At 35.8% G+C, this 288358-nt stretch overlaps 9 protein-coding genes across 12 annotated transcripts; 6 read left to right on the top strand and 3 right to left on the bottom strand.

The window, feature by feature from the left end:
- The first annotated feature begins 977 nt into the window (after window positions 1-977).
- Window positions 978-8089, top strand: opn8c (opsin 8, group member c). Its single transcript, XM_028440340.1, has 4 exons — window positions 978-1105; window positions 3696-3989; window positions 5184-5515; window positions 7592-8089. Exons 1-4 carry the CDS (start codon window positions 1012-1014, stop codon window positions 8087-8089), a joined length of 1218 nt encoding a protein of 405 aa, XP_028296141.1. The 5' UTR covers window positions 978-1011.
- Window positions 8090-25423: 17334 nt separating this feature from the next.
- Window positions 25424-31830, top strand: tagapb (T cell activation RhoGTPase activating protein b). The gene is made up of 10 exons (XM_028439626.1): window positions 25424-25621; window positions 25923-26007; window positions 26139-26192; window positions 26383-26452; window positions 26965-27116; window positions 27216-27377; window positions 28271-28380; window positions 28649-28835; window positions 28943-29024; window positions 29631-31830. The coding sequence occupies exons 2-10, from the start codon at window positions 25981-25983 to the stop codon at window positions 30770-30772; spliced, it is 1986 nt and encodes a 661-aa protein (XP_028295427.1). The 5' UTR covers window positions 25424-25621; window positions 25923-25980; the 3' UTR covers window positions 30773-31830.
- Window positions 31831-35992: 4162 nt separating this feature from the next.
- On the top strand, window positions 35993-44933 carry rsph3 (radial spoke head 3). The gene is made up of 8 exons (XM_028439810.1): window positions 35993-36180; window positions 36900-36981; window positions 38192-38336; window positions 39763-39908; window positions 39995-40198; window positions 42239-42401; window positions 42518-42604; window positions 43877-44933. The coding sequence occupies exons 1-8, from the start codon at window positions 36083-36085 to the stop codon at window positions 43942-43944; spliced, it is 993 nt and encodes a 330-aa protein (XP_028295611.1). The 5' UTR covers window positions 35993-36082; the 3' UTR covers window positions 43945-44933.
- Window positions 44934-52763: 7830 nt separating this feature from the next.
- On the top strand, window positions 52764-92440 carry ezrb (ezrin b). Its single transcript, XM_028439898.1, has 13 exons — window positions 52764-52895; window positions 62220-62303; window positions 72364-72459; window positions 75126-75400; window positions 76259-76342; window positions 76425-76571; window positions 80590-80686; window positions 81779-81942; window positions 86374-86504; window positions 88158-88318; window positions 89312-89404; window positions 89561-89809; window positions 91698-92440. Exons 1-13 carry the CDS (start codon window positions 52884-52886, stop codon window positions 91860-91862), a joined length of 1758 nt encoding a protein of 585 aa, XP_028295699.1. The 5' UTR covers window positions 52764-52883; the 3' UTR covers window positions 91863-92440.
- Window positions 92441-99178: 6738 nt separating this feature from the next.
- On the bottom strand, window positions 99179-110957 carry sytl3 (synaptotagmin-like 3). Of its 2 annotated transcripts, XM_028439921.1 has the most exons (13): window positions 110823-110957; window positions 108744-108953; window positions 106950-107011; window positions 106773-106824; window positions 106619-106685; window positions 106482-106548; window positions 106276-106406; window positions 104208-104330; window positions 102961-103127; window positions 102780-102873; window positions 102539-102709; window positions 100871-100932; window positions 99179-99364 (listed from the first exon to the last, which is right to left on the bottom strand). In XM_028439921.1, the coding sequence occupies exons 1-12, from the start codon at window positions 110921-110923 to the stop codon at window positions 100900-100902; spliced, it is 1278 nt and encodes a 425-aa protein (XP_028295722.1). In that variant the 5' UTR covers window positions 110924-110957; the 3' UTR covers window positions 99179-99364; window positions 100871-100899. The 2 variants fall into 2 exon arrangements, with proteins under 2 accessions (XP_028295722.1, XP_028295721.1); XM_028439920.1 differs by lacking the exons at window positions 99179-99364; window positions 100871-100932 and having other exon boundaries at window positions 102388-102709.
- A 4663-nt stretch (window positions 110958-115620) lies between these two features.
- enpp1 (ectonucleotide pyrophosphatase/phosphodiesterase 1) lies at window positions 115621-149053 on the bottom strand. 2 transcript variants are annotated; one of them, XM_028440140.1, is made up of 23 exons: window positions 148675-149050; window positions 141671-141737; window positions 136367-136427; window positions 135109-135206; window positions 134950-135029; window positions 132457-132576; window positions 131432-131541; window positions 131298-131363; window positions 131154-131226; window positions 130842-130950; window positions 128033-128164; window positions 127919-127950; window positions 127655-127782; window positions 126592-126661; window positions 126144-126231; window positions 125728-125912; window positions 124787-124826; window positions 123852-124012; window positions 121515-121650; window positions 121035-121109; window positions 118467-118599; window positions 117399-117543; window positions 115622-116563 (listed from the first exon to the last, which is right to left on the bottom strand). In XM_028440140.1, exons 1-23 carry the CDS (start codon window positions 148786-148788, stop codon window positions 116411-116413), a joined length of 2376 nt encoding a protein of 791 aa, XP_028295941.1. In that variant the 5' UTR covers window positions 148789-149050; the 3' UTR covers window positions 115622-116410. The 2 variants fall into 2 exon arrangements, with proteins under 2 accessions (XP_028295940.1, XP_028295941.1); XM_028440139.1 differs by lacking the exon at window positions 141671-141737 and having other exon boundaries at window positions 115621-116563; window positions 148675-149053.
- A 13912-nt stretch (window positions 149054-162965) lies between these two features.
- kcnk3a (potassium channel, subfamily K, member 3a) lies at window positions 162966-202933 on the bottom strand. Its single transcript, XM_028439793.1, has 2 exons — window positions 202552-202933; window positions 162966-164104 (listed from the first exon to the last, which is right to left on the bottom strand). The coding sequence occupies exons 1-2, from the start codon at window positions 202832-202834 to the stop codon at window positions 163185-163187; spliced, it is 1203 nt and encodes a 400-aa protein (XP_028295594.1). The 5' UTR covers window positions 202835-202933; the 3' UTR covers window positions 162966-163184.
- A 13710-nt stretch (window positions 202934-216643) lies between these two features.
- Window positions 216644-224203, top strand: slc35f6 (solute carrier family 35 member F6). The gene is made up of 6 exons (XM_028439623.1): window positions 216644-216874; window positions 219324-219396; window positions 220074-220245; window positions 220915-221130; window positions 221226-221336; window positions 223499-224203. The coding sequence occupies exons 1-6, from the start codon at window positions 216798-216800 to the stop codon at window positions 223981-223983; spliced, it is 1134 nt and encodes a 377-aa protein (XP_028295424.1). The 5' UTR covers window positions 216644-216797; the 3' UTR covers window positions 223984-224203.
- Window positions 224204-233687: 9484 nt separating this feature from the next.
- hlx1 (H2.0-like homeo box 1 (Drosophila)) lies at window positions 233688-238329 on the top strand. 2 transcript variants are annotated; one of them, XM_028439759.1, is made up of 4 exons: window positions 233688-234260; window positions 236003-236194; window positions 236322-236506; window positions 237747-238329. In XM_028439759.1, the coding sequence occupies exons 1-4, from the start codon at window positions 233831-233833 to the stop codon at window positions 238041-238043; spliced, it is 1104 nt and encodes a 367-aa protein (XP_028295560.1). In that variant the 5' UTR covers window positions 233688-233830; the 3' UTR covers window positions 238044-238329. The 2 variants fall into 2 exon arrangements, with proteins under 2 accessions (XP_028295560.1, XP_028295561.1); XM_028439760.1 differs by lacking the exon at window positions 236003-236194.
- The last annotated feature ends 50029 nt before the right edge of the window (window positions 238330-288358 follow it).

The raw sequence follows: 288358 nt of genomic DNA, 5'->3' as shown, positions 1-288358 counted from the left end.
GCCACAAAACAGTCACATATTTAAATGTGTACTATTAAAATATTTAACAAATGTCGTCTAAATCAATCTTTATTTATAAAAAGTGCAACTCAAAGTGTTTTCACATTGTTAAAAATAGTACGTGTACTTCGGTAACCGTACCAATAGCACCAGGGGTTGTCCGTACGGGAACTGTACTAATAGACACTTTCTTAAAAATACTGCTGCGTACAGAAGATCTAGGTAAGGAAACATCACAAGGAGTCGTTGTTTTTACATTCTATGGTCTGCACCAGGACACAGACAGTCGGCACAGGACACTGAGACAGAAAAGATGACAATCATAAAACTATAAGAACAGCATAAAAGATAACAATCATAAAACTATAAGAACAGCATAAAAGATAACAATCATAAAACTATAAGAACAGCATAAAAGATAATCATAAAACAACAATCTTTGATTGAAAATTTTTTTTTTTAATTAAAAAGTTGTTTTTTAATGAAAATATTGTTTTTTTAATTGAATAACAAAGACACAAAACTACCTCTATACGTCTACAGGTGATGCAGATCTATATTTAAAGATCAAGAGTTTAGTATTTTTCTTTTCCTTTGAACATGCTAAATAAATAAAAATAAAATGTAAAAATACAAAGAACGCTTACATACATTGAAAAAGATAAAAGCTGAGAAAAACAGAACAAAAATGTAGTACAATAAAAAGGAAAAAAAACTGTAAGATGGAAGGAACAACTATATTTGTAAGAATAGTAATACAACACTGGAAATAAAATAAAATAAATTGTATATTTATTGATCTGAGATATGTTTACTGTACATTTCCTGTGTAAATACAGCTCATCCACACAGCTGCTTCATCCTTCTGTATCATCATCATCATCATGCTTTTACCAGACCTCATGCTTTAATGTTGCCACTCCCACCTCCATAAAACAAAGTAAGCCTTGATGTGTAGGGTGCACATCTCGCTCACGCTCTGGATTTATCACTGGGTTTACGTGTTACCAGATGCCTCGGAACACCTCTAAAGAAGTCTCTGCCTTCACCTCCAAACTGACTCCAGCTGCTGACATATGTGTGGGACTGGCCATCCTCTCTGTTGGTATGCAAACCTGCTTATTTTAATCCTCTATATCTATGTCTATAGTTCAGTGTCTAGTTTATTTCATCTCTGTATGTCCATGAATCCATAAATAGGTGTTGTTTAATATTTAAAGTTATATCTGAGCAGTTTTATCAGGGTCAGTTTATGTTTTGGTAAATAGTGGTAATTTACAGAAGTTTATTGCATTCACTAAAGAAAAAAAACTTGGTTTTTCTGAATTGACATAAAAATAAGTAAATAAAACATTTTGATGTTTTTCTGTTTTTATAGGAAATGTTTTTCGGTTTTTTTCTGAATTAATGAGATACATTTTTATAGGAAATATGTTTTGTTTTTTTTGTGAATTTCTGATTAAAGTTCTCATCGATTCAGAAAAAAAGAAAAATATTTCCTATGAAAACTGAAAAACGCAGCTAATTTTTTTATTTACTTATTTTCATCTCGTAAATTCAGACATTTTCTTTCTTTTTCTTTTTAAATTTAAAAAAAAATAAAATTAAAGCCATTTTTCTTCATCAGAGACTAGAAGGGATGCTTTTTTAATGAACATTTAATTTTCATTCTGTTTCTAAAAAACTAAAAAATTCAATGGCAGAAACAAAAAAAACAAATCATTTTTGATATTGTGTGGCCAGAAGTTTACGGTTTCAAAGTAAAAGCGTGTTTTGAGCTCAGTACTAGGATTGAGAAAGAATGTCAGAGATGCTGTTTCACAGTAAACTCATCAAGCTTTTATTTTGAAAACAGCCACTTCCTGTCACACACAATTTTTTTAAAGAAGCAGGAAATGAAAATTTAAAAATAATAATAAAAAGTTTTGTTTATCCCTCTCGACCCTTATAAAGAAAAATGTCTTGAATTTTAATCTTAATTTTTGAATTTTAAAATGAAAATCCTATAACCAGTCATTTTTATTCATTTTTCTTAATATCCTTACACTGACCCATCAGGGTACATGTTGCACCTTTTTGTAGTAAACTTTTCTGTATAAAACCTGTTCTTTTTTTTTTAGAATGACTTCTATAGCCAAAGTAGTAATTTTGCAATAATAATAACCTTTGTTGTCAGGTTTTTGAACAACAACATTTATCACAACAACACATGGGAGTATTTTTACTCGACTCTCGAGTGGAAGTAACATCAGGCATGAGAGAGTAACACACGCAGAATCACACATTTCTCTGACCAAGCGTGGACAAAAATCCCACAGGGTGAAACTGAAAATGAAATCAATTCCCTGAACGTTGACACCGTTTATGATGTCAGTCAGAGGAATCAAAGGGAGAAGATGGAAGAAAGCGAAAAGCCTATGATTATTAGAAACACACTGACTAAGATGAAAGAGGAGATGGTAGATGTGGAGAGTTCAAAGTTTGAATGGAATTCCAACAGGTACAACATGTTCTCTTCATGCTTACTGTACTCTGGCTTTTTTCTACAGCAGGGGTGTCAAACTCATTTTAGTTCAGGGGCCAAATATAAAGTAGTTTGATCTTAAGTGGGCCAGAGATTTTTGGCGGGAAAACCAGCAATGTCAACACTATTTTCCCCAAGTTTGCACTTTGATGTATAAATAATACGTGTGTGTAAGTATGTAAGGTGCCAACAATATCCAAGCAATAAGTGACAAATATTAGTTTTGTGTCTAATGGAGTCCTTTAAACAATTTTAGATTTAAAATGACTGCAGTCATGTGATAAAAGCATGAGAAAATTGTGATCCTCCAAATGTTATGGAGTGTCAATGAATCTGCAACTGAATTATTTGGTAATTTACACAATAAATTATGTTTTTTCTGTCTATTTTAACTTTCTCTTGGAGGACGTATTGGATGGTTTAATAGGCCATTTATTCAGACAACTTCTTTTTCAGGAAATTGACTTTGATCTCCTGACATGTTTTGACTGTCAACTGCCAGTCTTCTTCATAAGGCGTCCGCTGATCACTTTGATGTGTCCTTGACTTCCACGTAGTAATTCCAGCAAGTTCTTTTTATTGTCTTTATAAATAGGTGAAGGTTTCATTTATTCAGACAACTTTTTTCCAGGAAATTGACTTTGATCTCCTGACATGTTTCGACTGTCAACTGTCAGTGTCTTTCAGAGGCATCCGGCTTGCTGATCGCTTTGATGCGTCCTTGACTTCTGCGTAATAATTCCATCAAGTTGTTTTTGTCTTCTTCTCGAACAGTATGTTAAAATTTCATTTATTCAGAAAAAATTCTTTTCCAGGAAATTTACTTTGTTTTGACTGTCAGCTGTTAGTCTTCTTCAGAGGTATCCGCTGATCGCTACGATGTGTACTTGTCCAGCAAGTTCTTTTTGTCTTCTCGACTAAAATGTTAAGATTTATTCAGACAACTTTTTTCTGGAAATTTACTACGCTGGAATTATTATGTGGTCATGTCATGAGATCAAAGTGAATAAAAAAAACCTTAACACTATACTTAAAAAGAAGACAAAAAACTTTCTTAAATTATGTTTTTTTGCCTATTGATGGTCTTGCATTCTTTCCAGGTTGAATCAAAGTTTATTTGATTATTGTTTCATAAAGTATCTTGTGTTCTTCCTCCTCTTTTTCCCCCCAGTGCTGCTCTCCATTATGGGCAACGGGCTGGTGCTGGTGATCTGTTACCACAGGAGGAAGAAGATGGTGGACTCTGAGCTGCTCTGCGTCAACCTGGCAGTCGTCGACTTCTTTTGTTGCATCTGCTTCTACCCGCTCTCCATCCTGTCCTCCTTCCACCACGCGTGGCTCGGGGAGGAGATCACGTGCGTTTACTACGGCTTCGGCTGCTTTATCTTTGGCCTGTGTGGCATGTTCACCATCGCTACCGTCAGCATCGTTCGCTACCTGAAAACATGCTACAGTCTGACCTACGGTGGGCACATCAAAGGCATCCAGGATGAAAATAACAGAGCGAATCAGTGTAGTTGTAAATAAAACATATTCGCTTAACCCTCCTGTTATCCTTGGGGTCAACCAGGGTTGGGGTCAATTACGTTTTTCAGTTACAATTACATTCTCAATTACCCATTTTCAATTACAATTCAAGTATGATTACAGTGACCAGCATTTTCTCCAATTACAATTAATATACAGTTTTGAAAACATCTGAGGCACTCAGAGGGACTGTTAAAAAGCCTTTATTCCATTAGGAATTAAATTGCAATTAATATTTTCCCTCTGAAAGGTAATTGCAATTATGTTCTCAATTACTAAAGGTCAATTACAATTAATCACAATTACTGAGCCTGAAATAACTAACCTAATAAAAGTTAACCTTCCTCTTGCGTTAGCTTTCTCTTAGCATCTGTTATTATAACCGGTGCTAAATCAACTGTAAAATACACTAAAGACAAATATTTATCATCTGATTTCTTTCCTTTCTCTTGGATACCTTGTTAGGGCTTCTTAATGAACGAAAATATAGGTTTTACTAATTTTGGTGTGGGCGTCTGAGCCTTTTTTTTGTGTCACAATACCCCTCGATTTCATTTTTTTAAATGATAAAATGTGGAAAAGCTTGATATAAGACATATATTAATAATTGTTAACTACATATGTGTAGAACTGTACATATAACTGTAACATGGTTCCCCATTTTTGTGTTCAATTATCATCAATAATTTATATATAGAATTTTCATAACAATAAGAATTATCTGAACTCATTATCCTAATTTTGGAACAGCTCTTTCACAGTGAAAGTGATGTGAGGAGGATGTGTCTGAGACAAAGGACTTTTTTGTGAATAACCCCAAATATGTTACAAAAAAGGAGATAAAAATGAATGTGTACCCCAAATTAGAAAATATTTGGATGAAATATTTTCTATATAAACTAAGCCTAAAACTGAAAGTTTGGCCTGATGGTGGCGCTAGAGAACAGGTCATGTTTTATTATCAAGGGGTTATTTGTGTATTTAACAAATAAACAAAGTGCCTGACACAAAAACAGGTCAGATTGACTCCAGGGATAAAATATGTTAGTGAGGAAAATAGGAGGGTTAAAGCTTTTTTAAAGTTTTTTGTTAAATTAAGCAGTTTAATCAAACAGACACATTCTTCTTCCAGCTGTGTGGATAAAGGACACCAACATTGGTCTGGTGTGCGTTTCCCTGTGGCTGGTGGCCACCGTGTGGTCCAGCTTCCCCCTGTTCGGCTGGGGCGAGTACGTTCCTGAGCCCTACGGCCTGTCCTGCACCGTGGCCTGGAGAGGCTACCACACCTCCACAAAAGACGCTTTCTACGTCATCTGCTCCTTCGCCTGCTTCACGCTGATCCCCGTCCTCTTCATCGTGGTGTCGCAGTGCCAAATCCTCTACAAGGTTTCCAGGTTCTCATACTCCCTCTCTGCCAGGGGAACCCGGCACAACCTTCGTCACGCTGAAAAGCGCCTCTCCATGGTACGCCTCAGCTTTCTGTGCTATCTACTCATGACTGGACTCATTTTTAATCGTGATTGTTGAAGAATTCATTTTTTTTCCCAAAATCCTGCAGTTTTTCCACAAACAACCTTCCAGATTTTCATTAAAATACACAAAAATTGGTTACTAAATCAAGGAATTTAGAAGTGAAGATGCTGCAGGGACTGACACCCCTTACACACAGATTATATATCATTTATAAGTGGAAGTACAAACTATAAGGTGCAATAATGATTAAAAAAAGTGTCAACATCTAAAATCTGCAGCCCACTTGAGAACAAACTGGTACATATATGGCCCCAGAGGGAAAATGAGTTTGACACCCCTGACTTAGAATAACTGATTTCCAAACAAAGCACCAAAAAAGTGAGGAATACGATAGTCAAAGTAGTGATTTTGCAATAGTGAGTTACATTTATTAAAAAGTCGCTAATGTACTAGTTCCCTCACCATCTGCCAATTAGACCAACTGATAGACCTCCGATAGTCCAATTCACCAAAAAAACTACTGTAATTTCCGACTATAAGCCGCTACTTTTTTCTCACGCTTTGAACCCTGCGGCTTAAACAATGACGTGGCTAAATTGTGGATTTTTCCCGATTTTATAAGCTTCATGCCGCCACAAAATTGAGCTCCGTCACATTAGACCAGGTGGAAAAATGAAGTTGTTTACATTAAATCATTCTAGCAGCGAAATGTTGTCAGAGAGAGAGAGAGAGAGAGAGAGAGAGAGAGAGAGAGAGAGAGGTTTGATATCTGACATGTAGACGTGGGGCAGTGAGGAGTAGACTTCATGTAGTAAAGGAAACTTATCAGTTGAAACACTTCTGATTGGCTGAGATGTCTGCAGGGCACCAATAGAGTGTGGCCTATGTTAGGCTGTGACATTTGTGTGGATTTTTCTTAGAAAATTGCTAAATTATTGTAATGCGGCCAATGAAACAGTGCGCTTTATAGCCCGGAATCTACGGTAGTTGACTGAGTGACTTACTAGCAGAAAAACAAACCAATCGCCCAATCTGGCAACTGCATGAACTTGTGATTGTCCAATAGCTAATAAAAAAAGAGCTTAATAACCTAACCAACCGATCAACTGACTAAATGTTAACCACCTGACTTGTCCACCTGACTTGTATATAAAAATATTATTATTATTATTATTATTATTATTATTATTGTTATTGTTATTATTATTATTATACATAGGTGCAGATTAGCTGTTGTTTAATATTTCAAATTCTATCAGAGCAGTTTGATCAGGGTACAAGTTGCATTTTTTTGTATGAGTTAAATTTTTTTTGTATAAAACCTGTTGTTTTTTAGAAGGAATACTATGGTCAAAGTAGTAATTTGGCAATAATAACCTTTGTTGTCAGGTTTTATCAAAAAGACGCTAATGTAGTGAGTAGTTACCTCACCATCTGACTGATAAACCGGCCAAACTACTGACTGGTCAACTGACGTCCAAATCACCAAAAATATTGATGAAGTTGTTGACAACTGCATGAACTTGTGATTGTCTAATAGCTAAGAACAAAGAACTTAAAGATCTGATCAACTGACCAAATGTTCAACTGTTCCCAGGAACCATCAGACTCACCAAACAAATTCACAAATAAGCAAAAAATATTTTATTTTTAAATCACCAGAACATTTACCCATGTACAGATCATCCCTGACCAACCAAGCCAACGAACTAAACACGAAAAAGCGAGACTGACTGAGTGACGCACAACCAAGTGTTATTCAGTGACTGTTTCATGACGAAAGTTGAAAAATGAATTGCGATCAACTATTGTTAATACTTCTAATCAAATAAAACGTCTTTTTTGCTTCAAATATATGTGTTTAACCTGTCAGGCCTCAAAAAAAGGCCTTCAATTTTTATTTGACTGATTTTATACCAAATTGATTTTTCCTGGAAACAGTCTGACGTTTCTGTGACATCCTGCAGTTGCCAGTGTGTCATTAAAGATGAGTCACTGAACTTGTTCAAACAGAAGTAAAATGTTTCTTTGCATAATAAGATGTTTTCTCTCTTTCCCCTTCCCCAGATGTTTTTCTGCATCAGCCTGGGTTTTGTGATCGCCTGGGCTCCCTACGCCATCGTGTCCTTTCTCTTCATTTTCCATAAAGAGCCGCGGTACATGGCCCCGGAGGGTTTTGTCTTCCCGGCCCTGTTCGCCAAAAGCTCCCACATCTACAACCCCTTTATTTACTTTTACTTTAACAAAACTTTCCAGAGAGAAGTGCACAGCCTGTTGATTTCTTTCTACAATAAACTGGGGGGAAACAGAGTGGGAGTCCACGCTAGTTCAGGTCATCCCGCTCCACATCCCATTCACATCCAGCTCCAGGAGCAAAAATGTGTTCGGAAGAACAAGTTTGATTTATCTCAGGACAGAAGTAACAGCAAGAACAGGAACCGAGGTAAAATAACACACACGGGCAGCGGACGCACTCACGTCAGGCAGGTGTACGCATGCTGGGGGTCCACGTCTAAGAGCGGTCCCAACAAATTGGACAAGAAATCATTGCCTGTCTCTATATAAAATACTACACGATCAATATCAGGCAGATGGAATGCAGATTCACAAAACTTTGCTGCTATTTACAGCTTTGAAGCCCCCTAAAAATACTGGATGTAGTACCTGGTTTCTCAAATGTGCTGCTTTAATGTGTTACAGTTGTTCAGATTGAAAACTGTTAGTTGTGTTGATGCAAACAAAATGAAAATACGTGTCGTCTTTTAAACCATTTAAAAGAACGATACAAATGTGTTCCTTCTTTTTGTGTATTTCAACAAATCATAAATAACACAATGATAGTTCTTCGTAGTTGTGGATATTTTACATGTGGAATTGTTGGGTAATGTGTCAGTCAAGAGAAAATGCAAGAATTTTTGTCAGTCCTCGATTTTCGATTTTTGTGTGTGTAAGTGTTTGACTTTGAGAATACATGTACAGTGGATAATTCAACAAAAAAAAGCAGTTTTGGTTGCATTCTGTATAAATACAATCGCCAACTCTGAACGAACCACAAACCCTGAACGAAGCATAAAAAAGGAACAAATCCTGAACGAGGCACAAACAAACCATGAAGCATAAATGAACCTTGAACCACAAACTAACCAGGAACCCCCAACAGGGCCGACCTTTCCGACAGGCAACACAGGCGGCTGCCTACGGCGCTGTCTGCTGGAGGGGCGGCAAATTGCACCCCCCATTTTTTTATATTAATGTAAAAAGGTATAATAAATGTGAAACACACCCTTTAAAATCACTGTGCATGTTTTTCTTAATTGAAGATTAATATTAAAAATCTGTAAATATACCTGCTAATCTTCTGCTCATTTTTATATTTATTTTTATTTTAAATTATTGTTCTATTCTATATAATTCTATTGTGTTGTTTGCGCATTGTGTTCTTTGGTTTTAGGATTTGTGTTTCTGACTAGTAAAACCAAGCACGAAAGTTGACATTTCTGTGAACTGAAACGTTTACATCTTATTTTAACTTTTGATTGCACTGTTTTGCTTTTGGATTTTGTTATTGTTCCCTCAAGACATTTGCACTATACCTGTAGGTGTTGAATTGTATTATAAAGTATTATTCTAAATTTTAAAATAGGTTGTATTTTATTTCAATCGTTTGTTGTAGGCTAGGGCTACCACAAACGAACCCCGTATGAACCACGAACACTGAATGAAGCGTGAGAAAAGCACAAACCCTATGAAAAACAAACAATTCACGATCCCTCAAATATTGTACTTTATGATACCTTGCACTGAGTGAGGGTTTGTGTCCTTTCCTGGGATTTGGCCTTGAGTTCTGAGTTTGGTTTGGTCTGTTTTTTGTCGTCATTTGGTGAAATCTTCCTGTCGCTGCCGTTTAGTCCAGAGCTCATGAGTTCAATTCCAAAACATCAGTTTTCAGTAGTTTTTACCTGCAGGGTCTGTCAGTAATTGCATCCATCATGAGACAGAACCATTAAAGAATAAAAGCAAAGATTAGGATGACACAGGAGGTATAATCAGTTCAAAGTGCTTCAGGTCTTGGAAAAAAGACTCAAACTGTTTGATTTTCTCAGAAGAAGAAAAATAACGTCTGGTTTAAAACAAGAAAAAAAGGAAAATGATTCATGAAAGTAGAAAGTTTTCTGGTTTAAAGTTTTGCAAAGAGCACTACCATAAACGTGCCGCTCCAACATACATTTTTGTGTTGTCTGTAGAAATAATAAAATTATATTTTTGAAAAATGCAGAGAAAAGCACTACAAAAACCTAAAAAAAAAAAAAAAAGCAGAAAATTTGAGAAAATAGGGCACCTGTAAAAATATCACAATAAGTTCATAATGACTGTTGCTTTATTAATTTCTAGGAACAAAAGCACCACAATGAAGTACTAGTTATTGATATTGTTATGGGGATGTTTCCAGGAAAGACTTTGAAAATGAGCACATGGATGTCGAGCCAAACTTCGTGTTTCCCTGTCGTCAATTATGTAACCTTTCAACAACGGGCTGCATTGATGAGTAAAGCCACAAAGCACTGCAGTGTTTCCTCTGTCACCCACATTAGGTGTGAAAACTAATTACACTTTTTTTGCCTTAAAATGTTGCCCCTGGATTTTAATGCAGGGACTTTTCAAAAATATAAACAAAAAGAATTCTTGAAAACGATGACAGAACAGCAGTCAGAACAGCACTAGTGTTAATGGCAGTCGTCTGGTCTCCTACTGTTATAATTTGACCATAAAGTTGAACTAAAAGCTATAATTTTCCTTTGCTGACATCGTCTTTGCCAGAGAAGGTGGTTGAACACAGACATGAACATTGAAGAACAGTCATGTGGAGACAGGGCCATCTAAGGGGGAATAAAGGGACCCATCCATAAAGTCAGCAAAATGATGGTTCATTGTCCTATGAATCTGTGATAACCACATTTATTTATTTATCTGAATAATATCCACTGTTATCCAGGAAGTTTATTATTATTATTTGCTTTGCACCATAGTATATAGTCATCTTAAAGATGTAAATCTTTGTTTTAATCAGAAATAAAATGGGTTAAAAGTGAAAAGAGTGGTCAAAAACAGACAGAAAAAGTGGTAAAAAGGGTTCAAAACGTCAATATTGGCTTAAAAGTGGCAGAAAAAAGAAGGAACAATTAGTTTAAACTGGCAAATAATGGGCATGAATGCAGAAATAAATTTGTGTTATGAGTTTGTCACACCACAGAAACATGTGTCATTGACCATTGATAAAATGAGGTCTCAAAATCATAGAAAAACAAGCATTTCTCTCTGCTCTGAGACGCCGGGGGCGTGTCAGCTAGAGGCGCTGGAACCACGCCCACGCGCTGGAAGGGCGCCGCCTCTGTATACTGTGTCTTTGGGAGAGAGCAGTGTGAAAGTGGCTCCAGGGTCGATACTGCTTTTCCCATTGGTTTTCCAAAAGTGCTCGGATCGGGCCAAACAATCAGAACTGCTCCCCCGAGTCAAAATATGTGCTTTGTTTTTGGCTAGGGGCCGAATGGCGCCCACTGAAGGCCGCGGACGTTTGGTGTGCTAATGATGGCTCCGTTATGTAATGCAGCTATGATTTCTGACCCAACCGTTAAATCCTGAACACAGAAATATGAAACACAGTTTGTGAAGCCTGGCTCCACATCTAAATTATGAAAGGTTGAATGGCTTTTTACATGTTTTAAGGAATACGTTTTTGACCTATTTAATGAATTTGCTTTACACAGACTTTAAATTGGCAAAAATAAGCATGAAATATGGTGAAAAGAGACATTAAGTGTGAAAAGTGGTGGAAAGCGTTTATAAGTGCTGAAATTGTCTTGAATGTGCAAGAAACCCATTGAAATTTGATGGAGAAGTGTCGTAAATGGAAGTAATGTAGCAAAAATGCATTAATGGAACAAACGTATGGCAAGAAAAAGGGATGAAAATAGGTTCAAATGTGACAAGTTTGGTGTAGTTGCAGAAAAAGCACAAATTGGATCAAATTGTTTAGAAAATATTCTTCATTTCTTAAAGGCATCTGGCGACCCCCTCCCAGTGTCTCATGACCCCAAATGGGGAAGTAAAAATAAAACTTGAGCAGTGCTTTACGGTATAGAGCTAGACTAAAGAGAGCATATTTTTCACAGGACTTTAGCCTCGTCGTTAACTTGAAAATCAGGACGAGGTTGAATCTCCTGATGAGACGCATGATGATCTCATTATGGGACATTCTGAGTTCACTGCCCCACTGGAGCGGAACAGGACAGGCTGTGATGATGGGGCACAGGGAGGAGGGTTGTTGGTGTACATGTGGGCGGTTGATGGCACTGCGGGTCTGGGTCAGCCCTCCTTTGTGTGCCCAGCAGGCCTTCATTGTTCCAAACCCCTCATTAACAAACATTTGGAGAGTCGAGGGTTTAGAACAGGAGGCGTCATCCTATACTGGCTCATACTCATCATCAGGGTCTTCAGACCAGGAGCTGCTTCTCGAAAACGGAGTCACCAGAGCACTACAGGACGGCGGGGGGTTCACCAGTATGGACACTCCAGATTGTGGATTTGCAGTGATGAGGAGAGGAAGCTATGACGATGCTGCAGCTTCACTGCGTCCGGTGCGTATTGATCCGCTGTCTGTTGTTGCTGAAGGTGACAAATATCCTGTTAATCCTACCTGCTGAGTAGGACTCAATAATCCATCACCTGCATTAACCTTAGCCCTTTGTAGCAATTAATTTATGTCTTTCCAAGGTCTGAAACACATGTGGTATGAAGCTATTCAGTTATGAATTATTGACTGTTTTTTACATCAAAAAAGAAAAAAAAGATTAAAATCAATTCTGCTAATGATTGATTCTCAATGTCAACGTCATCAGCAAATGTACATGTAGAAATGTTCAGTAGAAGAATAGTTAGTATTGATATTACTGACTAATAGACAGTCAGTGTTGTTGTGATTGTGTGATGTATAAACGTCAAACTACAGATGGTGTATATACTGTATATTCATGTATTTTCAAGGAAAAACACCCCCAAAAAGAGAAAATGTAGAATATGAGAAATTTGTTCATAATAAATATTACGTTTTCAAAAACAAATGTTTTTTCTGATGCAACGGTTTTTCCACTTTTTATGTTATTAGTGAAAAATGAATGAAGAGATTTTCAATATTCGCGAGTGGTGAAAAAGCCCCAAAGTTGGGTTCCATTTTCAGCCTCCAATTTCTCAGGACCTACATCATATAAGAAACTGAAATTTGGTATAGTAATACAGTTCCACCCACTCTCTCAGAATATACAAACACATCTGCTGTACATCCTATCTGCTGGATATGCCAGCTCCTCAAAATTGGACAAAAGTTTGTCAGGTTTCAGGCTCGAACATGTTTGGGCCTTTCAATGTTCGCGAGTGGTAAAATAACGCAAAAGTTAGGGTCCAAAATAAAAGTATCATGAAGAAAAAATGTTTTACATTGCAAAAAAAAAAAAAAAAAAAACTCATCTTTCTATTATAAATTATTATTTTTTTTTACATTCCCAAATGCAGTTAAGGGCCAATGAAAATCTGGCACTTAAGTAATTTCAAGAGACTGTCACCCAAGAACCAATGCCTATATGTGATTAATCATTAGCGATTTAAACAGTCTATGTACATAGCTAAAAGCTGATCAGATTACAGGGAGCTGAGGCAAATGCAAAGTTGTTTACTGAAAGTCCAAACATGTTTGAGTCTGAAACCCTGACAAACTTTTTTTTCCCAACTTTAAGGGGCTGGCATGTCCACGAGATATGATGTACAGCAGATGTTTTTGTATATTCTGAGTGAGTAGGTGGAGCTGTATTAATATACCAAATTTCAGTTTCCTATGTGATGTAGTTCCTGAGATATTGGAAGCTGAAAATGGAAGAAAAATAAAAATGCACGAAAAATTGACACATACTCCCCTCACTGAATTGGCCATATCTCAAAAGGTTTTCATCCGATCAAACTGAAAATGTACAGCGTGCCTATTGGATAGTAACGGAACAATTGGTTAGAAAAAAAAATTGAGACAGAAGTGCTTGGGCCATTTTGTTGAAAAGATATGGAATGATCCATTTACTATTTAAGATTATATGAAAGCATGGTAGATAGAAAAGTACAAAAAATAAATAATGTTTTTACCAATAGAGAAAAAGACAAACATCATTTGGGCATCTTGTATTAAATCTGCACTTTTTCTAGTTGAGGCCGTTTATCTTTAAATTGATATTCTGGTCACGCTGGTGGTTGGTTGGTCGGTCGGTTGGGGGACTAAGGAAGGCAATGAGCTATTGTTTGTTATAAACTAAACAAAATTTACATATTTCATGTCCATTAATGTGTGTTGCCATCTTCTATAAATAAAGAAATTGTAAATTTGAAGCTACCAGAATCTATATTAGTCATGTTTTCAATCTGATCCTGAGGCTTCGGATTCATATTTAACTCAATTTGTGGTTCTTCTTCTATTTTGACCAACGATGGTTACATGGATGCTTAGTTTTGTCAGTCAAATCAAATGTATTTTGTCTGATTCATTAAATATTCATGTATTTATTTGTTTTTTTTTCACTTAGATTGGCTCAATTTTCTCAGTGTCTTTTGAATCCCACATCATGTTCAAGGGAATCTGTTCATGCAGAAAGAAATCCCTCGTGCCATTTTGCTGTTGTCAGAGAAACAACAAGAGTGAAAAGCTTTTTTGTGTCCCTCAAAGTGGAGAAATATGTACGGGGGGCGGGGGTGGGGTGGGGTGGGGTGGGGGGGTTTCCTCTAACTAACCAACGAATTATACAAAACCTTTAAAAAAGAGTAAATAAATATATTGACGTATGTTCTCTTGTCTTGTAGCATCTTCGGCATTTGGCTCAGAGAAGACGTTCCGCTCCTTCACTCGTCTTTGGGAAAGCTCTGGGAATGTCTTGGTCTCCCATCAGGTGTGTGTGTGTGTGTGTGTGTGTGTGTGTGTGTGTGTGTGTGCAGCAACAAATACAATTAGCTACAATTTTTTTTTTTTTTATCCCCATGGGAAGTGACCATATCAAAAGTAATCCATCAGGGCATCTCGAATGTGAGTGACGAAGAGCAGACGGGAGAGAACGTTTGAAAACCACATATTGTGTCTTCAAACTACAGAAGTAAAAGCATCATTAAAAAGCATAAATAATGTGAAAAGGTTAGAGACATTTAAAAGCACTCGTAAGTGTAGATACGCGGGATGGAAAACCTTCAAAGTCACAGAAGTCCTGATTGTTTCACTTTAAATCATTGTAATCCTATACATTTGTGTAAGTGGTTGAATATATCTGAAGCCGACTGCATTTAACTGGATTGTGAATCTTATATAAGGTTAGTACATCTATGACAAAAGCATAACTGGAGCACATATGTCTACATTTCCTGGTCCTCTGTATAATAAGAAACCTGGAGTCCCTAAAGTGGTAAAACGTATAGAAATGAAATGAGCTGCTTCTTTCTCTTTATATGGTTATAAGGTTCAATAAGAAGAACCAATAATCCCATGTCATATTTAAGAGTTTTGTGTGACTTTATAGGGAACATTTGCACGTGAACCTCTGCTTCAGCGACATTTACGGAAACAGATTAGGACCAATTTTGATAGAGAATTTTAAACAAATAAAGTTGAAATATAATGTCGAGATTAAAGTCAAAAAACAAGACTAGAGTCGAAATTTTGAACATTAGCTCAAAATACAATATTGTGATTACAATCAAAGGTTTGCTAATGAAGTCAAATCCACGGAAGCTGACGAGGGCCAAATCACCACAAAAAGCAGATCGTGGTCTTCTACAAAATTCCGTGTATTGATGAATGCATTGAACAACACATTCGAGGTTGGGATCAATAACAAAGCGATTATTTCTCTTGTAGCTCATAAACACAGCGATGTAATGTCTTTAAAGACTTTGAAGAGATTTTGCCAAAAACTTAATCTGTTCAGAATAAAAACTAGTCAAGTTTGGAAGAGATGGAGGGTTCAGTCCATCTGTGGCTATTGAGGAGCTACTGCATCAGATTAGGGCCAGTTTGAATGAAGATTGTTTTTGTATGGTGATATGGCCCTTGTCCACTTTCGTAAATTTTACTTTATTAGCAAACCTTGGACTTTTACCACAATATTGTATTTTGAGTTTAGTTTTGAAATTCCTACTGTAAAGGTCCTATATCATACAAATCAACCTTGTTACAATAATAATTCCTTATCAAAAAGTATTATTGGGCTTCCTTCCTGTATCTCTGAGAAATCATCACTAATCCTGCTCTCTGAGCTGATTTTCTGCCCTCATCTGAAAAACAAGCGGTTCCTAATTCTAGTGATGTCACTAGAATTATGAACCGCCCCATTCAGGAAATGCCTGCTGCTGGTGCCACGCCTCCAGGGTGAACACTGCAGTGTAGGCACCCAGGGAGCAGACATCGTATCGCCTTTGACTTGATCTGACGTGTTTCTGACCCAATGTGATAAACAAATGATTATCACCTTAAATGCACTATTCCTGTATTTAATAAAGATGAGGAGGAGAAGAAAGTGAATTAGCAGCTCCGGCGAGTGTATGCTAGTGCTGGATGAACACACACAGTGCGGAGACGGATTCGCACAATAGCCAATTAAATATCCACGTGTTTTACTGTAATGTGCAGTTTTTTGACTGAAAACTTTAACAACAGTGTGTGGATAGCAAGAGAAATCCACTTAAGTGATCACTGATCAAAGCCTCAAAGAGCAAGGCAAGTCAGCGTATAGACACGCCCACTCATGAATATGCATAAGCAGGCATCAAACAGCCCGTTGGTCAGAAAGTCACTTTTCAGAGGCTAAAACTCTGCAAAACAGGCACGTTTGGCAAAATAAACCTCATATACGTTGTTTTTGGGGTTCTTAGAACAAATGAAGATGGGTGAAAAATGCATGATATGACTCCTTTAATCTTGTCTTTTCAACTTTAATTTCGACATTATATTTTATATATTTATTCTCTAAATTTCAACTTCCGTACACATTACTCAAGTAAGGAACTATTTTAAAATTCTGGGTCAAATAGAAATTTGTCACAAAATCAATGAAATATCTGGATATCTGTCACTTATTGCTTGGATATTGTCGCCTTACATACTTTATGTATCATTTATACGTTGAAGTGCAAACTTGGGGAAATTAAAATTGCTCGTTTTCCCACCTAAAATCTGTGGCCCACTTAAGATCAAACTACTTTATTATTGACCCCTGAACACCCCAAGTTTAATACATGCTTTGAGATTTCATTGCTGATTTTAAAACACTGTTCTGACTTTAGTTGTTCCACAAAGAGGAAAATGTCATATAAAGTCAAAAGAAAGACTTATCACAATATTGTATTTTGAATTAAATTTCAAAATGTCAACTTTAATCTCAACATTTCGACTTTATTCTTGATTTGCCCAAAATTATTTTCTCCATCAAAATTGGCCCTAATCTGATTCCGTACACATTGCTCAAGTAAGGAACTATTTTCCAATTCTGGGCCAAGGCAAACATTTTTTCAATCCGTCACTTGTTTGTGGCAAACAGGGGGCAGCAGACGAGTTCAAACGTGACACATTGTCTTCGTCTCAGGAAGTCACCTGACCACCACATGCAGGGGAGGTCACACAGCTGTCTTTATTCAACCCACACACTCATAAACACCTGTGGGGATTTACACTAAAAGCCCCCATGTGCACCACTAACACATCATGTCTACATTATGACATTTTCAATGTCTCTGAAGCCCTAAAGGATGAATTTAATAATGTCGGAGGTCATTTCCCTCACATAAGAGCATACAATATGTATATAATAAACCGTATATTTTACAACATATGCACCTAAGATTAGTTTGTAATAGCATAACTGATAGATCAGTAGGAAGGAGGAAACCAGTCAGTGTTTCAGGATCAGAATCATCCGCCCTGATGATGAAGATAATTATCTTCCTCACGTGTTATATTGCAAAAATCCATCTGAGCTCATCATTAAAATGACTAATTTATTTTATCAGAAAGTTGATTTAAAGGCCAGCATGGTTTCCTGCATTTAGTGTACAATGTGTTATTACAGTAATTAGAATACATTTCCTGGTATGATTCCTTAGCTTAGTCATACTGTAGGTGCCTCACATTTCTAAATCTCTAAAAAATAAAAACAGCTCCAACACTAACGTAAAGTGAACTATTTCTGTTTATTTACAGTGATTTATTGTCAGTTTTTTTTTTCTTAATTAAACACACACGGAGATTAAACACTGCACTGAAAGTGCGTTAAGGTAAAGTTTAGTGACTTTTAAAAGTCACAATCCTACAGGGTTGTTTTATCCAACTAAATAAATTATCCTGTACTCCCTAACTTTTTACCCACAATCCCCTCCCCCCTCTCTCAAGTGGAACATTTCCCTTTATACTTATTTTCAGTCAGTTCATTTTGTTCTCTTTCTCAATAACATGTCAAGCAACTTTTTTTAAGGAAATTTACTTTGATCCCCTGACACGTTTCGAATGTCAACTGCCAGTCTTCCTCAGAGGCTTTTGCTGATCGCTTTGAAGTGTCCCTGTGAGTGCTGTCTGAGCGTGGTCAACTTGACAGTTTTGCCAGGCCACGATCAGCAGACGCCTCTGAGGAAGACTGCCAGTTGACAGTCGCAAAATGTCGGGAGATGTTCCCTGTTCCCTTCCCCCTCACCTATAGAGGTGTAACACTGCCCTTTGTTTTATATCCTCCCTATAATAAAAGTGTTTCTTAGCCATCCTTAGCGAGGGCTGGTGATGGTAACAAAAAAAAAATAAAAAAAAAAATTTTAAAAAAATTTTTAAAAAAAATTAAAATTTTTTTTAAAAAAAAAAAAAAAAAAAAAAAAAAAAAAAAAAAAAAAAAAAAAAAAATTAATTAAAAAATTAATTAAAAAATTAAAAAATTAATTAAAAAATAAATTAAAAGATTTAAAAAAAATTAAAAAATAAACATGTCTGGAGATCAAAGTAAATTTCCTTAAAAAGTTGTCTGAATAAAAGAAAACCTCAACATATTAACCCAGTCTTCTTTAAAAAAAAAAAAGAGCTGGTGACGGTCACAACTATGCAATAAAATACATTTGAAAATGCAAGAAAAAAAACTTGCATAGTTGTCGCAAAAAGATTGCACTGCGTGTGAAAAAATAATATATATAAATAAATCAACATTTAGCGCCAGCATGTCGATTATCATATTGTGCTTTTGGAGGAGAAAGATTATGGCTATAAACCGATATTTTTTTGTTTTACATCTAGTCCCAACACACACACACACACGCACGCACATGCACACACAGTCTGCTCAGGTGTGTGGGCTCCAGTTCACACCCTCTCTCTTAACCTTTGTAAAACATCAACACAAGACGTCATGAAAAATTAAATGATTTGTGAATCCAGTGGGCGACTCCTCCCCCCACCCCAAAGCTGAAGAGCCAAATGTCAGGAACTTTCCACCATCATGTTTTGTATTTTTGTGGGGGATTTACTTTAATGGAACTGTTACTGAGAGTAAAAACACCTACTATAAATTATACTAACCAAATCATTTAAACTGTGAAAACCTGTAGTTCTCTGACAAATGTGTCTAATCTGATGATCTGTCTCGGTTTTCTTATGTCTTAACATCAAATAACTGAACAGTGTATGTACTGTATATTCAACATATACAGTAGCTTAAAGACATAAAACAAAAGTAAACACTAGAATGGGAAAATTTAATTCAAGAACAATTAAATACACTCAAGTTTCTTGAACTGAATTTGCTAGATTAACTATACAAATGTATAATTAAAGTAAAAACAATTAACTATAAACAATATTTGCCTGTCTGTAATGGCAATAGCTAGAAGATTTGAAAATGTTATCTGTATGGTATTTTTGAAATCTTACCAGATACAATTTAAATGATAAACAATTTACATCAGAATATATAGATGGCTAAATTTGTAATAATAATAATAATAATAATAATCTTGAGCTCACATGTTTTTTGGAGGCAGGTTCACGCTGCCTTATTTCACAACTGCATTTATTTTTGTATTTAAGTCAATCACAGAAACTTAAAAAAGTGTAAAAAGCATAAATTACAGAAGGCATAAAAAAATATCCAACAATAAATGACAGATACTTAAATGTCCTTTGATTTATTGATTTTTTTTGACCAATTTTCATTTAATTTGGGGAGATTTTGTGGAATAATTTGAAAAAAAACAAACTTGCAGAATTTTTGACAAAGTTTGAGTTCTTTCAACAACAATTTACAACTGAATTATTTGGTCATTTAAGTTAGAGAATAAATAAAATAACTTCTAAAATGCGTTTAGTTGCGTGCTGCCTGGTGTTGATTGGAAACACGTTGGGTTCTGCACCCACAGTTTTTTGTACCAGTTCTTTATGCGTCATCGTCAGAAAAGGTCACGTGTGTTGTGAAAGGGAAAGTACCTGTGCAGTAGCACTTTGAATGTATCTCCTGTAGCAGAAGACAGTAGGAGGGAACCTGGTTTCATAAACACACAATGCAAATAATTATGTACTTTTACACTGCCTGAACATCTCCCGTCGGAAAGACTCTGATAAAATCCACTAATCTTAACGTTGAAACAAAACTGGAGAATACGACTTAGTCAGCCATCCTGGTCAGCTGAATTACTAAATCAACACTGTAGCTTTCCTTTGGTATTGATATATTATGAATCTGTCTGGAACAAAAGTCTAGTGATGCAAACATCTGACATTTTACAACAAATTTAATAATAATTTTCTCCTCTATATTAAAGATTAGGTTCTTCAGGGGTATTGATTCAAATCCCTCAATTGAGAAATATCATACATTGAATAGTGAGTTTTTTAATATTGGTAAAGGTAGACTATAATCTCCTAAACAATGACAAATAAAGGTCATAATACTTATCAGGATCATACTTTGAACATTGGTACTTAACAAAATCAAAGGTCACATGGTTAAAGTTATTATCTATGTGTGTCCTGATTATTCTCCAATGATTAATAGGAAAACAAATAAAGATGTGTTTTTGACAAATATAGTTTATGATGTTTTTTTTCTAATTTAATAAGATGTTAATGTACCGGTACATGTGGTGGACCCACTTTATTGCTCCGCTAAAGTTGAGTTTTTTTTGTTTTCGTAAAGATTACACACACATTTTTGCTTTACAAACATTTATTGATAGTTACTTAGGTTGAGTACACGCTATTTGATCGACAGTTTGATAATGTTGGCTTTGTTTAAGTTGAAACTCACCACCATGTTGTTTGGGCATTCAGCTGCAGCTCTACCTCAGCTCCTAAACAAAGTGGCACCATCCAAGATGGCCAATTTATAGGGGGGCGGAGCTAACGTGTGATTAACCACCTCATGGAGCCACTGGGGTAGAGGAACCTACAGCTGTTTATATTTGAGTAATCACTGAGGCATATATGAGAACATTCTATTTGAATGTTTGATTATTTGTTTATGTTTTTTTTGACCAGATTTACAGCAATATTTGTATAATCTGTGATATTTTTTTTCCCGTAAAAATACATCAAGTTGAAATCTAAATGTTAAACATTAAATCTAAATCTAAATGTTAAATCTAAATCTAAATATTACATATAAATCTAAATGTGAAATATTAAATGTTGTATTTGAATGATAAATGTTAAATCTGAATGTTAAATGTTAAATCTAAATGTCACAAATGACATTTAGCTTATGTGCAAATTCACAGAGGATACCAAAATAAAAGCTCAAAGTTTTAGTTTTAACATTTAAATGTAAAATTTAGATGTAATATTTATACTCATATTTAGATTTAGATTTAATATTTAATATGTAGATATAACATTTATTATTTAACATTTAGATATAGATAAAATATTTAATATTTAATATTTAGGTTTAGATTTAGATTTCATGTTTCGAATTAACACTGACATATTTTTATGAGAAAAAAAATCATAAAAATCAAAATTTCACAAAGTTGTATTGCTGTAAATCTTGGTCAAAAGTAACAAAACAGTTTCACATTTTTTAAAAGTAATTTGTTGATAACTGTGACAAAAAAAAGTTGCTGTTTATTTTACCTTCCCTGCACAACTTTACAATCAGCGCCCTATATTTATTAGCTTCTTGGAACACAATAGCTTTAGTTTGAAATTGAAAGTAGATAATGTTTATTTCTTTTGAAAATAAAGCACTTTTACTCTAAAGTCCTTGATTTTAAAGAAGAGCAAACCGATCTCTCTCTCTCCCCCTCAAATGAATATTAGCTCCACACTTCCTGTTTTATAAGCTTTGCGTCCTGTGACAAGAGTTGAAAACTTTCTCCGTACCACTTCCTCTTTTTCATTTAGATCATGAGACCATTTACTACATCGTGTGTACGTGTGTGTACGTGCGTGTGCGTGCGTGTGCGTGCGTGTGTGTGTGTGTGTGTGTGTGTGTGTGTGTGTGTATGTGTGTGTATACGTGTGTCATCCATCTGCTGATCTGCTTTTTCTACCAGAAACACACAAGACAGAAGTTGAGATCCCAGGCCAGGATTAGAGACAGTCTGAAGTCAATATCTTTCATCATTTCTTCATCTTCACATACATTTTTTAAATGTAGTTTGTTGCTTAAAGTTACTGTTTATTTTAGCGTATACAACTTTACAATCAGCGCCCCATACATATGAGTACATCATCAGTCGTTTCTTTGTTTGTGTGTGTCTCCTCTAAGGGAAGAGGCTTCCTGCTACGTATCAGTGAATCACAGTCCGTTCGTCCTCGGCCTCACCAGTGAGTTTGGAGAGCTGCTGCTGGACCAGTGTGTCCAGGTCACAGAGGGATCCAAGACCAGCGAGAGACACCTGTTTCTGTTCAGTGATGATGTCCTCGTCTTTGCCAAGCTGAAGTGAGGCCACAGCTAAAGATTCCCTCAGGTTCCCGTAGTGTTGCATTAAGACGTGTGACACCACCTTCACAATCATGAAGCCTGCTAGAGCAGGGGTTCTCAACTCGTCTCACCCTGGGACCCACTATTTGACTTGGTCATCAAATTGTGACCCACTTTTTACATTTTTCTTTTATTACAACCATCCATATTTAGTTTTTTTCAAAGATAGCTGTTGAAAACACGCATATATAATCTTTATTATAACATAAATCTATCTATTTTGCTGTGCAACATGGTTTTCACAGCATGCCTGTCAAAAGAAAAGTTTCTTTCAAACTAAAAGACAAGTCCAACATGACAGACATTAAGTATTTTTATTTTTTTTGGCCCGCTTTCCGCGACCCACTTTTGGGTCCCGACCCACCAGTTGTGTACACATTTCTTTAGGTAGGACATTTTTAAAAATTTAAATATAGGCTATAAGGTTGTGTCTGGTGATGAGTTCATGACTACATTTAAATTAAATTGTTACCAAAGCATTCGCTTGAACATACTGTGTGTTTATACTAAATATGAGAGCTGACGACCTCTAGGATTACATTTTATATATTTATGAATTCATCTAGTCTTATTTGATCGAGATTAAACACAAATATGGTACATTTGTTACCCTACAGCAGGGGTGTCAAACTCTCATTTTGGTTGAGGGGCCGAATACGGAGCAGTTTGATCCCAAGTGGGCCACAGATTTACAGATTTTTGGCAGAAAAATAAGTCATTTTAACATTATTGTGCCCTAGTTTGCATTTCCACATCTAGATTATATATGAGGTACCTTAGATACCAACAATATCCAAGTCACAGGACAACTGTCAGATATTCGTCTCTGCAGGGTTTGCTTAATTTTTCTTTTTTTTTTTTGATTATTTACCAATTTTGATTTAATTTGGGGAAATTTTGTGCAATAGTTTGAGGAAATTTTGAAGTTCTTTTAAAAAAATGAAGACTGCCATTACAATATACGAGCATGTAAAATCTAATTTGTGTTTTTGGATGGGCTGAGATATCTACGACTAAATGTGTTGGACATTTGCACAATAATTCACTTTTAGTTTCTTCTTTGGGCCGAGTCGGATGGTCAAAAGGGCCAGATTTTGCCCCCCTGGCCTTGAGTTTGAGACATGCACCGTACAGACTGGCAGTCAGCCTCGTATCTGGATTTTTGTGTTTTATAAACCAACACTGGCTAAAAAAAAATCTCATTTAAACTTGCACTTTGTGGATGTGTGTACACAAAGGCAAAACAAATGACACTAGTAAGCATATTTATACCTCATTTAATTACCCATGTGCAATATTATTGTATTTTTCAAATACCTGCTCTTAGCTTGAATGTTTTTCTTGTCTATCTTGTTGTTTCCTTTCCAACAGGTCTCCTGGCAGTTATCGCCTGAGGCACAAAGTGAGACTGGAGGACGTGTGGCTTTATGGGTTTGAGGAGGAATCAGAGGAAGATGAAGAAATGATGAAAGATATTGACTTCAGACTGTCTCTAATCCTGGCCTGGGATCTCAACTTCTGTCTTGTGTGTTTCTGGTAGGAAAAGCAGATCAGAAGATGCATGACTGACACACACACACACACACACACACACACACACACACACACACACACACACACACACACACACACACACACACACACACACACACACACACACACACACACACACACACACACACACACACACACACACACACACACACACACACACACACACACAAGATCTTAGGACATATGTGTAAAAAATAAACATGTGAGAGTGTCTAAATTTACATGATTTATAGTAAATGGTCTCATGATCTAAATGAAAAAGAGGAAGTGGCACAGAGAAGGTTTTCAACTCTTGTCACAGGACGCAAAGCTTATAAAACAGGAAGTGTGGAGCTAATATTCATTTGAGGGAGAGAGAGAGAGATCGATTTGCTCTTCTTTAAAATCAAGGACTTTAGAGTAAAAGTGCTTTATTTTCAAAAGACAGAAACATTATCTACTTTCAGTTTCAAACTAAAGCTATTGTGTTCCAAGAAGCTAATAAATATAGGGCGCTAATTGTAAAGTTGTGGATGTTAAAATAAACAGCAACTTTTTTTGTCCCATTTAGCAACAAACTACTTTAAAAAACTGATGTGAATTTTTTTTTTTTTTTTATTACTTTTGACCAGATTTGCAGCAATGCAAGTTTGTGAGATTTTTTCTCTCTTAAAAATATGTCAATGTTAAATCTCAATGTAAAATATTAAAGCTCAATGTCAACATTTGGATTTAAATTTCACAATTAGATTTAGATTTAGATTCACCATTTAATATTTATCTGTTCCAAGCATATATCAATTAGGTTAACATTTAGATTAAGATTTAACATTTAGATTTACTTTAAACATTTAGATGTATATTTAAAATGTACATTTACATTTAAATGTTAAATTTAGCATTTCACATTTAGATTTAATATTTAACATTTACAGTCAGATTTAACATTTAGATTTAGATTGAAAATTGACATATTTTTTTATAAGAAAAAGAATCCCAAATTTCACAAATATTGCTGTAAATTTGGTCAAAAGTAACAATATTTACATACGTTTTTATTTTAAAGGTGGTTTGTTGCTAAATGTAGCAAGAATAAATAAACACCATTTATAGTGATTTTACTAGTCATATTAATCTGTGATAAGGTGAAAGTGACCAAGCTATCGATATCAGTAATGTTTTAACTTCAGCTGCTTGATACTGTAAACGTGGGATGCTTTATAATCAACTTTTTCTACCTTTGGTGTGTACACGTGGGTGACCAGTTTCCACTGGTTGAGAGAGAAACGTAGTAAAGGAGGAAGTGGAAGGTGTCTCTCTCTCTCTAGGGGAGTCGCCATGACGTTGCTTCTTGTTCCCATGACTGAGTTACACTTTCCACCAGAGTTGTTAAAAGAGCTTGTTAGTGTCATTCGCCCCCATTCCTCCCACTGTGCTCGTAGGTTTGACTCTCGTTGTTGGAATAGAAACTCATACGATGCTGGTTCTTTGCCTACAGCTCATCTGAGGTGAAAGAACAGTGGTTAGATACACTTTACAGGTAAGGACAACATTATTATTTATATACATTTCAATGTAGATCATTAAGATAAACTATAACATACCTGAGCTTGATGGTAAAGCCAGTTCATTCATTAAAACCTGAAGTGTTCATGAGTGTTTGATGATTTTTGTCTTAACTACACAAAGTGTTGTGTTTGTGCACAAAAAACCTACCAACTAATTTTTTAATTGTGTTGAAAAAACAAAAACAAGAAGTCGATAACATGAAAAATGATTACACAAAAATTCATAATAAGCGATAAAAACTTTGAAGTTATTAAATGTTGGTGCGTTTACAGGAAAATCCAATCTGCCCAAGCAAGAGCTGGCTGTGCTTCGCCCCCTCCAGGCGCACTCATGAAGGTGTTGAGCGCTAACGTTGCAGTAAGTCTATGCTGAACATACTTGAACATGCCACCTTTAATACAAATAAAGAGAAAATGAAAATAACTCCAAAAGTAAATTTCTCAAGTAACGCACATCATATTTAATCCTTTGTTGTTTTTTTCCTGTAGCCGAAAACTCTACTCGGGGGTGGTATGGAAGAAGGGATTGAGTTTCCACTTGAAGTGAGTAGAAATGACCAACTTTTTTGATTAAAAGTGTTGAAGCAAAGAGTTTCCTGCATCATTTTACTGATTGATACCTTGATTCAACACAATTTGAACTTTATTTATTGGTTCTTAGTAAGTGAAGCTGCATTTTTGGTGTTGGTATTTTTCCTCACATCTCTTTTTTTCTTTGTTTGTGTTTCTATAGGTCAATGCAAAGATCCCCGTTGTATCAAAGCGGATAATTAATCTGGAAGAGGGGCTTACGCAACTCACTGGTGAGTTTAAAATGTCTTAAACATCTTTTTAGTGACGATAACAAGACTATGACTAATCTACAAATAAAAAAATACATGTGAACAGCAACTATATCACAATATATTGACAAAAACAAAAGTATAATTTTGTCACACTGGGCGAAATCGCATATCAGAACTCATCTGATCATGTGTTCTGTTTTTATTTACAAACATAAATACCATCCCATATCAGGTTGATCGATGGTTATTGAATCTTAAAAAATGCATCAACTTAATGCTCTATATTTTAGTAAATGCAACAGATTTAGTCGACTAAAATCTTAATGTTGTTGAATAGTGAATTTTCTGTCAACATTAACTCAGATGATGAGAGAAGGCTTAATTTAGAAACCACAGAAACACCCTAAGGACAAATAAAAAATAGTCCAGGTTACATTTTTGTATAATTTGTATATTTCACTCATTGAAAAAAAATGCTGTATGTCATTTAAAAATGTTGATTAATAGATACAGGGTTTTATTTTCAACAGAAACTAAGTGGAGTCTGGTAAGGAAGCTCAGTAAAGTCCCTAGTTTCATCAGTAAAGCATGTCGAGTGGAAACAGAAACCAGGAGTCAGCTGTTTGGACAAAACCTCAGTAAGATCAGCCCTGATGGCTGTTCTCTTCCCAAACCAGTCACTGTAAGTTGGTATTTAGTGATTGATTGGTCTATTGACCCACTAAACGTCTGCTTGGTTTGGTGTATGCTCATCTCTCTTTCCCTCCTCATCTGTCTAAAGGAGATGCTGGTGTTGTTGAGGAAGAGGGGCCCATCCACAGAAGGCGTGTTTAGAAAGCCATGCAACAGTAAGAACATGAGAGACATCAGAGAACGGCTCAACAGTGGCTCTGAGGTGGACCTGGAGGGACAGCCGGTGGCGTTGCTCGTAGGGCTGCTCAAAGTACGTCCATTGTCTGAACCATTACGTTCTTAAAAAAACACTTATCTAAAAACACTGCTGAGGACATTTTGTAAGGAGATTTCATATTGATCATACGTTAAGTTTATGGGCGGCAGGGGGAGCATTGCTCCCCTCCCCAGTGGTCTAAACCTTTCATTACAGTTTTCCCAAATTCATTCGGAAAAGTTAGTTCGTTCTACCTCAGTTTTCAGTGAAATGGTCCCAAACTTTTGAGACTTTAGGTTGGTTCTTCTTCTATTGCGCAGTTCTTCTTCACAATGTAAATGGTGAAGAGACACTGTGCCCAGCAGTTCATGTATGGTACTGCAGCATGAAACGACGCGTTGACGCAAATTATTGTAGTCAACATTATCAATTATGTTACTTGTCATTTTTGCATTATTGCACGTTACACACATTGAGGTTGGCGTGAATATCGATATGGTCTATATATTTAATTAAATTTTTTTTCCCCCCTTGGCAAGAATCTCAAACCCTGCCTATGATATATATTTTGTTGTAAAACTGTTCTGCAAATTATTGTTGTTTGTCAAATAGTCTTGACCTCGATTATCAACATAGTCACTAATAGGAATTTAAAGTTTTGAAACTGATCATACAAGCTAAGAAGCTAAACAAGTTATGATTTTTCATGATATAGAATTAATTATCATAATAAAAGACCTATGTTTTCTCCATTATCAACAATAATCTGATATAAAATATTTAAGTATGGTATGAATAATTCTTTAATGTTAAGGTTGCATTTTTTTAGACAACTTTTTTCAGGAAATGTACTTCTCTTGACATGTTTCAACTGCCATTATTTAAAAAACAAGAAGACAAAATTAACTTGCTGGAATTATTAATAATTCTCCCTCTCTTGTTTCTAGAGTTTTCTGAAGGAGCTTCCTGGCAGCCTGTTGGTGTCCGACCTTAATGACAAGTGGATGGCTGCCCTAGACAATGAAGACGCCCAGCTGAGAGCTCAGGAAATCACAAAGTAAGCAATCAATACCTGCTAATGATGAGTGTATAGTTGCTATGGCACATAGAATTGACTGCACGTAACCCTTTATGAGTCAGTGTTTAGTTTGGTGAGTTGTTAGGGGAAATTTTCAGAAATAACTCCAGTGCTTTCCATTTATATTCTGAATGCGAGCTACTTCTTCTTTTGCTTTTCAAACGGAAGAAACGTTGAATGAAGAGAGAAAAAAAAAAGCACCAAGCTAATCTCTTCTTCCTGTTCTCTTTTCGCGCCAATGAAACAGGGTGTTGGAGGATCTCCCTGGCCTCAACAAACTGCTGCTGCAGCATCTGGTCTGTGTTCTCCATCACATCATGGAGAATGCTGACACTAACAAGATGGATGCCCACAACCTTGCAGTGTGTATTGGTCCAACGCTGCTGCTGCTGGATGACACTCCACTGGATGTGCAGAAGGAAAGAATGAAGAAGGTAGGAAGGACTGTTATGAATATGCTTCCTCCCCCTTTGCTGCTTTGTGCTTTCAGATGTATAATTCTTTCAGTTTCCTTGAATGTCTTTCATTTTGTTTGTTGCAGGCTACAGAGCTGACTCAGTTCCTGATTGAAAATTGCGAAATTCTTGGATCAAATGTTTTACATTTGCTGGACACTGACGAAGGTAACCCAATGTTTACAATCCAAAGACTTTGGCTGTATTTGAAATCGCATACTAACGTACTACTCATACTAAGTCTGATGTCAAAGTGAGTATGTCGTGCGTTCACATAAGATGGTGTGAAAAGATTGAGTACGTGAGAAGTACTCGGATGTATACCATTTTTTTTAAGTATGCATCGTGGGCACACCAGTCATACTCAGCCGCCCCATGATGCATTTTGTAAATAGTGCTCTTGTTTTGAAGTTAACCGGAAGTTTAGTCAGTAGCACAATGGCGGGTCTCTGAAAATGGCAGAAATGGCGGCATAAAATGTGCTTTCCGCAAGTTTTATGGATCAAATGACCACATGTTGATATTCTACTTCGTCACTTTGTCACTTAAAATGTTTTCAGAACTATATATACTCATTGAGTTTGTAGTGTGTAGTACGGAGTGTGCCATTTCAAACACAGCCTTTGAATTCAAGATGTTAAAGAAGTCAGATGCTTAATCTTAATCTGGATTTTTTCTAGTAAAAAGCTCAGTTTCTGTCACAAATACTTTAGATTTAAATTCAATGCAACCAATACGAAATCATAATGCATCTTTTCTTTTTCTACTTAACAGATTCCCTGTCGTCCATTCATCACGACTCGGCGTATGACAGCAATGATCCAGACGGAGATGGAGAAACAGGAGCGAACGTTCGATTAGAACATGATGAATACTGCTCCTCATCCTCATCCTCGTCTCTCAGCGCCTACATAAACACCTCCTCCTGGCCCTTGGACGCCGTCCTCAACACGGTGCCAGCGTTCAACCGCCGTTGCTCTGAGCCAATCATACTCCACTCAGCTGATTTTGAGAATCTGCGTGGTCACAGCAGGAGCAACGATGACTGTTCGAAGGTTAAGATGGATTACGAGGATCGTCCTTTAAAAAAGCAGATCTCTGATGACTCCATCTTAAGACGAGGAGCCGTGCACTTGGCTTCTTTTCCTAAACTGCGTCACAGCTCCAAAATGACTCTGTCGCCCAATGTCGGAAAGGACTGCTCTTGTTCTTCCTTGGAGAGCACTGCCTCTAACCAATCAGATGGTTCTGTGTTTACCAGCTCACCAGCTGGCTCTCCAGGTTGCAAAAGGCGACCAAACACCACTCAAATGCCCCAAACTGCTGAGACCCAGCAGAACATTCCCCAGCTGGTATCAGAAGAGAAGAAGAACTCAAAACCATCTAAAGTTTTAACGAGGACCAGGAGCTTAGGGGCGTTCTGCAGGAACAGCCTGAAGAAAGACCTTCAGAAGGAATACTCCTTCCCCTGTGGAACTCTCAAGGAGGACTCTCAAAGTGAAGCCGATCTATTGGTCGAGCTTCAGCACAAGCCACGCCCTCTATCCGCCATTGAGGTTTTCAGGCACGTGGACAGCCGGCAGCCTTGCAGTCCTCCTTCGTATGAACAGGCTGTACAGAACGTGGGCCTTCCTCCACAGTATCGCTCAATGACTGTACAAGATGCTGCTCAGTTGGAGAGAAGGTCCCGCCCCTCCTCCTTCAGCTGTGACTTTCCACCTGCCATTAGTCAATATGTGCACAATCACCAATGCTTTTCCAAAGCGAAGGATGGCAGTCTTGTTGTAGAGCGACAGCCTTTTCGGCAGAGAGCCAAGTCTGAGTCTGTGTCTTGGAGACACCATGAGGCGGTGTCACGTAGATGTAGCCAGCCATTGTTGGAGGAACTCTCATATGCCAAGGAGTCGTATGTGTAACTGACTTTGGAAGAGATAAGTAGGTTGAATGTACTCTCGTCTAGCACATGTAAAAAGGTATAATTTTGACCGCTTGTGTCCTGTTTTTTCCTTCGTTGATTTGGATAAAGAATCCCGGAAAGGGCGTGGACTCTTTATTATTCAACAAACGTCAGATTTGTTATACTGGCTGTGTTTCCATTACAGTTTTTTGCAAAATAAAAGTGACATTTCTAAAAGTTTGACAAAGTATAATTGCGCTTTGAACGTGATTCAATTGAAGGTTGTTTTGGGAGGGAGCCTCGTAACTCCCGTGAAATCTCATCTCGCGAGACTTCGCTGCAGGAAGCTTTTAAAATCTCCTTGTAACACTCCGCATTCCTTTGTTGTTTGCTTACTTTTGTATAATATTTTCAAAGTATAATACTAAGAAATGTCTGTCTACACGTACTACGTTTTCTCCGTGAGAAGTGGTCATGTGACCAGGTACGTAACGTCCTGTGACGTGTAACTGCGGAATAAGTGTTTCCATATCGCTTTTGCTATACATTTCAATATCGAAACGTCTGAAATTCCTCCTCATGAGAGCGTAAAAACTTTTTAGCGATATTTGAGTATTTCTTTTCCAAAATGTAGGTGTTTCCATGAACATTTTTCATTGCGCTAATTACATTTTGCTCATTTCCAAGGGTAATGGAAAAGCAGCTAGAATCTGTTTGATCCACTTTGTTTTAATAAGTCTTTTGTACATATTTGTTTGTTGTATTTGTCACTGATACACTTTGAATAATCATCATACGTGCCACGTGGGGGGTTGCATGTTCTCAGTAGTGCTATTGAGGGTAGAGATGTAGACATGTAAATGTTGTTTGTTTTCAAATAGATAGATATTTAGTCTATCAGAACGAAGCTAAAATCCCAGCTTACTGCGGGTAACATATGCTATGAGTGTTTCTGACGTGGATTTGTTCATATGGTGTTGTGTACAGTTTAACACGTGGATGAACACTTTATTTGTGTGCACTTGAGTCTGCATTCTTTCACTACATTAAAGCACTTTTCTGACTGTTGTCTGTACTTGTGTGTGTAATCTAAAATGTAAATAAAGGTAATCACAAATACGGTTGTTGTTTTTTTTCCTTCAGTGGCATTTTACATGTTAAATTCCTTCGAGCCAAATAAAGTAGGGCATGTTTATGTCGTGGAGTATTCAGAAAATGGTAGAAAGTGACCATTTAGACTCGACTCATCTTTGCTACATGTGTTGCGTAACAGCCTGGATTGAAAGAACCGCATGTTCTCGCAGATAAAGCAGAAGGAAACCAGGGTCACATGGACGGAATTGGTTTTTCTCTGAATTGTTGTCTGACTTTGACGACGTCGGGAGCGTTTGCCACCTCGGCTTCCTTCCTCTGAAAGTGTTTGAACACAGCCTAAACACTGAAAAACTGCATACATAATATTCAAGGACATTTATGTTGTTGCTTAGCTTTTTGTTGGCTATCAAAAATACCATCACACACTGCAGTGTGTGTTTTGGATATGTTAGATGTGCAATGCATGATTAACCCCCCTGTTTATGTTGTAGCATGTTAGTGTGTGCAAGCAGACTTCTTTGGACCCTCTTCTGGGTCCTAATTTGAATCACTTTAACCCTCCTATTATCTTAAAATATTACTAATATTACTAATACATCCCTGGGGTCAATCTGACCCCAGGGATATTTTTCCTCCAGAAATTGATTTTCAGAAAATTGTTGATCAAGTTTTTGCTTCAGGCACTTTGTTTATTTGTTGAATAAATAAATAACCCCTTGATAATGAAACCATGACCTGTTCTCTAGCGCCACCATTAGGCCAAATTTTTTGAATTAGAATGAATTTATCTTGAATAGTTTTCATCCAATGACTACAACAGTATGAATCCTATTGTTTGTGGTGATGATATGACCTTTGCTGCAGTGCCACTTTCAGTTTTAGAGTCAGTGTATCAGGAAAATCTTTAATCCAAATATTTCTTCTATATTAGGGTGCACATTTCTGACTTTCACAGAATATATGTTAGTGACCACGTCTTTCCTTGAATAAATATGTTTATGAAAACACTTATTTACTTATTTTTTCTCCTTTTTTGTAACATTCTTGCGGTTTTTCACTACAACGTTTCCCTCAAACCTACTCTTTTCAGGAGTTAAAGTAAAAAAGTCCTTGGTTTGTTTCTTGCTTTTTGTTTGTTTTTTTTCTTTTTTTGATTTGGATAAAAGGCTGCCATACAAGACATGCATCAAATAAAAAATAAAAAAAAAGTCATGAAATATGAAGTAAAAGAAAAAAAAGTCAGTTATTATTTTTTTGAATGATAAATATTGAATGGGGTCAAATTGACCCCAGGAATAATAGGAGGGTTAAAACCATATTATGCACTTAAGACATTTACAGGACAAAGGATTTAAAAAATAAAAATAAACTTGCAGATATAAATATTGCTACCGTTCATATTGTAAATGAATTTTTGTATTTTTTTTTTTACTTCATAAACAACAAGCATGACCTTTTTTCATGCTGTGGCAACAACACTGTCTGCATACTTTCCTGTTTGTTTACCCCTATGAGTGCAAACACTAGTTTTTCTCAGAATGTTCTCCATGAATGCCTCTGTACAAGAATAGTTACAATCAAGGCACGGTTCATATCTCTCCAGTATGTTCAAAGTAATGTATGTTTCATTATGAAATGTAATTGCAGAGTATAACAGATAAACACCTTTGCTGTGTGTTGCATAACATCACATGTGCCAATGCTAATGAGAGGAGGTCAATACAGAGGTGAAGAGTTTATGCTTTATAGTTGGTTAATGAATCATCTAATTTATTCATCTTCAGCATGAGCATCATAACAAATGAAGTGGAGAGGATCGCAGAAGTCTTTTATATGAACGGGCTTAAATTTCTCATTTCTCAGAAGGATGAAAACAATTAATTCAACCGCCTGCGACACACGGATGTTTTGTTTGGTTGTTGTGTGAATAAAAACAGATTTCGTCCACAAATTACAAGGAATGATCTTCTAGAATGTAAAAAGTTAACTGGTGTGCTATCAAACCTAAAGGCCACTCCAGTGAACATTTATATTGTTCATTTATTTCCTGTTTCTCACTTATTGAGGGCACTTGTTTTTTTTATTTCTTTCTCTGAAGTGCTTTCTGTGGTTTTGTCAAATCTTGATTTGACTTTCTGATCTTATCTAAATTACTCATAGAGCTCACACTCACTGTTGGCAGCGGGCAAACAAAACTCTTTACAGCGTTGTGGTTTGATGTGTTTCACACTATCGCACTTTCACTTAACATACAGATTACGTGAAATTAATATTTTGTGTTTCTTTCATTATTTTGCTTTTCATGATCATCATCACATTAAAGGTGGTTTGTGTAAAAAAAAAAAAAAAAAAAAAAAAAAAAAAAAAGACCTAAAAATGAACTATTAGTTCATAGGAGCAGCAAAAGGGTGAGGGTAACCTTTTCACTTCTTGGAGCAGGAAGTGGTTTTTGCATGAAGAGTTTTCTGAGAATATTTGCAACATATAGGTTCGGGTTACATTTCAGTGCATCTATTTGTACAAAACCAAATTAGCTCGGTTAGGATTTTTATGGTTGAAAATAATGTACATGCTAAGCTAAGGAGACAACCTAAGGAGATTAATTATGAATAATTTCCAGCACATCTTAATTTTTTTAATTAATTGGATAAAATGAATAAAAATGAAAAACCATCTCTGCAGCGGTTTTTGCAAACATTCCAGAAGCCTACAAAGTCTTTAAAATAACTATATAAATGTGTTAGTTTCACTCAATTGTTATATTTTTTATATTGTTGAGGAAAATGTCAACTTTTCAATATCATAATAACTGTGAATTGACAAGATAAATCAGTTTTCTGAGAGGCAAATATGCAGAATTTAATAAAAATGAACACATTTACATAAAAACAAACTATTAGACCACATTTGTCCGACTTTAAACAATGATAGGGACGAGAACACTTAGTGGAATATTCGCAAAAGGAAATTATCCATCCCAAATTTAATGACGCACTGAACTACCTTTTACCATTAATATATATATATACACATCATCGGATGTGAAGTACAAAACTGAGCTCTGCACAGATTGCAAAAATAATGAGGGGAAAAGTGGAAGCAATTTCAAGCAAGCACATGTACAGAGATATAGGCCACTGCAGAAGTCATCACTGGACTGAGCAGTAGAAACAATGTAACCTGTCACCCTCCTTTGTCTGGAAGCTTGATGGTCAAATCTTGGTTTGACAGTTTCCATAGAAACCACTGTTGACCATTGTTACCCTGACAAAATCATCACCCCATATATATATTTTAGAAAGTGTCAATTTGTACGGTTAACGTACGGACAACCCCAGTGCCGTTGGGTTAGAGTTAGGTTTAGGGTTAGGTTATAACCCTATATCACAACAATTTTTATGGTTAGGTTAAAAACTAATATCACAACAATTTTAAGGGTTAGGGTTAGAGTTAGGCTTAGGTTTAGGGTTAGGTTATAACCCTATATAACAACAATTTTTAGGGTTAGTTAACGGTTAGGCTTAGTCTTAGTCACGTGATCTAAACTGGCCAATGAGGGGCGCTGCGTACGAATAGAATGTCGGTATATTGATACAACAACCGTACGGATAGCCACTGCCTATATATTATGGCAAGCCGTTTAGGAAATTAAATATATTTTTATAGACTCTGGGAATATATGGAATGAATGAAAAGTATGAGTAAATATAAGAAAAGTTCAAATATATATATGAAAGTCTGAATATATATACTTATGTATATATATATTAAAAGACTATCAATTTTGAAGATTGTTTTTCTATCATGCCATATTGTTGTGACGTCTTTTTTTTTTTTAGGAATTTAATTTGTTTTCTGGGGTTCTGTATTCAGGGGCTCATTAGAATGTGTAATGGATAAACCAAAAACAATAAGTGCATTTTTGTGGCAGAAATGCATATAATCCACACACTTTAAATGAACACGTAATGAATAAATACATAAATAAGTAATTAACCACTCCAACAATATTTACTGAAATATCATGAAATCAAAGTTTATTTGTGCGCAAAATCGTTGAAAATAACAATAAATACATTTAAAAATCGCCAGCATTTTGGCGAAAGTTTTTTAAGCGGAAATTACGTCACATCCCACGGGAACGTTTTTCCCTGGAAACCGTTGCTACGTCAGTGCAACAACAACCATTCGTCGTCTCTAAATTCATAAACGTAGTTATTATTATTACAATAAAATGGCCTCCTACAGCCACAGAGATAGAAGTGGGATTTATTCCTTTTCCAGTCGTCCCAGAGCAGTGGAGGACCGTTCCAGAACACTTCCGCCTGAAAAGTACGATTTCTGTTTGTTGTTGTTGTAACGTTTTGACCCATTTAACATTAATATAAGGTGTTGACAGATTAATAAGTACGTACACTACTGCCATATGAACATTTTTGAGCATTTGTGTCTATTTGGTGTATATTATTCAGGTTAATGGTTTTTTCCCTCTTTGCAAAGCGTCTTTTAGTCAACAACAAAAACAAAAAAAAAAACAATATAGAACTGACGTATTATTATTATTATTATTATTATTTTGTTTTAACCACTGCTTCAAAAGTTATATTACAACCGAAAATGACAGTTTCCAAAAAAGTAAAAAAGGTGTGATGATTTTGTCATGACAACAATGGTTTCCATGGAAACTGTCAAACCTAAATTTCACCATCAAGCTTTCTTCTTCTTTTTTTCTTTTTCTTCTTCTGTGGCCTATATATCTGTACATGTGCTTGTTTGAAATTGCTTCCACTTTTTCCTCCATTATTTCACAATCTGCACAAAGCTCCAGTTTTCTAAAATGTGAAGTAAAAAAATTTACATTGTATGTGAAGGTTTACTCATTGATTTAAAAAAATAAAAAAAAATAAATATGCAAACCACAACATTTTCATACAATTTTTGTCCTGCAGCAGTTAAATACAGTAAATTATAGATCATTGGTTTTGCTGAGAGTTGTGCCAATTAATGAATTATGTAACTAGAATAATGTGTATTTTTTCATCCTGATTCAGGTCACGTCCCATGTATGGAAACATCATGTTTGATCGCCGTGTTGTCAGAGGAAACACCTATTCTCAGCACTTTAGACCATCTGTAAGTGTCTTTGTGGTGGTACTGGTACCACACAGGTCAGACATGGGTAACTTTGTGCGCCCTCAAAAACAAATGCACAAAATGGCAGAAACTACACAAGACAAAAACAATAATACACTAAAACAGTGATTCTCAACTGGTGGGTTGAGACACAAAAGTAGGTCGCGGACATCTAGTCAGAAATAAATAAAATACGTAATGTCTCATGTTAGACTTGTCTTTTATTACAATCTCAGTTCACATTGAACTGAGATTGTATAGCTCATATATGTGCATGCGCGCACATGCTCACTACCAAAAAATGAATTTTTTCTCAAAAAAAAAAAAAAAAAATGTTTTGGTTTTTTTGTTTTCAATGTGAACGGACACGTATTTTATTTGTTTATTGGATTATGTTAGGGTTATGGTTATAATCTCAGTACAGAGGTAAACTCAGAACGTGACACCGGCATGCTGTGAAATGCATGTTGCACAGAAAAAAAAAAAAAAAAATTATGTTTTAAAAAATGTTATATGTGTGTGTTTTCAACAGTTATTTTTTAAAAACTAAAATTGGTTGGTTGAATTCTAAAAAAAAAGTGGGTCGCGATTTAACGACTGTGCCAATATGTGGGTCCCAGCCTGGGACCAGTTGAGAACCCCTGCACTAAAATACAGTATGCAGAAAAAATATAACATTACAGAAAAATACAGTGAAAGACAAGAGAAAAACACAAAATAAAATGCACCAGGAACACACAAAAATACTACAAAACGACAACAGTACTACACAAAAAAAAACTATAAATAACACAAAGCAATAACAGAAATCCACAAAAGAACTCCAAATAACATAAAACAACAACAAAAGCACACAAAAAGACAAGAAAACACAAAATGACAAAGCCACAGTATAAATGAACAAACAAAATGACAACACAAATACACAAGATGACTCCAAAAGACATACCTTTTATAGGAAGAATACACAAAAGGACAACAGAAATGTACAAAATTTCTTATAACAAGCAAAACGACACAATAATACTTCAAAGTTACTCTAAAAATCATTTGTACTTTCTTCTATCAATGCTCAGATCAGTCATTATTCTAAATGCTGATATGATTGTTGATAATGTGGCCCTTCCATCAAACAAACACATTATCATGGCCACCTCTGGCATAGGTTCAGCTGTCCAGGAAATGTTAAAATGTGTATCAATGTTCAAAGACTGCTCAACCAGACCCAGCAGAGATACGTAGAGAACAGGTTTCCAAACAAAGAACCAGCGCCCGAAGAAGAGCCCGAGAGCAGCTCCTCCAGCCCACGACTCCTGAACCCGTGCAGGGCAGGAAGCACATGGACGTGCAAACAGGTGAGCTCATCCTATCGCCCCAAAAACTCACTTTAATCCTGTGCCTTGGAAATCACAGCTGTCCTAACTCCATTGTTGGGGTCAATTACATTTTTCAATTACAATCATGTCTTCAATCATCCATGTACAATTAGAAATTAATTAACACTGAAAATAATTTTTCCCCCCCGCTTTAAGTATATTACAATGATGTTCTCAATTAATTAAGGTTAATTACAATTAATGAGCCTGGAATAAATAAGCCCATAAAATGTAACCTTTCTCTTGTGTTAGCTTTCTGTTAGCATCTCTTATGATAATGGGCCAGTTTTGACCTATGTCTTAAATTAGCTGTAAAATACACTAAAAAATATTATCTATCATCTAATTTGTTTTTTATCTCTTGGTTACCTTGTTTGGCTTCCTAATCGATGAAAATATTGGTACAATATTTTTGGTGTGGGCATCTGAGCCTTTTTTCTGTCAGTCTACCCCTGGATTTCAATTGTTTTTTTTGTTTTTTGTTCTAAATGGCAAGAGAACTGACAGGTGGTGGGAAAAGTTCATATTAAACATATTTTAATAAGTGTTCACTACGTGTGTGTAAGCCATGTAAGTGTAACATGGTTCCTCATGTGAGTTTAATTAAATTGTAAATGACAGCTGTTATAGAATTTTCATTTTAATTACAATTACAAAGTTAACAAGGCACGACCTGTATTCGGAAGGCGAATACATATATGGCAACTGACAATTGGCAAAAATTACAACCTGTATCTGGATTTGTTGACAAGTTATATAATGCAGGAAAAACAGAAGACTGACCTTGACCTTAAATAAGTTAAGGTCACACATTGAGAGGAAATGTCGTTGAATGGTACCAGTCTGTGCACTGTATCTTAATTTGTGGCCAAGTTATAGGGAAAAAAGTATTTTTTGTGACATCATGAACGTTGACCCCTACTGATCTTTTTACTGATAGGTCGTACAACTTCTGTCTAATTAAATAAAATACTTCACTTGAGATGAGCTTTTTATGAATGTAAACATCAAACTTGTACAATGAAGATTCATAGAGATATGGAAACTTTTGGTTTTTGACACTTGACGTGACCTTGACCTCTTGGCTCCAAAAAAGGTCAACAAATCATCATTGACATTGCCTCTATGAGATGACATACATGTTGTTAGTGTTGCATTAATAGCCTAGGAGGAGTTCTAGAACAAAGGAGTTTGCGTTAGAAATATAATAATGTATTTGGCAATGTTCAATTGCCAAATACATTTATCCGAATTCAATTACAATTCAATTACGATGACAAAGGCAACAGATTTTTCCAATTACAATCATAACTACACTATAATTGTAATTAAATATAAATTACATGATTACAGTTATAATTGACCCCAACACTGGTATTAACTCTATTCATGCTTCTTTTTAAAGAGCTCTACCTTGAGGAGCTGAGCCACGTGGTTGTAACTGCAGACATGGAGTGTCAGAGCGATGCTTTCCTGGACAGACCTCCCACTCCACTCTTTATTCCTGCCAAATCGGGCAAAGATGTTGAAACACAGATAGAGGAGGGAGAGGTGAGATTGCTTAATGGAAGTAGAATGGAACAGATTCTCCTAAACAAAACACAAAAAAAAAAAATCATATATTTAATGCTCTGCAGCTGTTTGACTTTGACGTGGAGGTGCAGCCATTGTTGGAGGTGTTGGTGGGTAAAACCATGGAGCAGTCTATGCTGGAGGTGATGGAGGAGGAGGAACTGGCTTCCCTAAGAGCCCAGCAGAAGGCCTTCAAAGTCCTCAGGAACATGGAGCAGGCTGAGGTTCAACGCCTTCAGGAGCAGGAGAGACGTCGCCGTGAGGAGAGGGTACGACATCACGTCATACTAACATACTACTCATACTAAGTCTGAGGTCATAATGAGTATGTAGAGTGTTCACATTAGATAGTATGGAAAGATTTAGTATGTGAGAAATACCCGGATGTATACTATAGAGAGACATTTTTTAAATATGCATGGTGGGAACGCTAGTCATACTCAACCGCCCCATGATGCATCGCGAGCAGGAAGTAAAATCATCCTGGGACCGGCTTTAAGCTAAAAATCAAACATCCCCTTTTCAAAATAAAAGGGCAGTTGCTATCCGTACGGTTGCCGTATCACTATACCAACATTCTATTTGTACGCAGCGCCCCTATTTGGCCAGTTTAGGTCACGTGACTAAGACTAAACCTAACCCTAAAAATTGTTGCAATATTGGGCTACCTAACCCTAAGACACTACGTACTTGTACTTCGGTAACCGTACCAATAGCACCAGGTGTTGTCCGTACGGCAAACGTACAAATAGACACTTTCAAATGAAAGCATCTCATCTGGTCTTCCATTAGTTTTTAACACTTTTGTAAAAACTCTGAAATGTCGACATGAAATGTGTTTGTGCAAGTTTTATGGATCAAATGAGCACATGTTGATATTCTACTTGGTCACTTTCTCATTTAAAATGCTTTCAGAACTTTCAAAAGTAGAGAATCAACAGATATTTAGCCTCAGTGTGGTTCAGGTTTTTGTTCTTGTATATTCGAAATGCAAATCTTGGGAAACTTGGACGTATACTTGGGAACGGTCCATCCTAATCTTACTAATAGTACATAGTAGATAGTATGGACTCATTGAGTGTGTAGCTCTTTGTCTTTTTTGAATAATAAGTTAAGGTTTCATTTATAGACAACATTCTTTTTTTTTTATAATTTACTTTGATCTCCTGACATATTTTGATTGTCAACCGTCAGTCTTCTTAGGGGGCGTCTGCTGATCGCTTTTATGTGTCTTTGATAAGAATTATTTTTTGTCTTCTTGCTGGAAGACAAAAAGAAAACAAAAAAACTTGCTGGAATTATTACGCAGAAGTGAAGAACACATCAAAGCGTTCAGCAGACGCCTCTGTAGAAGACTGGCAGTTGACAGACGAAAGGAAAGGATCAAAGGAAATTTCCTGAAAAAATAAGTTGTCTGAATAAATGAAACTAACATATTATGAGAGATAAAAGTGCAAGATTTACCTGAAATTGATTTGAAAATACATATCTTTATATCTTATCATTTGGGTTTTATTATTTTGAACTGTTTCCCAAAAAGTGTATTAGATAATTAAAATTATTTATGTTCATCTTAGTTGAAAACTAGAGCAAGTGAATGTGATACAGTATGTGTGTGTGTGTAATGCACTTGTGTCAAACTCAAGGCCCGGGGGCCAAGTCCGGCCCTTGAGAGCATCAAATTTGGCCCACTCGAAAAAGTAAAAAAAAAACCAAAAAAAAAAAAAAACATAACATTTAGTGAATTACCAACTAATAATTCAGTTGTAGATATCTCAGCCCCTCCAAACACAAACATTTTGATTAAAATCCAGTCATTTTTTATCTCATATTTTTAAAAGAACTCTACATTTTTCCAAAACATGGCAAATTGGCCTCTATTTATTCCACGAAATTTCCTCAAATTCCAAAAATCAGGGAAATTTAACAAATGATCCTGCAGGGACTGATATACTTGCATACTTTATCATTTATATATCATTTATAACTGGCGCCCTGTCCAGGGTGTACCCCCGCCCAGTGCCCAATGAGAGCCGGAGATTGGCACCGGCAGACCCCCGCGACCCTGTCAAACAGGAATAAGTGGGTCTGAAAATGGATGGATGGATATCATTTATACGTGGAAATGCAAACAATGTCACATTAATGGTGAATTTGCTGTTTTTCCAACCTAAAATCTGTGGCTCAGTTAAGGTCAAACTGGTCCGTATTTGGCCCCTGAGCTAAAATAAACATACTGTGATAGAAGAATGAATAAATGGTAGGTTTTTTTTAGATACCAAGTTGAATGTTATTCCCTTGGACTTCAGGAACGGAGAATTATGCAACAGAGAGAAGCCCTGAGGAAAGAAAAAGAGACGGTTGAGAAGATCGCTGCTCGAGCTTACACACAGCAGTCCCTGGTCGACCTTCTACCCACGGTCTTCAACTCACTGAGAACACACGGATATTTCTACGACCCTGTGGAGAGAGGTTAGAATGGATTCTAACAATAATAAAGATTCTGTTTTTTTCTGAGTTGATCCAAAGACATTTGCACTCAGGCATTGAGAGCTGCTTTATCCTGTGTGTGTGATTCTCATTTATAGATATTGAGACCAATTTTATCCCTTGGTTGATGGAGGAGGTGCACAAAAATCTGGAGAAGAGAGAGACAGCAAGAAAGCTGCTGGATGGTAGGACAAATACTACAAGATTGTGTTTCCTGTTTTGATTTAATCAACACACACACCACACATAGATCCATTTTTTTCCACTTATTGAACTTTGATAATGTTCGTTTCACCTTTGGAAATGAGAGATCTTTAAAATGACAACAAAATTACACTAAAAACACTGAGACTTTATAAAAATTACAAACAAGACAAAATGACACTTAAGAAACAACAAAAGGACATAAAACAACAGCAATAATACAAAAAAGACCCCAAAAATGACATAAAAACACAAATGAACCACAGAATTACAGAAACGATTCCAAAAAGACACAAAGGCATACAAGATGACAAACCAAACGCACTACAAAAACAACAAAATTACACTATAAACACTGAGACTATATCACAATTACAAACAAGACTAACAAGATAAAACAATGACAAAATGACAGGACAAAAAGGATATAAAACAGCAATAATACAAAAAAAAGCCCCCAAAAATGACACAAATCAACCACAAGTTTACAGAAACAATTTCAAAAAGATCATACAATGATAAATTAGATTTAAAACACATGAAAATGAGACAAAACAATAAATATACATAAAAACAACCAAACGTACATATATATATAGTATCCAAAGGACCTACAATATCAAAGATTGTGGATATTGTAGATCATCATGTCTAAATGCAATTGATTTTATGACCAACCAATTTTTGTGTAATATTTAGAAAAGTTTTGAGGGATTGTTTGTGAAAGATTGAGAGTTCTTTTCACAATTTACGATTAAAAATGACTATAGTCGTGACAAAAGCAGAGGAAAAAATCCACGCATTGCAAATATTGAAGAGTTTCATTGAATTTGTGTATTTTGAGGGACTGAGACATCTACAACTTAATTTTCATGTAATTTACACACAATGATTTTTGCTTTTTTTTTATTTATTTTTTTTTACTTTCCACTGCAGGCTCATTAAGATGGGGCCGGATTTGGCCCCCTGGCCTTGAGTTTGACACCTGTGATAGATCTTTTTTGTGGCTTTGCAGTTGTGCACCAATGGGAAACTCTTTCATCACAGGGTTTTCTACTGGAATTGCCAGAACTGTGACTTCACAATAAAACAACCACAACAGAGAAACATGTGGTTCATAGTGAGAATGAGCAACAGTTGATCTCATTGTTTTATAGGAGTGACATCACTGCCACCTAGCGGATGGCAGTGATAGTACAGTGTGAGAAATACATAAAGAAACGTTACCAGTTTATTTTTTCTTTTTCTTCCAGCAATCATTCACGATGTTGCTCAGAAAAGACTGGAGGCGTTTAAAGAACCAGAAAAAAACTCCCACTGAACGCAAAGCATGAAGAAATCCACAGAATCACGGACGCATTCCTTGAAATAAACAGTGAAAACTATCACCCTTACATTTATAGACTAAATTCATTTTTATTTAAAAATTAAAAAAAGGTTAAAAAAAGGAAAAAATAAAGAAAATATTTTAAGTTAATGTTTTTTTTTTTTTTTAAACTTATTTATTAATAATAATAATAATAATAATAATAATAATAATAATAATAAGCAGCCTATTTTGAAATCCTAGTCATAGATTGAACCGCTACATTTTTAGGTAGAATTATGTTTTGTTTAAAAAAAAAAGTTCAATAAATAGATAAATAAATAAAAAGAAAAAGAAAAGAAAAAAGAAAGAAAAGATTTTGGAGAGTAAATGTTTCCTTATTTTATTATATTTCATATGATTTCATTTTATTTTATTTTAAAGAAACTTTCATCCGAAACAAACTAAACCAACCATTTAGCAGCATAGTTTGAAATCCCATTTGTAGATTGGACCACAACATTTTAGGCTAAATAATTGATTTTATTACTTTCTTTTTAAGTGAAGAATAATTAAAAAAAGAAAATAAAAGAAATATTTTGGAGAGTAAATGTTACATTATTTTTATTTTATTTTAAAGAAACTTCCAGCAGAAACAAACTTAACCACCATCAAGCAGCCTATTTTGAAACCCCAGTCGCATTAGTTTGATTGGCTACATTTGCAATGCTTTGTCAATAACCTTTACATGTAAAACTGTGCTGCCTTCACCAGAGGCCAAAAGGAGGCTCTTCAATGGTTTGTCATTGTTGTCATTCTTTGGATATTTAATCTAAGGAATATTATGAGTCAGTCATGCAGAAGGAATGTCTGAGTTATTGTTGATCAAATACTCACTTATTACACATTAACAGAGCAGTGAAACAGGAGGTGAAGAATGGATTATGTGAATATTTTACATACTTATAGTGAGACATTCAAAGGCCCTTCAGTACCTGTAAATTTAAATGTTCTTTCACATTTAATAATGTTTTATTATTAATTTATTTTTTATAAATTTATTATAAAATATTTTTTAATTATTATTATTCTATATATTTTAATTTTAATTTTAAATAATGTTATGTAAATAATAGACTACACTATTGCAAAAATATAATTATTTTGTTTGAATACTTTTTTTTCTGTGTGTTAAGCACAATCAATTCTAAATAAACATCTTTCCTCAGATAAGGGATTCAACCATAATTGTTTATTAGATTATTGTCAAATATTTTGCATGGCATCCTTATTAACATTATTTATTATGGAGGTAATAAACATGTTTATACAGTAAACAGGTTCCCAGCACCTGGACTTTGTCTCCTTGCTGTCCTCAGCAGTAATAATAATAAAAGACTTTGTCTACTGTATCTGTTTGTTTTCACTATGGCTGTTAGACATGTTGTATAAATCAAAATATGCCCTGGATGGTCAAACACCTGCAAAGCTTTCTGAAGCCCTTATTTTCCTGTATAGAACAAAATTAGCCCAGAAAGCTAAACATCACCAGTCATGGAATATGTTTTATCTGTGACAAATTAAATAAACATATTTATGCATAGTGGAAAAATTTGAAAAACCTTTAAAATAAACAGCATTTTTTTTTTGTTGTTGCAACATTTAGCAACAAACCACATTTAAAAAGCATGTGAACTTTTTTTTTTTATGTTACTTTTGACCATATTTACAGCAATATTTGTGAAATTTGGGATATTTTTTCCTCATAAAACTATAATACTAAATCTAAATCTAAATGTTTAATGTGAAATCTAAATGTTAAATGTGAAATCTAAATATTAAATGTTACATCCAAATGTTAAACGTTACATCTAAATCGAAATGCTAAATGATACATCTAAATTGAAATGCTAAATATGAAATCTAAATGTTCAATCTAAATATAAATGTTAGTTTTTTTGCATTAGCACTTTTGAGTTGATCTTTCTAAAAAGTAATGACTATACATGTTAAATCAACATCAAAATGTTAAATCTAAATGTTTAATATTAATTATAAATCAAAATGTTAAATGTTAAATCAAAATGTTAAATAAAAATATAAATGTTAAATAAAAATATAAATGTTTAATAAAAATATAAATGTTAAATGTTAAATCAAAATGTTACATTTAAATCTAAATGTTAATGTTATTTTGCTTTAGCAAATTTGTGTTGATCTGTTTTCAACATTTTCCTAAAAAGTACTGAATGATGCATGTTTTAATGTTCCGTTCAACATCCCTTTAGCCTGAGGACAGAAGGCTGATATTTATGTTCCACTCCGTTAGGTTTGTTTGCTTTTTGTTAATCTTTTTCATAAAAACTGTCAGTGTTTATCTCTCTGATCAATGACTGTGATGAGCATGTCTGCCTCCAGCCTTTAGGCCTGCTACTAATGCAGTGAGGAAGTAGTTCCTCCATCCTCTGCTATATACAGATCTATTTTAAACCCTTTACCTGATTGGTCAGCTCACCTTTGACCCCGCCCCCCTGCTTCATTTTCAGCTCGTGGGTTGGGCACAGGGAGCGACTTCCTCTGTGGTATCATAAGCACAGGTGACACAACCTTTCAATGGGAATTCAATGTTCTTTTGCTAAGTGACTCACTGTGTTCAAATATCACTTCCTTTTGTAATGTAACTTCAATCATTTTCATGTGAAATGTTTAAAAATGAAGAATACAGAACTTTGACAATGATTCAGCACCCAGGACAACACCCAGCACCTCTAAATAATTACTGATTGTTAAACAATTACAAGAAATGTTCACGCAAATCTATTTCAAGTGGTAAAATAACTTTAAAAAAAATCAGATGAGGATCTTAAAAGGCTCAAAGCTGTACAAACACATTGGACTTGATTAAAAATAAATGAAAATTATAGTTCAGGCCATAAAAGTGTCACGTTTTCTGAATGAAAAACGAAAGAATGTTAGATTTAAGAGAACGCGCTCACAGCAAACATAGGTTCACAGATGTAGAATTAAAACAATGCCGATATCTCATACATAATACCTTAAATCCCTAAAGTAAAAACCTCTCAGACTTTTGACAAAATCAGATTTGACCATATATATATATATATATATATATATATATATATATATATATATATATATATATATATATATTATAAAACGACCCAAAAAAATAACATTTAGTAATAAAATGTAAACCACATGTATCAAACTCAAGGCCCGGGGACCAAATCTGGCCCTTTTTGAGCGTCCAACGTGGCCCGCAGGAGAAAATAAACATAACTTATTGTGTAAATGACCAAATAATTCAGTTGTAGATAGCTCAGTCCCTCTAAATACACAAATTCAATGAAATTTCACAATATTTGCAAGGCTCACAGTTTCACCATGTATGTATAACATGTTAAAATAACATTGTTAAAAAAAAAACTCAATTATTTGCAAAATCCTGCAATTTTTCATCAAAAATAAATAACAAATTGTTACAAAATAAAGGCATTTTAAGTGTATATGCTACTATTGCTTGAATATGGTCTGTGCCTTACACATTATATATATAATTTAAACGTGGAAGTGCAAACTAGGGCACGTTGATGTTAAAAGTCCTTAAAAATCCTTGGCCCACGAGAGTTTTACACTATACATCCCTTTTTATATTTTGTTTTGTTTTTTCAACCCTATGGTGATGAATGACCAAACATGTTGGTATAAAAGCAGATTTCAATGAGAGCTCCACTCCCTCTGAAACCACGCCCACTTTATGGCTGGCTGCTGTTATTAAAGCGTTTTGTTCAGCCTGATTTAGGTAATTGGTGAAACTAATGATGATTCTCCAGCTAATGGCCTCCTCTCCAGCCTTTAATGATGACCCTGGGTAGACTAGACGTGCATGTTTTGTGCTGATTGCCTTTATTGCATTAATACGTTTTGTTTTAAACTTGTTAAAATGATCAAATATTCATTTTGTACATGGGAAAAAAAACTTGTCTCTGTGTGTAAGTATAATTATTATAAACAGTAACACTGTGGCTTTGGTGGAAAGAGGAAGTACTTAAAGTCGACTTTGTTCCATGGGTGACTTTTATCACAACGAGAGCCACAACACTATGATTGTCTGTTCCGAGGGCCACATTATCAACATACACGTCAGCATTTAAATTAATGACCAATCTGAGCATTAATACAGGAGAGAAGTAAATTTTTGTATATTTCCCTGCCATTTTTGTATATTTTTGTTATTTTTCTGTGAGTTTTTGTTGTCTTTATGGTGCATTATTGTTGTCATTTAAATATGTTTTTATTTGATTTGTTTTTGGACTCATTCTGTGTATTTTTTGCTGTTGCTTTCACCGTCACGAGTCTTTGGTTTCATATTTTTGTTGTTATTTTCTACACTTCTCTATAATTTTGTGTGCTTTTGCACTTGTTTTGTGAAATTCTCTACTATTTATTTTTTTTTTTAAATGTTTTTCTATTTGTTGTCACCTTGTGTATTATTCTGTCATTCTACGTGTTTGGACTCAATACTTTAGGAGGCACGCAATTAGACAAGTTCTTAGACCAGAAATGAGCAACTGGTGGCCCTCGATCTAATTTTGTGGAATTCCACAAAATGGCAGAAAAATGCAAAAAAAAAAAAAAAAAAAAATGGCCGAAGAAACTCAAAAAATGACTCCAAAACACATACAATAGCAATAGAAACACTACAAAATAAACCTCTAAAATGAATCCTGAAACACACAAAACAGCAACAAAAAACACTCAACAAAACTACAATGACAAAAAAAGGATACAAAGCAACAATTGCAATACACAAAAAATACTAACAAAACAATTAAAATGTCGATAGAAACACAAAAATACCTCCAAAAACATACAAAATGGCAATAGAAACTCAAATTAAAACACTGGAGTGACAAAAAAACAATAAATATTCATCCCAAAACACACAAAATAGCAACAAAAACACAATACAAATGCACAAAATGACTCCATCAAACATACATTACAGAATGAGACATAAAATGGCAACAAAAATACAAAAAATGATTCAAAACAAGAAAGAAAAACATAGAAGAACGACCACAAAAATACACTAAATCCTTTATTCTTCTTCTGTTATTGCTGAGATTAATCATGATTGTTGTCGGTTAACTTTAACATCTAACTCAAAGGTTAACAATGAGCTCAGGACAGGACAGGGCTGCTTGTCTCTAATGTAAAGGTCATTAAGGTCACAGTAGGTTCACTTTGTCCCTTTTGCTCAGAGGTGTTAAAGAGGAAATATAGGACTTTTTACAGAAGCTCTGCTCAGACCAAACCATCTAAATTTGAATGAAACCTGTCTCTAACCTTTAAGTAAAAACAGAAGTTGTCTCTAGGCCTCTACGCTAAGAACAAAGGTTATGTAGAGGTTATGACTTAAGTTAGCAACAAACCGCAGACAGTAGCAGAGACAGAAAAGAAGTGAGACACGTCTCTTCTTATTATCAGTTGGTCATTAGATTCTCGTTTCTTACTCCAGTTCTATTATCAAAAGAACCTTGTTTGATAAGAACATAAGGTCTAACATTGTTAATGAATGTTGATGATCAGACATTATAAAGTGAATGCTTGTCTAAAGGTTTGAAGGCAGTGCACACACAGTCTGAGACAGATCTCTATGCAAATCCCCAACCAACAGGTGTCTGTGGGATTAAGGAGAGGATCAAACAGTAACTGTAACAGTAACAGTAACAGTAACCATAACTATATGAGTAACAGTAACTATAACAGTAACTATAACAGTAACAATAACTGTAACAATAACTGTAATTGAAACAGTAACTGGAACAGTAACTATAATTGTAACAGTAACAATAATTGTAACTATAACTAACAGTAACTGTAACAGTAACTATAACAGTAGCTATGACAGTAACAATAACAATAACTATAACAATAACTGTCACAGTAACTATAATTGTAACAGTAACTGTAACTATAACAGTAACTATAACTATAACAATAACAATAACTATAACAATAACTGTCACAGTAACTATAATTGTAACAGTAACTGTAACTATAACAGTAACTATGACAGTAACTATAACTATAACAATAACTGTCACAGTAACTATAACTGTAACTATAACTGTAACTATAACAGTAACTATAACTATAACAGTAACTATAACTATAACAATAACTATAACTGTCACAGTAACTATAATTGTAACAGTAACTGTAACTATAACAGTAACTATGACAGTAACTATAACAATAACAATAACTGTCACAGTAACTATAACTGTAACTATAACTGTAACTATAACAGTAACTATAACTATAACAATAACAATAACTATAACAATAACTGTCACAGTAACTATAATTGTAACAGTAACTGTAACTATAACAGTAACTATAACAGTAACTATAACTATAACAATAACTATAACTGTCACAGTAACTATAACTGTAACTATAACAGTAACTATAACAGTAACAATAACAGTAACAATAACTATAACAGTAACTATAACTATAACAATAACTATAACTGTCACAGTAACTATAATTGTAACAGTAACTGTAACTATAACAGTAACTATAACTATAACAGTAACTATAACAATAACAATAACAATAACAATAACTATAACAGTAACAATAACTATAACAGTAACAATAACTATAACAGTAACAATAACTATTTGCTGCACTAAGAACTGCCTTCAAAAGCGACTGATGAAATAAAAGCAAAGTGAAAGCTGTTAGTTTTCCTGCCATTCATAAACTGAACATAGTCAGACTGACGGAAGGTGTGACGATTAAAGACGTCAAAATAAAAGCCCTAAACAGACGGGTGGGGACGTCCATTTACGTATGTTTAATGTGCTGCTGGGTGAGGTGAGGTAACCAATAACAACGTCACCTGCACAAAGCCTGAACCAACATGTGTCACACTGGAATAGGAGAGAAACACATACAACTTCCGATATTTCTTTCAGAATAAAATCCTTGACGGAAATCTCAAATCCTTCTATCCTTCCATCCTTATGAGGATCATCCCTGCCAAAATTAAAAATTAATGAATAACTAAATAAAAGCGGAAAAAATGACAAAAAGGAAAACTGAAAATTAAATAGAAATGAACAAATGTTAGTGGAAAAAAATACAAAAGGTTAAAAAAATGCTAAACTGTTTTTTTTCCCCCAAAAATGAAATATAGATTGATAAATAAAAGTGGAAATAAAAAAGAAAATAAGCTGTTTATTTAGAGAAAATGCTAATTAGGATGTGGCTCGTTGAAAAAGATGATAATGAGATGCAACCACTTAGTTAGACATGGACAACTGGTGGCCCGGGGGCCACATTCTGTCCTCGTTCTAATTTTTGTGCGGCCCCCAAAGAAAATGTGCAAAATGACAGAAAAATACACAACAGCAAATATATAGTAAATGACACAAAACTAATTCTAAAACTACACAAAAATAACAGCCAATAAAAAACAAAACAAAAGAAACAAAATAGTTTTTTTCTGTATTAATGCTGAGTTTGGTCATTATTCTAAATGCCGACATGAAAGTTGATCAAAGAACCCTCGTATCAGACAATCACATTTTTGTGGCTTCCACTGTGACAAAAGTGACCCATCTCTGTTTCTAATATTTACACTAGCCGCTTTTTTTTTTTAAATTATTATTATGAAATCATATTGTGAGCAGTTTGGCATTCACACTGCAGTAAAAACAGCATTTGTCTCATCTGACAGACATTAATATTCTATGGATACATATCCTGGTCAGAGTGAAATGATGGTGAAGCTCTAATTTTAATTTTATTTATTATTTTTTGTATTTACAAGGTGAATTATTCCTTTAAATTATTCATCCAACAGAATGTGCACACATTCACTACTTTAAGACTCCTTAAAAAGGAAAATATAACACTCCCCAAAATGTCTAAAAAAAAAAAAAAAGAAAAAGTCTTTAAATGATTAAACAAACATTCCAATTGGTATACTAAAAAATCCTTTCAATCTGTGGGGGTAGATTGGTGTCTTTATTATTCAATCAATAAAAATATTTCCAATAAATAAACTTCAAACAAAAACAAATATTTTCAATCAAAGAAAAAAATAAATTGCCTTTGAACACTTGTTCTTTGGTTGAATCGTTTTTTGTTGTTAATTGAAATTGTTTCTTTGATTTAAGTAAAATTTTTTCAATGAAGGCTTTTTAAAAAATTTAAATTATCTTTTTTCTTTCTTTTTTTTTTTTGGCATTTGGGCCATATGATGGATATTACATTTGTTTTTATTATTCAATAAAAAATAAAACATTAATGAAATTAAAACAAATGCAATTATTTGGGTCACATTTATTTTCTATTTTTTATTTTTTTTGCATTTGAACATCATTGAATTTTTTTTACATTTTTGATTGAAGTAAACTTTTTTATTGAAAATGTGTGTTTTTTAACTGAAGTAATATTTGTTGTATTTATGCTATAGTACATGTGTATTCATTATTCAATAAAACAATAATAATAAAAAAAATAGTCTCAAATGTTTGGTTTTTTTTTTGCGTTTGATCGAAAATATGAATATTCAAGTCAACCCCTAAAACATTTCAATTATGAGTCGTGCTTTTACCAATAATATCATTATACAAAATATTGAAGAAACGATATCTTACTACTTTGGCGCCTTGTCACACTTTTATTTTGAAGGGCCGTGCGTGTCGGTAACTTTCAGTGATTCATCGTTGGACTGAGAATGTCAGACAGGCGGGTTTAAATAGCGGCTCAAACTCGTTTCTCCTCTTCTCTCTGTTCACAGAAAAGCTGTCAGTGTGAGCTCAGGACTCTGTAGTGGAGACTCGGATTTTTCTGTCTGTAAAATAACACTCGGAAGTTCTTTGCACGGAGTCACAGAAAAAGACAGAAAAATGCCCAAAGCGGTAAGTGCGTCTTTTTATTTACTTAATATTATTCCTTCTTAGTTAAGCTTTAAGCATCACTTAAACGCGCGTTTACATTATTATTATTATTATTATTATTATTATTATTATTATTATTATTACTACATAACAACGACATAAGTGTTTTATTTTGTTTATTACGAGTTATAGATATAACATCACTCCTTTATTGCCTTAAATTTCATTGAGTACTTCAGTATTATGTTTTAATGTCACAATTATTTTAAACATTGGCTTCGTTGACCCTTAAATCACATATTTGTCACATATCCTGGGGGTGTCCTACGTGTATAAGACCACTTTTCCCTTTATAACAACACTGACAGCAGTGAATGAAGAAGTTGGACCAGAAAGATAATATTTCAACATCATTACCAAAAACAGGATGAAAATACGTTTGACATTAGAAAATTCTAACGTGGAGTTTGGGATGAAATTACATCAAGTACCAGTAAATCCTTTCTGGGAAAACTGGATTACAGCATACGCAAGGCATCTATTAGTCTAACATTAGGTTTTATGTATTTATAAAGCCTGAATTAAGATGTTCTTCACAGTAAGTTGTGGTGAATTAAATCACAGCCACAGGGGCTTAAACTCCACCTTCCACATTGCCCTGCATAATACAGGATAATATGTTTTATAGGTACTGTATTTGAAGTGTTTGCCTTCATTCTTTTGTGAGTCACCACGCCCCACCCTGTATTGGCACATTCTCCTTTAGATGATAGTTTGGAAAGTTCTGGTAGGCACATCATCACGAGTCGGTGTCTTAAGTTAAAACCATCAAATAGGAAATATCATAGAAATCTGTCTAATGAGAATGGGACAAATGCCAAAAGTTAAAGCAAAGTTCACAGAGGAAAATAAATGTCTTTAGGTTCGACGAAGGTGAGTCAAAGAAAGGCCTTTTTCTGTCTGAGGCCATGTTGGAAACCTAGTTTAACACAGAGCCGTATTGTGAGAACAATGAGTGAAAGAAACCCTGATCAGCGTCATGAAGCGGTTTGTGCGTTTGTTCAGAAAGAGCCTCAGGGTTGTCATGTGTGTTGTATAGAATAACATCATCTGCGTCTTATAGCAGCAGCACGAATGCTCCAGTTCCCACAAATGAAACAACAACAACAAAAAAAAAAAGACTTATTCATTAGTAACTCACTGGCTCCTAATGTCTGATAATATAGGCTCCATCTCCAGTATCTCATGCAACACTATACAGTACATCATATGTGTCAAACTCAAGGCCCAGGGGCTGGGGAGGTATACGCTCCACAAACACACACTCACACAGACGTTCCTTGCTTTAATATATATATATATATATATATATATATATATATATATATATATATATATATATATATATATATATATATATATATATATATATATATATATCACATGACGGCAGTCATTTTCAATCTGAAATTGTTGAAAGAACTACATTTTTCCAAAACCTGGCAAATTTTCCTCAAATTAGCCCACAAAATTTCCCCAAAATCAGGGAAACTTAAGTGAAGTTCCTGCAAAGACTGATATAATCACATACTTTATCATTTATATATCATTTTTAATGTGTAAGCGCAAACCAGGGCACATTAATTTAGAATTTTCCATCTAAAATCTGTGGCCCACTGAGGGTCAAACTGGTTCGTATTCGGCCCCTGAACTAAAATGAGTTTGACACCCCTGCTATTCACTAAGGCTGTATAGTACACTATACTATATAGTATACTTCTCATACTAAGTCTGACGCCAAAATGGGTATGAAAATATTTTGAATATGCAAGAAATAATAATAATAATGCATCAATTTTATATAGCGCTTTTTTGGACACTCAAAGACGCTTCACAGAATTAGGGATTATTCTTTCACTCCACACTTAGTGGTGGTAAACTACTATTGTAGCCACAGCTGCCCTGGGGCAACCTGGATGTATACTATATCGGGACAATTTTTAAATAAAACAAAAGCACCTCTTCTGGTCTTCCATTAGTTTTTTTTTTTTTTTTAACCCTTTAGTAAAAAGGACTCTTGTTTTGAAGTTATGGCGGATTTCCGAAAATCGCCGAATTCTCGGCATGAAATGTGTTTTACGGATCCAATGACTACATATTGATATCGTACTTGGTCACTTTCTCACTTGAAATGCTTTCAGAACTTTCAAAGGTGGAGAATCAACGGAGAAAAGGTCATTATAGGTTCCAAATGCATCTTGGGAAACTTGGAAGTAGACTTCAGTGCTCATCATCCTAATCCTCCGAACCATACTTATAGTATATAGTAGACAATATGCACTTATTTGAGTTTGTAGGGCAGAGTACGCAGTGTGCCATTTTGAACACAGTCTAAGATGAACAGGTATAGATGATTAGACAACATGACTAATCCAAGTTTAGAATCGTCATCTTCCATTGGGATCTTTGGCCAGTTATTCAAACAACATGCAAACCAAGGGTCATGATGTGAGATACCAAATACATGATACAATGACAACCATAATTAGCTTTAAATATAGATGTATAACCACATATTCAGATCTAAAAATCTTATCAGTACGTTTTCCCCCCAAGATGTTGATTCTCAGTTTGTTTCCAGATGAATTTTCTGGCAGTAAAAGTTCAGAAACTACTTGGTTAACCAGAGTCTCCTGTGTGTGTGTGTGTGTGTGTGTGTGTGTGTGTGTGTGTGTGTGTGTGTGTGTGGGTGTGTGTGTTCTGCCCTTGACTGGTGGTATGTGTCCATTTTGGTCTCCTTGAGTATGCAAGGATAGTCTTCAGGACTTCATGACCCTGAAGTGAACAAGATAAGTGAAAAAAGATAAAGGAAAATACAGCTTATTAGTTATAGTTTTAGGTAGTTTTCCAGCAGTTGGAAGGATTTGAGAACAAACTAACTATAATCTCAAAAACAATGTTTAAGTCTAAAGTTAAAAATACGGTACAATATTCAGGGTCAGTACTACTAACTTTCTTTTGCATTTTTCATACTTGTCATTCTGTAATGCAGGTGTGTTATACTCATTTTAGTTCAGGGGCCAGACAGGGAGCAGTTTGATCTGAAGTTTTATGCTGGAAAACCAGTAATTTCATCATTACTGTGCCCTAGTTTGCACTTGTACGTATACGTAAAATACAAAATATGTAAGAAACCGACCATATCCAAGCAATAAGTGACAGATGTTAGTCCCAACAGGGTTTTCACTTTAAATTTCCTAGATTTGTGACAAATTTCTATTGAATTGCGGAAAATATTATGTAATAATTTGAAGAAAATGAAAAAAAAATTGTAAGAGTTTAATACTAAAAATGACTGCCATTATGCAACATACTGTAAACACCAGGAACTGTGAGTCCTTGCAAATATTGTTGAGTTTCTTTCACTCAGTGATTAATGTTTTCTGTCATTTTTACTTTATTCTGCGGGCTGAAATGGATGCTCCAAATGGCCGGATTTGGCCCCCGGGCCTTGACTTTGACATGTGCTGTAATGCTTTAGCATTCTGATTTACTGTCTTTAGAGAATTTTTAAAATGTTTTGAAAAATACCCTTTGGCTCAAATAGTTGCCAAAATATATTAATTAAATGGCAATTCTATGTAGTTATAGATCAGATATCTTTATCAATATATATTTGTTATTGTTTTCCACTAAAAGTAAAGATTAAAATGTGATTTAATTCATGAAGATCCACAGATATATTGCTTTGCATCATATCAAACACTCACGCCTTGTTTGTTTGAAAGAGTAAAGGTTTTTTTTTCCTAGATTCCAGAATGAAGTGGCCCGTCTAGTTTGAACCAGATTTGAGCAGAAAGTGAAGTCTACTGTAACCATTTCTCATGTTTCACTAATCTCAATTACACATTGTCAGGAGTTAAACGATAGCACTAGTTGTGACTCTCCCACAAATCTGTTCCCTCATGGTTTGCTGAACCATCATCAACAAGATCGGGCGTTTTTTTTTTTTTTTTTTTTTGGCCCAGCGGAAGCCCCATTGTTACATTGTTACTATTTGTTCCTTTAAATAACCGATAACATAGAACACCCTCTATGGGCATGGTTCACCAGTGCAGAATTGGATCCATTTCCTTTTAACACTCATTCTTCAGATACCTGTGTTTAATATTTGGCAGTCATTTATGACTGCATTGTTGTCTGAACATTTAGCTGCCGTCCCCATGGCGACACGTCATTGTTAGACTTTCATAAAGACATGTAAGCTATGTGAGGGTGTTAAATATTGAATGGTTGATTTACTGTTTAACCACTAAGGTGACGACCAACTTGGCCTCATTGCCAAACGGTCAAAGGAAAGTCAGTCCATTGTTGATTATGGATTGTCAGCATAGCACTTAATAAATTAATTATTGAATTATCATTTTAAAGGAAAAGATTTTAACTTTTAAAAAGCATGTTAGCATAATTTAAAGTGAGCATTTAAAGCAGACAGGCAAGATTACTATGGAGGTAGATTTGTGCCTTTATTATTCAATTAAAAAAAAATATTTTCAATTAAAAAAAAAAAAAATCACTTCAATCAAAAATGTATATTTTTTTACTGATTTTTGTTTTTATTGAAGTTATCTTTTTTGTAAACTAATAAAGGAATAATGAAGACACATCTACCTCCATAGATTCCTCCAAAAAGACACAAAATTACAAGAAATACCAAAAACATCGAAAAAACAGCGACATCAAAAATTACAGAAAAATATGTAATGCCAACAAAACAGAACATATGACTATAAATTAAATAATGAAAAATATACAAAACAAGTACACAAAACACACTGAACAACAAAACTACATAGAACAACAAAACTATGCAAAAACAACAAAATTGACAAAACAACAACAAAGACGCAAACCCTTTGTTGTTTTCTGTATAAATGCTCAGGTTCTCACTCTAAACTATGACATGAATGTTGAAAATTTGGCCCCTGCTGTGATAAAAATTGCTCATTTCTGATTTAAAGGATGTTTAAATGGTTTGTTCAGAAGAAGAGCAGAGCTTCACATGGAATTAAGTTCCTAATTTGACTGAAGTGGTGAATGCTTTTATGTCCGTATTTTTGTGGTTCAGTATGTTTGCATGTGATGGCTAAAATGCATGGATACCTCTGTGGGGTGTGTCACACTGTGCTGCTTTAGACTCAGCTCCATGAACCATGAACAGAAACGATGAACACAGGATCTTTATATTATTACGCAAGTCCACTAATGTCCTTGTCCCTGGTTTCACTTCCAAACTAAGAATGTCCTGATGGGATTGGCACGACCATATCAGGCCAGTTTAATTGATCACTGATTGTATTTCCAGCAAGTTCATTTTGTCTTATTTTTGAATAACATGTCAAGGTTTCATTTATTCAGACATCTTTTTTCCAGAAATTTACTTTGATCTCCTGACATGTTTCGATTGTCAACTGCCCGTCTTCTTCAAAGGTGTCTGCTGATTGCTTTGATGTTTTCTTGACTACCACGTAAGAATTCCAGCAAGCTCATTTGGTCTTAACATATTATTTTTGAATAACATGTCAAGGTTTCATTTATTCAGATGATTTATTTTTTCTTTCTTTCAGAAATTTACTTTGATCTCCTGACATGTTTTGATTGTCAACTGCCTGTCTTCTTCAAATGCATCTGCTGATTGCTTTGATGTTTTCTTGACTACCACGTAATAGTTCCAGCAAGCTCATTTGGTCTTATTTTCGAACAATATGTTAAGGTTTCATTTATGCAGACAACTTTTTTTCAAGAAATTTACTTTGATCTCCTGACATGTTTCGACTGCCAACTGCCAGTCCTCTTCAGAGGCGTCTGCTGACCGCTTTGATGTGTCCTTGACTTTCGCATAGTAATTCCAGCAAGTTCATTTTGTCTTCTTTTCTGAAAAAAAGTTATTACGCGGTAGTCAAGAAAATATAAAAGCGATCAGCAGACACCTCTGAAGAAGACTGGCATTTGACTGTCCGTAACATGTCAGAAGATCAAAGTAAATTTCCTGAAAAAAGTTGTCTGAATGAATGAAACCTTAACATATTATTCAAAAAGAAGACACGATGAGCTTGCTGGAATTATTACGCAGTAGTCAAGAAAACATCAAAGCGATCAGCAGACGCTTTGATGGATACAATTAAATTGTAATAATCAATACTATAGAATCTCAATAAATCATAATTACAATATATCAAATTGGCACCCAAGAATAGTGATAAAATGGAATTGGAACTATAGCGTCCCAGCCTCAGTAGATTAAGTTATTTACCTTTAGACACCTTGTAGCTACAAGTTGTAAAAATCACAGTAATTCTTATGCAAATTAATAAGCCATGACAATGTAAGTATTGGTACTGGGTAAAATATGTAATCAATACACATTTAAAACCTAAAAATGTGATTGGTGCATTTTAATATTCAATCCTACAAGTGGTCCTTCTTTTCCCAGACCTTGGAATAAATACTGTAGCTGCTCAAGTTCTCCACTTATTTTTATTTCAATACATGCATTTAAATATGTTGACGTATACACAAAGTCTAATTTCAGAAATGATGATTGTATTCCATGATTATCTGTGTGTTCCCTAACATTTCAAGTAAAGACTACTTTGTAAAGGGATTTGCAAAGTAAATAAATCATACTCTTATAAATACAAATGTGAGATGAGGATTTTGGAGCAGCAGCTAAATATTTGTACTTCAGTGCTTTCTTCCTAGAAAGCAAATATATCCACGTGATGCCTCAGGTTCTTCCGTGCTGTATTTTTTCAGCCTTTAGTTTTCATTTTCAAAATTTCCCAAATCACGTATCAGAGATGTTCCATTTCTGCATCGATTTACCCTTTTTTATTTTATTTCTGTTTCATCGACTTTCCCTGGTCATTAAACTTCCTGAAATCATGGCAAATGGAAAAATGAGTTAACTTTTCTATGCTGCAGAAGTGCATCAAAACACTCGCACTGAAGTCACGCCAGCACAAGATTTGACACGTCCGTTAGTTTCTGCTACACTTGCTACGAAAAATATTTTGGAAATGTGCGATATTCTCCCTAAACATGTAGGACATGTGAACGGTCTTTGATATCTTATCTAACTATTTTCATTTCATCAGGTGGAGTTCATCAAGATTTTGTAGAGGAATTTTATGCAAGTTTTGACATTTTTTCTCTTTGCCCACTAGTTTATAGGGAAAAAAATTACAATATATGCATGTTCTTTCCCAAAACATGTTTCACATCAGAAATCCAAAAGGTTTCAATGGTTTCTTGGTGTTTAATAACAAAGGTGGATAGATGGGCTTGATACATGCATAGGAGATAGACAAAATTGGGTCAAAGGTCACAGACCTACAATCGTTGAACTGTAGGGTGATCTGGATTTAGATTATAATTCAAATATTAGCCCTTACTGCCACTGATCCACTGTGACGATGAGGGAAACCTGTGTTTGAATGATTCTTAAAGTCATCCCTGTACTTTCCTCTGACTAAAGTTGGTCATTGTGGAACTCTGGGTTCTTGCCAAGGGTACGGTATTTATTTTTAGCTTATGTGTCATGTTTTCTTAACTGCTGTGAATGGCCTCTATTTATTGTGAGTTACCGTTAGATGACTTAGTTGGCGATCAGATACCACACACTCAGGGGTTTCTTTTGGCTCGACTACTTTGGCCTGTTGAAGTTTCTGTCTCTGCAGGTTTGAGGGCGTTTTTTCCACGTGCTTCAACTGTAACGGTCATAAATATAGAACTGTGATGTTGAGAAGTTCCCCAGATTATCTGAAATAAGAGTGATGAGAGTAGTCTGGAATCACTTGGTTCTAGCAGTTCTGTGGGGATGTTTGTAAAGCAGAGCTGAAAAGAGGAGCTTTGTTTGTCATTTAAAGTTGGCCGTTTCTTGCCTCTTTTTTCTTATTACTTTTATTTGTACTTGCCTTTTAAATTCTATCTTTTTCTTTTTTTTTTAGCTTTAAATGAGTGTCCGACTTTAAGATTAGCTGGAAACCAATTGGAGATCTTTGCTATCAATTTGAGCGGATTTTGTTGATGATGCTAGAAATATACAAACTTATGTTTTAAGTAAAATAACTAAAAAATTAAATTCAATAAACAGCTGCATGCTCTTTATTTAAATAAAAATAATAATTTTCTATGGACGATGAATTTGAGTTAAGTTCCTTTAATTTACATTTTCTGCATATTTATTAGGTGTGTGCGTGTGATACGATTCACAACACAACATCAGTAACTACAAATTTCACCTTTAAAAGTACAAAATGGTATAAAAACAATTCATTTATTTTTTTTTTAAACTTGTAAGAACAAGTAAATGGTAACTAACTGTACTTCAAGTACCATTATAAAAAAAAGTGGTATGTTTATCAAACTGTCAAAAGTTTCAAAAAAGTTTAAGTTTTGCTTCTACAACAGATTCAGATTCTGACAAGTTCTTAAATTCTTTAAAAAAAAAGGAGGAGTGAGGTAGTTTATTAAGGTCTGATGGCAATTAAATGTTTTTTTTTGTTAAAAAACATGATTAAAAAAATTGATTTGGACATTTTTTGGATCGACACGGTAATCGCACTTTGAAATATCGTGATATATCGCTAAATTGATTTTTTTCTTACACCCCTAATATTTATGTCCATAATAGAACCTTGTGTATGTTTTGGGGAATCATTGGTGCGATTACTCAGCAGAATCTCCAGCCTGATTATTACTTTTTTCATTGGACATCATTGAGTCTGTTCACCAACAGTTAACTCCATATGATACATGTCGCTAAGAGTCATTATCTGTCCACCTTTATGCATCACTTTCACAGGAGAACCTTCAGGCCTTTCTAAAGGGATCTGTGTCTTTTAATGACCCATAGAAATACACATCACAGACCTTTATGTGTACTGTGTACTGTGCTGTTTGTTGTTCAGAATGATTTTCCCATTGAGGGACATGACTTGACATGACGTCAGTTGCCATTATTCTTGGATGAATTTGAAGGTTAATCACTGGGCTGACTCATCCCTGATGTGTGGACATTAAGTTATCCTGCGTCTCAAACCGATGACACCCAGTCGTTACCTCTGTGAATGAATGAGTGCAACATGAATTACAGTAGATTTCACCTTCGATTCTGCAGAAAAGCTCGTTTTCGTTCACCCTATATGAGAGAGAGCAAAGCTTTGTGTGTTTACTCTGCAAATACAATCCCTTAACAAATAGACACACACACACACACACACACACACACACACACACACGAGAACCTCTTTGAACTCTTGTTTTCCCTTGTTTTCTCTGCAGGTCAATGTTCGCGTCACCACCATGGACGCTGAACTGGAGTTTGCCATTCAGCCCAGTACAACTGGCAAGCAGTTGTTTGACCAGGTACAGTTCCCTTCATTAATTCATTCATAATGGGAAAGAGCAATGACCACTACAAAAACAGCGTGTCCGCGGGGTCTTAAAAAGTATTAAAAGTTGATAAATCAACTGTTGGAAATTTAAGGTCCTTAAAAAGTATTAGAAAAGTCTTCATCACATTTTTATTATGTATTACATTTTGTTGGTATTCAGGCTTTTATTTGGTTGCAAGTTCTCTGACTCCTGGCTCCAGAATACCCGAATTCAAAGATTGGATGAAGCCAGTTGAGAATAACAACCGGGAAGCCTATTGCAAACTTTGTATGAAAAGGATTAGCGTAGCATCGATGGGCATAAATGCAGTTCAAGTTCAAGGATCAAAATCCTGCATGAAGTGTGCAACACACTTCAAATTGATGCAGACCATCTTGCTGAGCAGGCAGAAGGAGAATCTGAGTCATTTATGGCCCAACTTATCGCCAACTCCAACACCTTGCACCGAAGGCACAAAGAAAAGCTAATAACTCTTGTTACCTGAGCGGAATGTCAATAAACCTGCCTTTAGTTTAATTTATTCGTTAGGGTTTTAGTCCTTCTCAGCTTGCCTCATTTCTGTTAAATTGCAAACTACAACTGTTAAAGATGTGTTGCTAACAACAGCTTAAAGTGGCGACGAGGTCTTACATTTTTTTTGAAAGGTATTTTAAAAGTCCTAAAACGGTATTGAAATGAACCTCAGGATTCCTGCTTATACACTGAAAAAGCTTCCATTTATTCAAAAACCATTTCTGTTATTTTAAAAGAGGAATGAACTAAACACATCAACAAACGCATTCACTAAATGCTATTCATCAATAATCAGGATTTGACTAGAAGCTCATTAAATAAATTAAAGACAGGAAAAATCACAGAAATCCTACTAGTTAAGTTTTGTTTCAAGTCTTATTTTGAAAAGTAACAGGTTGGAAATAGACACTGGTCAGATGTGTAAACGATGCTGCTCAGATGAGTGTCGAGCTTTACCATGTTAATAATAATATTAATAATAATAACATTAATGCATTGGATTTTATATAGCACTTTTCATAGACTTCATGTTGTTGAATTGTTCAAATCTCTGGAAAGTATGTAGTGGCCTGGCCAGTAAAAAGCTTGAAAAAATAGACAATAGTCGTTTAAATAATCCATCCTAAATAATCTAGAAGTAGGCTTGGGCAATATATCGAGATCCAAGATAAATAAAATTTTCCATTTTTGGCAAAACAGAAAATTACCATATCACCTATAACAGTACATTTTTTATTTCATAGCTTATTTTGTCTTAAAATAGTCATTTTAGGAGTCGTTCCTTTTACTACTTCTCAGAACAGCATGAAAACCGCGGCTAGATGGATTTCTGAGTGCGTTCTAACCCGGACCTTCATCTAAACAAGCTACACTACAGAAGTCACTCACACGTGCTGTCCCTTATAGGAGAAAAAGTATAAAAGTGTCACATATTATGAAGCTGTTTGTTAATAAACATGCTGGTCAGACTTTATTGAGTTAAACATGTCAAGATGTATATTATATATTGCCATTTTGAGGAAAAAAAACATTGAAGCTTAAAGCCCTAACTAAAAGCCATTTAGCCCCTGAAAATGTAGGTTTTCCTCAAGTAGATTAAAATTGAGTGTTTTCCCTTGCTGTTTGCATGCAATAAATAAATCAGAAATAAAGTACTACAGAGCCTTAAGAGCTTCAGGTGCCCAGCATTCCACTTTGATCACCTTTCTGTCTTTGTTTTAGTTTACAAGTGTCTCATTTCCTCCCCTACACTCCCTTGCTTGTGTGCGCAGCTCCAAAGTTAACTGGAGCTTATCCAGCCTTGAAGTGACTCAAGGAAAGGTTCAGAACGCCAGTCTGTCACTGGGCCAGATTTACATATATAGTGTTTAAAACGTTTCTAATAGCATATTTACTTACAAATGTAGGATATCAAACATTTTGTATGCGTTTAATGTCACACGGGCAATGATTATTTGAGTTTTTCATATCTTCCTCCCATTAGAATTTTGACAGCCTCGTCTGGCTGCGCCAACCCTCTCCGATAAGGCAGTCTGTTCGGCACTCGACCCCCAAAATAAAGGTTCTAGAGAGCGGGGACCCCCACTGTAGCTGAAGGTGGTTGAACACAGACATGAACATTGAAGAACAGTCATGTGGAGACAGGGCCATCTATAAGGGGGAATAAATAAAGGGGAGAGATTTTTGGGGCCCATCCACAAAGTCAGCAAAATGATGATACATTGTTCTATGAATCTGTGATAACCATATTTATTTATTTATTTATTTATCTGAATAATATCCACTGTTATCCAGGAAGTTTATTATATTCACAGAGTATAAGATCATCTTAAAGATATAAATCCTTGTTTTTCTCAGAAATAAAATTGATTAAAAGTGACCAAAAGTGGTGGTAAAGGTGGTGAAGTAGGATTTTAAAAACCACAGAAATTGGTTAAAAGTAGCAAATTAGAGTAGCCAAAAACGAACTATTAGTTTAAACTGGCAAACAATTGGCATGATAAATCGTGAATCTGGCTAAATTGGCAAAAATATGCATGAAATATGGCAAAAAGGTGACAATAATCAGGTAGGAAAAGTGGTGAAAAGGGTTTATAAGTACCAAAAATGTCTAAAGTGTAAAACGTGCAGAAAAGGCATTGAAATTTAATGGAAAAGTGGCAAAAATGGGAGCAATGTAGCAAAAATGTATTAAAAGAAGCGAATATATAGCAAGAACAATTAATGAAAATAGGTTAAAATATGGCAAGTTTGGTGTAGTTGCAGAAAAAGGGTAAAAATGAGCAAAAATTGGCTCAAATTGTTAAAAAAGTGTCTTTGGACACACTAACACCAAATTAACCAATCATGAAGCTCATCAGAAGGCCTGACGTTAAGCCTCTCCTTTCAATAAGGTGTGTTGGAATAGAGGACGCATTAAAAAAATTGCGTGTTTGCAGTTCTCCAGGACTACTCTCACACTTTTATCAGATAGTTTTATAAAGATAAGCGAGTATTTTATCAAACATGGCTATTTCGTGTTTTGTTGGTGACCTGTTATGTTGGGATCTGGCGTCGTTTGGTTGATTGTGCGTTTGGTCTGAGAATCATTTGAGACCATGGTCAATTTTTTTGTTTTTTTTTTTTTTCTTTATGCAAACCTCTGTAAGCAAACATTTATTTTATATCTGTGGTGTTTGACAGCACCAGGGATTCCTTTGTGCTGAGTTGGACAGTGTGAGGTGTGGTTAAAGCCAATTCCTCTGAGGGTTTTTCTTCAGTGGTTTAGATTACAGTGTTTAACTACAGATTAGGTATTGATTGCTTGTAATCTGTGCTGCCGTTAGTCTCATATTTCATTTTTTGAAGTTCCATCATTCCTCCATCATACCTGCTCGATATATTGTTATGTTTAAAAACTAGAAATGGTTCGATGATTGAGGCGTGTTCATACTGGGTCTTCTATTAACTAGAACTTTTTTGCATTTTCTTCCTGTCGTGTGAAGCTGAACAGCCAAGATTTAAAGTGTAGATGACATGTCATTAGTATGAGCCTGGCTGTGAGTTCATGAGGTGGAGGAAGGGCATGGTTTTTGCCTCTTCCTGTATAACTTGTTTTTTCTGTAGCAAATGTGGTCGACTGTGCGTATTCTGAACGCTTAGTGATTCACCCTAGATTTCATTTTGGACTGCTGTGTAAAAAGCTCAGCCACATCAGCGTGAAATATTCTGGTTACACGTGGTTTCCCTTTTGTTATATGCTGGAAGTGTTCCTCAGTGAGGACTTCATGTGAGAGTGAGAGTATGTTCACACACAGACACAATTTGCTAAATCGAGCTTGTGAAAATCCACCGACAAAGCTTTGCACGATCTCTCGAGTTCACGCGTCGGTCAGTTCATTTATTGACCTGTAGGATGAAACCAGCGGCCGATCGCGAAACTAAGCAAGGCGGGGCCTGGTCGCTTTAGTCATATCTGTCATTGGCTACGTTTACATGAGAGCTTTAATTCCCCATTAATTCAGAATAAAGGTTAAATCCTTCCGAATGAAAATGGCCATTCCGAATTAAACCTAAATCTGAATTAAGTGGCTGGTTTATTCTGATTTTAATTCCGAATTGAATAATTCCCCGATCTTATACGTTTAATTCCGCTTTAAATTAATTCCGGTCGTTCTGCGCATGCTCGTCCAGTCGCGATGAAGCGCTGGTGAGGGCTGAATCCAAGATGGCCGCCTGAAGCAAGTGTTGGACTCGAGCCTTAGAAGATATTGATATAATGAAAAGAGTGAATGGACGGAAGCATAACATTCACACGGACATATTACACACACACGGACATGGGCTAATGACAAAACTGGCTTTGATTGGCCAAAGTATGGTCGTCTGCCTTCATTCTCCTCCTCAGCTGATGAAAGTAAAACAGAATGTTTTGGAGCAGCAGCTCGACAAAAATATACTATCATAATAAAAGTGAAAATAGTTCTTATTTTGTGATCTTCTATGTTGTAGCCAAAAAGAAAAGGTTTGTTGTGTATTTTTTTCCAATAGTTGTGATACATCACGTTCGCCCCCTGTCCAGTCAGAACCCCTCCCAACCCCCAGAACTAAAGCTTAATTCAATAAAGGCGATTAAACGTGTTTTCAATGTAAACCTCAATTCAGAATTACTATTTCCATATAAACACCAAGCTAAACACTTTATTTCCGAATAAAAAAAATAATAATCATGTAACCGTGGCCATTGCCTAATGAATGTGGTGTGAGTGTTGGTGGTGGTCGGAGGGGCAGATGGCTCAGTGTGGATGTTCTGTCAGTAGTAGTAGCTTACCACCGCTGTGTTTGGAGTGACTAGGGTTCTATAGAAATCCAATGTATGATCCATCCATCCATTTTCTGACCCGCTTGCTCCTTTCTTCAAGGCAGCGTGGGTCTGCTGGTGGCCATAGCATTATTATTATTATTATTATTATTGTTAATACTCTTTAGCAATAGGCAGCAGGACGACAGACTCTTGTGGGGTGTTTGATAGCTTTTTATGGAAATGCTGAGTAACCAGCCGTGAACTCATTCTGTGGTCAAACACGAGGTCTGGCATCTGTGGCGTGGCCCCGTGTGGTCACGATGATCATAGCTTCAGTGCCGTCGCGCCGCCCGCAGTCAAAACTCCTGCCACTCCCGAACACACCCTCATTCTATTTCATATGTCTGTATGACAGTGCACGCCTGTTCCACTCTTTTTTTTTTTTTAAATGTCATACTTCAGACAGAAAACTCCCCAGAGAGAATAAATCCTAGTTAAACACTGCTTTGTCATACTTTTTTTTTTTATTATCCCAGAACCTGTTTCTGATTGGTTGAAAGCAGTTGGGGGATGTTCTCCTTTATCCTTTATGAAATTATCATCAGTACAGAAACAATAACATTTTTAACCCTCGTATTATCCTAAAATATCACTGACACATTTTACCCTTGGGGTCAATCTGACCACGTGAGTGTGAACCCTATTGGTCGTGGTGATGATACGACCTTTCCTGCAGCGCCACCATCAGGTCAATGGTTATGTAAGGTCACACACATACAGACATGTTTTACACCACTCAAACAGCTTGGGGTCAAATTGACCCCAGAGGAACATCAATGCGTCCAATATGTGTTCAGACCACTGAAAAATATCATTATAATTTTATGTTTAATCAATTTTAACCAGCATTTCTTACCCAACTACTTTAATTCTTCCTACTTATTTACTTAGTCACTTAGGTAATAACTTACATACCTACTTAGTACCCTTCTTACATAAGGAAAATTCATGAAATTCAAAGCAAAAGAAAAAAGTCAACAGATATTTTTTGAATGGGGTCAAATTGACTCCAAGGATACTATGAGGGTTAAATTAGATGTTTAACACTTTTTTATTGTTGCGTAAAGTTGTCTCTACCCAGTCCTAAGTGATCCACAAATGAAGTTACTTTATTTATCTAATTCTTAGACCAATTTTAAACTGTCAGTCGGGCGAGTAAATGTGCTATACCAAAGTTTCTTTTAGGGTCGTATGGATGTTCATAAGTATTAAATGAAGAAAACACATTTTTCCAGCGTTCAGCTGCAGCACACACTCTCACTCTCTCTGATTGGTCCTTCTTTAGGGCTTGTCTAGGTAAATAAATCCCTCCCTTTTTTCCTCGTCATGTTGCTGGAAGTCTGTGAGTTATTCCACCCAGAGGATGCTGTATAGGGATTAATGCCGCTCGAGCCCCGTCGTGGAATTCCTTTTCCACTCTCTCTCTGCAGAGCCAGGAGGACTCCCCCCTTAAATGTGAAGGAGAAACTTTCTCTCGCCGTTACTTTCTGTCACCGTGAATCAAGCACTCTTTGTTACAGCGCCAGTTTGCACACTGAGTCGGAAACAGCTGGTCACACATAATCTTTCAACGTTTACCTTCTCGGTGGGACTGAAAATGTTTGACTAAGGATACACTTAATGATTGCCATAATAAAATAGACAGAAATCACAAGATATTATTTTTTGTAGGTTTTGGTAGAGATTCTTTCAACAAAGCTTTGGTTCTACATTGTATTTTAAATTCTAAGCGCTTGGTTCTGGATGCTCTCTGTCTTTTTCGCATTGACCTACATTTTAGTAAAACCAAGTGAACTGTTTTTGTGTTTTCCTAATTATTTGTTGTTTTTTTTTACAGTCCTCCAATGCCAGTCCTTGGCAAAACATTATGATACGGTCACTGATTTATTTGTTTGCTCATATTTCCTTTGTGCCTTTCCTTGGCAGGCTTTAGTTTGGTTTAAATAAATGCAGATGCCAGTGGAACACTTGTACCCAACCAAACAAGAAAGACTGTAGAATAAATCAGGAGACATTATTGTGACACATTCTACGTTCTAGATCAGCACAATGTCTGCACGGCACTAAGTGTTTGTTTTTCCGCTTCGTTTGGCTTGGAAATAAAGCAGCAAATGTAATGGTAAAACAAAGCCAATGCATTCTCTTTCTTCCTTTGAACAGGAAACCTTATCATCAAAGCGTTGAGTTACTTCCTATAGAAGCTGATGCTTCTGTGCATGTTGAGAGAAGCATTTAGCTACTCTCTCAGCTCTAGCCAACGTCTTGAAGCTCAATACTGACAGATGCCAAACTAAACTGTTGATTCCCATAACAATGTGTTATGTTACTAGTGAAAAACTAATAAACAACAAATGATTATGAGACACAGAGGCAAGCTACAATGACCTCATCTAAAGGATTTTTAATAATGGTGAAATAATCCAAAGTTGGGGTCCAAAATAAGAAATTAAGACATCACATATAGAAAAATTGCTTTACTTTATATCCCATGAAAGAGTCATCTTTATACTAGAAATTAAAACATATCAGATTTTTTTTTTTTCTTACATCGAAACAGGTATGGGCTAATGAAAATTAAAAAAAAAGCATTTTTTGCATATATATATATAAATGCAAATATGTGACTAATCATTAGTGATGTGAACAGTCTATGTACATAGCTCAAATATGATCAAATTACAGGGAGCTGAGGCATGTGCAAAGTTGTTTACTGAAAGCCCAAACATGTTCGAGCCCTTAACACCGACAAACTATTTTCCAATTTTGAGAGGCTGGCATGTCCACCAGATAGGATGTATAGCAAATCCTTGTGTATATTGTGAGAGAGTAGGTGATATTGTATTACAATACCAAATTTCAGTTTTCTACGTGATGTAGTTCCTGAGATATTGGAAGCTTTAACTGGAAAATAAGGACGCGCAAAAATCAACACTCCCCTCACTAAATTGGCCGTATCGTAAAAAAAGTATTGTCATATTCTGAGATGACATGGATTTACCTTAAAGGACTTAGCTTGTAGCATGTCCTAAAAAACACTTCTATGATCCCTGTGTCACTGCCTCTCCTTCTGTGAAAAGCAGCCATGAAAGGGCCGATTGTTTCCCTCCGATCCAATGAGTTTCATAAAGGTGTGTAGCTGCCTATGGTGCTCTCTGATTTCAGGCCTCCTCTAAATGCAAGTCATCAGAAGGTTTCCCTGAATCAAAGCCTTTCATCTTGGCTCCCTCAGGGTCAGCCTGCCCGCCCTGTATTCTGTATCATCCCCTGAGGCAGGGTGGGAGTTTAATATTCACTTTAACCTTGGTTCATCAGTCTGAAAACGTGCTCGGCTTTAACACTTCGCACCGTGCCCGACAAGCTCACAGGGGACACTGAGACCTAATTTGTGCTTGGGGTTTTTATTCACAAATTAAAACAAGAACTCAAAGACTTTGGTAAATGCAAACCAGTGGAAAGTGGTCTTTCCTCTTGTACTGGGAGGGAATACACCAGAACTAAAATTAATGTTCAATCTGCCTCAGCTTCAGTCAATTAAAAGGCTTCTTTTTTTTTTATAAAGTCCTCACATTTGTGAGTTGAGAGCATTCCTTTAGGGTTAGACAAAGTGTTTCCAGTGCGTTTGAAAGTAAAACTGGAAATCTGCTTTTCAGATGTTTAGTAATGACGAGCCTCGCAACCCATTCAATGTACGGCAGTGGTTCATGACTTCTTTTGGATCGTGGCTCCATTGTAACGTCACAAATTACCGGTGACCCAAGGACTTTTTATTCCTTCTAGAATTTGTTTATGATCATGCTTGTTACACTGGATTAGTGATAAGTTGCTCAGCTATTTTTATCCTGCATTTTAGATTTATATTTGAGAAAGTGAAAATATAGAATAAGGTTGTTTGAGATTTTGTTTGGTCTTTTAATTTTGAAAATAATATCTTTTTTTTTTTTTTTTTAATTAAATTGGTAACTTTTTAAAAAAAACATTTTATCAATGACTAGACATTTTAGGCAACCTCATTTAAATTCCAGGGAATGTTACATGGAGTCATGAAAAACACTGTAAGGTGTCATAGCAGTGTTAAAGAGCAGGCGTCACCCTGCTGTTAAACAAAGTCATAGTGAAAAGAACAAGTTGTAGTTCAATCGTCAAATATTTAGAAAATGGTTGGTTTTACATTATTGCTATTAAAAAATATTTCATGTGAGATTTTTAGAAGGAAAACAAAACTTTTATTGATTTAACTGATTGTGTGTGAGTTATATTTGAACTAAAGATGGCCGATGCTATTTATCCGCCGATATTATCGGCCGGTATTAGCGATAAATGTCATATCGGTTGACATCGTTATTGGTTTTTCCACCGATATCGAAAAAAACCCAATATGTTCTGTTATTTGAGACAACATATCATGGCAGCTGTGCTTCCAATAGTGTGTAACAGTGGCGGCCTGTGAGTCCATCTCATTTTACTATGATCAGTAATCCATTATAAGAACAAGGAAATCATTGGTTTTATATTACTTATATTGTACCATTGCCATTCAACAACCAGAGTTATGTCAAATCTTATAATAAGAATGACTTCAGTAATATATACGGGTGTAAGAAAAATAGCTTCAGCAATGTAGCGCGATATTTCACGGCGCGATCCAAAAAATTTCCAAATCGATTTTTTTAATCATGATTTTAATGAAAAAAAACAACAAAAAAACATTCAATTGTGCTAACATATGCATATATTTTTAAATATAAGAACTTAGAATCAGAATCTGTTGTAGAAGCAAAAGTTGAACTTTTTTTGAAAACATACCACTTGTTAAATAAATTGTATTTCATACCATTTTGTACTTGTAAAGGTGAAATTTTTAATTATTGATATTGTGATATATCGTAATGTGTATTGTATTATGTATCGGGATATGTTGCATCGTGACATGCGAATCGTATGGTATCGTCAGATTCATGGCAATGCACACCTCTGTAATATATTGGCAGTTTCTAATCACAAAGCTGTTAATGACATCTTGCTGTTTTCCAGTGTGTGAGACAAAAAACACACTTTGGATCAAATGTCATCTTGTTTCCTGAAGTAACGTGTTTGTTCCTCAGCCTTTGGGATTTAAGACATCCGGTTTTTAGACCAATTAACTTTAACTTAAAAATCCTCTCCTTCCCTCTGCAGGTGGTAAAAACCATTGGCTTGCGAGAGATCTGGTATTTTGGGCTCCAGTACATGGACACCAAAGGCTACCAAACCTGGCTTAAACTTAACAAAAAGGTAAGATCAAAGTTTAAATTGTGATTTTGTTGATTGGAGATGAATTTCTAGAAGGTATGTGTAAAAGTCTCGTATATCATCAGAGCTAAATTCTTTCATTACATATTCCGTTACTGGAAACCTGCGTAGATGCTTGTCTCAGGTTTTTCAACACTGTTCCCTGCTCAGCGATGTTGTGCAACGGAGAAGGAATGTAGTATTGTTTCAAAGTGACGATACAATCAGGACGCTCATGTTTGCCTTTCAGTCAATCAGTAGCTACAATATTACAATATGCTTTTATCCACATGCTATATGCTTCTATTTCTGACTGATTTTGAGGTCCAGCTTTGTCTCTATCAGCTGCTGGTGGATCACTTAAAAAAAACATGAACTTTTAGTGAACCATGGTGACTTTCGTACTCTTTATTTGAAACAACGCAAAGAGTTGTAGGAATACGATGAGAAATCATGCCTGAAATATAAAATCTAGTATGTATTGTAAAATAACATGATCATATTGCAGCTATGAAGTATAATATGATTATACCGATGAAAGGGGCCACATAACTAGAGTGCGATACTTAAAGGCTTTTAGGGTGAAATGGTTTTGGGCCATTTTACTTTGAGGGATTCCTATTTGAATATGTTAAGGTTTAAATTAAGACAACTTTTTTCAGGAAATTTACTTTGATCTCCTCACATGTTTTGACTGCCAACTGCCAGACGTCTTCAAGGCGTCTGAAGATCTCTATATTTTCTTGACGACCGCCTAATATTTCCAGGAAGTTCATTTTGTCTTCTTTTTGAATAATACATTAAGGTTTCATTTATTCAGACAACTTTTTTCAGGAAATTTACTTTGATCTCCTGACGTTTTGACTGTCAACTGCCAGTCTTCTTCAAAGGCGTCTGCAGATCGCTATGATGTTTTCTTGATGAACGCCTAATAATTCCAGGAAGTTAATTTTGTCTTCTTTTTGAATAATATGTTAAAGTTTCATTTATTCAGACAACTTTTTTCAGGAAATGTACTTTGATCTCCTGACATGTTTCAACTGTCAACAGTAGATGCTTTGATCCTTTCCTTATGAAAGAATTTGTAAGGACACATCAAAGTGCCTCTGAGGAAGACTGACAGTTGAAACATGGCAGGAGATTAAAGAAAAAAGTTGAAGTCTGAATAAATTCACATATTTAAAAAAGACAAAATATACTTGCTGGAATTATGTTGATTTCTATTTTTTAGGCCTATAATTGTCCCAACATGCAGAAAAGGGCCCTAGATTTGCTTTTCCCATTTCTCAATCAACAGATAATTCTTCATCATTAGCAGCAATATTTTGAAAAAAATCATAAAAATGCAATTTATGCTACAATGTTATAGCTACAGTATGTGCATAGACGACTTTTTTCATTGGGGAAAATCCAAACCAAAGTGACTAGTTTTGATTGTTTGTATAAATAGAGAACTGTAATGGGGAAGCTATAAAATGCCATTCTAGTAGCTTAGCCTGAATGAAATTAATTTGCACTTTGTGATCAGGATCAGGTCATTGCACCGCAGGGTGTGAGTGTGGGCCTCTCCTGGCCTTGGTCAGCAGCAGCAGTAAACTGTACACTATTTGCTGACTCAGCGCTGCAGCCCATCAGCACAATGCACATCTCGATCTGGAAACATCGCCGCTTTGTTCCATGTTTGCAATTTGAGGAAGAGGCACAATGTGTAAACACCGGCTGTCACCAGGAAGCAATAATGATTTGTAGGGACTAAAGGAGAAAGTAAATAAGTTTTCAGCAGAGATTTTTTTAAATTATTTTTTTAGCTGAAGCAGTTTCTAGGACTTTTTTTACATGCACTCATTCACTGAGCATGCAATAATGTATGCATAGGATGTTAATTTGAAACATTATACACAGAAAGATGAGAAAATTAGTTGTTTGCACCAGCAAATTCATTTATGTCTTCCTTTAAAATGTAAAAATAGGTACATTATTGTAATTTCTCATTTTATTTCTTCAAAATTTTTTAACATTTAACTCCAGCTCTTGAGTCTACTGTTTGTGATGTTTGTATAAATTAATTGTGGAGGACATCTTCCTTTATCGTCCTCCAGCTAAAGGTACAATATGTTGAGGTTTCATTTATTCAGACAAACGTTTCTCAGAAAATTTACTTTGATCTCCTGACATGTTTCGACTGTCAACTGCCAGTCTTCTTCAGAGGCGTCTGCTGATCACTTTGGTGTTTCCTTGACCTCTGTGTAATTATTCCAGCAAGTTCTTCTTGAATATGTTAAGGCTTGATTTATTGAGACAAACATTTTTCAGGAAATTTACTTTGATCTCATGACAATTTTTGACTGTCAACTGCCAGTCTTCTTCAGAGGTGTCTGTTGATTGCTTTGATCTTTCCTTGACTTCCACGTAATTATTCCAGCTAGTTATTTTTTAATAAAATGTTAGGGTTTCATTTATTCAGACAAACATTTTTTCAGGGAATTGACTTTGATCTTCTGGCATCTGCTGATCGCTTTGATGTTTCCTTGACTTGCTGGAATAACCTTAACATATTATTCAAAAAAAAAATGAAAAAAGAACTTGCTGGAATAATTATCCAACCCAAGGTGTCATAGTTTAGATGATATCTAATATCTATATTTACTTCTTTCTTTATTTTTCCACAGGTGTCATCCCAGGATGTAAAGAAAGACAACCCACTGCTGTTCAAGTTTAGGGCCAAGTTTTTCCCAGAGGACGTGTCTGAGGAGCTCATCCAAGAGATCACCCAGAAACTCTTCTTCCTGCAGGTGAAGGAAAACATCCTGAACGATGAGATCTACTGCCCCCCAGAAACGGCCGTGCTGCTGGCGTCCTACGCCGTTCAGTCCAAGTACGGCGACTACAGCAAAGAAATACACCGGCCTGGATACTTGATGTCGGAACGGCTGGTGACGCAAAGGTAAAACTACTACAAGTAATCTCGGACAAAGAATTAAGAGTTGTTACCTTAAATGAACCAGATTCCGATAATCTGACTGCTGGCATTAGCACTGTTAGGGAAAAAAAAGCTGATTTTATGTTAGCAATGAGACACGAGATGACACCATCCATGGACATGTCCAAAAATAAGAAGTATTATTTCAAAAAAGAATAATTATTTTTGAAGAAAGAAGACTAACCCAATGGTTCCTAAACTGGGGGGCGCGCCCCCTACGTAGGAGAATGGCGTCATGTCATTGAGCATGAAAAATAGAAAATGTTTCCTAATAAAGCGCTTTATTACTGTTCTAAAACATGTGATTGCAAATTGTAAGTTATTTTTATGAGATTTGAGGAAAAATTAAAACAATTTTTAAAAAAAAGTTTGCATTTTGTCACGATGGAGGGGGGCCCTGAGAGTTTTTCAATCTTCAAAGAGGGGCACAGCAGAAAAAGTTTGTGAACCACTGGTCTAACCCGACTTGAAATGTTAATGGTGTATTCTGTTAATACATCACCCAAAGTTATTCATCTCCAAATGTATTTGAATTGTAAAAGATTTAAAAAGGCAAACAGGAATGAACAAGCCATTGCCAAAATTCAAAGCAAACCTTTGACTTTTATCACGATTTTGTATTTTGAGTTTATTTTTGAAATTCTCTACTTTAATTTTGTCTTTTTGACTATAATCTCAGCCTTTAACTTTAATCTCGATCATCGACTTTATTCTTGAGTTTCCCAAAATAATTATTTCCATCAAAATTGGCCCCAATCTGCTTCCGTGCATCATACAGTAACAGATTGGTGAATGTATTTCTGTGTATCTGTGTTATGGTAGAGTCCTCGCACAGCACAAGTTATCCAAGGAGCAGTGGGAGGAGAGGATTCAGGTGTGGCACGAGGAGCACAATGGAATGTTAAAGTAAGTGAATAGTATCAACATTTTACAATGAAATAATCATATCTATCGTTGCGGCAACACTTTTGATATTTGTCGTTATTAGGGAAGACGCAATGATGGAGTATCTGAAGATCGCTCAGGACCTGGAAATGTATGGAATCAACTACTTCGACATAAAGAATAAGAAAGGAACAGAGCTGCGGTTAGGGGTGGACGCCCTGGGACTCAACATCTACGAGAAAAACGATAAGTAAGTGTTTTAACAGACCCTTGAAGGGAAGCCGCGGCGTTTCTATGGCTGTTCGGGTTATGGTTGTTCAGTGTGTGTGTGTGTGTGTGTGTGTCTGACACAGAGCTAAACAGGCTGAGCCAGGTCCGTGTCACTACTTAATCACTGATCCTGTTTGTCAGCAGAGACGGGGACAGGAATAACAACAAAGGAGCGAATGGAGACAGAGTGTTTGTTATTAAAGACAGCAGTAGGCTCCGTCAAATGTTTGCCTCATATCTGAAACTCCCAATAATGTATCAACATTATTGGGAGTTTCATCCAAATCTTCTTAAATTTACAGATTGTTGTCCCCCCCATGAGATATGAAGCAAAATAAATAGTCAACTATTATTTTTTTTATCATTAAATGGGGTCAAATTGACCCCAAGGATAATAGGAGGGTTAAAATAGATATTTTACACCTTTTTATTGTTGTGTAAAATTGCCTCTATCCAGTCCTAGGTGATCAAAAAGTTAATTTTATTGATAATAATAATAGATAATATAAGCAAAAACTCGTCATATATCAACTCTGCCCATGCAGGTGTGGGGATGTAAGGTCACACACAGTTTTACACAGCTAAAACAGCTTGGGGTCAATTTGACCCCAGAGGAACACCAATGCGTACAATGTGTGTTCATTCGGCACATTGAAAAAATATCATCATGATCATGTTATGCTTAATCAACTGTACCCATCAAATTAGGAAAAGTCATGAAATATGAAGCAAAAGATAGTCAACTATTATTAACATTGAATGGAGTCAAATTGACCCCAAGTATAATAGGTGGGTTAATAAATAGGGTCATTTTAGGTGTAGATGTATCCAAACATTTTAAGTCATAATTCTGGTGATGCATTGTGCAAATAAATTTACATGGGTTAGAGCTGGACGATATTGACCAAAAACTCATCTCAATATTTTTTGGGTTAAATTTGATTATCCAAATGCCAGACAGACACATTTACTAACAAACAGCTGCACAATATGTGCCACTTTAGTCTTGTTCTCCTCTACGGGACAGCACGTGTGAGTGAGTTCTGTAGTGAGGCTTGTATAGGGGAAGGTCTGGGTTAGAAATCAGAAATCCATCAAACTGTGCTTTTTATTCTTTTCCGAGAAGTAATGAAAGCAACAACTCCTAAAACAAGTATTTTAAAACAAAATAAGCTATATATATATATATATATATATACACACACACACATTAATACTGGCAATATTGTAATTTTTTATATCCCGAAAATAGAAAACTGGATATATCTTGAATCTCTGAGGGAACCAGGTCGTTGCATGCTCTTTTTGCTGCTCAAAGGGCAGTTCAGGAGAGAACCACCATTTGTTTGTGTTACGATTTCCTGTGGCTAACGGCCTCGACTGTGGGGTCAAAGGAGCACTTCATCCTGGGTGACTTTCTTTACAGTCACTGACCCAGCTCTTTAAATACTGCCAGCTGTGCTGAGGCAAAGCTGAGCTGCTTTATCTCTCATTTATAAATGTAATTCCGTAATTAATAATTAATTTTAATTCTTAGATGTCCACACCAAAAATATTCAAACCTATATTTTCATTGATTAGGAAGCCTAGCAAGTTAACCAATAAATAGGGAAGAAATGAGATACTAGGTCATTGTTTTTAGAGTGTTTTACAGCTGATTTAGGAGTCGTTATCATAAGAGATGCTAACAGAAAGCTAACACAAGAGGAAGATTCTCTTTTATTTGGTATTTTTTTCAGGCTCAGTAAATGTAATTATTTCTAATTGAATTTTAGTCATTAAGAACGTAATTGTAATTGACTACCTGTGGATAAAATAATTTGTATTTAATTTTGAGTAACTGAAAACATCATTGTAAACCGTGGCTACCACCAGTGGTTCTACTCGATCCCACTGTCAGCACTGTGACCCTGGGCTGATCGTGGAGGACACAGGCCTTTGTTGGAGAGTAAATGAAAAAGTTTTATGAGTCAGCTGCCTCTATTCAAACATTTACTGATTGACATTTCTTTATTTTGTTTTAATGACTGAAACCAGCATTGTTTTAATCTTAATCTAGTGTATAATTTATTATAATCCCAAGGCTTTAAGAACAAACCCAGCCTGTGTGAGTGTCTCTAAGCAAAGAAGTGCCTCTCCTCTGCGGTCCCCTTTGCTGCCTGTAACCATGGCTACGCCGACTGGTTTTTCAAGCTGTGCGGTACTTAAGAATGTGAGGCTATAACCTACAACAGCGTTTTCTTCAATGAGGGTAACAGGCCCACAATGCAGCAGTTGGGCCAAAGGCGCAGTCTGAAGGTGGTTTAACTCCTTGTGTTCCTGCTGCTCATTTAACAGTGCAACAGTCTTTGGTTTCAAACACACACGTAGTCACACTAACATTGATTTATGAACATAATTTAAAAAACAAAAATAGCACTGGAAATAAATTGAAGTACCAGAGAACTAAAATATTACTTTATCTGACTTATCATCAGAGGTGTACAGAGTACATATATATCCTACAGAAGTACAAGTACAAATAAGTCACACATAAAATGCTCACCCCACATGTTTATTTTTGGTAATAATGGTTCCCTTGCATACAGTAAACATCTGATGTATAAACGTAAAAACGAAGAGACAAAAACTTGCACAATTGGAATTTAATTTATTTTTCCCACAGGCAGAATCTTGTATAAAATGTACGGTTTGTCAAAATGTAAATTTTTTAAAATAAATTAATGCCAATTAATTCAGTTTAAAATATACATAGATTTTTTGCAGGTTTTAAGTATAGCTACATTTATGAACTCAAACAGTGTCGTGCCAAATGTGCCATGTGAGATAATGGGTAGAAACCCCAACGTGAACCCAAGACTGTGGTAAAATATTTCCTTTAATCTGATTGGTTTGTTTTTTGTAGTTTCACAATGTCTGTTGATCATTTTAAAACAAAAAAAATTGTAATTTACTCAGTAACGGTTGGGTGTAGAAATGTAACGAGTTACTTTACTACTTTTAATAAGTAATAATACTAGTAAAATTTATGATTTGGAAATATATTCCAAAAAGTACCCATAAAAGCAACTCAGTTACAGTAACGTGAGTACTTGTAATCCATTACTTTCACCTCTGGAAACTACACAAACTAAACAAAATTCAATTTTTTTTGCATTTCCAGGTTAAAACCTCAGGGTTTAAATAGTCTTTAAGTTAATATGTGGGTGTGAGGCTTAGCTGTGGTCCTTCAAAACAAACATTTAGCAATAATTAAGCTTTAATGAAATGGGAACATATTTTTAGCTGCGCCCATGTTATGATGGTAAGTTACCGTAAACATATGTCTGAGTGCTTTGACGTACAAAGGACAGTTCTCAACAGCATTTTTGTTAAGAATAAATCAAAATCCTAATTTTACTCAAAAAAAAAAATACTTTGATCAAGCTCGTCAGGAAATGAAGTGCCACCGTTTTCTTTTTACAATCTTTAAGCATGTGTCAGGTTCTGTGATGGAATGAAATTCCAGTTCTGGGAGTAAAGTTTCACAGCACAGTTTCGCTGTGAGGTGGATGACTGATTTTTAGATTGCAACACGATCAGCTGTCCTGTGTGTGTGTACACACTGGTGTTCTGCATTGTGTTGAATGAGATTGGCAAATATTCAGAGTGTCTGGCACAACAGGCCAATGAGCCACGCCCTCAGATTTATACTCTACATTTAAACGTACTTAAAAGAACATGTTCACAGTCTGGTTTTATTCTAAAGCAGTAACATCTGTGTTACTATTTTAAACTTTAAACGCTTTCATTTTTGATAATATGACCATAATTAGTGACAGACAAAATGCAGCATTCAGTTCCTTTTAGTGCAAAATGGCCATAGACTTTCTTCCCAGTGTTTGATTATTCCCTGATCTAAGAATTGGTTAAAAATGCAAAAAAAAAAAATAAAAAAAAATCTAAGGACGATATTTGTCTTGACAATTAAATGCATATTCTAATGTGTTTGTCCTCAGATTGACCCCAAAGATTGGTTTTCCCTGGAGTGAAATCAGGAATATTTCCTTCAACGATAAAAAGTTCATCATCAAGCCCATCGACAAAAAATCACCAGTAAGCAATTTTTCATCTTTTACTTTCATTTATTTCTCATTTAAATTTTTTTTTATCTTGTCTGCACATGCCCTCAAAGGTAGTGAAATCTTTTTGCACGTTTTATTATTGCAGTTAAATAAATTCATGTATTTTATTGCATAATTTTAACCATCACCAGCCGTCCCTAAGGAAGGATCAGAAATACAGTACTTTTATAAAGAAAGAGCAGTGTTGCACCTTGGAACAGGAAAGAGGGAGTTAGGGTAGGAAAATGTAAGGGGTGGGGACAAGTAGAGTATTTTAAGGTATTATTATTAGTATTTTTTTTTTAACTTTTTTAAAGAATGCTTATAATTCTTTGGTAAAATTGGGCTTTATTTGTGGAGAAAAGAAGATGTTAGACTTATCTACAGGGTTATGTACGCTATAGTCTCCCAAATAGGCCGGCTGCTTTCTACACCAAGTGATTCATAGGAAACGTTTACACAGATGCATTGTGTGCAACCCTTATCTGCGTACCTCAGGCTTACCTTTAACAAAGTGTGGAGCGTCCTGTCTTTTTATCTTTGATCAGCGTTTGATGTTTCTTTACACCAGTGTTTCTCAAATGGGGGGGCACTGCAGGGGGTACTTGAGAGACAGAAAGTGGAAAATTAACAAACAAAAACATTGAAAAATATGTGGTTTTATAATATTTTTGTTAAAAATGATAATTATATTAATGATCATGAAAATGATCTTGATCAGAACATGTACCGGTACTAAAAATACCAGAGTCGGTCTTGGTCCCACACCAGGTGGAAGATGACCGAAAATGATAAAAACTATAGAAATGTATACATTCAGAAGGCAATAAATACTGTTTCATTCCACTTATTTACAATGGGATTCTTTCAAATATGCTCTATAGTTTTTTTTTCATAGAATTCTGAGCAAAATGTTGTAGTCGAACAAAGGGGGTACTTGGATTCAGAACTAAGAGAAAGGGGGTACTTGGGCCAAAAACAGTTTGATCACAGCTAAAGATTGAATTCATCCCAGGGTCTAATATTTCCTTCTTTCTTCGTATTCCTTTAACCTTGTTTGTTGTGATTTGTTTTGTGTTTCCAGGACTTTGTGTTTTACGCCCCGAGACTGCGCATTAACAAGAGCATCCTGCAGCTCTGCATGGGAAACCACGAGCTGTACATGCGTCGACGCAAGCCCGACACCATTGAAGTGCAGCAGATGAAGGCGCAGGCTAAAGAGGAGAAGCAACAGAAACAGCAGGAAAGGTACTCACGACTTTGCCTGTGTTCGAAATGGCACTACAAACTCAATGAGTATATACTCAAAGTGTGGTTAGGAGGATTAGGATGATGAGCGTTCCCACTCAAGTATACTCCCAAGTTTCCCAAGATGCATTCGCAACCAACAATGATGAAAACCTGAATCATGCTGAGGCTAAATTTCTCCATTGATTTTCCACTTTTGAAAGTTCTGAAAACATTTTAAGTGAGAAAGTGATCAAGTAGAATATCAACATGTGATCATTTGATTCATAAAACTCACGGAAACACATTTCATGCTGACATTTTGCTACTGACAAAAGCATTAAACTAATGGAAGACAAGAAGAGATGCTTTTATTTTGAAAAGGGGATGTTTGACTTTTAGCTTGAAGCTGGTCCCAGGACGATTTTGTGTTCCGCTCACAATGGATCATGGGTCGGTTGAGTATTAAAAAATATCCCCAGTATACATCCAGGTATTTCTCCTGTACTCAATCTTTCCATACTATCTAATGTGAACGCATCACATCAGGGGTGTCAAACTCAAATTTTAGTCCAGGGGCCAAATACCGGAGCAGTTTGAACTCAAGAGGGCCAAAGATTTTATTTCAACATTATTGTGTTACAGTTTCCACTTTTACGTACACATAAAATATGTAAGAAACCGTGTTGGATTCTGTGAGCAATTTTTATTTAAGTAAGGGAATTATTATGTCATCATTTGGGAAAAATTGAAGGATTTTGTAAGAATTTGGGTTTTTTCAACTGTTCAACATTAAAATTGACTGCAATCATATAAGCACCGGGAAAACTGTGAACCCCTGTGAATATTGTTGAGTTTCATTGAAACAATGATTCATGTTTTCTTTTGTCATTTTTAACAAATTGGATGCTCCAATGGGCCGAATTTGGCCCGCGGGCAATGAGTTCGACACATGCACTAGCACTACATACTCAATTTTACGTCAGACTTAGTATGAATAGTACGTTAGTTTGACATTTCAAAGTCGTCCTAACTCAGCGACAGTGCGCTCTGATTGGATTAAGGCCATCAGAGCACCTGATTAGTTTGACCTGGTTTAGGTTGAACAACCTCCTCCATAGATACTTATCTTAACTAAGCTCCTAAATATCTCACTGAGCCGGCCCAGCCATCAGATCGAAGCACTCGCTCTGAAGCTTAACTGGATTCTTTCTAAAATACTGGTAACGGACTTCCTGTAGTCAGTGAAGAAAAAGTTTTACCAACAGCCGTCAGTGCAGCGTCTGTCGCTCACAGTGGTTTAAACACAATGATGCAACATGGAGCCCACAGACAGGAGCCCACAGACAGACAGGAGCCCACAGACAGACAGGAGCTCACAGACAAATCAAACTGAGTTTATTTTAAAAATGGAAATACTTCCCTTTCTTTTTTTCCCTTCAATTATTATTATTATTGTTTTTTAAACGGGTTCTTTTGCTTAAATATCATGAAAGCCAAAAGAATATCCATCATATTCCTCGACTTGTTCTATGGGTAGGGCAATCGTCGACTCCCAATTTAGTTTATTAAATTAATTTACTAAAACCTTGACAAAGCTGTTATGAAGTCAGTGATACTCAACATGTGGCTCTTTGTCTTCATTTTAATTATTCCCCCCAGAAAACCTAGAAAGGGGGAAACTTTTTAACCCCTTTTTCTTTGGCCATTTTGTAACTTTCTTTGTCCCATTTTTGCCCCTTTCGCAAAAAAATTGACACTTGTTTTTTTAGCTTCGTCTTGCCAATAAAAATACATTTTTCAACAGGTTTTTTTTTTTTTTTTAACTTTTTTTTACTATTATCCAATTTTTGTCCATTTGTAAACCACTTTTTTTTACTCTTCAAATAAGCTCAATAAATAGCACTGGTTTCCTTTTTTCACTAGTTTGTCACATTTTGCTAATTTAATTTACCTTTAGCCATTAACTACCACCGGTTTTGACCCATTTTTGTCACTTTTCACTCTTTTCTTGTCATGTTTTTGCCACTTTTGGACCATTTTTTGCCACCTTTTACTCATTTTTTGTCACTTTACTCATTGCTGTTAACTCTTTGTTTACCTTATCGGAACACTGACTTTGTCAAATGGCTTGGTCACCATTTAATCAATCTAACTGGACCAATATGTTTTCAACAATGAATCCCTCTGTAAAAAAGTGAGAGGGATGAATTTTTATTTTTATGCAGGTGCAGGTGTCACATCCCCCACGTGTGAGATGTGCCTGCGTGTTACTGTAGATGTGATTATGGGCACAACTTCCTGTATGTGTAATTGAACATGTAGCAGTTTGAGCATTTAGCAATTAAATCGTTAATGCTGGAAGTTCTAAAAAAATTTATTAATCATGCTTGATTTTTATTTGTATTAAACAAGCATTTTTATATGTTGTTATAACAGTAAACAGTGTTGGAAGTTAATGTAGGTTTATTACTGTCAAGTCCACCTCTTGTTCATCTCAAATTTCCAACTGAAATCACTTTTATTTTATTATTTTGCTTTGTCTTCACATTCATTAGGTTGTAAACCTTTACACACAGAAACAAAGTTCATTTCTTAAGCATTTTATACATTTTAACAATGAACAGAATTGTAACATTTTTAACTTTGGATTATCATATTGTATTTTATACTTTTAATTTTCCAAACCCTTAATGAAATGTTGCTTTAGTGCACCTGTGTCAAACTCAAGGCCCGGGGTCCAAATCCGGCCCTTTAGAGTATCCAATTCGGCCCGCAGACAGTATAAATAAGAGAGAAAACATGATTTTTGTGTGTAAATGATCAAATATTTCAGTTGTAGATATCGCAAATGCACAATTTTAATAAAACTCCACAATATGTTTAGGGGTTTGCAGTTTTCCTTTGCTTACATCTCAAATGCAGTCATTTTTAATTGCAAATTGTCAACTTTTCCACAAAGTTTTGAAGTGAAGATCCGGCATGGACTGATATTGAAAACTTGGCACAATAATGTTAAAATTGATATTTTTGCCCAGCTAAAATCTGCGACCCACTTGAGATCAAACTGGTCCGTATTTTGCCCCTGAACTAAAATGAGTTTGACACCCCTGCCTTAGTACCAGCTCATTTAACACAAATCAATAAAATCAATGCTGCAGTGATACATTTAAAATCTGCCATTTAGTGAAACAACTTAAACAAAATGTCCATATTAAGCAGAGTTCCAAAAATCACGACAATAAATAAACATTTTACTGACCACTGGCGTCTTTGGACTGAATCCATTGAGCTTCCCACACATTCCCTCTCAGGTGATCTAACTCAGTGATCAATACTGATCAGGTGACCAGAAGCCTGTTTCCTCCCACAGATGCACTCTGGGAAGTGGAGTTCTGATCCATTTCTGAGATTCAGCTCAACAAATCCAAATGTATGCTTTCTATCCCAAAGGCTGGAGTTGTGTTCTGTTTGCAGCAGTAAAGCGAGTTGAGCTGTTTGATTGAGTTGAAAAGTGTCTCTAAGTTGATGAAATATATATATATATATATTTTTTTTTTTTTTCCATTAACTTTCACAGGAATGTGCATCTATAGTGAGATATAAGGTTTAAATCTTTGCACACACAAGATTGATCATATGCATGTTGACATTGGTGTTGGTGTTTCCCATGTTATATGTAGACGTATACCTTTAATACACATGTCAAACTCAAGGCCCGGGGGCCAAATCTGGCCCTTTAGACCATCCAATTTGGCCTGCAGGAGAAAGTTAAAAAGACATAAAAATTATTATTATTATTGTGTAAATTACCAAATAATTTAGTTGCAGATTTCTCAGCCTCTCTCAATGAAACTCCACAATATTTTGGAGGATTGCAATTTTCCCATTCTTTGATCAAATTGTTCAAAGGGCTCAATTTTCCTGAAATTATTTCTCATAATTTCCCAAAAATTCACAAAATCATTTAAATTGAAAATTAAAAATCCCACAGGGACTAATATCTGTCACTTATTGCTTGGATATTGTCAGCGCCTTACATACTGTATGTATAATTTATACATAAAAGTGCAAAATTATTGTTGAAATGACTCGTTTTCCCACCCACGTTTACCCAGATCAAACTATTTTATATTTGGTCACTGAACTAAAATGAGTTTTACACCCCTGCTTTAATATCACGTGTTAGCATGACTTTAAAATAATATATATGTAAATACATGTGTTATAAATAATATACTGTATTTATTAACAGCAGAACAAGAATATACATGATGCACTTTTTTTATTGTGTTAATATACTTACATCCATGATTTTTGCACGCTATCTCTGTGTTCTTCATGGGTTTTATGGTTTTATTTTATGCAGTTGTAAATTAACAGTGATAGTGTTGAATCTTGTGTGTGCTCGTGTGTCGTTTTGGCGTTTCATTGTTTGTGCCTTATCTGCAGGGCCCAGCTTGAGAACGAGAAGAAGAAGAGAGAAGCTATCGAGAGAGAGAAAGAACAGATGGAGCATGAGAAGCAGCAGCTGATGATGAGACTCTACCAGTTTGAGGAGAAGACCAGAAAGGCAGAAAAAGGTGAGGAGGAACCCCGATACACAGCTACGGTGGTTGTGTGTGAAAGCAGTGTGTAGGTGACGGGCAATATACACAGCAATGTGTACACAAAAGTGTTTAGCTGCTCAGACAGCATGTTAGGAGATGAAGAGAAGTCATTATTGATATTATTTATTTTGAATAAAAAAGATCACCAGAACTCCTAAATGATCATCTACAAAATATCTACACATGAAGAATAATACTGTAAATTATGGCTGAAGGTTTTAAGGTTCTTGTCAGATTCAAGTCTTTAGTTCTTACTATTTAAGTAGAACCAGATCATCACTGTGAGGACCTAACGTTGCCAGGTCAGGCAGCTACAAAAACCAGTAAAGCTCTAACTTTATTCTGTGTAGAATGTGTAGAATAGAGAACCAGCAACTCAAGGTGCAGAAAATGGATTCATTGTTTCCATTAAAACAAAATATTTCTATGAAATATTACTTTCTAAAAGTTATATTTATATATATATATATATATATATATATATATATATATATATATATATATATACTGTATACTTATGACAGAGTATAAGGGCCACATTAGAATAAAAAAAATCTGAGCACTACGAGATGAAAAAATAACCCTATTTCTAGATTAAAGTTATAATTTTATGGGAATAAAGTCATAATATTTCAAAATCAAAGTCATAATTTGATGAGAATAACTACAAACAGGATGTTGTGGTCACTCTTGCGTTATGGAGAATGTGGAACATTTAGTGAGAATATATTTCTTTAAGTTTCACACAATCCTGAGCCTTTTGACCCTTCATCACCACACTGTTATCAGTTTATGGACTTTAAAGACACTTTGTAAACATTTGTGTTTGTTTCAACGAAAGAACCACACTGATTTGGAGCAACTGCTTTACTCTCATAAAATTATGACTATTCTTCAAATCTTACAACTTCATTCTAATAATATTACGATATTATTCTTGAAATATTACGACTTTAATCTTGTAGTGCTCAGATTTATTTTTATTTTAACTATTGCAGTGCCCGTAGGAAATATGTCTTGCTATAGAAAAGTTGGAGGTTAAGTAGCTTTTTCATGGATGTTGACATGGAAGCTTTAATTCCTCTTAAAAAATAAAATAAAATAATAAATCCTCTTCAAACTGACCTTGTAAACACTCAATTCCTAATGCAAATGTAATAATGAATTACACATCCTGAGTTACCATGACTACCTGTTAACATTGAGCTGTTCTAACTTATCTTGAGTTATTATGACTACCTGTCAACATTGAGCTGTTCTAACTTGTCCTGAGTTACCATGACTACCTGTCAACATTGAGCTGTTCTGCAAAACTGCATTTAAAGACAATTTCATGACATAATTTATGAACGGTATCATTGTGGTCCAAACAAATCCAACGTTGCACACCCTTGAACCAAGCAGCAGCCATGTTGAAAGTCTCGGGTCAATCTGAGTCTATTTCGCAGAGATATTTGAGGAACACACAAATAGAGATTCCTAGCTTTATATATATATATATATATATATATGTGGCCCTAATACGCCGTTGTACATATTTCATTTAGGAAGCAAGGGAAGGATTGAGGTTTAGTTGATATGTTAAAATGATCTCTTTTTGTTCTCCTTCTCCTCGTCACTGTGTAGACCTGCAGGAGCAGCAGCAGAGAGCCATGGCGCTGGAGCAGGAGAGGAGGAGAGCTGAGGATGAGGCAGCTCGTCTGGAGGCCGAGCGTCAGGCCGCTCTGCTGGAGAAAGAAGAGCTTGCTCGCCACTCTGAGAACCAGAAGAAGAGTCAGGAGCAGCTGGTCAGTTTACAGATAAAAAATACTTCCAAAGATACGATAATAGGAGTTACATTTTCTATGTTTGCACGAGTCAACTTCTCAAACTGTTACCCAGCCACTGCAACTCCAGACAAAAGCTCTGTGTAGCATTCAGCCTTCCACCTAGAGTAGACCTTCTGCACTGCTGCTGTTTCCCTTTCCCAGCCCTGACACTGATGCCACTAACAGTCAAACACTTTGATCAAACAGACACCTGCTGGGACGCCCTTTTTACTTCAATCTTATTAAGATCCTTGGGTCAAGGATTAAGTCTCTACACAACTTGTCCCGACAGTGACCCTGAGGAAGTGGCAACTAACTAACTTACAGATAGTTCTTTCCTCGCCTGTTTCATGGTTGGTTGCTTCTGGTCTACTGGTCAGCAACAATGACATGTTATTGGAACAAGAGTCTGTTGTTGAAAAGGAAACATCCTGATTCATTTGTATGAAAGTAACTGTGGCGTTAATTCTTCGAGCTGACGGCCTAAAAACATTCTTTACAAATTTTAGTTCAAGGGCCAAATACGGACCAGTTTAATCTCAAGTGGGCCTCAGATTATAGGCAGTAAAACGAGCAATTTTATCATTCATGTGCCCTAGTGTGCACTGTATAATAGTATTTAAAGTATGTAAGGCACTGACTGTATCCAAGCAGTAAGTGACGGATATCAGACCCTGCAGGATCTTCTTTTTAAATGTCCTTGATTTTGTGACCAATTTTGAGAGTACAACAATTTGAGATTAAAAATGATTCCATCCTGTGATATAAGCATTGGAAAACTGTGAGCCCTGGCAAAAAAAATGTGCAATGGAGACAATAGGGTATCTTAAGCTAAATTACTTGGTGATTTACACAATAAGTCATTTTAGGGAGCTTTAAATGGCCGTATTTGGCCCCCTGGCCTTGTGTTTGACACGTGTCCTATACCATCCTTTAAACCCAAACCAGCTCAATGAAAGTGTTTTTCTACAGGCTGCAGAACTGGCAGAACAGTCGGCTAAGATCAGTCTGCTGGAAGATGCCAGAAAACGTAAAGAGGAGGAGGCCACCACATGGCAACTCAAGGTAAGAGCTTTAGCTTCTGTCTGCTGGAACATCATGAAAACCACCAAATGTAGAAGACGCAGAGTTCACTTCCCTTTTGGATGAACATGGCAGACTTTTTTTTAGGCTTTGATTGTATTTCTTTTGATTCTTACGTGTGTGGTTGACTGTTCTTAGGCCTTGGAGGCAAACAAAGACTTGGAGAAGACCAAGGAGGAGTTACTAATGGCGATCAGGCAGGAATCCCCGCCACCCCCACCCCCTCCTCCACCCATGTACGACCACCTCGACGAAAACAGCGACAGCGAGGAGAACGTTAGCACGCACAGCGCAGACCTGCATATGGAGGGCATCAACGACCACCGCAGGGAAGAGGATCGCCAGACGGAGGCCATGAAGAACGAACGCGTGCAGAAGCAGCTGGAGGTGAAAAATCTGCGTTAATATACAAACTGTAACATGTTCTTTTTTTTTAAACGTAATACCAACAAACAGGAACAGTTACTTCACACAAAAATATGTTTTATGAAATATTTCATCGCTTCAATCGGAGCATTTAGTATAAATCACATTATGTTCAGCAGCTCGAACGTAAGATCTAACAATACTAGCCATTAACTCGCATCTAAACGTTAATGTTCTTTAGTAGAATTTATTTTATGGTCCAGTTATTTGTTTGGACAGAGCATGTGAACTGAACAGAGATCAAATGCTGTCAATAATAAAAACAACATTGATGGCTGCTTCAATTGTGGAGATATTTTATCCTTAATATAGAGTTTTAAGTGGCTGTTAAAGAAAAAATCCCAACAAAAATGAATAAGAGTTGAAATAATAAAGAAACTTCAATTTTGTTCATAGAATACATTCACTTTTCTTCCTTATTTATTTTTTTTACCCCATGTAGAACTTTGATTACTTTGATGAATAAATAATAACCGGTCTGAGTTTACTTCCGTACTGAGATTATAACCCTAACCTTAACATAATTCAATAAACAAATAAAACACGTGTCCGTTCATTTTGAAAACAAAAAATTAATACTTTTTTTTAGCAAAAATTCATTTTTCGGTAGTACTCATGTGCGCGCATGCGCATATATGCGCATATATGCGCATATACAATCTCAGCGCGATGTGAACCCAGTAAATGACACCGGAATATATTATTTCAGAAGACAAAATTAACTTTCTGGAATTATGTAAATAAATGTATTGTGAGTGTCAGGAAAACTAGCTAAAGACTTATTTTGAAAAACAAACATGCTTGTGCAACATTGTTTCTTGCACTTTTGTTTACTTTTTAAGATGTGTTAAAGCAGATGAATTTGGATTGTTTTATTTATTTATTCATTTATTATTTTAACCTATATAATAATAATATTTTTTACATCCTGTCAAAGGAAAGTTTTCAACAAATAAGATAGTGAGCAGATAATTTCTAAATCTTTTAATGAAGAAAGTTAATTATTGAAAGTTTGGTTTTGAAAAAAAGTGGGAGGAGTCACTATGTGACGTTAAAGTTACTATACCTTGTCTTTGTATGAGAGCGGTGTAATATGTTAAGGTTTCATTTATTCAGACAACTTTTTTCAGGAGATTTCCTTTCCCCCGACATGTTTCAACTGTCAACTGCCAGTCTTTTTCAGATGCGTCTGCTATTCACTTTGATGTTTTCTTGATTTCCGCAAAATAATTCCAGAAAGTTCTTATCGTCCTGTGGTTTCATTTATCCAGATAACTGTTTTTCAGGAAATGTACTTTGATCTCCTGACATGTTTTGACTGTCAACTGCCAGTCTTCTTCATAGGTGTCCGCTTTGATGTGTCCTTGATTTTCGCGTGATAATTCCAGCAAGTTCTTTTTGTCTTCTTTTTGAATAATATGTTAGGGCTTAATTTATTCAGGTGACTTTTTCACACATCAAAGCGATCAGCAGACGCCTCTGAAGAAGCCTGGCAGTTGACAGTTACAACATGTCTGGAGATAAAAGTAAACTTCTTGAAAAAAGTTGTCTGAATAAATTAAACCATAACATATTATTAAAAAAGAAGACAATAAGAACTTGCTGGAATTATTAAGCGGAAGTCAAGGAAACATCAAAGCGATCAGCAGACGCCTTTGAAGAAGACTTGCGGTTGACAGTCGAAACATGTCAGGAGATCAAAGTAAACTTTTTAAAAAACAGTTGTCTGAATAAATAAAACCTTAGCATATTTGAAAGAAGGACCAAAGGAACTTGCTGGAATTATTACATGTTATTACGTGAGAGTGTTGTGTTGCTGGCTTTGATGTAGCTTCCTCTCCTTCCTCAGGCGCTGACCTCAGAGCTAGCGCACGCACGTGACGAGAGCAAGAAAAACGACATGGACTTCCTTCACGCCAACAACGTCATGCAGGGCCGAGACAAATACAAGACCCTGAAACAGATCAGGCAGGGCAACACCAAGCAGAGGATCGACGAGTTTGAGGCCTTATAAGAAGCATCATCATCATCATTATCAGCCTTCTTCCCTCTCTGGTTGGTCCCTCCATCTCCATCTCGCTCCTCGGTCACCACGCAAATGCGCTGTCTAAAAAGACACTGTTTAAACTGGAGCAGAATCAACACAACGGGAGCATCACACACGCGCAGAACAATAAACTCCACATGTGAGAGTGTCGTCGTCTTTTCTCGAAGCTTTGAGGAAAAAAACGTAGTGCCAAATCGGTCCCTTTCTCCCTCTTTTCATCTTGTAACAAGAGCTTATTTGTGTATTTGATTGTGTGTACATTGATTAGTTCAAATAATTTTTCCTAACTTGAGGTGTGTGTGTATACGAAGTGACACTGTTTGACACTGAGTGTGTTACCACCGCCTTTGAAATCCTGATTATTAGGGAGGTGCTTGTCGTTCATAGCATAACAGCATTAAACCAGTGGTTCCCAACCTTGTTTGGGTCGTGACCTCATTTTGATATCACAAACCCAGAGACACTGTTTTTTCTTCTTTTATGATTAGTTTTTCATTTCATTTGAACCAGATTTTTTTATCGTGAAAGTATAGAATACACTTGTTTAAGACTGCGTTGTGTTTTAGTTTGAAAAATAACGATTTAAAACAAACTTTTTTTTTTTTTTTTTAAAGGATTTTTTTGGCTCTAGTGGCCTTTATATGACAGTTGCTTGACAGGAAAGGGGGTCAGAGAGAGCAGGGAATGACACGCAGGAAAGGGTCCCAGGCCGGAATCGAACCTGGACCCGCTGCAGGTGAGGAACTATAGCCTCTGTACATGGGGCGGGCGCTCTACCCACTGAGCTAAACACCGCCCCTTAAAACAAACTTTTAATGAGTGTTTTTTTTTTTTTTTTTTTTCAATAGAGGTGACCCCATGGGCGCACGGTGGCTTAGTGGTTAGCACGTCCGCCTCACAGCAAGAAGGTCCTGGGTTCAAGCCCTGGGGTGGACTTGGGTCCTTTCTGTGTGGAGTTTGCATGTTCTCCCCGTGCTGCGTGGGTTTCCTCCGGGTACTCCGGCTTCCTCCCACAATCCAAAAACATGACTAAGGTTGATTGGAGTCTCTAAATTGCACATAGGAGTGAATGAGAGAGTGAATGGTTGTCTGTGTCTGTGTTGCCCTGTGATGGACTGGCGCCCTGTCCAGGGTGTACCCCCGCCAAGCGCCCTATGAGAGCCGGAAATTGGCACCGGCAGACCCCCGCGACCCTGTTAAATGGGAATAAGCGGGTATGAAAATGGATGGATGGAGGTGACCCCATTTGAATTCCAGGCGACCCCTCATGGGGTCACGACCCCAAGGTTGAAAAACACTGGCATAAACAATAGAAATCAACATCATTAGTCATTTTTCATCATATCTGAACACTTCCCAATCATGCTTCATTTGATATTTATACTGTATATGGGACGTTTAAAAAGGGTGTTTCATTTCTGTTTGTATATTTTTGCTATCTACTAATTATAAAAAAGAAAAGACAAAAAAAAAACAAAAACAAACATCTATTATGGTTTTGAGGTTTTAAATATTTACTAAAAAATAGTTCTTATGTTACAGACGTCATTTGATCACTAAATTAAAGAGATTTTAATTGTAAATGTAAATGGATGTTTTGTACTTAAATAGTAAAGCATGCAGGTTAAATTAGGAATAGCATGCCATTTAAATTAGTAAATATTTCTAACCTTCCAGGTACTTTAATTTTAATTTTCTTTGTTTTTTTTTTCACAGAATGCTGGCAAACGCCCTGTGGCACGTAGGTTTCATACATGTTTCTGTGTGTGTGTGAGGTGCCCAGTGGGTAAATTATAGCAGTGACTCTGAAAACTACACAACCCCTAAAGTTACATGAATATATATCATGTTATATCATGACTTTATACTTCCTTACATTTTTAAATCATTGTTATAAAAGATTATATGGAATTAATGCAGCTGACGTTGACCCCTGAAGTCACACAATCTGATACTGTGTAACCAGATCTATATGTATTTACACACTCCAGTGTTCACTTTGTCAACTATACATTTTCATCATAGTTTTCCTCTAGACCACAAGTGGCAAATTTGAGGCCAGGGGGCCAAATCTGGTCCTTTAAACCTCCCAATTCGGCCCACAGGAGAAAGTAAAGATTACAGTGAAAACATGACTCATCAACTAATTCAGTTAAAGATATCTCAGGGCCTCCAAATACACAAATTCAATGAAACTGTGCCATTTTTTCATGATGGCAGTCTGTTTTTATCTCAAACTGTTGTAATTACTCCAAATTTTTCTAAAATCCTACAATTTCCCTCAAATTATTCCATCAAATTAAATAAAAATTGGTCATAAAAATCAAGAAAATTTGGACGAAAACCATATCAAAATATACTTGTGTTTTCATCAACTAATAAAAACAAAACTATAGATATATATACGTGATGAATATACAAAATCCAATCAGAACTCATGTGATCATTTGTTCTCACTCATTGATCACATAAAATATTTGTATTTACTTAACAGTAATATCATCCAATATCAGTTTAATACTTATGTTTTATATTTTAGTCGACTATCTGTAACTCAACTAAAATTTTAATATCATTTAGTTGACTAAAACTAGACTATAACTCAAATAGTTCTGAAGACTAAATTTTGACTAAAACTAAGTAAGAATTTGCTGTTAAATTTGACAATGACGCATGTTACGTTCTCACGTAAAACTCAAATAAATAAAATATATGATGTATAATATGTATTTATGTCACTTTTGGGGCTCTGTGGGATCTTTTTAGTTTTTATTTTTACATTTTTTAATAAGGGTCAGAGTTGTATAGAGATGTATTGTTTAGTATCTTGTTACAACAGACCTCTCACTCCCCTCCAGGGATCGAAGCTTTTTCCCGACACTGCAATTGAATCACACAGCTGCTGGCCTTTATATATGAATTATATTTTATAATGTGGTGTTAAATGTATTATAAATAATAAAATGCAATAAGAAAAACATCTGATAAAAAAATGTGTATGTATTTATTGTTAATTTTTTTAAATGAACCGTATAATGGATTTATGCATTAGCATATCATTTGATGCATCATTTCTAGGGATGTAACGATTAATCGTAAGGCAGTTAAAAATCGATTCATAGGTGTCACGGTTCATATCGATACTGTGAAAATTTAATCGCAGTACTTATTTAAACAGCAGAGGCGCTATACTTTTATCCTTCTCTTGTCCAGAAGTGTAGGCGGCGGACGGAATCTGCTACTACTTTCTTTCTGGCCGCCTTCTACTCTTAAACATATTCATAAATGATTCCTTACCCCTTTAGCACCGAAAGAATATCTGTAATATTATGTGAATATCTGTAAAAGTCACGCTTTTCTATTAGCTCTGTCTGCTAGCACATAGCATCTCTTCTTCGCTGCGAGAATAGTTGCATGCCAACCAACCACTGGGTTACCATAAATACAATGCAATGACTGTTTTTTTTTTAAAGTCCAATTGTTAAGGCACAAAATACATTTTCAGTGGCACTTTTAAAAAGAAAAAGAACTACTATGCAGTTTTGCATTGTTTACTATAGAACCAGAATTTAAATGAATAGGCTTCTTCTTCATTTGTGTTATTCCTTTATTTATTTCATTCACGATTTATTTTTAGTTAAATTGCATTGTTTTGAATAGTTTGTCAAGGGATTCTTTTGACAATGAAAAAATAAAAGGAAAATATTTTCTAGTTTTTTTCCCCAAAAAAATAAAGGAATAATTTTCAGTCATTTTTCTACAGTCCCATTTTGCAAAATAAATCGTGAGAGAATCGTATCGTGAACCCAGTATCATGAATCGAATCGTATCTGGAGTTGAGTGAATCGTTACATCACTAATCATTTCCTTAAAGCTGTTGGTTTTTAACATTCCTCGCTGCAAATTCACAGAGAAACCTTCACCATGGCAACTTTACTTTGAAAGTGATTTATGTGCTCTTGAGAAATTGGAGATTTGTGCATTTATGCTCCAGCTTTAAATGAGTTTTCTGAGATTTTATCGTCAAAAAGTCTTGTTTTTTTTCCCACCCAACTTGATTGTGCTTGTGTTTATATTGCAGTGGAATATATTTCTTGTTTTAATTATTTTTATACCAAATAATGCAAATAGCCACAGGAAATCAAGAGATTAATGGCAAGTAACAATAATTATTGTTTGGCACCAGAGTTAATTTTGACAAAAAAAAAAAAAAAAATTAATTAATTTGAATTAATTAATTTTAGTCAGTCTTTAGAGTAAAACGCAATTTTAATTTTAGCCGTCAGTTATTATATAGACTAATTTTAGTCAACTAAATAAAATTCTAAAAAGCCGTTACAATTATAGTCGACTAAAATATAGATTCAGTTGATAAACCTGATATGGGATGGTATTAATTTTTGTAAATAAACAGATTTAATTTGATCAATGCATAAGATCACATGATCACATGAGTTCTAATTGGATTTTGTATCATGTGACAAAATTATAGTTTAACTCAGTTTTTTTCTGTCGTCTATACAAAAAATATCAATATATTTTGATATAGTATTTGTTTACATGTTTGGTTTTAATTAGTCATAGTCTAGTTATTATCACATTAAAAAATGTAGTCGATGAGAACTATGATGAAAATTTTAGTCAACAAAATGAACCCTGCTTTACACATGATGCAATGCATAATTTTTTTTTTTTTTTTTTTAAATAATAATGTTATAATTTTGTTCCTTTTGAGAAAAAAAGACATAAATGTTGCAGAAAAAAAAAAGATTATCCCTAAAGCTGGTGTTAAATTTAACTACAGGTCTATTATTCAGAGACAGTAATTAAGTGCTAATAGTGGCTAACAGCTTGTGCAATGACAGTTTGTGAATGAATAGGCATTAAAGAAAATGAACCAGGGATAATATCTAGTTTTAAATGTGTGCGTCAAACGCTGCTCATTAAGATTAAAAAAATCCAAACGTTTGTTGACAAAAACCAAAGTCACATAAAAAGCTCCAGACGCTAAAATATTCAACTAACTTTCCACTGCAAAATGTGCAGCAAGGAAAAGTTATGTCATGATGACACGTGATGGGCTTCTGGTTGCCACGGTGACGGTGGAGAATTCCAGGTCAGTGTCATCACCAGCACAGCATGGCTCCCTGTTCACTGTGTTCTCCAGAGGAACCAGAGAGTGGTTCACACGCTGCCTCAGAGACAAGAAAGGATTCTTTGTTCAGCTGGAAATGCTGAGCAGTGGCTGTAGCAGCAGCAGTAGATGGGTGTGGCTTAGAATCATTGTGTTACACACACATCAGACTGGCTATCCAACTACTGCCATTTACAGGACAGTTTAAGACAGACATAGGCAACTGGTGGCCCGGGGGCCAGATTCAGCCTTAGGTCTAATTTTATGCGGCCCCCAAAGTCAATGTACAAAATGACAAGAGCAATAATAGATTAAAAAACACAAATAATTAAAACATTGCAGGAAAATACAGAAAAAGTCGAGAGAAAAAACACAGAAAAAGTCGAGAGAAAAAACACAGAAACTACCACAAAAATAAACAAAACGACAACAGTTATACACAAAATTACTCAGAAAAGTATACAAAATGACAGAAAATGACAACAAAAGTACACCGAAAGACTAGGAAAACACAAAATATGACTTCAAACCCACAGTACCACTGACAAACAAGCAAAACGACAACGGAAATACACAAATATCACTCCAAAAACCGCAAAATGACACAAATACACGACATGACTCCAAAAAAAAATCATTTTACAGAAAAAATACACAAAAACACGACAGAAATGCACAAAATGCTTCACAACAAGACAACATACATACACAGAAAGAGAGAAAAACACACAAAATTAATATAAAAACTCTTTGTTCTTTCCTGTATTAACGCTCAGATCACTCATTATTCTAAATGCTGACATGAATGTTGATCATGTGACCCTCTGATCAAAGAAGCACATTTTTTGTGGCCCCACTGGAATAAAAGTTTCCTACCTCTGGTTTAAGAGGTTGTATAAGAGGATATTGTATGTAAATGCAATAAAAACAGGCATTTGCAATGTCTTCAAACCAGCACCAAATACAGTGATTAGAAACTGTTTGTGTTCATAGTCAAAGCAGAATATAATCCATTTATCCACACCTACAATAAACATGTTTCAGGATGTAATTCAGAGTTCAGACTGAACATTTTTTTGACAAAATGTCAATAACTAGAGCAGGAGTGTCAAACTAAGTGTCGTTTAAAGGCCAAATTCGGACCAGTGTGATTGTAAATGGGCCACATATTTTAAAGGGAAAACTACAAGATTAATGTGCTCTAGTTTGCACGTCCATGTATAAATGACATCTAAGTTATGTGAGGAACCGACAACATCCAAGCAACAAGTCACCTTCATTTTAAATTAATTTAAATCTTCATTTTCATAATTTTTTATTTATTTTGGGAACATTTTGTGGGATAATTTGAGGAATATAGCAAGGATTTTGAAATAATGTAGCATTCTTTCTCCAATTTGAGATAAAGAATAACTGCATCATGTGACATAAACATATATAAAATGTGCAAATACTGAGGATTTTCAGTGAATGTGTGTGTTTGGAGGGAAGGTGATATCTACAACTGAATTAATGTCTTATTTACGCAATAATTCTTTTCACTGTCTCCTGTGGGCCACATTAAATGATTTGAAAGGTCGGATTTGGACCCCGGGCCTTAAGTTTGACACGTGACAAATAGTATGACTAATTAAAAACAAACAAACACGTGAATGAAAACTACATCAAAAATATATTGATATTTTTGTCAACTAATAAACACTAAACTAAAATCCAATCAAAATAGGGATAAAGTTCAAATTTCGAGAACGAAATTGAAATGTTGAAATTAAAGTAGAAATTTTGAAAATGGACTCAAAATACAAAATTGTGATAAAAGTCAAAGGTGAAATCTATGGAAGCGGACTTTAAATCTCGTCTTTTCGAATTCAATCTTGATTCTTGATTTGCCCAAAATAATTTTTGACATTAAAATTGGTCCTAATCCGCTTTCATAATAAATGGTAACAAACTTTAATAAAAAAAACAGTTTTATGCTTTATATTTTAGTCGACTATAACATATTTAGTTGACTAAATCTTAATGTCATTCAGTTGGTTAAAACTAGACTTTGGCTGAAATAGTTCTGATGACTAAGTTTGGCTGAAACAACTTAAACTAAATCAAAATTTGCTGTGACCAACAACACTGATGTATCACACACATGCAGTTTTCTTGATCATTTCTCTTTTTATTAATAAGTTATTGATTACAATATATTATCAGGTGCTTTTACACATTAAAACAAACATTTCACCAGTGGATTTGGATCAGAAATGGTGAATTAATCCCAGATGTTCATTCAGTCCCAGCTGCGTTTGTGACATCACAGTGAGGCGTTGTCATCACCAGACACCTGAGCACAATAACAAATACCTGTATTAAACACACCTTCACACCTATTAAACACACGCGCACACACACACACACACACACACACACTGTTTACTCTCTGACTCACTGAACGTTGGCCTGTTTGTATTATTGGGAAGGTGTTTGGGACCTTTGATAAGAAACACTAGAGTCGATCGTTGCCATGTGTGCAGCTAATAACACGGTGTTCGATTAGGATATTTCATTGTTCTATGAATCTGTGATGACCACATTTATTTATTGATCTGAATAATATCCACTATTATTTGCACCATAGTATATAGTCATCTTAAAGATGTAAATCCTCATTTTAAACAGAAATAAAATGGGCTGAAAGTGACCAAAAATGGTGGAAAAGGTGGTGAAATGGGATTTTAAACACCACAGAAATTGGTTAAAAGTTGCAAATTAGAGTGGCCAAAAACTGACAGGAAAAAGTGGTAAAAAAAAAAAAAAAAAAGAATATTTTAAGAGTTAAAATTGGCCTAAAAGTATGAACAATTCATTTAAACTGGCAAATAACACGCATGACAAATCGTGAATGTGGTTAAATTGGCAAAAAATAAGCATGAAATATGTTGAAAAGAGGTTAAAAGTGACAATAATGGATCAACGTATGCAACATCTGGTGGGAAAAGTGGTGGAAAGGACTTAAAAGTGCTGAAAATGTCTTACAAGTGGAAAAAATGTGCAGAAAATACATTGTAATTTGATAGAGTAGTTGCAAAAATGGGAGTAATGTAGTAAAAATGCATTAAAAGGAGCAAAAATATGGCAAGAAAAAGTGACGAGAATAAGTTAAAATATGGAAAGTTTGCAAAAATGCAAATTGTTCAGTTAGTTTCTGGCGACCCCCTCCCAGTGTCTCGCGACCCCATATGGGGTCCCATCCCCAAGGTTGAGAACACTGCTCTAGCGCACATGTATCAAACTCATCAAAAACAGCCCTTTGGAGCATCCGATTCAGCCCGCAGGAGAAAGTAAAAATTACAAAAAAACATGAATCATTGTGTTAATGAAACTCAAACCTGGTGCTTATATCGCATTTTTAATGTTAAACTGTTGAAAAAACTCAAAATTCTTACAAAATCCTTCAATTTTCCTCAAATTATGACATAATATTTCCTTTGATTAAATAGAAGTTGGTCACAAAATCTAGATAATTTAAAATAAAGACACATTTGGGAATAATATCTGTCACTTAATACTTGGATATTGTCAGTTTCTTACATATTTTGTATTTTATGTATATGTAGAAGGATAAACTAGGGCACAATAATGTTAAAAGTATGTTTTCCCACATAAAGTCTGTGGCCCACTTGAGGTCAAACTGCTCCATATTTGGGCCCTGAGTTTGACACCTCAGCTCTAGCACTAATAATTGTTTTTTCTTTTTCTTTTCTTGACTGAATCAAGTTATATTGTTACCATAATAATTGTGAAAGAGAAAGAAAATCATGCATGTTTAGAAGCATAATAACTTACTTACCCCATACAGACAGAGTTTACAGTCTATTCTCACTCTATGGCGCCCCCGTCTGGACTTTCAGACTAAACAACCACAGAAACAGACAAGTTAATAAGAATAAAACTAGCACGAGCGCTAATGCTGTGGAAAACAAATGGTTCTATGAAAAAAGGAAGAAAAACAAGACACAGCATCATAATAAAAACACACAGACAAAATCAATAAAATCTGCTCAATTTTCTGCAAAAAACCACACAAAACTAACTCATTTCCCAGAGATTATTTTAGGTAATGTTTAATTATTATTTAACAATTTGTCAAACTTTACAAATAAATGAACGACAAATGCATTCAACATAATGCTCATGCTAAATAATGTTTAAATCCAAGTTTCCTGATTACTTTGGAATGAATTGTCCGAGCAACAGACGTTTATATAAAACACGTGTCTATATATTGAGGTTCTTACCAAGTGTTCATCCAAAGTTTTTCACATTAAAGTTCAGTCCCAGTTGAAGGTAAATGACTTGCCATTATCACCAGTTCAGCCAGTGACAGGTTAGTGTCATTAACAGAATCAGGTGTGCACTCGTACAAGTGGGAGGGGCTTCCACCTGGCCCCTCCCCCTGCTTATCAGGCGGGGAGGAGGCAGTTTGGCAGAACAATGTTACTGTACAGTCAACTCTAGTGAGTGTTCTTGAAAAAATCTCACATATACCGTCTTAAAATCTCTCAGTCATTGAAAAAATATGAGAAATATCTCCTGTGACACAACACATACAAAATGAATACACAAAAGAAGAAGAATATTTAGGATAACAATAGGTTCCTAACACGTTGTTATAATGTTAAATATTTCAGTTAAAACAAAAGCGGCATCTTTAATGATTCTGTCCTTGGTCATTTTGAGTAAAATTACTGTAATGAACCATGTTCGCTGTAAAGATGAACTTTTTAGTGTTCAGAAACTGATGGAATTTCTCAGACAGAGCACATATTAGCGGAGTTACAGTCTCTTAAATGAATGCGTTTCCGAGATGCGTTGGACAATTTCATTACTTTGTAAAATATCCCTGGACAGCCTTAACAAGACGTGAAAAGAGGGTCACCCTATGGTCACCCTATCTTAAGGTTTGTTGACACCAAACGCAACTTCAACTACAGCTGAATAAATCGCCCATGATAAGTCGCTTATAGTCGCGCGTTCTCCTCGCTTCATCCACCTCGCAGTGACGTGACATGGGGAGAAACTCACTGACGATTGGATGTCGCGACACAGCGTCACTCAAAGTGGCTTGAAAGGTTCAAAATGTTCCACTTTGAGCAACTTCCAGCAACTCAGGTCTCGCGATTGAGTCGCCAGAATCGCGCAAGTCGCATTGCAAGAAGGGAGGTCGCTTGACGTCTTTTACACTGATTTCTGCTATTCTTCAACTTTATTCTTGGTAAGACAATAAATATCTTTGATTTGTCTGTCAAACATATTTTAATGAAACTAAAACTAAAGAGAAAATGTTCTTTAACTGTTGGCCATGGATCTCGTCTTACTCTGGATACTGTGGTCTTGAACACAACACTGGTGAACGCACCTTTAGAGTAAGTATGTATGTAATAATTACTATAGCAATGTATTCAGTGATTTGTTTTAATAAAAGTAAAGTTGATAAAAGCTGATAAAAAGTCCTTACCTTAGCGCACAGAGGATACCAGTGGAAGGTTTGTGAAGTCTCGTCATCAAATCTCCAGCCGTCCAGTGGGATGAGAACTTCCCCGAGAAAAACTTTCTTTCTCCATGTCCCTAAATGCCACACAGAGGCCTGCAGTCTCTTTCCGAACAGTAGGTGGCGCTCTATGTTATACTGACGACAAACACAGAAAATAAAACCTCAACATCGACTCAGTTATTATGTGTTTTCATTGTATTTCTACCTTTAAAACTTCATTATAAACCGGATCCGTCGTCTTCTTCACCGACGTCTTGAGTTTGTTGCTTTTATCTGGCAGCACGTAGACTTTGACATAGCTAGACGTACAATATAGTGACGGTTTGATGAAGGAGTCGTTTAACAAAGTGAAGCTTCAACACAAAGGTGGATCAAAGCTTTCTTACGGGTGACACTTTCCCCTGTTGTCTCCGTGCGTGAGGTTCCTACAGCCGCCGACGCTGATCTCCAGACACGAGGAGCTGCTGTTGTAGGTCACGGCGAGCTCCAGTTCTCCTGACACACACATGCTTTCATAGAGGCCACAGTCTGTGCTGATGCTGCTGTTACTGCCCTGAGAAAAACAAACATGGCCTCTAATGTGAGCTTTTAAAGAAGCTTAAAAAATAGCTGAAGGAACTTTGCATTTGTCGTCAGTTTTTCCCAGTTTTCATTTTGACACAAATTTAATTTTAGTCATATTCTTTTGATTAAAATGCAACTTAGTTTTATTCAAAATTAAGTCATCAGTTATACTCTAGTTTTAGTCAATTATTGACAAGATTTTAGTCGACTAAATTATAAAACACAAGAGTCAACCTGTTATTGGGATGCGTTATTGTTTGTAAATACACGACGGATTTGATGTGATTAATGTGTAAAATCACATGATCAGATGAGTTCTGATTGGATTTCATCTCATGTGACGAAATTATAGTTTTAATTTTATTAGTTGACTAAAATATCTTTTTTTTTAAAGATTAATTTATCATTTTTAGTATTATATGGGATGATTTTAATCAGTATTATTTTGTCGACCTGAATGTAATTTTTTTAAGTGACAATAACTAGAGTATATATATATATAAATATTATAATATTATATATATAAATATTTAAATATATAACTATATATACAGTAGGGCAAAAAAATATTTACAAAGTATATTACCCTAATTTATATTAAAAAAAACATACATGTTGATGAAAACTATGTCAAAATGTTTTTATATTTGCGTCAATTAATAAAAACAAAACTAATTTCGTCACATGGGACAAAATCCAATCGGAACTCTTGCGATCATGTGATCTTACATTGATCACAACAAATCTGTCTTTGTGTATTTACAAACATTAATAATGTATAATCAGTTTTCTCAATTGTAACTGAATCTTCAAAAAATGCTTCACTTAGTCGACTAAACTCTCATAGTCATTTATTTGACTAAAACTACATTATACAGGAACTGAAATGGATTTGATCCCATGTGACAAAATCAAAGTTGAATTTTAATTGAAATTTTATTAGTCGACAAAAATATCAATAAAATTTGATATTCACATAGTTTATTTTTCCGTTTAGTTGTAGTTTAGTTGACGAAAACTCTGACGTAAAACTTTTGTGAACAAAATGAGCGTACTGGTTTTGACTCACTCTCTTTCCTCCAGAATAACCAGAACTGATGGACGTGTCGTCGTCGGCTCCAGTGGACGAACCCTCCTGATCACTGTCTTTGTTTTTCTTAAACAAGTTTGGCAAACTGGGGAATTTAAGGAGCTGCAAAGACAAAACACACAGACTTTTATACACAAATCACACACACTGGAGCCCTATTGGTTTGATTTTTTAAATGAATCAAAAATGTATTTATCCTCTGTTTTCAGTGTAGCCAAAAACCTGTTATCTAGACATTTACGTGTGGATATTATCTTCAAACTAAACATTATATTTATATTTTTAAGAAACATAAATTAATTTATTATTTGGATGATTGTGATATGTGCAGCAAAAAAGTGAAAAAATCATTCAAGCTTTTTCTTAGTGTGACGTCAGTGTAAATGTCTAAGATGCTGATCATTTTATTACTAATCTGTGTAAAAGTGAAAAAAATAAATAAAAAATGGTGATATTGAAAACTATAACTAACCACATTTCTTAACTTAAGAAAACTTTAAATATTCAAATTTAAAACGATCTATAGTAAACAACTAGTGGTTTAAAATGTATATACATTAATTTCTGATGAAGTTATTATAAAAGCAAAATTTGACTTACATGTAGCTTAAAATAAATCTTTAGCAACAAAGGGAGAACATGCAAACTCCACAGAGAAAGGTCCAAGTTTTCCAGTCTGGGAATCAAACCATCAAACCCAGTCTGGGAATCAACAAGGCTTTATTGCTGGAAGGCAGAAGTGTGAACCACTAAACCAGTGTTTTTCAACCTGCGGGCCGTGACCCTATTTGAGGTCGCCTGAAATGTCTAGTAATTTATTTAAAATAATATTACTGATTAAAAGCTTTTTTTTTTTCTATTACCATTAAATAGCTATTATTATTGAATTATTTTTAAAAATGAAAACACAACGCACATTCTTAAACAACTGTATTATGTACGTTCACTTTCAATAAATATGAATCTAGTTCAAATTAAACGCAGTATGAAAATATCTGAGATGGCTGAATTTATCACCAGTTCTGTATTTGTAACACGGTATAACAAAAGTCATTTAAAAAAAATGTCAGAAAGTTGTGATATCGACATGTGGTCATGAACCAAAAAAGGTTGGGAACCATTGCACGAAACCCAAAATGTTTCAGTTTGTTACATTTTACATTATTATCCTAGTATCCTATTCTATTCTATTCTATTCAATCCTGTTCCATTCCATTTTGTTTCTATTCTATTCTATTCTATTCTATTCTATTCTATTCTATTCTATTCTATTCTATTCTATTCTATTCTATTCTATTCTATTCTATTTCATTCTATTCTATTCTATTCTATTCTATTCAATCCTGTTCCATTCCATTTTGTTTCTATTCTATTCTATTTCATTCTATTCTATTCTATTCTATTTCATTCTATTCTATTCTATTCTATTCTATTCTATTCTATTCTATTTCATTCTATTCTATTCTATTCTATTTCATTCTATTCTATTCTATTCTATTTCATTCTATTCTATTCTGCTTCATTCTATTCTATTCTATTCTATTCTTTTCTATTCTATTCTATTCTATTCTATTCTATTCTATTTCATTCTATTCTATTCTATTCTATTCTATTCTATTCTATTCTATTCTATTTCATTCTATTCTATTCTATTCTATTTCATTCTATTCTATTCTATTCTATTTCATTCTATTCTATTCTGCTTCATTCTATTCTATTCTATTCTATTCTTTTCTATTCTATTCTATTCTATTCTATTCTATTCTATTTCATTCTATTCTATTCTATTCTATTCTATTCTATTCTATTCTATTCTATTCCATTCTGCTTTGTTCTATTCTATTCTATTCTATTCTATTCTATTCTATTCTATTCTATTCTATTCTATTCTATTCTGCTTCGTTCTATTCTATTCTATTCTATTCTATTCTATTCTATTCTATTCTATTCTATTCTATTTCATTCTATTCTATTTCATTCTATTCTATTCTATTCTATTCTATTCTATTCTATTCTATTTAATAAATGAATAAATTGCTGAGCTCACATCAGAGGTTTTGCTGATGTCACTGTCAGACAGACTCTTCTGGCTGCTGTAAGGGAAACATGAACCTCTGCGGTTGGCTCCTCCCACTCTCAGCAGGTCTTCTCTCACATCATTCTGAGAGGTAGAAATCTCTGCAATAAGATCAGTCATTAACCATGATGATTCTGACATTTAATGCAACAAAAAGAAAAGAATAAATGTCTTACTTTTAATATGACTTGTGAAGGAAACCATTAAATCTTCCATGGATGTAGTAAAAGGCTTTGAGTTTTCCTGCAGAGAAACACGTAGAATAACATGATGACTTCACTTGTGTAAATAATGTGATTTATGTGATTTTTACCCCTGAACTGCTCTGAAATGGATGATCCAAGTGTGGGGGCGGAGTCGGAGGCACTACTGAGATGTGGCTGTGAGAATATGAAACATATTCAGTTCATGATTCATAAATAAAGAAGAAAAGACACTAAATAAGACGATAAAGAGGTGAGTTTAACCTCAGTACGTTGTAGGTCTGTAAAAGCTTCTCACCAACCGTTTCATATTCACCTATAAAGAAAAATAACGCACTTATACTCATGACTCAGACATATTAATACAAATAGAAATACTTTAAAATGTGTTTAAGTGATTGATTTTTATTGAATTTGATGCTTATATTGACATGTACAAACCTTTGCTGAATTTTTTGGCCTTTTCCACTAAGAACCAGTCTCCTGAGCGGATCTTCACCTCTCTGAGGAGAACCAATCAGGAGTGAGTGGGTGGATGTGATGGTCACACAAATACACAAAGTTTAGTTCATTACAGATGCTGGGAAATAGATGCAGACGTAGGAAGATAAAGGCCATAATTCACTCCATCAAAACATCTGGAATTATTGCTAAATACTATTATGATATATCAATTGGTCACATTGATGTGTAAGAGTGTCCCGATACAATATTTATATCGGAAATCTGTCCGATAAATGCAAAAAGACGAATAAACAAACAAACAAATGACGAGATTAAATAGGCCTGCATCTAAAATCTGTACGTGCATATATTGTATATTGTATTATTTACTATTATTATTTCTATTTTTCTTTTACTGTAATGTGTGCACGCATTTAATTAACCGTCTTTTACTTAATTATGTACATTTTCTTCCTCTTTGTTCAGTGTTTCTTCTTTTATTCTGTAATATTTCTCGGGCCTCTCTAAAAAAGTAAAGCAGTTCATTCCATACTCCGCTCCAGCTCTTCTATCCAGCAGCAGACAGAACTAAATACTGACAGCAAAAAATTATAAATAATAATAACTGAAATTAACTTTAATTATTTTGCACTTTTAAATTATAATTCGTTTGTATATATTTATTTTTTTGTTCAATTTTTTTTTTTTTTTCAATTGTTGCACAATTTAAACTAGTGCTTATTTTGCATTTAAGAAAATAAAATAAAATAAATTAATAAAATAAATTATATATATATATATATATACATTATTGGATTAGTTGCTGTTATTTTCAGGGTCTTCTCCTTTAATTTTTGTTCTCATAAATAATTGTACATGTCTTTAGCAGACGACATCTTTTCGGTCCTGTTTAGTTACATTTGTCCTTTTGTTGATACTTTTAGTGTAATTGCAGAAAAAGTAAAAACTTAATGAATGTTTGTACTTGAGTCTACATGTTTAAAGCTACCAAAATAAACTAAACTCACAAGGAAAATTGCAGTATTCTGAAAGAAATGGGAGATATTTCAATAATTTGGGATTACTGTGGAACATGGGAAAACTGTGAGCCCCAGTGTAAATACAGTGGAGTTTAAATTTGTGACTTAACTGTAGTAGTTGGTAATTTCACGTCATTTTTACTTTCTGCAGCTCACCAAATTGGATGCGCTGCTAAGGCAGGGGCGTCAAACTCATTTTAGTTCAGGGGCCAAATACGGAGCAGTTTAATCTCAAGTGGTCCTTAGATTTTATGTGGGAAAATTTGTACTTTCAACATTATTGTGCTGTAGTTTACACTTCTACATAAAGACATAAAATACTAGTGACGGATATCAGTCCCAACAGGATTTTCACTTTAAATTTCCTAGATTTTGTGACCAATTTCTATTTAAATAAGGGAAATATTATGTCATAATATGTAGAAAATCGAAGGCTTTATAAGAATTTTGAGTTTTTTCAACAGTTTAACATTAAAAATGACTAATCATGCAATGGGAAAACTGTGAGAACCCGCAAATATTGTTGAGATTCATTCACACAATGATTTTTTTTTTTACGGCTGAATTGGATGCTCCAAAGGGCTGCATTTGGCCCCCGGACCATGAGTTTGATATACGTGTTCTACAGGATTTGAGTTTTTTTTAATGAGGTGATAAATGATGCAGTAAAAACAAAACTGTGTATACGTGACAGAGTGTATGTGTGACTCAGTGCTGAGTCGTACAATCTGTGTCATGCGTTTCTATTTACCTGTAAGCATGACAGACGGTGCACTTCCAGTTGCTCACACCCACTCGGCACTTCGTGCAGATGCGGTGGCTGCAGCCGCAACAGATCGCACCACAGTTCCAGAGCTTTCCCAGAGGCCTCTGGCACCGAGCGCAGGTCCGATCTCCGTATTGACGAGAAAAACTCTTTGCACCTCTGCGTCGAAGCTCCTGCAGCTCATGTTTCATCCTCCTGAAAGAGAGAGAAGAATTGGAGAGACTTTTTACTTAAAGATTCACAACCGTAGCGTGGTTTGCAAATATAAAACATAATTTACAAACCGAAGCATTTTTTGCAAATGAGAAACATACCAATCAAACAAATACTGCATGTTTTACACATACAAAGAAATATGTCTTTGATTACAAAAAATCCTTTAAGTACAAAAAAATTATTTTACAACAACGTAAAACTGTCACATGACAAATTCTTTGCCTTTCAAATGTACACACAAATGCCAAAAAACCTTCTAAGAAATGTCCTGTTTTGTATTGTACTTGAAATATTCTAGTTTGTGCTTCAAGGCCTATCTTTTTTGTTTGTTTGGCTCTGAAAAACATTCTGCATTTGTTTGATAGGTACATTTCTTATTTGCAAAACAGTTATTTGCAAAACTGTGCATTTGTTGGTGAATTATGTTTTGTAATTTGCAAACTACACTGAGTTTGTTCGTGAATCATTGGGCATAAGTAAAATATGTTTCACATTCTGCATTTGTTTGATAGGTACATTTCTTATTTGCAAAACTGTGCATTTGTTGGTGAATTATGTTTTGTAATTTGCAAACTACACTGAGTTTGTTTGTGAATGATTGGGCATAAGTAAAATATGTTTCACAAACAAACTCAGTGTGGTTTGCAAATACAAAATATACTTTACAAACTAATGCATTTTGTTTTGTAAATAAGAAATGTACCAATCAAACAAATACTGCATGTTTTACACATTCAATCTTTGATTACAAAAATCCTTTAAGTACAAAAAACTATTTTACAACAACAGAAAACTGTCACATGACAAATTTTTCGCTTTTCAAATGTACACACAAATGCCAAAAAACTTTCTAAGAAATTTCCTGTTTTGTAATTGATTGAAGAATATTTATTGTACTTGAAAGATTTTAGTTTGTACTTCAAGGTTTGTTTGGCTGTGAAACACATGCTGCGTTTGTTGGATAGGTACATTTTTTATTTGCAAAACAGTGCATTTGTTGGTGAATGATGTTTTGTAATTTGCAAACTACACTGAGTTTGTTTGTGAATTGTTGGGCATGAGTAAAATATGCTTCACAAACAAACTCAGTGTGGTTTGATGCATTTTGTTTCGCAAATAAGAAATGTACCAATCAAATAAATACAAAGAAAAATGTCTTTAATGACAAAAAAATGCTTCCAGAACAACAACATTTTTTACAACAATGAAAGACTGTTTTGTCACTATTTTTTTTCACCTTTTTTTGTACTTGAAATATTTTAGTTTGCACTTAAAGGACCTTTTCTAAACAAAAGAAATGTTTGTGTGTGAAAAACATGCTGTATTTGTTTGATAGGCAAGTTTCTTATTTGCAAAACATTGCATTTGTTGGTGTAATTAGCAACCCACGCTGAGTTTATTTGTGAATCATTGGGCTTGAGTAAATATAAGTTTTTTTTGTTTATGAAGCTTTGACATGAATTTAACTCCTTAACTGCAGACCAATACACGCTGACTTGACTTGAAAATTCCGCAATTACACAAGAAATCGCATGCAACAAACATGAACGCACAGAAGCCACAACCACAACCGATGCAGTGCAAAAAAAGTGTCACTATTTTGCTACACATGCGTCTAAAAATACACATATAGACACAATTGTGTGTTTTTTTTTAAATAAAACTAGCACTTGATTTCAGTTGGTTTGTTTTGATTGTGTTTAACATTGCAAATGTAAAACCAACATGAGATCCATTAAAATGTTTAATAATGAAGTGACTCAGGATCAAAGGATGACAGGCTTTGAAGTGAGTCCTACACCAGGATCCTCAGCATCACTGGAGATCCACTTTGATGATCCCACTCACCTGACTCGGTCCTCTTCGATTATCCGCAGAACTTTGTCTCTGCGAAGAACCTCCAGAATTCTCTCTCTCTCCAGAGCCTGAAGCAAACTTAAGTCCATCATCAGCCCAGTGTGACCAACATCTGTCACCGTCAGTGTTCAGATTCTCTCTCTCTGCTTCACACTCATCTTTATCCTGTCTCCGCCTCCTGTTAACTGGAACTCACCATAGCCCCTCCCACATACACGTTTCCTCTATGATTCTTTGTAAAATGACACAAAACAATAATAGGATGATGGTTATCATGTGTGGCTTATACTGTATCTTCTTTTCCTCATTATGAAAAACACGTCAATGATGACGCAGAGCATAAAAAAAGGCTCAAAGGGGATTTCGTTCTCTTTTATCACTTCTAGTGTGCAACATCATCAGTGTTGCAACATCTTGTACCTTTCTGTGAAAACTGCCAGTTCTCGCCATGCTTCAGTGATGACAGGGCAGTGAAAAAAATGACCAAATGCCAAGCCTTGAATTATTGATTGTTGACGTGTGTCCCACTTTCTTCTTTATTCTCTGTTTTGTCAGCAGATATATCTCATAAAAATGACCTTTGAGACTTGAGTTCACGTATTCCTGGTCACACTTTACCAGAATAACTCAATCTGTGTATTTAAATGTACATGATTTTATGAAGCTGGATAAATGGTAAGAAACACATGGTACACCCTGCATTGGTTACCAGTCCATCATCACAGGGTGAATATAAACCAGTGTTTTCCCACCTTTTTTGGATTGTGACCCTATTTTGACATCATACATCTTTTCCCTAAGATGTTTTTTTTTTCGAGAACAAGTCCCACCCCCTCTCCCCCCCCCCCACATTTGCTTTGTCCTCGAATTTTGCTGTTGTAATTGTTGTTACTGTGTGAGGAGTTTTTTTTTTCTTTCCCAATTCCACACTGTGACCCTCACAAAATGGGGCGTAGCTTGGGACCTGCCTTTTTTTCACCCCCTCTTCTTACCTCGTTTTCCACTTCTCATCTATGAAAAATACGGGGCGCCGCCCTAAGCTTGTGGCGACCCACAGCTCTCCCCGCCCCTGTCCTCCCATGTCATATGTGATTGTCTTTTCATGTTTTCTTAAACAGGATGAAACAAAAACATAATTTTGTTGCTCTGTAACATGTGCAATGACAAAGATTGTTTGATTGATTGATACCGTATTACAAATACAGAGTTGTGGCAGCTTAGATATATTTATACTGCCTTTTACTATATATTATGTGTGTGTTAATTTGTAAAAGAATAATAATTTAAACATCAACAATTTTTTTTCTTCTATTAATTACTGGACATTTCAGGCGACACCAACTAAACTCCAGGTGACCCCACATATGTTTCCCGACCCCAAGGTTGAAAAATAGATCCCTTGCCCACTAACTGACTCCTAGGCTAACATGTCTTTGGATTGGTCGAGGAGCATGTAGGGGAATAAAAATTCCCAGAGAAGGAGAAAACATATGCATTAATATTTTAGGTAATTTTAGAAAGCTTTACTACAATATTAAAATATTGAAATCCTGATTTACTAACATAACAATCAAATTTGCTAAATAGAGTTAACAAAATAGACTGGACATCACTTCCAGTGTGAGCTAAATCTTTTTGCATCATGTCCTTGTAATATTTGGCGTGTTTCAACAAACTCCCAGATGACATTAGGAACAGAGGCGTACGCACTGATGACTCATATTGTTCTGCCAGTTTGACAGATGCAATGTTCATTGAAAGCTTAGAAAATCAAACTGCAACATGATTGTGCAAGTTTTTACACATGCAAGTATTAAGTAAACCAAGCAATTTCTTTTCAAAATCGAATTTAGACTTAAATTATTGTCCAGTTACTGCTGAAATCTTCCTAATTCATAACGTTAAGTTATTTTTTAATCTACTTCAAAGGATTTCCTCTGGTTTTTTTCTTTTTAATGGTGTTACATATTTCAGCCAGGTCAACTGACTACAATTGTACAGCAATCACAGCCATTAAAGCACAAGTTGACTACTTTACTTTAAATAAAAATTATGTAGTTACAGAAGAGATGACTGACCATCATTCGATTTATCAAAGAACTTGGATCTGTAAAAAAAAAAAAAAAAAACATAATTCTTCCGAGTCAGAAACTACAAAAACACCTATGATTTTAACCCAGAGGTAATTTAATTAATCTTGTTTACTAAAATCACCAAAGTTCAGCAGCATCAGTCAACATTAATGAACCATGATTAAGTCAAACGTCAGGATTTCAGGGCAATGATGGCCAAAGGGGAAATTAGTTTAACACGTTAGTAATTTGTTTACAGATCCCAGTCGATGGATGTTTGACCTTCTGAGGATCTTGTGGCACAAAATACTATATTTCCTATTTATTATATAATTCCCTTTAGTTTTGATGCTTAATTAAACCCAAACCAATGAGTGAGTTTATAAAGGTTTGAAAGGAAAAAGTAACCGTCATTGACTCCATTAACTGTTCAATAAGTTAATGAGAATATTACGATTTTAAAACGCAAGCTAAAAACCTATTTACTTTTATGTAGTGCTTTATAATTTTGTATTTTTATTCTTTGAATTATATGATCCTTTAAATCTTTTAATATTTTTGTTCTAAACTTTTAGTTTTTATGCTAATTTTAGCGTTTTATATTTTATAAATTCTTCCCTTCTCTGTTTTTAACCTTTTTTTTTTTAATCTCCGACTCAACTTTTTTAATTATTTGATCAAATCTTTAATTATTTTATTATTTAAAAAAAAATATATATATTTATTAAATAACTTCTGTGTGCATTAGTCGCTAAACTTTTCTTTGGTTTTTTTAATTATTTTAACTTTTGTCAATCACTTTAGTAAAATTTTGTGAATCATTTGATTGAATTGAAATTGTAAAGAAATGTGTTATAAAAAGAAAGTTTGACTGATTTATTGGTTAAATAAGAGGACTGAAGCCTATTCCTCTAGTCTATTCTACACAGCAGACTTTGTTAAACCATGAATACGTTAATCTAACAATTTCTTGCAAATTACTTGAGGGTTGTTAGTTTAATGTAAAAATACCAACATGACAACCTTTGAATATCTATCGCCCTGGCGTTATTTGAGTTCATAATGGCATCCTTAATAAAGATCTTTAACACGCAACCCTGTGCTGAGATTGAGTGCAACGGCAATTGTGGTTATGTGGTGTCTGAGTTGACATCCGAGAAGCAACGGTAGAAGAACGTCGACTAAGCCTGTGAACACACGTAGAGCCTGAACACAGTCATCTGAGCAGCGTGAGAACAACCAGCCCAGTCCCCCACAGAGACTCCTTTCCTGGAAGACCTGAGAGTGTGATCTACTCGAGTACTCACAATAAGTAACTCAATAGACGCCACAACCCATTTCCAGTTAAACACCCTGATACTGTTGGTGGCAGAATCGCCGGTCAGTTTTCTGAATAATGACACCTTAACATATTACTCACAAAGACAAAAACAGACAATTGTTGCTTAGGATATCCACTTTGATCTCCTGAAATGTTTCGACTGACAACTTCCAGTCTTTGTCAGAGGCGTCTGCTGATCGCTTTGATGGAAGTACTACAGGGAAGTGAAGGAGACTTCAAAGGAAACATTAAAGTAATTGGCAGACACCTCTGACGACGACTGGCAGTTGTCAGCCAAAACATGTCAGGAGATCAAAGTAAATTTCAGAAGAAAAAATTGTCTGAATAAAATAAACATTGGCATACTATTAAAAAAGAAGACAAAAAGAAGATGTACACAGAAGTCAAGGAAACATCAAAGCAATCAGCAGACACCTCTGACTGGCAGTTGTCGGTCGGAACATGTCAGGAGATCAAAGTGAATTCCCTAAGAAACAGTTGTCTAAAAAATTAACTTTTACATAATATTTAAAAAGAAGATAAAAAATAATCTTGCTAGAATTGCTACACGGAAGTCAAGGAAACTTCAAAAAAAACATCAAAGCCATCGGCAGACCCCTGTGACGAAGACTGGCAGTTGTCAGTAGAAACATATTGGGAGATCAAAGTGAATTTCCTGAGAAACAGTTGTCAGAGGAAATGAAACCTTAACATACAGCTCCTCTATTTAAAGAATGACCTGTAATAAACCCTGAGCTCTGAAAATACGCACACACCTTCTCTTCTCGTTTAAGGTAAATGAAAAGTATAAAACAGATAAACCCACTCAGAACCCATTTTAACTCTGGCTAACGACGAGTGCACAATACAACTGTTAAATTTCTGACAGCACTTGGGAAAACTGTCAAATACAATGCAAAGCCAGATTTCTGACATGATAACAAGGTCGCTGCAGGGAGCAGAAGTAAAAGCTGCAACATGCGACGGACTGGCTCTCTGTGCAGCCAGGCGTGGTCAGTCTGAGGAAGTGGCAGAGATGGAGACACACTGAGCTCAGTTTCCTTCCTTTATGTCCTCAAACCTGCAGTACGTGCTAAAAGAGCAGCTACAGCTGAGGTGAAACGTTACGTTTCCACTTGTTCTGGGTTGGAAATCTATATGCAGATGAAAGGATTTAAAACAACTGTAACACAGAGAGTCACAGATAGGATAGTCACAGAGATGAATGTTGTAGATTTAAAAAAAAAAAAACAATCAAAGGAAATATCAAAGCGTTCAGCAGACACTTCTGACAAAGACTGGCAGTTGTCAGGCGAAACATATCAGGCAAAACATGTCAGGAGATCAAAGTTTATTTCCTGAGGAACACTGATCTGAATAAATGAAACCTTAACATATTATTAAAAAAGAATCTTGCTGGAATTAATGAGTAAATGGTTTCATTTTTCTACACAAATAGGCCATAGGTGTGTGTACACCCCCACATTCACACATTGTTTGAACGGACACTATGGAAATAAATTATTTCACTGCACGTGGCAATCAAAAACCCTGATTTGATTTGATTTATTTCCACAATACTGTAGATGGGAGAAGAAATAATTTGTACACAATTTGATAGCAAACCTCTATGAAAAATATACATCAGTGAGCAAAATGGAAGAATATAGAAAGGATGCATATAGTGGTGAACATGTTGGACTTCTAATTATAAAGCACATTATTTATTCCCAGAAGCACACAATGCATTTATCTCAAAATGTACAAAATATTAATTAAAAACTTCTAAAAATGTACAAAAAAGAAACTCAGAACGTCTATAAGGCAACATTTAGCAGGAATAAAATGAAGTAACTGATAGATGCTTCCAGCTGTGGATGCCAGCTCTCCAGATGTGTGGCAGATTTCTCTCACAAAATGGAACAATTCTGAGTGAATTTCATCCGAAACGTCAAAAGTTGCCCTTTGTTCGTGCACAAATTTTCCCTGTCAACCTTTTGTTAACAGAGTGAATCAAAAATGCATCGTGGACAGACCTCTAAAATAAAAACAGAATGAAACTAAAGTTTGTGAGTTGTTGTGTCTGAAAAAAAGAAAGAAATGTAAGTGCAGCATCAGGTTAACCTGAATCCAAACAGCCATTTCCTGAAGGAGCAATATGGCTTCCTTTGGGAATGTCACAGACTTCAGGCTGTTTTTAGAAATGTTTTGAGCTGTAATGTCTCTTCCACTGATAACCTGTCATGGTAGAAACTGAGTCCAGTCAGCAGCTCGATATCTCGGACTCTGGCAGCATGAAACGAGAGCCAGTCCTCCACCCACTTAAAATCTGATCCATCCTGAAAGGAAGCAGTCACACACATAAATAAAACCAACAAATCAAAACCAAACAATTAAACTGTAAAATATACTTTTAATATGTTCCACTTTTATCTCCTGACATGTCTTCACTGACAACTGCCAGTCTTCGTCATAGGCATCTGCTGATCACTTTGATGTTTCCTTTGATTTTTCCTTTATTTCTGTTATTACGTGGAAGTGAAGGAAACATGTCTGAATAAATGAAACATTAACATATTCAAAAGACAACTATATCGTTATTGGAATTACTATGCAAAAGTCATTGAAACATCAAAGGACTGGCAACTGCCAGTCTTCGTCAGAGGCGTCTGCTGATGGCTTTGATGTTTCCTTGACTTCTGTGTAATTACACAAAATTCAAGGATACATTTCTGAATAAATGAAATATTAACATATTCAAAAGGAAGAAAAAAATAATGTTGCTGGAATTATTAAGCAAATGTCAAAGAAACATCATAGGACTGACAACTGCCAGTCTTCGTCAGAGGCATTTGCTGATCGCTTTGATGATTCCTTTGAAGTTTCCTTGACTTCCGCGAAGTAATTCCAGAAAGATTCTTTTTGCTGGAATTACTTATTAAAGTGGAAACATCAAAGAGATCAGCAGACGCCTCTGAAGAAGACTGGCAGTGGTCAATCGAAATATGCCAGGAGATCAAAGTGGATATTCTAAGGAACAGTTGTCTGAATAAATGAAACCTTAACATATTATTCGAAAAGGAGACAAAACTAATCTTTCTGGAATTAAAATGTACTTTGATGAAGTTTTTCCCCTGTGTGGGAAGTGACGGTGCAGTCCGTGGTGCTACTTACAGAGCAGCTCTCTGTGTGGTCAGGCCTGTGGGGCAGGATGAAGGAACTGGCCTGAAGAGGACCATTGCAGTTTACTGGTCCGTGTGTGGAGTTCTTGCAGTTGGTCAGAATCATGAAGAAATGTGTCGGCACTGGAGCCTCGTTCCTGGACCCACATGAAGCCACAAAAGGATAGAATATAGACAACAAATGTTAAAGTGTCGGTCAAATCAATCAATCATCTACTGAATTATATAAAAACGCCAAAGTTTTCACTTCCTCTTTTTAAAGCATCTAATATCTCATTGGTGGGTTTCGTTACTAACTAAACACAATCCTTTTCTCAGGTTTTTTTTCTTCTATATTTGCTCTAGTTGATATAAAGGTGACGAATTAAAGCAGGGGTGTCAAGCTCATTTTAGTTCAGGGGCCAAATATGGACCAATTTGACCTCAAGTGGGCCACAGGATTTCAGGAGGGAAAAACAACAATTTTAACATTATTTGTGATTTAGTTTTTAATATCAGTCCTGGCCATATCTTCACTTAAAAAAATATTGATTATGTAACCAATGTTTGTGTAATATAGAGGAATTTCGTGGATATCTTTATAAGAAATTGCAAGATTTGTGGAAAAATTTAGAGTTTTTTTTCCCCACCACAATTTGCAATTAAAATGACTGCATTCATGTGAAACTCCAAGCCCTTAAAAATATTACAGAGTTTGATTAAATTGGTGATTTTCAGATATCTACAACTGGATTATTTGGGAATTTACAGTTATCTCTGTCACATATTTATTTATTCAATATTAGATTAATTAGGCGTCTTAGGGAATTTAGATGTATCACTGCAGTACACTGTAATTAGACAGGATGTAATCTTTAAAAGGGCATCAATAGATGGGTTTTTTAGCCAATAGCGAGCCTTTTTCTTCATACTAGGTACACTATTGGTTAACAAATATCCCAATCATTAGAAAACTCAGCCAATCTTGGTATGTGTGGTGAGTTTAAACATATTTGTGCCATTACTTCAGGCTTTTTAGAGAATTGTTGGCCAGCTAAACATCCGTCTGCGGCCGACTCACCCAGAAACTCTTCTCAGTGCATCAACGTTTCCATCAAAGTCTGCATCAAACACTGGCCCACTCATGACATTCACTCCGTTCAGCTGGTGTGAATATTTAGGAAGCAGGACGTTGTGGATATGAAGCCAAACATCTGTGAAAAATACACAAAGGAAATCATTTCATTCATAAATCATACTGTGATATACAGAGAGGGTTTGACACAGTGTTTGTTCCGCAATACAAATGGCAAGAAAAACAAATCCTAAAGACTTTGTAAAAGCAGATATAAACCAGCAGGTGGCGTCTTCTGACAGAATAAATGTAAAGCTTAAACATACACAAACTGCAGCTTTTTTTGTTTTAAAGTGGAAGCATTACATTAACAATCAGTGACAGCCATTTTCAGATTTTCTACCCTGTCAGTGACTTTAAAGCTATTTTTTTTGCTTTAGTGACAACTCTAACATCTGAACATTGTTTCCTTACATAAAACAAATAAAAAAAACACTGACACCAGGCTTTTGATGATAAAAAAAAGCCTCCAACCCCCCTCCTCCCAACATGCAAAGATGACCCAGTTGTTAGCCCTGTTAGTTGATGGTTTTATCTCACCATCGCAACATTATCAATAATCTACTCATGTCCACACAAGCTCTGTGTTAGTATGTGGAGCTGTGAGCTGCTGGATACGTCACAATATCACTCTGTAGCACCATAATCTCACTCGTTCCTGCTTCTTCCTCCTTTGCTGGGTAGCATCAGTGGCTAATCTCTCATCTAAAGGTGCACTGCTGTCATCTTCAGGGCACAGTTGTTCACTACAACAACCCACAGCTTAGATATTGATGAGGGACCTCCGCCAGGGTGTTTTCTAGTAATCCCAGTAGGGATGTAACGATTCACTCAACTCCCGATACGATTCGATTCACGATACTGGGTTCACGATACGTTTCTCGTAAAATACTGTACAATTTTCCTTTTATTTTTCATTGTCAAAAGAATTCCTTGATAAACTATTCAAAACAATGCAATTTAACTAAAAATAAATCTTGAATGAAATAAATAAAGGAATAATACAAATGAAGAAGCCTATTAATTTAAATTCTGGTTCTATAATAAACGATGCAAAACTGCACTTTTTCTTTTTTAAAAGTGCAACTGAAAATGTATTTTGTGCCTGAACAATTGGACTTTAAAAAACAAGAAACAAAAAAAAACGTGATTGCACTGATTTGAGTCATATTTGTTTGAACCAGCAGAGGGCGCTGGTAACACAGTGGTCGGTTGGCATGCAGATATTCTAGCAGTGAAGAAGAGAAGCTATGCTAGCAGACAGAGCTAATAGAAAAACGTGTCTTTTACAGATATTCAAGTAATATTACAGATATTCTTTCGGTGCTAAAGGAGTAATGAATCATTTATTAACATATTTAAGAGTAGAAGGCGGCCAGAAAGAAAGTATTAGCAGACTCAGCCCGCCGCCTACACTTCTGGAGTACTGAAAAAAGTACTGCGATTCAATTTTCAGAAAATCGATATCAACCGTGATACCTATGAATCGATTTTTAACTGCCTTACAATTAATCGTTACATCCCTAAATCCCAGTGAAAAAACGCAAATGATGAGTTGTCTCGTCAATGGCAATGAGCGTTTGGATTTGAAATGACGAGTTATCTCTTTTTGATGAAAGTAGAGGCTTCAATCTGTCAGAATCTGGTGTCAGATTTCAGATAGTCATAGTAAAAAATATTCTGTGGGTCTTTAAAATCAGTCAAAATGCTCAAAAACGGCTGGCACTGAGGGGGGTAGAAAATCTGAAAATGGCTGGCACTGAATGAGTTAATGTGGTGAATGAGCTCAGTCTGATGACAAATTTAAACACAGCATCAATAACTCTGACTTTTTCACAGACAAAATTAGTATGTGCAAAGTAACACAAAGTTCTACACAATCAAATGAAGAGATGAATGTATAATCCCTAAGAGCTAAAACCTAGAAACCCATTAGGACGATTCCATAACATGTTGTTATTAAATGATAATACAGTGCAATAACAATTGCTCCTGGGAATTACAAAATATGGACTTCTACAAACCAAAAACCCAGGGTTTTTCAACTTTTGGGTCGTGACCCCATGTGGGGTCGCCTGAATTGTCTAGTAATTGCTGATAATTTTTTTTTACAGATTTCAATTATTTGACTTTTTAATTATAATTATCTATTACACACAATCTAGTATTCTATAGTTTCAATTTCTCAAATATAAATCTAGTTTGAATAAAATGCAGTTGTTCTATTCTAGAGAAAACATGTATCTGGGTTTGCCAGAAATTTGTGATAAAACAATGGGGTCACGACCCGAAAAAGGTTGGGAAGCACTAGTAAAACCCCTAAAAAAAGATTAGATGCAGAGACGCCAATAGCTACACAGTGTCAAACACACAGTGTCACAAACAACACAATAAGCATTAACAAAAAAAATACAAGAGACGTTATTCCTCAAAAAGAAGAAAAATTATTATAATTCAATGCCAAATATAGTTAGTTTTTTTTCGGTCTCCAAACATAATTTCAGGGTGACTCACCTTTGAAAGCAGGAAACATTGGTGCCATGTTGCTGGTGATTAGAGAGTCTGACTGTGGACTGGTAGCATTTAGATCTAAAAAGAAAATAACAGGTAAGATCCATTTTCAATCAATTATAAAAAATAAAAAAATAAAAAAAAAACACAAAAAACCCAGAATTATATATACAGTATACACATCATAGATTATTATTTCTGCCTGTATGAGACTGTGATTATTATTAAACTGACAAAATACAGTAAATAAGTTTGTTTTTTAACCACAGGACTAAAAACTAACATCAGCAGCTCCACTTTTCTAAAACAACACTATTCTTTCCTCTTTACTAAACCTATCTGAAACTAGAATTTCATTATAAATTATAAACACAGTCTGCATTGTCTCCAATATGGGGGAAGGGACAGTTTACCCTCTCTCTGCCCCGAAAACATGAGAATGTGGCGTGTAAAGACGTCAACATGAATTCAACACATACTCACTTGGGGGATGCAGCAGCCCATAGGACAGAGCGGGGTCGTCCCTGTAGCGCGCACACAGCTGGCTGTCCGCCAGAGGGACGCGTACATCGGCACGAACACACACACCCTCCTCTGAGCTCCAGGGTCTCAGTGTGGCCTGAAAGAGACGGAGTCCAGGTCAGGAACCCAGAATTTCCACACAGATGATCCACCTTTTTCACTTAACTCACCAATTTCCGCCTAAAACAAAAGATTCTCCATGTACACACTCAGGGTTGTCCTGATTTCACATCTTAAAATGAAGAAACTGAGTCTCTGTCAGTTACATTACAGGGTTTTTTGGGGGGTTTATTTGCATACAAATGTGGAAAATCCAAGTTCTCAACTGTCAGTGTACAAAGCAGCATTTGTGTAATTTATTTCACATCGAGGAACCATTAGGTGTCAGTGCATATTTCATAAAAGCAGGACAAAATTTGGACACTTCAGTGTCGCAACAGGGGCCACAAACTGTGATTGTATCTGATCCCAGGGCCACGTTATCAACATTCATGTCATCATTTAGAATAAGGTTTTTTGTATGTGTGGTTTTGTAATTTTTTAGTCATTTTGTGTGTTTTTGGAGTCATTATGTTTGTTTTTGGGTTTTTTTATGTTCTTGTTGTAATTCTGTCTATTTTTTCTGCCATTTTCTGCATTTTTGTTGCCGATTTGTGCATTTTTGAGGTCACTTTCTGAATTTTTGTTGTCGATTTGTGAATTTTTTAGGTCACTTTCAGCATTTTTTTTGTTGTTTTCTGTATTTTGTGCATAGTTTTTGACCGTTCGTGTCTTTGGAGCTATTCTGTAATGTGTTTTTTTGTAGCCATTCTGTTTAAGTAGTTGTTGTGTCTGTCTGTGTAATTTTGAAACTTTTTGTGTGTGTTTGTGCAATTTGAGCATTTTGCTGTCGATATGTGTTGAAAGTATTTTACACTATTTTATGTTACGTTTGCATTAAACAAAACTAAAAGTAGTGCAAGTCTCCACTTGGACACACGACACATTCATGTTATATCTGGGATTCAGATGCTGATTAGAGAGAAGCGGATAACTAGAGGATAACCCGTGTTTAGGGTGACAGGAGTTCAAACCTCGGCAGGGAACCAATGCGCAAAATTGTGGATTAGGGTTCATAAATCCAGCAAATGAATAGTTAATTATGTTTCCCATTTTGGAAGCATTCCTGTACGCCCCGTTTGGAACCACATGGAAACTGTGGAGTAAAGCTGCCTATTTATGGTTTAAATGTGGGCTGATCACTGGCAGTGACACTTTGAAGAATGCAGCGCAGCGATACTTTGCTCGTGATCCAATTGGATGGAAATAAACGCAACCTTTTGTGGTCTTTTGTCATTTAAACAGTGCAGGACATTGGACGCTACTGTAAACTCTCCAGGGAATGCGTTTACACCAGAGTTTAAGCAAGAGAAGAGCGATGAGGAGTCGAGAAAATGAGGAACATTTGTTTAGGAAACAGGGAGAAGGACGGGAAAGGAGCTCGTATAATTTATTATAATACTATATACAATTCTAATTGCGTAATTGATAACTACAGTTACGAGGTAATTATAATTACTGAAGTACCCTCTCCTAACTGTATCTCGAACATTGGTTTAATCTACAAATTCAAAACAATGAATATAACTTAAAGTCAAAATTAAGAAACAATTAAAAATACCAATGCAACATTTATGTAATTACTTCAATAGTAATTAATTCCGGTCTCCTTTGTAAAATATAGCTAATTATTGTCTCTTATTGTCAGAAGTGTGATAAAATGACCTCTACAGCATAAAAAAAACCCTGTTTCAATAAATTACAAGAAAATATAGTCTTTTATTGAGCAATTTTATTGTGAGTTTGTGGTGAACTTTTCGAGAGAAAAAAAAGGAAAAAAAGCCTAAAAAGGAACTAGGAATATTTCCAGATTATTATTAAATTAATTGTTACATTTTTGTGCCCATATACCCCTGTTTGAGAACCACAGATTTAGTGTATTTTATAGATGATTTAGGACATAGGTAAAAACTGACCCGTTAACATGATATGCTAACAGAAAGCTTACACAAGAGGAAGGTTATGGGCTTATTTATTAAAGGCTCAATAATTGTGAATAAGTAATTGTAATTGACTTTCAGTCGAAAAAATACAATTGTAATCTTAACTGTCATTGGAAAAAATGCCGGTCACCGTAAGCATAATTGAGTTGTAATTGAATATGTATAATTGAAGATGCAATTGTAATTGAAAAATGGAATTGACCCCAACCCTAATCCATAACCACAGCAGCTGAAAAGGTGCAGAGCAGACGCTCACCTGAGGCTGCAGCGTGTACGACACCCACAGAGGCATGAGGCGGTCTTTGCTGTATCCGTTGACGTAATCCGACTGGTGCAGCAGACAGAAGGTGGCGTCTGGTCGGACGACTCGAGGAGTGCCGAAAGGATGGTGGAGCCGACGTAAAGTGTCTTTAACAGCTAAGGAACAAAATTACATCATCACTTAAAGGGCCCATGTTACGCTAAATGAACTTTTCTGTGCTTGAAACATCATAAAGTGCTATTAGGGCTTCATACACATGCCCAAAGTGTTTTTTTCATTAATTCCCTCAATCATTAGTTAGAGGGTGATTTGCTCCTTTCTTACTGCAGGGTGAGCCCAAACACCTCGCCCCAATTTGATGATGCGTTCCCACTTTGATGACGAATTTGACACGGCACTGAGCTGGAGAAGCCGCGCCTCCAGGAAGCTCTCTGCGGTGATTGACATGTAAACAAACACGCCCACAAGGGTGAGCGTGTCAGCATCCTTCACGCAGTGCTATATACAGTATGTATTTTCTACAGTCTATGTATGTACCTGCGAACATCCCGCCCCCACGCTCTGTCTCGTGTTTATAAAGCAGCATGAGCTTGGCTACGGAGTGGGTGGGAGGAGGGCGGGCCGTCCTCTGACCCTACGTCACCGTGCGGGGAGGAGGAAGTCAGTGTCCCGTCTATAGACACGCCCACTCATGAATATGCATAAGTGGGCAGCAAATCAGCCTGTTTGTGTAGAGTTGCTCAGAAAGTGACTTTTCAGAGGCTAAAACTCTGGAAAACAGGCGAGTTTGGGAAAATAAACCTCAAATACTATGTTTTTGGGGTTCGTAGAACATATGGAGATGGTGAAAAATAGCATGACATGGGACCTTTAAAGAGATCTATCTAAGGAAAACACGGGAAAACACCAAATATTCAGATGTTACTCACTTGAATCAGTTATGATAATATGTTTGTTCATATCCTTCTCCTGTAAGAAAAACACAGACATCTTGTTAGTGTTTGTTTGTTTGTCCAGTTTTGCATCTGTTTCACACTTAACATTGCACTGCACAGGTTTTTAAAGGTAATAGTGAACAAAATGCACTAATTTATTGAAATTTGAAGTGCGGTTGTAGTGTTGTTGTGTGCAGGATTGAGGTCAATTACATTTTTCATTTGTCTTCAATTACCCATGTTCTGTTACAACTGAATTATGATGACATTTACTAGCATTTTTAGCAATTACAATTATTATTTTCCCCTGAAAGTCAATTACAATTACGGCTAACACATTACTTGAAGTTTTATACATAAAGGCTGACACTGCGTTGTCACTATTATGACATGAAATCTGTCGTTAGCATGAATAAAGTGTCATGAAGGTTGTCATTAAGTGTTGTTCATTACCCTAACCCTTCGTTACCCGAACCCCACTAGATCCCTTAATGCACCCAAAAAAAAATTTTTGTTATTATTTTAAAAATTGTCAAATTATTCTTCAAGAGAACTAACAGGGAAACTTTATGTGAAACACTTTTTTAATAAGTGTTAACTGAGCCATAGAACTGTGACATGGTTCCCCAATTTTGCATTTAAATAGTCTATATCTGATAAATAGTCAATTATCTGAACTCAATTACAAATCAGAACAAAAACTGACTTTTTTTTCAATTACGATTAATCAATTACGTATTTTGGAGAATGGATGGTTGTCTGTGTGCGTAATGTGATGAAAATATACAAAATATCAAAAAAAAAAAAAACGACAACTTTTTTTTACGTGTTAATAAAGTTTTAAATGCATGAAGACATTTTTTACATTTCAGAGAGGAAAGTGAATCTTAAAGAATCCTTTTTTGGGGGCTGAGTTTGTCCTGGTTGACCCCTACCATTGCTGTGGTTTGTGACGTGCAAGTGCACTGTCGGTTGTCAGTGGGGATCAGGTTCGTGGTTTCACAGGCAGTGTCGTGGGCAAGCTGTGCTGGGTGAACTGGCAGGTGGACGGGAAACTTTAGCAGATGATTCAAACTGCCATGAGTTCCGTTGTTTGGCACTGGGCGGATGCCAAGGAGATCTGGTGTTAAAAAAAAAAAAAGGAGAACAAGAGTTTAGTTTAGTTTTTCTAAATCTATATGTTCCCAGATTTGTTTTAAGTCATCAAACTATTTTCTTTAAACACATTTAAACCAAGTGAAGGGATGACGTGTTCTAGCAGACAGATTATTACATCAGAAAGGTTAAATTTCACCTACAGTTTAACAAATAGAAAGTGTCACAAAGTGTTGTCTAGTATGCAGAGACTGACCACACATCAGGTTGTAGAGCTCAATGTTTTCAAAAGGTTCCACAACTGTGTTTTCTTTCAACCCTGGACCATAACCGATGAAGATTGCCTGAAGAAATAAACAGAAAATTAATCACATTTGTTTTAATCTAGAAATACACAAGACATGAAGTCAAACTATCTTTGAAAACAAGACAACAAACATGAGAGTGAAATGTAAATCTCATAAATGAATGAATATCATTTATGTTGGAGGTCATATGGCTTCAAGTTAGAAAAAAGAACTGCTGGGATTTGCAGATATTCATTACATCTATTTCTTTTTAAAGAGATACATCTCTAATAAAAAACATAAAAAGCTTGTGAATAATAACCAGAAATTTCGACACAACCAAACTGGAAGAAATTGTGAATGTGAAAATGAAAGCAGAACTTTGTCATAAATGTTTCCGTTATCTTGTCTCATTACCTGCATGTTGGTGAAGGTGTTATCCGAGCCGTGAAATCCACCAGTGCAATACTTCATTTCCTTTCGGTTTCTGTAACAATGAAAACAAGTAGAAGCCGTTGCGACGACATTTTCCATCTTTTATGCTAATGTGGAAGCATGTTAGGGTTTAGTGTTTGGTTAAAATCGTGGTTGAACACAGACGTGTTTATTCCCCCATTTATGGGGGGAAATAAAGGGGAGAGATTTTTGGGGCCCATCCATAAAGTCAGCAAAATGATGGCACATTATTCTATGAATCTGTGATAACCACATTCGTTTATTCATCTGAATAATATCCACTGTTATCCAGGAAGAAAAATTTGTAAAAATGGTTCAAAGTGTAAATATTGGCTTAAAAGTGGCAGAAATGGGGGGAGGGGGGTTGGGGTACTTTAAAAAGTAGTAACAATTAGTTCAAACTGGGAAGTAATGGGCATGACAAATTGTGAAAAATGAGAATAAAATATAGTGAAAAAAAAAAGATTAAAAGTGACAATAATGGGTCAACATACTGTATGTGACATCAGGTGGAAAAAGTGGTAGAAAGGGTTTAAACACAAATGTGCAGAAAAGGCATTAGAGTTTGATGGAGAAGTGACAGAAATGGGAGTAATGTAGCAGAAATTCATTAAAAGGAGCAAAAATATGGCAAGAAAAAGTGATGAAAATACAACTTTGGTGTAGTGGCAGAAAAAGAGTAAAAATAAGAAAATGCGGCTTCAAGTTGTTCAGAAAATATTATTGGTGTCTTGAAGGCATCTAACAACCAGTGTCTTGCGACCCCAAATAAGGTCGTGACCCAAAGGTTGAGAACCACTGGGTTAAAAGACGCACACAAACCTAAGAAAGGAATTTCATTACTTTATCAATGGTTTCAGGCGAGTAAAGATACATGCAGATATCAAAGCCAGGTTATTTATTGGTATTTAATATGTTTAAAAAGCAGGAAAATTACAAATTGCTTAAATTTCATTGGAAACTAATTGTTGAAATAAAGCTTTTAACACTTTATTTACGTTACCAGGTGTGTTAAATCTCTTACAGTGCTGCCTGCCAGCCCGACTTCATGTAGAGGTGACCCCTCTCGATGAGCAGGTTGTTGGCAAAGTGGAACCTTTTAGGGAGGTTCTCTTTGAGGTAGGGCCTCATCGCCTGGTCAGGGGTCCTGCACTTCAGAACAGACACGGACCAGGAGAATCAACAGAGCGGCAGAAGACGTGGCCTGTTTGACCTGAAGCCACACGGGCAGATAATTTACCATTCTTCTTGTGAATACAAAAAGTCATGCTTGGAATATTTCACATACCGACAGGTTCTTCACCAGGCCCTCAAAGTCAACTGAGAGGGGGAAACACACAGCACAGGGTCAGTATTTTCTGACTTTAAAACAAACCAGCAGTGAGCGATGACGGAGGCTCACAGGAGAAGAAGTCGTCTGGGAGGTGGGCAGGTCTGATGCGAGCGGCCGGGCCCTGGATGATGTTAAAGTCTGAGACGTGTTTTTGATAATCTGACACAAAGGAGGCCTTTTCACAGGAAGCCTCCTCCATACCTGTGAGATAAATATGGAGCTGTTCTCAGTCAAACTATCAAAGTTCACTCAGGCTGTTCCTGGACATGAAGTGACAGATAATCACAGGCTAGCGCACACCGTAAGCCACACTTGAAAAACAGCATGTTCTATATCATTGTTAAAATTGTGTACACATGAAAAATAAATCTAAATGTGAATGTTAAATCTAAATGTTAAATGTAAATCTAAATGTTAAATTGGTAGCCAAATGTAAAGCTAAATGTTTAGAAATTACGCAAAGTGAGCAGGTCAGTGCATGTCGATCACGAGGTTGTTTTGGATTCACATTTAACATTTAGCTTTACACTTGGTGACCCATTTAACATTTAGATTTACATTTAACACAGTGTAAGCGACACTTGCACTCAATATCTGAACATTTAGCAAATTTGTCTTCCATTTGAAACAAAAATTCATGAAAAACAGCATGTTCTATATCATTGTTAAAATTGTGTACACATGAAAAATAAATCTAAACGTGAATGTTAAATCTAAATGTTAAATGTAAATCTAAATGTTAAATCGGTAACCAAATGTAAAGCTAAATGTTTAGAAATTACGCAAAGTGAGCAGGTCAGCGCATGTCGATCACAAGGTTGTTTTGGATTTACATTTAACTTTACACTTGGTGACTTATTTAACATTTAGATTTACATTTACCATTTTGATTTACATTTAACACAGCGTAAGCGACACTTGCACAATCAAAAGAGACAGTAAGTAAGTGAACATACATAAAATTAATGTAATTTTGGCTGAACATGTAAAATCTACATCTAAAGACTATTTAAAGTGTAAATACACCCCCAGGTTTTTGCTGACCTGCCACTAGGGGGACATTTAAAAAATGCCTTAATAATGGTCGTTGCTCCTAAAGTAGTTAGGACACACCCAGTCACAGCAACCCCGCCCCCACAGCATTGCACAGTTCCAGATGGAGCTGTCAATCAATGCTCACTGAGGGCTGTGAGGGGAGGAAACCTAGTCCCTCCTCCTAGTTTTAATAGGAGGGGTGGGGCCAACAGCGACAGTTAGTGATGTCACTGATCCGATAACAAAATTAAAATGCAATAGCTGGCGTTCAACCCATAGAGGGCAGTCACTCTGACATTTTACAACAAAAAACTCTACATTTAAATACTTTGACTAAAATGTGGAGTGGGACTAGGATCAATGAACTTCATACCTAATCGTATATGTATTCAGCAGAAAAAAGTGATTTTAGGGTGGACTTGTTGTGTCATTGTATCGCGGACAAAACATGGTACTATTAATTTCATTTTTCAATGTTAAGTTTGAAAGTTGAAAATCTTGTACCAAAGTCAAATAAAAGCATAGCTACTTTCCCAGTTGTAATTATGTCTGTTTTTCATCTCTTTTCAAGATATTACATTGTATCAATCTCATGAACACAATTGTGTGTATCATATGGTGAACTCAGTTCATTGTCCCACCACCTTTACCTCTGACAGCTGTCAAAAGTAGAAATGTATCTTTATGAATCTGTACGTTTAAGCTGAATCATGGACTCTCAAAATCATGGGTAGCATTGATAGCTACCATAACACTGTTCCTTATCTAAAAGAAATGTCTTCACAAGTCCAAATGTTGCCAAATGAAACAAAAAACTTAATTCCACTACCGTTCGTCTTTACACTCACAGTAATATGGGTGGAACCCTTGTGAATCTGTGATGTCTGGTTACACAGTAATAACCAGGACATTCTGCTGGGCTGATTTATCTCTATGAGTAAAGTCTTTGGCACTCTCATTCATTACCATGCATGTCTCTTATCTACATAAATACAAGGTTGCACATATGGTCTCCAGACATCCTGTTAAACAACTCCACTGTACACTGCACTCAAACCCTCACCTTCAGTTTCATTCATTTACTTTTAGGCTAAGTGTCGCCACAACAGGTGCTGCGTGTCAACCAAGTGGAACAGCAAAGTTTGACGTAAATCCCCTACTTTGCTGCTATTTTGTAAAACTGTGAGGAGCAGAGAAAATAATCGGCTGTGTGACTCATTTTTCTTCCATTTGAGACAAAAATTCATGTAAAACAGCAAGTACTATATCATTTTTGAAAATGTGTACACATAAAAAATAAATATAAATGTTAAATTTAAATCTAAATGTTGAGTGTAAATCTAAATGTTAAGTCGGTCGCCAAATGTAAAGCTAAATGTTAAGAAATTATTCAAAGTGGGCAAGTCAGCGCCTGTCGATTACAAGTTTTTTTGGATTTACATTTAACATTTAGCTTTATATTTTGCGACCTATTTAACATTTAGATTTGCATTTAACATTTGAATTTACATTTAGCCATTTAACATTTGGATTTACATTTAATATTTAGATTTACATTTAACATTTAGCATTACACTTGACGACCTATTTAACATTTAGATTTACATTTAATATTTAGATTTAACTTTTACATTTAGATTTAGATTCAACATTTACATTTAAAATTTAGAATTAACTTTTACATTTAGATTTAACATTTAAATTTAGATTTATTTTTCAGATTTTTACAATTTAAACAATGATATAGAACATGCTTTTTACATGAATTTGTCTCAAATGAAAGAAAAATGAAGGAAAATTGGCTAAACCTTCGGCGCCCTCCACTGCCGAGTGTCTTTCTCACCGTGGTCGGACACAATTATGATGTTACAGCAGCGGTGAAGGTCTCTCCTCGCCAGGCCATCCATCAGCATTCCCATCATGTTGTTCACATTTTCCAACGCCTGGATGACCTGAAAGAACAGCAACAGGTTTACACATAATAAACATGCTGCACAAATTCTTCTTTTTAGAAGATTTTATATTCACAGACAAATCATTTTGAAATGTATTCTATTGTAAAAATAAATTACAGACACACCCTTAAGATACATATTTTAAGCCAAGGTTAAAATTAACCATTTTTTCAGTTTGTTTGTTTCAGTAAATAGCTGACCTGGCTACTTCCCGGCCCGTAACGGTGTCCTGATGAGTCAGGTTCATCCAAGTACAAAGTGTAAAAGTCGGGTCTGAAGTTACAAGCACAGCAGTTAATGCCAAAACTTTTTGTGAGTTCAACCTAAAATGAGTCATCCACCACCTTTTGTCCTTGGGTAAATCGAGCCACTCCAATATCGTCAACACTCTGGTCTTGAATGAAGTTCCCCTGCACACAATGTTTATTAATGAGCAATCGTAACATTTTTAATTCTTATGGACAAACTTTCTTCTCACATGTTATACAGCTTGTAGAGATTTGGGAAGGTGCCATTAATCGCGACATCAGAGCCTGGCCAAAAGAAAGTGCCTGTTTTCAGTTTCTGATGCATCGCTGTGATCCAGATCTGAAAAATGGAGATTATTGAGAGAAAGAACGATGAGAAAAACTTAAATAACAAGAGCGCTCAGAGGCCCTAATTTATCAACCGTTCATACGATCAGATCTCACGTCAGGTCTGAACTCGTGTACGCAAATCTGAGTGTGTGGATTTGTGGAGCAGCACAGCCTAATCTAACGCTCAGCTGTCATTTAAACAGACACATTCATAACAAATCTAATCTGGTTCTGCTCACTATTAAGTATACCTTAAACTTAGTAAATCAGTAATATGATGCAGGATAGGTGAAAATGGCTAAAGGCATAATCAACACAGACAAGTTACATTTAGTCATTTAAGGGTTTCGTTAAATTCTTTTAACGTGCTATTTACTGCCTAAAGCGTACGGACAACTGATGCTGATATTAAAGGTATATTTCCGTGTGTGTCTCTAGGTTTTCTGCTGTGTAGTCCTTTCTTTTCTTGCCAGTGTTTGTTTGACCACAGTGGGTGGGGCCTCCATACAGGAAGATTTAAGGGCGTTAACATGTTAATAACGATCGAATTCAGCCACCGCATCTATCAACACCCGATCATTTGCGTCAAATACGAATGTTTCATAAATCACACGTTGGTCCAGTCGTACGACCAAATTAAATTATTCTCTTAACCTCAATATTCTGTATTTATATATATACTGTATATATTTAAACCCTGTGTGCTGCTTTTCTTTTCCTTCTGTTCACCAAATTGTATTTTTGCAGTAGCCAAAAATACAGGAAATAATGAAACATTGTTTGCAATCTGTGCCAAAAATCTTGAGAAAACAGAAAGAGAAATTAATGTTTTTTATTGACAGTTTGTTGGCCTTTACAGAGGCAGACTGCAAGAGATCAGGTGGATATTACGCTTTTACAAATTATTTGGTGGTTTTATACTTACAGGCTCTCCTTGGTACCATTTGGGGTTGAATTTCTCTTCAGTTTTCAAAGAGAAAAAAGTGTTTCGGGTCGGATCGTACATTTTGTTGTCCACAATCCCATGAGACTCCGGATAAAGACCCTGCAGAGGTAAAAACGAACACACGGTCACAAGGAGCCACTTTGCTACCACGGCTGCAAGGAATCAAAGTAATTATCTCCTCGCACCAAACTCTTTAAATGAAGTATTACTCGTAACTGCAGCAGTTTATGGTAATTGTGGGGTACGTTTTCAACCAGGCAGAGTAAAGCTCCTCTGTCTTACCAACACGTGTCAGTGATTAGGCCTCTACAGCACTCTACCTCTCTGCTGTCTTCAGGGAATAGTCACAGTCAGGGTGAATTGCAGCTTTGGGAAAGCCCTGGACCTCACAACGTAATACAGAAAAAGTTTTACACGAGCACTGAACTTTAGATCCAAAGTGTCAAACTCAAACCCAAGGATCACAAACCAAATCTGTGCATCCTTTCTAACTTGCAGTTTTATTTTCCACTGAGTGAAAATGACTTAAATAAAAAAAAAATACTGGAACTTTCAGATATCTGTGGTTCAGATCATAGGAGGAGTTTGTGATTCTAGCCAGGGGGGGAGGGGCAAAAGAAAAAATAGAATTAAATATGTAGACCGTAGCGAGATCTGCACCAACCACAAAGTGTGTAACATAAACAGCACAATTGTGCAAAAACGATTAGTAACACAATTGATAATGTTACACACATGGTTGTCTATATATTTAAATTAATTTTTTTCTTGACTACAAAAATAAGCGTTGACACATCATTTAATATTGTAAATTCATGATAAAATCAGGCGGGCGGCCGTTTTCTTCTTCATTTTTGCTGTAGTACCATACATGAACTGCTGGGGGCAGTGTTGCTTCACTATTTACATTGTGAAGAAGAATTGAGCAACGGAAGAAGAATCAACCCAAAGTCTTAAAAGTTTGGGACCATTTCACTGAAAATTGTACTCAAGTACAAGTAAGTCATACATAAAATATTCAGGTACAAGTAAAAAGTAGCTCAATAAAATAGAACTCAAAGGAAAAGTTACTAGTTACTTTCATCCCCCACATTTATTTTTGGGAATAAATCTTGCTACAATTCCCTTGCATACAGTAAACATCTCATGTATAAACTCAAAAAGGAAGAGACCAAATCTTCCACAATTGGAACTTAAAGCTGCAGTTTGTAGAATCCTCTCCGTTCCGTTTTGAAACCAAAACTCAACCTCCCTTATCGGTATTTTTTGTGAACGCTCTTAGCGACATTTTCCTCAATAGAGAAATAGTGACAAATGTATGGACGTTACCTTGTATTAGTGGAGATTTTTCTGGTGTTTCAGAAACTCTGACATGAATACACTCTGTAGTTACTGTCCCGAGCAGTGGCTGCTGCCGTCGGCTCATCCCCGCCACAAGCTCACACTGAGGATACAATTAATTCACCTTGAATAAGCTTTTCTTAGGTTTACACGCAATTTATAATGTCTGTTCTCGCTTTCCCTCTGAAGCCAGCGTATAAGTGTGGACCTCCGTCCTCACAGACCTCCGCAGTCACGGAGGTCTGTGAGGACGCAAAGCGAGAGCTATCTGTTCCTCCTCAGTGTTGGAGACTTTATTCTGTTGCTTCTCCACCTCGGTCTGCCTTTTTCCGCTTGATTTGCTGAGTAACTGTTGTGCCCAATGCTATTAGGGGGACTTCTGCTGGAATGTCTGCAAATGCACTTTTACTACAGATGGTCCCTGAACGCGCCTGACTACAGTAGAACAACCAATAGAAACGCCCAAAACAGCTCATGGAGCACATGTGTTTGTACAAAGATCTCTGACTGGTTGACATCCAGATTTATAAACTTAATTTACAGAACCAGGAGAAGGAGATGCTAAAAGATGATTAAAGATTTTTGACCAAATGATTGGGAAACTTACAAACTGCAGCTTTAATATATTTTCCCACAAAGGCATCTGTATAAAATAAAGGGTTTGTCAAAATGTACAATTCTTTTTTAAAAATAAAATAACATCAATGAATTCACGTCAATACAATAAAAACTATAGCTAAAATGATGAACTCTAAAACAGCGCCATGCCAAATGTGTCATGTGGGTAAACACATAATAGATAGAAACCCCCCAAAAAAGAAACAAAAACTTAATTGACTCCAAACATTTTTAAAATACCACCACAAGAAGTTCAAACTGAGGTTTGTGTGGCCTCTGAACTAAAAAATAGTCTGTGCCTCTCCAATTTTTCTTTATAAAAATACATATTTAAAGTTCATATCAGTTCAACAAATGCAACTTTATAACTTCAGTATAACTCCTATGTTGGTATTTCAACAAATATTGAAACACATTTGTGTGATTCCTTCATTTTCCAGTTGTCTGAAGTATTTGAGACTCATGTCTATTTAAGATTCATGCCTGTACGACGACAACAACTGCCAGACTCACAGTCACAATGCTGTAGTGGTTGGGGAAGGTCTTTGTGGGATAAACAGGTCTCATGTATGGCGCTGTTGTTCCGTTGTTTCCTGCAGCACAGGCGACAGTCAGACAAACTGGTGAGAAAAACACGTTGGCGCTGTGGAATCATCACAGCTGGAGACTTACGCAGCTTGTCGATGATGGGCATGTGACTGATGTGATCCTTTAGGTACTCTGATCGAAACCCATCCAACGACACCAGGATAAGAGGAGATTTGGAGAAACTACGCAAAAAAAGACAGAGATGGGAAACTGATATATTCATCAGTAGCTGTGTTTTTTTGTAGTGTGTGCTATAATAGCTCCATGCAAGGCTAATACAAAGCAACTCTTTGAGAGAGGCACTAAGAGATGAAATAGCTTCAAATATGTGATGGAAATATGTAACAGAATAAAAGACGTCAAACTCAAGGCCCGGGGGCCAAATCAGGTCCTTTAGAGCAAGGGTTCTCAACTGGTCTCACCCTGGGACCCACATTTTTCCATGGTCGATAAATTGTGACCTTTTTTTTTAGAATTCAACAAAACAATTATTATTTTTTTAAATAGCTGTTGAAAACACACATAAAGTCTTTTTTAAACATAAATCTTCCTGTGCAACTTGCATGTCAAAAAAAAGTTTATTTCAAAATAAAAGACAAGTCCAACATGAGAGACATTAAGTAGTTATTTTTTGACTAGCTATCTGCGACACACCAAGTACAGGCCCGCGACCCACTTTTGGGTCCCGACCCACCAGTTGAGAATAACTGCTTTAGAGCATACAATTTGGAACGCAAGAGAAAGTAAAAATGACAGAAAAAAAAATAAAATATTGTGTAAATTACCAAATAATAAACTTTTAAGGAAAGAATTGATTAGTTTTTTTATAATTAGCATTTATATATATATATATATATATATATATGGTTAGACTGCTGCCATTTTCATGTCAGAGTTGGACTACAATGCATTTATCTATCCAGGTTTACATCATAGTTCTACTTGATGATAACTAGACAATGACTAATTTATATTAAAAAAAATACATGTTGACAAAAACTATCCCAAAATATATTTATATTTAAAAAAACAACTATAATTTCATGACATGGGATGAAATCCAATCAGAACTCATGTGATCTTACGCATTGATCACATCAAAATACCATCCAATATCAGGCTGATCAATGGGAATTAAATCACTTTTAAAAAGTTGTTGCATTTCTCCATAAATTTACAATTTGGAAAGAACAATATTTTTTTAAACACTGAACTGAGTGAACAACAAAACTGGTTTCAGTTTATAATCTGTCATTTTCTAATCCAGAACTCATTGTTGAACAAAGCAGGGAACAAAAGCAGTTATTATTGTTGTTAAAAACACAGTTGATGCTCTAATTACCCAGGGGGGCATTGGGAACGTTGAAATGCCTCAGAGGTGGACTGGAGCCACAGTTCTCCGTCTGTTGGAGAAAGAAGTGATGTCATGCCTGTGCCCGTTTAACTGTAAAAACACATTTACAAACACTACAGGCCAGAGTTTGGATTCAGTTGAGGCCGAGACGTTGGCCAATCCCTCGTTTCTGATTTCATCGCCTCTCCAGAAACAAATGTTTGTGAATTCTGTACGTTACACACACTTGCTTTTGGTTTTTTTTTTTGTTTCTGTGAATCAGTTTATCACATTACGTAACAGCTCAGTTTACGTTTTTGGCTAGAGTTGCAAAACAGCTCAGAATAAATTGCTTTAAAGAAAATTGAAGGCAAAAGTTAAAATTAAACCAAGATTTAAGTAGTAAAGGATATTACTACCGACAAGATGATGTAACTTCCACCTCTTTCACAAACCTACACTATACCAGGGGTTCTATTTTTGAACAAGTCAAGCCCATATTTACCCTTTTTCTGCAACGACACCAAACTTGCCATATTTTAACCTATTTTCTTGCCTTATTTTTGCTCCTTTTAATGCATTTTTACTTCATTACTCCAATTTCTGCCACTTCTCCATCAAATTTTAATAACTTTTCTGCACATTTTTTCCCTTTTCAAGACATGTTTGGTACTTATAAACCCTTTCCACCACTTTTCCCACCTAATATGGCATATGTTGACCCATTATTATCCCTTTTAACCTCTTCTCAACATATGGCATGCTTACTTTTGCCAATTTAATCACATTCAAGATTTGTCATGCCCCTCATTAGCCAGTTTAAACCAATTGTTCCAATATGGACACTTTGAACCCTTTCTACCAATTTCTGTTTTTGTCCACTCTAATTTGAAACTTTTAACCAATTTCTGTAGTTTTTAAAATCCCATTTCACTACCTTTTCCACCATTTTTGGTCAGTTTGAACCTATTTTCCTCACTTTTTCTTGCCATATTTTTGCTCCTTTTAAAGCATTTTTCCTACATTACTCCCATTTCTGCCACTTCATTAAATTCTAATGCCTTTTCTGCACAATTTTTCAACACTTTTAAACCCTTTCTACCACTTTTCCCACCTAATGTCACTTTTAACCATATTTCATGCTTATTTTTCACAATTTGTCATGCCCATTACTTGTCGGCAAGGGCTGTTTTGACTAAATCCGGGATGTGCTAAGAAGAGACAAGTTGCCTTGATCTGTAATGCACAGGAAATTAATCTTGTGTTACTTCAAGTCAACCCCCAGGGAAACAAAGGGTTCTGGGTAATCTTCTTTTCTTTTAATCTGCTTCCAACATCCTCCGTGAGGACGCAGATCATTAAACAATGCACATAGGAAGTTCCAACAAAGCTGTTAAACTTTAAAGGGATCCTCCACAGTTTTTACAAATGTGGTCTAAGAAAACGCATTATGTTGCACCAAACTCGTTTTTATTACCTTTTAAAAATGAGACTACAGTTTTAGAGCCTGTATTCTGCCATCTTGAAATCATGTGATTGGTGAAGCCCCATTTACCTGTAAACATCCCATTGTTTTTTTATAGGAATGAAACATTCAGCCTGTTTTTAGATCATTGAGCAACTTTTTCAGTCAAAATGCCAATTTGTGCTACTTTTTGTTGAAGGACTCCCACCCAAAAGAACTTCTATCCTCAGGGTTTGTGCGTCTTCATTCCGCGATTTACTCGCTAACTTCAGCCACCAGACCATTAGCTGCACACTGTTTAAGGGAGAGTAAAGGTTCCTTAGGAGAGCTATTCTTCTCTGCATCATTGTCTTACTACCAAACCGCAGAGTTGCAACTGTCGCCTCTCGTAGATTATTTTTTCACTGTTTTTATCCTCTTTCTGTAAATAAAAGAGGTTTACATCAACATTTTTAACTTGGGATGTTTACAAGCAGTAGGTCCTTGTGACATCATCAATCACATGATTTTAAGATGGTGGAATACAGTCTCTAAAACGGTAAAGTTAATAAAACGAATATGGTGACAAATAAAGCATTTTGTTAGGCATAGATCTTCTAATAAGGACATCTAAAAAGGGTTTTAGGCCACATTTGTAAAAACAGTGGAATTTCCCTTTAAATAAGAACTGAGGGTGAGCAAAGAGTCAAGAAGACGTTCTCTCCCCTATGTCTTTCATGTTGGCTGCTAGAAAATATAAGTTCCAGGGAGATGCCACAGCAGAGAGCGCACCCCGCCCAGGCTGGGGGAAAAGGCTGCCCACACTCACCACCACTGCCACAAATGTGCAAGAGTGTTTGGACCTGCTGGTTTGCAACAAAGAGCACACTGACGCCAGTGCCCACGCCTCATCGGAGGGTCATCTAGAACTGTAGAAAGCATTCCTCTCTCAGAAATACGTGTTTACGATAAAATTTGCATCAGAAGGCTGAAATAAAATGACACGTAGCCGGTCTGAGTCTCAAGACTTCCGACTTCTGAGGCTGCATGGTAACTTGAGCCTCTCAGCTCAACCAGTCACAGGACTGGTTTTACAGAAACATCCAGACCATTACTGGGTGCGGTTGTTTTTTTTTAATACATTATAAAAGCGTGCTGTATATTCACTTTAATCAGTCAAAGTTACACCATTGAGTGTTTGTATTGGCTTCTTTCTCTCACTCTGGTGTCTGTGTTTTTCGTGCGTCTTAATTAACCCCCTTATTTTCCTCAAATATTACCGACACATTTTACCTTTGGGGTCAATCTGACCCCAGGGATATTTGCCTCCAGAAAATGATTTCCAGAAAATCATTGACCAAGTTTTTCGTGTCAGACACTTTGTTTTTTTTTTGTTGAATGCAAAAATAACCCATTGATAATAAAATCTTGACCTGTTCTCTAGCGTCACCATCAGGCCAAACTTTCAGTTTTACAGTTATAAAAGATTTGAATGAAAGATTTTCAAGATACACTAATTTGGGGTGCACATTCATAACTCTCACAGAATGAACAATATTGATTGATGTTGGTGACACCCCCTTTTCCTCTCATACACCCATTTATTTACTTATTTTTATCTCCTTTTTGGAACATATTCCTCTGTCTGAGATACAGTCTCCTCTACGTCACTTTCACTGTGAAAGAGCTAAAAGTTTTACACAGATAAAACAGCTTGGGGTCAAATTGACCCCAGAGGAACACCAATGCGTGCAATATGTATTCAGCATATTGAAGAAAATAAACATACATACAATTTTATGCTTAATCAATTGTATTCATCAAATAAGGAAAAGTCATGAAATATGGACCAAAAAAACAAAACTAAGGCAACTATTATTTTTTGAATGATAAACATTAAATGGGGTCAAATTGACCCCAAGGATAATAGGAGAGCTACAATTTGGTTAAACTTTGAATACTTGCAATTGCATAACTAACTGAATGGATTTTCCACACAAGTCAAAGTGCAAAAAATGTGTTTAGTCCAAGGTTTTTTAACATGTGACCTCTGTGGATCATTGTTTGGTGAGGGTGGGTCACTATTATTTTTGTATCCACCCAGTCCTGCTGTAAGTTTGATGTTCCTCCCCCTCTTTAAGTCTGAGAATGCTTTAGCATAGCAACGTCAATAAATGAAACCTTTTGAAATAAAAAATAAAGTGTAGAAAAACTACTTTTGTAGCCCACACATGGTGAAGAAAATCCCATGAACAGCCACACATACACGTTTTACTACTTCAATTACAAAAGAAGTAAACTAGTTAATGACTCCGTAAGATTGTTGAGCCCAGAACTGGAACTACTGGAAAAGATCACAATGTAGTTTGTGTGTTTCCTCAAAGCTAAAAATAGTATCACTGATTCACATAGGAAATGAGCTGAGTGTGTGTTTTTACAAACATTAATATCATTCCATATCAGGTTGATCGATAAAATCAAATAGAGTTTAAATCTTGTGCTTTATATTTTATTTGACTATATCTGTAACTGTGCGATTTTTGGCCCATTTTAAACCGATTTTTCACTTGTGCGTCTATTTTTGGGATCAGGCCGAGTCTCGGCTAAATCGTTTGCTGTGCATCGTTTGGAATACATGGTGCAGTATACATGGTGTAGTATACATGGTGTAGTATACAAGGTGTAGTATACAAGGGGTAATGCCAGTCAGCAATCGTATGGTCACAAGAAAATCAAACTTGTTTGAAACCCTGGTCACCCCTCGTGAGGGTATCGCACTGTTGAAGCAGTGCCACGAACCGGCTTACCTCAAACTCTCTCACTGTGCATGCGCAAATACCGTAAGACCGCTGTACAATTGACGGACCGTACTTTCCACGTCTGCCAGACAAGTCCTGGTCCACACACATCTCTTTTTGCTGAGCTATGCGAGTATCTCTCCACTTCCGGGTTCTTCCTCTTCTTCTATTTTGATGGCGACACTTCAGAGTTCTTCTTCTTCTTCTAGTTTTTATGTTGCATTTCTGGAAACAAGACCCCAACGTGTCGTGTATGGACGTGCAGTGTGAGCAGTCGGGGCGTGTCAGAGTGTCGGTCCGTACAGTGTGAGAACATGAATCGTGGGCTGCGAACATTCACACTCTGTAATTGAGTCGCACAATTTGAGCTGGAGCTGAGTACAGCGATTGGAAAAAATAAAAAATAAATAAAAAAATCGCAGTATGCTCGCCTTTAGTCAAAGGCAAAGGCAAAGGCAAATTTATTTATATAGCGCATTTCATACTCAAGGCAACTCAATGTGCTTTACATGATAAAACATTCAATTGTTTAAAATCAATAAGAACATTTAAATCAATAAGAACAATTAAAATCATCAGTAAAATCAATTAAAATCATCAGTAAAATCATCATTACATCAACAACATGACAAAAAATCTCTCTCTCAATCATATGCAGTAGAGAAAAAAAGTGCCTTTAACTTTGATTTAAAAATGTTCACATTGGATGCTGACTTAGTCGAAAAAAATCTTAATGTAATTTAGTTGACGAAAACTAGACTATAACTAAAATAGTCCTGACGACTAATTTTTTTTTAACCAAAACTGTAAATTGTATTTTATTCAGAAGACTGTGACTGAACTAAATCAGAATAAGCTGTCAAAAATGAACAATGGGTAAGCTGTGATGTAAAACCTCTCACCCCCCCCCTTAAAAACCAATGCAGAACCAATGAAGTTCAATTGCAAAATATTAATCCAAAGACTTGATAAAGAAACAAAAAAAAAAAAAACAGCAGCACAATCATTTGAATCACAAAATATTGGCTGAAGAAATGCAGGTTTTTGGCAGCATTAAAGTACAAAGTTTACCTGGTCGTTGATTTCTCAGGGACAGAACCATAGCTACGGTGATAACCAGTAAACACGGCACCAGCACCTTCAACAGAGTAAACAAAGACAGCATTCTTTCATTTTACTCTTAGTTGTTCAACACAACTGAAGCTCTAGTACTTCAATATAATCAACAACAACGAAGCAGAAGGGTATACTAGCTAATGCTAATACAAGCACATTTAGTTAAAAATTATAACATCTTAAAAGTACTTTCTGAACCAGTTTATTTCTTGAAAAACAACTGATAGAAAAACAGTTTTTAAAACATTTTCTCTCCTAAATATCTCAGTTGTTGATCACTAAAAATGACGCCTTATCTCAGATTGTCAAAGGCATCGAATTTTTTTTCCCCCAAACAGAAAATTTTTTAAGGTTAGTGTTTGGCTTTCTTTACAGAATTTTATTTTGAAATCCACCACTGCCCCTGCACTAACTTCACACATCTATAAAATTGCCAAATCTGAGCCAATGAGAAATAAAGCCACCATTATGGGACTTATTCCATTTTTGGTTCCATGTTTATACTTTCCTTCTTCTTCTATTCTTGTCTCTGTCTGTGTTTACAAACCAAATAAAGGCGAGGGTCAGGTTTTAAATGGTTCATGTAAAATGTGATCTTTGAAGATTCACATTAGGACTAAAAGTTTGAAATTGTAAATGGTTTTAGTCTCAAAAACAGAAATGTGGGACACACCATGAGCCTCAAGCTAATCCTAATAATTGGGGTTCCTGTGGTGAAAGAATTCCCACAGAATTCTCACAGGTAGGAGGGAAAACATGCAGCTCTGTATTTGGTGTCTGAATGTGAGTTTCTATATTCTCCAGCTATGGATGAGGAGCAGAAAAACCTGGAAGAAGTTCCTAGAAAAGCGTCAAAATGTGGGCTGTGAGAGCAAACATCCAAATGTCAAATGGAAACTTACAGGAACAGACGTTTCTGCAATATTTCCTTCATAAAACTCAAATTATTTTCACTTTATGTAATGAATGCACACCTTTTATTCATGATTTTTAGCCTATAAAAGCCACTATTGCCCCCTTTGAACAAAAGTTAGCTCCATTATTGTTTGCGTACACATATACTGACTGAAAAAAAACAACATGGAGCGTCTAGACTAGTGGTTCTCAAACTTTTTTGGCTCAATTACCCCCATTCTCTTATTTCTAGGGATGTAACGATTCACTCAACTCCCGATACGATTCGATTCACGATACGATTCTCTCACGATTCATTTTACAAAATGGGACTGTAGGCAAATGATGAAAAACTGTACTATTTTCCTTTTAATTTCATTGTCTAAAGAATCCCTTGATAAACAATGAAAAACATGAATGAAATAAATAAAGGAATAATACAAATGAAGAAGCCTATTAATTTAAATTCTGGTTCTATAGTCTTTTTAAAAGTGCAACTGAAAATGTATTTTGTGCCTTAACAATTGGACTTTAAAAAAAAAACAGTCATTGTAATGTATTTACTTCAGATATCTGTTTGGACCAGCAGAGGGCGCTGGTAACCCAGTGGTCGGTTGGCATGCAGCTATTCTAGCAGTGAAGAAGAAATGCTACGCGCTAGTAGACAGAGCTAATAGAAAAACGTGACTTTTACAAATATCCACGTAATATTACAGATATTCTTTCGGTGCTAAAGGGCTAAGGAATCATTTATGAACATGTTTAAAAGTAGAAGGCGGCCAGAAAGAAAGTAGTAGCAGATTCCGCCGGCCGCCAACACTTTTGGACAAGAGAAGGCTAAATATACAGCGCCCTCTGCTGATTAAAAAAAGTACTGCGATTCATCTTTCACAGTATCACTGTGAACCGTGACACTTATGAAACGATTTTTAACTGCCTTACGATTAATCGTTACATCCCTACTTATTTCTGAATCCAAGTACCCATTTTGCTTATAAAAACACAATTTAAAAATAACTCTAGAGCATAATGATGAAATGAACACACATTTGAACGAATCTCATTTTGTAAATCAGTGGAAAGAAACAGTATTTAGTGCAGTGGTTCCCAACCTTTTTTGGATCATGACCCCATTTTGATTTCAAGAATTTCTGGCGACCCCAAAGACATTTTTTCCAGAATTAGTTTTTTTATCATGTTTGAGCTCAGATAACTGCATTTTAGTTGAACTGGATTTATATTTCATAAAGTGAAAGAACGGTATATAGAAAAACTGTTGTTTAAGATTGTGTTGTTTTTTTTTTTTCAAAGAAGAATAATAATTTAAAAATTCTATGTTCATTTTTAAGAAATTTCAAGTGACCCCACATGGGGCCTGACCCCAAGATTGAAAAACCCTGATTTAGTGCCTCGTTAATAGATGGATTTCTATAGTTTTTATTATTTAGACTGAAACTTTATTTGTTGATTTTCCACTCTCTTAAGTATCTCATCGTGTACCCCTAGGGGTACACGTACTCCCATTTGAGAACCACTAGTCTAGACTATTTCCATAAGTGCTCAATCACAGTGTAGTAGACAGAGGCTCATGATTCCTGTGGTTTTTTATTTACTTTGAAGGATGAGTAAAGTCTCCTGAGATCCTGTTCATGCTGCTCGATGTATATTACTGCTGTCACACACAATGGTGCACATTCTTAACATACTTCATTTCAAACCTACGATAAACATGAAATGGTGTTAGACCACAACACTTAGATCAGAACCTCACAATTACAGTATAAGGTTGAATATAAAAAAACTAAGCGATGTGTCAGATTTAGCCTCCAGAGCGGAATATTTGTGGTTTCTATCAGTGTTTACAGCACGAGGTGTGAACTACGAAAAGCTAACGTTGTTTTTCCCTCTGTGACAAGAATAGAATTACGGGGAAAAACAAAGAAAACACTCGCTCAAATGTCCAATCGCATTCCTGCTCATTAGACAAAAACAGTGAGTCAAAGGTTGGTCTGAAAGGAACATTTATGTTCTTACCATCATTAGTCATTGGCTAAATGTGTTTAAAGCTACAGGGCTGGGCAATGACTCGGGCTGTGTTTGAAACTGTGCACTAACATACTACACACTGCAAACTCAATGAGTATACAGTGGGGCAAAAAAAGTATTTAGCATCCACCGATTGTGCAAGTTGTCCCACTTAAAAAGATGAGAGGTCTGTAATTTTCATCATAGTTACACGTCAACTGTGAGAGACAGAATGTAAAAAAAAAAAAAAAAAAAAATCAAGAAAATTACATTATAGGATTTTTAAATACTTTATTGTAAATTCTTGTGTAAAATAAGTATTTGGCACCTACAAACAATCAAGAATTCTGGCTCTCACAGACGTGTTACTTCTTTAAAGAGGAACTAAACCCCAATCCACTTTTTTCTGCTGAATATATATGTATTTGGGTATTAAGTAGTGCTGTTTAATTATCCTAGTCCCACTCTTCACTTTTAAGTAAAAGTATTTTAATTTTGGGTATTTAGCTGTAAATTGTCATATATACTGGCCACTAAGGGTTGAACGCAAGCTATAACAATTTAATTTTGCTACTGGCTGAAACAGATTCGTTAGATTCTTTCAATGTTGGCCCCTCCCCTCCCATAAATGCTGTTTTTTTTTTTGTTTTTTTTATTAGTATTTATTTCATTTCCTCACAGGAGTTAAAAACTATAATTTTCTTTAAAAAAATGATAAATATTTCTAAAAAAAAAAAAAAACGGAATTTAAAAAATTTGAAAAAAATTTAATAAAAATAACAAAGATTTTACAGGGCCCTAATTATACTGACAGTAAAAAATAACTGAAGTGAACCTGAATTGTTGATTAATGTTCCCTGTTTGAGTAACATCACTTAATCAAGCTTTTTCTAACATTCCTCACTACAAAACAAGTTATAAAAGTATGTTTGATTCATCCAGATATCGTATTGGATCGATATCGGTATCGGCCAATACTCAAGGCTGCAATATCGGTTTCGTTACGGAAGTGAAAAAGTTGTATCGCGACATCTCTAATTAGCTGACCATTCCCACTGAAGTATACTTCAAAGTTTCCCAAGATGCATTTCGAACCTACCACAACAAAAACCTGAAGAACACAGAGGCTAAACATCTCAGTTGATTTTATACCTTTGAAAGTTCTGAAAACATTTTAAGTGAGAAAGTGACCAAGTAGAATATCAACATGTGCTCATTTGATGCATAAAACTCACAAAAACACATTGAATGCCGACATTTCTGAGATTTTCGGAGATCCTTCATTGTGCTACTGACCAAACTTCCGATTAACTTCAAAACAAGAGCTCTATTTACAAATGCTGAACCTCTGTGTAATGGTCTCTGTACTAGACCTTTACACTGTGATGGAAATTATCATATCTTGGTAAATTGTAGTGAATTGCTCTTTTCTGTATTGATATGAGATAATTGAAAAGCAATCAGGTTTTTTTTTTTTTTTGGGAGGGGGGGGTAGACCAGTCTATGTAAAGTTGTAGAAAATAAAAAAAAGCCTTAGTAGTCTTAGTCACAAGTTTTGAAACAAGATTTGAAAAAAACTGCTGCAGAATCAGGCGTTTTAGGTGATAGCAATCGCAGAAATTGGTCACGAAATCCTAAAGGTACTGAGAAATAGGAAAAGGTGATGTTGCCAATTTATTTATAGAAACCATTTTATATATAGAGTATTATAAAATATATACCAATAATTCCATGTAATTTTAAGGAAGAAATACTACATCGGGATATATATTATCGTGATATAAATCTACCTCTATTGTGATATAAAATTTTCTCCATATCGCACAGCACTACATCCGGGTATTTCCCGCGTACTCGATCTTTTCATACTACCTAATGTGAACGCACTACATACTCATTTTGACTTCAGACTTCGCATGAGTAATATGTTAGTATGACATTTTGAACACAGCCTCAGTCTCCTGGTAGAGTTGTCACTCACGAGGCTAAAACAGTTGTTTAAGCACAGCACACATGCATAGGCCGAGGTGGCTGCAAAAGCTTCTCTTTGACTTTCTGGGTCAAACGTCTAGTTTTAAATCCACCCTGTCCTGCTGCACACCCAATCTAAGGTCAAGGCCACCTGCAGAGCTGCTGCTGGCCTTTGTGTCTTTGCACTGAAGTGAGAATATTTAGTCTCTGCATTCCCACTAGCAGCGTCGCTGACATTCCAGCTGTTTGACAGCGGTGGATTAACCACGGGGTAGGAAAGCAAACCTGAAGTTTATTGATTCTGATGATGACCGTGTCCGAGTCATAAGGGTCATCCAGGGTTGTCTCTACATTATGAGATACATTTGTCCTCATCTACATGTTAAAAATGTGTGTTGTGCTCAAGACCACACCATCCAAGACCAAGACATGCCCAAGACCTGAATGCACCGAGACCAAGATAAGACCAAGACTTTTGGGAGTCAAGACCAAGACATGCCCAAGACCAGAATGCACCGAGATCAAGATAAGACCAAGACCGAGTCAAGACCAAGACCGAGACAAAGACAAAGACCGAGTCAAGACCAAGACAAAAGACAAGACCAAGAACCAAAATACATTTCAAAAACCATGATAAGGTTGAATAGTAAAAGAACATTCTCTCTTTAGTTTTAGTTTCTTTAAAATACATATGACAAACAAAAATAAAGGTAACGCGTGAATCAGAGATATTTATCATTTTACCAAGTTCTTCTCATTATCACATTAGTAAAGTTGGAGAATAGCAGAAATCAGTGCTGGTCTTGACAAAAAAAATCCAGTGTTTGGGCACTGTGAGACCAAGACAAGACCGAGTTTCGGGACCAGTATTTTTCTTGTGTACAATAGTAAACTAATGAACTAATAGATAGAAAACTACAGCAGGGCCACTATTCAGGACTAGGACGGGGCGATATGAACCAAAACTCACATCACAATATTTGTTCTCATAATGACGATATAAAATATAAAACTCGATATTTTTAACTCATTGAAGTTTTACCAGAAAGACAATTCTGGATTAAAATTGCAGATGCGAAATGCCACACAGGCACATTTATTAAAAAACAGTTGCACAATATGTGCCACTTTCGTCTTTTTCTCTCATAAGGGACAGCATGTGTGAGTGAGTTTTGTGATGCGACTGGTTTAGGGGACGGTGTGGATTAGGACACACTCAGTGGTCCATCTAACTGTGTTCTTAATGCTGTTTTGAGAAGAAGCTAAAGCAGCGACTCTTAAAACAAGTATTTTAATGCCAAATAAGCTATGAAATGAAAATATAACGTGATAGGTGATACTGCAATTTTCGCCAAAATAGAAATCCAGATATATCTTGACTCTTGATATATTGCCCAGGCCTAGTCAGGACAGCCTCATTAAATTATGTTCTTGTTTTTTTTTTTTTTTTCTTTCAGGCAGTTATCGGTATGTCCATCTTAAAAAAACTGAAAATTAAATACAAAAGCATCCTTCAACCTGATCATGATCGCTTAAAAATTAAAAGTACCTGTAATATTTTATTTTATTTTCTTTTGTTATTGCATTTATGCTGCAAAACAGCCCTAAAATAATTAATTATTAATTCATTTAATTGTCAAAAAAGGTATTTAATTTGTTTTAATGCATTCATTGCCTTTGACCCAAAATGATGTTAACTGATAAATGTGAAGACAAAATGATCAAGGCAACTTTGAGGACAATCACGTTGTATTATTATTAACAGATTGAAATAATAACCATTTCCATTAAAATAAAATAACTTTTAAATATTCTGCAGCAGGAAAGAAGAGATACTTGGCTGAAAGGCTTTAGTGTGTGCACCAACATCTGGAAATAATCAATATGAAAAACTGACGAACTGTTGCAGTAGTTTGGTTGGGGAGAAAAATTGTATCAGTGCGGGTTGAATTACGGTAATTACAGGTGAGAATTAACGATAAGCGACTCATTAAAACCAACTGTGGGAGTGTGAGAGTAAAAATAAAGCCGTGTGGCGTTCAAAGGTCAGCAATTGTCCGTGAACGTACCGCGAAAATGATCCCGTATCGGTACATGGGTTTTCTGCGCCTCTGCGGCTCTTCCGTCCCAAAGAAGGACACCTCCTGCCCTGCAGAGAGCTCCTCGCCCCGGGGTACGTCCATGGTGATGTGTCCCACCGGTGGGGAGCAGTGTAAGCGGAGGCTGTGTGCGGATATGAGCCTCCCTGCCCGTGGCTAGAGCCCCGAAGCACCGCCTTCCTGACGTCAAGTTTCCAGTCTTTGAAGTAGGAGCTGAAACAGACCTCAAACTCTGCTGTTCTGACATATTTCCACCATAAAAAACCTGAAACCTTTCCAACTGGAAAACAATCATCCCAAGTAACAGCATCTCACTCAATGTGTAACAACAACAACAACATATACAGTGTAAAGTGACTCAGTGTTGACTCTATTTCAGGTCTGGACCAAACCAGCTGTTGTAGAACCATCAATGACATCCTTTATAATGAATAGGAAACTAAGCTCTGGCTCCACTCAGTGGTCAAGTTTAGTAGTGCAGCACATCCTGATTCTAATTTCTAACACTCACAAGGCTCTATTTTATGGAAGCCCAAAAAAGTCATAATTAAATAAATAAAAACAACATTTTGATATAAATACCATTTTGATAAATAACAGACAAATATATAATATGACCATTAAATTGTTAAATAAGTTAATATTATTATGAAATACGTTTTATTATTCTTAAATATCTATTTCCACAATGGTCTTTTTTATTTTTATAATGTCCCTTTTCACAATGGTCTTTTTTTAAATTTCATTAAGTCGTTTTCCAAATTGGCCTTTTTATTTCATAATGTCGTTTTTCAGCAGAATTTGTATTTGTGAAAAAGGACATTATGAAATAAAAAAGACCATTGTAAAAATAGATTTTTTCACAATTTATTTCCAGGCGACCCTACATGGGGTCACGACCCCAAGGTTGACAAACACTGTCTTAGGGACGTTTAATTTTACATCGTCGTCTTTTTATATCGTAGAATTTCGTGCTACTTTTTTTTTTTTTTTTTTACATTACAACTATTTTGACAAAAAAGGACAAAAACAACAACAAAAATAAAAAAAATAAAATAAAATAAAGTTCACAATATGATTAACTAATAAGTAATGTGTTCATCCCAGCTGATTTGTATTTGGAGTTATGAGTTTTTGCCTAGAAAAACTTTATTTTTACTGTTCTAAAATATAATTGCACATTTTTTTTATGAGTTTTGAAAATAAATTAAAATAAATTGACATCAAGAAATAAAACAGTATCTTGCATCTTCAAATTCTTACACAACTTCAGTTTACATGAACACAATGTTATATAAAATAGTTTTTTTCAGTTAATGTATATGAAAGGTTTCAAAAAGTAACTTGAATTTGATAACACATGATCATGTGATCAACACATGCTAATTGATCATTTCTTTGCCACACATAAAACATGCATATTTAACCGTCACATTGGTGGTTAAATGAATCTGTTCCCACACAATTAAAATCTCTATTTTCTTCCAGAATAGTGTTTTTGTTGGTTTATTTATCTTACCAGGGATTTAAAACTTAAGGTTAGCCACAGGTGTAGGGAAAGTTGATGGTCTGTAGATGTTGCAGGAGGTGAAGTAGGAAAGTGTGATTTATTTTAGGTTAACAAATTGTTATATCTTGATTTTATTTGTCATTAATCATGAATTAATTAATAACTCTTTATTTCAATAGTTTTTTTTTTTTTTTTAAAGCCATAGGGAGCCATTGCAAAAGAGTCAAAGGGCCACATGAGGCTCCAGAGCCACAGGTTGCAGACCCCTGCCCTCATCTAAACTGTGGGACCAATAAACTGTTGTAGTTGTTAAAATATCCACACGATGGCGGTAACAACAAACATTTCCTTCATCATTGCAGATGTTGAATATTGTAATGAGTCAGATTTGTGAACCTTGGGGGTAATCCAGCTGTGTGAGGTCCTTCAATCCATCTGATATCTGACCTTTGACCTCTGTGTTGTTCTGAGCTCATACATAACCAGCCGGGGGTCAGCTGTTGCTGTTCTTGTTGTATTTTATTTTGAGTTGTGTGTGTGTGTGTGTGTGTGTGTGTGTGTGTGTGTGTGTGTGTGTGCTGCACACACTGATGGACATGTGACTGTGTGATATATGTCTTCAGGATGCAGGTCAGAGTTTACATTTAGTTTGTGTTTCCTTTGCCGTGGCAGTATTCGCCTCAGATTCTGCATGTACAGTGGATTAAATCGCAGTAAGTAAGGAAATCAGTTGTAAAGTTGGGTTATTTTTCAAATAAAGTAAAACATCACTCTATCATTAGATTTAATCATTCGACACACACAGCTTTTTGTGCCCTCTTTCTGTTACCAGCGTGGCAAAGAGCGTAATTCATCAGTTAAAGTACAAGGTTTAAGAAAACATAACAAACACAATATTGTTTATTGGACTTGGTGGTAAATTTGTGTCATTTTCAATGTAACTTTTCAATAAGAAAAAAAAAAAGTTTATTTAAATAGAAAAGAAAATATTTTCAATCAACAAATATTATGTATATAATATAACATAATGTAAAATACTGTATATATTTGAGAATCAAATAGCTGCATTTGAACACTTTTTTCTTCGATTGAGAATACCTTTTTTTTTTTTTTGATTGAATAATAAAGACACGGATTGTGCTGCCCATTGACTATTTTATCAAGTCATTTATTTATCACCAAGGACATGCAAAAGCTGCTAGAAATAAATCTGTGCACCTCAGTCAGAATAGTCACCCTGAAAGTAAAAATACAACTGTTGCATTTACAGAAATATATCAGTCAAAATTATTATAAGGAGTGGACCAACCCTGTATGGCTATGAATAGAGACAGACATGATTTATTCACATTACACACACACACACACACACACACACACACACACACACACACACACACACACACACACACACACACACACACACACACACACATATATATACAGAATATATATACAACAATTTCAGCAGGTTAGCAAATGGGAAAGAAAAAAAAAATGTATTCAACAGGCTGCTGTCCAACAAAAACCCTATAATCAAACCACTCTAAAATCCAATATTTATTCCTATAGCACAGGCACATGCACAGATGTTCTGTCAGAAACATCTGGAGAGGAAACATCAAACCTCCCTCTGCTACTGGTGAAGTGAAGTGGAAATCTGGTGTCTTTAAACAAAGCTCACCTACAGGAATCTCGTGTAAACACAGACCTGTGGGTGGTGACACAAAGCCGTCAGTGAATAATTAAAAACATTCCCAAACTGGCATATATACAACACAGAGATACAATGTAATGCTGTTCCCAGTAAGCTGTGGGCTGCCTGGATGTGATGTGCATACATGGAGATGAAACAAACATCAGCTGGAGGCCATCACAATCACCATTGTTTGGCACTTTATTCATTATAACATTATCTTGTCTGTTATGATATGGCAGCTCCTGATCTATTCATTCTGTTTGAAAAGCAACGCAGTAACAAAGAGGGGAAAAAGCCTTTCCAGTTACATTTACAACTTTATAATATTTGTCAATCTTCAGCTTTTACTAATAATTGAAATTTGTTTTCATGATCACACACGTTTGTGAGATAAGCAGGAGAAATAATGGCTTAATATCACGTAAATATTAATGACAGTTACCAAAAGGTTATTATGTGTTCTAAACCAGGTGTTCTCAACCTTGTGGTCAGAACCCCATTTGGGGTCACAATTTGGGCCCAATTTTGCTAATTTTTACCTTTTTTCTGCAACTACACAAATCTTGCCATAATTTAATCTATTTTCTGCACATTTTTTCCACTTTCAAGACATTTTCGCCCACTTATAAACCATTTGCAACACTTTTCCCACCTAATGTCACATATGTTGACCCATTATTGTCGCTTTTTTCCCCACTTTTGCTAATTTCACCACATTCTTGATTTGTCATGCCCATTATTTACCAGTTTTTACAGAGGCACAAAATATTCAGTTACGGGTATTGTATCTAGAATTGAACTACGGAATGAAGTGATTTATACAACACATACATGTGGAGGTAGAGATCCAGTGAGAATTGTTCCCCAGTAGTAATTGTCCTTTTGTCTAAAGTTACTCAATATATATTTTAACAAATGTAGCCTACGTCAAGTGCAAAAATAGAATAAAGTACAGGTAACTTTACAGAGCCCGCAGCAACACATCTAGGCAGAGCTGCTTTCATCTTAAATATCATTTTTAACATACTGGAAATCACAAGGTTCAATGAAAGGTCACAATATTAAAGAAGCTCCAGTGAAATATGAATAAATGTCATATTAGGATTGCAAATGGAGAGTAACACTTCTAATCTAGGAAGCTTTGACATTTATTTATTACAGTAATGTTTTTGAGTCTACAATGCAATACACCATCCATCCATCCATTCATCCAGAATTTTAAAGAAGCTAAGCTTTGTGTTTAGGGGTTCTCAACCTTAGGGCAGCGAGACACTGGGAGGGTGTTGCCAGATGCCTTTAAGAAACTAAGAATATTTTTTCTTATTTTTAGCCTTTTTCTGCAACTACACCAAACTTATTACCACCATAACATATTTTGACCTATTTTCATCACTTTTTCTTGACATATTTTTGCTCCTTTTAATGTATTTTTGACACATTACTTCCATTTCTGCCATTTCTCCATCAAATTTCAATGCATTTTCTGCACATTATTCCACTTTCAATACATTTTTGGTTCTTATTAACCTTTTCCACCTAATGTCGCATATGTTGACCCATTATTGTAACTTTTAACCTCTTTTCATTATATTTCATGCTTATTTTTGACAATTTAACCACATTCACGATTTTTCATGCCCATTTTTTTTGCCAGTTTAAACTTATTGTTCCTACTTTTTTCTGCCTCTTTTAAAACAGGATTGACACTTTGAACCCTTTCTACCACTGTTTGTTTTTAACCTGATCAATTTGCAACTTTCAACCAATTTTTGTGGTTTTTAAAATCCCATTTCAACAATTTGATTGCCAATTATGACCCATTTAAAGAAAGATTTACATCTTTAGGATGTCTATGACACAAATAATAATAAACTTCCTGGATAACAGTGGATATTATTCAGATAAATAAATAAATGTGTTATTACAGATTCATAGAACAATGAACCATCATTTTGCTGACTTTATGGATGGACCCCAAAAAGCTCTCTTTTCTAATCAGTTTTACTTATATCTAGGATTATTATCTGACTACTGAATAGATCCACAACATATCTGGGGTGTGTGTGGTGGTGTTTTCAGAGCCAGGCGGAATTCTTCTGGATCTTCTTGGAGGACACCTAATCACTAGTGACACCAGAGCAGCCCTAGAAATGTGACGTTGATTCATGCTGAAGTTAGAGACATTTCCAAGGCCTCTGAGCATTTCTTTCCAAATAAAAAGGGCACAATTCAAATTGTGCCGTGAGGTTGGAGACGTGATACCTTTTTTTCTTTTCAGCCATATTAAGCTTAGGTTCTGATAGATAAAAAAGAAAAGTGTGTGCGTTTTTAGATTTGAACTGTGAGCAAAAGCTTGGGGGCAGCGTATATGTGTCGTTCTGGTAAGTGTTGCTTTACTTAACAATGAATGTCAGGGTTTAATGTTCTTGTGATATGTGTGTGCAGAATGTGCCGTGCAATGCCAACTCAGTACCTTGCATATTGCTGACTGTAGACAAAAAAAAAATGCACTCGTGAAGCACAACAAACCATAGACGCCATATTTTTTTGGCTGTCAAAGCAGAGAGGAATCCTCAAGGTTGATGTATGCCGGAGACTCCCTGCAGCTTTTTTCTACACTGAGAAAATAGGGTGTTGGATTTTTAGAGTTGAACTTAATTTGTTGTGACAATGCAGAGAGAAAAAAAGCAGTAGGTAAGAACATTGTGTGGAACTGAAGGTTGGATTTAACCCCACAAATGAAATTAAAGGCAAACAGACACCTGGTTATGTGAACGCCAGAGAAAATGGCCCTTTTCCTAAATGCTGTGAATAGTGAATTAGTGGCTTTAAGTAGAGTTTGATGTGATTGGAACAAACAGGAGGACATTTCTGCTCCATCTGTAACCGTATCCTCCCGTTTGATCATCGCTCTGCAGCACCGCTCTATCTGATCAACCTGGCACGCCCTCATTAGCAGCATAATGCACTTTCTCTTATGTGTTCCTCACTTCACACAGGCCAGCATGATGATCCAACAGCAGATACGCTAATCAGCTAAGAGCCTTAAACAGGCCTATATTTACCCCTGTATTTTCAGAGCCACGCTTCTTTAGTTGTGTAAGACAATTGTTCTCAACCTTTTCAGCCCAGGATAAAAATAAAGGCACCAGGTGGTTGAACACAGACGTGAACATTGAAGAACAGTCGTGTGGACACAGGGCCATATATAAGGGGGAATAAAGGGGAGAGATTTTTGGGGCCCATCCATAAAGTTCTATGAATCTGTGATAGCCACATTTATTTATCTATTCATATGAATATTATCAACTGTTATCCAGGAAGATTGTTATTTGAACCATAGTATATAGTCATCTTAAAGATGTAAATCCTTGCTTTAATCAGAAATAAAATGGGTTGAAAGTGACCAAAATGATGGAAAACATAGTGAAATGGGGTTTTAAAAACCACAGAAATTGGTTAAAAGTTGCAATCTAGAGCGGCTAAAAAACAGAAAAAGTGGTATTTAAGGTTCAAAGTGTCAATTTTGTCCTAAAATTGACAAAAGTGAAAAACGCAGAAACAATTAAAAAAAAAAAAAAAGCATAAATTATGATGAAATAAGGTTAAAAGTGACACTAATGGGTCAACATATGCAACATTAGGTGGGAAAAGTGGTGGAAAGGGGTCTTGAAAGTGGAAAAAAATGTGCAGAAAATTAAGGCCTTGAAATTTGATGGAGAAGTGGCAAAAATGACAGTAATGCTGCAAAAATGCATTAAAAGGAGCAAAAGTATGACAAGAAAAAGTGATGAAAATAGCAAGTTTGGTGTAGTTGCAGAAAAAGGGTAAAAATAACCAAAAATGGGTTAAAAAAAAAAATAAAAATTCTTAGTATCTTCAAGGCATCTGGCGACCCCCTACGCATTCAGCAGACGCCTGAATAAATGAAACCTTGTTATATTATTTAAAAAGAAGACTAAAAGAATCTACATGGAAGTCAGTGAAACATCAAAGGAAACATCAAAGCTATCAGCAGACAACTCTGACAAAGACTGGCAGTTGACGAAACATGTCAGAAGATCAAAGTATTTCTTTTAGTTTCTATTGCAGCAACAGTAAAACTGTATACAGAGAAAATGTCACTTTTCCATTTGCTAGGCATTGACAACAACTCCTCAAAGGTCATAAGAGTTGTAAATGAGTGGTGGAGAACCTGCGGTATACACGTGGACAAAGACACAGATTGTGAGAGTGGGATGAATGGAAAGTTCAAGATGTGAGATGTGAGATCTGTAAAGTAGGTAGTCGAGGTCAACTTCTCAAGCAAACTTAGAGTCCAAGTGTCAAGGCTCATAATGTGGGACAGAAGAATAGTGCAATATAAGGTTGATGTTTTTCAAAGCCTGAGACTAGTCCCATTTCAGTCAGGATCACTTTAATCAAATAGCTTTATTTAGCATGCATTTTAGATTTGGGGGTAAGGCTCTGTTCTGTAACTCTCTGCCTGTCCAGCAGCTGCGTGGAAAGCCCAAAGCGAAGGGAGCTCCCATTCGCTTTTCCATGAGCTACATGGAGAGGCATAAGCAGAGAGAGTGGTCAGCATGACCCCCTGGGACAGAAGCACAGATGTTTAGGTGGCAACAAAAGACAGTGCTTCATTAGACAGAAGAGGAGGAGCTGGGGTGGAGGTGGATAGCGAGGCGTTTGTAGGCAAAGCATGCAGAAGTAGGCGTGGTTTAAATGTAGCGTTGAGACCAACTCTAACCAATAGGAAGCATAGAATATGATCAGGTGAATGATTAACTGTTTAGGGGATGGATGCTGTCAGTTATTAACAGCTACTGACAGATGAAGGGGCTGGACTAGCTTGACTACCATACCTGCCAGAACTAGCAATGCTCAATTTCATTTATATTTGAATTGTCACCACATGTTGTTAAAGACACGCCTTGTGTTTCTTTTCTTTTCTGAGCTAAGCTTCAGCATCCAGTGACCAAAGGAACCAAAGGAACATCCAAGGCCGGAGCCAACAGCTTGTTTGGCTACAAAGTCGAGCTCATGAGAGCAGAGTGATTACATAGAAGGATGCAAGGGGTTTGGGGGCGGCTGGGGGTTGGGTACAGCATGGGTGACTGTACCAGAGTCAGCATGCAGCAGAGCCTCAGGCCACTGTTATGTAACACGGCTAATGTCAGAACCTCCATAGAAAGAAGCTCTGCTCAGCATCCGTGTCTCTGGATAACATTTATTCCTTTATAAGACAACAAGTGTTATGTATGCACAAAAACACTGTTTAAGTCAAAATCTCAGTTTTATTCATAAGCTGCTGTTATGGTAGTTTGTAACGGTCATTCAAATGTTTTTCATTCTGGGTAAAAACTAAAAAGCATCAAATGATAATAAGACACAGAGGCAGCTACAATAACCTCATGTAAAGGATTTTCAATATCCGCAAGTGGTGAAGTAAACCAAAGTTGGGGTCCAAAATAAGAATGAAGAAGTCGTATGAAGAAAAAACGCTTTAAATCCCAAGAAAAAGCAACCTTTATACTATAAATTAAAACATGAATATTGACACATACCACGCACACTCAAATGTCTCAAAAAGTATTAATTCAATCAAACTAAAAATGTACATTGTGCCTATTGAATTATTAGGGAACAATTGGTAAAAAATTTCAGAATTTTTTTAAATGGGAGAGCCCAATTACAATTGAAATTTCAATTATTATTATTATTATTATTATTATGATTACAAGTACCAAGCCTGAAATAAATAACCCCAACACGTAACCTTCCTCTTGTGTTAGCTTTCTGATAGCATCTCTTTTGATTACGGGTTGACCTCAACCGTGGTGTTGCCACATAAAAAAGCCCCCACTGGCTGATATGCTTTGCTGAGATTGGAGAAACATGTGACTTCCTGAGTCTATAACGTTTAGATTTCATGCAAAGATTTAAGATGTGAACCTGTCCTAATCCGAATATGGTTCCATTTTCCCAGTCTGTCTCTCAATTCTTTCTTTTGTCTGAGATAAATTAAAGTTTAGCACAAGAAAAGCTGTCAGTGCTCCTACAAAATAAAACTCTTCCACTTGAGATATGATTTTTTTCCAGTTCACTCTTTAAATCACAGCCAGTCAAGCATAATGAGCTTGTCATGTGTCATCTGTGTCTTCTAAAGTCAGAGATCCATGGATCAATCGCTCTCACTCTGGCTGCTTCTCTGCTCTAAAGCAGTGCTTCGCAACCTTTTCAGGTCGAGACCCTCAAAATAAAGGTCCCAGAGACCGGGGACCCCCACTGTACCTGAAAGTGGTTGAACACAGAACAGTCAGGTGGAGACAGGGCGTATAAAGGGGAGAGATGTTTGGATCCCATCCATAAAGTCAGCAAAACGATGGTCCAATGTTCTATGAATCAGTGACAACCACATTTATTTTTCTGAATAATATCCACTGTTATCCAAGATGTTTATTATTATTTGCTCCATTAGTATATAGTCATCGTAAAGATGTAAATCCTTGTTTTAATCAAAAATAAAATGGGTTAAAAGTGAGCAGAAAAGTTGGTAAAAATGGGATTTTAAAAAGCACAGGAATTGGTTCAAAGTTGCAAATTAGGACAGAAAAAGTGGTAAAAAAGGGTTAATAGTGTAAATATTGGAACAATTATTTTAAACTGGCAAATAATGGGCATGACAAATGGTGAATGTGGTAAAATTGGCAAAAAAATAAATAAGCATGAAATATGGCGAAAAGAGGTTAAAAGTGACAATAAGGGATAAACATGTGACATTAGTGGAAAAGTGGTGGAAAGGGTTTTTTAAAAGTGCCGAAAAATGTCTTGAAAGTGGGAAAAAAAATGTGGAGAAAAGACATTGAAATTCAAAATGTATTCAAATATTCAAAAATATGGGAAGAAAACGTGATTAAATCAGGTTAAAATATGGAAAGTTTAGTGTCGTAAAGGAAAAAGTGTAAAAATAAGCAAAAATAGGCTCATATTGTTAAAAAAAAACGTTTCTTGAAGGCATCTGGTGACCCCCTCCCAGTGTCTTGCGACCCCAAATAGGGTCCAGACCCCAAGGTTTAGAACCCCTGCTCTCAGCAATATCTTTAAAGACCTGAGTACGAAAGCTTCACCAAATAAACTACTAAATTAAATTAAACACTTCATTTTTTTTGTATATACACAACAATGACAACACAAATATTTTTATTTTTATTTTACAAAATGAGGAGGTAAAAAAAAAACTAAATTGACTGAAATTTATGCCTAAAAACACAACACAAAAATTACAAATATTCATGATCAAAGTTTAAGTTTTTATTTTAAGTATTTAATTAGAGATATAAATATTTAAAGAACTCGCAGCGACTTAAGATGTACATTTGTTTTGTAATGAAGATAAAAACAGGGATGAATAAACACTCAGCCGACTCATCCCTAGCTTTGCTTATATAATGTGTCGCTGAGGTTAGGAAGTTAGGATGACAAAAAACACTGATGACAACGGCGAGATGATGACTGCTAAACACTTTGTCAGGAATCAGGTGAAACGGTCTGTCGGGATTTATCAACGTCATATTGTCAACATTCATTTACAATTCTTTCCATTACAATTTCTGACTGGTGAATTTCTGGACTGTCTCTTTAAGAAAGTTCTCAATTAAAACTATGTCAACAAAGCTGTGAGCGTGATTAAGGTGTTAGGGATGGATGGATATAAATACATACTGTACATAACAAGTCATGAGGTTTTTTAACAAAAACAGCATGAAATCCATCCATTCATCCATCTTCTCTTTGTATTTCAGTAGCTTGATAACCTTTTGAAAGGCTTCTCTAGAGCACGTGTCAAACTCAAGGTCCGGAGCTCACATCCGGCCCTTTAGAGCACCAACTTCGGCCCACCAAAGACAGCAAAAATGAATGAATGTATCATGGTGCAAATTACCAAATAATTCATTTGTAGATATCTGTTTTTCTTTCTTTTATTGCATAATTGTGACCATCACCAGCCCTCCTTAAGGAAGGCTAAGAAACATTTTATTAAAGGGAGGACATAAAAAAGAGAGGACAGTGTTACACCTAGGTGAGGGGGAAGGGAACAGGGAAGAGGGAGTCAGGGTAGGAAAATTCTCAAAATTCAATGAAACTCCACAATATTTTTCAAAATTGGTGCAATTTCTCCCAAATATTTCACTAAATTACACAAAAATTGGTGGCAAAGTTCTAAAAAAATCAAGTGAAGGTCCTTGCAGGGACTGATATTGAAAAATAAAGCACAATAATGTTCAAATCTGCAGCCCACTTGAGATCAAACTGGTCCCTAGTGTCTCTAAACATTTTAAACAATTTACAGAAAAAATATGAAGAAAACACTTTTTGATTCAAATACTAAAAATTGGATTAATTACACCTTTTTTTCTGTATTTCTCTTTTACTTTGTATTCATTGATATTCAATTTATTCAGTGCATCGATATACAGGATGGATACGTATAATTGCACCTGACATCATAGAGATCTTAAAATCTCTTAAAAAAAAAACAAAACACTTTTTTGGACACTTTTTTCATGGTTTGAATTAACATCAACTCGTGATTTCTCTTTGACCTCACTGACATCTTGTTGTTTCAAAAATGTTTGTCAACTTCTCTTTATGAAATAATCAAAAATAATTGTGCAAATCTGGCAACACATTGAATCTACTGGCAGTGCATGATGAATTGCAGCTAATTGTTTAATTCTTAATGTCACCATTACTTTACTTTCCAACTTTCTTGAACAAAAACGCACGACAAGCATAGTTTCAACTTAAATTATATGCTTTTTTATTTTTTTATTCAGAAAAAACAAACAAACAAACAAACAAAAACATGTTCAAGCTGTACAGTCACACACATATTGCTGATTGAAATAAGCTGATGGAAGTTAAAAGGCATGGTGCACGAATAGAAAACATTCAATTAAAAATAACAAATTAAAAAATGGAGAAAAAAAAATTAATAGAAATATTTTCATGAGGAAAATAATGATATCGTGCATAAAGACCTCAGATGACTGAATGAAGTGCATGAGGTGCACATTTATTAGTGACGTGCGCAGCTTGTTATTCTCATAATATTTAACACAGTGTATCAAGGCATCAATTTACTGAAATTTAATGAAATATTTACTGTGCATTAGAAATCACAATAGAATCTGTTTGCATGACATAAATATGTTGGCTGACATGTTGTTTTATGATGGGGGTGGGGGGGGGGGGGGGATAACCTGATACAGCAGTCAGTCCAATAAGGTGCAACAGTGAATATAATCTGTACAAAAGACGCTCACATTAAAAGCATTGGAGTGAAATCGTGAGGAACATTTTACAAATCAAGAGCTTTATTTATTCACACAGAATAAATGTAGAAAAAAGAAAAGAAAAGAAATCCACAGGGTTTCTTTGTGATGATGACGATGATAAGAGGTGCAGCGGTTGAAGACACTATGTTAAGTTAAATAGCAACAGAGTCGATATTTTTGAAAAACAAACCTGTTCATTTGCTCTCATTTCAAACATCATTCAAACGTCTGTCGTGGTTTTTTTCTCATTCCGGTCAATAAAGTATTGGCTTGAACTTTGCGCCGTAGTTACAGACAAAATAGACATTTACTGAAAAATAGGCATTCCTTGTGACGTGTCCAGTATATATATATATACTGTATATTATATTTTCCTTTCTCTAGAATGATTGCGTGATGTACAACCGCTGCAGTGGTTTCAAGTTTGTAAAATAAATGTTTAGCAGCAGGGCATTATATACACTTATGTTCTAAAACTCCTTCAAGCACATCTTGTGGTGTTTTTAAACGTGAAGAAAAAAATCAATTCAAATCTACAAATGTATTATGTTTAGTTAGACATGTTTTAAGAGATGGTACAAATAAATAAACCTCCTGTAATCAGTTTTTTTAGTTTGTTGTAACAAATGCTACCTAATCAACCATTAGCTCCTGTTCTCATTTACACGAGTCATTCAGAGTTTGTGCTTGGCTAATGTTCTCAGAAAAGGCAACGCTATAGTACCCTGTAAACCCGACGGAGGCTTTTCTTGTGGCCTAAAACCTTTGAAATATGCCAAACAAAACACATCATTATGCACCATATTTGTTTTATTACCTTTTAAAAATAGGACTAGTTTACCGTTTTAAAACCTGTGTTCCGCCATCTTGAAATCACGTGATTGATGACGTCACACGGCCCCACTACCTGTAAAAATCCCGTTGTTTTCTATTGAAGTGAAGCATTTAGCTTGCTTTTTAGATCATTTCGCAGCTTTTTCAGTCAAAATGACAATTTGTGCATCTTTTGGTTGCTCTAAATCACTTATATCAAACTCAAGGCCCGGGGGCCAAATCCGGCCCTTTATAGCTTATAAATTCAGTCAATAGAAGACAGTAAAAATGATAGAAAAAACATGAATTATTGTGTAAATTACCAAATAATTCAGTTGTAGATATATCAAATTCACAAATTCAATGAAACTCCACAATATTTTTAGGGGCTCGAAGTTTTCCCCATGCTTGTATTGTATCACATGAATGCAGTCATTTTTGATCGCATATTATGGAAAGAAATGTTAATTTTTCAAAAAATCTTGCAATTTCTCACAAATTATTCCACTAAATTACACAAAAATTGGTTACAAAATAAAACAAATTTCAAGTGAAGATCCATGCAGGGACTGATATTGAAAACTAGAGCACAATAATGTTAAACTCTGCGGCCCACTTGAGCTGAACTAAAATGAGTTTCACACCCCTGCTCTAAATAATTAGGAAAAATCACAACTGTTTTTATCGTCTTTCGGTAAACCAAAGAGGGTTACATCAACATCTTTAACTTTTCCTGATTATTTAGAGCCACCAAAAACAGCACAAATTGGGATTCTGAGCAAAAAAGCTGCTAAATGATCTAAAAAACAGGCTGAATGTTTCACTGCAATAGAAAACAATGGGATGTTTACAGGCAAATGGGCCGTGTGACATCATCAATCACGTGATTTCAAGATGGCGGAATATAGGTTTTAAAACGGTAAAGTAGTCCCATTTTTAAAAGTTAATAAAAATAATATGATGCAAAATAATGTGTTTTGTTATAAGCATAGATCTTCTGATCAGGACATTTCAAAGATTTTAGACCACGTTTGTAAAACAAGTGGAGGATCCCGTTAACATATGGATCCTTTTTCCTTCTGTTCTGCCGGATGGTTAAACATACAGTCCTGGTGGTTGTTTAGATGGAGCTTCTGCGTTTGTTCAGTCTCCTGTACGTGCTAATGCTGTGCAGACCGGTGGACACCGAGCTGATGCCTGAATGGACCTGCAAGTTACACACGCAACTGTTTGAGTGAAGGCGGTTGGAGAAAGACTCTCCGTGCTCCATGTAGGTGTCCGAGGTGGAGAAGTCGCGAGGTATGATCATGGGTATGGAGTACTGTAGCTTCTCCCTGCTTTTATACCACAGGCAGGAGCACATGGATTGAAAATGGAGAACCTCTGCGTAGACGTTACGCAGACCCCGACTTGCTGTGCCGCCTCCGTTTCCACTGACGGAGCTCAACCCCCCACAGCCAGACGGCGTTGACGAAGAGGAGATGGGGTCTACAGAGCAGTTGATGTGTCCGCCCGCCTGGCCGTTATGTGCCAGGAGCGCCCTCTGCTCAGCGTCCCGCTTCTCGTCTTCGGCGTTCATGGTCATGAAGCGTAGCACGGCCAAGTTCAGGAAGGCTCCGATCACGGCCAGGCCTGTCAGGATGTAGATGAAACTGAAGGCGACGTACTGCGGCTTGGTCTGCAAGGCCTGCTCGTTCTGCAGCGCCACATAGTCCCCGAAGCCGATGGTGGTGAGCGTGATGAAGCAATAGTAGTACGCGTGGAAGAAGCTCCATCCCTCGAAGTGAGAGAACGCTAGAGCTCCGACGCACAGCGTGCTCATGCAGGACACGAAACCGATGGTCACCATGTTGACCATGGACACCTCGGTGCGCCTCATTCCAAGGCACTTCTTCAGACGGTGGAGCAGGTACCGGACGAACGTGTTGATGCGCTCGCCCACGCTCTGAAACATGACCAGTGTGAGAGGGATGCCCAGCAGGGCGTAGAGCATGCAGAACGCCTTTCCTGCGTTAGTGCTGGGGGCCGCGTGGCCGTATCCTGAGGAACGGACGAAGAAAGAAGCAGAGTCAGCGTCAGAGGAGTAAAGAAACTGATATATTCTACTTAAGTGGAAATACTGTTACTTGATTACTTGAAATTGGAAGGATATGGAAACATTTTTTATTCATAATTTGAAAGTCAATCAGACAGCAAAAGATATAATTTTTTAAATGAAAACCAAAACAAGAAACTACAAGAAACAATTAATCTGAGTGTAAATATTACATATGATCCATCAAATTAATCAACAAGAAGTTTATCTACCAGAGGTGTAAAGAGTACTGATACATTCTACTCAAGTAGAAGTTCTGTTACTTGATTGAAATTGTACTCAAGTACAAGTACAAGTAAGTCCTACATAAAATATTCAAGTACAAGGAAAAAGTAGCTCAATTAAATAGTACTCAAAGTAAAAGTCACTAGTTAATTTCACCCCCCACGTTTAATTTGGTAATAAATCTTGCCACGGTTTCCTTACATACAGTAAACATCTCATGTATAAACTTCAAAAGGAAGAGACCAAATGTTGCACAAATGGAACTAAATTTATTTTCCACAAAGGCATCTGTATAAAATAAAAGGTTTGCCAAAATGTTCAATGAGAAAAGATTTGAATAGAATACACCTTTATTAATCCCAATGGGAAATTCATGTTTGCAGCACATGAACACAGTATATACAGTATAAGAGCAGATGAATACAAACATAGGATAACAGTGCAAAAGATGTAAACATACAGAATTAGAAAAATAACAATAGCAGAAAGAAAGTACATTATGCAAATGACAATTGAGTAATTGGGGGGGGGGTCAAATAAACAATTTCAAAATAAAATAACACCATTCATCCATCCATCTTCAGACCCACTTGTTCCTGTTAGTCAGGGTCTGCGGTGCCAATCTCCGGCTCTCATTGGGTGCTGGGCTGGGGTACACCCTGGACAGGGCGCCAGCCCATCACAGAAAACAACACCAATGAATTCAATTAAAAATAAATAAATAAATAAATAAAAATCAGGCTTTAAATAAAGCTACATTTATGAACTGAGAAAATAACCTCCAATCAATGCTGTTTTGGTGCGGCGCATTACGTTACATAAATAAATAATAATTTACTCAGTAACAATTGGGTGTGGAAATGTAACAAATTACTGTACTTCTTTAAAAACACACTTAAGTATAAGTAAAATGACTGATTTATAAATATACTCAAAAAAAGTACAATTACCCATAAAAGCAACTGAATTACAGTAACTTGAGTACTTGTAATCTGTTACTTTCACCTCTGGAAGCGTGGCAGAACTAATTAAATGAACAACACTCAGGACGAAGGCTGCAGAGTGAAACCATAGCCAAACGTGCACTAGCCAGATATAAGTGAGCTGTATTCTCTTAGTAGCTCTTCTGATAAATTCGCACACTCTTCATTTCAAAGCAAATGCAATTGGAGATGAGTATGCACAGCTGTGTGGCAGGAATGACCAAGTACTGATCAGTTCTCTATGGACAAGAGAGCTTGAATAATTCATTGATGATTGGGTTCTGCAGAGTGCAGGGCTTCACCTAATCAGCACATTAACACAATATTAAACCTCGACGGTTCAAATTTTTAAGAATGTTTCTTAGGTTTTTTTTTTTTTTTTTTACATAGTTCGAAATCTCTCCAGACCATCCACCTGCGTTAATAGTGATTACATTTAATGTAGACGTTTGAAACAAGCAGATGGCAAAGAAAGCTGCTAGATGTGTGTGACAAACCTTTAATAGATTTTTCAATATCAAATGTGTAAATAATTAATAAGAAGAAATCAAGAGATGACATAAATTCACAAAGGAGCAGGAAAATCTTAATTTGAGTTTATGTGTCCAATTAGAGCAGTGGTTCTCAACCTTTTCAGGCCAGAATGCACAAAATAAAGGCGCCAGACCCCGGGGACCCCTACTGTACCTGAAGGTGGTTGAACACAGACATGAACATTGAAGAATAGCCATCTATACGGGGGAATAAAGGGGAGAGCTTTTAGGGGTCCATCCATAAAGTCAGTAAAATAATGGTCCATTGTTCTATGAATCTGTGATAACCACATTTATTTATTTATCTGAATAATATCCACTGTTATCCAAGATGACTATCATCATTTGCATTTCTCATACGTTCGCTCAACTGAGAGTAGAGCAGCTGTCTCGGCAAACCCTCATTTGCATTGTAGTATATAATCATCTTAAAGATGTAAATCCTTGTTTTAATCAGTAATAAAATGGGTTAAAAGTGAACCAAAAATGGTGGAAAAGGTGGTGAAATGAGATTTTAAATATCACAGAAATTGTTTAAAAGTTGCACATTAGAGTGGCCAAAAACAGACAAGTGGCAATATAGGCTTAAAAATGGCAAATAATGGGCATGACAAATCGTGAATGTGGTTAAATTGGCAAAAATAAGCATGAAATATGGTGAAAAGAGGTTTAAAGTGAGAATAGTGGGTCAACATATGCAACATTAGCCTTATTAGGTGGGAAAAGTGGTGGAAAGAGTTTAAAAGTACCAAAAAGGTGCGTAAAAGGCATTGAAATTTGATGGAGAAGTTGCAGGACAGGGAGTAAAGTAGCAAAAATACATTGCATCAAATTGTTAAAAAAAAATTATTCTTCGTTTCATCTGTCATCTGGTAAACCAAAGATGACAGATGAAATGCGTAATCTGGATCCAATCTGGATGAAACTCGACAGTGTAATTGAAAAACCAACCAACCCAACACAACTGTGTCAAATTTCATAATATATATATATATATATATATATATATATATATATATATATATATATATATATATATATATATTAATTTTGCCAATGATGAGAAATAGGGATCTTTTGATTTTTTGAAAAATTTCTGAATTTTCTGATACCGAAGCGTGGGATGTTGTGAAAAATTGTTGAAATGACATGGAATGACCCAAGAGCATTCCTGTTTATCTTTACAGCTAGAAAAAAAAGTGCTTGTTCAGCATGTTGCTAATTCTAAAGAGCATAATCTTTCTTCAATGAACCCATTTACCAATTAAGTGTCAGCCTTTTGTTTTTTTAACCATTTATCAGGTTACCGTGCACTCACGTGCAACATCATGACTGCCTGAGAGATTATTACACAATGACCTGTTGGACACAAGAGAACGTCATCTAGGATAAAGATGGGATTGGGCGAATGGAAGAGGCTGACCGATCGCTTAAATGTAATTACTGCGGAGTTGATTTGATTCTTCTGGCCCTGGTTGTATTGTTGAAGTGGTGCGTGTCGTGAAGCCATCTGTCTGTCTGGTGCCGAGTCTGTTTAAAGCTTTCCCAGCTGTGCGGCTAAACAGAGAGGCATTCAAAGTGATGTATCTCCCTCTGTGGAGGGGAAAAAACTGACCTGTGCAGGACACATGAGCTCATTTTCAAACAGGGCAAAATGTTCTGTTCATCATCACAAAACTGGCTCCAGTTTCCACCGGTGTTCATATTAACAGCAAATTTTCAATTAGTTTTAGTCAAAATACAATGTAGTTTTAGTCCAAATTTAGTCGTTGGGACTATTTCTGTTTTAGTCTAATTTTTGTGAATTAATTGACTTTAAGATTTTAAAATCTACAGCATAAAGGATTATACATTTAAAAAAAATGTACATTTATTTTATTGCATAATTTTGGCCATCACCAGCCCTCCCTAAGGAAGGGTAAAAACAACTTTATTAAAGGGAGACTATAAAAAGAGAGAGCAGTGTTACACCTTTGGGGGGGGTAGGAAACAGGGAAGAGGGAGTCAGGGTAGGACAATCCAAGGGGTAGGGAAGAAAAAGACGTAATTACCTTTTATCAACCTGAAATGGGATTTGATGTGTAAGACCACATGATCACATGACTTCTGATTGGATTTTGTCCCATGTGACAAAATTATAGTTTAGTTTTTACTGGTCGACAAAAATATAAATATATTTTGATATAGTTTTTGTAGACTCGTTTTTTTTTAATTAGTCATGGTCTAGTTATTGTCATTTAAAAAACTGTAGTCAACCAAAACTATGACTCGACAAAACTAACAATGCATCTTATCTTGAAGTTTGGATTTCATCACGTGACAAAATTATAGTTTAGTTTTTATTGGTCGACAAAAATATGAATATATTTCAATGTAGTTTTTGTAAATATGCATTTAAAAAAAAAAAACAATTCAGTTTTTTCGTCAGTTTTTTATTGTCACTTAAAAAAAATGTAGTCGACAAAAACTATGACTCGACAAAAATAACAATGCATCTTATATTTGTCTTATTTTCACGTATAGCTTGAAGTTTGGATTTCATCTCATGTGACAAAATTATAGTTTAGCTTTTGGTCAACAAAACTATAAATATATTTCAATAGTGTTTGTAAACATGTATTTTTAAAAATTATTCAGTTTAGTTATTGTCACTTAAAAACTGTAGTCGACAAAAACTATGACTCAACAAAATTAACACTGCATCTCATAATTTGTCTCATTTCCACCTGTATCTTGAAGTTTGAATTTCGTGCAATGCGACAAAATTATAGTTTTGTTTGTATTGGTCGACACAAATATAAATATATTTTGATATAGTTTTTGTAAACATGTTTTTTTTTGTTTTGTTTTTTAAATTAATCATAGTCTAGCTATTGCCACTGCGTCTTATTATTTGTCTCATTTCAACGTGTATCTTGGATTTCATCTCTTGAGCTCACATGCAAATCAATTCCTCTTTTATTAATATTTCAAGCATTTGGGAAATATTTCTCAACTTTAAAATGATGTCACCTTTAAAAAAACTGTATTTTACTTCATTAGTTCATTGGCGAGCCAACACTGCATTATGCACAGTCGTTAAAACATCAATCATTCATTCACGACTTTATTTAGCAACTCTGTATACATAATTAACCACTGACTCCATGTGTGTTGGTTGAATCTATTTTCATTACTATGTGAGGGAATAACAGCCGCTCGTTGGTGAACTGACGACAGCTGCGCCTTTTTCAAATACTGCTGAGCTCATCAGAAATGCACACGAGTCAGCACGGTCAGTGTATCTCTACATTTCCACTTGGTTGGTGAATATCTAAGTGGGCTTCTATGAATATATATTATGATTAGTGAGTTTGTGACCAAAATGTAGGCTTTTTGCTTTCTCAAGACAGCGCAAATAACGTATTATTTTTTTCTATGATATAATTAAACCTAAAGAGTTGACCCATATGAGTATCAATGCTCCGAGCGGGGCTCCCCTCTTGAAACCTATGTAAGTTTGGAGAGACGGGTCGTCTTTGGCCAGGTCATGTGACCTGAGGGGTATTCCATAAAGGAGGGTTAACAAACTCTGAGTCTATCCATTAACTCTAGGTCAACATACCCCGTGATGGGAAACTCTGGGTATCGGATTCCATTACAGCTGGTATGAAGTGGGTTAGTCAACCCTGAGTATGTAAACCTTGGGTTACTTACGTGCACGTGCGCCATAAAAAGCCATCATCAATGGATCGGCGATTACACAAACTACCATGGTAACCACCCGGAAGAGAGTGATTTATTCACCCTAATGGGTGAAATAAGAACTAAGAACACAGCTTCAGTGACTATAGTGGCTTAAATCACCCGTGATTAGTCGCGCTTTTTGGTCACTTCATTACTTTATTGCTTCAGTGATGTGACGAACAGTGAATAATATGAATAAAATGTGTCTGTAGAGATGTGGCAGCAGGAGGGCTGAGCGCCGGGCTTCTGGTGGCGGGGAGAGGAGGGCAGCGTCGTCGGCGGCTGCTCTTCCAGCCGCGGCGCGAGACCAACCTCGCTTCGCACCCCAGCCCTACCGACCCAGCCCTAAGAGCCAATCCGTATCCTGAAGTTACAGGTCAACTACTGCCTACATACACAATCAAAAGACAAAAGAGGCTGGCCCTGACTGACTGTTTGTTGATTTTTGCGACAGTGCTGCGGCGCTTGTGGCCACTAGGGGCGCTTGACGTGAAAGTTACAGGTCTAGCGCCCCTTGTGGCCACAAGTCATACAGTGTGCCTTTAAGTATAGTACATTATCTGCCGAGCTGTTGCTCCTCGTTCTCTGTCCACCAGCTCTCACATTAACTATTGACTCTAAAAAGAGCAGCACAGGGTGTTCAGGTGAGCAGAGGCTGAGCTGTCAGCAGCTGTCAGCACCAGGGGGATGTCACATGAAGACCACCCGACTGACAGCCACGCTCATCACTGACAAACACTGGAGGTGACAAGGCTCGTATCGTCCCAACGTTCCAATGTGGGGGGACGAAACAGTCCCCCCAGACCCACGCATAGTGCTGCTTTTTCCTTAAGCTGTGACACAGTGTGTTCACATAAGTAGTTTATGGAGCAAAGGCCACAAGGGGTGGTTGTTCTTTTTGTTTAGAGAAGACGCAATCAAAGAGAGACGTCTGATTGGCCCGAAAGCAGGAGTGTCTCAATATAATCGAGGGGCCACATACGCAGAGGTGAAAGTAACGGATTACAAGTAGTCACGTCATTGAGTTGCTTTTATGGGTACTTGTACTTTTGTGAGTATATTTCTAAATCAGTCATTTTACTTGTACTTAAGTTTTAAAAGAAGTGAAGTAATTTGATACATTTCTACACCCAAACGTTACTGAATAAATTATAATTACTTTTTGTTTTAAAATGGTCAACAGACATTGTGAAACTACAAAAAATGAAATGACCAGACCACGATCAAATGCATCACACCATAGCCGACCAATCAAATTAAAAACACCAAAAACAGCATTGAGTGGAGGTTATTTTCTTAGTTTTAGAGTTTCTAGATGTAGCTATACTTAGCGCCTGATTTTTATTTATTTATATTTATTGAATTTGTTGGTGTTATTTTATTTTAAAATAAGAATTGTACATTTTGACAAACCTTTTATTTTATACAAATGCCTTTGTAGAAAAATAAATTAAGATTTTGTCAGCCTTTTAAAGGGATCCTCCACTGTTTAATAAAACCGTGACCCGAAAACATCTGTGGCCACAGGGGGCGACAGTTCCCACTCTGCTGTTTCGTAGATGCCATTAAGAGAAAAAGAAGAAATTTGTGCACATTAATGCACATATTTTTTCGGGCCACAGTTTTAATTTATCATCTCACAGTAAACAAATGAGGTTTACATCAATTTTTTTTTTTTTTTCCACTTTTACTGATTTTTAGAGCAACCCAAAGCAGCACAAGACTGAAAAAGCTGCTAAATGATCCTGTGTGCTTCACTCCAATAGAACACGATGCAAGAGTTTATTATCAAACAGTACTGTTGGTTTAGTTTTTATATTTAGTGAAAAAAATAAATAAAATCCTGTATCACATTGGAAAACAATTTAAAACATCACGTTTTTTTCACTCAAACTCATTTCTGTTAATACTCTCATTTCACCACCTTAACGCAGGGATGTTCCATCTTTCAAAAGTCTTTGAATCAGAATTTGTACATATATACAGTAGGAAAATAATAAACAGCCACTTGTTGTAATTGCATATTTTCATACCGGCAAAGAAGAGACCTGTAGAAATTCCCAGGTTAGTGTTTTGTCTACATTCGCCATCGCATCTAATGTGTTGCTAAGGGAGCTAACGGATACAAAACAGGTGTGGAAAATACAGCAACGAATAGATTAATGTAACCCTCAAGGCTCCACTTTTCTGTCACTATTCAATTTCAATTGATTACTGAGCACAATCTGTTCTCATTGCCAAGACGAGAAGAGCAACCTATTCATCAATCACAGCAGCTTCACTAATGAGACGAGAAACTCAACGAGCTGGAGCTTTTCCCCACAGATAATTCATAGTTCACTTATTTAAAGAAAATGGGCCGTACAGGGTGCTAAAAGAAAAATAACACAATTCTAAAGCAGGGCTTCTCAACTTTGGGGTCAGGACCCCATTTGGGGTTACGAGACACTGGGAGGGGGTCGCCAGATGCCTTCAATAAACTAGGAATATATTTTGAACAATTTGAGCCCATTTTTGCTTATTTTTACCCTTTTTGTGCAACTACATCAAACTAACCTATTTTCATCACTTTTTCTTGCCAAATTCTCTTTTTAATGCATTTTTGTTACATTACTCCCTTTTCTGGCACTTCATCAAATTTCACAATATTTGTTTACCCATTATTGTCATTTTTAACCTTTTTATTCCATATTTTATTGTTTTTTTTGGCAACTTAACCACATTTATAACTTATCATGCCCATTGTTTGTAAATTCAGACTAATTGTTCCTACTTTTTTTCTGCCAATATTGACACTTTTTAACCACTTTTTCAGTTTTTTTCTTTTTTGGCCACTTTTAACCAATTTCTGTGGTTTATAGAATCCCATTTCAACACTTTTTCCACCATTTCTGGTCACTTTTACCCATTTTGTTTCTATTTAAATCAAGGATTTACATCTTTAAAACAAACTATAAACTATAGAGTAAAGAATAATAAACTGCCTGGATAACAGTGGAAATCAGCTGCTGATGATGAGTTAATATACAGATACATGTTGCTAACAAGATGAAATATATCCTTACTGGGGACACTGGATATGAACTTTGATAATTCCCGGAAGCTTTAGCTTATTCTGTTGGTGTTGGTTGGTAATGTTTACTGTCATGTCTGAGCCCTGGAGACAATGCCATTCACAATGTTACGATCATGTACAGTATGAGTGCATGTGCTGCAAGAGTCAGCAAAGCTAACGCAGGGGAAAGAAGGAGACTATTGGAGTTTATCGTCATGGTTAAGTTACATTAACGTCAAACTGTCATTAGAACAAGTATTTTTTTTAAAAACATGGTGAAGCAGCTTTTAGTTGTTATGCTGCAAAGAAGCTGAACAAACTAGCAGAACTGAAGACAGAATCTAACGTGAATATTTTTAAATCCAATTTAAAAGCTTTTCAGTGTTCATTTTAAACTCTGTTCAATGTGTTAATGTTTATTGATTTTTAATAATAATATAATATTTTATGTTACGCTTTTTAATCAACCATTGAAATGCAGAGTGTATGAAATTCGCTACACAAATAAATTTGCCTTTTTTTGGCTTTAGTAAATCAATATGAGCCACAGTAACTGTATCTGCAGCAGCAAATCTTTATAAACAAAAACTTGAGTTATGTGTAAACAGCTTATTCTATAAAAGGCATACAAAGAGCACAATTTGTACTTACTGAACTTAATAAAAAGTACCTTTAGAAACACTTTATTTGAAAAGACAAAATGTGCCACCAACTTGTCAAAATTCGTTCTTTTCGTCTTCATTTTTAAATACGTTAAGGTTTCATTTATTCAGACAACCGTTTTTTCAGGAAATTGATCTTCTGACATTTTTCCAAGGTCAACTGCCAGTCTTCTTCAGAGACGTCTGCCTATCGCTTTGACGTTTTCTAGACTTCCACGTAATAATTCCAGCAAGTTGTTTTTGTCTTCTTTTTGAATAATATGTTAAGATTTCTTCAAAAAGAACTTGCTGGAATTATTTTACGCAGAAGTCAAAGAAACGTCAAAGCAAATCGCAGATGCTTCTGTAGAAGAATAGAAGTTGACAGTGAAAACATGTTAGGAGATCAAAGTCAATTTCCTGAAAAACAGTCTGAATAAATGAAAGCAGACGTTATATATAAGAGAGCATGTAATGATTGAGTTCTTAAAGCTGTATACGTGAAGAAAATAACTCAATAAAAAAAAGAACAGGCAAAATGATTGATGAGGGCTTTGTAAGGATGGTAAGTTAACGTTATCAGGACATAGTGTGAGTAATGTAGGTGAAAAATGACAAACAGGGTCAGTGATTTCATCAGCGGTCATTACATTGTGACTCATCAGTAATCAGTGTATGAAAATGAATGTGTGCACAAACAGTCTGTTTTGGTGACCATCCATGGTGGTCTTTAGGTGTCTGTAGGAATTCACCTAATGCGACGTCTGTCACATCTGTTCACGCTCTTCCTGCGTCACAGTCCAGAGGAACATTCTGTACAATCGCACAAATACACACTGATCGTGTCAATGTCAAGGTCAAGGCGTCCTTTGAGCTGCAACCCAGCAGACCCTAATCACACACTCATGTCTTAACTATTACGGTAATTTGACAGATTATAACTTGTGCTTTTTACTTCTATGTTCAGAATGTCTACGTTATGACGTCACAGCTCTATATAAACCTGCAGAATCCAGATGAGCCTTTCATTGTTTATTCAGACACTCGCTCTACTTTCTGACTTTTGACATTCAAAGTCTAGCTGCAGATTTCTAGGAATAGGTTTCAAAGCTAAACTGTCATCCAGAAATAAATCATTTATTCATAACTTTTTAAAGACAAGTTCAAAGGAATAGACAAGGTTGTAGGAAGATGATAACCAACCATGCTCTGAAGGAGAATGTGCAACTCTGAGGCAACAATGCCAACACATCCAGCATTCCATTGAGCATTATGTACATGTTGAATGCTATCCTATGTCAATGTTAGGGCTGTCAATCGATTAAAAATAAACATTTACTAAATAATCACACAATTTTCTGTCATTATTTGCAATTAATTACATGTTTTTACTTAAGACTGAAGCTTGTAATAGATATTTATTTATGGAAAATCATGGAATTAATGTAGAATTAATACACAGGAAGTATATCTAAATTCAAAGACCATTTTAATAACTTTCAGCAAGTTTAGCAAAAAGAAAACAAATCTTTCTTGTATTGCTTACAGAACTCAGACCTGTATAATATATTAAAGTGTATGCTCACCACTTTAAGAATACATATTTCAAGAAAAGAAGTTTTAAATGTGTTACATGTACAAAGGTTCAGTAATATACTGCAATATCCACTGACACAAAAAATCACAAAATGTCACTAATGGGTTTTGATATTTGCCCTTGAGTAGCTCACTCCTGTAGAAATAGTCTCACTCCAATGTTTTGCTCTGAGATGATGTGCCAGGAACAAATGACGTCTGTGGTGGTTCAAATCTCCAACGGCGTATTAGAACCACATTAAAGAGCATCAATAAATATCGGCACTGCAAGATCAAAGTCGTAATATTTAGACAAACAAGTTGTAATTTTATGAGTCGTATCTTAATCATATCTGAATGTTACGAGATTAAAGTCGTACTATTTCGAGAACAAAGTTGTAATTTCACGAGAATAAAATTGAAATACAAACAGGTTCTTGTCTGTGTTGCGGTCATGGTTATGGGAAATGAGCAGCATTTAGAGAGATTAAAGGTCCCATGTCATGTTATTTTTCACCCATCTCCATTTGTTCTAAGAACCCCAAAAACAGTCCAGAGGAACATTCGGTACAATTTCACAAATATACTCCGTATTCGAGCTCATGCTGCTTTATAAACACGAGACAGAGCGTGGGGGTGGGGCGTTCGCCGGTACATACATAAACTGTAGAACATGTGTATGAAGCCCAAATAGCACTTTTATGATGTTTAAAGCACAGAAAAGTTGATTTAGCTTATCATGGGCCCTTTAATCTTCTCATTTTTTTTTTTTTTTTTTTTTTTGCATGTTTCACATGCACATGGTGATAATCCTGAGCCTTTTGACTCATCATCACCACAACGTTATCAGTTTAATGACTTTAAAGCGACTTTGCAGACGTTTGCTTTTGTTCCGACAAAAGAACCAGACTGATTTGGAGCAAAAAGCCTCTTTTATTGTGGAGGAGGAACTGGTTGGAATAATAGATTTAATGCATATCGTTGTTAGTTGCGTTCACTTCAACAGGGAAATCTGAGCACTGTATTATTACGAGTTTTTTTTAAAATATGGCTTTATTCCCCCAAAAAATTATGACTATTCTCAAAATATGACTACTTTAGTCTAATAAAATGGCAACTTCATTCTTTAATCTTGTTGTGCTCAGAGTTCAGAGTTCTTTTTATCCAACAAGCGGTCAGGCAACTGTTAAACATGAAACGTTTTGCCTAGTATTCCGTCTCCCATCGTTGAGTGGTATTCGGCTGCTCTATGTCTCTGTTTGGTATCACACTCGGCCAAAGGTTAAAGGTGAGTCAACACCTAGTCTGGGACACTTGGATGGTCTATCCTTCTATACTATTCTATTCGCCCTTCTGTCCACTAAGCCAACCTGTGGAAGCGGATGGCTGCCACTTCTGAACCTGGTTCTGCTGGAGATTTCTGCCTATAAAAAAGAAACAAATGAGTTTTTTTCTTCCCACTGTCACTAAATGCTTGTTTATGTGGATCTTATTGGGTTCTTTCTTTCTTACTATGGACTTTATATTTTGTTAAGCACACTGAGATATAAATAAAGTTGATTTAATGAATTAAACATCTCAAATTAATCGACAAAATTAATTTTGACAGCATTAGTTAATCTTGTACAAATATAACCTCCAATCAAAAACTGAGGACACAAAACAGAAATACAGTTCAGTTAAAAAGTTTAGAGCAGAACAAATGGAGGGAAACTGGTGAATGCAGGAAGCATTTATATGTAATGCTACAGGAAACAACACTTTAGAAAGGCATCTGTCTGGGTTCACTTTAACTCGATTACACCAGCGTGAACTCAATTTGGGGCTTGGGTTGTGTTTGCATCATAAACAGCTGAGACCAAAAACACGTGATGTACCAAAAACCATTTGGTGAGAGCAACCAGGCATTGGTAGATCTGAGCATCCAGTGGCCTGAATCTACCTGTCATAATAAAAGCATTTTTATCATCACACAATATTCAAACATATTCACAAAGTGCTTGTTGCATTCCCTTATCCACTATCAAAAGCACCAGCATGAGTCAATACACGTCTATCTTATGTTTGTGTTTTACTATAAAAAAAAAAAAACTAAACTCCAGCAGCAGCTATTTCCAAACGTGCTCCTTACATCCTTTTTAGGGGATATGAGTGGAGACCTTGGCAGGGCAGTGTTTTCCATGAAGTCAGTGTGCAAAGCATTCAAAGAGGAGTATGAGATCTTCAGGAGGGTAAGCAGCTAATTAAATAAATCACCTGATTTATGTGCCCGATACACACACGATACCCATTTGTTTGCAAACTCACAGCTATGCTGGACTAAAAAGGGATTCACACCAAGGACACCACACACGATGTGCCAAAGAGAAAAGGGGGGGAGTTGGAAAGCAAAGACATTAGTGGCAGGGTGAAATATGAGTGTAATAAGTCAGGAGGATAAGGGGTTACATGAGGATAGGACATGTTCTACCAATTATAAAACAGAAAGGCCTCCTTGAAAGGGAAACACATTCGAGGAATAACAAGCATTGAGTTACATTTTCAAAAGGAAATTTGGTTAAAAATGGTCTCTTTTACCTGTAAATAGACACAAAATCCCCGTAGTAAACATCTAGTTTGAGGAATATAACTGTCAGTCTTCCTCTGAGGCATCTACTGATCACTTTGATGTGTCCTTATGAGTTCTCTTTGGACGTGGCCAACTTCAGATTTCTGTCAGGCTGGCCACGCCCCCTGGTCCCTGGAGAAGAGAGTCCTAGGTGTGGGAGATTGAACATGTTCCCTCATCCCTGTTTGATAAGCGCTACGAGATGACTATTGTTGTCATTTGCCTTATATAAATAAAGTTGAATTGAATTGATTGACTTCGAAAATGATGATGCCCTCATAAAAAGGGATATTTAGGCTAAAAGTTGATTTAAAAGACTTTTCAGTTACAAATTTGAAACGTTTTATTCAGCTTTATAGCTTTTTAACACAATATGAACAACTGTCAACTTAAAAAAGACGACTCTTCCCCGCCCCTTCCATTGTCCTACCCTGACTCCCTCTTCCATGTTCCTTCCCCCCTCACTAAGGTGTAACACTGCCCTCTCGTTTTATATTCTCCTTTTAATCAAGTGTTTCTTACCCTTCCTTAGTGAGGGCTGGTGATGGTCCCAATTATGCAATAAAATAAATGTACATATTTAATTGCAATAATAAAACATGCATAACTGTTGCAAAAAAAATAAAAAAATAAACACTACACATAGTATTGACCGCCGACAGCATGTGCAGACAAGGAAAAAAAGAGAACATTTTTTTATGTTGTATTAATTACAATATTTTTCCCCATAAATATTGTCTTCAGCTCTAAATGTCCAAATGTTCCTTAGCGAACACTATTAGCACATTATATTTGGGTTTTCTTATTTCTAACATACATGTGTGAATAAAATGTGTACGTCACAGAGAGAACCATATAGCAATATCTATAGTAGATAGGAAGAAAACTGTTGAGTATTTGTTTTTTCAACACTTAAACATACTGGTCAACGGTTATTCCATATTATGTATATTACATGTAAATATACTTACAGTATGTACTTATTTAAATACACAGGCGACATATGCTTGTGATCTCCAATAATGAGGTTCGGCAGTACCTGCTCTACAGCTTTCAGAAACAGTGCATGTGTGTAACAATGCTCTGATGATTATCTCTGTGCCTCTGCTGGCTCCCCTGTCCTATTACGTATTCCAGGTTTGTTTTTTGTTTTTTCCTTCCATGTTGTTTTCTTCCTGGCTGTGTAAGCTGATCTGCATGCGTTATGTTCCCGTCTAAGGTGCCCACATCGCTGCCTCCATCTCTTTTGCTTCTGCACAGTGAGATCAGGACAGCATCTGCTTCCTGAGGGAGGCTGAGCTGAGCTGGGCAGAGTGTGAGAGAGGATCAGGTGACAAAGAACGCTCTGTGAAACAACGGAAAAATCAGGAACTGCTGAAGGCGAAAGAAAACTGACCAACAAATCCCAACTTTCTAAGTATTTAAAGGAACAGAATAGAATCAAAGCAGGATATATGGGTGCAATAACCACATTATCAGATTAATTTAAATCAATTTAATGAATTAAATGATTTTTTTTTTTTTTTTGCATTTTCCCGTATAATTGATACTTGATCATTTTCACAGTATTGGGGTCATTCCAGGTCATTTCACAAATAAATAGCCCACACACTTCGGTCACAAAATATTCGGAACTTTTTACCAATTGTCTGGTGATTATTCAATAGGCACACTGTACATGTTTAGTTTGATTGGATGAATACTTTTTGAGCTAGAACCAATTCAGTGAGGGAGGTATATGTAAATTTTTGCACTTGCTTATTTTTCTTCCATTTTCAACTTCCAATATCTCAGGATCTACATCACATAGGAAACAGAAAATAGGTAGATTAATACAGCTCCGCCTACTCTTTTAGAATATATAAAAAAATTTGTCATACATCCTATCTGGTGGACATGCCGGACCATCAAAATTCGGAAAAACTTTGTCGAGTTTCAACATGTTTGGGCCTTCAGTAAAACAACTTAGCATATGTCTCAGCTCCCTGTATTTTGATCATATTTGAGCTATGTACATAGACTGTTCAAATCACTAATTATTAGTCACATATATGTATTGGTTCTTGGGTGACAGTCTCTTGCAAAGCTGAAAAAATACTTCTTTTTTTTGCATAAAAAGTGCATAACTTTTTTCAGGATTTGAGGAGCTGGCATGTCCACCAGATAGGATGTATAGCAGATGTTTTTGTATATTCTAAGAGAGTAGGTGGGGCTGTATTACTATACTAAATTTGAGTTTTCTATGTGGTGTAATTTTTGAGATATGCAAAGCTGAAAATGAAAGAAAAAGAAAGGGTGCTTATTTTGTTTATGGTTCGCTTGGTTTAAAACGTCACAAGGGACAAAATTGTTATATTATGACATGATTTTATTTCACTCCTTTATATATTTACACTATGTTTATGCATCTTAATACTATATCTTAGCCTTTGTGTCAGTCATGTTGCTTTAACCTATACAGCACTTTGTAAACTCTGGTTGTTTTAAATGAGCTTTCATAAATAAAGTTTGAGATGAGTTGAGTGTATATGGACCGTGGGTGTTAATAAAGGGGCATTTTTTTAACAATCATCTTCACATTCACAGTTGACCCAGTTTCTAAATGTGTGCTTCCAACTTCTCTGTACTTAAAAATCTTCACCACTGTCCCCCCATCGCCATCATCAGCAGTGACACCTTGTATTTCATATGCAAAACCCGACGTTTCACACAATGCGTGTGATCATTATTCATAATCAGCAGATCCTCATCACTGATTACTCATGCACTCAAGTAAAACTCTGTGGATTCAAAGTACAGTGTTCAGAAGTTTTAAACATCCCTAAATTTAAAGAGTATCTGTTGTGAATTCTAATTTCAAGCTCTTGAAAAGATTGTACTGTATATAATACTAAAGGTTAATCAGGGTTATTTTATTTGAAAGTTCTTGTAGAAGAAGAGGAGGAAGGTAGAGGAAATATAAAAACCTGCTTGTTTGAGAGAAATGATGACCTTGGTGGTATCTTGGGGCTGTTGCCTCTGGCTTCACCAACGGGTGTTTTTCTCTAAATGGCTTGAACCTCCTCTGAGACTCTGTCCTGCTCACTCATGGCGTGCAGCAGGGTCTACCTCACGTCTCATATGGAAACAGTGGAGCCCATTGCCAGCTGTGGTTGCTCTGATGCACAAGAGCTCAACAACAACAACAGCTTCACAGACATCCAAAGTAGCTCCAACAAATATTTGTGTTAACTGTACTAATAAATAAATGTTTAAAAAAAAAAGTGGAGTGACGCACTACAAAAACTTAAATGAAAAGGAAAATCCACAACTTCATATCACATCTGCTTGAACATGGCTGCTCCCCATGGATTATACTGTATTTTTAAGAAAGTATAAAATTGTGAAAAAAATTTATCTCTAATGTGTTGTTTTTTTTTAGGCAAGGCAAGGCAAGGCAAATTTATTTATATAGCGCATTTCATACTCAAGGCAACTCAATGTGCTTTACATGATAAAACATTCAATTGTTTAAAATCAATATGAACATTTAAAATCATCAGTAAAATCAATTAAAATCATCAGTAAAATCAATTAAAATCATCAGTAAAATCATCATTACATCAACAACATGACAAAAAATCTCTCTCTCAATCATATGCAGTAGAGAAAAAAAGTGCCTTTAACTTTGATTTAAAAATGTTCACATTGGATGCTGACTTCAGCTCTGCTGCAGTTTGTTCCACTTCTTTGCAGCATAACAACTAAAAGCAGCATCACCATGTTTACTGTGAACTCTGGGCTCCACTATCTGATCTGTGTCCATAGATCTGAGAGACCTGCTGGGTTCATACCTGACTAACATGTCACTGATGTATTCTGGACCAAACCCATACACAGATTTATACACCAGCAGCAGAACTTTAAAGTCTATTCTGAGGCTGACTGGGAGCCAGTGTAAAGACTTTAAAACTGGAGTAATGTGCTCTGACCTCTTTGTTCTGGTTAAGACCCGAGCTGCAGCGTTCTGAACCAGCTGTAGCTGTTTGATGCTCTTTTGGGGGATTCCTGTCAGAAGACCATTACAATAGTCCAGTCTATTTTTAAATAAATGTACACATTTTCTTTTCTTTTCTTTTCTTTTTTTTACCTTGTCGGCACGGCACGTCGCTGAACAACATTAAATTAGTTGCAGTAAAAGTTGACATAAAATGGCGTTTTAAAAGACATTTTAATAAAGTGACCCTAAAGTCCTTCAGCTGATATACATGAACACAGTCCTAAATCCTGATGTAGTGTGCAGTCAGTTTGTCAAAAAAAAAACAACCAATGGACTTTCTACTATCAACTTAATAAGGTTAACCGCTGCCTCAGGGATGTCCATATGGCTGCTGCAAAAAAGCAGGGAGCTTCACCTCAGCTGTCTGCTCAGAAACTATTTGATATTTAGAAGAAGAAAAAAAATATATATATGAGGAATAAAATTCAAATGACAAAATTTAGAAGTGCTGTGTTAATTTTGTGCAGGAACTAAACCAGACGTCTGCAGTAAAAAGTGAACCTTGACAAAAGATAAAATTACTTCCTTGACCTCCTAATATGATGAATAAAGGATTTTTACCATATGTCAGTAGTCACAGAGTTATAGCTTCTTCTGCTGTCCATCAAAATAAGAAGCTGAATTAAAGCAGGCATTACATATTATTTACAATAGACATGTATCCAATGTCTCATTTTGAAATAACAACAAAAAAGTTCTGTAGTGTACTTTAAAAACATAAATGTTGCATCTTGTTTACACAACTATGTGATCAATAATTTGGGATACTTCAGAATCATATGGAAACTAGCGCTGGGCGATATGGGCCAAAACTTAAATCAATATTTTTCTCTCAATGCCAACATACAACATAAATCTCAATATTTTTAACTCAATCAAGACGAACTAGAAAAACAATTCTGGGTTAAATTTGCTGATGTAAAATGCAACGCAGGCACATTTATTAACAAACATCTGCAAAATATGTGCCACTTTTGGCTTTTTCTCCCATAAGGGACAGCACGTGTGAGTGAGTGCTGTAGTGTGGAAGGTCTGGGTTAGAACGCAATCAGGTTTCCATCAAACTGTTCTTTTCATGCTGTTCTGAGAAGAAGCAAAAGCACCGACTCCTAAAACAAGTATTTTAATGCCAAATAAGCTATAAAATAAATATACTGTATATCGTTACAGATAAACAGCCAAAATAGAAATCTCAATACATCTTGAATTTCCATATATTGCCCAGGCCTAATGGAGACAGGCTTTTAAACTGTCTTTTCTATTGCAGCATTCGTTTGATAAACTCAATATCTCACAGCTCCATTTTCCCATTTGTGAATTTCTAACTCAAAATTACTGCAGAGCCCCGCATGATGCCTCAGTCTTTCATATCTTATGCAAACCAGAAGAATTTGGCAGAAAAGTCATTTTTTATTATCTACGCCAATGGAGTACAACAAAGGGCCGGCCTGCAGAGCGATTGACTGCATTGCCTAGAGTGTTTCAGCTCCATATCAGACAGATAATAATGTAATTTGTTCATTACAACAAGGCTGACATTACATCCTGAAACTCTGTGAAAGTTCAGTGTTCAGAGATTAAACATAGTCAACATAGCAGGTATTACCAACTAGTTCTTTTAGAAGAATGTATTAAGGTTTCATTTATTCAGACAATTGCTTTTCAGAATATGTACTTTGATCTCCTGACAGGTTTCAACATCAAAGCAATCAGCAGACGCCTCTGAAGAAGACTGGCTGTTGACAGTCGAAACATGTCAGGAGATCAAGGTAAACTTCTTTTTGAAGCCAAAGACAAAAATAATTTGCTGGAAATATTACGCAGAAGTCAAGGAAACATCAAAGTGATCAGCAGATGCCTCTGAAAAAGACTGGCAGTTGACAGTTGAAACATGTCAGGAGATCAAAGTAAACTTCTTTTTGAAAACAAGGACAAAATACCTTGCTTGAAATATTACGTGGAGGTCAAGAAAACATCTAAGCGATCATCAGATGCCTCTGAAGAAAACTGGCAGTTGACAGTCGAAACGTGTCTGGAAATCAAAGTAAACTTCTTTCTGAAGACAAAGACAAAAATAACTTGCAATCAGCAGATGCCTCTGAAGAAGACTGGCAGTTGACAGTTGAAACATGTCAGGAGATCAAAGTAAACTTCTTTTTGAAGACAAAGACAAAAATAACTTGCTAGAAATATTACCCGGAAGTCAAGGAAACGTCAAAGCGATCAGCAGATGCCTCTGAAAAAGACTGGCTGTTGACAGTCGAAACATGTCAGGAGATCAAAGTAAACTTCTTTTTGAAGACAAAGATAAAAATAACTTGTAATCAGCAGACACCTCTGAAGAAGACTGGCAGTTGACAGTTGAAACATGTCAGGGGCCTTTTTATGGCTGGTAAATTAGGAATAAATTATGTTACGCTACAATCAATCAGAACCCAGACTCTAGATCCTAGGAACGATATGTTGAAAGCTCACAGATTAAGTCAAGGCTAAGACGCTTGTGCATCATTGGGAATTGCTAGAAAATACATGCTTATCACGTACCAATCACCATTGTTGTTATTATTATTATTATTATTATTATTATTATTATTATTATTATTATTATTATTATTATTATTCCCACACTTGGTATATGACAGTCGTCTTTATCCAGGTTGGCTTGTTGAGAGATTAAACAGATGCTGGAAATAAATTGAAAAACAAATACCAGTGGGTAACAGAATCAAGCTGCAGTCCTTCTGCGCTGTCACAGCGATTCACTCCCAGTGCTTGGAAGCAGTGGGAGTAGCTTTAAACTAACACACACACACAGGTCATGACACAAAGCCAAGAACACCCCCCCCACCCCCCCTGAGTGCAGAGAATGGCAGGAGACGTGAGGAGAAAGAGAGAGTCACTTCAGACGGTAAGAATGAAAAGTGCTCATGTTCTTTCTGTGAACCATTGACATGAAATTATAACTTCTCACATCTTCTTGGAGTTTGATACGCCTTACACCTGTTCAGCAGCTCTCTGTGCGTGACAGAATTTTTAAGGAATGGGACTGAAGCAGAAATGCTAAAAGCTATATGCACTCTTCTCCATCTCTGGAGTCCTGGAGGAGACAGATCACCACTTCAAGAACATGATAGAACCTCAGCCAGTTCGACTCCCTTTTGGAGAGAAAACCATTCTCTGATCGGAGGAATGTTTCCTACAGCCAGGGTTGTAGTCAATTATAATTGTAATCGCGTAATTTTGGCAGAATTTCAATTGTAATTGTAATTCTAAAAAAACTGTTCCTGTCGTTGTCATAATTGAATTGTAATTCAGTTCAGATAATTGACTTTGTAATTGTAATTCCCATTAAAAAATTCTAGAAAAATTGTCAATTTTATTTCAATGCAAACCTGGGGAACCATGTTACAGTTCTATGTACAGTTCTACACATATGTAGATAATTATTAAAATGTGTTTCATGTCAAGCTTTCCTACATTTTTCATTTAAAAAAAAATTGAAATCGATGGCTATACTGACACTATAAAGGCTTAGACGTCCACACCAAAAATATTAAAACCTATATTTTCATTAGGAAGCCTAACAAGGTAACCAATAGATAGGAAAGAAATTAAATGATAGATATTTGTTTTTAGTGTATTTTACAGCCGATTTACCGTTATCATAAGAGATGCTAACAGAAAGCTAACACAAAAGGAAAGTTAACTTATTATTGATATTTATATCAGGCTAAGTAATTGTGATTAATTGCAATTGAACTTTAGTAATTGAGACCGATTGTAATGGAGTTTCTAAGGATAAAAAATGGTTGTAATTTCATTGTAATTGGAAAAAATGAAAGTTACTGTAATTGCAATTGAATTGTAATTGAACATGGATAATTGAAAACATAAATAAAAAACCGACCCCGCCGACAGTCACAACTGTAAAAAGAACCTGAATCACCTTTGGACAGAACTTCATCATCGACGAATAAACAGACTCTTTACTTTCTCTTTAAGCTGAACTTTCAAACTTTTATATAAATTCTCCAAACTTGGGCTTTGCTACATTTCCATAGAGAAGCCTAAAATATAGGGTGTTTCCAAGATAGACAGAATAACACCTGCTTACCACATCAGATGAGCACTAGACATGTGCATATTCAGCTCTTTTAAATTAATGAACAGGTTAAAGCGTTATCCTCTACAATTTTGCATAATCAGTCTTCATTTTCTCCTACACAATGCAAGTCTATATATAAACTCCCCCTCCTGGAACATTTATAGATTAAAGCACTTGTCGCCTCGGATCAGTTTAGACGACAATCACAGCATCATTTGTGAGAGAATGAATCATACATACATACAGGCAGACAAAAACTTTTAAGACTCGGTATCTTTTTAAATAATATCAATTAGGATAGTGTTTAATAAGACAGAAGAAATTACAAAACAAAAGCACTGAATGAGAGCAACCCTTCGTCAAACACCAAATATCCTCCTTGCTATAGATATTGGTAATTATCTGGATTATTGATCCTGGTACCATGAGATCATTCACAATCTAAATTTCCATCCCTGGTAGCTCCAAATCTATCAAAGCGCCCATTTTTTTTCAGAAAAATTTCACCAGTGACAAGAGATAGGGATTTATGGATTTTGAAGACTTATCCAGAATCAATTTATTATCTATTTATTTCTATTATGTATTTATTTTGTATTATGTCTATATTGCACTATATTTTCTTCAATATTTTTTCAGTTGTAAGCTGCTTTAAATATCATGGAAACATGAAAATGACTAAAAAACCTTGAACCTTGAATATATTGATCCGGATCTTCTCTAAAATATAATGTAATCTTCCATAGCGTAAGATCTCTCTTTGTTTAAAATGTTGTGAAAATCTCAGGTACAAACAATTAAAGTAACGCTGGTGAGAACATTACCTCCTTGGCAGAGGTTATCAGGTTGTTTACGTCAATTTAATAGATTAAAAGTAGCGGTTTTCAATATATTTAACCCTTTGTTATTGTGGAAAGCTGATCTGACTAATGTAAAAGAGGCTTATTTGAGCGACTGTGCTGAAGGGTCTGTTAGAGAAAGATATGTAACAATGACCCAAAATGTAACAATACCCACATTTTGATAACAATAACAAATAAAACTCAAAATGTAATAACTGGTCATTAATGTCACAAAATGCTGAGCCCAAAATGGGAAAACTGTTTGCCCTAATAGCATATTTATTACATTATGGGGCAGGCAAAAATATTTTTACCCTGATAAATCATTGACTCACTCTATGATGTAATATAATAAAATTATTACACTATTTGAGGAAAATTTTTTTGCCTACCCCATTATGTATTAATGTAATGTAATAATAATGTACTGTAATAAAAAGCAAAGATTTTTTTACATTTTGGGCTCAGCATCTTGTTATATTACTGACCAGTTATTACATTTTGGGTTCTATTAAAAAAAAAAAAACAAAAAAAAAAAACAATTACATTTCAGACTCAGTACTTTTGTTACATTATTAACCAGTTACTATATGTCGGGTAGGGCTGGGCGATTTTGCCTGAAACAAAATCTCCAATTTTTTAGGGTTAATGCATTTTTTTTTTCAAGGCACTCCTCAAGAGTTAAAATGCATAAAACAATCTCAAAATAAAAAGTAAATGAGGATCTGTCGTTCAACAATTTCAAGCTTTGACACAGGTTTCACAGTAGCTTCAATTTAAAACTACATATTGTATAACATATAACATTACAATTAAAAAAATAAACTTTTCCCTTAGCATCTCAGCATAGTGTAAATAAAAACTTAAACATGCCTGTGGCTCACATCGCGCTAAGGAAACCCACAAGGACAGAACGCGATAAAGTCCAGAAAAACTGTGGTGGGAAAAAAAAAAAAAAAAGTATCTACAAATTTGATTAATAGATTAAATCAATTTTTTGCCCATCCCTAATGTCGGGTTTACTTTTTTTTAAAATAACAAATCGGGTCTCGTTACATATCGGATTGCACCGAGCTGATAGATGAGATAATGTAGTGACAAAACAGAACTCATTTTTTGACACATGATAAAATTCTCACTCTTATTCAGTGGGTGCGAAGTGACAACAACTATAACAAAATAAGGAACAATGACGGGTGACGGATGGATTCTTTGAGAAAACTAAACCTTTACTTGACCCAACGTAAACTTGGTTTCTCTAATTTCGAGACATAAACTTAACCATCGTCTGATGAGATACAGTACGTTATTGTTCAAACCCCCAGATGTACACAAGTGAGATTTAAGTTGGGGTGAAATTAGCATTACAGCTTTTTGAACCGCTCATGAAGGCACAGGAAAGAGCTCATAACGACACGTCAAAGCAATCAGCGGACCCCTCTGAGGAAGACTGACAGTTGGCAGTCGAAACATGTCAGGAGATCAAAGTCAATTTCCTGAAAAAAGTTGCGTGAATAAATGAACCCTTAACATATTAAGGTAAAAACATACACGTACATTGGCCTGTATTTAAGGGTTGAAAGTAACAACATAAAAGGAAAGTATTTTGTAAAAACCTTGGTTGTTAAAAACTTTTACAAGGAATGAAATTGTTATTATTCAATTCAAAGAAAGAGATAATTAAAAAAAAAAGCAATGATTTTACATCAACGTTGACCGTGATTATTCCCAGTGCTGCAATAAAACAGGATTTAAATCTGACAACTGTGTACTATTTTGTTTGTCTTAGCTCCAGTGTGCCATCACTCAATGATGAGGACTAACACATACAATGCCAGCTTTTGTTTAGTGAGCCAGGCGAGCGCTGAACTTTCCATTGAGGCAGCAGAGCATAAGGCAGACACACAGTTGGTAAACATTCGCTGGTCATGCGCATGAAGCACATGCGTCGAGCGTCTCTTCTGTGAACTTTCTCATGCGTTAGTTTGTCAGGCCATCAATGAGAAGAATGGGTTCTAAAACTTTAAGTTACTTTGGATGAAATGCAGACGGTAACAGAGCTGGGCAATATATTGTATTTTGGCGATATAGAAAATGACAATATTGTCTATATCAAGATATATCTTTTTTTTTTTTACTTGATTTGATTTATACAATCACACAGTACAAATTAAATACAAGTATTTAATATTATTCACAGAGTATAGTTAAACAGTGTCCTTCTTTACAAGTTTTCATACAAGTTTATATATATTTTATAGCTTGTTTTATATTAAAATACTTGTTTTAGAAGTTGCTGCTTTTGTTACTTCTTAAAACAATATGAAAAGCACAGTTAAATGGATTTCTGAGTGGGTCCTATACCCAGACCTTCCTCTAAACAAGCTACACTACAGAACTCACTCACACGTGCTGTCCTTTGGAAGAGAAAAGGCCTAAACTGGCACATATTGTGCAGCTGTTTGGTACTAAATTTGCCTTTGTGGCATTTTGCATCAGAAATTTAACCCAGAATTGTCTTTCTGGTTAGACTTTGACCTAAAAATATTGAAATTTATATCGTAAATCGTCATTTTGAGAAAAAATATTGAGATAAGTTTTTGCCCATATCGCCCAGCCCTAATGGTTACTAAACCAGTATTACATGAATTAAAAAACATATTGTTCTATCAGGAATCTAGACTGCGCATAGAAATAATGCGTTTGGAGAAAAGGCTTCTTGTGCCGTAACAAACGCAAAGGTGTTATAAAGGCAAAAGAGTTTTATTCAAGGTTGAATTAGCTTAAGATTTTTCCAGTATCCTGGAATTTAATACAACATCCCAGTGTAGCAGTTCAGAGCTTATAATGACGCCCCACAGCTTCACCAAACAAATAGCTGCTGTTGACAAATGTTCAGCTTTACAATCACACAATTCAGCCACCGGATGAGAATGTAATACAGACCTCACACAAACGTTTATTGCCGCCTTTGTGATCCTTTGGTAACCTCGGAAACGAGAAACTCAACAGCTCAAACAGAAAGAATGACGGGCAGTACTGACTCAGTAATGTTGAGTCATTGTTTTTCCCTAATATAATATTTGACACACTCTTCAGTTGCTACAAGCATGACACGCTGCAAACACGTCACTGTTTCATAGTTGGTTTCACTGTCAGGGGTTGCGCAATGTTACGGTAAATTATATATTTGCCATTTATTTTGAAATGTGAGATTACAATCATAAAATAATACTTATGTGTTTAAATTGAAGACTTTTTGAAACATTGATTTAAGACATTTTATTGACAATAAGGTCATTATTTTTAGATTCATGAATTTTACTTTTACTTTTTAAGGATCCGCGAGAACCCTGAGCATGTAGTGTACAGTGTTAGTGTAAGTTAAAGATGTATTTTACATAGTAAAGTATATATTTACATATGATACATAGGCTGAAGTTTAAACAAACATGACCTCAACTTGGGGGTCTACAAATAATAATAAAAGCATTTAACTTCTAAACTGAATGATGTCTAGAGTAGATTCTATTAGAAGTTTTCATCTTCTGTAATTTTATAGAAAAACTAATGGAATATTATTTCCCGTATCCATAAAAAAAAAAACGTCAGCTTTACTGAAATCTGGCCAGCTTGGACGCTATTTTTAAAAAAGCAGCCAAACACAAAGTGCTGACACGCTCACATAGTTCAGTTTTTTAATACACTTTAAATGTGAAGCAGCCTCCAGGCACTGCAACAGATTTGAGTCGACAAATCCACCCATTTAATACTTTATAATATTTGTGTTTAAATAAAAGTTAGGGACACATTTGTAGAAACGTGGCAGATGACATGTTAATTTACAGAGCTGTAGTCTTAGTCCAACAATCAATGTTGACGTACAGTATATACAGTAACCCTATGTTTGCAAAAGTTTAATCAGGCGATTGGTTGTAAAAAAAAAAAAAAAAAAAAAAAAAAGAAAAAATGTTTTTTATTCTGTCAATTTAATTTGTTGACAAAGTGTGCAATGAAATTTTACTTATTCTCAAAGGATTTTTTTGATATAACCCCAGTTTGAAAGATGGGAAATTGTCTATAAAACACCTGTTAATGGAATTAGTGGAAATTAAAATTTGAAATGTTTTGTTAGGTTCCTTTATTTGTACTTTAAGAGGTAAAATAGTTTTGCAGCAGCAGTTCAACATCAAGATAAAAATACAAAAACACAAAAAATTATATATTAGAAATATTTATATACATAGAGTATTTAGTTTAGCTAAAGCTAATATTTGTCGGTGTCTAGGACAACTAAATGAGTATAAGATAATAGAATCATATCATGCTGATACACCTACTATCACCAACGTCTCCACATGATCCGTTAAGTAAGTAAAGTGATGTAAGCCTACTAAATAACCAACTTACCACTTACATACTGACTTTTGATATTGTTATACCCAATTAATACATAAGACATTCTCGTATTCCTGCATACTATGGTCTAGCAATATGCAGTATGCTGTGTTAATGTTATCCTTCACAACATAACTCAATGTACAGTAACCTTTATATAACCTTGATGTAGAATGTAGCTATAAGCTTTTACCATGTCAAATGCTGCAATTTGTAAGGTCTATGTTATTGATTGTATGGTTGAAAATGCAATTGTAATTAAAAAAAAATGAACTGAAACAGGTACATGCTCATGGTTGTGTGTGCCTGGGTATGAAAATGGTGTACTTGAACGTTTACGGTAACTTTTCCAATGTAATGTAATTTGTGAGATGCAGTTGTTGTTGTTGGTTGACTTCCCAATAGGAATACAAATGTGAAATGTAAGAGTACTGAGAACTTTTGAATTTCCATTACTGTGTAATGATGTGATTACTGTAAGTAAATTAATGTAAACAGCTCAAATAAACTAAAAAAAATAAAATAAATATTAGAAGCCTGGATGTGCGTTAGCTCTCAGAAACAGGTAGAGATGCTTCATGTATTCCAGGGGTGTCAAATGCATTTCAGTTCAAGGGCCAAATATGATCCAGTTCGAAATCAATTTCTTAAAAAAAAAAAAAAGTGAACTAATTTTCTGAAAATTTGCAACATAAATTGCCAGAATTCTGTGAGAAAATTTGCGAGAATTTTCCAGGTTTTTTAAAATAATTGCGATTTAATATTATTGTAAATGTTGTAGTACTACAACTTCCATCATATTTCATCTCCATTTTATGATCATTTACAAAAAAGTCCTGTTTTTTTGCTGTATTTTTTTTTACTAGAAACAAAATCTTCCTGTGGGCCAGACTAGATGCTCTGGCGGGTCGAACTTGGCAATAAAAGTGAAACTGAAAGGCAGCAGCGAGTGAGCAATAGATCAATGTTTACTGATTTTGTCATATTTTCCAATTCAATATTTACACTTCAGTTCATCTGTACCATTAATCATTCACCTGTTGGTAATCAACAGGTGTTCAGCTCATTCATTCATTCAATACAGTAAAAGTTCTATATTCCACACTTGTGATAACTCTAATAAAACAGAACAGATCTAAGTTGAGCAGATGTGTTTTTTTTCATGTTGTGTATTTGTCCTCCATGTGGTCCAGATAACCTTGAACTGTAGCACACACGCACGCACACAGCGGCAAGCTGTTCACCCCTGGAGGTGGATGATGACAGAGCAACAATGACACACACACACACACACACACACACACACACACACACACACACACACACACACACACACACACACACATCTCAGACAGTGAGAAGTAATTTTTCTCTCTTATTTTAATTGTTTCTACTAGGGATGTAACGATTAATCGTAAGGCAGTTAAAAATCGATTCATAGGTACCACGGTTTACATCGATGCTCTGAAAATTGAATCGCAGTACTTTTTTTAACCTATATATTAATCCTTCCAGAAGCGGACGTGACGGGCGGAATCTGCTACTATTTTCTTTCTGGCCGCCATTTACTGTTAAACATGCTCATAAATGATTCTTTACTCCTTTAGCACTGAAAGAATATCTGTAATATTACGTGAATATCTGTAAAAGTCATGTTTTTCTATTAACTCTGTCTGCTAGCATAGCTTCTCTTCTTCACTGGTGGAATAACTGCATGCCAACCGACCACTGGGTTACCAGCGCCCTCTGCTGGTCTAAACAAATATCTGACGTAAATACAGTAAAATGACTGTTTTTTTTTTTGTTTTGTTTTTTAAAAGTCCAATTGTTAAGGCACAAAATACATTTTCAGTTGCACTTTTAAAAAGAAAAAGAACTATTATGCAGTTTTGAATTGTTTACTATAGAACCAGAATTTAAATTAATAGGTTTCTTCTTCATTTGTATTATTCCTTTATTTATTTCATTCAAGATTTATTTTTATTTAAATTGCATCATTTTGAATAGTTTATCAAGGGATTCTTTTGACAATGAAAAATAAAAGGAAAATAGTATAGTATTTTCCCCAAAAAAATAAAGGAATATTTTTCAGTCATTTGTCTACAGTCCCATTTTGTAAAATAAATCGTGAGAAAATCGTATCGTGAACCCAGAATCGTGAATCGAATCGTATCGGGAGTTGAGTGAATCGTTACATCCCTAGTTTCTACTGTAATGTGTGCACTTGTATTTAATCCTTATTTAATTAATGGTTTTTTACTTAATTATGTAAGTTTTTCCTCTTAATTTCTTTCTTTCTTTCTTTCGTGTTTATTCTTTTTTTTCCCAATTCCAATTTATTTAGAAAGTGTCTATTTGTACCGTACGGACAACCCCCGGTGCTATTGGTACGGTTACCGAAGTACACGTACGTAGCGTCTTATGGTTAGGGTTAGAGTTACGTTTAAGTCTAGGGTTAGGTTATAACCCAATATCGCAATAATTTTTAGGGTTAGGTTAAAGGTAAGGTTTAGTCTTAGTCACGTGACCTAAACTGGCCATTGAGGGGCGCTGCGTACGGATAGAATGTCGGTTTATTGATACGGCAACCGAACGGGTAGCTACAGCCATTTATTCATAAAGCACGTTTAAACACAAACAAGATTTTTATTTGTAATATTTCTCATACCGCAAGTAATTTCCCCCTGGAATAAATATAATAAGTATTTCTGATTCTGATTCCCAACTGTGTGTCAGCTCAGTTATTTATATATACTGTATAGTGAATCTCCAGGCATTTGCTTTTACAGTTGGTGAGTATGTGGACCAGCGCACTTTATGTGACAGATCACTGTCTACTGCTTAATTTCCCTTCTTCACTCATGTTAAATAATGATATTTTTTATTTTCATAAAATAAAACAGCCGATGTGTCTCTTTTATTCTTACATTAACATGAGTTGGGTTTGAAGCCTCATTTCAAAGAATGACTAATCATTTATATAAAGCAGTGTTTTTCAACCTTGGGGTCATGACCCCTTATGAGGTCGCCTGAAATGTCTCGTAATTAATTAAAAAAATAAAAAATAATAATAATGATTAAAATACATTTTAAAATATTTGGTTATTATTCTTTTTCAAATTAATACACAAGACACAATCTTAAACAACTGTATTCTATACTTTGACTTTCTAAAATATAAATCTAATTTAAACAAAATGCAGTTAAAAGCAAAGAAACATAAAAAGTTAGATAATAAATAAATAGATAAATGAAATAAACGTACATAACAAATCTAAGCTGACGCATCTTGTCACTTTGTCCTGAACACTATTTACTTATTAAAAAGTTTAACAAACATGATCAAAGACTAATTTTTTGGGGTAACTAGAAATTTGTGATATAAAAATGGAGTCACGATCCAAAAATGCTTGGGGACCACTGATTATTATAAAGATTATGCCAGAAAATTATCATCAATTAATGTAGTTTTATTTAAATCGTTCATCTTGACATTTCTATGGAGCCCCAGACATGACACGGCAAAAAAAAAATGTCATTGTGGCCACGATAAATTAGTATTCCGAGGCCACAAATGTATTTTTTTTCCACCATGTTCACCATTAAATCAATATTGTCATTAAAAAAATTATAAATTGTAGCTTTTACTATAAGTTACAGCTGTGAAATATTATGTACACAAGACACTATTACGTGTCGTGTGCCAGAGGTCCAGTGAAACACTGCAGGCTCTGGCGTTGCCATTAATACTTGATGACAAGCTGAAACACCAATCACTATGTTTTGTGGCTGCCCCGAGGCTCACAATTACAGAATGTGGTCACAGACACCCGGGGTTAGGTTAGTGTGCAATTAGCTGCCTCCATCTGATAGGGTTACAAGTCACAGGTCATCACTAACAACTGCCACGCTCACTAAATACAGCAGGAAGTCTCTGGAAGGCAAAAAAAAAAAAAACAACAAAACAAAACAACATGGAAAAACAAGGCTGTTCAGAAGCAGAGAACACAAATAATTCAAACCCCTTTGTTGCTGTTTATTTTGTTTTAGTCAAACATGACGAAGGCTGAACAATTGTCGCCATATATTCTAACGTGATGACTTTTTTTGAAAATCCAGCAAATACAGAAAGAAAATTATAGCAAAAAATACACAACTGTTGAGCATTTTGATCATTTTCTTATTGTCTAATAGAGCCCAACTGATGTGGTATTTTTAGGTCCGATGCCGACACAATATTGGAGGTTTTACGGAGCTGATATCCGATGTATCTGCAGATAACTAGGGCAGTGGTGGCCTAATGGTTGAGGAAGTAACTTGTAACCGAATAGTAAGTAAGTAATTTATTTATAAAGCGCTTTTCTCAGATAAAATCACTAAGTGCTAGGGATGTAACGATTAATCGTAAGGCAGTTAAAAATCGATTCATAGGTATCACGGTTGATATCGATTTTCTGAAAATTGAATCGCAGTACTTTTTTTAACCAGCAGAGTGTAGGCGGCGGGCGGAGTCTGCTAATACTTTCTTTCTTGCCGCCTTCTACTCTTAAATATGTTAATAAATGATTCCTTACCCCTTTAGCACTGAAAGAATATCTGTAATATTACTTGAATATCTGTAAAAGTCATGTTTTTCTATTAACTCTGTCGGCTAGCATAGCTTCTCTTCTTCACTGCAAGATATCCGCATGCCAACCGACCACTGGGTTACCAGCGCCCTCTGCTGGTCCAAACAAATATGACGTAAATTAGTGCAATCACGTTTTTTTTTTTTTTTTTTTAAAGTCCAATTGTTAAGGCACAAAATACATTTTCAGTCACACTTTTATAAGAAAAAGAACTATTATGCAGTTTTGCATTGTTTATTATAGAACCAGAATTTAAATTAATAGGCTTCATTTTCATTTGTATTATTCCTTTATTTATTTCATTCAAGATTTATTTTTAGTTAAATTGCATTGTTTTGAATAGTTTATCAAGGAATTCTTTTGACAATGAAAAATAAAAGGAAAATAATACAGTATTTTCTAGTTTTTTTGTCTACAGTCCCATTTTGTAAAATAAATCGTGAGAGAATCGTATCGTGAACCCAGTATCGTGAATCGAATCGTATCGGGAGTTGAGTGAATCGTTGCATCCCTACTAAGTGCTGTACAGAGCTGTGGGTAAATTAATACAAGTGCAACATCATAATAGCATAATAAAATGAGTGCATACTGTATATATCATAGGAGCAGCATCATAAAAGGATAAAAAATTATTTAAAATCCAGTTACCTAAAAGCTTTTCTGATAAGCAGTTTCTTGACACAGTTGAGCTCCCTGAGAGACTGGTGCAGGTTGTTCCAGAATAACTGTGAGACACACTGTGGCACCTTGAAAAAGACTTAAGTCTAACTATTCCCAGGTCGTCATCGCAAATGACAAATTGTTCCTAGTGACTTATCTGATTAAGGGTATTGCGGAGGATGTTATTTTGGCTTCAAATTCCGGGTGGATCATCTAGATCAGTGGTTCCCAAACGGTGTGCCGTGGCACACTGGTGTGCCGTGAGGCAAGTCCAGGTGTGCCGTGAAATTTTGTGATTTTGTTTTCCTAGTGACTTAGTTTTCCTAGTGACTTATCTTTCCTAGTGACTTAGTTTTCCTAGTGACTTATCTGATTAAGGGTATTGCGGAGGATGTTATTTTGGCTTCAAATTCCGGGTGGATCATCTAGATCAGTGGTTCCCAAACGGTGTGCCGTGGCACACTGGTGTGCCGTGAGGCAAGTCCAGGTGTGCCGTGAAATTTTGTGACAACCATACTGTTGCGATCTGCCTGAGTGCTTCGAGCACGAGGTGCGCGGTGACGTCATTTTTGCGATGTCCCGCGCCAGTCAAGCATAAACCAGGCTTAATGCTGGGTGTCTCAGCTGCTACAAACACTTGCCGGCACGTGCTCATACTGCTCCAAGTGCGTGCATGATTCCCCGCGGCGCAACTCAACAGGTGAAAGCAATATTTCGCTGTTCCAGCGGTTGCGCAGGTGGGAAATATAAGACTGAGACAAAGGCTGTAGGACGACATTAAAACAGAGTAACAACGAGAGGGAAAATGGAGCGCTTTCTTGTACAGTCGCCTGTGATATTGTACATGAGTGACAACACGTGTTATAAAGGCTATTATGTGCCATGGGCACAGAAAGTTTGGGAACCACTGATCGAGACTATTGATCCTCCTAATTGTCAATCATTCTGACGTAAGGTCGTCGTACGTGCTCATCCCTAGCTAGTTTTTTCACTTGCTCGCATCTCGTCAGCAGCGGTTTCAGCCATTCATTGAAGCTCGTCATTCCCACTAGGTTAGGAGATTCTTTCACACGATTGGCGTGCGCTGAAAGCACAGTTTGGGCTTCCCACTGGTGCCTCAGTCATAAGGAAAGTAAGCTTGTATGAGCGATGCCGACACCTACTTGTAGGAAAACTGGGCTCGTGCACGCTCTCTCGCACACGTTTCATAGGCGTTCCCTCTTGGGAGCAGGAAGAATGTTACACGTGCATTTTTTCAAAAAAGTGGAGAGCGCGTTTCTTTTCTAAACTTTGGGAAAATCCTCCTCTCTACCTTTCAATAAAGGTATGATAAAAATAAATACATAAATAACCGATATATCGGTTGATAATCAATATATCGGCCAATACTCGGGCTGCACGATTATGGCCAAAATGATAATCTATATTATTATTCAAAATCTGTGTTTTTAATGCACTACTTTTAAACAAACATATGTGTACAGTTTACAGTGCAAAATGTAACTTTAAAATTGAATTATAATTATAATTAGTAAAAATTCCAAAAATGAACTGAAGAATTTCAAATGTACCAAAAGCTAACTGAATAAATACACTATTGCAGCGTGCATAGACCGTATTTTAAATGTAAATATTGCCGACGATCAAGTTGATTTAATCGAGGCAACCAAAATTGTGATCAAGATTAAAATTCTAAATAAGATTTAAGACAAACAAGCAAAACAACAGGAAAGTAACACTGTCAACATAAGGACTGTAAAGCCACCGATGAATAAGAAAAGACAAACTGGTGTAAACTGTATTACCGGAATACGTGTAAAATATATTCAAAAAAATAAAATTGCAAACAGTGAACATGGATAAATCAAACAAAGGCAAAAGTAACTGTAAACATTAAACGTGTGCACATTGCAGCTTATAATGCAGAATTATCGTGCAGCAAAAAACATAATACATCAGTTACACATTAGAGTGTGACTGATTATTTGGCTGGGCTATTGATCGATGTTGAATAATCAATGAGAGCTAACATGGGTTAGATTAATCAGCCGTAAGGGCTCTAATATCTAATGATTTGGTTTTTTTTACAAAGAAAACAGTCAAGCTACATGTTTAGAAACTGAATGTTTTCAACTTCGTGTTGCGACCCTTGGGTTGTTGTTGTTGCGGTTGGAGGCGTGTCATCAGCAGAATTGATCACACCTGCAGCCAGTAATCAGAGGCTGCTGCTGCTGACACCTGGGTCCCAGTGCCCCCTGGATTAAAGCTTGGCCTGATAATCGCTCTATCATTCTGATTGATTTCATGCACCCAGCCAACACACATTACGTTTACCACATAACACAAAACATGCCTCATAATTTATGACGGGTTGTTTGAGCCGCTTTTCTTTTAAATTATTTAATATAAAAGTATTTGTTGCTCGTTTGTTTTTGTCTTGGCTGTACAAGCCTGGTAGTACCGGTAGTTTGACAATAAAAAAAAATACTGAAAGTATATTTCTAACTAACACCTTTTTTTTTTATAAGCATATGTTTTTCTGGAAAAATATTTGGTTATGTCATATATGATACGTAATGGCTCACATACAGTATCAAACAAAATTACAAAGTTGGTTGTATTTAAAGAATATTCACCAAAAACCCACATTAATACATTGAACAATGTTTTTTAAACTACCTAACTCAGTGGTTCCCAACTTTTACTGGATCGTGATCACAAATTTCAAGCGGCCCCAAAGACTATATGTTCAAGAATTAGTTTTGAATCATGTTTGTTATACTGTGTTACAAATACAGAGTAACCAGGGTTTGTGCACAAAGGGAAAAGATGAGCCAGCTCAGACATTTTCATACTGTATTTTAATTATTTATTTATTTTAAATTCCCCCTTTTCTTTTTTTCCTTTTTTTTTTAAACTGCATTTTATTTAAACTTGATTTGTATTTGAGAAAGTTAAAGTACAGAATACAGCTGTTTAACATTGTGTGTTGTGTTTTAATTTGAAAAAGAACAATCATTTTTTAAACAATTAAATGCATTTTTATTCAGTAATTAATTTGATTAATTTCTGGGACCACATTTATATTCCAGGCGACTCCACATGGGGTCACGACACCAGGCTTGAAAAACACTGGCCTAACTAATATTTATCTTTGAATGGCTTTTTTTTTTCTTCTTTTTAGTCTTATAACAGTATATTATTGTATATAACTGTGCTTTTAAGAGCACTTTAACAAAGAAAGCAGACAATTGTGGGTCAAAAACAAAAGAAAAGCTTAGGGTGATGGAGGAATATTGGGAATTAAACAACATAACATAACAAAGGTTGAGGATGGACTTATTAACTTTGAGCTAAAACAAGCTCAGTTTACCTGCAGAAATGCAAACATTTAGAAGGGAGACCTACAGTTGTGGTCGACCCTTTGATTATTTGTAAACATTGTGACGTATTTTGTTGGGCGGGGCTTAGCCTGGAGGCAAAACCACCATTGTTTTGTTTTTTTCTGAGCACGAGTGTCCGCTGGAATGCTATAAAACTTTAATTTACGTCTACTGAGGTTATTCCTCCTCTTCTGGCACCCAAACACACAACAAAGCTGTAACATTACGAGCCTCCACAGTCTTTAGCCAGCAGCGTTTCCTCTTTTTGCCTCCAGCCACGTCACTTGTGACGTGGGCCTTTAAGGGGTCTATATGACTCATCTTTCTTTTTGTCCTCCAAACGTGTTCACATGCATCTTTCTATCATATTTCCAGTCTTACTTTTTAAGCAACGTTAAAACTGATCCGGACCAACAGATAGAAACAAATGAGTCTAAGCTAACTTCAGTACATTTTCACTTCTTTCTTCTGTTCATTATTGAGTGCTGTGCCTGAGGGAGAAAAAATATTAAGAAGTGGGTGCATGTGGTCATCTTGCAAGCAAACTCATTGCTACTGGGAAATTACCAATATGACAGACTAAGTAAAATGTTTAATGTGAGCAGAAAGCAGAATGTTATGTAAATAACTGTAATTAAAGACAACCAGAGCATGCATTAGCATGAGTAACAAGCCTTGTGGTGCTCTGGGGCCCTTCAGGAGCTGGAATAATGAGCAAGAACTCAAGAGAGGAGGCAAATGAAAGGCTCAAAGCTTATCTTTCCTGGTGCATCATCTCCAATAGATCCTTCACTTATGAGCAGCCATGTTTGATATTCAGAGAGAAACTTGTCCTCAGGAGATCCTCCTTGGGTTGCTGCTAATTTGACTTTCCAGTAAATATTTACTGGAATAAACTTTACATATATATATATACTGTATGTATATGCTTTTCTTGTGTTAATAAACTAATGTGTGTAATAAGTTGTAACATTGATCAATTGGGAGCCAATTTCAGTAAAAACAGTGTGATTGGAATCGTCATGAATGCCGATTACATGCAATTTTATAAGGTGACAGCAAAAATCATAACTGGTGTTACATACACACGGCTAAAAAATACTTTCACTGGTGTCAGTCGCACATTTGTTGTAGCATGATGCATGTATTGGTTTTCATTGAGATTTTATTATTTTTTAATCTTTAAAAAGTTTGCTATTTGTGATACTTTTTAGCTTTTTATGTTGGTATATGATGTAATAAGGCTGGGAGATGTATTACAAGTTTTCTATTTTAGAGATATATAACATTACAATATTGCCTTTATCGATATATGTATTTTTCTATTGCTTATTTCACATTAAAATACATGTTTTAGGAGTTAATGCCAAATGACAAATTACAGTCCAATTTTGAATTATTTTATCATGTGATCGGTATTGGCTGGTACCACTGTGTCACTGACCAAGTGATTGGCCCTAAAAAACCTGATCAGAACAGCCTTAAAATATATTTATATTGACCCTCAAAGTTCTGACAAACACTAATGAACGGTGACTTGATAACCATTCACCAAATATTATCTTTCTTTTAAAACAAACCACAGCAATCAGGAAAATGTGATTTCTTCAAAGGATAAATGTGTTTTACATAAATGCCTATAGGTTGTACACTTTAAAAGTGAATCGTCATGGATGACAGGATCCATGATTTTCCAGCTAAAATCATAGAAATTATGAAATTCTGGTGCTGTGTAACAAACAACAGTTCAGTTTGATGAGAAGGGAAAATATGAGAACAGGCTGTCTATTTGTATTAATTAATCCATGGATTGAAAACAATTTACTAAATGCCAAATACTAAAGGTTAAACAGAGGCAAGCCACACAACAATATTCTAATTAGCTCCAGCCGTAACTTTTTATTTGTATTAATATTGTTGTAGGTAAATAAACAACTGTAGAATGAATGATTAGTGATTTTTTTTTTTTTGTGGAATTCATGCATGTTTTCCTGGGAGTTTGGTTTGATCAAAGATCATTCAATTACTTTTTTCTTTTTTGAATTTTTTAGCAATAAAAATACATTTTGCATTACAAAAAAGTAAATTATTATATTATATATAGTATAAAAGTATATTTTTTTTCTGTTGTGACTTGTAAATAATGTGCTTGTGCACTTTTATTACTATTGTTAGTAACTTTTAACCTTTTTTGTATTCATTTATTATGAGTATGTATGTGCAATGTATGGCACACGCTGTATGCCACTGGGCACTTTAATTTATTTTCCACACCAATTTATTTTCCACAAAATGCCTCTGTATAAAATAAAATAAAAAAAAAAATATATATAAATAAAACACCAATGAATTAAACTCAAAACTAATACATTCTCAGGATCCAAGTACAGCTAAATTTATAAACTCTCTGCATTTGATGGTTGTCTGGTCATTTCATTTTTTTTTTTTTTTTTTTTTTTGTAGTTTCACAATGTCCATTGATTATTTTAAAAGAAAAAATATAGTTTACTCAGTAATGTTTTGGTGTATGTAACAAATTACTTTATTTTAAAACGTAATTTACTTTTCTTAAAAAGTACAAGTACCAATAAAAACAACTCAATTCAGTTTTTGCTGCTGATTTTAATGTTCTTGATGATTTTTTAAGCTGTTGAATGTTTTCTGTTGCACTTTTTGATCATGTAAATCACATTGAAATGCGCTATACAAATACATTGTACATTGTAATCCGTTACTTTCACCTCTGTGAATAAAGTACCTACAGTATCTATCTATATATATATATATATATATATATATATATATATATATATATATATATATATATGTACTGTTTGCATGAGACGCAACATGCAATATTAGCCTACCTGTTGCACGTGCATGGGTTTTGCTATTACAGGAAACACATACAATATCTATATTTCCACTGATGTTTCTACCTGAACTTTTTGCTTTAACTTAACAATAATAGAGACTTTGATGCTCTCTTACCTATGGTGGTGATGACGGTGATGGCAAAGTAAAAGGAGCCGGCAAACTTCCACTGCACCCCGGCTTTGTGCTGCTTCAGCGCCAGAACCACCTTCTCCAGCTGCTCGTAGACCTCTGAGGACAGGTTGTAGGTCCGCAGCAGCTGCTCCTTCCTCTGGTCCAGCTCCCCCCGCTGGCTCGTCTCCTTCTGGGACTCCAGCGCGTCGAAAATCGCGGCGCCCACGATCAGGTACGTGAAGGTGCAGATGATGAGGGCCAGGGTCCTCGCGTTCTGCCTCTTCATGGCGGCTCCTCGGTGGGTGAAGGGTGGGTGTTAGGGCCCGGGGCAGAGTGTCAGTGCGGGTCTGGAGGACGGGGAGCTCGGCTGGTTCATGGCTGTTGCTGCTGCTGTGACGGAGCGAAGCAGCTCTGAGCACTTTATGAGCTGCTGTGGAGCTGTTCATTCAGCACCAGCCCTCCCATTACACCCATAGCCACCCTCCCACCATGGTGCTTTTCATAGATACTCAAAGCGCTTTAAGGCAGAGATTTTAAAAGTGAAGGTGTTCTAAGGGTACATGCAACTGTTGACTCCCAATTTAGTTTATTAATCAATTTACTAAAACCATGATGAAGCTGTTATTAAGTCAATGATTCTCAACATGTGGCTCTTTATGTCTTAATTTTAAATATTATTCCCCCAGAAAACGTTAAAAGGAGGAAACTTTTTAATCCCTTTTATTCTTATTTTCTTTGGCTGTTTTGTAACTTCCTTTGTCCCATTTTTGCTTTTTACAACATTTCTTTTTTTTTTTTACACTTTTTTGTTTTTTCAGACTTAAGCTTCCTTTTGCCATCACTTTTTTCCCATTTTTTGTCCATTTTTTCAAGTTCTTTTTTACACTTATCCATTTTTTGTTGATTCTTTAACCATTTTTTTGCAACTTTTCATCCAAATAAGCTAACTTTGGCCAAATAAATAGCCCTCGTTTCTTTTTTTGCATATATTTTGCCTCTTTTTGTCACCCATTTTAGCCCTTTTTCACTATTGCTTGCCGCATTTTGCTCATTTTAGCTACCTTTAGCCATTACATACCACCGGGTTCTTCGTTTTTGTCCCTCTTGACTGCTTTTGGACCATTTAAGTCACTTCTTACTCTTTTCTTGCCATGTTTATGCCACTTTTGGACTCTGTTACTAATTCCTTGTCACTTTACTCATCACTGTTAACTCTATGTTTATCTTCTCAGAACTTCGGCTTCGTCAAATGGCTGGCTGTGAATGGCTTGATCACCATTTAATCTAACTGGACCAATATGTTTTCAACAATGAATCCCTCTGTCAAATGTGGGGATGAAATTTTGTTTTTATCAAAGTGCGGGTGTCTCATGCAGTAGGTGAAACGCACCTGCATTATTCGTTCACTCCACACACAGTGGTGGTAAGCTACTACTGTAGCCACAGCTGCCCTGGGGCAGAGTGACGGAGGTGAGGCTGCCATAGTGCGCCATCGACCCCTCCGACCACCACCAACACACCCTCACACACCACATTCACGCTAGGCAATGGGGGTGAAGTGCTTTTCCTTAAGACACAACAACAATGACTTGGATAGAGCGGGATTCGATTTCGAACCCATAACCCTTCGGTTATTGGACGACCCACTCCACCACTGAGCCACGGTCTCCCCATGAGCCACGTAATTAATTAATGAATTAAGAATATTAGTTCTCAGCCTTCACAGCTTGTTCCAAAGTCAGAAGTTTCATTAACCTCCCCATCTACCAATCACTCCTCACAATGCTTTAACGCTTCAACACTGTTGTCACTTCCACAAAGAGACTTGAGAACAACACCACAAGTTCTCCTTGCAATGTTGCCCCTTTAGGGTTTCACACAATATCCAGCTGCCAAGTGTGTGATCTCTAAGTGTGTGTTTTTCTGACTCGCAGGCAAACCACTTCACACGAACACTGTCTCTGCACTCTTATGCCTCTGTTACTGCCCTGCAGCCTCAGAAGTGCATCAAAGAATAAATAATTTTTTTTTCCTCCACTCAACCCCTCACACACACACACAGTTCTCACAAACTGTGGGCAAAGATAAAAGCGCATCAACTCACTGGTGTCACCTATATAACACAATTTCATTTTCTACTTTGGAGCACTTGCTATTCTTGTTGTTGTAAATTAATTTAACTCATTTCACAAAATAATCTAAATAATCTTTTCAATTAAACACTTTTCCCACATCAACTTGTTTTTGCGAGCACTGACATAAATAAACCTGTTAACATCGTGGAGAGTTGTGAGGGGAAAATAGAAATAAGTGTATCATCATGATGGTTAATAAGGGTGTACCAAACAATTGATTCTGTGATATATTGCGATATTTCACCGCACGATTATCGTATCGCGAAAAACATCCAAATCAATTTTTTTAAATCATGTTTTTTAATGAAAAACCATTTAATTGCGCTAACATGCATAGCACGTAAACGCACGGTCACTCGGTGTCAGTGAACCACATCAGATGTATTAAACTACTTCACTCCTCAATGCATTTTAGCTTGAAAGTTGATTACACTTTATCTTCATAAAACATACTGGAATCTTTTATAGGTGTATGTGGTTACTTTTTTTAATGCATTTTTTCTACATTACTCCCATTTCTCCATCAAATTTTAATTTTATTTCGGCACATTTTGTCCACTTTTGACATTTATAAACCCTTTCCACCACTTTTCCCACCTAATGTTGCATATGTTGACCCATTGTCACATTTATCCTCTTTTCACCATATTTCATGCTTACTTTTTGCCAATTTTAGTACATTCACAATTCATCATGCCCATGATTTGCCAGTTTAAACCTGCTTTTTTTCTGCCATTTTAAGCCAAAATTGCCACTTGTCTGTTTTTGGCCACTCTAATTTGCAACTTTTAACCAATTTATGTGCTTTTTAAAATCCCATTTCACCACCTTTTCCACCATTTTTGGTCACTTTTAACCCATTTTATTTCTGATTAAAACAAGGCGCTACATCTTTAAGATGACTATATACTATGGCACAAATAAAAATGAACTTCCTGGATAACAGTGGATATTATTCAGATAAATAAATGTGGTTGTCACAGATTCATAGAACAATGGACCATAATTTTGCTGACTTATAGATGGCTGTTCTTCAATTTTCATGTCTGTGTTCAAACACCTTCAGGTACAGTGGGGGTCTGGCACCTTTATTTGGGGGGTAGCAGGCTGAAAAAGTTGAGAACCACTGAGTTATAGGAGACAAATTAACAAATAAAAGATGCAAACGAACAGATTTTCCAGTTGAAAGCAGGCTGGGAGCTCAAATTCAGGACCTTAGAGGTCATTTCTTTCCATAGAGTTGCTCCCGAATGTGTTTTCAGAAGGAGAAGAAGTAGAGTTAAGCCCTAACTATGTGCTGTGTAAACAGGATTTTTAGCCGTTATTAGGTTTGTATGTCAGCCCTTTACTTGAGAGACACAAACATATCAGTGCTGCATCGCTTGATTATCAACCCAAAGATCGCGGTCAGCCTTACATTCCACAATGAGCCATGCCAAAAATATCTGTGGCTTCAATAAACAACAGCAGTGAAGTGAGCCATGACTGAAGCCTGTACAAATGAACTGCTCACAGAGTGAATGTGATATGTTAATAAATCTATGACAAATTATTTAAATCCTCCTTAAAGGATGAACCCTAATAACATTTTTGTTTCTGAAAATTAGTTACTAAATCTGTATTAAAAAGAATACAGATTTATTTATAAACTGTCACCAGTGGTGTTTCCAGCTTGTTTTTTAATGGGGTTGTTTTGAACAGTGGTTCTCAAACTTCTCAGCCCACGACCCCCAAAATAAAGATGCCAGAGACCAGGGACCCCCACTGTACCTGAAGGTGGTTGAACACATGAACATTGAAGAACATGTGGAGACAGGGCCATTTATAAGGGGGAATAAAGTCAGCAAAATGATGGTCCATTGTTCTATGAATCTGTGATTTATTTATTTATCCAAAAAATATCCACTGTTTATTATTATTACATGCTCCATAGTATATAGTCATCTTAAAGATGTAAATCATTGTTTTAATCAGAAATAAAAAAAAAAAAAAGGGTTAAAAATGACAAAAGTGGTGGAAATGGGATTTTAGAAACCACAGAAATCAAAATATTGCAAATTAGAGTGGCCAAAAACTGGAGAGAAGTGGTCAAAAAAAAAAAAAAATCTGAAAAATTGAAAAAATCAGTTGGAACAATTACTTCAAACTGGCAAATAATGAGCATGAAAAATCCTGAATGTGGTTAAATTGGCAAAAACAAGCATGAAATATGGTGAAAAGAGGTTAAAAGTGACATTAACGGGTCAAAATATGCAACATTAGGTGTGAAAAGTGGTGGAAAGGGTTTATAAGTGCAGAAAAAGTCTTGAAAGTGGAAAAAAATGTGCAGAAAATGCATTGAAATTTGATGGAGAAGTGGCAAAAATGGGAGTAATGTAACAAAAATGCATTAAAAGGAGCAAAATTATGGCAAGAAAAAGTGACATATGGCAAGTTTGGTATAGATGCAGAAAAATGGTTAAAAAAATAAGCAAAAATGGCCTCAAAGTGTTAAAAAAAAAAAAAAAAAAAGATTATTGAATGGAGTCTCGATCCCAAGGTTGAGAACACTGCCAGATTTTTTCAACTGTAAACTTTGGCCTTTCTTCATTATAGCCCTAATATATTTTTATATGTATTATTCAAGCTTTACCCAAATCTCTGTGTTTAAAACATCCAACAGGTGGCGATACACACAGAGATACAAAGGTCAAAAACACAACTGAAAGATTGTTCAATGTGCATTTACTTTCAGCTCGTCTTATGCATTGTTTGCAGTGATTGGACCAAACTAACTTTTAGTTTTGGAAATAATTCATTCTTTTAATTTGTTTGGAATAAGTTTTGATGCCTGTCGCAGTCATTGGTTTACCCTTGCATGTCCATTTCCTAAGTGAATATTTTAGAGGTTTCCAAATAGCATCTTGTGTGTGTGCAGCCCACGAACAGCTGGAAAGCGCCCTTGGGATTTGCCTGTAAGTCAGTTCCGTTTTACATGAATGGGCTTTCAGTTTGATGACACACTCTTTGAAAAATGTCCTTTGTAATTCATAAGGACACTTGGATGATCCCGAGCACTCAGCACAAAGTTTAAGAGGAGGAAACCATGGATGCACACAGGTCAGATAAAGTCACAGTGACTTTAGATGAACTTAGAGCAGCTTTTTGACCTTGTGCCTCTTGGCTTTCTAAGCATTGCTTTACTCGTGATGGGAATCCTTCACATTTGCCTTGGAATGTTTTCAGAATCACAGCAATAGAGGCAACGTGTTGGCACGACTTCAGATGGTGGCCTTCGTTGGTTCCATTGCTGAGGTTACAACTGGTATATTCATTTGTGGTGTTTGCGTGTTCTCTCTGAACATGTGCAGTTTGAACCGAAGTGTTTACTGATTTAAATGGACCAGTGTTAATTCTGATAGCAAATTGTGGTTGAGTTTAAATCAGGGGTGTCAAACTGATTTTAGTTCAGGGTCCAAATACAAACCAGTTTGATCTCAAGTGGGCCATAGATTATAGGCAGGAAAATAAGCAATTTCATCAATAATATGCCCTGTTTTGCACTTCCAACTTTAAATGATAACTAAGTATGTAAGGCCCCGACAATATCTAAGCAATAAAGGACACATATTAGTCCCTGCTGGATCTCCACTTAAAATTACTTCATTTTGTGACACATTTTTATTTAATTTGGGGGAATTTTGTGGAATAATTAAAGCAAATTATTTAAAATTAGAAATCGGAAGATTTGTGGCAAAATAGAGAGTTCTTTCCACAATTTGCAATTAAATATGACTGCATTCATGTGATATAAACAAATCCCCTAAAAACACTGTAGAGTTTCATTATATTGGTGAATTTAAGAAATCTACAACTGGATTATTTGGTAGTTTACACAATAATTCATGTTTTCTCTGTTATTTTTACTTTCTTCTGTGGTCGAATTGGTTGCTCTAAAGCAGTAATTCTCAACTGGTGGGTCGGGACCCAAAAGTGGGTCACGGACCTGTACTGGGTGGGTCACGGGGCGCTGGCCAAAAATAAATAAATAGTTATTGTCTCATGTTGGACTTGTCTTTTGTTTTGAAAGAAACTTTTCTTTTGACATGCATGCTGTGAAATGTATGTTGTACAGGTAAATATATAGATTTATGTTTTAAAAAGATTATATATATGTGTGTGTTTTCAACAGCTTTTTTTTGAAAAACTAAATTTAGTTGGTTGAATTAAAAAAAAAAAAAAAGAAAAAAAGTGGGTCGGGATTTAATTATCGTGGAAAAATGTGGATCCCAGAGTGAGACCAGTTGAGAACCTCTGCTCTAAAGGGTCGGCTTTGACCCCCGGGCCTCGAGTTTGACATATTTCATCTCTGTTTTGCTCAGAACAACATATTGTGTTCCTTGCTGACTGATGTGACGTGTGAGGCTGACTAAGCTTTACTGGGGAAGACATTATGTAACACAGCTGTATTATGAGCACATGATTGAGGCAAAGCCCCCACCCCCCCCACCCAGAAAGCATCCTGTGAGCAGTGGCCTTCAGCCTCTTACATCTCATTACATGAGGTTCAACATGGCCTCCAGCCTCCCACTGACATTCAATTAGCGTCTTTCACTTTCTCATCGTTTGCTCGGCCCCCGACTCTTCCACTGCTCCTGCTGTCATTTGATGATTATTTCAAACATCACCTCAATCAGAGGGGGGATCTATTTCTTAGTGAGACTGACACACCTGTTCTGCTTGAGTAGTTGACAGAAAGTCAAGCAATGAATAAATGTTCAAGAGACTCATTTGAAGGATGTTGGTTCAGTGACTAAAGCTACATTTTGGATACTTTGTTACAGTTTCACAAATACAAGGCCCAGAGGTTAAATCCAGCCCTTTAGAGCAGCAATTCTCAACTGGTGGGTTGGGACCCAAAAGTGGGAAAGTGAGACACGATCCTGTCCTGGGTGGGTTGCGAACAGCTGGTGAAAAATAAGAAAAAACACTAAGACTTACAGTCTCTCATGTTGGCTTGTCTTTGATTTTGAAAGAAACTTTTATTTTGACAGGCATGCTGTGGAAAGCATGTTGCACGGGAAAATATATAGATTTTAGTTTTTTTTTTTTTTTTTTTTTTTTTAAAAAGGGTTAATGTGTGTTTTCAACAGCTATTTTTGAAAAACAAAATATGGTTGGTTGAATTTTGAAAAATAAAAAAAAAAAAAGTGGGTCTCATTTTACGGACAAAATGTGGGTCCCAGGGTGAGACCAGCTGAGAACCCCTGCTTTAGAGCCCAACATTCAGACTACAGAAGACAGTAAAAAACATGAATTATTGGGTAAATTACCCAATAATTCATTTGTAGATATCTCAAATTCACTAATTCACTGAAACTCCACAATATTTTTAGCCGCTCAAACTTTTCCAATGCTTATATCACATGAATGCAGTCATTTTTGATAGCATAATGGAAAGAAATGCAATTTCTAATCATAGGAGGTGATAGATCAACTTTATTGTTGTCTCATATGTAGAGCTACATATATGAAATTCTTTCACTGCATTTAATCCATCCCTGAGGAGCAGTGGGCTGCCACGGTGTGTAGCACCTGGGGAACAAGGGTTGAGGGTCAACATCCCAAAGTGCTACTTATTCTACATGCATGTCTGACATGTACAGTACATCATAATGTCTTCTTGCTATCTCAGCCTCCATCCTTCATAACAAGTCATCACAGCTGCCATTCACTCTAATAAAACCTGTCACATTGTCTGTTGTGTTGTTGCATAACTCCTGTCTCTTTAAATGAGCTTTTCATCCATGATTACTTTACTTTTCTTTGTCTCTGTGTTTCTTTTCTTTTCAGAATTTGTTAGGCTACCATATTGTGTCAGGTGTTGGAAATGAAAGTTTCATGATCAATGGATCAGTAAATATTTTTAGACACAAATAGTTTACAGTGCTCAGATGTTAATCTGCCTTTTTTGTTTAAATATCTGACAGAATGCATTATTCAGACTAATTGATGGCATTATTATTTGCAACAAGCAGCCACTAATTTTAATTTAAATTATATGGTGATTCATTCACAACAGATATTTTTAGAATAGTTTTCTCACTTGTTGATTCTGTTGATAAAGCTTTCTCTGGAGAGCAATGAAACCAGACGGATAAAGAAATCATCTCTAAATTGGGGTATTTTAGGAGTAAAAGTGGGTCATTTTCCCCTCGCTTTGTGAGTGTGATGGGCCTGTTTAGGATGCATGCTGCTTTGTGCATGGATTAAGCTGGGAAAAATACGCCCTCTGCAACCCTGATGACGCAGGTATAATTGATTGACGACGGGAATTTGAAGCCGAGTCATGACATTGAACGCAAATGACGTAATAGGCTCGATTTAATGTTTTTATTATGAATGTTATTGAATTTTGTGGAGACAAAGTCAGAGCCAAAGATGAGAATTTGAAAGTCAGATGCACACAGAGTTTAGTGTCAAAGTTGCAGATGCAGACAGATGCAAACAAGCCTGGGGGTCTTTAGTTTCACGAGAAGGTGTGATTGGGTTCAACTCCCACTTGGAGCGAGATTGAAGTGGTTTTCTGCTGTTTTTAATGTGCAGATTTTGAGATATTCATCCTATGGCAGACAGCACCCACACATTCAGCCAGTGAGTGTTTTCCCCAGTGAAAGATAAAAAAAATTTAAATACTCTGTCAAAAACATACAGAAGCGTATTGCATTCACTTAAATAAAAAAACGAAAAAAAATCAGTTTTTTCTGAATTCATTTTTGGTGTGTTTATTGGACTATTTTTTTTTTTTTTTTCAGTTTTTCGGACACAATTTTTGCACATTTTCGGATTATTATTTTTTTTTCTGCTTTTCAGACTAATTTTTTTTTTTGTTTATCGGACTTTCTTTTAATTATTTTTTTAGACAATTTTTATTGTTTTTTTTTTTTAAAAATAATTTTCTCCCTCGTTTTTCTATGCTTAGAGGGCATTTGAAACAACAGATGCATTTATTTCTTCATTGAGAGCAAACATGGCCGGCTTGTTTAATTTGATAAAAATGTACTTTCAACTTGGTTTAAGACACTAGGAGAAAGTTCTATCTTCAAACCATATTGATGGAATGATGGCATTACAATTAGTGTATCAACTTTACGCAGGCACCTGAGGACTTTGCGGTTGTTCAAAAGGAAAGCCCATAAAGATCTGCAGGACATAGTGAGTATCTCAATAACTCAGAAAAAAAACAGAAAAAATTACTCTGAAAAACAGGAAGAAATTAGTCTGAAAAACAGAAAAAAAATAGCCCAAAAAACAAACCAAAAAAATAATTATTCAGAAAATCCAGATTTTTTAATTTAATTTTTTATTTTTTTAATTGCATGCAATGTGCTTTTTACTTTAAAGTTTGAAGCATCTTCAATCAAGAGAATTATTTTTCCCCTCCAAATTTCTATCTGCAAAAAAAAAAAATATATATATATATATATATATATATATATATATATATATATAAATAATAATTATTCATGATGCAACATAAGATTAGCTCCCAACACAGAATTCAATTTGCGTCATCAGGAGTCTTCAGCTTTCAGCCAAAGGGAGACGTGAGATGCATGATTTCTTTATTAATACAGACATTTTACATGTGCAGGCTGACATCATTAAATACACTTGATTAAAATTTAATAGAAATTTCTGTTCAGTCACTTTTTTTACCTTAAGAAAATAGTATGAAAGCCTCCAGTTTTGCAGCAAAGCCTTCACACATTCCCACTACATCAGGCAGGTGTTGCAAAGTAAAACTTCCATCTTATTTACGTTGGTGTGAAATATTGTATAATAATGAGGCAGAATTTGTTGTCCTTAGTTGTGAGTGAGAGCAAATCAAATGATTTTAAAGGTGCTGGTTATTTTAACACAGGGGTGTCAGATTCATTTTAGTACAGGGGCCAAATACAGACTAGTTTGATCTCAAATGGGCCGTAGATTTTATCATTATTGTGCTCTAGTTTACAATATCAATTGAGTGGAGTCATTTGCAAAAAATTGCAAGATTTTTTGAAAAATTAAGATTTCTTTCCATAATTTGCAATTAAAAATGACTGCGTTCATGTGTTTTAAGCATGGGGAAAACTTCGAGCCCCAAAAAATCTTGTTAAGTTATACTGAATTTGTAAATTTGAGATACCCACAACTGAATAATTTGGTAATTTACGCAATTCATGTTTTTTCTATTATTTTTACCATCTTCTGTAGGCCAAAAAGGATGCTCCAAAGGGCAGGATTTGGTCCCCGGGCCTTTAGTTTGACACGTTTTAAAACAACAACAAGAAATCCAAAGGTGTACAGCTCTACTGTGAATCCTGGTGCAGATATAACATGTAAGAACGGAGTCCAGCTTAAATATACTGCACTGAGGATTGTGCTGTGCTTAATGATTAATGCATGACAGATTTACAAGGGCTCTACTGTACGTCTCAGGGGAATGATGTGCTTATACTGTCAGCTGATGAATTCTTTAAACACACCTACTGCTGCTCCTCCCTGATGTATTATTCACTAATCCAGTCCTGGCCCTAGTTCAAGGCTTTTGACTGCACTCCAGGGCTATGCCTGAGGCTTTAAATTGTCCCTCCATTTCAAACATTAAATACTGTTAAACTGTTATTAATAACATGTTTCTGTGGCTGAATAAATTAAAATGCATGCCTGTATGTCTGTACTTTGTGGATGTCAACACTTGTAAATGTGTTCAGTATTGATGTAATTTGAGTTCATAATACGATACATCAGTGAACATCAAAGAGCCCACTGGCCTTATTCAGCCCTCTCTCTGTACCCTTAGATTCCCCTTTATTTGATAGACATGGTACTTCCCTGTGTATGTGTCAGAACCAGAGTTGGTAAATTAAATCTTTGCAAACTTTTATTCAACACAAAGAAATGTGGGACACCTTACACTGACTAATTTTTTCCAAAAAGACGTAATGGACACATACAGTAAATAAAAATCGGGAAAACAGCCATTTTTAAATAGCTATTATACATTGCCTTACTATAAGTCATTCTAAGCATTACTTCAACATTACTAAAAAAATGTTATTTTTGCATTAATTTCATTTAACCATAACATTACCTAGTCCTCTTTTGATAACATGTTAAGGTAAATGTAATAAAATTAAAAAAAAAAAAAAATCTTCTTTTTGGTAAAATCATAGTGTAAACACTTGTGCACATTCACAAAACCTGCAGCAGTTTGACTGGTTTTATTTGTGATCGAAATAGTGTTTGATGTGGGGTATGCCTGTATACCAAACATCACAACTGGTCTTTAATAATGCAGCATTGTATCCAAATGAACCCAAAAAAACCTGCACTATACATTTACTAGTTTAGGTGGTAAGATTGGAGATGGTCTTCCTGGACTTTGGTTCCACCTACTGCCTAAATATGGATATATAACAGTCATGACAGGTAAATATAGAGAGAAATTAAAGTGAAGAATTAGATCAAAATATATATAAAATGAACATTGGAATTATAAAATACAATGGATTTATTCATCTTTTTGCAAGACATGCATATTTGTCAAGAAAAGATAAAACAAATTCACACATTGAGTAAAGAAAAAGATAATATCAACCATTCCTATAAAATGGTCTTTTAAGTGTAACATAACAATCAGTAACACAAATGTCATTGAACAGTAGCAGCGCATTTTAAACTGTTCTAGTTGCTTAGTATGCAACTGTGCATGGACACCAACACAAGGCACCAGAAGTCTTCTTCCATCTTGGGACAGTTACCAGACGGGTTCTACTGCCAGGTTCCATCATGGGACAGTCACCAGACGGGTTCTACTGCCAGGTTCCATCATGAGACAGTTACCAGACAAGTATATTCCCAGGCTTCATCATGGGACAGTCACCAGACGGGTTCTACTGCCAGGTTCCATCATGAGACAGTTACCAAACGGGTTTTACTGCCAGGTGCCATCATCGGACAGTTACCAGACGGGTTCTATTCCCAGGCTCCATCGTGGGACAGTTACCAGATGGGTTCTAATGCCAGGTTGCTGGAACATATTGTAACATGAGCCAGCACCAAAGAATATTTAACATTAACTTGCACAGATTGTAACACTAGCCATTGAAGGCAGCATAATAGAAATATTTAACATCAGCTGGAACAGATTCAACACAGATACAATAAACATGTCAACATCAACAATGGATATTTCAACATATACAATCAATATTATTTTTTACATATGTACAATAGATCAACTGGACATAAGTACAATGCAACAATAAAACTTTAGCACAATAGATGAATCCACATCCCATGTGACAAAGGTCCTGGAGAGGCTGGTCTTGGTTCTTCTCAGATTGCAGATGAGTTCCCCTCACTTATCTGGGCACTGTGATGGCACTTTATTTTTCTTAGATTTCCCAGTCAAATTTGTAATCTTCACACACTGTTCAGTAATGTTTTTTGGACAATTTGCAAGTCTTTAGAAAATTTGTTCTGAAAATTTGTTCTGAAAATGTACACGTCTGCCGAAACTTTGTTCTGAAAATTTGCAGTTCTTCTGAAAATTTGTTCTGGAAATGTGTTTCCAAAATTTCAAAGGCATCTGAAAATTTGTTCCAAAAATTTGCAAATCTTCAGAAAATTTGTTACAAAAATTTGCAAGTCTTCTGAAAATTTGTTCTGGAAATGTGTTTCCAAAATTTCAAAGGCATCTGGAAATTTGTTTGAAAAATTTGCAAATCTTCTGAAAATTTGTTACGTAAATTTGCAAGTCTTCTGAAAACGCGCAATTAATATGAAAATGTACGAGTTACCAATGATATGTTCAAAGACAATGTAGATCAACCTTTAAAATGAGGGGGAAAAGCTTTAAAACACAGCTGTTTGCTTTTTATAAAGTTGTGTTTTTAGAGACTCGATAACTCTGAATTAACAAATCATGACTCAATAAAAATTTGTCAAGTTTTGGTGGTTAAATTTGTTCACATATATACTCTAAACTTAGACTGCCAAAACATAATGGAGTTAAGGATGTATCTACTGCAAACTAACATGGTATTAATGGGGTCGTAGGGTTCAGCTTCAAACAACTAAACCAAGAGTGTCAAACATTTAGCAGAAATCAAATATTAATTTAGGTTTTCTTTGTATGTTGTAAAAGGACAGTTAAACTTAAACACCTTATGTGTCAATACTGAGCACGACTAAAAAGAAATGTTTAGTTAGATATATTTAATTTATGAGTCTTTCATACTATGAGACGACTTGATCCGACGATCAGCGGCTGTTGAACCTCATTAAAAAAAAAAAAAAAAAGACCAACATCCACAGTTTAAATAAATTCGGCCAAATCACGGGAATAAGTTTCACCTTTGACAGTTAAGCTGCGGGAACTCCCATGCTGCGTTCAATTACCCTCGGAACTCTGCAATCCCTGTTCAAAACTCCGACTTCAAAGTGTTGCAGACGGATCACAAACGTGTACAATGAAGGCAATACTGGTTTATGTGTTTAAAACGGTGATTATTTAGAATAGTCTTTTTTTTTTTGTCTGTTGTTAAGATTTCCCAAATAATTGGAAATTTGCCTTTTGAGTTACCTCTGAAACTGTTTAGTTATTTATTTATTTTTATTTTCTTTAAGTTACATTCTGTTTAGTTCTTGATTGTCATTGTTTCTTACGAAAAAAAAAAAAGTAGGTCATCAATATGCCATGAACACATTGTTCTCCGGGGAGGAGGGACACTAATAAACGTATATGTTGTTTTTGAAGGGCTTTATTAAGTAACAAATAATTAGTTACATTTCTAAAATTCCAGGATTCAAAATGAGCTTAAAAAAATGTATCAATGTTAGCGATCAAATTTATGATTAGCTGTTTTCTGTAAAGCAAAACAAGTTTGACGTCACTCGTTTCGATTGCGTCATTTCCGAGGGACCGTGGGTCTAGCGCATGCAGTCAGCTGACCCATCTTGAGGCGTTCAGGGACAGCAGTAAACTACACAGTCGGAGCCTCTTCTGCTGTATAAAAATCATTGGATTTCCGCTTTATCTTTTATTAATTTCGCTCCTCGGTGCTTCCTGTTCACTTTTCTAGGATGGCTTGGACTAAATACCAGCTGTTCCTTGCGGGACTTATGCTTACGACGGGTTCTATTAACACGTTATCAGCAAAGTAAGTGTTGTTTACCTGACTGGGAGGGTCATTGTGTTTGTTTTTAGGGTGAAATAAGTTGAATCTACGTAACAAAAATATATTGAGCTATATTACAGAGGTTGATAAATAAATAAAATATGTAATGTTGAGGCTTGTCTGTTAACATGATGTGATGTTAGCTGCTAAGAGAAGCTAATGTAGTTACATGCTAGTAACCATATACATTAATAACCAAGAAGAAATAAACAGAATTTTATACCCTGGCTATAATAAACTCAAATTAAAGTCAATCATGTACATATTTCTATTTTTAAATAACAGCAATAAATCACGTATATTGTATTACTTTCCGAGTGGTAACATCTCAAATTAGCAATTCGTGCTAATATCAGTAATATAACCAAAGAAAAGGTCAGAAAAAGTTCAGTGATGGTGGAAATAGACAATTTACATGTAATACACCACCTTTATTACAGCTTGTTACACCAATTCATATAAGACAATGTTTTTTGGAAATATGTATTTGAATAAAGTGCCATTATTAACCTGAAATCATTAGTAACTGCATTATAATAATGTATTGTGCTCTATTTGCTAAGAGATGAACACCTAATTTGGATAAAAACCTAAAAATAATGTTTTTAAATCAATGAAACTGCAGCCTATAGAAAGAAGAATGCAGTGATCACTGACCTTATTATCAGAAACACTGCAGATAATTCCTCCAGTAATGATGGAGTTCATTGATTCCTGAAAAATATATTTTATTTAATTTTGTTTGACAAGCCAGATTCAAAGACCCTAATGGAGTGATTTTACAGTAATGTAACATACCTTAGCACATGATTTAAATTAATGTTTATTAAGTTGCGCATGCTAAAATAAACAGCAACTTTTTGCAACATTTAGCAACAAATCACGTTTCAAAAACGCATGTGATTTTTTTTTTTTTTTTTTTTTTTTTTTTATGTATGCACATTTTGACCAGAATTACAGCAATATTTGTGAAATTTCAGATTTTCTTTTCGCGTAAAAATATAATGTCAAAGTGAAATGTTAAATCTAAATGCTAATTGTAAATCTGAAATGTTAAATATCAATGTTTAATCTGAATCTAAATGTTAAATCTAAATGTTTAATATTTAGTTAATATGCTAATTCACCGGAATGAGCTTTTATTTTGGTACTTCTAGTAAATTTGCATATTAGTTAAATATTTAGTTTCACCCGTGACATTTAGATTTAACACTTATACTTAACATTTATATTTAGATTTAACATTGACATATTTTTACGAGAAAATAAATATCATAAATATTGCTGTAAATCTATTCAAAAGTAACATAAAAAAAAAGAAAAAAATCATACGTTTTTAAATGTGGTTTGTTGCTAAATGTTGCAAACTATAGCATTTTTGTTCTTTTCTTGTTGTTTTTTTAAACGTGACACCAGCTTTTTAACTTCTCCTATATTCTGTGATGTCAGCGTTTTGTGAACTGGAGCACGCTCCTCTGCGGTTCCTATTTGTGCCGTGAACAACAGTTTGTGTAACGCCAAATGTATCAGACAAAACGTGTTGTGACATGTTGCTCCAAAAACAGCACAGTGAGTGACAAACACATATTTTCTCCTTAGGGCATCTGGAGATCAGTTTCAACCTGAAAACTCACAGTTCAAGTGCCATTCTTACATTTTTTTTTAATTTAAAATAAGTAACTTAGTGCAAAACCAACTTTTCAGGCCTACACAACCACCAATGAGCTCATAAATGTAGATTGAGATCAGTCAATGGGTTCAGTTCCCCTTTTTTTGTCTCAGTGATTTCACAATTTCAAAGCATGCGTGTAAACTAAGCGGCGTGTCATCACTTTTTGAAGTCTTTAGTCTTGTATCTTCAGGATTGAGTAGACAAGCCTGGTCATCTGACAACTAGACAATAAAGGACAAAGATTTGTGCTGACATCGGTGTTCCTTAACCAAAAAGCAAATTCATGGGTGTGTTTTTTTTTTTTTTTTTTTTATTTCTCAGCGCTGAACAGGAAGTGTAAAAAGCACTCATTGCCTTTAATGGAAGAAATAGAAATCAGTCACATGTTACAATATATCAGTGTTTTTCAACCTTGGGGTTAGGACCTTATGTGGGGTCGCCTGGAGTTTAAATGGGGTCACCTGAAATGTCCAGTAATTCATAGAAAATAGTAATTACTGATTTTAAAAAATAAATAAAAAATAAAACACACAATCTTAAACAACCTGTGTATAACCAACTATACATGTAATTCAAATAAAAATGCATTAGGGAAAAAACTAATTCAAGAAAAAAATACCTTTAGTGTCAAAATAAATTCTTGATTTCCAAAAAAAGGTTGGAACTTTAGTTTACCTCTACACAGCTCCATAATAGCTTGTGAAACGTGTTTGACACAGTAGTTTTAGTGTAATATGTGTATTTTTATTTTTCACACAGGTGGGCAGACTTTTTCTCTGCAAAAGGTTGCCATGACGACCCTGAACACACCTTCTCTCACCCATTTGTACAGGTACTGTAAAACGTTGTGTTGTACCAAGAACAAAATACCATCTTATCTTATTTGACAGATATTATTGTTATTGTGTAAATTACCAAATAATTCAGTTGTAGATATCTGAAATTCACAAATTCAATGAAACTCCACCATATTTTTAACGAGTCAAAGTTTTCCCCATGCTTATATCACGTGAATATAGTCATTTTTGATCGCAAATTATATAAAGAAATCTAAATTAAAAAAAAAAAAAAATCTTGCAATCTTTCAAAAAATAATGCAATTTTTTTTTTTTTAAATCTTGCAATTTTTAAAAAAATAATGCAATTTCTCAAAATTATACAAAAAATGGTTACAAAATCAAGTATTTTTGAAGTGAAAATCCTGCAGGGACTGATATTGAAAACTAACACAATGATGGTAAAATTGCTCTTTTTTTCCAACACACAAAATCTGCATATTATCAAACCATTATAAGGTTTGTTTGTAGGAATTAAATTGTCGTTGATGAGCATGGGTTTGTATTTGTTAAACCTTATTGTAAATGCCAACATCACTTCACAAATAGATTGTTGGAAAATATTATTGTATACAAAATCCAATGTTTGAGGTTAGGATTTTGTGTGTGTGAAAATACAGGTAAAATAAAAGTAAAACAACAACTTTAATGACCTCCCTGTGTCTCCCTCCAGGCCGTTGGAATGTTTCTAGGGGAGTTCAGCTGCCTGGCCGTTTTCTACATTTTGCTTTGCCACGACAAACGCAGACCGGAGCCTAAAATGAACACGGGCGGGAGCTTCAACCCTCTGCTATTTTTCCCTCCTGCTATGTGTGATATGATGGCCACCTCCATCATGTATATTGGTATGTGAATATGGCTTTTATAACCCTCGAGTGGTGGTAAAAGTCTTCTGCACATGTTACATAATCACAATGCTAAGTCTGTTTAAAACCACTTTGGACTCTGCATTGTTGAAATGTTGTTTTGCATTTTTAAGTTTTCTAAATAATATTTGTTGAATTGGTGAAGGGTCATGATGAATGGAATTAGAGAGTTACTCATGCTTGGTATAGGTCCTCCACTAATAAATACTCAGCTACACTGTATAGACAAGAAATAACGTTTTATTCAAAAGACTAATTCGAAGACGCGTTTTTTCAAATTTGAATGAGGTATTATATGAGACCCGCAGTAATATTGGGACTGTTATGGTCAGTTATGCAGATTAAAAAGAGAGTTAAAACAACCCATGCACAAGTGTGCAACAGTTATTACGACAGTACTGATTAAAAAAGGAAAAAAACAACAGAATACCCACCTACGCTGGTTGAAACGCAGCGTAGGGGGCGACACCACACCATAGGGGATCAAGATCACAGCGTAGGGGATTAAAATCACAGTGTAGGGGATTAAAATCACATGGTAAAGGGATTAAAATCACATCGTAAAGGGATTAAAATCACAGTGTCGGGGGCCCCTACGCTCAACAGCTCTGGCAAGAACCCTAACATTTAATATTTCTTTTTTTCCAGCCCTCAACATGACGAGCGCCTCCAGCTTCCAGATGCTTCGTGGCTCCGTCATCATCTTCACTGGTTTACTGTCCGTAGCTTTTCTGCGGCGACGTCTGGCTCCCAGTCAGTGGATCGGTATCTTCATCACTATCCTTGGTCTGGTGATCGTAGGCCTCGCTGACTTTGTCAACGGGACCAGTGAAAGCTCGCACAAGCTCAGTGACATCATCACTGGTAAAATTATCCCTGATTCCAACCAGAACACGCATTATAATAAAAACTGTTTGTTTCCTAATGTAACAATAACATGTTTCCACTCTGTCCTGAAGGGGATCTATTGATCATCATGGCTCAGATCATCGTGTCGGTACAAATGGTGCTGGAGGAGATGTTTGTTTACAAACACGACGTACATCCTCTTCGAGCTGTCGGGTCCGAAGGTAATTGTCCTCATTTTTGTTGCCGTGGGAACCGACGACTCATGGGAATGAACCATTAGTTAGCGGTAGTTGATAAAGAGACAGATTCTTCACTTAGCAAAAAACTTAAAAGAAAAAAAGTATAAACTTCATACAGAATCTTGATTTTTGTTTGTTTTTTTATTACGTGAATTTTTCATTTACCACAATACGGGTATATACTGTAGCAGCACAATGCGAGCGACTGTGGGACGCAAACGCGTATTTAAGAGAGGTGTTTTTCAGTTGCAATAAGCAAGCAGACATGAAAGCGTGTGGATGCAGACGTCCCAAAGATCTCACAGGTTGTGGAAGTCTCCAACCTATTAGGATCTCCCTGATGCCCTCATGCAGGTATTTATTTCACAGTCACACCGATAGAATGTTTGGCGTCAAAGTTCCAGAATCAAATTCAAAACACTGAATTATTTTGGATCTTTCTAAATGAACCTTGAATCGTATCGACACCCACTAATCACAATACACATCGAAACCGTTTGTTACACTGGAAGTACGGGAGAGAGGTGGGAGGTTTGCAATTTAGTGCCTCTTTTGCTATATTTAGCGAGTTTTCAAACTCAGAGGACGACTTTAGATGTAGTGATTATTTCCAGTTTTATTGTAGACTTTTGCAAATAAAAACATGGATGGTTTCTCTTTTTAATGAGCAGTGGGTGCCACTGTAAACCCTGCCACCGTCTCACAGCATTCACAGGCAGCTCAGTCCTCATATCAGTCCAAGATGTTTTTTAATGAACTTAGATGTGGATATTATATATTAATGTGTTTCTACAATATTTATTCCTAATGACAGTAAAATAGGTGATTTTAAGCCATTTTGCTGAGGTGATTATTCATTAGTTAACACTAAAAACACGACAACAAAAAAGCAGTTGAACATTAAACCGTTATAATATTTAAAAAAATACAGTATATATATACATTTGTGGTGATACTGCTCAGCACTAAATACAATAATTACTGTTTGGTTGCACTGTTATTGTGCTGTAGATGGAATCAACAGGACTAAATACAAGTGCACAATTCTTGCACGACCTAAAATCTGACATCCACTTATGTCCACTCAAGTTCTCCTCTTAATTCAGAAGTGGTCGGAGGTTTGGAGCATGAAGTGTGTGTGTGTGTGTGTGTGTGTGTGTGTGTGTGTGTGTGTGTGTGTGTGTGTTCTCCAGTGTGTTAAAATAGTGTAGCAATGAAGCCTCAAACTGAGGAAAATGCAATAATGTTTTTTTTTTGTTTTTTTCCTCTTATTTGCAATGAAAAATAAAGTTGTCCTGAAAAACGATTCAACGATATATATCGCAATTATTCATGGCACAATTATTATATCGATCCAACAAATGTTCAAATGGTTTTTTTTAATCATGTTTGTTAACGAAAAAAATCATTTAATTGCTTTAAAGTAGAACTAAGTAACTTGCGCTTTGCACTCCCCCTAAAGGTCCCCTTTGGTTATGTCACTGTCGTAAACACTTCACACGCCCCCCCCCCAAGGCAGCAGCTCCTCCCTCCCGCTACAGTGAGACAGGCAGCGGGAGGCTTCCTAAACGTACCGGGGCAAAATTAAGGCAGGGAAAGTTGCAAACATGGTTTTCTAGCCAGAGACAGCAGGTGGGGATGAAGGACACCCCCAATCACCCCATAAACACTTGTATTACCCTCAGAGGGACTACGATATATTATTTATTAAGGTGAAAAAGTTACTTTGTTCTGCTTTAACATATGCACATTAACACCCAGTCACTAGGTGTCAGTGAACGCACCATCAGACCTTGTATTTTAGCTTAAAAGGTAATTGTACTTCATTTTCATAAAACATACTGGGCATTTTTATAGATGTGTGTTAACGGAATCAGAATCTGTTGTAGAAGCAGAAGTTAAACTTTTATGATAAATATACCACTTGTTTTTGATATTGGTACTTGAATTACAGTTAGTTACCATTTACTTGTTCTTGCAAGTTAAAAAAAAAAAGAAATAAGATAAGAAATATTTCATACCGTTTTGTACTTGTAAAGGTCAAATTAGTAAATAATGATATTGTATTGTTTAGTATCGGGATATATCGTATTGTATCGTCAGATTCATGGAAATGCACACCCCTAATAAGAAAATGTTTGCAGGTTTCTTTGGCTTCTTCGTGCTGTCGCTGCTGCTCATCCCCATGTACTTCATCCCCGTCGGTACGTTCAGCAACAACCCCCGGGAGGTCCTGGAGGACGCACTGGACGCTTTCTGTCAGATCGGCCACCAGCCCCTCATCCTCCTGGCTCTGCTCGGTAACACCGTCAGCATCGCATTCTTCAACTTCGCAGGCATCAGCGTCACCAAGGAGATGAGCGCCACCACGCGCATGGTGCTGGACAGTCTGCGCACGCTGGTCATCTGGGTGGTGAGCCTGGCCCTGGGCTGGGAGCAATTCCACGGTTTGCAGGTTCTCGGGTTCCTGGTGCTGCTCGTGGGTACGTGTCTGTATAACGGACTGCATCGCCCTCTGCTGGCGTGGACCAGGTGTTGCACTAACACTGAGAATGATGATGGAGGAAGCCAGGAGGAAAGAGAGCGACTGCTGGATAATAAACCAGTGCAGACTGGTGGGGACAGTTAAACTGGCTCAGAGACTCACACAGGTACTGTTCACGAGTAAAAGACTGTCATGGTTTTTTATTAATGCTATTAGTCACACTCTTTATACAGAGAATTAAGATAAAGGTCTGGAAACCTTTCATGAAACCACTTTACTTTCCAAATAATTCCAAATGTTTATCTCGTTTTATATGTTGACAAAAAGAAAGGGAATTCAGATTTTTTTTAGGAAAAACGAACTTGAGCAAACTGAACTTTTTGGTGTAACCTATTTATAATTTTAAGAATAACAATGCATCCTAAAAGCATAGCATTAAAGAGCGTGTCAAACTCAAGGTCCAGGGTCCAAATCCGGCCCTGCAGCGCATCCGATTCGGCCCACAGGAGAAAATGAAAATGATAGAGAAAACATGAATTATTAGTGTAAATTACCTAAAAATTCAGTTGTAAATATCTTAAATTCACAAATGTAATGGAACTCCACAGTATTTTTAGGGGCTCAAACTTTTCCCATGCTTATATCATGTGAATGCAGTCATTTTTTGATTGCAAATTATAGAAAGAAATCTCAATTTTTCAAAAAATATGTTGACAAAAGAAAGGAAATTCAGATTTTTTTTTATGGGAAAACAAAATTGACTAAACAGAACTCTTTTGTGTAACCTATTCATAGTTTTAAGAATAACAACGCATCCTCTAAGCCACATGTGTCAAACTCATGGCCAGGGGGCCAAATCTGGCCCTTTGGAGCATACAGTTTGGTCCGTAGGAGAAAGTAAGAATGACAGAGAAAACATAAATCATTGTGTAAATGAAACTTAACAATATTTTCAGCTGCTCACAGTTTTCCTGGTGCTTTTATTGCACGATTGCAGTCATTTTTAATGTTAAAGTGTTGACAAAATGCAAAATTCTTACAAAATCCTTCATTTTTTTCTATAATTATTACATAATATTTCACTTAATTAAATAGAAATTGTTCACAAACTCGAGGAAATTTAAAGTGAAAATTCTGTTGGGATTATATTTATCAATTATTGCTTGGATGTTGTCAGTTTGTTAGATATTTTGCATTTTATGTGTATGTAGAAGTACAAACTTGGGCACAGTAATGTTGAAATTACACATTTTCCAGCATAAGATCTGTGGCCCACTTGAGATCAAACTGGTCCGTGTTTGGACCCTGAGTTTGACACCCCTGCTTTAAGAAATAATAATGTGTAGTGTTCTTGAATGCAGTGTATCCATATTTGGACTTTTGTCCACTATCAACACTGGCTTCACACTCCTGAGGAACCATTAGCATCAACGCATTTCTGTCATTACAATAGGTTTTTATAAATCAAGTTTTAGCAACTCTGTTTTATTTCTTATTTGTACAGATTGCATATTGCAGTCTTGAGAATGTCACCTATTTACCAGCTCCTGTTGTATTTCAATGTGTTTACACAGTGAGGGAAATGAGAACTGACAATAAATCATTTGCTGTTAAATGTTGGTTTTGGAGGGTTTTTTTCCGTGAAATTGGTGTTATTAGACATGGAAATAGATTGAAACTGGCCATCAACATGCTTTTTACTATCAAACTTACTAATATGGTCATTTTTTATGCAGTGCAGTGTCAAAAAAAAAGTTAAAAAGCCTACAAAAATTATATATATTCAAATAATATTTTCGATAATTATAATGGTAAAATGTAAATAAATGTTTGAATATATTTTAAGAAATAATTTATTGTTTCTTTTTTTCCAAAATTTTCTTTCTATCTAGAAACTTAAATGATTTTTACTTTATTTTTTAATTTAATTTAAATTTTATTTTATTTGCTTTATTTATTTATTTATTTATTTTTATTTTTTATAGAAAAAATAAATAAATAAAAATAAATGATTTTAATCTTTTTTTTTTACATTAAATTTATTTGAAAACACTAATTATAAAGATGATGATACAATGGCTCAAGGTTAGATAGTAAATTAAAATGCTGCTATACACCAGCAGACAACACCTGACCTCACTTCCTGTGTTAATGGTTACCACTCACCCACTACTCTTATCCTTAAGTAAAGGTCAAAGGTTAAATTCCCAGAGTCCCCAGTGGGATGTTTACATGACCTCACCAAGCTTTGTAGAAAAGGATGAAATAAAATATGTGGTTGGTTCACATTTTCATTTGTAATATTTTCACACGCCTAAACATTGATTATTTACATATTATTTAGTTTATTGCACAGAAAATAATTACTATGGAAATTCCATCACCCATTGCAATACAGATAAGATTTCTTAAAAATGTTTTATAGGAATGTGAAGATATCAGAAAAATGTTTCTATTATTGGATTATTGTGAGAACAGCTAAATGATCAATCGTATCAATCGCCGACTTAGTATTAGTCCAAGAATTTGTATAATAATTAATATTTAGTGCAATACTTAATACTAATGAATCACAACCTTATGATATGTGTATTGTTTTTTTTTTTTTTTTTTTGTTTGTTCCGATCTGAGAAAAGTTCAAACTTACGTGAGAAAAACGAATATTTTTAAACCTAAGATTGTGTGCACTTATCCCAGAGATGACCGCTGGGGGGCAGTGTTTTGCAAAATATGACGCAACTTTGTCACTTTCTAGGACAGGTTGTTTCTTAATCTTATCAAAAACAAAAAAAAATTGTTGTAATAATTGTTTGGTAATGGGGGTCTTCTAACTTATAGTGTATCTTGATTAGTTTATTTAAAAAAATAAAATTTAACATTTTCTATTTCTTATATTTATTTTCAACAATATCTAACATTTAGGCTTAAGGTAATTTATTGTTTTTTCGATTGACATTTCTTTCTTTTTTAATATCATCATTTTTTTTTTTTTACTTGATATATTGATTTACATATTTTCCTTTTTTTAAATCATCTTAATTTATTGTGTTGCTGAAATTTACTATATGAACCCATATGTTGTTTTGTTTTTTTGTTTTCATTAAACTTAATGAACTTTTTGCAACTTAAATCTTTCTCCTTACCTTTTATATTTATTATACTGTCTGTCGCTGCTTTAACATACAAATTTATCCCTTAGTATATCGATCTAAGGGGATCTGGCCTTGTCTATAAAACTTCGATGTGAGACATTTTTTTATTTTTTTTTCAATGTTCTATTTATTCTATTTATATTACTGATGTTTTTCTATTTCTATTTTTTTCATTCCATTATTATTTACTCTCGTTATTTAAGGGCTTAACTGGGTACCTGGGAATGTTGTTTTATTATGTACAACTTATGCATACAACAATTAAAAATCCTCAAATACTTGAAATTCAGAGAAAGAAAGAAAGAAAGATGAATGAATGAATGAATGAATGAATGAATGAATGAATGAATGAAAGGATGAAAGGATGATGCTGTTTTTCCACCCCTTTTATACAGAGTCCTGTTACAGCGTCAGTACTGGATGCTCTGTATTATGTCAAACTGTGATTTAATTTCACTTGTTTATATCTAACAGTTTGTTGGCAGACACGTCCACGTTTTAAACTGCGGTGCTGAATGAAAAATCAAAGTTTAGCACTCCAAAGGTGAAAGTAAATTATGCAGATATTTAATGATCATTCATTCATTTTAAAAAAAGAAAAAGTGAACACGTCAAACATTCCTGACATGTGTTTTGATGCACTTCTGCTCTGCTTTATGGTTTATGGTTTATGGAGACGCAGCAGTTATTCCTAATGGTTTGATGTGTGTGTTTGCATTGGACTGCTTACAGTACCTGTGATTTAGGCCGTGTGTACATTAACACACTGTGCCTGCCCTGGACATCAGCACCAGAGGCGACTTTAATCTGTTTTAATCTAAACACACAGACTGGCTCAAAGACACTAAGTATTTGAAAGGTTCATTTAAAGCTACAGACCCTTTGGTAGTTTACAGCAAAGGGTTAGGCTGTGGTGAGTGTGATTAGTCTAGCACTCTAATGTCCGGCTGATCACCACTTAAACGTCTTTAAAAAAAAAAAAAAAAAAGCCCAACTTATGGGTAGGAGAGAGTGAAAACCTGTTCCTTTAAAAGGAAACAAATGGACTAATGGATTTCACCCTTGGTCACTCTTTAAAGGTTTGTGATGTGTTCAGGGACACAATTTAATTGGATTGCTTTGAATAGTGTAGTTTGATAGAAGTCAGTTATTATAATATTACTTTGGAAAAGAGCAGGCGCCTCTAAAGAAGACTGGCAGTTGACAGTCGAAACATGTCATGAGATCAAAGTCAATTTCCTGAAGAAATAAAGTTGTTGAATAAATGAAACCTTAAAATATTATTCAAAAAGACAAAATTAACTATCTGGAATTACTATGAAGAAGTCGGGGACACATCAAAGCAATTGGCAGACGCCTCTGAAGAAGACTGGCAGTTGACTGTCGAAACAAGTCAGGAGATCAAACTACATTTCCTAAAAAAAAAAAGTTGTCTGAATAAATGAAATCTTAACATATTATTTAAAAGAAGACAAAATGAATTTCCTGGAGTTACTATACGGAAGTCAGGGACACATCAAAGCGATTGGCAGATTCCTCTGAAGAAGACTGGCAGTTGACTGTTGAAATGAGTCAGGAGATCAAAGTAAATTTCCTGAAGAAAAAAAATTGTCTGAATAAATGAAACCTTAACATATTATTAAAAAGAAAACAAAATGATCTTGCTGGAATTACTACGAGGAAACATCAAAGCAATCAGCAGATGCCTCTGAAAAAGTCTGGTAGTTGACAGTCGAAACATGTCTGGAGATCAAAGTCAACTTCCAGAAAAAAAAGTTGTCTGAAAAAATTAAACCTTAACATATTATTCAAAAAGAAGACAAAATGAACTTGTGGGAATTACTATGCGGAAGTCAGGGACACATCAAAGCGATTGGCAGACGCCTCTGAAGAAGACTGGCAGTTGACTGTCGAAACAAGTCAGGAGATCAAACTACATTTCCTAAAAAAAAAGTTGTCTGAATAAATGAAATCTTAACATATTATTTAAACGAAGACAAAATGAATTTCCTGGAGTTACTATACGGAAGTCAGGGACACATCAAAGCGATTGGCAGATTCCTCTGAAGAAGACTGGCAGTTGACTGTTGAAATGAGTCAGGAGATCAAAGTCAATTTCCTGAAGAAAAAAAGTTGTCTGAATAAATGAAACCTTAACATATTATTAAAAAGAAGACAAAATGATCTTGCTGGAATTACTACGAGGAAACATCAAAGCAATCAGCAGACGCCTCGGAAAAAGTCTGGTAGTTGACAGTCGAAACATGTCTGGAGATCAAAGTCAATTTCCAGAAAAAAAGTTGTGTGAATAAATTAAACCTTAACATATTATTAAAAAAGAAGACAAAATGAACTTGTGGGAATTACTATGCGGAAGTCAGGGACACATCAAAGCGATTGGCAGACGCCTCTGAAGAAGACTAGCAGTTGACTGTCGAATGAAGTCAGGAGATTAAAGTAAATTTCCCGAAAAAGTTGCTTGAATAAATGAAACCTTGAGTATTATTAAAAAAAAAAAGACAAAATGAACTTGTGGCAATTACTACGTGGAAGTCAAGGAAACATCAAAGCAACCAGCAGACGCTTCTGAAGAAAACTGGCAGTTGACAGTCAAAACAGAGATCAAAGTACATTTCCTGAAAAAAGTTGTCTGAATAAATGGAAACTGAACATATTATTTATATATATATACAGTATATATGCTTGGTAATAAACTTAAAACACTTGCACTGTGTGTGTTCAGGGTCACATATAGATGGGACGCTCTTGTTTTGAAATGACTCTACATGTATCCTGCTGCTCGTTTCTTTGCCTCTCTGTGGAAATGATGGCAGCATGCCATACAGAAGGCTGTGTACAATGGCTCAGGTCCCATTAAATCTGTGAAGGTTCCTTCCTCAAGCAAACATTGCCAGAAATAGTCATCTTGGCTTGAGTCGGCACAGCTCTTACAACAAGCGAGGAGCAATAATTCTCGGCGTAATAATGGAAATGGTTTAATTCTGTCCAGCAGCAGCATGTGATCCATGGAGGACCTTCAGTACACCAGGAGCTCATTCAGCTTCCCTCCGCCTGATAAGACTTCCTGAAAAACACACAGCCAGCAATCAGGGGGACAACAATAGCCCCCTTGTCATATGCTTTAAACTCCAGGTTGTCAACAGAGCACAATTACAAGGCATTGTTTGCATCCTCCTCTGTGCTCATGTGACTCATAAAATGCTTTGACATTGTGTTTGAATGGTGTTTGTTTTAGCTCTCATTAGCTTCCATGTAGTGTGCGTTTCAAGTGGGGCTGCTATTCTAAGTTAATGAGGCATCCAATAATGCAGAAATATAGGCAACTGGCGGTCAAGGGGGCCACATGCGGCCTTCAGCGTTATTTTGGGCGGCCCCAAAAACAAAATTGTAATTAATGAAGTTGGAAGTTATATGAAGTCAGGGGTGGACTGGCCATCTGGCATACAGGGCATCGTCCCAGTGGGTCCGAAGTGGGCCGTTGCAATAAGTTTTTGGGGGTTTTTTGATGAGCGAGTGGAGGCAGACCTATTAACAGATGGTCGTAAATGGTAAAAAAGTGGCAAGACAAGAGTGCAAAGTGACTAAAATGGGCCAAAAGTATTCACAAGTGGCCAAAAAGAAAAATAATAATAATAATAATGGATGAAAATGTTTTTAAAAAATTGCAAAAATTTACTAAAAATAGGAAAAAGGGCATATGTAAAAGTGTCAGAACTGTATGAAAAGGGGCCAAAATGGGACAGAGATTTTTTTTTTTTTTAAACGAGCGAGTGGCAGCAGACATGGTCCAAAGGTGGCAAAATTGTGACAATAAAAGAGGGTAGAGGGACTCAAATTGGCTCAAAGCCATCAAGAGAGGCAAAAAAAATGGGCAAATAAACAGGAACCAGGTGGTGTGTAATGGCAAAGGGTGGCTGAAAAGGACAAACTGTGACAAACTAGTAAAAAAAAGGCCAAAATGTGGAACAAAAAGAGACAAAATGTATGGAAAACATGAAACAAGTGGTATTTATTAGGTGAAAGTTAACTTAATTTGGATGAAAAATGGCCAAAAAAATTAAAGAAATGGCAACATTTGGATAAAAGTGTCAAAGAGAAATTGCAAAAATTGACAAGAAATTATAATTTATTGGCAAAAGGTAGCTTAAAGTTTTCCCTTTTAAGATTTTCTGGGAGAATAATACTTTTAATTATGACATAAAGAGCCACATGTTGAGCATCACTGACTTACTAACAGCTTCTACATGGTGTTGCTGATAATGTAATAATAATAATAATAATAATAATAATAATAATAATAATAATAATAATAATAATAATAATAATAATAATAACCTATTACTCGATGTATTGAAGTATAACTGGAAAAAAATTAATTAATTTCAACTTAAAAAGAAAAGAGGAAATTTTCCATTTGACATGGAAATGCTTTTCTGGAGTATTTTGTACAAAAAGAGTTATATAATATTACCTGTTGTTTTTTTATTTTCGCTTTCCTTATAATTAATATTACAATATTGGCAACTGTGTGTTATTGCTTAACAAATCTTAATAAAGATCTATTATATATGTGTGTGTGTGTGTGTGTGTGTGTGTGTGTGTGTGTGTGTGTGTGTGTGTGTGTGTGTGTGTGTGTGTGTGTGTGTGTGTGCGTGTGCGTGTGTGTGTGTGTGTTTTCCAGCCACTCTGTGTCCCACTTTAAACACTTCAGGTGCTCATCATCAGCACCTGAAATAACTGGGTTTCGTGCTGGTTTCTGCCACATCCTTTTCCCTGGATTGTTTTGACTGTGATGGAGGGCAAACGTTAAAATGTCTTTTTCTAAATTTAAACCAGGAAAAGTGTCACTTGAAAACAGCATGACAGCGCCTAACCAGGCTGTCAGGGTCATCAGCCTTTCCGCTGAATAAAGACGCTTATAGGATGAATGACGCTGGGGGAGAAAGTGACGTATAGTCATTAAAAATGTAGGAATAATGTAAAATCTGATGATTTAAAATGAGTCACATTCCATAAATCTATTTCTATCCTCCATCATAACATCTTATTTTGGCCAGGGGCCCAACGTGTGAATCTCGAGGCCCTGCGGATGAAGTATCGCCTCTGAAGTGAATTGTGTTTTCGTTTAAGAGGGGAATAGATTTCCTCTGTTTATTATGAGCATGGAGACGGATTTGCGTCACTGCGCAACTTGCAGCTTGAGATAAAGTTGCACAAATATTGAAAAAGGGAAGCTCTCGCAGTCATTATAAAGTTTCCCCTCCTTTCTGCTCCGGAAGAAATAAGGATTTCTTGCTGGATCCTAAAAATACTAAAAAACGCGTCTATTTTGAGGCTAAATCCAACATCCGCTCATTTAACACGAATCACAGCCCATCAAAAACAGGATGAGATGAAACTATAGACTCTAGTGTCCCTTTTAAGTGTTTACAGTTTATTTTTAATTCAATATAACTGTTTTAATATCAAACACGAGCTTTGAGATGAAAATAATGCGCAAAAAATGCAAATATATGGAGAATAATGGGTTTTCCTGGAGTTTCCTTGTTAACTCTCCTGCTGTTATTTTTAGACCAACAATTCTCAACTTGTGGGTCGGGACCCAACGTTAGATCGGGAACCTGTTTTGGTGAGGAACAGGCATTTGTAATGCAAATCCAAATCACATCCCTTTTTAAAAATAAATAAATAAATGCATACATAAATAAATAAAAATACAAATAAGGTGAAAATTTTGTTGCTATAGCCTATTTTTGTTTGAATTATTCTACAGCTGCATTTTATTTATAACACGCATGTTTTAGCTATAAATGAGCTAAACCTTAATTTCTTTATTTATTTTTTGCCACAAATGCACCAAATAGATAAAAAATAAATAAATAAATAAATAAAAATATACACATTAATAACAATATAATTCAAATAAAACACAATAATACAATATATAAATATGCAAAAAATAAACAAATAAATAAATAAAAATACAATCCTTAATTGATGTATAGACTTTAGAGTATATGGGTTCCTTATCTATGATATAATCAGGTGACAATTTTGTTGCTATAGCAACAACATTTTGTTTGAATTATTCCACAGCTGTATTCTATTTAAAACATGCATCCTATAGCTTGTAATGTGCTTTATTTATTTGTTTGGGACAAATACATGCAATAAACCAAGCACCTTTATTTTTATTTATTTATTTTTGCTTTATTTTATTTCATTTATTTTTTTCTGTTGTTTTTTGTGTGTTTTTTTAAATACATATCCTCTATATTCTGTGTATACATATCATTTTAACCCTGTATATGCTTCTTTTTAATGCTGCTGGAAATGTATTTATTTACTTCCCTGATCAAGGGATCAATAAAAATAATTTTATCTAATCTAATGTAATATATATGCACCATATTTTCAATGAAGCATTAACATGTGTTTACAGGGTGTGTCCTGAATCCAGGCCACTGAGGAACTCGTGATTTAAGCGACTTAAAAATAGGACAACATGAGTTTTTTTGTGCAGTGATCTGGTAAAGGAGGAGGTAAAGTAAAGAGGATTAAAATCGCCCCCAAGTGAGAAACTGTTAAACACGTCATTCTCAGCTGGAGAAGCGGGAGGCGCTGATTGGCTGAGAAAGCAACCAATCAGATCGAGGAGAGGAACTTCAGCGTTTAGCTGCTGCAGAGACGGATTGTCAGAGTTTGGAGAGAAACTTTTGGCTCAACTCAAGGAGAAGAGGACGATCATCATCATCTGTCGTCCTTTAAACAGAAAAAAAACCATCTCAGTGCTTTTGAGGCTCTTTAGAGGCTCAGAGATGTACACCACCGGGCTCAACCCGTTTTACGCATCGAACTTCAGCCTGTGGTCCGCGTACTGCGCGGGGGGCTTTGCTGTGGATACCGTTAAAAAGCCGTCGTTTTGCATCGCTGACATTCTCCAGGCTGGAGACGCAGAGAGCATCCCGGGGTCGTCGGCCCTGGTGGTGCACATGGGTCCCCACCATACCCAGCACTCCAACAACAATAACAACCCGCTGCGCCCCGGGGCTGGTGCGCCCGAGCCGTCGGTGTTCGGTGCGTCTCCTTATCACCACAGACACGGACTACAACTGACCTCAGTCCCCAGGACGGGCTTCACATCCCAGCAAACACCGCCGCCCTCCAGCAAAGACCTCAAATTTGGGATCGATCGGATATTATCCACAGACTTTGACCCAAAATGCAAAGAAAAGTCGTCTTTAAGAGGTGAGCATGAATTAAAAGAAACAAAACATGTTTTATTTTTTTTAAACTGTAGACTTTATGCACAGAAGACGAAGACATTAAGTGTAAAAAGCAGTGGTTCCCAACCTTATCTGGGTCGTGACCCCATTTTTAGTCACAAATCACGGGACATTTGTTCCTACAATTTAAGTTTTATTGACAAGATGCGCCACCTTAGATATTTATTTTAATACTTTTTGTTTATTTATGATGAATAGTTTATTTACATTTTATTTGATATTCAATATGTTAAGGTTTCGTTTATTCAGGAAATGTACTTTGATATCCTGACATCAAAGTCAATTTCCTGAAAATCAATTGTTTGAATAAATTAAACCATAACATATTATTCAAAAAGCTTGGATTTACATTTGAGAAAATCAAAGTCTATAGAATACAGTTGTTTGAAAAATAATAACAACAACAACAGTATTAATATCATTTATTTAATCAATTGCAAGACATTTCAGACGATCCCATTTTAATTCAGGGCGACCCTACATTGGGTCATGACCCCAAGGTTGAAAAACACTGGTAAAAAGGAAGGTGCCTCGAGTACCTTTGGTTTGTTTATTGTTTATAACTGTATTTTATACTTTCACTTCCTCAAATATAAATTTTAGTTTAAAAAAAAAAAAAAAACTACAAAATTCAAATAATTCCATAGTTAATTCAATAATAATAAAAACCTTTTTTTTATTTTTTAGATTGTTACTTTTTCAAATGAAAACACCACGTGCAATGTTAAAAACTGTATTTTATACTTTCACTTCTTCAAATATAAATCTAGTTTAAAAAAAAAAAAAGATTAATATCAAAATGGGGTCACGACCCCAAGGTTGAAAAACACAAGTTCCCTTGGTTTGTTTATTGTAAACTATAAACTTATCACATATTTTATGTAACAAACATTTAAGCCAGTGTTTTTCAACATTTGGATCGTGACCTCATATGGGGTCACCTGAAATGTCTTGTAAATTATGAGAAAAAATGTAATTCTAATAAAATTTTTAAAAAAAAAACTTAATTTTTTTTGTATTTTTTTTTAGGTTATTATTCTTTTCCAAATTAAAACAAATGTATTTTATACTTTCACTTCCTCAAATATAAATCTATAGTTTATAAATAAATTGTAGAAAAGTAAATGATTAACTAGTCTCTGGAGTTGCTAGAAATTTGTGATATCAAATTGGGGTCACGACCCAAGGTTGAAAAATACAAGTTCTGTTGTTTATTTCATACTATAAAATGAGCACATATTTTATTTAGATTACTATTGTTTTTCAAATTAAAACAACTGCATTTTGTACCTCCACTTCCTCAAATATAAATCTAGTTAAAAACTAAAATAAAAATACAGTAGAAAAATAAATGATGGGGTCGCCAGAAATTTGTGATATCAAAATTGGGGCCACGACTCAAAAAAAGTTTGGGAACCATGCACTGCTTTAAGTCATTTTACACATTTATCTCCACTTTATAAGCCTGCCACACTTCCTCAGATTGGCTGCTAATAGTTTCCACTTCCCCAATCTTACACCCAACAATAGGCCAAAGGTCAGGATCCAGCCACAAACAGCTGTAACACAGCTGGATAGACAGAAACCATGCAGTTACCAGACAATCCTTCCTCTTTTTATGATGATCCCACACCTTAAACACCCAGAGGAGTCAGTTCAGTCTCCTATACCTCTCACTGACCCAAAGCCTCTCCTCTGTGACAGATCTCACATCCATCGTTAGCTCCAACCGTCACTCAGGCGTCCACGTCCCCGTTCAGCCTCCGACCGGCCACTACTTCTCCTCCCTAGAGTCCGGGATCAGCGACGCGTCCTCCATGATGAGTTCACTAGGCAACAGCAGCAGGCAAACAGGCCAGCATCAGCATCAGCATCAGTTTCAGGACACCTTCCCAGGTAGAGCCCTCACATGTAGGACCCACCATAGACCGACCCATAGCCCTCACACTCCTGCACCTGCACCTAATGGACTGGTTTGATTCAAGTTTGTGTTGTTTCTTCTTTGTCTTTTTTCTTTTTATAGGTCCGTACGCCATCCTCACTAAAGACACAATGCCTCAGACGTACAAGAGGAAAAGGTCCTGGTCCAGGGCCGTGTTTTCCAACCTGCAGAGGAAAGGACTGGAGAAGAGGTTTGAGATACAGAAGTATGTCACCAAACCAGATAGAAAACAGCTGGCGGCCATGTTGGGGCTGACAGATGCTCAGGTGAGAGCGCTTTGCCTTTAACTGCCCGCAATGTTTATTAGAAATACACACAGCGACAGCAGGGCTTCAAAGTTTAACATAATCATTGAAAAAAATTATTTGTGTTGAACAAACATTTGGGAGCTGAAGTGTGTCCTTTATTGATTTATTTGAGCCTGGAAAAGTAAAGTTTCTATTGAATAATTACATTTCATAATAAAAAATTAAAAAAAGTCGTCAGCCCTTTTTTTTTTTTTTTTTAAAGATTTTATTTGATCATTTTTATTTGTGTTTTTTATACTAATTTCACAAATGTTATGTTTGAGTTAGCAAATGTATTTAAGTTTTTGGGTTTTTTGGGTTGCTAAAAGCGTTTAAATAACAATATTGTGAATAACTAAGTCTATGTTCTTAGATGATAAATATAATTAATAAATAGGGGGAAAAAAAGAAAAGAAGAAGAAATCCCACTCCCATATTGAAAAAATAAATATAGAATAAGCTGCATTTCTTTATTCCTCCAGATTTACTGGGTTTATGATTGTTGCTGGAAATACTTTCAAAAATATTTATAATTATTTATTAGTAATTCATGACTTATGTTAAAATGTTATGCCTGTTTATTTTTGTTGTTTTTTTGCACATATTTGTATCCAGACATCCAGTAAATTACATTTTTATAGTTTTTTTGTTTGTTTGTTTGTTTTTTTAATGTTTGTTTGTTTTTTGCACATATTTGTAAACAGACATCCAATAAATTAAATTTGAAATGTTTTCGAGATGTTGTTGGGTTTTTTTTATTTTTAATTTAAATTTTTTTAAATGTAAAAATATCAACTGGTTAAATAAGGTCAAGATTCAGGCCTGCAGCATCTTTGCAATGCACTACAGTGATAACGTTCTGCACAACAGAAATCAAGCGTTTAAAGTCTTTGTGTGTATCCAGTTACCTTTAAGACTCTCATGTTATAAGTAAAACATATTAAATATCATTTGGTCTTTCATTTCTTGCAAGTTTTCTAATGTGCCGTTTAGGATTTTTATTATTTACAAAAATAAACAAAAAAAATAAAAAATCCTGTGTAAATTTAGTAAAATGTTTATCAGCATGCATCGTTTTTTTTTTTTTTTTTTTTTTTTTTTTTTTTTAAATAATTGATTTATTTTTTTGATCTAATTAATTGTTCTGAATGTAGATTTTTAAATAAATAAATCTTCTGCCATGTGACCCGATGTTGACTGACTGGCCTTTTGTTTTTAGGTCAAAGTTTGGTTCCAGAACAGACGCATGAAATGGAGACACTCCAAAGAAGCGCAGGCCCAGAAGGACAAAAAGGACGAGAAAGCCGAGAAAAGTCCTCCTGATGCGGGCGTCTCGGAGCCCAGAGAGCCGCCGGAGTCCGAGTGTGAGAGCGAAGCCCGGAGCGAGTGTGAGTCCGAGGAGGCGGAGGACGAGAGTCCCGCGGAGGGATCGCTGGACGCTTCCAGTGGAACCAGCGGAGGAGGCTCCGCGGAGGCCGCAGCACCGGACCCGGTGGGCTCTCAGGGCCTGATATGAAGCCCGGGGACACAACCAAGACTGGGGGGGAATAAGGACATTTTGGACATGATATAACGCACCTGGAGACCCAGAATCAAGGAGACAATTTCGCTGAAAATCACCCCAGATTAATGGTTTGCAGGGGTGTTAAACTAATTTAGGTTCGGGGGCCAAATACGGACCAGTTTGAGCTTAAGTGGGCCACATTTCAGGTGGAAGAATGTGGGGCGCCAATTGTAAAGTTGTGCATGCTGAAATAAATAGCAACTTTATGCATCATTTAGCAAAAAAAAAAAAAAAACAAGTTTAATAAACATGTTTGGTGTTTCTTATGTTGCTTTTAACCAGATTTACAACAATATTTGTGAAATTTGTGATATTTCCGTTCTCATAGAATATAATGTCGATGTTAAATCTAATCTAATCTAATTTAATCTAAATTTAGATTTACTATGGAGCATTTAGATTTGACATTTACATTTAACATTGACATAAAATTTTAATTAGAAAAAATGATCACAAATATTGCTGTAAATCTGGTCAAAATGAACATAAACAAATTCACATATGTTTTGTAATGTGGTTTGTCGCTAAATGTTGCAAAAAGTGGCTCATTGTTGTTCATTTTAGCACGCTCAACTTTACGGCGCCCCATAGGAAAAAGAGAGTATATTCATTTTGCACTTAAATTTGCACTTCCATGCATAAATTACATACTCATACTGTATAAAAAATAAAGTATGTGAGTATGTCAGTACCTGCAGGACCTTCACATGAATTTGGGGGAATTTAGTGAAAAAAATTGTGGAAAATTTACCATATTTTGGAAAAATTGAGAGTTCTTTCAATAATTTGATATTAAAAAGGACTGCCGTCTTGTGATATAAGAACTGGAAAACTGAGCTCTGCAAATATTGTTGATTTTAATTGAATTTTTGGAGGGACTGAGATATCTATAAGTGAATTAGTTGGTAATCGACAAAAGGTTTCATGTTTTTTTTTTGTTTTGTTTTTTTTTCTACCATTTTTTTACTTTCTTGAGTGGGCCACATTTGATGCTCTATAGGGCCGTATTTGGCCCCTGGGCCTTGAGTTTGACACATTTGCTATTTGTTTTCCAATCAAGGGTTTTAATTAAATCCATAGTTTACTTTTCTATCAATAAACACCCACAAATATAAAAGCTATTTAAGTTGGAAAAAAGTGCTCCTGCAAATAAAAACTCTCTAAAGAGCCTCTGTGCAGGCAGGTGCTTTTAGTGTTTACTGCAGGTTTAGGCTTATCAACAGTGTTCATGGTTTGTATATGAATATATATTTGTGCTATTTTGTTAATGTTATTTGCACTGAAAAACTGTAAATAAAATATTTTCGTAAATTTATTATTATTATTAAAGCGGTATTATGTTACTTGGTTTACATTACATTTATTAAACTCTATATGCATCAACACACGTATTACATTTCACACACAATGAAGCTCCCACAAAGCATAGGCTGCAATAACCAATAAATAAATCAGTGTTTCTCAACCTTGGGGTCATGACCCCATGTGGGGTCGCCTGGAATTAAAAATGGGGTTTCCTGAAATGTCCACTAATTGCTAAAAAAAAAAAAAAAATGAAGAAGAAGAAGAAGAAGGAAAAAAAAAATATAATATAATATATATAATTACAAATAATGCTATATTCTTCTCTACGACAGCAATTCTCATGGTGGTTCGGGATCCAAAAGTGAGTCGCGGACAGCTGGTCATGTTGGACTTGTCTTTTATTTTGAAAGATGCTTTTCTATTAACAGGCATGCTGTGAAATGCATGTTGCACAAGAAAATATATAGATTGATGTTTTAAAAATAGACTTTACGTGTGTGTTTTCACTAAATTTGTTTGGTTGAAAGCGGGTCGCGATTTAATGACAGTGGCAAAATGTGCTCTACTACACACATTCTCACTCAAAAGTACTCTTTACTTTCACTCTGTCAAATATAAACATAATTCAAATAAAAAAAATACAGTATTAAAACTATCTGAGCTGGTGCATATGGTCACTTTCTGCACTAATAACTCTGTATTTGTAACAGTAAATGATCAAAAACTGTAACTCTAAAAAAAAAAATGATAAAAAAATGGGGTCACAACTTGAAAAAGGTTGGTGAACACTACGTTAAATGCTAAAAGCTGGTTTCAAATAAAGATGTGCAACATTAAATAAAACTAAAGTAGTAGAATAAAGTCCTTGAGGCTCTCATACGCTGTGGGAGTAAATATATATATATATATTACCATAAGGCTCAGGAGCTTCAGTGTCTGCCTGCACTGGAGAAAAAGAGACTAATTTACAGTTTGTATACATTCACTGGCTCCAGATAGCAGCAATGACCCGGATGAGCATATTTTATGGATCCAGGCACAGAAACAATCAACAAGTCGTCCGTTTTAAGCCTCCCTCTGCAGGCCTTGTATTACAGACGGAGGCAGAACATGATGGAGTGGATGTTTTATATTTACCAGGCTTATCCACGCAAAGCATATTAGCCTCATAATGACAGAGAAATCCACAATTTTTGAGTCTTGAATCACCTTTTAGGTAAATTTTTGGCTGTTTTTTTCAAACGTATGCAGAGAAAAACAATCCACAGCTGAAAAAAAACTGCCTTTAATGAAATGTATTTTTGGGATTGATTTATAATTTGAAATCATGAACTACATTTGATGAAAAACCCACTGCACTGATTCACAAGTGCACAAATAGTGTCACATTTTTTGTATATTTTTTTTTTTAAACAGTCACTTACTTTCCTATTGAGCATAACTTAAATATATTTAAAAACAAAACAAAAAAAACCACCTTGTCAATGTACAGGAACAGTTTACAGAAGATTGGTAATATATGAGATATGAGCATGACCATTTAATTTGCCAGAACACTGTATGTGCTAAACATAGAACATTTGCGTTGTTTTTATGAAGTGACTGAATATATAAAACTTTAAAAAGCTTAAATTAAAGTCATATTAGTTTTACTATGGGGTAATAGAATATATACTCTACATTAAAGAGTCATTTTTAGTTAACACAGGGTAATTGAATATATTCTACATACAAAAATGTTAGTTTAATAAGGTAAATAAATAAACTTTACATTAAAAAAGTTGTGTTAATTTAACAAAAGGCAATTTAATGCACTTTAAATTAAAAACAAGTCATGTTGAATTTTTGTTTGTTGAACATAGATCCATCATTTTATTATGCGCAATCAATGTTCATTTGTATTTGTTTTTTTTTGCAACTGTCTGTGTTGAGAAATAAGTAAGTCACTGTTTGCCTGGTGATAATAACTCATAAATTCTCCAGAAAACTAAACACGTGCTGGTCAGCACTTCTTCTTTTTCTTTGTCAGAGCAATGCAAAAAAAAAAAACTGATGATATTCTGATGAGACGATGGCGTGCGTGTGCATCAAATCATCTTCTACGGTTATTGTCCACGGCAGTGTTTCTCAAATGGGGGTACATGTTCCCCCTATACGCGATGGCACCACTTTGCGTATACTTGAGACAGAGAAAGTTGAAAATTAACAAATGAAAGCATAAAAAATATGGGATTTTATAATGTTTATATAGAAATAAATTAATTCCGGAGGAATTAAATACTGTTTCATTCCACTTATCTGAGCAAAATGTTGTATATTCAAATATTGTTGAGTTTCATTACATTTGTATCTAGAAGGGCTGAGATTTCCACAACGATAATATTTGGTAATTTAGACAAAAATTAAAAAATTTCTGTCTTTTTAACTTTTTCCTGCGGACTGAATTGGATTCTCAACTGGTGGGTCGGGACCCAAAAATGGGTCTCGGATCTGTACTTGGTGGGTCGCAGACAGCTGGTCAAAAATAAATAAATGCTTAATATCTCTCATGTTGGACTAGTCTTTTATTTTGAAAGAAACTTTTTTTTTGACAGGCATGCTGTGAAATGCATGTTACACAGAAAAATATATAGACTTTTGTTTTAAAAAAAGAATATATATATATATATGTGTGTGTGTGTGTGTTTTTAACAGCTATTTTTGAAAAACTAAATTTGGTTGGTTGAAGTGTTTTTATTCATAGAATTCTAAGCAAAATGTTCAAACAAAGTTGGTACCTGGATCCAGAAATAATAGAATGGGGGTATTTTGGCCAAAAAAAGTTTGAAAACCACTGGTTTACAGTCTTTCAGGATATTTATACTGCACATGTATAAAAATAAACTAATGAATATCAATATAACAGTATAGGACCTCGTTGTCTTCATCTCTTTGGGGCTTTTAACACTTTTTTATTAAATTTATGGACATCACAATTTCACAGCAGTAAGAAGATACTCCATCATGGAGTTTGGTTCTGATTTTTTTCTTTTTTTACTTATTCTCTAAAGAAATTTTAGGCATCAACCAATCGCTCAGTCACATGTTAAACAAACACAGCTGCGAAATAAATTTAGCAAAGTAAGGTGTGTTTGATTTTAGTATAAAATATGAAGTAGCACCAACAGAAAATTTACAGCCGTGCCATAATTCATGTAGTTTCACATCTTTTGATGGTATACTTTCCATTGCTCTATATTAGGATGATGTCATATAGGAATTAGGATGAAAGGAGGAGAAAAAAAGACTGAAAAAGTGCTTTGATTTGCATTGAGGAATCTGAAAGTCCTTGGCTAAATATTGTCATGTTTGCAGCTTCATCATAGTGAGTGACCCAAAAAGACAGACCACCACAAACTCCCTTCAATGGGGTTCACTTTCCTCTCCTCCGGAAAGAGGAGTGGCCCCAGGAGAGCTGCAGTTTTTCCGTTTGCTTTGCATCTTGAATTTCACTTTTCCTTCGTTCGACCCCCCTCCTGTTGTACCTGCTGCCTCTTTGTTTCTTTTCCATATTTCTGCAGATACAGTACGTTGCATCTGCACAGACACGCTTGTAATGGTTAAGACAGGGGTGTCAATTCACTTCAGGTCAGGGGCCAAATATACAAAGTAGTTTGATCTTAAGGGCCACAGATTTTAGGCGGGAAAATGAGCTATTTCAACATTTATGTCCCCATGTTTGCACTTGACACGACCGGACCCAGCGGGCTCTCAGGGCCTGATATGAAGCCCGGGGACACAACCAAGACAGGGGGGGAGAGAGGAAAATAGGGACATTTTGGACATGATATAACGCACCTGGAGACCCAGAATCAAGGAGACAATTTCGCTGAAAATCACCCCAAATTAATGATATTTGCAGGGGTGTTAAACTGTTACTAATTTAAGTTAGGGGCCACATACGGACCAGTTTGAGGTTAAGTGGGCCACACGTTTCTGGTGGGAGAATATGGGTCACTGATTGTAAAGTGGTGCATGCTAAAATAAATGTCAACTTTTTGTATCATTTATCAAAAAACCATGTTTAAAAAACATGTTTGGTTTTTCTTATGTTACTTTTAACCAGATTTAAGGCAATATTTGTGATATTTCGTTTTTCGTAAAAAAAATAATGTCAATGCTAAATCTAAAAATAAATGTGAAATCTAAATGTTAAATGTTAAAACTAAATCTCACGGGTGAAACTAAATATTTAGGTAATATGCAAATCCACCCGAAGTACCAGAATAAAAGCTAATTCGAGTGAATTAGCTAAATATGTTGTTTCACCCGTGACATTTGGATTTAACATTTAGATTTAGATTTACTACGGAGCATTTAGATTTGACAGTTACATTTAACATTGACATTATATTTCAACAAGAACCAAATATCACAAATGTCACAAATATTGCTGTAAATCTGGTCAAAATGAACATAAAAAAATTCACATGTTTTTTAACGTGGTTTGTCGCTAAATGTTGCAAAAAGTTGCTCATTGTTGTTCATTTTAGCACGCTCAATTTTACAATTGGACCCGCAAAGGTAAAAGAGAAAATTCAACATTCATTTTGCACTTAAACTTGCACTTCCATGCATAAAGGACAATGTGAGTAAATCAGTCCCTGCAGGACCTTCACTTAAATTTACCTGATTTTGGGAATTTGGGAGAATTTAGTGAAAAATGTGAAGAAAAGTAACCAGATTTTGGAAAAATTGAGAGTTTTTTCAATAATTTGAGATTAAAACGGACTGCCGTCATGTGATATAAGAACTGGGAAACTGAGCTCTGCAAATATTGTTGATTTTAATTGAATTTTTGTATTTGGAAGAATTTAAACATTTATGTCCCCATGTTTGAACTTTACACGATGTAGAAATGATACATAACGTATGTAAGTTAATAAGTGACAGATTTCATTCCCTGCAGGGTTTTCTTTTTTAAATTTCATTGATTTTGTGATCAGTTTTTATTTAAATTGTGACAAAAACATGGAAAAATAGAAAAATTCCAAATATGGTTGAGTTTCATTAAATGTGTGTATTTAGAAGATCTGAGATATCTACAATGGAAATATTTGGTATAATTTAGACAATAATTGATGTTTGTTCTGTGTTTTTAACTTTCTCCTGCTGGTTGAAATGGATGGTCTAAAGCAGCTATGCTCAACTGGTGGGTCGGGACCCAAAAGTGGGCCACAGATTTTAGGCGGGAAAACAAGCAATTTCAACAATAATGTCCCCAAGTTTGCACTTCACACAACGTATAAATGATATATAAAGTATGTAAGGCGTCGACAATATCCAGGCAATAAGTGACAGATATCAGCCCCTGCAGTTTTTATTTAATTTGGGGAAATTATGTGAAATTATATCAGGAAAATTCAGTTCCTTGAGATTTAAAATGACTGCAGTCATGTGATAAAAGCATGGGAAAATGATTACTCTCAAATTTGTGTATTTAGAAGGTCTGCGATATAGATCTACAATGGAAATATTTTGAAATATAGACAATAGATATTTTTTTCATTTTTTTTAAACTTTCTCCTATATAATAAGGATGGTCTAAAGCAGAGATTCTCAACTCGTGGGTCGGGACCAAAGTGAGTTGCAAACCTGTACTGGGTAGGCCAAGGACAGCTGCTCAAAAATCTATGAATACCTAATGTCTCTCATGTTGGACTAGTCTTTTATTTTGAAAGAAACTTTTCTTTAGTTCCATGTTGCCCAGGAAAATATATAGATTTATGTTTTTAAAAAAAGATTACGTGTGTGTGTTTCATCAGCTATTTTTGCTAAACAAAATTTGATTGGTTGAAAACTCAAAAAATGTGGGTCCCGATTTAATGACTGTGGCACAATGTGGGTCCCAGGGTGAGACCAGTCCAGAACCCGTCTTCTAAAGGTTCAGATTTGAACCCCGGGCCTTGAGTTTGACACATGTGGGTTAAGAGGTCAATCGCACTTGCCTCCATTCTCACGTTTAATCCACGTTGGATGAAAAGTTGTCAGAGTTATGATGGTGGAACGCAGTAAAAAGCCTGCATGGGATACTTTATCAAGCTAATATTAACTGCTAAACACCCGTGTATTAAATGTCCTGCAGGGTCGAGTCTCAAATTATGCTCGAAAAAGTAATAAATTACATTAGTATTTGCAAATGTATAATAACAATAACAATGTGAACGCTTAGCAGAGTCCTGAGAGGCCTTGATTTGTGAACTGTCCTGAGAACTTTTATGAGCAGGATAGGAGAAAGTCCATCTGGCCTGTATTTAATGTCAGCCTTTCCGCCTCCATTAAAAGCTGTCCTATACATCCCCCCGTGGTATCCCAGGACAGGGTAACCCATAAAACAAAAGCTAGCGTTCACATTTCTCCACTGTTTAACACTTTGAAAAAGTAACTGTGCAAAACAAATTGCTGTAAAAGCAGGGACGGCGGGGGCGAGGGGGGCGAGGGAGGGATTAGAGATGGTTAAAACAGTGACATCTCAAGTGCTTTGAGGCATTATCTGTGAAGTTGCACGATAGGCTGATGGAGAATTCTCCCCTATTAGCATCAGAAGAGGTTACAAATCACAAAGAGCTGCTCATGGGAGCAGTACGGGGTTAAAGAAGCTGACCTTTGTTTGGCTCAACCAGTGTTGGAGAACCTGCTGCTTATGAAAGGTCTGAACTTTTTATTAAGGAGAAAGGTTTAGAATACAACTCTGTTTTTTTTTTTTTTTTTTACGCCAATAATTATGAATTATTATGTCTAAAAAACAGTGAGGATTTTATTTTGAAAATAGACAAAATGGTGTGAGCAGAAATATGCAGGTGGGTCATTTCGACACATTTTCAGGACAACCCACACACTTTGGTTTTAAAAAATTCAGAATTTTTTTACCAATTGTTCAATGATTATTTAATAGACACGCTGTACATTTTTAGTTTGATCAGATGAATAGTTTTTGAAATAGTGAGAGGATTATGTTTCCATTTTCCTGAGATATTGGAAGCTGAAAAAGGAAGAAAAACAAGGACGCATTGAGCCAATTGAATTATTAAGGAACAATTGGTAAAAAAAATCTGAATTTTGAGTGTGGGATATTGTGAAAATCTGCTGAAATGATATGGAATGACCTAAATGTATCACTGGCACTTTGGTTTAGAATAATAGTTTACTATTTATAAGATAGTAAAAAGGAGAAATTTAATGTAAAAAAAAAAAAAAGTGTCTTTTTCCTGCCGTTTATGTTTTTATTTAATTTTGTATGTGTATGAAAAGTGCTGGAAAAGAAAAGATAGCTTCATTATAGTACAATATTTAAAAATATATATTTTACTAGAATTTAAATAATTTTTCTCGTGACCCTGAAATAGGACAAAGTGGGTCATCATTTTTTTCAGGGTTTATTTTTAAATAGTTTGATTTCTATTTTTCACTTGCAGTCCTGAATAAAAAAGTTATTCTGAGGGAAGCTCAGTATAAATATTGGAGTATAAAAAGTAGATGTAGGTTCAATTTTGGTTACAGTTGGTTATTTTTAAACATACTGTATATATAATTATATTTATACCTGTTATCAGACTGTTATTGGGCAAATATTTTCAAATTAAAAGTGTTAGCCGAACTTAAAAAAAAAACCATGTAAATTCTGTCACCAATGACGGTAATTCGTTTTACGACTAATTTGCAACACCGTTGTGTAGCGCATGCGTAGTCGTATGCTAACGTGATTAGCGCAGCCAAGAGAAGAAGAGTCAGTGGCTCAAAACGGGATTAGTCTAAAAAAATAAAAGAATGAAATAATGATTCTATGAATCCCAAGACAGCGATTTACCTTCAAGCAACGACCTGGTTGAAATTTGTGAAACGCGGCATGAACACATCAAGTTTGAATTCTTTTGACATGGGGATAAGGAGGACCCCAAACCATATGCGGAGTTTGCTGGGGCTGGGGGAGCAATGCACCCCCTAGTGGTCAAATGTTTTCATTATAGTTTTCCCAATTTGATAAAAAAATACAATTCTTAAAGCTACACTACCTTATTCTTGAACCATGACAGAGGGGTGTGGCTGAATTTGAACAGTAAATCCCGTCCCCCACTCTGATTATCCCTCCCAGCCTCCTCCTCTCACGGAAGTGCATGAAATCGCGCACGTAAACTGAACGTGTACTACCGGTAAAACATGTCATCACTCAAAAGGATGCTCACAATATATAGGAAAATGGAACATTAGATGACCTGTCTAGAAGGAAAACAGCTACTTGTGAAATCCAAAATTAGCCCAAGACTGAAAACAAGTTTGCACCGTGCACACGCTTCACTATATATCGCAGCAGCCAATGAGGAGGCTCCTCCGTGGGCTCTGCTCACCCCTCCTTTCTCTAAATCCTGTGATTGCAGCCGGAGGGGGTGACCGCCAAGATTTTGTCTTCCAGGGTTTTATTAACTAAAATAATTAATTATAAGGCACAGACAGCATGCAGACGTACAATTTTTTTCAGAAATTATTACTTTTACAATTTACTATATGATGCTAATAAGAATTGTTTTTAATTAAAGAAAATAGATCGAGTACCCCAGCTTTTATATAATGTACAAAATATACAAATATGCCATAAAACATGGTGGCTGTACAAAATATATTTGAATTAATTTTATGTTCTTTTAAATCTAAAAAAGTAATTTTTTGGCGCTCGAGTCATGTGACCATTGTCTTCCTGTCTTTAGGTTGGTTCTTCTTTTGTTGCGCAATTCTTCTTCACAATATAAATGGTGAAGTGACACTGCACCCATCAGTTCATGTATGGTACTGCAACAAAAATAAAGCAGAAAGCGGCCGCCGCCCTGATTTTGATTAACATTAAATGACAGGTTGACGCAATTTTTTTTTAGTCAACATTATCCGTTATGTTGCTAATCATTTTTGCATTATTGCATATTTTACATACATTCTGGTTGGTGCAAATCTCAAGACGGTCTATGTATTTATTTCTATTTTTTCTTTTGCCCCCCCCGGCCATAATCTCAAACTCCGCTTATGCCCTAAACCACATTATTTTTTGAGTTATAAATCATTAGCAAACAAGGATATGAAACCCTCAAAACTCAGACGACACTTTCTCAGAATTCAGAGCTATTGGTTTTAGATATTTGTCGTGTTAGGTGGTTTGGGAGTTTTCTTTTACTAGTTCAGTGGCCCTTGATCTGAAAAAGTTTGAGATACACTGGTCAGAAGCAACAAAACAAGACATGCTTTTCAAGTTAACTGGTGGAGACCTTGAATTAAAAACGGGCATGGACGGCCTACTGTCAGACTGTGACATGCTTTTAAAACATCAAAGGCTACTTGCATAGATGGCTTTGATGCGGCTTTGGGGGAAGTTTAGCTAGCAACCCTCAAAACAGAAAGTAATTACCTCATAAGCAGTAGCTGTGGAGTCTCAAAATAATAGTAATACTATATTATTATCAACAGTTGCTCCATTATGATCAGTTACTGATTTTAAAGATCGCTAATTGATAATTCAAATATATTTTGTGGCTGAAATCTTTGGATTCACATCCAGTTAAACTCATGTCGTCAGGTGCTATAGCCTTTGATCCAAAGAAATCTGAAGCCCCTCCCACAATATGTTCATCATTAATGGAGCATTTTATTTAGTTACGGTAACTATGGAAGCGAGTGTTGATGCGGTTTCCACTGGTGGGATGTTTGTTCCATCAAACACAGATTTACGAGACCTGCGGCGTGATCCGTTCCTAAATCAGCTCTGAATCATTAGCGTTGGAGACAACTTCCTCCAGAGACTACCAAAATATTATTACATGGTACGATACTTTAATTTGAAAGCACGCCAAAATGTTTCCAGCTGCCCTTGTCATTTTAATCCAACTCACTGGAATAACTGGTATCAAGTTTTATATTTATGGCCTTATTTTCCCCAAACACAGTCAGGATGTTTCCCCTGACTATTAGGGGAAAGTGTGTCCGAAGTTTTCATGGAGAAGTAGTTAAAAACACATTAATGGACCACAGAACCAAGAGAAAGTTGACTTCTGATGCCCTCATTCAAGACTATCCACTTGATGTTTGACTGAATGGCTGGAGTTTTAAAGATTCTCTCTCAAACACTTCATATTACTTTCATCAAATATACATCCAGGCAGTATATCATGTTTAAATGAAAATAAAAGATCTGGATATTTCGTACCTAGGACTTTTGTGCAGCTGCAAATGCACCGAACACAGAGTCGCACAGAAGCTGCCTCTCACCCCATTTCCAAAAAAAAAAAAAAAAAAAAAACCCACATCATTGAGGGTCGCCATTCCCTAATAGTCTTGGCTCTGCTTTGGGAGAGTTTGGCCCTTGCCAACATTTGGGAGTGAAAGAAGGAGGCAAAGAAGGAAAAAGAGACATCTCAGGTTAAATTTAAAGACGTGTTTCTCTTGGACGCCAGAGTGCACGGCCATAAACCAAGGGAGACATTTTCATGCTCCACATTTTTCATGGTTTCTCTCTGAGTTTCCTCCCTTCCTTTCTCACTCCACCTTGGCTCCAGAGTTACCTACGGCTGCACCGGCTGCTGACCGCAGGCGGCCGGGCACAGCGTGGTGGCCGGGTCCTCCTAGAAGACTTTTCTCCTCATTGTTCTTGGATGAATTTCTCTAAGCTAATCTGCAACCTGGAGAACTTTAGCTTGCTGTCAGCACCCTTCTCAAATATGATCAAGTCTTAGATTACAGCCAATAGCAGAAAATCCTCTGACCCGTCGCTGTGTTTTTAATGTGGCGGTGAAGGATGCGTTTTATAGCGTTTCTGCAGACTGTCGTCATGAGGCAACACGATGTGGTATACGCTGTAATTTGTGGGGTTTGGTTTTAATTTGGGCCATAAATGGCAGTGGTTCTCAACTTTTTCAGCCCACGACCCTCAAAATAAAGCTGTCAGAGACTGGAGACCCCCACTGTACCCGAAGAACAGTCATGTAGAGGCAGGGCAATCTATAAGGGGGAATAAAGGAGAGAGATTTTTGGGTAATAACCACATTTATTTATTTATCTGAATAATATCCACAGTTATCCAGGAAATGTATTATTATTATTGCCATAGTAGTCATCTTAAAGATGTAAATCATTGTTTTAATCAGAAATAAAATGGGTTAAAAGAGACCAAAATGGTGAAAAAGGTGGTGAAATGGGGTTTTGAAAACCACAGAAATTGGTTAAAAGTTGCACATTAAAGTGGCCAAAAATGGACAGAAAAAGTTGTTGAAAGGGTTCAAAATGTCAAAATTGGAACAATTATTTTAAAATGGCAAAGAAATTGTGAATGTGGTTCAATTGGCAAAAATGAGCACTAAACATGGTGAAAAGAGGTTAAAAGTGATAATAATGGGTTAACATATGTGTGGAAAGTGTTTGTAAGTGCTGGAAATGTCTTGAAAATAAACAAAAGTGTATAAAAGGTATTGAAATTTGATGGCAAAGTGGCAGGAATGGGAGTAATGTAGCAAAAATGCATTAAAGAACAAAAATATTGCAAGAAAAAGTGATGAAAATAGGTTAAAATATGGCAAGTTTGGTTTAGTTGCAGGAAAAAGGTCAAAATAAGCAAAAATTACAAAGGTAATGACGTAAGTAGCGTCATCATAATCAAATCCCGTGCTCTGTAAAAACTGCATGTGGCTTTAAACTAACCATATGTTGACAATGTTTGAGTGCAAATGAGAGAGTGGCTTCCATTTTTAACCACAGCGCTGACATTACCAAGTATATGATTATCATTTCCCTTATGATGATGATGTTATAATGCAAGGCTGTGATTGGCTAAAATAAGGGTGCACTGTAGTCAACACACGACAACCATTGTCCGGACTAGTTTTAGGAATATTCATGTTCATTTGGGGAGTTTGTTTGTTTGTTTTTCTCCATATTGAATGAAAACGATGTGCTGGCAAAACGTTAACTCTGTGAAACATTTTTTAGATGATTACTGTTGGGAAACATGATCTACAGGCCAAATAACCATGACATAAATATCACAAAAGTGTTATAAAACAGCAATACTGATGGAGGTATGATAGAACCCCCCCGCACAAATGACTTATTATCATAAGTATTTGTCAACAATACAGTTTGTATACTGAAACCATAAGTATATGGCAACACGGTTCTGTTTTCTTTATTTGTATCAGTAACAAAAAGCATGTTAACAAGAAATTGTGGGTTTTCCCACCGTGTTTCTTAAACCGTCACATACAAAATGAATCAGACACATTATGCAACGTCGTTCACCTGAAGGTACACGTTAGGTCTGAGGTTTCCTTATTTCCTCTTCCTGGTGCTTATCGTGGCTCACAGATGGTCAAATGGAGAAGAGCAAACATCGAACCACACTCTGATGAGATAAGCTGCACAGTCATGAAAACCTTAAGTCAAAATAACAACGTGTTTTTTTTATTTATTTACCAAAGTTTTTTTTTTTTTTTATAGGGCGTTGCTTAACATTAAAAAACTAAAACTTCACCACACGTAATATTTTTTTATTAGATAAAATCATAAATCAGAGATGGGCAACTACTTTCAGAACGGGACCCGAAAAATGTAATTGTTTGATCCGAGGGAACATTATCAACATTTATGTTAGTATTCAGAATAAAGACCAATCTGAGCATTAATACAGGAAAGAACAAAAAGTTTTTTGTGTGGGTTTTCTTAGTGTTTTTTTGAGTTTTTAGACATTTTGTGTGTTTTTGAATTCATTTTGTCTATTTTCTTGTCAATATGGCAATTTCTTTTTTTTTTTTTTTTGAGTCATTGTGTTTTTTTGTTATATTTTTTGTGTTATTCTTGTCTTTCTGTGTATTTTTGTTGCCATTTTGTGTGTCTTTGAAGTCCTTCTGTATGTGTTGTGGTTTTTATTGCCAGTGGTTGTTTAGTGTGTCTTTGTTATCACTTCGTGTTCTTTTGTAGACATTTTATGCATTTTCCTGTCGTTTTCTGTGTTTCTGGAGTGACGTATGCTCTGTTGGGCTTCATATAACTTCCAACTTCATAAATTACAATTTTGTTTTGGGAACCGCAGAAAATTAAACTGAGGGCCATCAGTTGCCTATGTCTGCCCTAGATCAAAGAATCAAACATAATTTACTCCAAAATAAAAGAAAAAGATAGAAATTGATGCTTGAAACTTTGTTTTGTCTCCACTGTAAACACTCTTCTTTACGCGTTGCGGGGGGAATCGCTTGATGACATTTTTGTTCTAGTTTGTTCCCCTTGAACCCAAAAATAAACAACTTCCATTGTTTTGCCATAACTTTTAGTGTGAAAATACGAGAAATGTGTTGGGAAGTGACTTTGGCAGAGTTTTGGGGGGTGAACACAAGAGCGAAATCAAGGTATGGACAAAGTAAAAATCAGAATCAGAAATACTTTAATGATCCCAATGTTACAGAGGCTCGAGAAATATTACAAATGAAAAAAAGACACACGAAACAAGAAAGAAAACGTACATAATTAAGTAAAACACTATTAAAATACTTGCATGCGTCTGTTTTTTGACAGAATTTACTTTTTGAGCTGCAATTTGAACCTTTTTCCTTTGTTTTTGGAGTAAATTATGTTTGATTAATTGATTTATGAGGCATTCGCTATGATTTTATGTAATTTAAAACAAATCATGTGTGGCAGCTTTAAATTCCTGTACACGTTCTTACTTTTTTTAATACGTTTCATTACAAACTGTTGGTGTTGTTTTACTCAAATTTTTGTTCAATATTATGTTAAGCATCACTCAATTAAAAAAAAAAAAAGAGCTAAATAAATAAATAGTGAATGAGGTTCAAATCATTGAGCTATGGGGGGGGGCGGTGATGAGAAAAATACATGTGTGTGATTGCACATTTTATGTTATTTTTTTGAGTTTTGAAGAAGACTATTCACATTTTTTACCTTTTGCAATAAAAGTTAAACATTTTTAACCCATTTTGTTGAAATTTTGTCTCATTCTGTTCTAATTCGTCAAAGGGGAAGCAACAGAAAATGTTTGGGACCCACTGGCTTATAATTTTACCTTCAGTCTTTTATCTTTTTCAAAAACTAAATGTTTGGAAATTGTCTATAATTTGTAATTATTTGTATTAAAGTGAGAAGCTTGCGGTGCGTGGACCACCCCAGGGACCAGACATAATAAAGCATGTCACGTGCCTCATTGCTCATGCCCTTTTATCTTAGAATTGGCCTCATTATCAGACGGTGTTGTAGCATTACAGTTGGTCACACTCCATTATGTCTAAATGTGAGACTGTGAGCACGGTGTCAACACATGGGAGGGCGAACACACACACACACACACACACACTTTGAGCCTAAACTGACTGATTATCAAGGAATTCTTCTTCACGGCTGGCCTTGTAAAAAGGAGGTAAAAGGGCAAGCATTAAAATAAATACTACGTCACTTAGGTTTGTCTTGTTCGTGTTCCAAAATAAACAAAGCTGCAGTGCAGAGGACTGTGGGGGCCCACAGAAGGACACACGGCCCCCCGTGATTGTAACAATTTAGGATCCAGGGATGGCCATGCAGACGCATTATCCACAGCAACAAGTGAGGACGACACACGAGTGAGAGTGAGCAGGTGAATTATTTAAAAAATCTGTCAGTTTCACATCCTCAAGTCTCACTTCCTTTCCTCTGGCTAAGCAAAAAGCCTCATATTTTGGTAAGAGATCATAATTACCTTACTTTTTTACATTTGTGTGGTTAGAGTAAAGCCATTTCTCAGACTGCAGCCCTTATAAAACCTACATTATACTGCGTCAATGAGGATTTCATATTCAAAGCTTTAATGCAAGCTATAGACCAGACGTATAGTCAACTGGCGGCCCTTGGTCTAATTGTATGCGGCCCCCAAAGTAAACACACAAAATTATATCATAATATACAAAGCAACAGCAAGAACGCACCAAAATATACTAAAAATTACAAAAAATTACAGTAAAAGACTAGAAAAACATAAAAAATACTCCAGAAACACACAAAACTCCTACAAGAATTAACAAAACGACAAAAGAAATGCATAAAAAAAAAACCTCAGACTCAAAAAACATACAAAATCACAGAAAATGACAACAAAAGTACACCAAAAAAACTACTGTGAAAATCCACAACACGACAAACAAAAACGACAACAGAAAAATGCAAAATGACAACATAAATGCACAATATGACAAAAAGGATACATTTTACAGGAAAAAAATACATAAAAGGACCAGGCGTAGTTTACTGGTAGCCCTCGGTCTAATTGTCTGCAGCCACCAAAATAAACACACAAAATTATATTAAAATACACAAAGCAACAGCAAGAATACACTAAAATATACAAAAAAATTACAAAAAAATACAGTAAAAGACAAGAAAAATATAGAAAATACTCCAGAAACACACAAAACAACAAAAAATTCCAAATAACACAAAATGACATCAAAAGCACACAAAAAGACAATAAAAACGCCAAACCCACAATACTACAAACAAAATGACAACAGAAAAACACAAATACACAATTTGACTCCAAAATACATACATTTTACAGGAAAAAAAAAAAACCTTTGTTCTTTCCTGTGTTAATGCTCAGATTGGTCATTATTATAATGCTGACATGAATGTTCATAATGTGGCCCTTTGGTCAAACAAACTCACTTTATTGTTTCCTTCTTCATGCATGTCAATGTGTGTGTGTGTGTGTGTGTGTGTGTGTGTGTGTGTGTGTGTGTGTGTGTGTGTGTGTGTGTGTGTGTGTGTGTGTGTGTTTGATGTTTGCACATATTTAAGTGCACGAACAAGAGTGTGAGCACAGACCCTGTAACCACATGTGCAGTGAGGGGTGAGAGTTCAGTTCCTGCAGGGTTTGTTTAGGAATATATGACACTGCACAGCTGGACTAATCATCTGTGAATATCTGACTATAAAACTTAACTAAGCGTCACTGTGGCCAGCTGCCTTCATCTCAGAGAGATGGAGAAATTCCCACAATGGTTGGATTGAGACGCCTTTTTGCTCAGATCTTCAGTTTTACTCCAAACGGCCCCTCGTCAGGACGGGATGGTCTCGTTCCCCTCTACATTTAACTAGCATGAGAACATATGTGGCGGTGCAGGATTTACTCACACTAGAAAACGTAACATAATTAGTAGGAATGGGACTTTATTGCGTTAATTGCAATTATATAAGAAAGTGTCTGGAGGTACGTTAAATGTAGCCATAGCCCCCAGGACTATTTCTACATAAGCACAATGTGCCTGTGTGATCACTGTGCCAGGATAGCCTAGTGGTCTAAGGTGCTACACTCAAGGATTCATCCTTTTGCTATCGTGGGTTTGAATCCCACATTTGACAAATCATTTTTTTCATTTTAACATATTTAACACGGCAAATTTCACCTTTAAAAATACAAATCCAACAAAAATAAACATTTCAGGGCTAGAGATAGAGTTAGGGTGATCTAAACTGGCCAACGAGGGGGTGCTGCGTATACATAGAGTGGCAATCTGCGGATACGTTTAACGTATCCATAGCCACAGCCAATATATATTTACTGAAAAATAACTCACTGGAAGAAAAAAAAAAAAAACAGTTAATCGCTTTATTTCACGTCAACTGTTTTGCACTGTTCAGTTTCCACTTCTCTGAACTGTTGTTTTTTATTTTAATACACAAAAACACATTTGTTTGAGAAGGTTTACAAAAAATTCGTAAAAGCATGAATATAGCTTAGTTAAATTTGACTTTGTGCTTTGTGAACAACCCATATGGTCAATCCGACTCAGGGATGTTTGCCTCCAGAATATTATTTTCAGAAAATAGTTGACCAAGTTTTTGTGTCAGGCACTTTGTTTACTTGTTGAATATAAAAATAACCCCTTAATCATAATAAAACCTTTATCTTTTATCTCCCTCTTGCAACATATTTGGGGTTATTCACTGTAAACTTTCAGACACATCCTCCTTTACGTCACTTTTACTGTGAAGGAGCTGTTCCAAAACCTCACTGATAGTAAACCTTGTCCTTGAGGACATTTTCAGAGAGAGAGAGAGGAGAGAGAGAGAGAGAGAGAGAGAGAGAGAGAGAGAGAGAGAGAGAGAGAGAGAGAGAGAGACCCCAGAGGAACTCCAATGCATGCAATGTGTGTGCAGCACATTGAAAAAATATCATCAGGATAATTTTATGCTTAATCAAATGTACTCATCAAATTAGGAAAAGTCATGAAATATGAATACAATTTCATATTATTATATTATACTACTATTATAACATTGAATGGGGTCATATTGACCCCAAAGATAATAGGAGGGTTAAAAAAAAGTGTGTTTACAGAGCTTCAGACACTACCCAGTTATCCTCTGGCACATATTTGACCTCCGCCCTGCATCCATCAGATGATCATTACAAGTTGGAGGTCATGACTCAGACACTCCAATCACCACACCTCTGCTTCTTCCTGCAGGGTTGTGTGTGCGACGCATACACAGTGTTCACTGTAGCTCAGTGGATTGAGATACAAAGTAGTAACTGTGTCTGATTGCAGGAAACAGTTGCAGGAAATGAAGATGCACTGCGTCGCTCTGAGTGCCACTTCATGTTATTTATTTGGACAGGTTTTCTTTCTTTTTTTCTCTCTCTGGGAATTCCCTTCCCTCCATCACTCTTGTGTTTTTTAGAGCCGGCGTAACAGAACAGAGCAACACATCTGCACTGTCATGTATAGCTTGTAGAGAAGGATCACTTCCCTCCTAACATACACACCACATCCCCCCCACCCAGGGGAGGAGCAGTGATTTTAAAAGTGAGGGTGTTCTAAGGGTAGGACAACCGTCGACTCCCAATTTACTTTATTAAATTAATTCACTAAAACCATGATAAAGCTGTTATAAAGTCAGTGATGTCTTAATTTTAATTATTTCCCCAGAAAACCTGAAAATGAGGAAACTTTTTAACCCCATTTACTTTTTTCTTTGGCCATTTTGCAACGTCCTTTGTCCCGTTTTTGCGCCTTTTCCAAAGTATTTTGAAACTTTTTATTTTTTTTTAGATTTAAGTTCCCTTTTTCCAATAAATATCCCTTTTTTTCAAATTTTTGTCCATTTTTGCTAGTTCTTTTTCACACTTTTATCCAAATTTTGTCAATTCTTTAAGCATTTTTTGACACTTTTCATCTGAATAAGCCAACTTTTGCCCAATAGATACCACTTATTTCCATTTGCCTCTTTTTGTTCCACATTTTTGCCCTTTTTACCACTATTGTTTGCCACATTTTGCTGATTTAAGCTACTTTTTGCCCTTACAAACCACCTAGTTCCTCTTTTTTGTCGATTTGTTGGCCCATTTTAGTCACTTTTAACTCTTTTCTTTCCACCTGTTGCTCATTTTTTGTCACTTTACTCATCGCTGTTTACCTTCTCGGAACGGTGGCTTCATCATTTGGCTGGCTGGGATTGGCACGATCACTATTCAACCAATCTCATGTTAGGAATCTAACTAGTTTATCCGACTCCTGACACACTGCTTCTTCTTCTACTTCTTCTTTCCTGCATTGATCCTCTCATAACAAGCTGTCTGAGGCGGAGAAAGTCGGAGCTGCTGTGAGCGATGACATTGATCGTGATGAGCTCTGAACAGACAAGGAGAAAGATCTGGCTTTCATTACATTCCCTGTGATGGGAGGCAGAGCTTCTGCTGCTCGTCCCACATCATGTTTAACCACAACTTACGTTGGCTGTAATTACAGCAGGAGCAGGGGCTATGACATGTCGGCCAAAGATAAAGAAAGAAGGTTCATTATGAAGTTTTCACTATCAAACAGAGGCGAGTGAAAATGAAGATTTATTGTCCTTATCCGAATGTTTTTCACATTTATTATCATTTCTGTAGAAAGTCTACCGTCTACAAATAGGCTACATACGCAATGATATTTTATTTACATTCATAAAAAGACATACAAATGATCTTTTTCTGTGAACAGACTTAATTTTATAGTTTAGCAAATCACTAAGTTCAAGTAATTATTCCGTTTAAACATTTTTACAAAGGTATATGTATTTTTTTATCAAAAACTCTTTTACACAATTTAACTAAAGTAAAGGGTGCCCTCTAGAGGTGGTACTATATACAACATCAGCAATGTGGAAAAATCATATGAATTGCATAACAGCAATAATGCATTTTACCATTCAAAGTATACTCCCAAAACAATTTGTTTCCCAGTAAAAGTTAATAAAAATAAAAATCTGTAAATAATGAAAGAAAAAAGTTTCAGATTATTTTGATTATTTGTTTTTAATTTATACAGTTGTTTTACATTCTACACAGAAATCATTCTAACCTCTACAGGTAGATGTAAAAACAAGTTCGGATGAACTATGGCCAGGCCAGCAGAACGTCTCGGTGCCAAATAGCACGTACCGCGTTTCTGAGAAATCAGTCAAATGATTCGGTTCCACCGAGTAAAAAAAGGCTCCGAGAGGCTTTTGACATCCGCTCATAGAATATCCATGTCAAATTACAGCCCGATTCAGCGAGCATTAACGGAGAAGTAGTCATTTGAAAAATGGGGCCCCCTGGCGCCCCCTTGGCACATACGGAGTAATGGGTCGCATCCATGTATTGGTATGTGTCAGTGATTCGGTATCACCAACTGTCGCAATATTTGACTCACAAATAAATGAGAAAATGACTTTGAATCGAATTCTGCAAGGCATAATGGTAATCTACATTGAATTACCTTTGAAAAGATATATCACACGACTATGTTGGAACTGACCAGAAATGGGGGGGTGCCCCCGGGGCTTCATTTAAAAAAAAAAAAAGGGCTCAGAGCGTCTTCATTCATACCCAACTGCATTCCAATCTAAGGAAAACTAATGGAGGAGTAGTCATTTGAAACATGTATGGGGTAATGAGCCCCGTTTATATATTAGTATGTGCCAATGATTCGGTACCACCAACCGTTATATAATATTTGACTCGCAAATAAATTGTTTTATTTTTTTCTTTTGGTCGATGCGTACACATCCATAAATTTTACATACCAAATATCAGACCGATTCGTTCACGAATAACAGAAGAGTAGTGATTTTAACTAGTGTACACAACAACAACAAAGTGAGTGGCGGTTTGAGTCAGGGTAGCCCGGCCTAAAAAAATATGAGTAGGTTCTGGATGGAAATGCCACAAATCTATTCTATTGTAGTTTGAAGTCTATTGTACATCAAACAGCATTGAAACACTGTCATTTTGGACACACACAGACACAAAACCCATCTAATTTACGGAATTTTTTCTCCTAATTAATTAGAATATAATTAAATAACTAATATTTTTCACATTTTGTGCATAATTTTCATTGTACTTTCAGTTCATTTATGTCTGTTTTCCCCTGAGGAAGAAATCCTCCCAACATGTGCTTCTTTGACTGATGTTTTCACTATAGACGGACTCCCAAAGTGAGGAGTAATGCTAAAAAACTCACTTATCACTGCAGCTAGATTGAGATTATTGACTTAACCAGTCTAAACATTAAGAATGAGTGACCTGAGAGCCTCTCAGACTTCATTGTGTGTGTGTGTGTGTGTGTGTGTGTGTGTGTGTGTGTGTGTGTGTGTGTGTGTGTGTGTGTGTGTGTGTGTGTGTGTGTGTGTGTGTGTGTGTGTGTGTGTGTGTGTGTGTGTGTACTTTACTTGACCAGAGGCAGAGGAGAAGAAGCCTTTATTTACTCTTTCAGACAAAGATGCAGTCGGTTGAGTCGGATGATGGGATGTCATCCCGTCGCCTTGAAACGAGCCAGAGAGCATGTTGGGACTTTAATGTGCTTGTTCAGGGTTGTGGGGGCGTGTTGATGAGGTGGGGGGAGGTCACGTTGTGGTAGTGAGTAAGACTAACAACACTAAATCACCTGAGGAGTTAAACTACGGTAATCTAACACATGTTTAGGGCTCGATGATAAAGAATGTGCTTCAGCTTCATCTGTTTTGACTGAATAAAAACATTATTTGTGTTCAGAAGTCTCTCCGTGTGAAAGGATCATTAAATATACTTATTATTAAATACTGTGTGCGTATCCTGTTGGTTTTCCTACAGTGACTCATTTCTATCAGTTAATCTTATTCATTAACTCATTTTAGTTGAGGTGCCACTTACTGTATATGTCATTGTTATTTGTACCTTATTTTTTAACACTTGTAAACATGTAAACAAATGCATATACAAATTTAAGTTGTAATGCATTCAGTTATAAAAATAAATAATGCACAAGTCATCAAATGTCTTCAAGAAACTGCAAATGTTTTTTTAACAATTTGAGCCCATTTTTTGCTTTTCTTGTCATATGTTTGCACCTTTTATTGCATTTGTGTGACATTACTCCCATTTCTGCCACTTCTCCAAATTTAAATGCCTTTTCTGCACATTTTTTCCACTTTCAAGACATTTTCGGCACTTATAAACCTTTTCCAACACTTTTCCCACCTAATGTCACAAAGTATTGACTCATTATTGTCACTTTTATCCTCTTTTCACCATATTTCATGCTTATTTTTTGCCTATTTAGTCACAAATTTGTGGGCATTTGTCATGCCAATTATTTGCCAGTTTAAACTAATTGTTCCAATAATGATACTTTGAACCCTTTTTTCCCACTCTAACCTGCAACGTTTTACCAATTTCTGTGGTTTTTAAAATCTCATTTCACCACCTTTTCCACCATTTTATTTCTTATTAAAACAAGGATTTGCATCTTTATTATTATTTGGGCCATAATATATAGTCATATTAAACGTCCTGGATATTATTCAGGTAAATAAATAAATGTGGTTTTCACAGACTCATAGAACAATGGACCATCATTTTGCTGACTTTATGGAGGGGCTCCAGAAAGCTCTCCCCTTTATTCCCCCTTCTCGATGGCCCACATGCAGGTCGGTGGGTGTATTTGTGTGTGTGCTGCTACATGACAGACAGTAAACCCAAAGCACAGAACAGTAATTTACGAGGCTTTGCTGCTGGCTCTGTCTGCAGCTCTGATGGATGCTGACATGTCCAGAGATGGACTGCTGCTGATAGGGAGTGACCAGAGAGGAGCCTGATTAAAAGTAGTGGGGCACGGCACAGGCTGATAACCCCAAACTGACGGTAATTGTGGACAGGCTGCTGTCTTATTAGGTTCAATACTCAGCCATTGGCCTCTGCAAGTCCAAATAAACGCTGAAACAATCCTACTTTTATCAGAAGGATTAAGCTTGTTTTTCTTGACTCGACTTTCCTTGTGTGGGCTCCTAACACAGCATCCTCCCCCTCCGTTGGCCCCTATAAACTCAAGGTGTGATTCACCAGCCCTGACTTCACAGTGTTTACACAATACTGGGACTATCTTGTTAAATTAATGAGCCCGGCAGCACCATTAAACTGCTATTTGCCTCATGACTAATCTGCAGCCATAATGAAACAGTGAGAGAGAGAAAAAAGCTGAAATCATCTGCTCTTTATGAGGATAACAAACAGTTGGGATGTTTTAAAGGATGATAACATTAAATATTGGTTCTGGGGAGGAGGACAGAGAGAAGTAGTTTACATTCTCACTGGAGAAGTCTCGATAACAGGCCAAAGGGAATATGAGCCCCTTTAAATGTGTGCATTAGCGTAATTTATAGAGCTTCCCTCTCAGTCCTGCTGTTGCTCCGGCTCCGTTTTCCCAAACAAAAGACAGGCCAAGCCTCCAAAAAATGGATGGGAGTGAAAAGTCATTCACCATTAATAATCACATAAAACAAACTCCATATTTGCTGCCTAATAAGCACAAAATGTTCCTTGAGATGTCTCTCTTTAATTTGGATTTTGGTCACTTCTCTGATTTACACCCAAAGATTTAGTGGGATCACCAACTGTATCTACAAATGCGGCCTAAAATCTTTGAAATGTCTATTAGAAGATCTATGCATAACAAAACACATTATTTTGCACCATTTTTCTATTTATTAACTTTTAAAAATGGGACTACTTTACCGTTTTGAAACCTGTATTCCGCCATGTTGAAATCACGTGATTGATGATGTCACACGGCCCTATTTGCCTGTAAACATATAATCGCTTCCTGTTGGAATGAAGCATTCAGCCTGGATTTGAGATAATTTAGCAGCTTTTTAGGTCAAAATGACATATTGTGCTGCTTTCGGTTGCTCTAAATAATCAGGAAAAGATAAAGATTTCGACGTAAACCTTTTTGGTTTCCAGAAAAAGGATAAAAACAGTTAAAACCGAAAAATGATCTGTGACCGCAGGGAGCGACAGTTCCAACTCTGAGGTTTTGTAGTAGACAATGAAGCAGAGAAGAAGAGCTCAGTGAGCTGACATGCTCTGGTGGCTGAAGTTAGCGTGTAAATCACGGACTATACGCCTACACGTTTTTATCCTCTTTCTGTAAACCAAAGAGGGATACATCGATATCTTTAGCTTTTCCTGATTAGTTAAAGCAGACAAGGGCAACTGGCGGTGGCCCCCAGTCTAACTTTATGTGGCCCCCAAAGTAAACGTACAAAATGACAGAAAAATGCACAAAGCAAAAGCAAGAATACAAAGAATTACAACATTGCAGGAAAACGCAGTAAAAGACAAGAAAAACACAAAAAATACTCAAAAAATGCAAAAAAACATAACAACAACAGTAAAACACAAAATTACTCTGAATAACACAAAACAACAACAAAAGTACAAAAAGACAAGAAAAAATGACTACAAAACTACAGTACTAACAAACAAGCAAAATGACAACAGAAATACACAAAAATTACACCAAAAAATGCAAAATGACAACATAAATACACAATATGACTCAAAAAAACATACTTTTCACAGGAAATATACACAAAAGGACAACAGAAATGCACAAAACGCAATCACAACAAACATATGCAGAATGACAAAAACACAAAAATACTATAAGTATTTGTTCTTTCATGTGTTAATGCTCAGATTGGTCATTATTCTAAATGCTGACATGAATGTTAATGTGGCCCTTCGATCAAACAAACACATTTTTGTGGCCCCCGCTGTGATAGAAGTTGCCCACGTCTCATTTCAGAGCAACCAAAAGCAGCACAAATTGGCATTTTGATTGAAAAAGCTGCAAAATTATCTAAAAAAAACCGGCAGAATGTTTCACTCTAATAGAAAACAATGGGATGTTTAAAGGCAGTGGGGCCGTGTGACGTCATCAATAACGTGATTTCAAGATGGCGGAACACAGATTAGTACCATTCTCAGAAGTTAATAAAACCAATATGGTGCAAAATTATGCGTTTTGTTCGGCATAGATCTTCTATTAGATATTTCAAAAATTTTAGGCCACATTTGTAACAGTGGAGGATCCATTTAAAAATCCTTTGGTTTCGGACTGTATATATGAGGAGAGTCGGGGTGGTTGGAGTTAAGGCCAAAGATTTCATAATTCTTAGGGTGCGTCTGGAAGTTATCCACGCGTCGCGATTTTTAACCAATTTATGTCCGAGCGGAGTGACCCTGGGAATTAATGAGGCTCTGGCTGTGAGTTCCAGCGCTACGAGGTCAAGTAAATCATGCTTTTAGGGGCTCCAGTCCTCCCCACTCTGCTTCACCCATTCTTCCCAACTCCACATCCTGTGATAACAGAAAGACAAGGGGCCTGAGAAATACCACCTCACGGACACTTACGTCCATCCAGTGTGACAGATTATCGAGAGCGAGCGCCAACTGGCTTATGGTGGAGACTGGGAGCTGATGAATGGAAGTGGCTACAGGTCAGTTTTCCTCATTTCTACTGCAGATTGTTGATGTTATGCACATTTCTCTCTGCAGAGGTGACTTTTTCCCTATCCCGAGTATGTGTTTTATTGAGCCATTATAAAGAGTTCGTACCTGATTTAGCTACGCCAGTTCCCTTTGAATTAAAACACACACACACACATGCTCACAAAGGAAAAGTTGACATCATTTGACATAATACCCTGCAACCTAATAGAGTAACACCTAAGTAATGGCCGCCGCAAATCAGTCAGAGCTTTTGTGATGCAGAAAAATAATTTGTCTTTTCATTTAATCACAGTTAAGATGAAATACAATTTTTTTTGCAGCGTGTGTTTCGTGTTTCATATTTAAGAGGGAAAAGGGGTGACAGCGTTTTTCAAACAAGCATGAAACTGGAGCACAGTTCACCACATACAGGGAACATTGTGAGGAAAAGTCCTGCCAAAGTCCTGCTCAACTGTGCAGCTCTCGCCATCATCGCAGCGTTTATCACCTCAAAGTCAATCCCTGTCTTTAACAAATAAAAAGATGGAGTCTGTTTCTACACCAGGAGTTTTAGATTTTTATTAAAACGATATTTTATATCACAGAAAGAAATAACGTGCAAGCTTTAGTTGACGTAAATGTATTATGATGTTATTCACTTCTATATCTATAAAACATTCTGTTCATGTTTGCGATGCCACATGCAGTCAAACCGGCCTTTTTCATGTAAACCGATCGTTGGGAATCCGACTAAAGAATGACAGCCTGTTACTTTGAATCCTCACTACTGTATATCAACATGCACAACACTGGATGGTTGCCAGTTAAAAGCTCTGGATTTGCTCAAAAGACTTCCAGGGAAAGGCAGGGATTGATGTTCAGCACCGTAGCCACTCCAGTGCCCATGGGCAAGGCACTTAACCTCTTAAATTGGTCAGTAAAAGGTTAAACTCACTATTTGTTTTTTTTAAAGGTGATTGACATCCTGTCACGAGTAAAAAAAAAACAAACTTTTGTTTTAGTTTTTACACAAATCAATAAAGTAAATTCTTCTTCATTTCCTCGTTTAAATGTTCAGAACGTGAAGATTATTTTAACCTTTAAGTATTGGAGAAAATTACTGGTAAAGACACTAGTGGGGGGAATAGAAAGGTCAGAGTTTAATTTAAAAAAAATTCATATCGGCATTTTTACTTTAGTCTTGATTTTTTATTTTTGTCTGTGAATTTTTTTACTTAAAATTATATATTTTTTTTTTCTTCTTTTTTTATGGAAACCCATTCCCGTCAGTAAAAATAAATAAATAAATAAATTAAAAAAACTAGGAAAATAAAAATAATAAATTCTTTAGTCATTAGTATGTCATTATGGGATAGAATCTCAAGTATGACTTAATATCACATAATTATTACTTAAGAATTTATTATTATTATTATTATTATCGTCATCATCATCATCAATTTACTTTTCCTGTTTTTTTTTTGTTTTTTTTGACGGGAATAAGCTTCCATATTTTTGGTCTTGATTTATTTTATGTTTTTTATATATATATATATATATATAGTCTTGATCTTTTTTAATCTTGATTTTTGTTTTCATTTTCATTTTTTTTGTCTGGGTATTTTTACTTAGTTTTGTCTTGATGTTTCTTGTGTGGGTATTTTTTTTAGTCTTCATTTAAATCTAATTTTTTTTTGTTTTTTTGGGTAATTACACACACAAAAAAAATCAAGATGCAAAATAATACCCAAATAAAAATACAAATGTTTTCTACAACATTTTTTTACTCCCACTTGTGGCTCTGATTTCCCCCCCTCCCCCATTTCCCAATTTTTATCCCTCACATTAACCAATCACTGAAAGTCAAACAGAAGTACAGGATCATACATGTTTTAGTTCTTAAGTAGTATAATTACACAAACCTTTCTCCTCTAAGACTAAACGGTCCCATTTCAAATCAACCTTGATGTAGTCGAACAGTTTTGGTGAAATGTTTTCCAAACTAAATCATGACTGCAGCGATATTATCTAAAACTATTTGAACAAAACGACACAGGATGTAGCACTTCTGAGTGAACTTAGCGTGTAAATTCACAGCCCTCGAGATGTTATGACATCTATCACTGATATGGGCTCAAATGGAGCAGGGGAACTCCCTTTTTCACAAGCGGAGTTCATCCACACATTCTTTCCTTTCACTAATTCTTTACCGTGTTTATACGATTATCCCCCCCCCCACACACACACACACACACACACACACACACATACACACACGTTAGCCTAATGTATGAATTAGACCATGGCGGTGATGACTCAAATAAATCTGATCCGTCTGCAATTATCACCATTACATACTTTAAGGATCTGTTCAAACAAATTCTGCGGTGATGTCAAGAGTCCGAAATGGACGCGGTTGAGAAGAAGCAGTCTCGCACTCTTGGCCGATGGCTCCAGACGAGCACCTTGATGGCTGTAATTACTGTCATTTTGTGAAAGAGATGAGAGTTACCAGGGGCCCAAATAAAACCTAAAACAGTTCAGATATGATTGACTTCACCTATTTGTTTAAGAATTCCTTTCTATCTGGATGGAGATCTTGAGGAGATGATTTCTTGAGCACCGTGTCAGACTCCGAATGTACAAAACTCAAGATTGTTTAATCTGTTTGATGGAAATGTTTAATGCAGGCACAACAACTGTTTGCAGATGAATGTCTGCTGGGTGTTTACGTTCTGTCTAATGCTGTTAAAGGACACTGAATCTAAACACGTTCAAAAATAACGTACACTCTTCACTCTTCACATTCCAAACAGGTCCATCTTTATGAGAACGGCTGCTTTAAACAGTTGTGCAATTAACAACAAATGTTTGGCTCTTTTCAGACATTTCTACGTTATTATGTGATGATATGTATGCACTATGCAGTCTTTCTGGTGTGAGAACTCATAACACGATACTGAATACGACATAGAACTCACGATAGAAATCGTGAATCTGACAATACGATTCACGATTTACATGTCACGGTACGATATATCCTGATACTAAACAATACAGTATACATCGCTATATCAATAATTACAAATTTCCCCTTTACAAGTACAAAATGATATGAAAAACAATTCATTTCATTTTTTTTTTAATTGCGAGAAAAAGCAAATGTTAAACTGTAATTCAAGTTGTTTTTTGTTTTCCAAGTTGCCCTAATCCTCTTCCGTAAATACTAGATTATGTGTTTTAATAATAATAAAAACAATTTTTAATTTTTTTTTTTTTAAGTCTATTTGAATTTTTCCAAAATATCAGGTGACCCCATTTAAACTCCAGGCGACCCCACATGGGGTCCCGACCCCAAGGTTGAAAAACGCTGATTTAATGGCACCTGAATAGATTTATTTATATAGTTTTTATCATTTACGGTCACTTTTTTTGTAAATTCTCTCTCTCTCTCTCTCTCTCTCTCTCTCTCTCTCTCTCTCTCTCTCTCTCTCTCTCTATCTCTCTCTCTCTCTCTCTCTCTCTCTCTCTCTCTCTCTCTCTCTCTCTCTCTCTCTCTCTCTCTCTCTCTCTCTCTCTCTCCCCCCCCCCCCCCCCCCCCCCCCCCCCCCTGTAGTGTCATCCATTTGAGAAACACTTTCATAGGAGGTACGTGAGAGAAAAAAAAAAATCAAAAACAGCGTGACAACATTCAAAACTAGAATATAAATAGAGCAGCAGTCAGGAGCCTCCATGCATTGCCCATTCTGAAGATGTTTTATTGTGTGATTACAGATTTTGTATTATTATATATTATTCCTCAACAGGATAACAATTTGAGGACAAATTTCAATGTAGGGCTACATTATATATGACATCACGTTTTGTTTTTGTTTTTTTAAAGTGTGTAGAAGTAGAGGGTACATGGCTGAAGTGTAACGGGACTGTGAAAAGTTTGGAAACCACAAATATGTAGCAACAACTCAGCGTGTTCGATGCAAATTGCAATTACCCGAATGATGATTATTATTTTATTTTATTTTTTTAAATATAAGAACCAGAAAATTTGTACTTCCATCTATAAATCAAGCATGAGTTATTTCTTTCTCTTGGATTCTACCATTTTTCTGCACAACTCATTATGTTTCCCATGTTCCCTCACAGCTCGACACTCATTATGCATAGCCGTTGTGCTCTGATGGACTCCAGTTAAGTAAATGTGTCACAGTGGGAGCTGCCACAAGCTCACGGTGAACACGCCAGCAATTTAATAAATGGATGACTTCAGCACTCGTTTTTCCTCCCTCCGTATATACTGCAGGGCTTAACACACCAAAGGGATTCAAATCAAAATTTTGCAAATGCGATTAAGTCGCATACAATAACAAAAAAGAAATGAATGGTCTTACTGTATTAAGCGAAGATGTGCCTGATAGTCCCTGTGAGATTTCTGCTTAACGTATTTGCTCAAAAAGTGGACGGCACGGCGACGCCTCAGATGAACAAGCATTAAATTCAAGTTCAATAATTTGACATTAATGTTCCGAGCGGCTGCTTGAATTTGTTTGATTAAAAAAACAACCATAAATCTGAAAAATTTATAGTGTCCTTGATGGGTTGAGTAAATACAGCTTTTTTTAAACACAAGTTGTGCTACTTTAATTGTGTAGATCAAGTATGTTTTTTCCACCAAAAGTCTATTGTTTTTTAAAGCATGCACGTTTCTTCAAGTAAAAAAAAAATATTATTGCATGTAAAGTAAAGTAATCCTTGAACACTGACACTGAGCACCTCCTTTAGAAAAGTGCTTTAATGACGCTAATGTTTCACTGCTGCTGAAGCCAAAAACTTTCCTATACAAACCTAAAGTAAGTCCTTATTTTTCTTCCATTTTCAGCTTCAAATATCTCAAGAACTACATCACATAGGAAACTGAAATTTGGTATAGTAATACAGCTCCACCGACTCTCTTGTAATATACAAACATATCTGCTATACAGCCTATCTGGTGGAGATGCCAGCTCTTAATAATTGGAAATAAAGTTCGTCAGGGTCTCAGCCTCAGACATGTTTGGACCTTCAGTAAACAATTTAACATTTGCCTCAGCTCCTGTAATTTGATCAGCTTAGAGCTATGTACATAGACTGTTCACATCACTAACGATTAGTCACAGATATGCATTGGATCTTGGGTGACACGCTCTTGAAATCCCCAAAAATACTTTTTTTTTTTTGCTATTTACATTGGCCCATAACTGAATGTGGGACAGTAAGAAAAAAATATAATCTGTTTTAATTTATAGTGTAAAGATTGTCATCAAAAACAGTTTTTCTTTATGCAACTTCTTTTTATTTTGGACCACAACTTTGGGTTATTTCACCACTCGTGAATAATAATAATCCTACATGAAGCCATTGTAGCGAGGCTCTGTGTCTTATAATAATTTGTTGTTTATTAGTTTTCCCACTGGTAACATAAGAAATATAAAATCTATTGCATCAGAAACACATTTATTTTTTAAAACATAATATTACCTGTAATTATGAACAAATCTCTCATGTTCTACATTGTAAAGTTGTTGAAATGGCATGGAATGACCCAGCAGTATCTTGAGGTTTAGACTGTAATGAGAGTGAGAACAGCTCTGCTAGCATCGGGGCTGTTAGCTTTGCACAAGTTGGCACCATGTGGATAATTCCCTGTTTTGTAAAATAACAGAGGATTTCAGGGCCATTAATCTACATGCAGTGAGTTAAGTACTGGCCACGGGAACATTTTGTAAACCTTGTGTCACCAAGACCTCATCCAGGATGAATGCCTTTACATCGCCAACAGGATATCCCCCCAGACGTGCACAGTGCATCCCTGATGAGCATAACAGAGCGGGCATTATTTTTTTCCTTTCTTAACAACTCAGGAAGGTGATAAAGGACTTGCAGATTCTCCCACAGCGATGCACAACCATTGAAGTTGATGTAACATTCCATCCCACCAACAAAGAGGGTTTTTTTCCCTAAGACAAGGCTGTTACCAAATTAATAAATACAATTAAAAACAATATTTATTATGAATTGTTGCTACCATTACTGGTTTACACTGGTTTACACTGGTTTAATGTTTTTCAAGCTAACTTAGCAAATGCTTTAAGTAACGTTACAGTTTGTGCCATCTATGCACTGAATTTGCCATAAACAACCATGTTGGGTTATATCTGAGATGTATTTATGTTCTTTTGTTTCATGCTTAGACACTCAGTGGACATGCGATACTTTCACAAATGTGTGGGACTCATGCCTATGATGTTATTGTAGCAGGATTCTGCTTTAGATAGGGTCGTTTCCAATGCAGACAGACGCATAAGTTGTCCTGACTTTAGTCAAGTTGTCTTTTAGTACATTTAATATAAATTTGTGCCAATAAATTGCCAGTAAATCAACTCTGGACGAGCTTGCACGTGCTACGCTACAGGTGCTGCTAATCACCCATGACAAAGCTGGTTCAACTTTTCTCTGATTATCTCTGCCTGCTGCACATCCCAGTCTTTTCTTTTCATAATATGTCAAAGACATTAGATAAGTATTTTATAGCTTTGGGGCCTCCAGTGTACCCTTTGTTGGCAAAAAAAAAACAACAACTATTTACCAAATTTACAATATATTTATTTACAGGTAAATGCATGCAAACCCTTAAAAAATGGAGAATAAGCCACTTTTTGTTGTAATTTTATGGTGAAAGGTCAGTTTTCTCCAGTTCAGCGGGAGCACCACCTGCACATATTTCTCGTGTTACAATGTAAGCTATGAAAGTCTCAATATTTTCAATATGTCTGAGGACTAGTGACAACAAGACAAACACTATTGTCTCTTTTGCTTAGTGGATAAAATGAATGATTCCTGTTATGACTAGTACAACTGTTTAACTTCCCCTTGTGTGCTCTCAGCAACACTTTCAGAGTGAGAAGATGTTTCCTGTCTGATCGGATGCACAGATCCTTTAATATCAAATTTGCCCTGTCGTAAATATAACAAAGGCTTTGGCTAACTAGGATTAGCATGTTTTTAAAAAGGCGAAAAACTGGGGAATTTAATGTTAAACTTTCTGTTAACAATTTTGTTTCAATTCTTCTATATATTACAACTGGTCTTCAGTTTGTTGGCATTAGACTAAATATTGTTAGCAGACAAAAGGACTAGATTTTATTTATCTTCGGACATTTTGTGAAAGCTACATGTGCACTCTTTAGCTCAGCAAAAAGCTTCACTTTCTTTAAAACGAGAGTGAGCGTAGCATATTGGTGTTAGCGTTAGCTTAAACGTTTTCTCACAATGAAAAATAATCTAAACTATGAAACTGAGCCTACATAAACTTTACACCAAATAAACAGATTTTCAACCCCGCATTCTGCTTCTTCAATTAGCATTCTTTAGCATTAAGCTAATATCAGTAGCTAAAATACCAGCTACTAGTGCACTCTTTATCACAGCAAAAAGCTTCACTTTATTGAGGGATTATCTTTAAAACGAGAGTGAGCGTAGCATATTGGTGTTAGCGTTAGCTTAAAGGTTTTCTCTCAATGAAAAATAATCTAAACTATAAAACTGAGCCTACATGAACTTTATGCCAAATAAACTGATTTTTTTAATACTGCATTCTGCAGCTCCAATTAGCATTCTTTAGCATTAAGCTAATGCCGGTAGCTAATAATCAAACTACATGTGCACTCTTTAGCGTAGCAAAAAGCTTCACTTTGAGGGATTATCTTTAAAATGAGAGTTAGCATAGCATATTGGTGTGAGCATTAGCTTAAAGGTTTTCTCACAATGAAAAATAATTTAAACTGTAAAACTGGGCCTACATGAAGTTTGCCAAATAAACTGATTTCGTAATCCTGTATTCTGCATCCCTGATTAGCATTTTTTTAGCATTAAGTTATTTGCTAAGATTCATGTACACTCATTTGTGCATCAATAAGCTTCACTTTGTTGAGGGACTATCTTTAAAATGAGTTAGCATAGCATGTTGGTGTTAGCGTTATCTTAAAGGTTTTCTCTCAACAGAAAATAGTTTAAACTATAGAACTGGGCCTACATGAACTTTGCCATATAATCAGGTTTTTAACTCTGCATTCTGCATCTGCGATTAGCATTTTTTAGCATTAAGCTAATAATTAATAAGATTCACATTGTTGAAGGATTATCTTGAAAATAAGAGTTAGCATAGTATATTGGTGTTCGCATTAGCTTTAGGGTTTTATCATAAACGGAAAAAAGTTTAATTTATAGAACTGGGCCTACATGAACTTTGCCAAAGTATCCGAATTTTTAACTATGCATTCCGCATCTCCGATTAGCATTTTTTTTTTAGCATTAAGCTAGCTCCTCACTCTGTTTTTTTTCCGCATTTCTCGTCTGTGCACCATTCATTAAAACGAGTTTGCACAAAAAGACACGTCTATAAAAATACATTTAACCAATGCACATTTAAACTGGCAAGCTTCTGACATAAAAAAGCAGAGACTTAAAAAAAAATCAGCTTTAATTTACTTGAAGTTTAATAATAAGGCCACTTCATCGTGACCCAATAAATCACACGGCTCACTGAAGAGAGCTGCTCTCGGTTACAGCAAAAGTGGTAGAATAAGGTTTCATTTACAGCTCTGAAATCATTCCTCAGGCTGTGGTAGTGCTGGCAATATTTTAAAAAGATTGGGACTGAGGTAGTCCATTAAGAATACTCATAAACATTACATTTGCTCGCAAGACGTCAGATTTTATTCCACTCTTGGCAGTAATGTGTATGTGCTAATATGACTCAAATGTTGAAAAAATAAAATAAAATAAAATCCCAACCAGCTCAGTTTGAGGAGATTAAACACCGACCTGTCTCTATGTCTCATTGATTGGAGTAGATGGATGAAGTTAAGATATGATAATATAAGATGAGATAAGACTTTACTAAAAGTCATGTCCAAGAACACATCCATTGAGAGCACTTTTAATAACTAAGAGTTAGTTTTTCCATTAACTATTTGAGAGCTAGGCCTGATGGAGCATCCCTTATCCCCACTAATTCTATTTCTTATTTTTAATTTCGAAATTTTGTCATTTCGTTATTTCTGTTTTTTTTAATATCTTGAAAGCTAATTTGGGTCCTTCCATGTCATTTCAACAAATGACCCAAGCACTTTGGTCTCAAAAAATTCTGAAGTTTTTACTAATTGTTTCTGAATTATTCAATGAGCACAATGCAAATTTAGTTTAATTGGATGAATTTTTTTTTTCTTTTTTTTTTTTTTTTTTTTAAATATGGCCAATTCAGTGAGGGGGGTATTTTTAGATTTCCGTGCGTCCTTACTTTTCTTCCATTTTCAGCTTCCAATATCTCAGGAACTACACCATATAGAAAACTGAAATTTAGTATAGTAATACAGCTCCACCTACTCAAAAATTTCAAAAAATTTTGAGACCGAGGTGTGTTTAGATGACCTGAAAATTTGTTGAAATGTCATGGAATAACTATAGAATACCAAAACTAAAACCAATTTCAATTTCTATATAATTTCTACATTTGATTTAAGTGAACATTAGCTACAGTCATAAGCTTCAAAATGTTCTATAGCTATGGATTAATGCGATTCAGTATTTTCTTTGGCAGCAATAGATGCAAATGCATCAAAATGAATCTGACAATGACATGTTTAAATAGTGAAATGTGATGTGTCAGCGTTGCTTTTTTTTTTGAATACTCATCGTAACGTCAATTTCACGTGCTGTGCTCATTTGGGAAAGCTGGTCAAAACTGATGTGAGCAGTCGGATATATGAGCCATTCTGTGGTTGCAGGGGCTAGCGTATACTGGCACACATCAGGTACACACACACACACACACACACACACACACACAGATCCACACTGAAGGTCAAAGTTATGGGTAGATCTTGAGCTCAGAAACTCTTTTCTCTTTTCTTGTTGCGTTTTTATGAAAACTTCTGGCTGAACATTACAGGATGGCTTAAAATGTCAAAAACACCCTGCTGTACTTTCTTTTTCAAGAGATGTGCCATGATTCTTTTTAATCTATCTGTGGAGTCTCAAAGAAATAGTTTGAGGTGTCACAGAGATTTATTCCAGAGTTTGGTGTAATCAGTGTTCTTCTTCCATGAATAACCAAGAGGAGACAAGTTTCTAAGTTCAGGGATAACGTTTCTTTTTCTTTGTTGTTCTTTGACTTGAGGAGACAATTTAACAGGAAATAGTTGCAATGTGTCACAGAAGAAATGAGGAAGTGAACCTGCTGTGGTATGTATATATAGTTTTCTGGAGAATTTATGAGTTATCATTAAGAAATATTGACTTGACTTGTTTTTAACACTGCACTTAGTTTTAGGGCTCAGAACAGTATAAACTCACCTTCCCTGTTTTTCCAGCTCTATAGTTATACATTTTATTCTCACTCTGCGTGACATTCATTTCAGTGGAAATGGGGATGTAGCGTTTTTATTTTCCTGTTACATGAGGACTGGAACATGCTGCCTTCCAGCTGCCACCAGCTCAGCCCCAGAAGAGGTTTCACTTCTCTACTGCTCCAGATTTTCGTTTAACTTGCAAAATCCCAAGTGAGCTTGTTGGTACAATCACTTTCTCTCAAACCGCATGTGGCTTGGACTGAGAAACACTCGCTGATTGTTGACAACTGACATCCACCTGCAAGTCATCGAATTAAACGGGACAACTGACGCAGACGTCCTCATTTACCTTTATGGAAATTTAACATGAAAGAAGTGCTTCTGTTGCTTATTGTTTCTAATAGTCTTGGTGATGAAAACCTAACAATAGCATCCTGTCTTTGTTTGAATCCCATATTGATCTCTGTCTTTCAGGCTGTGCCTTCAATGTGTAGAATTCTAGTTTCCATTAATAAATATTAAGTAAACACTTAAAGATAATCAAGGCAGACAATCGTCAATATCAAATTTGTTCAATATCTATAACCAAAACTCTTCACGTTGTAATCCATCCATTTTCTGACCCGCTTGCTCCTTCTCTCAGGAGACAGGTGGCTATCTCCAGCTCTTAATGGGTGTTAGGCAAGGGTACACCCTGGACAGGGCACCAGTCCATTGCAGGGCAACACAGACTCACACTCACATTCACTCCTATGGGCAATTTAGAAACTCCAATCAACCCAACAGCCATGTTTTTGGATTGTGGGAGGAAGTCGGAGTATCTGGAGGAAACCCACACAGCACGGTTAGAACATGCAAACTCCACACAGAAAGGACTCAAGTGGCTTTTTGCTGTGAGGTGGACATGCTAACCACAAAGCCACCATGCACCCACTATAATGTTAGATTTTTTTCCCCCCCAGACTTTACCAAACAGGGGCTCCGACTTTAGGTGGTGTTCCACATCACTTTTACAAGTAGGAAGTCGGAAAACCCTGAGTTCTTGAGTTGCTTGGAACCCAGCATTAGATCACGTTGTTGGATATAATTTTATCATGTCAAATTCTGTGTGCGCCTGCATGAGTGCATGTGTGCGTCTGTTCTATGCCTGATATTTTTCTTCATGTGTGGGGTCTGTATAAAAATCTCTTCAGATTCAGAACAATCATCTTGTGTGTGCCCGACTTTGAACACACAAGATTTCCTCAGGCTTTATTTATCTTGATGAGCGGCTAAAACACAAATGTCTTCATGTCATTGTTACAAATTAACCTCATTCATCTTGTGTGCCTTCAACTTCCATACAAAAACCAATGGAGGTCCTCCATAGAGCTGGACCTCTGAATACACACCAGGGTCCATTACACGGCTAACAAACAGACAGTTTATCAGGTACAGATTCAATCCAGCAGCAAATTTTATGTGATTTAGGTCCACCTGATACTGGGCTTGTCTGCGATGTATAGACTGGATTAAGGGGATGCTTTGGAAAACTCCCATTAGAATAAATATGAAAAACTGATTTAAGGACACCAGTTGTATGAAAGTGATGTTAGGCCACTTCACCTGGAAAATAGATCCAATGATATTAGCAACACAAAGTTTGTTTTTCCAAAACATTCTGAACCACATTGAGGGTCATTTTAACCAACATGGATAGTGAAACTATTATTGACTATAACGTAATACTGAATGGTTTCACATAGACTTTAGTGTGGTCTCTCAAAGCAGAAACAGTGTAGACCCAAAGAGGTACAAAGTAAAACCTTAATGTTGAAATAACACGTATTAAACTGATCTGATCCACCCTTTATATTGCCTTTTATTGGCACTTAAATGACAACCTGTCCTTTTCTTTACAGGCTTTAATTTTGACGTTGATGATGTAACCACAACCTTAAAAATACAATAAAAGTAGTAGCTTTCCACTCAAGGTCTCGTATTTCTGGATATATATCATGATATGTGATTGAAATGGGAGCCAAGACATTTGAAAATAATAGCAGTGTGTATCTTTTTTCCTTCCAAAAGTCTTTTGCAAACAAGACAAGTCATTTCTTCATTTGATCGGCCTGACAGCGACTGGGCTGGTGAAAGTGCACTCAGCTGTTTGAAATTAGTAGTTCATCACAGTTAATTCCTCCTTTCAAAATGGGGTTAAACTTTTTTTTTTTTTTTTTTTCATATAAAACCCAGGGCTGGTTTGGATGGCTTTCTATCCCCCTGATGAATGAATTCAATCATTGAAAAACTAGACTTTGTATTTACTCAACTTATCGTGGCCTGATATTAATATTCAGCGGATGATCGCAAAAATTAAATGTGAGTGTGACAAAGGAATAGTTTTGCGGCTTTGTGTATTTCTCTATCAGCGGAAAAAGGTTATAAGTTCATTTCATGCTCTAAGGCAGGGGTTCTCAACCTTGGTGTCGGGACCCCATTTGTGGACGCGAGACACTGGGAGGGGGTCACCAGATGCTATCAAGAAACTACAATTTTCTTGCCATATTTTAACTTATTTTCATCACTTTTTCTTGCCATATTTTTGCTCCTTTTAATGCTTTTTTGCTACATTTCTCCCATTTCTATCACTTCTCCATCAAATGCCAATGCCTTTTCTGCACAATATTTCCGGCATCTATAAACCCTTTCCACCACTTTTCCCACCTATGTTGATCCATTGTCAGTGTTAACCTCTTTTCACCATATTTCATTTTCTATTAAACCACATTCACAATTTGTCATTCCCTTTATTTGCCAGTTTAAACTAAGTGTTCCAATAGTGACACTTTTTTTTTTTTTTTTTAACCAGTTTTCCTGTCCAATTTTGGCCACTCTAATTTGCAGCTTTTAACCAATTTTTTCAAATCCCGTTTCACCACCTTTTCCAAAATTTTTGGTCACTTTTTATCCATTTTATTTCAGATTAAAAAAATTATTTACACCTTTAAAATGAATATATATTATGGTGGAAATAATAATAAACTTTCTGGATAACAGTGGATATTATTCAAATAAATGAATAAATGTGGTTATCACAGATTCATAGAACAATAGACCATCATTTTGCTGACTTTATCGATGGACCCCAAAAATCTCTCCCCTTGATTCGCCTTTATAAATGGACCTGTCTCCACATGACTGTTCTTCAATGTTCATGTCTGTGTTCAACCACCTTCAGATACAGTGGGGGTCCCCGGTCACCTTTATTTTGGGGGGTCGTGGGATGTAAAGGTTAAGAACCACTGCTCTAAGGTATCACATCTGCATTTTGTGAATGAGCTTTAAAGTGCCTGTGCTGACGAGCTTTGGAAACAGTGGAGCAGCACATTTGTCAATGTCACAGAAAACATGCTAATTTGTAGTACAGCTGTTTCCTCTGTGTGATGTGTTGAAACACTCAATCAGAGAAAGTGGGCTGGGCTCGTAATAATAATATTAATGCCCCATTCACAAGTCCAGCAGCTGACCTGGAGTGGCACAGCCGCCCTGGGAGGAGTAGCAACCAAACCTCAGCTGCTCTAATTTGTTAACTGGGCCACACAAAAAAATGTTGACATTTTCGTAGACTCCCTTTTTTTAAGTGACAACAGCAAGACTATGAATAAATAAATAGATACGTAAACCAGTGTTTTTTAACCTTGGGGTCATGACCAAATGTGGGGCCGCCTGGAATTCAAATGGGGTCACCTGAAATGTCTAGTAATTGGTTAAAGTAAAAGTATGTTTTTTAGTTTTTTAATTATTCTTAAAAAAAAAAAAAAAAACACACACAATTTAAACTACTGTATTTTAAACTTTCACTTTTTCAAATATAGATCCAGTTAAAATAAAATGCAGTATAAAGAAAATAGGTTAAAAGTACCAATATCAGCACGAATCATACATTCTTTTATGACTTATTTTGTAGTGTGGAATGTCAAGTGATGTTACTCAAACAGAGAAAAATATTCAACTTCACTTCAGTTATTTTATACTGTCAGTATATGGTGGGAACAACTGAGGGCGGGGACAAAAACAACAAAAACTTATCTGAACGCTTATATTGGAGATTTTAGATGCAGTCCAATAAAAGCCAATATTCGTTTTCTGGCTGATATCGGACCGATATCCGATACCAATATCAGGTCGGGACACCCCTAATCTCAATGTCATTTAGTTGAAACAAACTAGAATCTAACTGAAATTGTCCTGATGACTAAATTTTTACTAAAACTAAGTCAGAATCAAAATAATCTTTATTACTCGTTGCACATGTTACAGAGCAACAAAATTTCATTTCAGTTTAATCCCATCCAAAAAAAAACCCTAAGACAATCACATATAACATGGGAGGATGAGAACGGGAAAACTGTGTGTCGCCACAAGGGCGGCGCCCTGTTTTTAGATTAAAAGTGGGAGAGCAGGAGGAGGGATGAGGGGAAAAGGCAGGTTTTAAATTGAATTCCCTTTTGGGGAGAAGAGTCTTTCTGCACAACAGCCTGGTGATAGATGAGACGACCTCGAGCGATAAGCGATTGTTTTCGATTCAGGCTAGCTCACCTTCAATAGCCTTTAGTCCCGGTCTCTCAGTAGATAATCCAATAAAGTGGCCTTTCAACTAGTGAGCCGAGCATTCAACTTCTTCCAGATCGATTCAATTCAGTGTAAACGTTCCAAAGCAGCCTCCTGCTTGCTTTTGAGATCATTCATCACATGAGTCTGAGTGATGAGAGCCCTGCTCCATCCTTCAGAAATGACTGGCAGCCTTCCCAAAGCAACTGCAGAAGCAATACAAACTTTGTGATAGGTCAGAAAGCTACCAGCTCCAATCAGCAGCAAGACTACTACCATAATTCCAATCACGTAGATGTCTTCCGCATCTTCCAGGAAAAGAACGACAGACACACAACTTGCTACTTGTTCTAAGGGTCGAGCGCATATTCAGCCGCAAAGGTACCGCTCTGACAGGCGGGTTCACCATTGCCCGTTCTTTTTGTCAAAAACATTTGGTCGATTGCATTGGGAGACCAACTGATCAATTCCATAATTCCAGATTTCAATGAAATGTAAAGAGAGGCTCCTAACAGATTGATTGACAAGACTGGACAAAACAAAAGCAGCAGGAAGGACAGATGGTGGCAAAGAGGGAGCAGAGTAAATGTGACCGCCCCCGTCAAACTGCATTTTTTGTCAAAAGACTATGGCTGTGTTGGAAATGTCATACTAATGTACAACTCATACTAAGGTTGGTGTCAAAATGAGTATGTAGTGCGTTCACATTAGATAGTATGAAAAGATTGAGTCCTTGAGAAACACCCTTGATGTAAACTTTATCTGGACATTTTTTAAGTATGCACAGTGGACACTAGTTATACTCAACCGCCTCTTGATGCATTGCGAATGTAAAAATCAAACATCCCCTTTTCAAAATAAAATAATCTCTTTGTGTCTTCCTTGAAATTTTTTTACACTTTTGTAAATAGGGCTCTTTTATGGATTCAATGACCATATGTTTATATTCTACTTGGTCACTTTCTCACTTACAATACTTTTAAAGGTGGCGATTAAACGGAGATATTTAGCCAAATAAATCAACCAAAAACGAAATGTCATGTTTTCTTTTAAAGTTTATTATTTTGCTTAGATGCCAATATTTATGTTTGGATATGATACAGTGATTTAAAATTACTGTCAATTTCTACTTAATTTAAATAAATAATTCCCATGAAAATTTTTAATATTGCCAAAATTCCCGAGCCTAAATAAAAAGCACATTTGCCAGATATTTTACGCCCCTTTGTAACCCTACTGAGATGTCCACAACTAAATTATTTGGTCATTTACACTGTTTTCTTTGCCATTTTTACTTTTCCCTGCGGGTCGATTTGGACGTTTCAAAAGGGCCTGATTTGGCCCCCGGGCCTTGAGTTTGGCACATGCGTATTAGATGATATTTTATTACAATGTGTTTGCGTGAAAGGTTTTGTTCTCAACACGCTTTATATCTAAATAAAATAAAACATCTGCCGCTGAGATGAGTTGATGATCAAATCCAAAAGTTCCTAATGCTCGGCCACAGACGATTGACAAAGACAGCTCAATCATTTCCTTATAGGCATGTGTTGCCAGGTCCAGCTGGCTTTGACATTAACACCAGGCTCTGACTGACAGAGGCCCTGGCCTTGGGCCGGGGCCCCCGGGGCCACCACAGTACATTCAGCTCTCCTTTTAGCCTGTTGATTTACTGTCCCCAGTGGCTGCTCGTTGATCCATTTCCCCTCTCAGTTTGCTCACAGGGCACCCCAAAAAACCATCCTCCAGCAATATATTTGCTTTATGATTTCCTGAGGAGCTGATGAAGAAAAACAAGCCCCCGCTTGCTGCACCTGTTCCAGTTAATGTGCAGCGACTCCTCTGGTCTCAGCGACTGGGGGCCGCTGTGTCACAAGCTCCATGTGGATCTTCCATTTCCCCCCAAAACTGGTTCTGTTGGGAGCAGGCAGCGTGGGGATTGATGGTGTATAATATGTGTGTCAGTTTAACACACACAGGTCAATTGGGGCCCCAGGTAGAGTCTTGCTGCGTGTGCATTATTAACATGTGTGTGGGTGTTTATGCAGCTCAGCGCCCAACGTGGAGCTGACATTAATAAGGGAAAGTGATGGGAACATTCTTACATCATTTTGGACCTCATGCAGATGTGACTGAATGGAGGCTCTTAGTCACCTTTCAGTTGCGATGCTGTCACTATCTTGGGATTTATTTTTTTCCAAAATATAGGAGAAAAAACAACAATAAAAATCAGCAGATTTACATGCTGGCTCCTGGGTTTGTAAAATGAAAACCACTGGACTAGGAGCCAAGTTAGGCCAGTATTTTGGAAAAGTCGAGCTAAAGACGTGGCAGCAATGAGTCCTAAGGTCTACTCCGTAAAATATTTGTGATACAAAAAGCCTCTTGTATATTTTACAGCCAATAGTGAGACGTGCAAAGGCCCTTATGTTTCTGTACATTCTACTGATTATTATTATTATTATTTTACCACCACTTTACTTGGATTTTTGAGGCTATTTCTGGAGGTGCAAGTTAATAAAATTTGGCAGGACGGAATAAGTTTGGTGAAAAAATTAACATATAGTTTTTTGGTGCAATTTCGGGACCCGTTCATGTTGAAGAGCATCTGAAACTTTTTCCACTGGTTTAAACTAACTGGATTGCATTTGGAAGGTATATGCATTGGACCGTGATGAGCAAAAATAGAATTTAGACCAACAACATTAATTTAAGAAGTTTAGGAAGTCGCCAATTTTGAATTTAGCAGGTCAAATTTGGCACTTTTTCTTATTTTTTGGCCGAACCACACCCACTTTAAAAGCAAACTCCTCCTATAGTGTTCATAATTTCTATTTAAAATTTTGGATTTATGTTCTTGACAAGTTGGAGACAAATCTGGGGTGAATAAAATCAACTTATCGACTTAATGACATATGCAGCGTTCTCCTCCGTGATTTAAATAAACATGTTTTCCACCTAATCATTATTGATGAGCAATAATCAATGCATAGCATTCCCTGATAATTTTGTATTACATAAAATCATAGCATTTATTTATTTGTTTGTTTTTATTTAGATTTGCAAATACAGTAGCTGCTATTCTTCCTGGGGTCTCTATCTCAGACTATATACTGTATGCAACAAACCGATTAGATAGGATGTAAAAACAACATTCACACAGAAAAGAAAATATAACCAAAATAAAACACAATAACCAAAGCATCCATAATACACAACATTACCCGAAATACACCAAACATGGAACTACAAAACTTAAAGTAAATTAATAATTGATTTTAAAAACTACCTGTATGCAAAATGCTCAGGTATAAAATTATGCCCTACATTACATATTAAGATTAAGCATACAATAAATAGTTTGATTACATAATAATTTCTATGCTTGAAATCAAAAATAGTGACAGGGAGTTTAATGCCACCATTGCCTTATAACGTACCATAGTTGTTGACATTTTCACGCACTGCATTATGGGATATCGAGTTCCGTAAACAGATGTTAACTTGATTTTCACGTGATTTCTTGTTTGTTTGTATTTTGCCATCAAGTAGGAAAGTGATTCGCTTGACACCATTTTTCTGATTCTCCGTGACTCCACATCCCACAATGCATTTCACGAAAATGTCAACAAACTAAGCATTTACTGTGGAGAATAAAACAAACTTCTAAGTGATAATTTTTACCTTTTTCCTTTCTTTTTGAAGTAAGTTATGTTCCATTCATATGATTTTATCTAATATAAAAATATCGGAGGCAGCAGCCACTTTTTTTTTTTTTTTATCTTCCGATAAATTGCTTCCATATCATGTGTTTTTAGTCCTAAACATTTGTTGCTCAAAGAAAACACTTTTATTGTACTTTCACTGTTTATTTTTGAATAACATGCAGAGTTTCAAATTGAAGCTACCATTCAAAGACATCAATAAATGAGTTGGAAAAGTGATAATTTGCTTTAATTTAGTTTTTTGCAGTGTTTAAAGTCCAATTATATCCTAATGTTAGGTAAAGATAAGAGTGCATGAAGTAACTTGTTAGGCATTCTGTATTCTTCTGTACCTTTGCACTGTAAGTAGATATTATTTGCTTTCAATTTATTAAGATTTTTTGGGGGGTTTTATTGTTTTTGTTATGTGTCGTAACGCTATTTCTAGTTGCTACAATTTTGTACATGACTTGCCTTGAACAATGACAATAAAAGCTATCAAATCTAATATATCTAAAAAAAAATAAAAATAAAAAAAAAAGCAGATATGGTTTTGGTTTATTGAATCAGTGATAAAGTGTAAATATCTCACATGAACAGGAGTGTCTTTATTAATTATTCCCATATATAGTGATTGAGTAATGTCAGTGTGCTAATTTAGGAACAGATGAAAGTATGCACATGACTTTGTTCAACCTAAAATGGTATGCATGTAATCCAGTGGGATTTTTTATTCCTCCTTTTAACTCAAGTGAAACTACAGGCCATCTGAAAAAGTGATCAATTCATCACACGGTCTGAAATTTCCATTGATAAAAAAAAAAAGGGCTCGTGTGCAGTAAATTTCCCCCCCCGTCAGAAAACCCTGAACGATATTGTCACTAGTAAATCCAAACTCATAAGTCAGGTAAATTCCCTTTTTTTATTGTTAAAGGTCACTTTTTTTCATTTGAAACACCCCTTTAATCCATCACCGCTGTTATTAGCTGACAGCATGAAAATTTGGTTTGACAATTATGAGACTCGTGTCTGGGTAATTGCAGTGTGCAGAGTGGGAACAGCCCACACTTCCTCGCTGTAAGCCCCTGAAACATGGTAGATATCGCTAATAGTACATCTGAAAGCTGTCAACTGCTTGGCTGGCCCAGTTCTTCCTGTTTCCTTGGAAGTGGACCAAGCGGTAAAGTGGCCCAGTGGCATTTAGGTCAAGAAGAGAGGTGAACAGAATTATGAGAGGAAGCGTGCATGTGGCAGAGAACACCTCTTTTTTTATTTTTCCTCCAGTCGTGTGTGTTTAAGAAGTATCCTGACAGAGTGAATGTATTCCAGGGTATTTTTTTCCTCCTCCTGATGGCAGAAGCATTGGAGCTCACCCTTGCGTGTAGTTGCTGAGTGTGTGTGAGTTCTCGTGCCTTTCCTTATGTTGTTTTAACTTCTTTCTTTTTCTTCTCCAAGTTGAAACAGTGTGTTAACCACCAGATCCCATCGCTATCAATCTTAATGGCGGTGTGGGTCACTGTAAACGCGCACACATGTGTATATAGGCTCTTTCTGCAAGCCACAGTTTAAGAATGAAAAGGGAAAATATTTTGGCCCCATTTACAAAATAGGTGCTTAGAAAACAACCCGGTTGGTCCTGAGTGATAGCCACTTCCTCAGCTTTTCCACTTCATTGGTGGTTATGTGAGTTAAAACAACCAGCTTAATGGAGACCCGGGGCCCACGGGGGACTAATCATAGCCACGTGACTTCCTCCGAGCCTTCCATGAAAATAACTCCATTACAATGGCCTGTGATATTAATATCAGCTTTGGGAAAGTCAGTGTTTTGGGTCCGAGGGGGCGGCCCAGTATGAGCAAACAAAGAGGAATGTAAGGCATCTGATGGAGGAAAGCAGGGATGGATATACATTAAATAACACTGTGAGCTCTTATTGTGAAAAAATAGCATACAGCACAAGTGTCAAACTCAAGGCCCGGGGGCTAAATCCAGCCCTTTGAAGCATCCAGTTTGGCCCGCAGGAGAAAGTAAAAATGACAGAAAACATTAATCATTGTACAAATAAAACTAAATATTTGCATTAACTCGCAGTTTTCCTGGTGCTTGTATCACATGATTGCAGTCATTGTTTAAGTTAAACAGTTGAAAAAACTATGACATGATATTTCCAGAAATTAAATAGAAATTATGCAAACAGTATTTATGCTGATTATATTTTCAAGGAGAACATGTCCACACAGAAAGTTCAGGGTCAATAGGGCTTGAACGCAAATGTCTTCATTGGTTAAGCAATGATGTTATACCATATTTTGTTTTTATTTTTTATCTTTTTCCAGTAATAATAATCTATCTGTAAAGCAGGAAATGTCTGTCTGTCTGTGTGTCTGTGGCTCAAATATCTCTGCGCTGAGACTTTCAACATGGCTGCTGCTTGGTTCAAGGGTGTGTGACGTCGGATTTGTTTCGACTGCAATGAAAACGTGAATAAATCATTTCTAACTGATGACATCATCACTGTGGAGGTAGGACTTATGACATCATCGCTGTAGATGACCAATGTTCCAATGTTCTAATATTACAATGTTCCAATGTTTCAAAATGGGTGAGGCGTGGGGGTGGGCTCATCAGTGACTGCCTCTGGCTACATGGCTACGCTGTGCAGTGATTGGCTAATAAATTATTTCTAACTGATGAGATCATCACTGAGGAGGTAGGACCAATGTTCCAATGTTCTAACGTTCTAACTGATGATGTCATCAGTCCTACCTTAACAATTCATTTGGTTATCCATGAAAAAGCTACTGAACCTCCCACTTTTCTATAGCAAGACATACGTCCTACAGGCACTGCACTAGAAATGATAATTATTCAAAAATAATAATAACAGTACTAGAAAAAAGTTGAGGCAAAAAAAATCAAGACCAAAAAGAGATTAAGGCTGAAAAAATAAAAATAAAAAGCAAGATTAAAAAACGCTTGATGTAAAAAAGTGATTTTATTAGTTTTTTCTTCCACTAAGTGATTGTTTTCAGGTATTTTTTTAGTTTTCAGTGGCTCTGTTTGACTTTTTTCCAGTGGCCATAATAAGTTTGAAGATGTCGTGATTTTAAAAGTTTATGGGTGCTGTGATGACCTGCATTCAAACTCAAATTAATGGACACATCGCTCAATTATTACATCACACTAGCATCATTACATTTTAATATACGTATTTCTAGTTGAAGTTAGATGCCCCGAGGTTTGAACCGCGGTGTGAATTTTCACGGTTCATTTTCTGACTCGTGTTAAGTTCAACACATTAATAAAGGAACGCAGCTTTCTGAACGCGTGAGCGTTTCTGATGCTAATTATTTCACCAGGCTAATGTTTCTCCATCTTTTCCCACCTGTAAAACGACCATAATGTCACTCTACCGTGTGTATGGCAATAATAACCCCTCACCAGCTGCATCCAGACCAATGAAACCTGTGGTACAGTGGAGTTACCCACCTCACAGTTCAATACCCACTAAAGACTCTTTGGCCTCCCTTACTTCCTCCCATTCAAACAGGCACGTGCGTTGGGTCTCCTCATTAAAAGGGACATCACATAGAGCAGCTGAACTCTTGTATAAGTCATCACTCGTAAAGAAATACTAGAGTTCACAGCATCATAATCCTCGCTCCTTTCCCCCTCAGTCCCTCCAGTTGGGGGGAGATTTATTGAATGGAATAACACAGGCTCGGCTTTAACCTTGCCTTTATGAATGTAGATATTGTTTTACCAGGACTCCCTAAAATTCCTCCCACACTTCTGTTCGATTCACAGCCCACAGTCATCTCTGGAAGAAATCAGCTTAATAAAAGATTTCAAATATTGTTTCATCCAATAGAAAAAGCTGCTCTTTTTCCTGCCAAAAATATGGACCGAGGAGCCAATGTGGGCTTTTAAGCGCCTTCTGCTTTTTATTTTTTATAATTTTATAGACTAGTGCGGTGCAGAGAATAGCCCTTCGCTCTCATTGTTAAATGGCCCTGATTTTGATTCCTTATATGGAGATTTTTCTGTGTGGAGATTGCATGTTCTCCCTGTGTTTGTATTGTTTCCTGCAGGCTGTTTCTATTTTTCTATTCCTATTTACACCGTCACACACTGCCTGCATGCATAGGCGCAGATGCTTAACTCAGCCATCCATCTGTTCTTAGGTTTATTTGTATTCAAACTCGACAATATTGTAGAATAAGTAGATCCGTGGCCCCCGATGTGTCCCCAATCCGGTAGCATCAACTTTTTCCCATTCAAGAAAGTAAACATTTAAAAAAAAAAAAAAAAAAAACATGAAACATTCAGTTGTACATATCTCAGCCCCTCAAAATACAACACTTAGAATAAAACCTGCAATATTTGCAGCGCTCAGTTTTCACATGACGGCAGTCATTTTTAATCTCAAATTGTTGAAAGAACTCGAAATTTTTCCAAAAACTGACAAATTTTCCTTAAATTATTCCACAAATTCCCAAAATCAGGGAAATTTAAGTGAAGATTCTGCACGGACTGATATACTATTTTATCATTTATATATCATTTGTACGTGGAAGTGCAAACCAGGGCACAATAATGATGAATTTGCTCTTTTTTCCACCTAAAATCTGTGGCCCACTGAAGCTCAAACTGGTTCATATTCAGCCCCTGAACTAATGTGTAATGAATAATATAGTAATAATCTGTTAAATTAGTAAAAACCTAATTTTACTGATGGGGATGTTTGATTTCTAATACCATTTCCACACAAACACACAGATCAAGTCATTTTTCTTAGATTTTTTTTAAACAAAACCATTAAATGAAGAGAGAAAAACACTTTTTTAATCTCCTTAATGTGTTTCCATTAAAGTTTTTTGCAAAATAAAAGCAATATTTCTAAATGTCGACAAAGTATAATTGAAAGATTTACATATAATGCTAAGAAATGTCTCAGTCTCCTCTTCTGTCCACACGTACCGCGCCATGTTTTTTTTCTGAGAGAAGTGGTCATGTGACATGTAATTTCAAGACAAAGTGTTTCCGTTGTGCTTTTGCGATACATTTCAATATCAAAACACTAGAAAAACCTCCTCATGAAAGCGTAAAAACATTTAGCGATATTTGAGTGTTTTGTAAATTCAGGCGTTCCCATTTTGTTTTTATTGCGCTATTTAGATTTTTCGCATTTCCAAGGGAAATGGAAACACAGATAATGATAAAGACGGGAACTTCGATTAACAACTATTCATCCATTTTCCGACCCATTTGCTTGCTCCTTTTCAGGAGTCCATCGCAGTCAATCAACAACTAAAATGTACAATAGAAAAATAGAAAAATAGAAAAAAAAACCAGAGCAGTCAGAGAACGCAAACCTCCACCAAGTGCCAAATCTGCTCCTTTCCAGATATGGGCAGTTATCTGGATCAATGATCCAAATCACGGTATTAT

Source organism: Gouania willdenowi, chromosome 24 (assembly GCF_900634775.1).
Source record: "Gouania willdenowi chromosome 24, fGouWil2.1, whole genome shotgun sequence".
In the NCBI taxonomy this organism is placed as follows: domain Eukaryota; kingdom Metazoa; phylum Chordata; class Actinopteri; order Blenniiformes; family Gobiesocidae; genus Gouania; species Gouania willdenowi.
The sequence above is the reverse complement of the archived record's forward strand: the minus strand, read 5'-3'. Positions and strand labels throughout refer to the sequence as shown.

Bases quoted from the DNA above. Each gene is read 5' to 3' on its own strand.
- opn8c (XM_028440340.1), top strand. From the start codon at position 1,012: ATGCCTCGGAACACCTCTAAAGAAGTCTCTGCCTTCACCTCCAAACTG. The intron at 1,106-3,695 runs GTATGCAAACCT...TTTTCCCCCCAG, and splicing joins ACTGGCCATCCTCTCTGTTG to TGCTGCTCTCCATTATGGGC. The intron at 3,990-5,183 runs GTGGGCACATCA...TTCTTCTTCCAG, and splicing joins ATGCTACAGTCTGACCTACG to CTGTGTGGATAAAGGACACC.
- slc35f6 (XM_028439623.1), top strand. From the start codon at position 216,798: ATGGCTTGGACTAAATACCAGCTGTTCCTTGCGGGACTTATGCTTACG. The intron at 220,246-220,914 runs GTATGTGAATAT...CTTTTTTTCCAG, and splicing joins CACCTCCATCATGTATATTG to CCCTCAACATGACGAGCGCC. The intron at 221,337-223,498 runs GTAATTGTCCTC...AAATGTTTGCAG, and splicing joins TCGAGCTGTCGGGTCCGAAG to GTTTCTTTGGCTTCTTCGTG.
- enpp1 (XM_028440139.1), bottom strand. From the start codon at position 149,014: ATGCTGTTACTTGGGATGATTGTTTTCCAGTTGGAAAGGTTTCAGGTT. The intron at 127,951-128,032 runs GTGAGCCTCCGT...TCCCCCTCTCAG, and splicing joins CCCAGACGACTTCTTCTCCT to TTGACTTTGAGGGCCTGGTG. The intron at 126,662-127,654 runs GTAAGAGATTTA...TCATTGTTACAG, and splicing joins TCGGGCTGGCAGGCAGCACT to AAACCGAAAGGAAATGAAGT.
- hlx1 (XM_028439759.1), top strand. From the start codon at position 233,831: ATGTACACCACCGGGCTCAACCCGTTTTACGCATCGAACTTCAGCCTG. The intron at 236,195-236,321 runs GTAGAGCCCTCA...TTCTTTTTATAG, and splicing joins GTTTCAGGACACCTTCCCAG to GTCCGTACGCCATCCTCACT. The intron at 236,507-237,746 runs GTGAGAGCGCTT...TTTTGTTTTTAG, and splicing joins TGGGGCTGACAGATGCTCAG to GTCAAAGTTTGGTTCCAGAA.
- sytl3 (XM_028439920.1), bottom strand. From the start codon at position 110,923: ATGATGGACTTAAGTTTGCTTCAGGCTCTGGAGAGAGAGAGAATTCTG. The intron at 108,954-110,822 runs GTGAGTGGGATC...TCTCTCTTTCAG, and splicing joins ATCGAAGAGGACCGAGTCAG to GAGGATGAAACATGAGCTGC. The intron at 103,128-104,207 runs GTGAGTCAAAAC...TGTTTTTCTCAG, and splicing joins GTTATTCTGGAGGAAAGAGA to GGCAGTAACAGCAGCATCAG.
- kcnk3a (XM_028439793.1), bottom strand. From the start codon at position 202,834: ATGAAGAGGCAGAACGCGAGGACCCTGGCCCTCATCATCTGCACCTTC. The intron at 164,105-202,551 runs GTAAGAGAGCAT...TCCGTTCCTCAG, and splicing joins CACCGTCATCACCACCATAG to GATACGGCCACGCGGCCCCC.
- rsph3 (XM_028439810.1), top strand. From the start codon at position 36,083: ATGGCCTCCTACAGCCACAGAGATAGAAGTGGGATTTATTCCTTTTCC. The intron at 40,199-42,238 runs GTACGACATCAC...CTTGGACTTCAG, and splicing joins GACGTCGCCGTGAGGAGAGG to GAACGGAGAATTATGCAACA. The intron at 42,605-43,876 runs GTAGGACAAATA...TTTTTCTTCCAG, and splicing joins AGCAAGAAAGCTGCTGGATG to CAATCATTCACGATGTTGCT.
- tagapb (XM_028439626.1), top strand. From the start codon at position 25,981: ATGAAGGTGTTGAGCGCTAACGTTGCA. The intron at 26,453-26,964 runs GTGAGTTTAAAA...TATTTTCAACAG, and splicing joins GGGGCTTACGCAACTCACTG to AAACTAAGTGGAGTCTGGTA. The intron at 27,378-28,270 runs GTACGTCCATTG...TCTTGTTTCTAG, and splicing joins TGCTCGTAGGGCTGCTCAAA to AGTTTTCTGAAGGAGCTTCC.
- ezrb (XM_028439898.1), top strand. The intron at 75,401-76,258 runs GTAAAACTACTA...GTGTTATGGTAG, and splicing joins GAACGGCTGGTGACGCAAAG to AGTCCTCGCACAGCACAAGT. The intron at 76,572-80,589 runs GTAAGTGTTTTA...GTTTGTCCTCAG, and splicing joins ATCTACGAGAAAAACGATAA to ATTGACCCCAAAGATTGGTT.